Source organism: Xiphias gladius, chromosome 19 (assembly GCF_016859285.1).
Source record: "Xiphias gladius isolate SHS-SW01 ecotype Sanya breed wild chromosome 19, ASM1685928v1, whole genome shotgun sequence".
Taxonomy (NCBI): domain Eukaryota; kingdom Metazoa; phylum Chordata; class Actinopteri; order Istiophoriformes; family Xiphiidae; genus Xiphias; species Xiphias gladius.
This window is the reverse complement of record NC_053418.1, coordinates 19,477,154-19,761,437: the sequence shown is the minus strand read 5'-3', so window position 1 is coordinate 19,761,437 and position 284,284 is coordinate 19,477,154. Positions and strand designations below refer to the sequence as shown.

Genomic DNA, 284,284 nt, shown 5'->3' with positions numbered 1-284,284 from the left:
AACCAAGAATGGAAATTGCAAACTTTCGTCTTTGAGCAACTGGCAGTGTTTCAATGCAGAGAATAGCAGATAAAGGAACAAAATGTTCACAAAAGGATCACTGCACTGCTGTCATAATGGTTTACCTAATGTGGCTGACCTACTACTACACACAGGACACATGGACACATCTCTTTTGTGTTTCATGTGGAAGGGCATCACAACCTGGTCTCTGTTTCAGTTACTGATAACTGGACTTCTACCATGAAAAGTCGGCGACAATCCAATAAGCAATTGTATTTTTCTCCACATTTTTCTACATGTTTAACAGCATTCACTTTGCAATAGCTAAACCTGCAATAGGACTTACAGGAAACTGGAGACAGATCATTTCAATGTGATATATGAACAGTTCAATGTGGATGGGTTTCAGTGAGGCTGAAAAGCCGCCTTGACACTGCTTTCAGATCTTGATCAAAAGTCACGTGGTCAGGGTGAAGTGGTCAGGGCCAGATGGATGGACTCAGCTATATATTCCAGGTTACGGCTGTTGATTGCACTCACATTTAGACATCCGCCGGGAAGGAGGTACACGTGTCTGCTCTTTGACAGAGATTCCACCTGCTGATCTATAGCAGGCCAAAAAATACAAGAGGTCCAGAGAAAACACATAAGTATTTATGATAATAGTGTTGGCTTCATCGCTTTATTGTAGAATGCTGGTAGTGTTTAAAGAATATGTCCGTCTGGTAAAACATTTTGGTACTAAATAATGATATCATTCGCAATCATATCGACTGTCAAATAATCAACCTCTGTAAAAAAAAAAGTTCCCTGCAAATCACCAAAATCGTGAATATTAGCTTGATGAACCCTGACTAAGGTTAAGGCCTGTGCCTGTACATGCATAAAGTGAGTGAGTGAACATCTTTTGGAACTATGTATAAAGTGCAATAATTGCATATTCCGTTCAAAGGCAGCCAGAGTGTAAGGCCTTGACTCCGTTCAAAGTGATGAATAAACAGTATAAAAATGTACTGTAAATGCCAGTTATCAATTTCAAAGCATTACACAGGGGAGAAGAGAAAAACAAGATATGAGAAAACTAATCATGAATATCAGAAAGTGTTCTATCATGTTGTTATTAGAGGCTTTTGTAGTGAATTATTTGATGTAGATTATTAGAAAAATAGCTCTACACAAGTCCAACATGGCAGAAACTGTGCCGTTCGCTCCTCACCATTCAAGCCTGTGCAACAGTAGAGTCCCCCTTGTCTTGTCAGGTGGTCCCAGCAGCCTGGAGTACCCAAAAGCCTCAGCTTTTCTCTCAAAATGTCTCTGATCAGCATACATCTCTCAACGATGCGTTTAACCTCTCCCTGCCTGGGAAACACAGTGGACAACATTTGGGAAATAATATCTGAAGTATAAATTCCAATACCTGCAAAATGTCCAGTGAGCAAAAGGTGCATTTGGAAAGTGGAGGATTTTGTCACTGGTACCATTAAATGCTTAGCACACTGTCAGCTCAACTTCTGAAGCCTTGCATGCACAAAGAAATTGCCCGACCAGTCCAGCTATCACCGGGGACATCTACTGATACAGTAGCAATGCTGGCCTCCAAGCCACATTTTTTAAATACCAGTTTACTCATTCAAGTGGAGCGTGACTCACCATTCAGCAAGATGGGCTGGGTTACTGAGCACCGTGGCAACAACAAGTGCTCCTCCTACAGACGACTGGGCCCACAGTGATCTGACTATTTTGTCAGCTTGAGACTGCACAGATAAGAGGAGGGAGCTCTGCTTTAAGACGCACAGGAGATGTCCTACAGCCTCACCTGGTGATGGGAAGAAGAAGATTCGCATGGTGTTAAGAAAGACATATGTTCCCGCAACAGTAATGTACAGTTATACTCTCTATCTCTTATAAAACTGCTACTGAAAATAAATTGAAGAGGGACACTTTGGAATGAAATTAATCACTCAGTTCTGGGCTAATGAATACTCACCAGGTCATGGAGAAACAAGCCAAAAGCTGTGATCTGCGTCACAATGAGTTACATGATGCTAATACAGACGTCTCAAGAGACTGTGGCTCCTCTGATGCTATGAACATGTACTATCTGGCGAACAATCAGTAAGATAAACATGAATACGCTGTTGCCCTTGTCGACTGAATGCAGGGCTAACACTACCTGCCTCCACAAAAGAAAAGAAAATTGAGTTCAGAGTGATTTGCCGTGTTATTTTTTAATAGCAGAACAGCTCTGGGTTGTACTCTGCGTTGATTACAGTGGTAAAACTCATTAAGTACATTAACTCAAATACTGTAATTAAGTGCAAATTTGAGGTACTTGAGCATTTCTATTTTATACTACTTTTATATTTCCACCCCACTAAATTTCAATATTGTACTTTCCAAACTTACATCTTACAAAAACAGTGTGTAGTCAGGGTCACATTTCAGATATCAGTTGTTAACAGCTCCACCAAATTGGCATTTTCCCCTCTAAACTTCTCACATGGTTTAATTTCAATAAATGTTCAAATGATTTCATATCTCACCAAACTACCACGAACTCCAGCAGCTGCCACAGTAACATGCTACTTAGACGCTGATGCTTCAGTATTAATCATCTAATGATGTCAGATATAATAATTTATCGGTCAGATGGACCAAACCAGTACTTTTACTTTAATACTTTAACTACATTTTGCTGCTAATGCTTATGCACTTGTACTTAAGTGGGATTTTTCATGCAGGACTTTTACCTGTAATGGAGCATTTTTATATTGCTGTATTGGTACTTTGACTTAAGTAAAGGATCTGAATTTTTCTGCCACCACCGGTGGATTCAACATCTGAGATTACAGTCTTAATTTATAGTGTGGGCTCATTTTGACAAGCAGAGTCCCTTTGGCTATAGGAGAGACACAGGTAAATCCTTGAAATAAATGATTTTTTCAACATCACTCTCTCACCGTATAGGCCAAAGCAGTGGGAGAACGACTGAGCACAAAGGAGCTCCATCCCCTGTGATACACAGTGCTGAACAGGCCAGGCATCCCGCTTGAAATCTCCATAGCGGAGCGCCTGAGCAGGGAGTAAGAGGAAAGGGAAAAGCCTGCGCCTCTGTTGAAACAGTGCCGAGACAGCAAATGATGACTTAAGCGGGAGTGAAGAGCTACATGTCTGATAAAAATCATTTTAGCCTCATTAATGTGCATGTCAGTTACCGTGATGAGTTGTGTAAGCACGGCCCATTGATCCTGAGAGAGATCAGCTCCGGTTGGGTATTGGGCAGACGCTGACAGAACGACTACACTTTGCTCAGGAGCCCTCTCCAGATCCTCCAGAAGCTTCTCCAAACAAACGTCCCGCTGCTCGTCATCCCAGTAATAATACTCACGGATATCTTGGATCCCTGCTGCCTGGAAGATACCAGCCAATGAGTCTGCGGTATGGATCAAGACAAAACATTATATTAGATGCCTAAAGCAGAACAAACTCCTCAAGATACCCTAGCATGTAATTACAGTATGCTGCCACCACTGTGAGTGAATATGATTTTTTCCCTTCTTTTTTTAAATTTTATGTTGAATACTTTTTTGAAAATAATTGTATTACTACATTCTAACCTTAATTTTAATGTGTCTCGCACATCTTTTTTTTTTTTTTTCTGTTCACAGGTTTCCTCTATCTCAAAAGCTCCATGAGATCATCGACATCTGCAAAAATAAAGGGAATGTAATGTTTATCGAAGGTGTAAAATTCTGTCAGTGAATGTCTGCTAAAGGTCTGTTTGTATTAATAGCTGATTATCCTCTATCTATGCCTTTTCTGAAGTGCAATCCTTCAAATTTTGTCTTCTTTGTACACTCTATTCTACTCTATGCAATTTTCATTTCCAACATTTTTCTGTCAGAAATCTCAGAAATCGCATTGTGTTCATGTCACAGTAGCTCATGTTGCTATGGATGCAATTACTGTCCATTGTTTGCTGATCATTTATTCATATGTTATTTGTGGTATACATAGGCGTCATTCTCTAGTCTTGTTGATAATATGTTGCAGAGGTAAACATGTAGTGCATATACACTGTAGTTGCAATCACCACGCTGAGGTTATCACCTACAGTGGTTTATTTATGTTTCAAGAGTATAATTCAATGTTTACCTACATTTTATAGGCAATAGACTAATGGTTGTGTCTTTAAATGCTGTTTAAAGGAGGTGAGGTTTCACTTACCATCACAAGGAGAAGAGAGGTAGACTGGCCCGCACCAAGCAGCACTGAAATCGTACCAGTGTCTCAAGAGTTCAGCCCCAAGACGCACAGCAGCAGTAAAACCCGGTGTTTGGACACCTAACACCTGGAACAAAAGTCAGGAACCACCAAGAGTTGAGTTATTAATATGACTATGATGTTAAAACACTGGAGTGCTGGTCTTGTACTACTTTAATCTGAGGTTGAAGTAGGAAGTAAATCCATGACTGAATAATTACAGATTCCTCTACACAGTGTGTCCAGGTGATGACAGGGCAGATCAACTTGATGATTGGCTACAAGCTTCTGCTTCATCCCTCTGTCTTTGTTGCTGGGCAAACTCAGGTGCAATTATATACCTAGGCTATGATTAGTTACAGTATACGTGTACAGCTGAGATTACCCGGTTCTCCACTATAGCCCGAGAGCTCTTCCCCAAAGCAACCTCCGTGGCTCGCCTGGTGAATTCCGTCAGCCCAAGAGAAGATGGATACTCTGGGCGAAGCGTGGGATCGGCGCATAACTGTTGCTTTATTTTCCTAACAAGACGCAGTTCAAAGGTCCTCCCTTCCTCGCTGTAATACTCTGTGAAAGACAATTACTGCAAAAAGCTTTTTCATCCCACAAAACACTGTATCGAAAAATGTGAAAAATCATAATGATATCAAAGTGAACTGGAAAAGGAAAAGAAAGGTCACAGTGAGGGAAAACTGTAGCCTGAGACTGAGAAATTAGAATTTGTCCTTAAATACAGAATGTACATTTCAGTTTTAATGTGTGATTTGTAGTTATCATGCCATCTAGAAACAAAGAAGTGGCAACAACCAGTTAAAAAGTTTAAGCCCATTTGGTAGGGTGCAGTAGAGTGATCCTCTACTGGCAATATGCTTAAGAAGTTTTTGTCTTAGTAGCTAGTTTGTATGGTATGTCTAGGTAAAGATTTACAAAATTATTGTACCGTTAAGGAGATAATAAGGTGTAAAAAGGGGCGATTTTGGGACTGAGTTTGGTCACAGTTATTTCAAGAAAGAGCATTTTTCTGGTGCGAACAGGGGATTTTTTAAACAAACCATGGACACAAATCCTGGAGCCGCTGCTCCATAAATGGAGAACTATTATGCTATGACAGCATCTGTATTTATTGATTTAACTAAAATTCTCTCTCTAGTTCACTTTGAACTCTCCATTAAAATATTCATGAGTATTATGCCAAATAAAATGTCCATGAACCCGTAGATTGAGTCAGTAATTCAATGGAAATGGACTACAACTCTCTTGCTCTGATTTATAGCTGATGAAGCCAAATGCTCTGTCATAGCTTTTGATTATGTACCATGACAGCAACATAACTGACACCAGCATGCATTTCTCACGCTATTTTACAGACTTTCCTATTTTTGAGAGAGGCAAATTTATTTCTGACATGTCATAATTTTTGCGAGGAATCCCAACTCTCTTACTACAGATGACATTATTAAAATCATCGTCAGAATTAACTGAAGTTCAAATTTTGCAAATTGGAAGGGGTACTATTAAACCCCCCTCCCTCTCCTCTTGGACCTTTAACGAAACAAAAAAAGAAAACCGTCATAAATAAAGGCAGATGAGCAGACTCACCTCTCCCTGCTAGGCAGACTTTCCTGGCCTTAGTGTCTGTCTTGAAGGCGGACATTAGTTTTGTTTCAGGACCAATACTCACTGCGCAGCAGTGTGTATTGGTAAACACTGAGAGATGAGCTCCTGGGTCTCCATTTTGGTTGACCCTTTTTTCATCATGGCCACTGCTGGGTCGACTCATCTTGAACCCAGCCAGCCAAATCAGCACATGAGCTGCAAGTTTGTCTAGGCACCGTTGCCAGGCTACAGCATGTATTTGGATACTGTCCCCCCGGCAACGGTGATGGATGAGTTTGTCACTCCCTAATTTGTGGGTCTGGTGAGTTTACCTTTACCTCACAGTGAGCTATATCATCAAGTAGGCTAGCTGGAAATGAAAGGATCAGTTATCAGTTTTGGTCAAGGCGAGGCCTGTCCCAAATGTATATGCTTCAGCCTCTAGCACTGACAAATCAAAACAAACAAACCTCTGCTCCTCATGTAAGGTTTATTTTGGTGGCATTAGCCTACATCAGGCATGTAGCCTCCTTAAATTAATCAAGACACAATGACTCAGGCTGCGAGTCAAGAGCCAGTGTTTAATTTTACAAGTGTTTCGGGCTCTTTGGATTCAACATGAGCTGCCGCTGGACATACTTTGTAAGATTTCCTGCTTCTATGGCTTTCACTGATCCACTGATCCATCTCTGTACACAGTAGATGATTTTTTTTTGGACCCCATAGCATTTTTAGAGATCAAACCTGCCTCTCGTTTGTGGAATTACATCCCTTTTGCAGTCTAAATCCATTAGTAATGATATAAAATGGGCTAATGATATAAAATGTGCTGATTTGTAGGTGCATGTACACCAAATCACACTTCCTTTACTCAGATCCCGAGGAAGTAGAGACACCCAGATTCCCCTCTTGCTCTTCAAGTTATAACAATACACCACTACAGTGCTTGTACATCCAGCCTCTGAGAAACAGAGCAATTCTCCTGGGCAGAGAATGAAACAACAGCCATTTCGTGGAGATGAAGAAGAGGCAGTGAATCTGACAGTAATTGAAAACTCAGAATCAAAGTAAACGTCTTGCGGCTGTTATATGAAAGAGAAAACCAGTGAGTCAGGCTTTGTAGTTCACATTATGAAGCTGATAATCACAAATCACTGCACTAGATGGCAGTAGATGGCCAAACCAGGCAGTTAGTCTCCTCAATTAGGTGACCCGGAGTCATTTTATAGAAGAGTAATTTAAGAGACACACTGTTCCCCAGCCTGCTTCATCCACTGTACTGTGTGCTATTTCTCCTATTACTTATCATCAGAGAATGAGCTATTTAAGCAATAGCATTATTATGTGCAACGGTGGAGTTTTTCCAGGCAAAGAGCGAGAGTTACATCCTTTCCTTAAAATGTACTATAGGCCTTGGTCGTGGACTCTTGAGGTAGGTGTCTGTACAGAAATCTGTAACTTTGCCCTTTGTGTGATGGATGTATCCTCGTGTGATTGCTGAATGTCAGTAGGGAATGGTAAGCGTAGAAAAATTTGCTTTCATTTCATTCCGAGGGATTGACAACAAAACATTTACCTGTGACTTTGTTGATTGCTTGACATGTTTTCCTCACAACAAGCTGCATCGTGGCTGCAACTTAAATATTTGTGGATGATGTCAGGTTATCTGTGTTTGCCCAGTTGTCCATTGGAATAAGATAAATTACAGCCAACCAACAAAATGGGCCCAGAAACAAAGATAGAAACTATACTATCAAAATTCCTGTAATGAAGCCACTGTTGATTCTGTGACCCCAGGCTTGTGGTCATCTAAGTAAAAGACTTTTAGTTATTCATATATCTCCTACCACACTGTCATATCAGGAGGCTATTAGTAGTGTGAGTGGTGAGAAAGACAAGGCCATAGCGGAGGTTGTAAGCTGGACCCAGTGGTTTGTGCCTTAGTCACACCTTGAAGTTACCAGGATCGATCCACAATAAATAGTCTAATTAAGGTGCTGTTGACTCAATTAGAATAAATGGCTTGTAACTTTTTTGTCTGAAGTGCCCTGTGTTCTGAGAACATCCGTCTGTTCTAAAGAAAACTGTGCTGTTACGTCGAGGTCAGGACAAGCTGTTGGCACAGGGAAGGCTCAATGGAAAAAAAAAATTTCAAACAGAATAACGCATAATTAAAGTCTAGTGATTTGCATGTGCAATCTAGAAAAAGAGAGTAAACATATGGCACACTTCAAAGTAGGTCCATGAGTAAAAACTGTTAATCAAACACCAGTTTTTGATTAGAGTGCCTTTGCCAATATTAATAACAAGAACTGGAAACATATCCTCTAAAAATTATTTCAGCAAAGCAACATGGAATAAATATTACTACATCATTTGAGATTGAAAGTCTTCCTGTCTAGAGGAGCTGCTCCTTCAGCAAAAAACTACTGGATTTAAAAACTATTCGACCCCATGGTTTGACTTGAAATGTTTATGTGAAATACACATGGATAAGTTTTCATGCGGGGCACTTTTGTTTCCTGTATTCATATTTTATCAAACTGACCCAGTTGTATCTTAAATGGAGGTTTCTCTTTTCTTTTCCTTATAAAATGTTAAGCATTGATTTCAGTCAAATCCTGCTGATGGAAAACATTGTAACAGGAATCAGCTGATAAGAATGTAGCTTAACTTCAGACAGGATAATTGTGTCCCCTCCTAGTCATTGTGGTTTTCTTGCTGGATGATATTTCAGTAGTCACACAGCCCACCTGGCAGAGCTAATGCTGTTCACAGTTTGTTTTCATGTGTCTTGCATTCTGCTCTTGGTTTATCTCTTAAGTCCCAAATCGAATTTGTCTCATAACATACTATGATGTTTGGTCAAACAGTAGCAGAGCCAGTGTTAACCGTGGTTTCGGTGGCTGGAGGATTACTTAGAATAAGAAAAATGAAGTTTTCCAGAATTGTCCCTTTAGGCTCATATCAACAATAGTTTAACATTGCCCAGTGTTATAGAGCTGTGATTCAAAGTGTGGGGGTTGAGACCCCCCCAGGGGCTCCCAAGACTGTGTGAATCTGTGGGTTCACGATTTGATTAAAGGAAAGGGAAAACAAAAAATTACAGTTACACAAAATTCAGTTTATTTCGTCCTGACCTTTTTCTAATTTTCTCTGTTTTCTTGTGAGTAAAGTACTGTATACTCTCACCGCCTCAAAAATGTCCACACTGAAGTCTGTGAATGAACTGTGATGATGGGTCACAAGTATAAAAACCTTTTAATTTTATGGGGTCACAAGCCAAAACATTTGGGAACAACTGTAGTGCAGAGTGATGATGCACTGATGAATGACCGTGGTGTATGGAGGCCAATAAAGGCCATAATCATTTCAATTTTAGTCTGTAAATTTAAAGGCCACTGAATGTGTAGGTATTGACATAATTTATTCTATCACTCATCTAATGCAGTTTGAACTCATCTCTTTCATTTCAACTTTTTTCAAAAACTTCACAAGATTTAAATTAAGATAAAATATTCAAGTGCTCATGGTTACCAGTTGGTCATCCATATTTGACTCTGATCGTGTTACTGATAGAACATAACATTAGAGGACAGAGGTTTCATTGATACCATTCAGGCTTGATCAGAGGTATTTAAGTTGCACAATTGTATATTCAGTTGTTTGCACACAAAGCACACATGACCAGTGTTACACAGTTTTATAATGTTTTATTTCTCAATGCAACAGATGATGTTATGTAAGTAATAACACACAAAAAAGTGTCCCAATACAAAAAAATAATGGATGACATCAAGTCCATTATTTTTCTATATTTGGATATATCAGAGTGTGTTACCATTTATACCATGGCCACTTACCAGACGGAAAAAAGAATAGGGAATTTATTGGCAACATAGCAGACATATTTTGCTATGCTCACATACTGTACCTTGCACAATGACTTATTCTGATGATTAAACTGTAATGAATTTTGTTTGAGATGTCCTGATATAAGATCTTATAACAGCCATTTTTCATAGTCATGGTATAACCTAATATAGACTAGGGGATTTAAGCAAGATAACTATTGTGCGGATGCAGAGTCCAGGTTCAAAACAGAAAAATTAAGACTGAAAACAGACACCAGAATAGAGTATTTGAATGCACAGCCCTTTGGTTTAGCTGATATTACACTGAACAGTTTGGGTGATGAAAATGAATGATTGTTAACTTGACAGACAGCCTTGCCAGAATGATGACCTTGTATCAAGTTAGACAACTTTTGTATTTTGCTACAGATTCAGTGTATCATAAATAGATAACTTAGCAGATAATATACTTTACAAAACTGAGTTTAAGCTGTCTTTTTTGATTTTTGATTCAAAACTTGCAGCTAAGTATTTTCTTATTCAGGAACAGAGAGTCTTTTGCAAACAGTATTTAGATCACACTGGGAAGGTCAGCTTTTGTGTCAGCTAATGTCTGTGAAGCGCTGAGTTGCAGCAGACCATCTCCTGTCCACAGAGGCAGTCACAGTGTTCCTGACTGGTTCTACACAGTCAATCCAGTCATCTCTTTTGGGCGCAGCTACATTTATCAGAGCCGGTGGCTGTAGTCTTCTTTAGCTTGTCCTTACTGCTGTTTGGTCTCAGCCTTTGCAGGAATCACAGTATCTGCTGGAGAGCATAGTTTGCTTCAGTGGCTCGACATTCTACAGTTCATCCATCCTTTTCCTGCAATGTGAAGCCAAAAAGAGGTGGACATATTAGCATGTAGTGTTTCTTTTGAAATAAATGTCCCTACAACAAAAGACATGTGATTATCGTGCACGTAGAGTATTTTAAAAGTGGTAGGAACAGATGAGGTGACATCACACTGGGAGGAATTGTCATTACAATCAGTCTGACTCCCTGTTTTGTAACTGTGCTATTTAATCTCTGTTCTAAAAGTAAAGATACAAGGCAAAAATTTCACACAATGACAGGATCCAACATTCATCTCTCTCATTTGCCTCCATTCTCCTTTTTCTCCTTTAAATTCTGAACAAATGGTCTATTTTTTTTTAAGTGTTATTTGACTTCAGTATCACTGGGAAGTACCTGATACCGAGGCCAGCTTCTTATATCAATATGAACCTCATTATATCGTTGACTTGCTGTGCAGCCCTGTGAGATGTAACCCTACGAACAATGAGCTTTTTACTTTGCATTACTGTATGACTTGTTGGCCTGTGCTGGTCACACCCTGTACAGATTTTCCATTTTCTATCAGATAAGAAAGCTCAGAGACAACAACAACGGTTTGTTGTCTTACAGGTTATTTATAAGTGTGTTTGTGTTTTCATATAGAAAACAGCATTGATATAATCGCTGCGCCTATCCCTTTTATTTATTTTTTCTTTGTAAATACATAAAGTTATTGCAAAGTTGCCCTCATCCTTTTATCCACTGCAAAACTCTACCTTTTCCCCCAACAAGACAGGAATTCTGATGCTATCACCTTCACTGTACATGTCTCCACAGGAAGACATAAACTACCGAGAACTGTAAGCTTCACAGAAATGTGAAAGCATACAGGAAGAAATATGCAGGAAACAATTTCAATGGGGCCTCATCAGAATTCCCATAGTTTTGTGGAGTCTTACTGTTTTTACGGTGCAGTCACTGCAGTCTTTGGTCTATCGCACTCATGTGGTGAAGAAAAGAGTGATTTTAAGCTGATGCATTAAAAAAAAAAAAAAACCCTCCCTTTCTGTTATATATTCTGTTGAATCTCACCTTCACTGTTGAGTCGTTGGATTATTTTAAGTTACAAACCACAGACATAGCGTGCACATATTTTCTAGTCTCCATTTAAGTTAAAGAAGCTAAACTCATCAAAATGAAGGAAAATCCATCCATCATCTGTGGCATGTATAGCTCGTCAGAGCAGGATGGCATTCACTGACATAATGACTGAAATCATTATGTCTCAAATTGCAATTAATTAATCACCATATTTGCATTAATTTGTTGTTTTGTTGTTTGGTAATTTTTACAATTTTCTGAGGTGAATATCAAAAATGTAGATGACTTTTCCTATGAAAAGTAGGGGTTGACAATAAACCAAATTTATTTTTTTTAATTGTAATGAACAACACTGTGAATCTCTTCCCAACCTAATTTAGATTGTCCATAAATAAAAAGTCTGAATGCCATATAATTCAACTCAGAACAGCCAGCTACAACCACCAATGACATGTAACCAGACATTCAACCAACCAGTCAGCTTAAAGTCCATTAAAGAAGTCCATCATGGTCAAAATTAGTCATACTGTTATCTTACATCTTACAGTACAGTAAATCAGTGTACTAGGAGTTCAAATTTGGCTATGACCAACCCAAGGGCTACACATATCATTTTTCAAATTGCTTGAATCCATTAAATGCTACCAACAGCTTTGAAATACAAATGTAAATATTTTATTTAAATGATTAAAATCATCCATTATTTATTCATCAAATATCAAGCATTAGAACACTGATATCTTGAATTCTGCTGTTGTTAATGTAATACACAGTCTTGATACTGAAAGCCTCAGTCATACAGTATTGATTTTAGATGCTGTTGTGGGGATAAAGCAAAAGAACATCCAGTTAGGGTTTTTTTTTTTTCTGTCCAAACCTTAACAATTTAGAGTTATACCCTTCTCAAGTGATTGCTCAACTCCAAGTTGCCTCCATTCAAAGACCATGATGCATTGATTGGCCAAGCTTGAAAGGGAGTGTTGGAGGCCTCCCAAGGGTCACTACCATCATGTTTTGGTTTATCCTGCACCTTGTTCCCTGCTCTCTTGGGACGGATCTTGCTCTAAGCTAACTAAACGCACATTATGGAAGTCAGTGTGCGAAGTTGGGTCGGAAGCACGCTTAGCATACTGCAGAGAAAAGCTCAGAATCACAGGGTTCACAGCACAGGGAAAAAAAGAAAGCATAGCACACACCGGCCCCTCCTAAAATGCCATCAAAACATCACGGTGCCTTAATGTGAGCCTAATGATATGCTCACTGCAGTGCCTTTACTTATTACACCAGCGTTCAGGTTGCTTTGAAATCTAATGGAGCTGTAACCTGCCACACATTAGCAGCTCAGTGTGGTAAAAAGCTTGTCAAACACAGGCTCTGCAGCAAAAATCTGTCGCCAGTACAGATTCCTGTTTAACAGATGACTTATCCTGCACAGTACATGGCACATTAGTAATAATTGTTTAAACTTTTCTTAAATTTCCTTCCATATTTACTGCATGCGATATTTTTTCACATTAACAAAGTGTCCTTTAATACAGCATCAAGTGCTTTGGGAGGATACAGCATGCATGTGTGGGAAATACAATTTTTATCTTCATCTTTAGCCAGCATAATGATACAATTTGTTCCAGTAACACACAGTTACTTACAGTATAAACCTGAGATGCCAGGCTTATAAACACAATGTTCTTTTAGATTTGTCCTTATGAGTTGTCAACTAATACGTCTGAAATATTTACACAATCATTTGGAGTAATGAGCCACTTGTAGTGACTTTAGTGGGTCAGTATTTATACTGGAAATGTCATTCTCCACCATCTCTCTCTGCTTTGTGTGATGTCTGGTTATTTTTGCCTATTTAGCTCACCACAGTTAAAAAGTTCACAAGCTTAGAATAAGAACGTATATCCAAATATATGCCATATTTATTTATTTTTATGTTACGAGCAGATTTTTTTGTGGGCCACCAAAGAGAACTTCTATAGAGAGAAATCTATTCTCTTGTGTTCTCAACCAACCATGTGTGACCCATCAGAAGTTGCTTTAGAGCAAAATCTGGACTCAGTGATATCCTGTCCATGTCGCATTAGTGTGCGCTTTTCACATGATATCTTATTAATGCTTGTCCTCCTATAATTTTTCTAGGATGAAAAATATTATCAGTGTGCATTCGATGGCCATGCAAGATTTCTTTCTTCAAGGTTTTCGAGCTGTTTTCTCAGTTACTCAGCAATATGTTGACAAGTCGTTTCCTCCCGTGTATCTCTTGATACTTATATTGTGATGGCCTAGCACAGGTGTAGCGCACAACACGTTCTCTGTCGAGTATGAGCTCTATAATATTGATACACTTCCATGCTCTCACATGCCTCTATGGCTCCTGTACTGTAACTCTGCAGGCAGAGGGAGAGTTGTAGTCATGTTCATTAACAGAAAATCTTCATTTCTGCTCCACATTCACACAGCAATTTAGGCCGTAACCTAGTTGGCTGCTGCCCTATGAAATTAAATATTCTGCTCCTTGTTAGCTTGACTTTACTGTTCTCAATCATAGATAAACTGTGCTAACAATCTCCCTCTGCTCATAACACACAGGGATGCCTTTTAAATAAATGAAGATTTTGTCTTCAACAACTCCAATACACATATAAAGACTAATGTAGAAGCAGGCATTGTTTAGAGCAACAAGAGTGGCAATAACAAGGGGAGACACAACAAAACCCTCATTAGATCTGTAAAAAAAAAAAAAAGAAAAAGAAAAAAAAAGTCATGTGAACTGCATAACTTAGCACATTTGCCACCACTTCCAATTTGATGACCAAAACATCTGAATTTGTGATCATGTAAGTGTAATTGGAAATGCTGTAAGGCAGGGAATCTGTGAAAAATTGCACATGTCATATAACATGGTGCATACGTGACAGAAGCTGAAGGCTGCTGTGGATGTTGATAAGGGCAGCAGTGATATGCCTGCGTGTATTTCTGTGAAAACAAAGTAACTATTCATAATGGTCATTCTGTGTGGTGTCGTGCAGCCACCTGTCCCTAGTAACCATTCATGTCAGTGGTTGTACCTTGCTTTTTATCAGCCCTCAGCTACATTGGCTCCCGACTGTACCAGCCCTGCTGATACATGTTGTCCTGGGGTTTAGAGGAAATACACTGCTCAGTTGCTCTTTTATGCTGCAAGTTAAATAGATACAGAAAGTTGACCGGGAAGACTGTGGAGCATATGGTCTCTAAATGCCTAGCCTGACATTATTGGCATGCTGAAGCAAGTCCAGACTCTTCGTCATAATCCTTCATGAAATCTGTCTTCGAGCCATTGCCCCGTTAGGGTCATTCTCAAACGGCTGGTCTCACTTACGTTTGTAATCCTGCTCAAAGTGCAGGGTGAGTCTGCGGAGCCTTCCCCTTGGGGTGATTTACTACAGAACACAGCAGGCTCCTTTTAAGGAAGACTTTTATATGCTCCTAAAATTTGTCTCCGGTTTTACAGCCCCATTGATTATATCTGTAAAATTCCACTGAAGGGGTGTCATGTTAAGAGAAGAGAAACATGATATATAGTTTGCAGACTAAATATTTAAAGAGAAACATCCCTCTGTCATAAAGCTGGGTTACTCATAGGAATTAAAATGCCAAAGCAAGGCATGCTGTGGTGTCAGAGTTGTGCCGCTTGTCAAATTAAATTGAATCAGGAGTTGTGAATTTAAATTTTATGTTCTTTCGTTGAAACTACTTATTTTATATCCGTACCTTTAATTTTATTCTGAAATTAAATATGTTAATTTTGTAGTTTCAAACACTTAATGTGCGTATGTTTATAGAAATTCATTTACACAAGCTAAAATTTCTAATGCAACTCACACAAAAGCTCTGCAACAAAGGTGTTTTAATGTCTGGAGTTGATGTCGCAACAAGCAGAAAGCCTTCCGGGTGTTGAATCTGAAATCTTGTGGTATATTTGAAGTTCTGATGACAGTAATTTCTAAACTTTTTTTTATTGAAATTTAAATTTAATTTTGAAAAGAAAAATTTCAACTAAAGTCAAATTCAGACCACACAATTCAAATTTACAGCAAATATTGTTAAGACTTTCTAAAATCTACCAATTAGACTATAATGCATAATTATGACTCCTATAGTCTGTGACAGGCCTGCTGTCAGCTTCGGGTTGTGTATTAGAATAATGAAGACTCAAATAATCTGCCGTCCAACCCCAGTTTACCTGTGTTAGCAAGGGTGTTCTCATTGGCTGTCAGTCTTGTAAACAGCCTCTCGAGTTATGGGGGAAGTCTTGTGTGTAAGTGATAAAGATTTATCTGCTGCAGGGGGTGTTGGGCAGGGCGCACTGAGGCCCACTGACAGGCAGGGAGCCACACTAATATTTAGAAATGTCCTCAAATGTGCCATGCTGTTCTCGAATCAGCCTTTCACGCATTGCCCAGTGGTTTTACAGAGCCACTTTACAGTCATCTTTCTCATTATGGGACACCATTTTTTCAAACACCTGATGATGAAATTGACATAAAAAATCTACCTTAAGAGTATTGAATTTCTATAAAATACAAAATTAGTTACGCGATGAAGAACGGCAGCCAGCACACAATGAAGGTCCCCATGATGATACCCAAAGTCTTGAGGGCCTTGTGCTCTTTTACCAGTATTAGCTGGATTGCCATTAGCTCGGCACTCTTTCTCCTAACTGCACTGTTGCGGGCGCTGGAGCCCACACACGCTGATGGCAGGATATTGTGGATAGGTGTTAGGTGTGCTAAAAACATAATACCCATCCCAAACACAGTTCCAGTAACTGTACTGTGGACATCCTTTAGTTATTTTTACCTCGTTGAGATCAGCTGGATGCAGAGATTGGTTGCAGTAATCGATACAGGTGCAGTCCTCAAATGTTAACTGAATCATGCATGAAACTCAATATTATGTTTCACTTTTAGTTTTAATATTGTAACAGCCCAATAGCAGCCGATGCTTCAGAAATGATTTATTTTCTGCACTGTTCTACAGAATCTATTTTACTCCTGGACAGCAGCACACTAATGTATTAGAACATATCCAAATATGGATTTCTGCTTTTATTAAATGCACATTTTCTATCATCTATCTATTTTATCTGTTGCCCCGAGGATATTTTTAAATATCTTTAAAGGCTTCTTGGATGTCTAGTATGTGTCTTTACACTGTGCATACTGTATATCATGAAGTTATATATAGTAAGCACCATACCAGGTGGGTGTGTAGATATGTGGAGTTAAACCTTTTAAGCCAGATAAGGCAAAAAAAAAAAATGTATGTCTATTTTTTTTGTTATCAGAGGAAAACCAAAAAAAGTTTTTCTGTTAAAGGTTTAATGTTTAGTGTCTGAATTTCATGAAACTCACCCTTAAAGACACTTTTACAGCATTTGATTCATGATTCAAACTTGTATAAAATATATTTAATACTTCCCTAAAAACAAGTGGCTTTTTGAAATACTAGAAATTCCCAGAAAATTATAACTCTTAACATTTTCTATTAGTGTTTTGTTTTTGATTATTTTTTTGGCAACCATTATTTGTCAAATGAAAAATACCCAGAAGTACATATGCGTAGGCATGTTTTTATCATCATCATTGTGCAGTACCCTGTTACTCCACAGCAGGTGGGTCCAAAAGCACTAAGTAATGTAAAATGTTTGATTCTCCATGGCATTGATTCTACACTGTAAGCCTTCACACTTCTGCTTCACCGCATGAAAGAGCTGCTCACATGTCACATGATAGACCACTGACTTAACACTAAGCTCTATGAAATGAATGGGCTAAAAAAGGACAAAAGCGTATAGGATGTCAATGATTTCAAACCAACGGCCACTGTCACAGACTCACAGACTAATGTACATCCCTGTCCTGTCAGTATCATAAAGAGTTGATGAGAAGTCTATGAGCTACCTTTCAATAAGATGAACTCAGATTTCATAATGTAATTATGTGTACTATTGTAGAATGTACGTGATATAATACACGAGCTGTCAAAACTATACACATTATTGTCTGTAAATACTGAATTCACTTCCTGTATTTGATGTGTTAATTGTATTTATGTGTTTGTAGAAAATGGAAATTTAAAAACATTCATCGCAGTTAAAAAAAAAAAGACTGTATGGTGAAAATAAGATAAGACCAAGGAACTTACAATTTGGTTTCTGGTTCTGATAAGTCACTGAACTGTGTGCTGCCGTTGGACTGCAGAGGACCAGGGGAAGCCTCCTCACTTTTGCGGCTGCCCTGTGAACTGGCCAGGCTCTCGTTGCCCTCAGTCCTACCGGTCGGAGACTTTTGGAAAGAGCCAGCCGTGCCTGACTCAGCTTGCAATAGAAAGCAGGAGCAGCGAGTCCGCAGCTCTTTATAGAAAGTATTGAGCCGCAGGGTGGACAGCCACGGGCAGCCCAGCAGGTTTTTGAACGCCGTACGAAACTCTGGACTCCTGCAGTAGATGATAGGATTGAGGCCAGAGTTGATGTAACCCAGCCAGTTCAACAGTCGGAAGATCTTCTCAGGGGGAACGTCTCTGTTAAAAGCGTTGATGATGTTGGCGACAAAGAACGGCAGCCAGCACACAGTGAAGGTCCCCATGATGATACCCAAAGTCTTGAGGGCCTTATGCTCTTTTACCAATATTAGCCGTGATGGCCTTCGCTTGGCACTCTTTCTCCTGACTGCAGTGTTGCAGCCGCTGGAGCCCACACACGCTGATGGCAGGATATTGTTGATGTGGGGGCCAACTTGCATCTGTGCTGTCGCACACTCATTCTGAAAACGCATGCGATTCTTATCTATGAGCTGGACCTGCCGTGTCGCTATTAGAAAGACTTTTGCATACACAAATATCATTATGAGCAGTGGAACGTAAAAAGACACTATAGAAGATATAATAGCAAAGGCCCAGTTGGTCACAAAGTCACAGCATGCAGGGTCACTGTAGCACCTCTGCGCTTCAGGGTCTTCTACTGCACGCCAATACCCTTTCATAATTGGCACAAAGGAAATTAGGGCAGACACAACCCACACTAAACAAACTATTACTCTAGCACGCCACTTATTGAGTAGGACCTTGTGTCGGAGTGGCCTTGTAATGGCTATATACCGATCCACCGCTATGACACACAGTGTCTCGATGCTTGCCGTCACACACAAGACATCCACAGAAGTCCAGAACTCACAAAACGTGTCACTGAGCTGCCAGTCACCCGTCACCACAATTGTGGCCCCCAGAGGCACCACAAGGACCCCCATGATGAGGTCCGCACACGCAAGGGACATAATGAAGATGTTTGTCGTTGTCTGTAGCTGCGAAGTGCGCGCTACAGCGATGATGACCAGCAGGTTTCCTACTACTATGATCAGTATGATGATGACCAGTATGATAAGGCTCCAGGGTCCGGCTGCATCATGGTAGGATTTTGTTGCGTTAATCTCCAAGGATGCTGAGGCGCTCAGGTTTCCATCCATTATTCACCAGCTCAGTTCAGTTAGAAGAAGTTGAAGATGTGTTTTTCACTTCACAGTTAACAGAACTGAAAAATCTGCACTTTTTACAAGCATCATAAATCTGTTCAAAACAAAGTTGTTGAATTTTTCCTCACTAAATAATAGTTAATCTTTACTTTGCAGTTACTGCTTACATTTCACACCTTGGGAGTCCTGTTTGGCAATGTTCAAAGCGCATTAGAGGCTCTTCATGTTTCCAAAGATGTGATTTTTTGAGGAAGTTCGTCTGGTCTAGGAAGCAACAACATGATGTCCAAAAATATGTATCCAAACTGTCCACAAAGCTGAAAGAAGATTAGTTCATGGAGTTGCAGCACTTTCATGAATCCAAGAAAAATGTCCAAAAAAGTTTTAGAGAAGAAAACCCAGCCTTCCCCATTTAAATGCATCCACTGGGATTACTGTGCAGTGTTCTGTTGAATCTTGCATGAGCCACAATGCCACAGTTGGGACTGTTTGGGGATCAAGCAAACACTGACGCGGCTGCAAGAACCACCAGAGTGCACCAGAGTGGCTGCCCACTCTTTCTTTTGCTCTCGCTCTCTCTCTCCCTCCCTCTGTGCAGGTTGCCCAAGATTGTATTGGCTCTAATCACACCCTGGCTGAAGGCAGAGGGGAGGAGTTCAAAAGTGTGCCTGTGCGTCGAAGCCATACAGGGATCAGTATTCTCACAGAACCACACACACAGACACACATACACAGTATAACTATAAGCAAACAACTATTCTTGCACCAGAACTTGTAAAATGTGTAATGTAGTGTGTGTCAAAATATCACATTAAAGCTGTAAAAATTATATTTGTTACGCACACATTGTTTACTTGTAAGTTTAACAGTACAGTATGTGATGACCAGCAACTCTTTATTCCTTGATGTCACTGATGTGTTGAATGTAGGAACTACACTAAGCTTGTTACCACATTAACTGTATCTGTCACCTGACTGTGTCAACAATGTGACAGGCTTTTCCACTGCTGGCCTCTGTCCTGATTGTCAAATGATGCTGCATTATGTCAAACGCACACATCCAAGGCTAAAAAAACATCTTTCATCATTTCAACACCGGCTTTTTTAGTAAACATAATAATATTGGACTATTTTGTCAAGTTTAGCTGCTTAATTGTGATTATAGCTTTTTATCTCCACTTTATTACTACAACTGTAAAGGTTTATTTGTAATACAGTTTGTGGTCAACTTTCCAGACCACAAGGCACGAGGCACTCCCAACTATAGAGAGCAGGAAATAAGTGCCCTCCCTTTGACTCAAAGCAGTAAAAGAAAATAATAGATCACTATCTTGCTGTTACTCAAGTCGCTGCACTGAAGAAGAACAATCAGGCAAATGCCTTTCATGCGATTCGCCTCAGATATCCAGCGCCCTGCTGCGGTGCTTAGTACTCTTGTCATCAAGCAGTTCCTTCTTTGGTCTGATCAGCTCTACATCTGCAGCTGTGATTGCTCCGCGCTTATTTCCTACTTGCATTTTACTTCTACCCAATGAGCATAAACACGCAAACGCTCACAGAAGAATTTACATCTTTGTTGGTCGTTATACACATTGTATGATGATTTTTTCCCTGAATATTTCAATGTTTTTATGCCAAATTCATATTTAACCATTTCTTCTTTAAAGTAGCTTTAATCAATATTTTTATATTAGCAAATGTATCATCAGACACAATTAAAACAAGTTGACAATTTGGAAAAGGTCGCTCATAGTGAAAAGCCCTCTGAGAATTGTTACTTTATCACACCAGTGGCTTTAACACCTCATGATATTTGGGCAAACAGACTCATTCACTTTCTTTTCAAGGGTTAGACAAGGCAATTAATACCATTCCCCTATCTGTCTGTTCAATATTAAGCTACAGACAAGAGATGGTTAGCTTAGCTTAGAATGAAAAATAAAAAGCCTGGTTCTGTCTGAGGCTAACAAAATCTGACTACCAGCACCTTTAAAGCTCAGTAAATTTTTAGTTTTTACACTCTGTGTTTTGTACAAATTAAACAAACAAGTTATAACATGTTCAGTTGTGAATTTTGGACGTGCTGGTAGTTGGATTTTGTTACCTAATGACAGGGCCAGGTGGGCTGTTCCTGCCAGTCTTTATGCCAAGCTAAGCTAAACAGCTGCCGGCTCCTTCTTCCTGATCAAAATAGTGACCTAAGAGTGGTGTAAATCTTCTCATCTAACTCTCGACATGAAAGCAAACAAACACATTTCCCAAAATGTCAAACTATTCTTTTTAGGGTTTTTCAGAGTAGCTTGTACCTAAAGCACAGCATCATATTTCGGTTAGTAAACGTATCCTGACGGACAGACTGAGAATTTCACAGAATACACAGAGGTTCTTTCTTCATTTATTTGAACATAAGTTTTTCTGTCTACAGTAGGTACAAAGCTGTCTGCATCTGTACTTATTTGTTAATAAAAGTCACTTCTAAAGCAAATGTTCTTGAGAGAGAATTTAATAGATGTTGTAATCAGATGTAATCAAATTGTGTTGTATTGTAGCATGCTTTTCTTTGCCATCATATATGCAGTGTCTCCCTTCTCTTTTGTCCCATTTAGGTTTAAATACATTTTTTTTTCTTTTAGTCTGGGTTCCTTTGTCAGTCATCTAACAGGAAGTTGTGGGGTTGTGAGTGCATTCACAAAAGGGAAAAGCAGGCAAAAAGCAAAACACTGGCGCCTTTTTAAACTTGATGACCGAGAGGCCCCATCTGACGACATTTCAGTAGATGAAGGTCACCGCTGTGGAGCTGACAGCTTGACAGCTGCTCATTTGTCTTTGCGTGAGAAGATGCCATTGGTGGATCTGGACCTAGTCCTAGTCTAGTCAAGCACAGCAGCTGGCACAGGCCGAGTTGTTGATAGTGGAATCAGCCCCGACAGCTTTCTCACCATTACTGAAAGAGCCTTGTACTGGTAACATTAGTGTACTGTGCATGCAGTGATTTATATTGCATAATAAGTCATTTGCAAAAATATTTTTTTACATTCACTTTGTGCAACTGACAAGAGTAATATATGTTGATGACGAAAAAATAGTTTGTGAATTTAATTCCCTGTTGATGTAATTCACCCATCATGTTTTTAATGGTGCAGATCCTTTAACATTGTACTCCAGTGCACTTGACCTCAGCAGTATGTCACTAAAATGTTTTTGACAACCATACCTGTTCCCTGCTGTGTGTGAAATTAGTGATAACTCTGGAGATATATTTGACACCATACCTCCTCGATAAAAAAACGGATTTACAGTGTGCAGAACAGTCCGGGATTCGCTCAGTTCCTGATGACCGCTAGTAAATCATCAGATCAGTCATAAAGCTTTAGAAAGCCTGTTTATTACATGCTCACCCTGCCACATATGCTGTACCATGGGAATGTTTCCCTCCTCTCCATGGAAACCTCATGGACGATAAATTCTAATCGGCTTCTATTCAAAAATACTTCTGGTATTTCTCTCTTAAGATTAATAGCATATAGCGAAGGCCTGATCCATGGCAGCCATCTGGACTTTACTAGCTTGCATTTCAATTCACAACGCCATTCATCTGGTCTTTGCAAACACTCCCATGCTTGGAAAAGTCCACACAGTCACTCTCCCACTCACTGCCAATGGCAAAAGCCTGAGGCTGTAATCTTGCCAACAGAGTTACAGAGTTTACTCATATTCAGCAGCACTGATCGCAGGCCATTTGTTAAACATTTTTTAATTGAGTGGCTCCTCGAGATGTTGTTTGGATCTGCTGAAGTGCCCACCACTACTTCAATTGAGGAGGACAAGAGAGAAGTTTAATGTCTTTGACTTGTCAAACAAAGGTAGTACAGGAGCCAGCGGTACGAGTGTAAACACACAATACAAAAGGGGTCAAGGTGTTCCATTTAACAGAGGCTACACTTTTAATCTGACAACACAATATGGTACATGTTCATGATCATAAGGGTTTAAGGAGAGCAATCTGAATCCAGGTTAAATAATTCCTTTCACATCACACCTTCACTGCAGTGTGGGTTGGTGTGACTTTTTTTTTTTTGTACATCAGATGTTTAGAAATGCCTCCTGGGAATTTGTATGGTGCTTTTTTTCCATTTTGTGCAGCAAACTCTGCATTAGCTGGAGAAGCGAATCAAGATGTGAAGGAGTTGGAAGGAGTTGCTGCAAGTGCAAAACAAAACTTCAAACTCCAGAGTACTCAGGATGGCTCTACTTTATCTTGTAAAAAAAAACAAACAAAAAAAACAATTCTATATAAAAATCAATCAAATCAATCACAGAAATAAAATTTAACCAGAGAACATCTCTGCATCTTCCACATGCATTCATCCTGTGGGGGTTAAAGCCCAAAAGCAGTTCCTTTGCCAGTAGATACATAGTATGAGACCATTTGTTGAGGTGAGAGAAGGGCGGATTAGAAACCAAGCTGTTCAGCCTTCCGCAACTATCATGTCGTGGGTAAATCGCACTCATTATGCTCTGAGTGCAACCACATGCTGAGGTTTTCTGGAGCTGTACACAGGGAATACTGGGGGTCACTGATGGCCTCTGTCCCTCCACATGCTCTCAGGAGAGACATCTGTGGACAATGTCAGGCTATTTTTGGGACCATCTTAAATATTTCATTGTGAAAACTACCCTGAATGCATACAGATGCTTCCGATCTCGAGCTAATGCTCTTCATAATAATAAACGAACAAATATTTCATAATACCACAACAGAAGTGACAGTTCACAATCCGCATCTCTGCCTCCTTCTTCTCTTTTGTGATTAGTGATTAGGAAAATTCATAAAGAGAAAACTGATTTTATTACGATCCACCAAGCTTTTATTAAAAAAATCATTATATTTTATACCCTTAGCGATACACCGCCTTATATATTTATCTAGTAATACTCTTTGTTTTCACAATTTATAGATCCTAGATGATTATTACAGAGCAAGCAGTGTGCCACTGGTATAACTAAACTTTTTCTGTGTTTAATTAGGTGCTCTGATTGGCGAGACTCCTGACAACACATAGCAGCTGGCCAATCGGAGCTCCAGCTGTAGCTCTGTAGGTTGGACTTCAATCAATTTCTGGTGGCACATTGGTTACACAACTTGAGATTAAAGAAAAATGTCTTTGCATTGAAGTGATCATAAAATGGAAACTGTAAATGTTTAAAGGATGCAATGAATGAACTGTGAGATGGAATATAATGGGCAGACACATTAGTAAATGCAATAGCAAAATTCATAATTAACAAATCAATAATTTACATTTATAATGCTAATTTAATTTCATTTTGAATGATTTATATATTTTTTTTTAACTGGCCATTGTATATAGTCATAATTACCTATGCCAAGGAGGTTATGTTGTCACCAGTGTTTGTTTATTTGTCAGCAGGATAATGCAACAATTATAGAACCGATTTGCACCAAACTTGGCGGAGGGGTGGGGCATAGGACAGGGAAGAACCCATTAAATTTTGGGGTAGATCCAGATAATTTAGTATGAATTTACATTTTTTTCTCTGAAATCAAGTCTGGTGTGTATTGTTTGACATTGCTTTGGCAGAGGTATGTGCTCTACTGAGTGCCATTCTCGTTAAACACTGTAAAAGTCTGTACTTATTCCAGTGACACAGTCCAGGGTTCATGAAGTGCAACCATCTGTTTGTTTTCTAAAACATTCATCCTGTTCAGGGTCGTGGGGAATCCCAGAGAAGTGATCATGTTGATGTGTGGTTTATTTTTTCAACTTAGTTAGTGCTTGCTTGGTAAGTAATTTTTTCGTTTGCTTGTGTGGAACACCAGTGAAATCTGTTCATGCACATATGTATTACAACATGGTGGTGATACAGAGATGTTTGTGATACATCTGTACATACTGAATGTGGAGGAGATTGATTATTTCATGCCTATGGAGTTGTCACTCAGGTTAGAGTCTTCTGAGGGCAATCCTCCTCCATAACATTTTTGTTCTTGGCAACATATTAATCAAATGTCCATTCTTGTTGGGGAGCTTTGCTTGTGTTTTTGGGAGTACTCATACAGGACACACTTTCTAATGTGAGACTTACCTTAAGTAAAAAAACAAGACACATGCTACAGGCGGCAGACCAGTTAATTGGAGTATCTTGTTCAACTACTTCTGAAAGCAAAACACTGTCACGGCACATTATGAATAATAACCATGCTGGCGTTTCTGTTTGGTAAACACTGAAACAAAAATAAATGTGACCTGCCATGTCCTGTTGCCCATGACATTCACATCAGACTCCTAAGTGGTCAGTAGAAGCAAGTTGTTACAAGGTTGTAAATTGGTGAGACTGCTGACGATACCCATTACAACATGCTATTAAAATACCATACAACCACAAGGATCTGCCATTATTGCTTCAAGGCAAACAGTAAATTAGAGGCAGAGGTTGACACTGGCTCTATATCTTAATAAAAGAAGTGGTTTTCGTCTGATCATCCTCTGAATCAGTGTCAGAGTGAGGAAGGCAGAAGCACTGGGTGCTGGCGCCAGAGACAGAGACACACAGACAGAGAGAGAGAAGGGCTCTGGTTCAGCTCTCATCTGGCCCTATGGGGATCAATGACTACAGCTAGTGTCAGCAGCTTGCTGGCCCTATGCAGTCAGTGCGAGTTCAGTTGACGTTAATCACTGCAATAACTCGTTGCCACCTGTGATCTCACTGAATTATTGATGGCAGTCCAGGTGAAATCCAGCAGTAGGTGAAATCCTCTGTGGGATAAACATGCCAGATCAAGATTGGCCTAATTAGTCTCTCTCTCTCTCTCTCACACACATTCTCTATACCTCTATGTATATACACAGTATATGTATGTGAGAAGGTGAGCTGGTCGATGGTCCCTCCCATAAAGTCTCCGTAAAGCTCCTTGTTCTATCTCTTGACAGAGGTCTCACACAACTTCTCCATCTTGTTTGTTAGCACTGTGACAATGTAATTGTCTTTCCAACGGACCAGCAACTTTTCTCCTTGGGTCAGAACCTCAGAGGTTCCCTGGGGTAACTTCATGAAGTCCTTCAGTGGCTTGAATGGGACACCAAACAGACGGTCCAGAGCTTCCATACCCCCTTTTTGTCACTTCAGCGAGGAGTGCAAGCGAAGTGAAGAGGTTGTCATGAAAGAACTTATAACCTTTGGGGCTACCTGAGCCTTCTCTGCAAGACCTAGAATGACACTGGGTCCAACCCAATCTCAGGGAGGAGAAAGTGGGATCCACCTTAAGGTGACACAAGTAACCACTGGATGAGGCAATTCTCCATTGCTTTTAACCAAAACAAATGTTTGTTTTTTTTTATTATTGAATGTAGTTGGATGTATTTTTATGAAATTACTGCATGTTTTACGGATTGCATTTATCTTTTTGCATTACAATAATAGAGATATAAGCTGAAACTGACCAGTCATTGTTGAAAATACAGCAACTACAACACAGTCCATTTTATGTTAAAGGTCATTTGTTTTTATTGTTAACATTAAATTACATATTTGCATGCTTTAAATGTTCTTAGACCTGCATCATTTTCATCCTTATGATTCTTATCATTGTGACTGTATTGCAGAATTGCTATCTTTTACCACACTTTGCAGCAGGCAGTGCACCCTTGTCTGTACTAAATGTAAAATACAGACATTACAGGCACTGATCATAAACTCCACGGGGCTGTGCTCCTGTGTTGTATTTCCAACAAACAGCCCACAGTCTATATCCCCGGATCCATTATCTGTATAACCAAGTCATGGTGTAGGGAGGCTGGAGACTATCCTCGCACGTTAGACACGAGGTGGGTCTATCACAGGGCTTACACTTAAACACAGACAACCATTCACATTCATAGGCAGTTTGAAGTTTCCTGTCCACCTGAGATTCATGTCTGATCTGTGAGAGGAAACCAAGGAACTGAATTTCTTCAGAAAGGCCAGAGCCAGCTGGTGGATTTGAAGCATCTTGCTGTGAGGCGACAGTGCTGACCAATGAGCCACAGTGCCTTCCATAATCCCCTAATTTCTCCCATATTGACAATTCTGATATTATTTGACAGACAAAATGTCCCTGAGAACCCTGAGACTTCCAGACACAGCCTCTCTTATTGTAGCTTGGTACCATATTAGTTGTTGAATGATGAGACCAGTGCAGAGCAATAGTTTGTGAGACTGAGATACATTTGAAAGTAACTGACATCATGTAAATCATGTTCAAGATGGCAGGATACGGGTTGTTTTAAGAATCACCTTGTTGGTCAGTCATCCTTATCTGCCAATTGATCGTAGAACCTGCAAATTTTAGACCCGTTCAGCTGCTCTTTTTCTTTCTATTTATATGGCATATGTATATTCAACAGGGTTTACAGTGTTACAGGCAAAAGCTTTTGTATCTATCCACAGCAGCCATTGCCCAACAAATTTTCATCGTCCTGCTCTAATTTTCTAAACATTACTGAGAAATGAGACAGTCTTCAGACATTACCTGCAATGGCGTGTTGCTCCAATACACAGTTTGTACAGTCAAACTGAAAGAGGGAGAAATATACACTCATTTTCCAGACTAATGTGCAAGCCCAGCCCAGTGTGAGTGAGCAGTTTGGGCCCTGTTTAATAAACAAGGTGTACCACCCATTTTCTCTAGCTGCATGAAGTATGAAGTCCACTGTATAATAATTAAGACATGAGAGGCCCGTCAATCAGCCTAAACATGTTTTTTTTGTTGTTTTTGGTACTAGAGACACAAACAGTCCTTATTAGGGCTCACAGAACCCCTATTGACTGGCCTGCATCCTCAGTGGTAATGCTGTAGTAACCAAATGTTTCCACCGACTTGTCATGTACGTTTGGGTGAACAGTGCTCTAGCCACAGTGTTTCAAGGCAAATCATTGTATTTTGCTGTGCACCACCCACATTAAGTGGCCTCATTACAGACCAAGTCATTTATTGTATTTTAAGGGTCAGTGGGAAAGCTTTCCGAATAGTTCTTGTAAAATGCTGTTTTTCCCTGAAGCTGCAGTGTATCTGCTGAGGCCACATATCATTTGACCTGTAACCAAGACATTCTCCTTTACAATTAACATGTGGAGAATCTGATAAAACAGATGAAATAAACACACCCACAATCCCACTAGTACACACACATCCTTGTTCTGTTAAATATTACATTACAGTAACTTCTATTCATGCCTTAATCTCTAACTTTAGCCTGAACCTTCATCACTTGACCTTAATACTTATGCCAACCCAATCCCCTATGTATAGCATTCCTCCGAATGTATTTATCCTACAAACACACACATCAGGACTTGCATACATTTCCACAAAAGCTATATAAATTGATTATGTAAACATTACACTCAGGAGAGGGGGGGAACCCATACATGCTGGGTGACTGGGAAGTAGGAAGAAACCTCCACAGAAAGATAGTAGCAGATAATCTCAGGTGTGTGGGTGGAGAGTGGTAACTGAGGACAAACTTATTTTATTATCATTATACTATACTTTAGTATATAAAGTATGTGGGTTATGGGTTCACGCAGTAACTCACTAAACAGTTTGTCAGTAATATACCATAAATTTTATCCAGATGAACACCACAGACTACATTTTTGAAACTTTCCATTAAGCTGATTCAACATGTCTTTAAATTGAACCTTACTAGCTTCACAAAGTTAGAACGGACACACAGTAACTGGATAAACATTTTTGTTTCTTTGTTTGCTTGTTTGTTTTGAGCAATAATACTATGCTTCATTGCAATTTTGCTCATTCACAACATTTCATGGTATTTGAATGAATTCAAATTCAGTTAAAGAAAGGTGAGACCAGAAATTAAATTAAATTAAATCAATTAAAAAAAACCATTAAATCAAATTATATTTAAATTAAATTATATTTAAATTAAAAAAATTAAATCAAATTGCATTTTGAATTAATTGAGATTAAATAAAAGATGAAAAATTAAAAATTTAATTTAAAAATAAAGAGATTAATTAATGAATTTATTAATTAAAAACAAGCTTTTAAAAGTTCATTCTGGTTTTATTTTTCCAAAGCACTAACATTATGTCTAGCACCATGTCAGTGACTTGGTATTCCTCTGGACTATCTCTAACTTCTCTCACACTTAGAACCTACTTTTAGCGCTAAAATGCTTTTCTGATTTACTATTACACCAAAAACTATGGAGTCCTTTGGAGTTAGGACTGACGCGCCCCTCATTTTTAGGAGTTTCTCCTAATTCATCCAGTTAGAATCTGCGTTTAGCTTCAGGATGTTTTGTGAATATGGCCCCAGATTTGCTCAATGGATAACTCAGTGTAAGTAGACCTGTGGCCGGCAACTCATCACATCACATTTTTCACAGATTGAAAGGTGACAGTGTACTGGGGAACAAAGCTGTGCGAACACTTTGACAAGTTCAGCTTTAATGGAGAGTTGGGGCATACTGCTGCCAGCTCTCCATTATACCAGTGTGAACGTGTCAAATTCAATCCCATGTGGACTACACTACCAGCCTTGTCTTTCTACACACACACACACAATATGATTAGTTATGCTGACATAAGAAGAAATTGTATCGTTTTTTTTTTTAATCAAATTGCAGTTTTTTTCTAAATCTAGGGGAGGGTGTAAAGAAATAACCTGATTTAAAAATGAAATATAAGATTCAAACCCCCCCACCCCCCAGATCATTTTTGTACAGTCTGTAGCCGTTTTGGTTTGTGCTGGTAATGACCTTGGGTTTGATTCCCAGAAGCTGGTGGAGATGGATACGTCTGTTAATTGTTTTGGTATAACTGTAAGAGCAGGGCAGGGATTTGGGAGAGTCAGAGTCAGAAAATGACATCTGCATTCAGAAAATGCTCAGCTGCCATTTGTTTGGCTGTCTCTGTCAACCTTCTTTAATGTCATATCCTTGTAGAACTAATGTGCTGGAACCTGTAGTTTGCTGATGCTTAGAAGCATACCGAAAAATGTCAAAAGCTGGTACTCAAATGACGTTTAAGTCTCAAGTAATGCATGGGATGTGTGCCAAAGTTTCTAATCACTAATCTCCATTATCTTGTAGATATGTAAATAGTTTGTTTGTATGGCTTTCATCCTTTCATCTTTCTTTTTTTTTTCTTTTAAATTCATATACAGTAAGTATAGTCTGTAATGTATCACTCTCCTGGCATCTCTTCAAAAAATCTCTTAAACACATATGTAAATCGTTGCATAATGATGTCACATATGAAAATTTGCCTACTGTATAAACATGTTTTTAAGACCGTAAAATCTTTTACCAAATCCATTTTTTATTTATTCAGCATGTTTCAAACAGTAAATGACTACACAAGCCACAGAATAACTACAGAAAAGGTAGAAAGCTGTGCTGCCAGGAGACTTTGCATTATTAAGCCTATAACATCTGCAGACTCTAAAGCATAAAGTATACTGTAGGTTCAGGAATTTGTCCAGGAATTCCTTCATAATGATCACTGCCATTTTGTTTTGCTTTTTACCTAGAGTCGCAGTTTTGTTTGTGTTTTCAACTCTAATTGCTCTTACCCTCTGCTTATCACTGCCCCATCAAACGACATAGGCTTACAGCAAAAGCCTGTTATTATCAGCAGGGCTGAGAACCTATAGACATGGTTCCATAAACAGGTCCAAGGGGAGTTTGTGCAGTAGTTGGATGTATTTTAGAGCTGACATGATGCTGAGTTTGTTCCTCTTTATTGTAAAACCTTTTTTTTTCTTCAAAAGAGAAAGTTCATATTTCTGGTAAATCCTTTCTTTGAGTGTCCTAGTGCATTAGTTTACAACAAAAAACACAATTTACGGTTTGCCTGTTATACAATTTGTATACAATGTTTACAATGTCTCTTAGATAAGACTTACCCTTTGTATGTGTGTCCTTTGTTTCAGCTTGCATGGTCTATTGGGTCTGAGAATCTTCACTGAAAGGTCTTGTTGGTCACAAAACTTCACCTTTAAAATTTCGTTCAACCAGGACACTGACTAGCACTGAATAGGCAGCATTGTTGTTGTGTGACTTTCAGCTAACAAGTGACCACTCATTTAAGCCACTGTCCTTTTTTCTAGTATTATCTGTGGGGAAAAGAGCATTTTTTTAATTTTTTATTTCTTCTCTCTACTTTACACATTACTCTAAACATTAGAGCTGTACCTGGTCTTTTTCTGTTCTCTGCTGCTGCAGGAGAGATTGTTGAGGTGGAGAAACACCTGGAAATCTTGAACTCTTGAGACGAGGAAGAAGTGTTAAAGCAGCTATAATCTGTATGTTTTTATGTTAACAACGGTCCACATGACTACTTGTATGTGAAAGGGCTTGCTCGTAGTGATGGACCCACAGAGAATTATCACCCGACTCTGCAGTTCCTCTCAGCTCTACCGACCATTTTAGCGTCTTTTATCACTTTTCTTTGTTTTTCAGGCCCACAACTGTTCAATTTTTGGTTGAGGCTCTCTGCTCTCATCATCCAAATGCAGCAGGCAGCAGTTGAGCGAGAAAGCTATAAAAACCCACCGTACACTACCTGGCCATTACCAACCTGCAGATTGACACAATTAGCAACTATCTGGTGAACATACTGGAACATTTTGCTGCTAAAGAGCCAGATATTTCCCTCAGTAGTTTGTGGAGACCAAAACAAAGGTAAAAGAAGAGTCAATACTGGACTGACAATTGTCAGGTTGCCAGAAACACAGCTCCAAATGAATGATGATGTTGCTCTATGCTGGAATTACTGGATGTATAAATAAGCAACAGTTTAATAACACATGCTCAATACCAATTAAAAGCTGAATATATGTCAGTGTTGTGTTTAAAGCTTTTCACCACCTCCCCCAAATGACTAAAAATTCATTACAAGTGTAATGAATTTGCAATGTTAAATTGCGAATAATTGCAATTTTACATTTAACATACATTTAAAAAGCTTCTTATTATTACCAAAAACTTTCCAAAACATCTGCAGTGCTCACCTTATTTCTCCTGCTGTTTGGCCCTTCTGATGTGCAGCACCTAGAGTGTTTGCTGATGGAGCAGGAAGAAATCTGCTTATGATGTTTGGCTTAGTTTCGTGTTCCTTCAGTCTGACATCTGGCTGGCTGTGCGAATTCAAAAGTCGCCACATGAATGCTGCCTGAGTATAGTGGAACAAAAGTTTTGCAACTGAAAATAACTGTTTTACTCATCCATTTGCCCTTTTTTTATTAAGGGGGTGAAGCAAATATTCATTGTTGCTTTGTGTGACTGCACCTTTAAGAGTTTGTTAGCGGGTTCAGCCCCTGGCGCCATGTAAAGCATATTGTAATAAGGCTTAACATGCTGATTGAAGATAAAGCTGAGAAAAGGAAATGTAGAGGAAGGGGAACTGGGTTGTGTAATCTACTACTGAGTGATCCCTCATTAAGAACAACATGCTGTAGTATTATGACTTCTTTTTTTTTTTTTTTTTGGACTATGCCTCATAAAATAAAATCATCATCCATATTATTATTTTGGGAAACCTTCATCACAGTATCTGTAATTGCTCTGTTGGTTATCCCAAGGGGCTTTAAAGATAAAGGGACAAGAGGCCTGTTGGGGAAAGGCGGCATCTGCCTTCCTTTGTTCTGAAATTCCTGTGCTGCACGCAAGTCCCTTGACATACTCACCTCCTCGATGCCAGTCAAACTGAGATTAGAAAGACACACCTTCAGGTCAATTTGTAAAGTGACATGGCCTGTTTGCCTGTATATTTGGAAGAATCTTGACTGGTCAGTTTATGCTTGAATTACACTGGGGAGACAGAGTGACAGAACGAGCAAGAGGATAGATGTGAATGTGAGAATGCGTGGGTGGATGCGGGATAGGTAGGAGAGGTTTTAGGCTTCAGATTGAGACACTTGAGGGACACGAATGGCATGAAAACATGAGAGTGTGCCCTGTGATAGCATCTCTTCAGCCGGCTTCCTTTTGCTTTGGAACATTGCTCGCATTGCTAATGGTATATGTAGGCTGTCAACGAGCTTAGACCTGTTCCTCCGACTTTTAAAATAGAACAGCCGGTCCCTGTGTTTGGCTCTTCTTTGCGGCGAAACCAGTCAAGTACCAGCCCAAAAATGCAAACAGGACATCTCATTGCTCAGGGGAAACCAATCCTCATTAAGTGGGAAAAAAAACAACACGGATGGAGAAACATGCCTTGTTATCCCAAAGTCATTAAAGATACTTGCCACTGAGCCAGAATAATTGGCAGTAAATGCTGCCTTTTTTAGAGAAACTGCCATTAAATTCTCAGCCTTTGCTTTCTGTACTACATGGACCAGCACTTGCACTATTAGACATCTCAATAAAACCGGACAGTGTCAAGCATCAGGCAGATGTTATATTTTATCCTTGTGAATATCCACCTTCCTTCTCTTTCAAAAATATCCTGCCTAGATTTACAAGTGTTTGTGCAGCTCATTCGGTCACCTCAATCCCAGTTGGTCAAGCTGGTTTGATGCAAGCAGTGTCAACACGGCCAGCCAAAGGATAGAGAAGTGGGAAAAAGAACCGAGATTACACAGTTTCGATTACAGTTTACAACAGTCGAACAGACTTCTAATGAAATTACATGTCATTGAGACTTTGATTGCTCCTATGATTATGAGCTTATCAGCAACAGGCTGATGACAATGTGATCAGGTGCCCCAGTATGTGTTTCTATGTGGCTATTCAGAAGATATTAATATAATGTAATGAGTGAAGCAGAGATAGAAATGTGATCACTCAAAAACCTGCACTAAGCAGCAGTCTTTGGTATTTGGAAATGACGGTCCAGAGGAGCTTGATAAATGAGCCCAGAGCCGTTGACCTGAATGAGACTTCAGTCACACAAATGAGGACTCGAGTCTTTATTTGGACTTGACTGCTCTAAGACTTGTCGATTTGACCTGTAAATAATACAGCACCAGACGACTCTTAGTCACATACTGTACTGACAATATTTTGCATCGCAAAGACTCAGCTACGTAAAAGAAAAAAAAAAGCTCTTGATGAAAGTAATGAAAATAAAATGTCCTGCTATTTTAAAGTTCAGCTTTAATGTTTTAAAACAGTTTTTACGACCAGTTTGGGTGCAGCAGAAACAAGATGTAAACACAACAGTGTAATATTATCTCCTTTTAAGATATTATTGTGAATTGTTTCAACATTTACCTATTTACACATGCAGCAGATACTTAGCAACATTAGGATTCATTTATGGTGCTTAAGGTCACCTCATGAATTCACACTCCTTTTAGCTTTGGCTTTTTTCTTTTTATCTCCACAACACCTGAGGGAAATATCTTGCTCTTTAGCTGCTAAATACTTTACTGCATACAGTGGGTGGCTTTTTAAAACTTTTTAACAGAAACAGCTGCATTTAGAAATTACGCTCATGAGACCACTGAGACTGAGCCAAAACAGATAAGTTTTTGGGCTGCAAAACCGAAACAACAAGCGTAAAGGTGCTTAAACACTCCATAGAGCCAAGGGTGTTTCCGTGTTTGTTCACAATACGCAAGACCTTTCACAGACACATAGTCATTCGATCCATTATTAATATAAGAAAAAATATAATAGCAGTTTTAACAGCTTGGCATCGTAACTTGAAATATTCTTATGAAGAAGTATAACCTGTTTGCTTTCTTGAAATCTTAAGACTTCATTTGGGCCAAATGTCTTAAAAGTAGATCTGCATGAAACACAACTTGTTTAAATAGTACTGTATGTTGCTGCTTGTTGATGCTGCTGATGTAGAGGGCTGTTGGAGTTTCCAATTAACAACTTTCACCCTCTACTTTAATCCTTTATGAATTTGTTCCCCTGTCCTTCACCCTGTCAGCAGCACACTTCCCATTGCTGCTGCAGCCTGGTGCTGGCAGATTAACTGTATCTTATGCCCAATCAGCTCAGTCAGCAGTATCATTTTAAATGATCTGTTGCTTTTGTGGTGCACATATTGCTCTTGTTTCTTACTGAAGTAAGAAACAAATTCTGTCTATTCAATGTTTAAGCTCCAGCAGTTTCCCATTCCTGTGATTTGAGCCTTCTCCTGTTTTCCTTGATTTGCTCTTGTTGTTTTTGTTACATGCCATGAGGGACCTGGGTTCAATAAACCTAATTAGTGTTTCTCAAGAAATGTGAAGTGTCTGAACAGCTACCTGGAATCAGCCAGCTCTAGACAACATGGGGCCATGGGCAAGATTTTCATTTGGGGCCCTCCTTACTTCGCCTGGAGCCGAGAAATATGAAATAATACTATAAACTATAAAAAAAGTAACTATATTAGGTATACAGAAAAGAGGTTTCCAGTGTCCTTTAAGTGGAACTGCCAGAATGATTGGAGGGATTTAATTATGCTTAATGGGTTCTCAACTACCCATGACAATATGCTGTAAATACCCAAATACCATATATGAGAAACATGTGGCAAAATGTGACAAACAAACATTCCAGTTTTATACTTCATTAGCTACGGTGCTGTTGGCTCTGCAAATGGCTGAACTGGAGCTACACAAAAAGTTGTAACACTGCAGCTATACAATGTTAATTGTTAGATATTTATAGTGACAAAATTAAATCCAAAACATAATATGTGACTAATGTGGCCAAAGATAAAACTGGGCAACAGATAAAATGAAGAAAATAAAACATTTCAAACCATGTTTAAAAAATAAAATGGTGGACACATTCATCTTTAAAAACTTGTTTCACTATAGCTGTAAATCTTTTTTTCTATTTGACTGTTTGTGTGTTTTTGTGTTCATGAGAGAGACAGAGAGAGACAGAGAGAAAAAAGTAGGTGACAGTACACATAAACTATCCAAGTCTCTGGGGAGAGTGTGTCTATGAAGGACTTTCTTAAAGAGTCTTTTGTTTCACAGGCCTGGTGGTTGTGTTGTTGCATTGTATTGTTTTCTTTCTTCTCTTCCAGAGCAGAGGATTGGTCGAGTCTTCAGTGGTTTTGATTTTGATTTACTCGTTTTACTCGATGGTATAAAATATTTCGGTATATATTTGGTCTAATGTTATTTAGGGGATTGGAATGTCTAGCTAGTAAACAAATGCACTAGACTAATTAAGCTAGCTACCCTGGCTGACCTCATTCATGCTCGTAGCCATGTAAGTTAAGTTACCTTAAGGTTCGCCATCTGTCAGCAGCAGCTAAATTGCTTCTGAATTGCGCTCTGCTCTGTCTTTGTTTTCTTAATTTGTCTTTTGGCAGCGCCAGAGACATATTTGTGCTTTGGAGGAGCCATCATTTCGTACATCACATCGTAGTTTAGCAGCTAAATGACTGGTTTGACAGTTGCTGTCAGCGTGTTCAGCGTATAGAGTGGGCCAGCAGTGCATGGAACTGAAGCAAACTGCTACCTTGAATTTGAGTAAATTTAATGATTTTCCATGGCTACATTCACTTTAGTTTGGAATAATAAATAAATGATATGATTATAATAACAGCTGCAACTTTACTGTAGCTTTTTTGTTTACATTGTTCCTGCATTTGAGTCCTGAGCATGCAGGTTCATCTATCACTCTACAGCACCCTCTGGTCAAAGATTAAGCTGAGCGGCAGACCAAGAGTGCATGCGCATCCGTGCGCACAAGTTTTTTCCATTATTTTATGTGCCCCGCACATGTGTGTGTTTGTACACATTCTTGCATATTTTTGTGTATGTGTCTGATGGTCTAAAAGCCAACTGCACAAACCATTTTGAAATGATGGTTTCCCCACTGTGTGCCAAGTGAGACATGTCTGTGGGGCCTGCAAAATGAGGGATCCAAGCAGCCAAAGTAAAAACAAATATTTGTTCATAGACTATTTTTCCATGCTGTGTTGAAATGATAGCCAGTTTTCTAAGTGAGGAACCAGAGATGTGGACTTGCAGAGGAGGGTTAAGCTCAGTATATAATCGAAAATCGTGTGATTTTGGTCAGAGGTCCTTCCCACCCAGAGTCAGAGGTAGTACATGCTGCCAGGAGTCTGTAGTTTTAACCAAATTAAGTTATCTGATTATTCTGTCTTTTGTTATGACCCACTTAGCCTTAATAGAGAGGATGATAAAGCTTGTGTTCACTAATGTTTTTGTGAGAGTGCACGGAAAGAGATGAGTTCAGCTGGAGCTAACACCACAAATAAAAAGTTCATTAAATATGCCTCATTGACTTCTTATGCATTTCTAAAACACCCACTCTTCTCGCATGGAAAGAGTTAATTCAGGCATCTACAGGGAGCCATGGGAAAGCAAGAGAGTTTTTCTTTCATGAGGCAGAGTCTCTGAATTGGATTGGGTTGGATTATCATGTTGCCTCTGTCTATTTTGATCTCTCTCTGTGTTGAGTCTGCAAGTTAACTGTTAATTTATAGCCATAAAGTCGGAATTGTTGTTGGTGTAAGAACAGCCTTCTACTGTATTTTTAGGGCAGATTTTACATAGCAGTGAAACATGTGCATAATTAAATTTTTTGCCTCTCTTGTGTCACCCTGCTGTTTGCTCTCTCACTTTTCCCGTTGTCTCACAGAGTGTCTTCTAATTGAATTCCTCGTTTATCTGAGGGTGAAATCATGCTTCCTTCTTGAGTTAGAGTTTCCTGGGTTGCTGACTGTTTGGTTGTCTCCAGCATTCCCCTATCCTCCCCCCACCATGATGGATCCCCGATGCCAGGAAGGCAGGTCCAGGCTTAGGCCAAAGACAATTTGATGCTTGGGAGGCAGGCTGAGAGTTACACAGTTCAACAGGGACTAACAGTATCCTGTTTTCTTTCTCTCTTTTCTTTTCTTTTTTCTGTTTTTTGTATTACAGCTAATAATTAGTTAGTTTGGCCCATGTTGTAGAGTCTGGCTGTATCAGATTTCTGTCTACATCAGCGCTGCAGAAACATACATATGAATCTGAAATGTCAGGTCAAAACAGGTCATCACTCAGGCTGCTATCAGGCTAGGGAGGCAGCTCACTACCTGATGACACCTGCATTTTTCACATTCTTCAACAGGTGTGGGACACATTTGATCTCACTTTAGATTGTACACTGTCTCCATCTCATGTCACTTATCACCATGGTAGGAGCTGTTCTACATGTCTGAAAAACGAGAAGTAATAGAAAAATTACATTAAATAAGCAATATACTCTATGATACAGTATCTTTACACAATTAAATATGATGTGTTATTTTAGGTGCTTAGTAAATATCACAGAAAATTAAAAATGCTGCCGCTACTACATAACTGTTAACACTAAACTACTGTATGAACATAAAGGGTATCAAACTATGTGTTAATTCATAGGGTGCACACTCTCAGTCTTGTCATTGACAATTTCCAGAACCACAGTGAATCAAGTTTCCCCTCTGAGCTTTTTTTAACCCTCAATGTGATCACAGTACAAAGGAAATTTCCAGTGCTGCATGTTGGCGTGTTGAATGAATGGCGTTGCTGTTTGTGCTGTGTAAACTCGACCTCCATCTGCGGTTCCTAAAGCAGGTAAAGCCCAGATGGCAGGATTGCAACTGACCACGCTTTGACCCTAAAGCCTTCCAACCAACAGCATCACAACTCCAGGAAAAAGCAAAGTATGTCACTGTGCATGGAAGCCACATTAAAGGGCAGAGATTGACTTGTTCTGGACTGCTTATGTATCACTTTTCTTGGCCATCCTGTTAAGAGAGCCGGTGAGTGATTAGGTAGGAAAGCTGTTCAGTAAATGCTCTCCAACAATGAACACTTTGACAGGACATTATAACATGTACATTACAAGGATCGATTTTACAAAAGTGACTCAAAGCCTTGTTTTTATTGCACAAACTTCTTAGATAAAGTCAATATATCTTATAACATATTGATGTAAACTTTAGCTGCAGTAAAGGAGACATTCTGTCCTCCATGTCTGTGTGAGCAGAAATAGCAAGTCTTTGATCAGGCGACAGACTATCCTCTGTGAAAAACAGCTGTAGTTGTTGGTGTGTGGTCTGAGAACAAGCCCGTCTCCCCACTGTATTGTGTTTGCCCTGGATGTATTGTCTCTCCTGGGCTTTAGGGAGTGACCTAGGTCTGTGGGATGGTATGCCACTTCAGTTAGGCGTCCTTTGTAAATCCAGACACATTACATAAGATGATCAGATTTTTTCAGGTTTTCATTCCAGATCAGATAAACCTGTATTTCACCTTTCACCTTATGGCATAAACCTCACATCCACCTGCAGCCTGTTTGTTTTCCAGTCTGAGGGATAGAAATGAGTCAGCAGTTGTGAAACTCTGAGCCTATTGGACATCATGGCATACCACAGTGCTGTATGCTTATCAGTACATAAATTATGCAACTTTAAAAATATGATAAAACTCTGATGTTTGTGATTAAGAAGCTCCACTTCCACTGCAGTGAGCAGCCTCACCACAGCTGCCCCAGATGGCTTTCAAGGGGAACAGATCTGTTTTGAGACTTGGGTTATAAGTTTTACTGTGATAGTGGCAGCAAAGTAAAGAGGGTTTTCTGGTGAGTTTAGTCCACAATGGCTGAACAAACACTGTTGCATTTGCGCTACTAGCATTATCAGTAATCCAGGAGATAACACCGGCTGTCGTTACTGGAGGAGACAATGGGAAATGAGGACTTCGGGTGGGGATGGTGGGAGTGAATGGTAGGGGTACATGAGACCATTGTGAACTCTGAAGAGTTTGGGTTTCCTTGTGCCAATTTAATTAATCTCACACACCCACAGAGAGCCATGGCCACTGGGAATTTTCATTGTGGGAATTTTTCTTAGTCCAAAGGGAATCCTCTGTTCTTCAAAGACTCATTCCCTTAAGACCAAAGGTATATGTTCTAAACAGGAAAAGAAGAGATAGTTTCATAAACCTATATATTTATTTATAATGCCTTTGTGGTTTATTTTAGTCCCAGTAGTGCAGTTTAAAGTTTCTTGTGAATTGGTACATTTACATTCCAGTCCTGTTCTCAGGCCCCCATGCTGGTCTCCAAATAGAAATCCCCAGACTCAGTCCCTACCACAGTTCAGGCACAGTTTTATGGCTTACTACACCAGCATTGAGGACTGACAGAAAGTTGCTAAATAGCTCCCAAACGCAAAGACATTATATAAAATGGCAATCCAGTTTTTTGTACGGATTAAAGAAACACGATATAACATGTTAGTTGGCGAGCGTTAGAGGAGCTGGTAGGTGGATTCTGTTACCTTTGGACAGAGCCAGATTATCTGTTTCCAGTCTTTATGCTAAACTAAAATAAACAGCTGCTGGCTGTAGCTACATATTTTTACCTTAAATATGTGAGAGTGGTATTGATCTTCTGATCTGTCTCTTGGTAAGAAAGTAAATAAGTGTTTCCCAAAAAGTCAGACTATTCCTTTCTATCTATCTACAAATTGTAGTAGTCATTATTTCACACTACATTTCATATCTTCTTTTCAGTTCCAAAGGGGGAAAAAATAAATTTTTTATAATAGAGACAGTAAAGAGCCATTTAAGGTGCGTATTACGTGTTTGGACCTATAACGGTGGGTCATTCAAGTATGATCAGATCTCTGTAGAGAAGCTGAGAGCTCCTTGGGATTACACCAAATTAATGGATGTTAGTTCACCATAAAGCTTTTATCGGCAGTGACGTACTGTATTGGCACACTGCCACACCACAGTCCCAGTCTCTTCCCTCGTGATAATTGGCATGATTAGAGGACACATTAGGCATTCCTGATTCGATTGGGAAATGGCATTCTGAGGACACACTGAACTGCCCTGTATATGTGCTCTTGTCAGTGAAGAGAGGCAGTCAGGTTTGGATTTTAGCCTGGTAAGTAACATTAATGATGTGTTGATGTGTTGTGTGGATCCGTCAGAGGCCAGCAGATACGGTTGGATGAAATGAGTTGTGTCTTTGAGGTGAAGTAAACTTCCTGGTACTTCCACTTCTGTGGTGACTCTACTTGTCGCAGGGCACTCAGCCCAATCTCATCTATCTATCCATCTATCTATCTATCTATCTATCTATTAATCCTTTCCCAGCCTGATGCTACCTACAAGCAATGATCAATTGGAAGAGGGGTTATTTCAAACTGTCACCACTTTACCCACCCATCTGGTACTGTGATTTATAACAAACCAAAGCCAAGGAAAAACACAAGGAAATTGCTTCTGCATGGTTTAGTTTGACGATATCTTTGGACTTCTAAAGGAAACAAACATCCCTCTATCGAACAGTAGTTAATAGTTGGAGACAATGATTTATTGAATTGGGCCGGCAAAAGGAGAAAAAAAATCCCTTCAGTTATTTCCAACCCCTTTTTAGAAAGCCAGTGAGTATTCTTCCATATTTCCTCTGGATCAATCTTATCTGTCCTGCTGATGAAAATGGCTTAAAAACATGGAGACAAACACTCACTTCCAGAGACTCAAGTTCACATTGCAGAGCCAAGCGCTGAGGTAATCGGTTTCCCACAATACCCACATACGCTAAACTGTTGTTAGTCGAACACAGTCAATTGCTTCTGTTTAGTAAGCACTTACTCAGTGGCTCTATAAACTCACCTCTCTGTGCCGCCTCTAATGAAAACATCAGCATTTAGTCTGATTCTACAGCCAGCTTCGACACTATGATAAGACTTTATCCTTATCGGTCCAAGAGCAGTTTAAAATAACTAAGGAAAAAAAACAGCTTCGTTGATGGGCACTGGTACAGTAATTTGTCCCTTACTGATGGAACTTAAAGGATAATATCAGCTTTTGGGTTCTATTTCAACATTTTCGCAATGACTTCTACGTATATTGATTATGGTAACACTGTAGTCACCAAAGTAATTGCTGAGATCTGGGAACACAGCAACATCGTTACCACAAAGTCAGATGGGATAACAAACCTGATTAAACAAAATCCAAAAATGTCAGTGCCTAAATGTCCCAACTGGACATTTGTTTAAAACCTAACTGATCATCTGACAGCTCATGTTCTTTACCCTGTCTGACCTCTTTTTAGCAATGTGATCCTGTTCCCAGAGCTCAGCAAACTTGGTAAGTACAATGTTATTATTACCGAGTAGATAGATGGCCCAAACTGTGCAAATTAGGCCTACAGTGAGTTGTATGAAACCAAAATCTTTCTTTAAATCACGTACATGAAGTGGCAGATCAGAGGTTGGAAAAACCCCATGGATAGGTCACCAGTTCTCTGTTAAATAACATTATATATCATTAGCTATCTCTACTGTAATATATAACTCTGAACATTTTTTCACTTTTTTTTTTTAAATTTTTGCAACTATAACAGCTGCATGAAAAATAATTAATTTAATAAGAATAATGCTTAGTCCTGTTTTCATAGTTTTGCCCGTCAGTCCTGTTGGTTATGAGGACACTTTCCCTTCAGACTTTCACTAATTGTTGATATCTGGGGATGCAGAGCTAGAATGGAGCCCAGTAGGGCAACACAAGCAGTTGGTGAGCAACAAGTAAATAAATACAAATATATATAAATAGGTAGTAAATAATAAGTAACATTTAAAAGTTGTCAGTTTCAAAGTAATAGCAGTGAAACAGTTTTTGTGAAATTGGAAAATTGAAAGCTATATCGTGCATGTCATTTCTCCACTTGTGGTGCAGTGGCGCATAAAGGGTTTCTGAAACCAGGCTCTAAGCAGGAGAAAGCATTATCCTCCTACTGCCACTCAGTTTGTTATTTCAGTCTGGAGGGTTTTGCCTGCCAGAAACCTGCGTGTTATTTTGGAGACCAGAGATGAGATGTCAGGCTCAGGAAACATTGCTGATGCGTATGACAACCCCTTTAATGCCTGCTTCAATTCACACCATCCATCTCATTTTACAGTGACTGGTCATTTGTCTTATGTTTGTCAACCTTTTCCCTCAGCCAAGCATGAAGTAGGCTTTGACTGAGCCTCCTCTTAGGGGAACTCCGATCTGCACGTAGGCAATGAAGGGTCAGTGACAAATCTATCTCAGGACTCTCAGAACTCTTTGCAATTTTTATTTTTAAGACCCCTACTTGTGTAGGTGAAATGTACATGCATCATTCAGATTAGCATGAAAGCATCACATTTTCTATGTATATGTATATATATGATCCTTTGAAGTTAAAATTAAGATAGCTGTTGATAGTAGGTAAATAACTACAAAACATAAGCTGGCTTCTTGTTAAATCTCAGTTTTGTGTTTTCTAGTGTACTTTACTTTTTCAGTGAGTAACATGTAATGAGTGATATATAACATTTTTAAAGAAACTTTTCCAACATTGAATATAGTGTACCAAATACAGATCTCTGATGTGTTTCTGAGTTATTTCAACTAATACTCAGTTGGTAATGAGTTGAGTTATTGATTTGACACAGGTAAGTGTAGTAAGTAGAAAGATACAAATAATCTCAGAGAAGGAAAATAATTTAAAAAGTATTCAGTCATTAATGTGGTGTTTTGTATTGCATTTCACAATGTGACAATGACTTATACTACTTTTCTGTTACAACTGATGGCTGTAAATAGTCAAGAATATTGTGTAGAAGAAAGACAGTTTATTCCTACGGTAGAATTACATAAATGCAAAGTAATTATACCAAGCTGAAAGTCCATGTTGCCACTGGTCCAAATTAAAAACAAAATGACTCACAGTAGCCTGTTGCTCAGAAACCACGGACTTGCCAGTCCCTTCTCATCACACGGTGCTTTTCATCTCAAAAGGTGAAGCCAATGTTCACTCCAGTGGCCTCCTCATTCCTTTGAGTCAGAGATGGATTTTTCTCCTTTTAGAGTACTTTTCCTTCTCTGTGGGTGCTTAAAAGCTTTTCATTGGATTTTTTGTTGATGAAAGTTGGGTTTGCTATGTTGTTTTTCAACACAATTAAACGTGTGCCCCTTTTATTCCGTACAAGCTGTTGATGCTGCAAGACATTTTATATCTATCACTCCATTTGTGGCAGGAGTGAAGTTTTCCTCTTTGTGCCAGTTGCTTGAAAGAAACCACAACAAAATAAGACATTTATTTACGCGAAAATGAAAATTGTACAAAACCTATCACCTAAATCTTAATGTGTTCAATTGAACACATCTGTCCATTTGCATCATACAGTAAAGGAGAGGTTCAGAACTATGATCAATTTCATGCCATAGAAACTCAATTGTTTTTTGCAAATAAAAAGATCCACAATGAATCTTAATGAATAACAAACTCAGGTTTTTAAGATGGAATATTAAAGGGCTTAGTCATCCCGTAAACAAAAATAATGCTCCTTTTAAATTAAAGCAGGAGACCCACTTACACAACTCTCATATTTCTCTGTGCACTATCACTAACATGATTCAAAATTGTACCATTTTACATTAATTGAATCAATTTTAAGTTGATGTGTACAGCTTTTGATCTTATGTATAAATAAAAGCAAACAGTTTAGACTACATTGAAAATACAGTGCAACCTCAATGCAACAAAACTCAGTTTACCTGTGACCAATCCAATGAAAGTGATTACACCTGTGATTTCCAGTTAAGGTTAACTGCATGAACAAGGTTGTAAAAGAATGCACGAACACCACAGCTTTCTCAGTTTTGGCCTGGGTTGTGTACAATGCAACCACATAGTAAGGAATTGCCTAACAAGTAAGAAACCAGACCTTGAGACTTCATAAAGATGAGACAGGGTACAAGAGAACCAGCACACTAAAAAACATAGACTAAAACACAGTTGCACCAGTGGTTAGGAGGTATGGGAAGAGCCATACTACCAATAAAAGAAGTCGGAATGGCTGTCCTTGAAAAATGACGCCACGCACTATTTGCTATTTATGCAGACGGGTAAGTGCTTCTGACTATGCACAAGGATTATCTGTGTACATTGGTGCTTCAGTGACTGGTCAGACAGTGCAATGGACACTGCATGAAGTTGACTCTATGCACAGTGTCCAAGAACAAAACCGTTGCACTCAAAATGGCACAAAAATGCAAGATTAAACTTTGCCAAAGAACATGAAAAGAAGCCTGATGATTATTGGCAGCACAGTCTTTGGTCAGATGAAACCAAAACAAATTAGTCTGGATCAGATGGGGTCCAGCATGTTTGGCATGGACGTGGCCAGGACTACCATAGTGACTGCATTGGGCCAACAGTGAAACACAGAGGTGGGAGTGTGCTGATATGGGGCTGCATGAGAGAAAAGTTGCAGTGGACATGACATTTATAGAAGGCATTATGAATGCAAGTTTGTAAATAATTTTTTGTGTAAAGCTATTTTGATTGGTTGAGAGTTTTAACGACATCATATCATTGTTATTCATCGATAAATCTCATGATAGAAGCATTTTGTTATTGGCAATTCAAAGAAAATGTTTTCCTGTAAGTGGACTGGTATTTATGTTGATAGAAATGTGTTATCCACTGCCTTAATCATCACTATTCAGAAAGATGACTTACGTGACAGCTGATTCTCCAAATGAGCCATGTCACACATGGAAATAATGAAACCATCCATGTGTTGTGACAGTGCCATCATATCCATTTGCTGTTGTTAAAGCTGCTCACTGTCCTCAAGGGAGGCCTGAGGTCAGGCCCAAGGACTCTGCTCACTACTCATTAGTGTTGTACTACAAGGCACCAGGGGTTTGTTATACATTTGATGAATGCATTCTGCTGTGCCAGGAGGTACGATTAAAGTGGAATAGATATCCATTCCGGTCATTCTTGGGAACAAGCAGCTTTATTTTCATCCACAGAAAGTGGCGTCAAAAGGCAGTGTGAACTTTCCACAGAAATTTAACCACATCTGAACTTTAATCTTTTCAAATTATCTGTTATAATCAACACTGCTGAATTTCCTGTTTTTTTTTTCTGTCATCATATAAAAATAATAACAGTATTGACATCATCTATAAGGAATAATTGGAGTTAATTTGAGCTGATGGTCTATACTTGCATAATTACATGATAAATTAAAGGAAATTCAATCAATCAATCAGGAAAATTAAAACTATGCAACTATGTCTTCTTTTATTTCCCGATGCAATGAAAACATAACTGTTGCTGAACCACTCATAACCAGTGGTATCATTTCAACATTTAATGTTACATGTTGCATCTCCAGTTTCCAACAGGACACACGCATCTGTGAATAATGACATTGGCATTAGGCCATACTCAGTCGAGTAGCTGTTACGAAATCTTTATAGAAGCAGATATTTAAACACTTGTCTTGATTTATGAGAACGTTGCTCCAGATTAAGACTGAAATGGCCTATACTTTGACAGTTTCCCCATCGGGATGGTGATCTCAGGGTCATCTGTCACTGTGTTTGGCTCAGTAATCCCCTCTGATCAGAAATCTATAATCAACCAAACATCAGACAATTCAACGCTGGGCGATATCCTTGATGAAGTTGTATTTGAGAATTTGAAACAGTTGAAAACGAGTCATGTCAGATGCACACTTGATGGACATCTCTTTCTTTGTAAGAGAGAGCAACTTTGAGAGCAAATGTGTAACTGTTTATCAGCAGTTGGTCATGTTGCATGCCAGTTATGTAAGTGGACAGTTAATATAAACAAGGAGGAAGGGACGTCACCCCTAAAAGGGAGAGAAAATCTTGTACCAAGAAGAAAATAAGAGAGAAGAGAGCAGAAGATCCTCCTTTGACTTCAAGGAAACACAACATTAATTGTACACACCTTCCTATGATCTCATGGATCCAGTCAAATTTGGATTTTTTTTTTTTTTTTTTTGTAGCTTTGCATTTAAAGGCTTCGTAAATTGAGCCATTACTGACACAGATCTATTGCAACACCTGGCAGCCAACTCTAACAAATAATATTTTGAATAAATGATGAAATGCACCATTTAAAAGAATCGTCTAACATTACAGCCAACTAGTGACTCTTCCTCAGTGTTACCATTGAGTAAAATGTACTCTAGGCTAATAATAATATAATCTACTCAAGGCTTTGACATTGTAAGGTCATTTCCTCACTCCTGAAAAAAAAGGTGTATCTTCTGAAATGACTGTCTCTGTTTACTAACAAAAGGAAGTATTCTTGCTTTGTGTAATGTGACCAGAAATAATTTTAAAAAAAGAATTTGGGTAAAATGCTCCCCTCTTCCGTTTGTAAGAAACACTCCACCCTTTGCTGGAGGAAAAGGCACAGGAAGTTTACCCATCACCTCTTCCCTTCATCCCTCACTCTTCCTGATTGGCCGATCTTCACTTACTACTGTTGACTGGGTGGGCCGATAAGAGATGCTAATGAAGAGAGGAGACCCTGGGACATTTAGTTGTGTGAAACTTTTTCACACAGAGATAAGTTATGACTGAAAAACATTACATTTTATATTACCCAATTAAAAATTATACGTAGAAATGACAATATCCACAGGATACACTGGGTTGGAAAGACAGATAGGTCACTAGCCTATCTCAAGATTAACACAAACACACACTCGTTCATGCCACACATCCAGAATCTGTCCACAAAGGGTCAAAGATTAGATTAGATTTTTTTCTCTTTTCCACAAAATATACTGTTATAGCAGCTGCCACAAGTTCCAACAGATAGCATGACCGTTCCAGGCAGGTCGGCTATTTGTCACCACTGCCGTCAACACCATCTGCTCCCAGGCAGCACACCTGCTGCCACTGCAATCAGAAGACTAATCCAAAATCTGCTGCTGCATTGTGCTTGGCTGACAGAATAGCTGCCTCTCACCACAGACCTATGGGAGAAGGCACACCCCAGTGCCACAAACACCGTACGTGCATTCAATACTTTGCTGTAGAGCAGGTGAATGTGCCTTTGATTCTGTTGCTGACACACACACATACACAAAATTTAACTAAGGATAGTGCAGCCCTCATCACGCTGGCTCAGTGGTAAGTGCTGTTTGCCTCACAACATGGTACCTGCATAGCTTTCCTCTAAATCCAGGGGTGTCAGGTGAATTGATGAATACGAGTGATTATCTGACCCAGCTATATCGGACAGTTGGATGATAACAGAGCTGGTCGTAGGAGGATTAAAAGACTGTGGACTAACAATATGGCCGATCAATAATAGTGATTAAATCCTGTATTGACACGGTTTCTCAGGAGTGAAGCTCTACTTGTTTAACTGCAGTCATCTCTAATATGAGTTTTTGCATACATGTAACGTATTTGGCATATATCCACTGCCTGGTATATTTAAGGAAAGAGCAGGATTTTCATAAATGCTAATGTTAAGAATATAATATCACAGGTTTCCAGTGAGCTGCTTTATTTCTTAGTTGTGAAAATGTCAATGTAAATGCTGTTATGTAAGGAAGCTGAGAATGGCCATACTTGCATTTTTTTTTTTTAATGCCGTTATCTTTCGATCACAAGTAAATTATTTTGTTATCTCGAGATAACAAAGATTATTTTCTTGTGATAATGGATTAAATTTGTAAATCAGGAGGCCCCAGGCACCTGGAAGCAGCTCTCTCTCTCTCTTTCTCTCTCTATCTCTTGTTGACTGTCCCTTCATTTCCCTGTCATTTCCCTTCTGTCTGTGGATTGCGACAATGGGAGGGAAATGGAATTAGGGCTGAATGTTCTATTTACAACCACGAAAAGCAGCAGGCTAAGAAACCAAACTAAGTGACATGTTCTCTCTGTGTGTCTATCAATCTCCTCCGCTCCATTTAAGTACCATAACAACTGTTCCGGCAGGATCCGGCACAAATTAAGCCCTGGGTTAATTATTTCATTATCTCGAGATAACAGAATAATTAACCTTCGATCTTGAGATAATGGCATTAAAAAATAATTGCATGTAAAGCTATTTTCGGCTTCCGTAGTTATGATATTGTGGAAATTTGTTTTCTGCCTCATCTATATATTGCAGCTTTCAGACAAAGGCTCTCATTCATAATTATGACTTGGATGTTGACATGAACGCACCCCTCTAGGAAATGTTTGAATAGAAACCACAAAACTTTTTTTTTTTTTTTTCAACAAAACAGTTCATTTGTGCTTTTAGTAAATTCTTAGAAAACATCATGTTTATGCGGTCATGTTCAGAAATAAATGAAACAACTCACTGGAAGCCAGTAAAATTAAGCTTTAGACATGACCTTGTATGTTGCAATCTCATTTCATAAATTTCATTTTACTAGTTAATATGATACAAATCGCTTTGAAACTGGCATTCGCTGCCTCCAGGACATAGTCATATGCTGCAGTCCAAAGTCCCAAATGGAAAAAGCTCTCGCTTTCTCCTGCCTCTTCAGTTGTTTTACTTTCGACTGCAGCCAAGCTCTTGAACAGACTCGTTGCCCTCGATACTTCCTGTACTTTCCGAAATGCAGCCCGTACGCTGAAAAATACAGAAGGGACCACTGGGGAGCTTCGGGGTACTCAAGGTTTGTTCATGTACCAAAGTCAGAGCATGGACTCAGTACCTGTTATCCTGTGGATATTACTCCTGATTCTTGCTGCCTATGGACTTTAGAGAGAGTGGCACAACGCTTCCACCAGATAAGACAGAAAATATATGTCAGATGTGTTCCATGCAAAACTATCCACCATCTTGTTAAAATCCAAGGCACTCACCAGATCACTAGGTGGAAATAGCCTATTGTGCACTTTGAGTAAAAAGGGAGGTTTCCATTTTGGTATATTGAACATTTTCACACATAACTTGCAATTCATGCAGTTTTTGGCATAAATAATGTGAATAATTTCTTCTTATGTTGATCTCCTCATAAGCACTTTGGTGCCAAGTCATTTGGTTTTGTTTTCTACCCCCCGCATGCCCACTCATCTGATAATGACGTCGCTTGGCAACCCATCATATTTAAACATATCGAGTCAAAAATACCAGAATAAACTTAAGCACATTCTGTATGTGCATTTCTAATTTGACCATGTAAACTACCCTTTGTGCTAAAACTCTCAAATTCACAACAATTTAAAATTAAAAATAAAGAGGACATGACCTTGGTTTCCTCAGTGCCAGCCACAGCCCTGATGCCAGGATGCAATGGGCAGGTTTCAAATTCAGCCACATAGATTCTGAATAGAAATGAGGATAAAACCAATGAATGCATAATAGCAATAAGTATTCACTGGAGTGCCTGCAACTGAAGATAGCCCTTTTGTTTTTTTCTGTATTTTGTAATTTACAACTGAAAAAATGTCTCTATCCTCCAGGGTTTTATAATAATTTCTATTGAATTAGCACCTCAAGGGGAATGAAAAAGAAATTAGCTGGTGTTGGCTGGCAATGAGGCATTACAGGAAACTTATACACAGTCAGACTTGAAATGGAAAAGGGAAATCTGCTCTCACTTTTCTGCACTGTTAATTTCCGTGTTTCCCTCTTCTAAAATGAATTCACTGCAACATGGGTGGAAAAGGTTGGAATATCAAATAAGGACAAAGTTTGGAGAATTCTGTTAAAAGAATTCCAATATACAAAGGTAAAGGGCCTCGATCATTATCCATGATGCTGGAATATTCGGAAATGGACCCAGCCATGAATAAATAGTTCACCACTACCAGCAGGGATTTGATGCAAATGTGTGGCTCTGATGATGGTGAGGAGTGTGAAGACTGAAGCAGAAAGTGTGGGGACTGATCGTGTTCAGGTTAAAAAATCAGTATTCTGTGATATGGACCATGACCTGCACAGGGCTATAAAGGAATATAAAGGAAGTGATCTCAATTTTTTTCCCTTTGATACTCAAGATGCACTTTACTCCACAGTGTCAGTATTCTTTAACGAGCCACATTTCTTTCAAAATGTGCCTGCTTGGCTTCAAGAGCCCAGAATCTCTATATAATGTCAGAGTTTGGAACATACCTATGGAAACCTTTATACTTCTGACAAATGGGTGCAATAATTAAGGCTTGAACTTCTCCATTGCTGAAGCCCAAGAAAGTCAAGAGCACTGCTCAGGTATGTGATGACTGGCTTTCCCTTACAGGGGATGAGATCCAGATGTGTAGTGTGTCTGCTACAGGAGTGAAAAAGGGCACTCCAGTTCTCACATGTGGGTATGTTATGTCTCACACACTCCAAAAGTCTAATAATCAGCTACTCTAAAACAGAAGGGGATGCCAAAGCAAGCCGGCAGATAGGAGGGAATCTGACAAGTCCCTCTTCTAACAATCGTGTGAGATTTATTTTTCGAAAACAAACTACCATCTATCAAGACCAGGGATCCAAGTGCTTTGATTGGGATTTAATATACACAGACATCTCTACATGACTACTTTGCTCTCTTTTCATCAAGTTTGATGGAATATCTAATCAAAACTTGAATGCTGGTTGGAGTGCCTTTGATTATCTGCAGTAGGTATGGATGTGCCATACTTTTTTGTGTAATGAAATTCTGCATTTATGAACAACATTAAAGTTTAATTACCATCAAAGGAGAGTAATATTTGTATGTATTGCCTGAGTTGCTAGAATTTACCACAGTCACCATCCTAGAGTTAATACATCTGAAAGGTTAACTGTGACACCAAGTTGTGACAGTTAGACAATAGGTAATGGACAACATGCTATGTGACATTACCCTAAGAACAATGGAAAGATAATGAAAGGTCATTTCAAGATGAGAAAGGCCGTCTTGATGAGAATGGCTACCTGGAATCGAGGAAGGATAAAGGTCAGGCCCTGTCCTTAAAGGTAAGTGGTTTCATTCTCTTTAGTGTGCTCAGAAGCTCAGAAAGTTTCAGTAAAAACTTGCCATATTTGGGGACTAAATCAATCCTTCAATTTTTTTAATTCATTGCATCTGAGAGGATTCAGGGAGGCAATGAGGTGAAATTGGGGTAAAAGCAAAAAATGGAGCTTTGTTTTCATTTCATCTATTTTAAAATTGCAATAGAAAAAATGGGACAAAGAAGTGAAAACATTAATACCACTTTGATGTCCCTTTGGTCTCAGAGAATTAAAAAAAAAAATTATTATTTTCTTGTATCATTTAGAGGATCATTTCACGCATGAAGAATCAAAACCTGCTCTTGAGATGGTTTAAGGCCTATTTTAAAGAGATACTCCACCCAAACCTCCGGTACTATCTTGTGATTCTGATGGAAAAAGTGTATTTTGTCATATTTTTACATAACTATGACTGTATGGAATGGGTACTGAGGATAGGGGCAAAAGAAAAGTGGATTATGACACAAGAGTGCTTTGAAAAGTTCTTATATATGGGTGTGTTTTTTTGGAATCTATTGTAACTGACAGAATTCAGGCAACTGTTCTCTGTTAATGAGAAATTTACAAACATTTTTATAGTTTTCTTTGAACCCTACAGAGTGAGATAGATTTTGGGTGAAGTTCCACCATCTTTGATATGCCGGGGGTCAGAGGTGACCACAAATCCACTTAGACACACAACAACTGTTCAATGTCAAAGTTAGTGAGACCTTTTTCAAAGTGACAGATCCAACTTTTCTAATGATGTAAAGGACCCAGCTCAGTTCACAGGCACTATTAGACTCTGTTCTAGTACTTGCTGTTATGCATATATAATTCTTGCTTTTTTGACCCTGCCCTTTCACCTTATCTAAATCCAGACACCAAATTGTAAGCATGTTTTCGTTCTCAGGGGACCACACAAAATGAGAGCAAAGTATGTTTACCTTTAGCTTTTGGGTCAGCAGGGATCTAGCATAAAGTAGATGAACACAGAGGAAAAAATGCATCAGAGCTTTGTCATTTATCACCGGAGCACTAACAACTTTGCAAGTCAAATAGCTTAATGGCTCAATTATTTTAGCAGAATGGTCACCACATGTTTTAAAAGCATGGCTACATGGATTCCAAGGCATTAGCTTTACTATAATGAATGTTCTGTACTCTGTAAACAAATAACCATGCATACATATGTTGACAAAGAGAGATATGAGAGAATAATATGAATCAACAGTCATGTGTCTTAAACTGTTCCATAATGCATTAATGTTGTAAACCACTTACAGGAGGAATGTAAAAACACATGTACTTGGTGCTTGATTAATCATCTGTGCTCCAAACACTTTAGGTGGCACTGGTGGTCAGGAATTTGGGAATTAACATGGAAAGTGGCTCCTGTAGAATTTAAATGAAGGTCAAGAAAATTCTTGTGTCAAAGTTTGCCAAAAGCCTAATATGACTCCCGAAAACACACACAGAATAATACAACTCTCCTGCTGAAATAAGGGGTGAATATTTGTAGTATTATCCTTGAGTCAAACTTTGTTGTAAGGGTGGAAATGTAAAAAAATAAAATAAAGTCTTGGTAGCTGATTTTATTTAGTGGTGAAATAGTGACCCCTGCAGGAGAAATTCTCACACTGTCATAAACATGCAGCCAACCAAGGTCTCAAAATTCATTTTAAAACTTACTTAGAAACCCTGTAATGTTTCATCTGATAAATTAAATCTTTTTTTGGCCAATTTGACTCCTGATGCAAAAACACATTCAAGAGAGAGGCGGACCTTTTATTCAAACCCAAAGTTTCTCAATCTTGAGGGTGGAGCCTCCTGATGACTTATTGCCTGTCCACATGGGCTTCCAGATCTGTAAAAGTAATATTCTGATTTTGTTTGCTCCTTTTTTTTTAAATACTAAGAGACTAACAGAGTCAGTGGTGATACAGGTCTGCAAAAGACTGGAGAAACTTGAAAATACAGTATGAGGAGACATGTTTGCAAAACACACTCGTGTATGCACAACAAACTAGATCCCTGAGTGTATATAAATGTTGAGGATTTTCATCTTAGAATAGGAGGTCTACTGAGTTGGTTGGAATATTCTGATTGGCACTAATTTCATATACCGAGTCATTTCTGATTACGCATGGCCCATGCATCGACATGACCTGTGCTGAGTTCTTGTGTTATGTGTCAGAGTGGTTTTCATATACTGTACTATGTATTGTGTGATAATGAAAACTGAAGCCAAATGGGATTCGTTTGACTAAAACCACAGTCCTAGCGCATTCCATTGAGGTTGCAAATAAAGCCGAACATTCCCAACAGTCTGACTCTTCTGCAAGAATGCAAATAATATCAGTAAGTTTGACTTGATATTGGCAAGAAAAAGGAGGGTTTATTTAACCATTTAGTATCCCCTTTACTTATCAAAATAAAGGAAAAGAAGGAAAAAGGAAAGCAAGATAAAGGGAACACAATGAAATAAATAAAAATATGAATTAAAAGGCATCTTCTTGGCATAGATTAGATGGCAGAAACTGATATTGTTAGCAAATCTCAGGACAGACAACAGGTACAATTAACACAAGGGAAAAAGTAGACAGTGGATTGTCTGTTCATTTTGTCTTGCAGCCGGCTACCGTGGATTGTTATCAACTCTTTAGTCATATTTGAATCTGATGCAATAATAACAAAAGGCTGGTAAACATGACAGTTCATAGTTGCATCTACTCACTGTAATCATCACTTTCCACCACAGACAATGGGGATCAGCAGGATTCCCATTGCAGTTTTTTTTAACTTTGATAACTACAATTCCTGACACATTTGGCATTCTCAAAACTTTATATGGCAATGCTGCATGCAAAATTTTTTATTTTCATGACTATTTGACCTAAAAAAAGACCCCAACTAAATCCTAAATCCCCAAAATATGAAAGTAGTGTTTCCAAACCTACTGCAGCGTAAACAAGATCAGTAATATTAAGACTGAAGATCACTGAAGATATTCTGAAGACATTTTACCTGTTGGAGCTATCAATATCCATTGTGCCATTGTAGTACACTATTCGGACGTTGCAGTGTTCAATGTTTCATTGCAATGATCCATCCATCCATCCATCCATCCATCCATCCATCCACTCTTCCTCTCAGATGGATCCCTGTAAATCAGGTTCAGTGTGACAGAGTTCTCCTTAAACACTCTCTTTGTCACTCACGGAGGGGCTCAGCTTCTGCCTTCATCTCGTACTGCAGAAGTACTGTAAACTATTGTAGTCTGAGTTTTTGACAGTGTGATGTGCGAATGAAATATGCTGCAATAGATTATTTTTTATCCACGCAGGAAAGGGAGCCTTCTCAAATGGATTAGTAGTTACACAAAGAAAAAAAAGGAAAGGAACCATTCAATGCAGAGAACTGACAAATTGTAAAGAGTACTCAAGCAGAGCAGCTGCAGATCCAACAGGTCCAAGTCTTCTTCTTCTTTGTCTTTTAATGCCTGCATTTATACCCAAACTGAGCAGGTTAATATTTCTCACTTTTCTCCATTGAATGAGTCTTTTGTATCCCTTAACACTCAGATATCTGATGCTAGCCTATATATATTAGGTAGTGAACTAAATTTAATCTCTTACATCATTTGAAATGGTTAAAATATAAATTTTAAGTTTACTAGGGTTACTAGATTACTAGTGGGGAAGACCTTCTTACCAGCTACATGATGGATAAACCTAAACAAAAAGTGCAAAATTATTGCACTGCTAAAATATACTTGTAACCACTGTAACTTTATAATATTAAAATTAATAAAAAAATATGATTATAGCTGATCAGACTGTTACTTTAGAGTGGGGGGCCGTTTGGTTTTTGGAGTGGGGACCAGAGCCTTGGGACTAGAGTAGATTGACAGGAAGTCGTTGTTCACTGGACCAATCACATCATGAGAAGTCCAGCAGGATGGAGCCCGCAGAGAGGAGCTGGAGAGGACTCTTCCCACTAGCACCTACTCTGTTTGTAGCTACGTTAGCTCTGTCATTAAGTTAGTTGGCCAGCCGTGTTGTTACATCCCGCTGTACGCACAAAAGCAGTGGAGGGCTGTCATTTTCCCTACGTCAAAGTCGAGTAGAGCAGTCGGTGAACTACGCAGCATTTCGTGTGGATGATAGCAGTGGAGATGTGTAATAAGCTGCACTGGACACTTAAGGACCTACCTGGCTGCCAGTCCATCAACTGACAGCTGTCACCGCAGCTAGCTCCTTAGCTAGCTGGCTAAGTGAGCCATCGGCTAACAAGTGTTTTTTTTCGGGCTCATAGCCTGGCAAATTTAGCCAGCCATCGCTGCTTTCGGTTCAGAGTGGAAAGAAGTGACCTCCTCATAAACGTTTTACTTTATTATTTTTACAAGAATATTTGACACCGCCTGCTGTTCAAGCCATGAGTTAGCCAAGGAGCGTCGGGCAGCAGTGTTTGAAATATTTTGAGGTCTAGCTAGTTAGCTAGCATTTCGCTCTAAGCTAGCTAACTACATTCATTCAATTATTGAAAAACTGCTAAAGCGTTAACACCACCACCCTAGCGACCAGGGACTGGGCACCTCCAATCGTAGTCTTTGTTAGGAGTATTATATGTTATATGTTATACATTTTTGACTTGACCGTGCCGTGAATAACATCTGGGAGAAATGAAGAAATTTTTTGATTCTCGTCGGGAGTTGGTGAGCTCTGGGCCTGGTTCTGGAGCCGGTGGAGGAGGCGCTGGGTCCGGTGGCGGTGGCAGCTTCATCGGACGGGTCTTTACCATTGGACGATATCAAGTGACCGTCGAGGAAATTGTCGCAGAAGGTGAACTATGTGGCTTTCTGTTGTGTGGATTAAACACTTGTCACACAACCGCTTTTAACCAGATCCACAGTCTAGAGTTTCACCACGGTGTTGTGATGATGGACAGTCAATTAACATGAGTTAAGTGAGTGGGCCTGTTTTTGTTGGAATATGGCCCAGATAGAGTACCGACGTAATGACACGCTATCACTTCCATTACGTGTTATTGATGGGAAAGGCAGTGGTCATGCTTATTGGCATAAGGCTGTAACAGTTAGACTACACCACCAGTTGTGACCAGCTCAGGCACCTCTTTTGATATTCACTTCCCAGGTAGCTCCAGTCAGACTTTTCTTTCGTGGCCTAAACTTGCTTGCTTCTTTGCAATGAACAAGAGAGTGGAGGAAAAAAAAAAAAAAATCAAGGCTGAAAATTCAAATTTGGGAGAGGTGTGCTACAGACTGTCATTGTTCAGATTGTCTTCTCTTTGCATTACTTAACTCTTCAGCTCAACGCTGGGAGGAACATGGTATAACTGGATTTTCTACTGTGTTGCAAATGACCAATGCTAAGCTGAGTCATCTCTCTTTATATTTACAGAGGGAGTGACAAACCACAAATGTAGATTCAAAAGGTTTGGATGAATAATTTTGTTGTTTGTTAAAAGGTGGGAATGGTTATTAGAATGTACAGCCACAGAAAACATGACCTAACCAGGTGGGACTTTCATACCAAATTTTGTAACGTGCTGGTGGCCCAGACCTTTCCATGTTAAGACAATCTTGCATGTTGTTTAGCTGCTGGGGAATCCAAATCATTGAGTTCAAGGGTGAGAAATGTTTCGTTGTAAACTGGTCTTCATTTTTAAGGTAGTCTTTACCAGGACACGCTTGATCATGTTTTGTTATACGGGTAACAGGTTCCCCATGGTCATGTGTCTTTGCAATGAGAGTCTGCCGTGCTCTGTTAACTAAGAGCGCCTGTTACTAAAAAATAGATGAAAGAAGAGTGATTAATTCATTAGTACTAGAGATGACCACAATCTGTGTTGCCAAATTGTGACTTTATGAATGGATTAGACATCTAACCTCAGTCCTACCCTGCCCTGAGATGTCAGTGGAAACTTTTAGAGGAATTTGTCTATTTCTGTGAGTGAGCAGGTATTGTAGTTTTTTTATCAGTTCTGGAAGAACTTTGGCCTTGATGCAGACATTCACTTCAGAGAGGCACTATTCAGATTGGTTATTGTTTGGCCTCATAAATAGGAATTGTATGGACAGTAATATTGATAATTTCCCCAAGATTCTAAATCTTTAACAAAATGGTAGTTGGAATATTTTTCTGCAGATTATATTTTGTTACTCTGGCAGTGGACCTACTGCTTGCAATGTGACTCCCCCAGTGTCACTAGACCTATTTATTCAGATGGTTTTGGTAGTAGTCTGGGCTTTTCTGTTGGCTTGCTGCTCCATTTGGAAATGTTTTTTCCCTCTGTCTACTCCCTTTTGTTGTCATTGTTGAACTTCATTGCCTTTAGCTGCAATAAACACATTTTTCACAATGTACAGACAAAAGGAGTCAGGGGGACATACTATACTGTTTTGTTTTGTTTTTAGCTTAGGGCCTAGATGTACATGCTTGGAATCATGTTATTATTCTAGTTTTAGGTTTTAGGCAGATGTCTGTCTTTTCTTCTCAGCCAGTTGTCTGTGAGTTTTCTGAGACACATCTTTCTGTCTTTACTGTCAAGAAGATGTGTTTTCTTCTGTCCATATAGAGTTACTGCTGGTAACATTATCTCTGTTCTGGAGACGCATATAACATGTTGCATTGTAACAGAGAATGTGTCCCCAGTTCCTGCTTTTAGACTACATAACATGGAGCTTCAGTGAATCATTCCCTCATTTGTAAACCAAAATCATTCAGGCTTCTAAGCAAAAACCTTCTTTAACTAAGACTGGATCGTCCGTGCTAATTTTGTCTCCAGCAAATCCGTGGTGCTAGTATTTCTTGCTGTCCTTGCAGTGTCGTGTAACCTTGCAGAGAACATGTTTGTAAACAACATAGTAATCATGTGGACAGGTGTTGTGAATAGTCCAAAGCCTGGATGGTAGTTATGTAAATTCCATTACACTGATGACAAATTGTGAGAAAACATTGTAACCACGCACTGCGCCTTTCACAGCAGTGCCTAAAGGTGTATTTTTGTGTGCATTTGTTTGAGTGTGTATGCATAAGCTAGAGTGGTATAATCCTGACAGTCAGTTACGTCAAGGGGCAGTGGCTATTTGTAGCTGTACTTATAGTTATTTGGTCGCACTGTCTACTGAGGTTGTAGACCACTGCTAAATGTTGCTTAAGAAGGCTGCTAATCCTTCTCATTTCTTACAGGCATCTCAGATTAGACTGTACGAGACAACAGGGATTCAGCTGCCTAAACTCTTGACGGACCATACACACACACACACACACACACACACACACACGCACACTCAAGGCCTGTGTCTCATGTGCTCATGAAGTGTGTTTCTCTCTGCTCTGTGTTCTGATTCAGAATCTCATTTAGGTGTGATATTGTCTTCACTGAACCCCACTTCTCAAACACATTGCTTCTCTGTATCTTAATAACACTAATTACTCAGCTAGCCAGTGCTCTGCCAGTGCCATGCCTGTTGGTGCAGCACTGTGTTGCAGATTTTTGCGCTTCATTTTGAAATTTCCAATCATAGAATTTATAGTTGATGACATCATTGAAATTGCGATATGTTATCCATCCGTGGTGATAAGACACCTTCACCCTGTCACTGACCAGACAGAGCACTGAAATGCATATGATTTCAAAGTAGTCTGAGCTTATTGTATTTAGTGGCCCATTGAGGTAAGCCTATTTTAAAATGTTGCCCACTCCCACAGTCTTTTTGTACTTTTACATTCATTTCTTTAATAATACAGCTCAAAGTGATGTAGCCGAAGGCAGTCCTCATCAAGTGTCAACTAGACCAATCACGTGGAACTGTCCGTGGCTTAGTGATGCCAGCTGGATGAGTCAGCCCAATGCACCGCATTAACACAAGCTGTGAGAGAGAAAACTGAACAGAAGAGCTGTAGTAACAACAAAATTCAGGCCTATACAGTGAAAGCTGCTAGATGCTCTCGATGAAAAATATAGAGAGAGGCAAATGAAAGCTGAGGCTAGTTCATATTTAGAGGTCAATGAAGATAAAGATTTGTTATAATCCAGCTATCCACCTTTCAATGCAGTGCAGCCAAAATTGTTTATTACAACTTACAGAAATAATCATTCATACCTGTTGAAATATATATTTACTTTATTCTTCTATGTGGCTGTTGATGGTTTAGGTTGCTATGGATGGACACAACCATTTTGTTGGTTTTCTTATTTGTCAGCATCACCGTGACCAAAGGTGGGATGATGAATTCTCTCACTTCCTGTATCCTGTGTCAGTTTTGTCTACTTCTTCAACCTGCCCCTCAGCACAACTGCTGACTCACACGGCACTGTTTCAAACTCATCACACCAGTTTGCCAGTCAGCCTCTCTTGCATATAAGCACTTCTTAACTTACCTCATGACTATGATAACATGAAATACATAAATATATAAATATATTAGTTTAGCAGAGGCCAATGCCATTGTTCCATCAGTCAGCCTCGACTGCTAGTATTAAGAGATGTCTGATCAGGGTCACAGCACAGCTGAGGGACATTTGGCTTGAAGATGCTTTCAGAAAAGATAAATCGTGGCATCTAATGTTGCTGTCAGAATCACTTTATTTGACCTACAATACTTGTTCAGGACTCTTTCTTGGTTATCCTTGTAGAGATCTACATAATTTCAGCCACTGTCACTGACTGTAGTGAAGAGGGAACTTAACCTTTTTTTACTATGACTGCACATCTTAAATGTTACAAAAACACTATAACAACAATATAACCATATACTGTATGGCATTGTGTTTCCTATAGCTAAAAGTTAAAAAATACAGCGGAATGGGATATTTTGAGATAGTAATTCTGGATTACTGGATAATTATTTAGTTGGTTTTGGACTTTTGAAATCTATGTGTTCATTCTCTTTTCTTCTTCTCTACCTGTCTACTCACTTGCAGGAGGATTTGCCATAGTTTTCTTGGTGCGGACTCATCAAGGCCTACGTTGTGCACTGAAAAGGATGTATGTCAACAATGAACATGATCTGCAAGTCTGCAAACTTGAGATACAGATTATGGTGAGTAAGTCCAGTAACTGACTGCTGTATGCAGCAAACTATGCTTTCTTTTTGACGCTACGGTGGTTTTTTAAGAGCGGATTGTGTTATTGTGCATTAGTGTTGAAATGGGTAGAATTAACACAATCAGGAAAATATCACTGTAACATAACTTACCACACACAGAGAAACACAGAATTGACATTCAAATATTTGTTTTGATTTCCTGAACTTTTTGGTCTGAACATCACTAGCTCTGAATCAGTGAAGTCCTAAGTACTTCAAGTACAAACTCTGAAAATTATTTGAAAATACCCTTTGACCCAGGAATAGTGATGGCAGCAGAAGGGAGCTCAAGGGTTGGATTGTAATTAATGCCCTTGTAACACATGGAATTCTGCTGAAAATGTTGCATTGGCACTTTGCCATCTAAACTCCTGTGCTCATCCGTTTTCTAACTGGAGACCTCACTGTAAGAGAAACTAACCACTTCCTGCTGCCACACCCTGGGTGGCATGACTATTGCTCGATGGTTATCATAATTATTTTCAGACCTTTGGCACAGAATCAGTATCTCTACAGATAAAAATAGACTGAATTGTTAAGACCATAGATGTATTTTATAATTTACCAAACCAAATTTTTTTGGACTGCAAAATCTATGAAAACTGTACGTCCATTGTTTGTCATTGGTGCTTTTTCTGTGTTTGTTTATACAGAGGGACCTAGTGGGCAACAAAAACATAGTTGGTTTCCTGGACTCAAGCATAGCTGCAGTTGGAGCTGGCGACGTGTGGGAAGTCCTAATTTTGATGGACTTCTGTCGAGGTAAATTTGCCCACTCACTGTTCCGTTCTATCTCTGTTGAACTCAAAGCTCCATCACTCTGCTTCTCACAGCATCCTGTTCTGTTCGCAGGCAAATATTCAACTAATAAATGTTGTGGTCAATACCACCTCTGTGTCAGTTGATACATAACTGAGTGGGGTTATTTATAGAAAATTAAAATATTAACTTATCGTGTAGTTGTCGAAGCCTGTATAGAGTAAAGTCAACAAAGAAACAAAAATCTGTGAAACAATTTGGCTGAACTCCTTCAGAAGTGTGATGTGGAAAAACAAAAAGGTAAAAAACAATTAGATAAATGTAAGCTTGTTTATTTATTGTAGATGTTTTAAAGAAATTTGACTAATCATTTAAGCCCTCCTTTATAAAAGGAAATTACTGTTTACCTTACAGATTCAAGTTCCTCAAAAATTTGGAAAAAAAAGGAGTTCACTTTACATCACAACTTCATAAAAATATATAGCAGTTAGTGATCGATAGGGACAATGTTTATGTGTTTTTCATTAACCTTTAATAGTCTCTTAGTTGATCTATTTATTTTATGTAGGTGGGCAGGTGGTTAACCTAATGAACCAGCGGTTACAGACGGGCTTCACTGAAACCGAGGTGTTACAGATCTTTTGTGACACATGTGAGGCGGTCGCTCGTCTCCACCAGTGCAAAGCTCCAATTATCCATCGAGATCTCAAGGCAAGTCAAGTTCATTTCCCAATAGGCTCATACTACCACTACTACTGCATAAAGCTAGGTGACATTATTTGGAAGTAATTTATCATGACGTTGTTTATATTATGTACTATCAGTTCTGACAGGTCTCATCTTGTCTTCCTCATGCAGGTGGAAAATATTCTTCTGCACGACCGGGGGCATTACGTGCTCTGTGACTTCGGAAGTGCCACCAACTGCTTCCAAAATCCTCAGACAGAGGGGGTGCCAGTTGTGGAGGAGGAAATCAAAAAGTGAGATTTTCTATATACTTTCTATCCTTTCTCTCACTAAAGTTCATAAGCTCACCGGTCTTCTCTTAACACCAGGTACACTACTCTGTCATACCGTGCTCCAGAGATGGTCAACCTCTATGGTGGAAAGGTCATCACAACAAAAGCAGACATTTGGGTGAGATTCACTGTCTTTCTTACCACTATACTCCATTATTATGACAGTATGATCATATTAATTCACTATAATAATGACATGAGCATTAGTAAGTACTGAAATGCTGGATACAGAGTCACATTTACAGAAAGTGTGTTGATTTTCTTTTCTGTATAGGCCATGGGTTGTCTACTCTATAAGCTGTGCTACTTCACACTTCCTTTTGGGGAGAGCCAAGTGGCTATCTGTGATGGCAGCTTCACTATCCCAGACAACTCCCGCTACTCCCAGGACATGCACTGTCTCATTAGTGAGTAATCTTGATTATCAGATTATATTCACTGTCCTACTTACTGCATGTGCAGCATTTCCCATACATAGGCTCTTCTTGTAGATAAAATTACTCAGTTTCAACTGAGGTAAATCTTACCTTAGAACGGCTAATTTCACTCTATTCAAACTAAATAACTTTTGGCCAAACACCTGTCTGAGTTGCATGTGCTGCAGTAACTGAGTGGGGACTAGAGGCTTCTCGGTGAGCAGCCTCCTAGCTGGTGTCTACCGATAGTCTGCATGTGTGGAGTTTAGGAGACATATGTAAATTGTAGCTACAGCAAATAACCTGGGTTACACTCTCCTCCTCTAAACTCCATGAGTCTCTGTATGCACAATGGTCACTCGCTCCGCCAACTACCACCACAAGTAAATTCTTAACCAGTGGGAAACGCTGATGTGTATCCTGTATATGTGCAGTTAACTCATGTTCATGTTTCTGACTCAAAATAAACATCGCTTGTTTGTTGACTTCTCAGGATACATGCTGGAACCTGACCCAGATAAGAGACCGGACATCTACCAAGTATCCTACTTTGCCTTTAAACTGGCTCGACGAGAGTGTCCAGTCCCAAATGTAAATGTAAGTTAGTATGGCCAGAGGAATGGCAGGAATCTGAGATGAGAATATACTATAGGGATAATGTTGAATATTAGCAGGTGTGTCAGGTCTTTTTCTCTCATAATTTAGGCCTTGTTATGTATCTCATGTACAGTAGTTTCAGTTGTCTCCTTGCTTTCCAAAAAACAGTAATCTAGGACTTAATGATATTGGAGAGAAGCTATGCTTTACAGCTTTTGCCAGTTGGCTGCCCTCCATTCTTCATGCCTTTTTCTAATGTATTTACAAGCTCGGCATTTGGATGCTAATTCAGCCAAATTTCAGACCCCACGCTTAAGTAATATTGAAGTGGGCAATTATTGTGCATTCATGGCGGCTGCAAATCCATACTAGAGTGTAGCGTGACTCTTTAAATATTTTCTTTATACCTCACTGATACAAGAATTTTAAACTATTTTGTTTGATTATCTTTGGAAATCCTCTTACTGTTGTAGAATTCACCCATTCCTGCAAAACTACCTGAGCCTATCAGAGCCAGTGAAGCAATGGCCAAAAAGAGTCAAACCAAAGCCAGGTGAGTGGCAAGGAAAGCATTTGAGTGTTATCATTATAAGACACTTTACCTTTACTCGACAGTTCTCTCTTTTTCTTCAATCAGGCTTACAGACCCCATTCCTACCACGGAAACCTCAATTGCACCCCGACAACGGCCTAAGGCTGGCCAGGCTCAGCCCCAGCCAATATCAGGCATTCTTCCCATCCAGCCAGCTCTCACGCCACGCAAGAGACCCAATGTGGCCGCTGGAGCGCCCCAGGCCATAGGTACATGTAGCTCTGTATTATCAGAATATATCAGTGTTAAGACCATTGATGATAGAAACCTGCAGTTATTGTGACAGATACCCTGGTAATAGTATACTCGATAATAAATTCAAAAGCACATGCTGTATTGGACTTAAAGGAATGCTCAAGAATGTCCAGTGGTTCAATTTCCCATTTTTAAAAGGCTTTAAATTGATTCTTATGAACCCTTTGGCAGTTTGACAGGACCATCCATTTGTGGCAAACTTACAGAGACAGAATAGATGGTGGCCTGATGTCACATTAATTACAGCTGCATACTCCCATACTGGGCAGTCCAAACAGACTCATTTGCTGGGTAATCAATCTAAAAACTTTTATATATTTAACTGAAAAATAAATGCGTTCATTGTTACCCTAAAATGCTGTTGCGTATTCCCTTGTTTTGTCTTCAGATGAAATTGGAGAGAAGACCCAAAATATCACTTCATCCAAATATAATCAGCTGTTGAAAAACTCTTGAATGGTCATGACATTCAAGGAAACATACAACTTCACAAATACTTTTGTGCACACACACACACACATACTTTTACAAAATGTAAAGAGTTTGTGTGCATGGCAGCTGGATGGAAAGAAGAATCTGTACAATTTTTATTTGCACAGATTCTTAAGCTCATCAGAAATGTAGTTGCAACTTTAAAAATATTATTTTGATGTGATAACTGATAGTTTTTGTCTCCCTTCCAGGTGTTGGTATCAGTGTCCCACCTACAGCTGTAGCTGCTGTCCAAACTTCTCAACAGGCCCCTGCTGTACAGGCTGCACCACAGCCAGCCCAGGCGGCCAACATGCAGCCACAGGCTACACCACAGCATCACCAGCTCTTCACGAAGCAGCAGCAGGCCTCAGCCTTCTTAAGCCCACAGAGTAACCAGCAGGTAGGCAATCCTTGCAAAACTAGAATTGAAGTACTTTTTAACGGCATTACGTGCATTTAACTCTCACTCAGGAATACTGACAGAAGGTGTATGACAATGCTATGTAGATGTGGTACAGACACAGTTTGGATTTTGAGTTTTTTCAGATGCTCTTGCTTCAATTCAAAATCGCTGTTCATGCAATAACCCACAAACTGATGTATTGAGCTGAAAACACTCAAACACACTTCGGTTTGACCATGCTATCTGTTTATCTTTTTTTGTTTGATCTTGTCAGTCTAAGTCTTTATGAACCATTCAATTTTCCATGAATGTTATTGGTACTATTTTTTTTTTTTTTTTAGCCTGAGCTGGCCTGTTCCTAGTTTAAAATATATTTTTGTAAAACTTGCTGTTTGGTTCAGTAAAGTTAAAATTCAACATGACTTCTATTCATCACTGTTGTATTTTGCAGGCCAAACCCGTGCATTTAGAGTGCTCTGGATCTTAAAAGCATATTTATTATAGGTTTTTTGTGCCCTCCTTACAAATGTCACATCATCTGGTCTCACCCTCCTACGTCTATTTTCTCTCTCTTTCCTGTGTTTTCTGTTTATTTCCATTGTGTGCTGATGAGAAACAAACACTGAAAATTATTCTATTTAAAGTCTGCTGTACTTGTCCAAGAGCAATAAATAATGACAAAAAATCTGTTTAAACTGGGCCAGAGTTTAAAACTGAGTCTTCCTCATGATTGGCTGTGTGGTATTCCTACGTAGCATCAACTGGTACAGAGCCTACATCACCAACAGCAGCAACAACAAACAGCATCTCAGGCGCCTACCCTGCTGCAGTCCAAAGCTAAACCTGTTCCTCCAGTTGTTACCCTGCAGTTGCAATACCAGCAGCAGCAGCAGCAGCAGCAGCAGCAGCAACAGCAACATCAGCATGTAGTCCGTGAAGCAGCAGCTCCCCATCTCACACCCATCCCTGAGTCTGCAGTCATTGGTCCTGCAGCTGACCCAGAGGTCATGGTAACATCCTACTCCTGCAGCCATCTGCTGCTCTTTGGGCCGGGGCTGATTGTTAGCCCGTCTCTAACGAATCACATCCAGATTTTTACTCTTCATAGCCGGAGCGGTCTCAGAATATAAATATGGGAGTGTTGATGCTGTGTAGCTAGAAATTCTTCCTTTAGTGATGTCTGTATTAGAAGAATGCCATTGCATTTTTACACAGTTTCTGTATAAATCATGTTATAACCAAATTATTTACTTTTGTACTCTGCACTACTTCTATCATACTCGCACTGCATGTATTTTCAGGTAACTCAAATCATGAGGTGAATATGTTTCTGTCCAATCTCTGTAATCGGAATACTTTCTTACCTTTTCAATAACTATTTTCTCTGAGTTGTGGTTTTGGAGGTATTTATAATACATCATCTTCTTTAGATTTTCTTTTCCAATTGATCTTGCTTGGTCCTGGGCTTGGGGGTCTGATTTGTTTTTTTTCTTTTTATGCACTAAACAGATATTCTCCCCTTTACCACTCATTTTCCCTAATCTCTAACTCTGCAACTTTATCTCCCCATTACAGGCAGCTGGCCGAGGGATTCACAAAGTCGGCTCCTTGACGCCCCCCTCGTCGCCAAAGATGGCCCCTAAGAGTGGCCACAGACGCATCCTGAGCGATGTCACCCACAGTGCCGTGTTTGGGGTTCCAGTCAGCAAGTCCACCCAACTACTTCAGGCGGCCGCAGCTGAGGCCGGCCTCAACAAGTCCAAGTGAGCAGAAATAGCTCCATTCAGTGATCTGAGGATGAACTGTCCTTTCATGGCACTGAGTGAGCTCAGAAGGCCAGTAGACTGTTTATTCATATGACAGGACCACGAAGTAGGATAAACGACCCTTTTACACCTCAGAGAATCCAATTTAAGAAGAATCACTTAATTCAGTCTTTATATAACTCTGTTCATCCACTCTTATTTGCACATCCATTCTCAAACTTCACTGTGCACTCTTGCCCTTGTTTATGTTTACACCTCTGTGCACTGCAGATCAGCCAGCACTACTCCTTCTGGCTCCCCCTGCTCGTCCCAGCAGAGTGTGTATCATCCAGGTGATGGTGACGCCCCATCATCCCTCACTGCACCCAATGCTCAGCCCAGCTGGAACCCCTTTGGGGATGATAACTTCTCCAAGCTAACAGCTGAGGAACTGCTCAACAAAGACTTTGCAAAGCTATCTGAGAGTAAGTACAGCTCGTTTACGGCATACTTACACCTGCCACATCGGTAAATAGTTGTGTAGTCTAAAAATATTTGCTACTTTGTTGTTTGTTTGTGCAAAGCTGCTCAACCAGGGGAGAAGATCACAGGCTCCAGTGAAAACCTTATTCCAGGGCTCAATGCTTTTCCAGGTAAGGCTTTGCTTCATTTTTCCCAATATGCTGTCTCATTGCTTTAAAGACTGTATGGTCCAGGAGGCTTCTCTTTGATTGATATATAAATCATCAAGTGGACATTTCTCTGAATATCTAGTTATGTCCTCTATGTCTGTTGCTTTCCTCTAGAGTAAATAAGAGTTAGCTTCTCTATACCCTAGTCCAACCCACTCTCTTCTTCTGTTTTTCATGCTCGCATATTCCTTCATTTGTTCTCTCCTACCTTTATTCACTGTGCAATGTTAAGGTGAAAGTTCTGCAGGCATCATGAGTGCGGGTTCAGCGTTGTTTACTGTCCTGAACCCTTTTAATACTCTTACTCTCTCTGACACCACAGGTAATTTCTTTTGTCACAACATTACACAGTACCAGCCATGCCTTTGATTTCTCTCAGGCCTTGGGCCCTTGAACAAATACATTCCTAGAGCTTACGAGTCACTTTTTTATTTACTGAGGTAGTTTCCTGGATATCTCACTGCCCAGAGGTTAGTTTGTGAGTGCTAGTTCTGTGGTTGGGATTTGTACACGACCCTATCTTGTTGACATAGCAAGCAGCCTCACAGTGGCTCCTTGTTGGCTTCCATGAATAGAGACTGTAGCTACAGCTAGATCGCATCTCATTTGCAGATCTGTGCTTTTGCTGTTGCCTGGTAACGCAAGGGACAAATTCTCCTTTGTTAATTGGATTGCCTTACTGCTGGAGGAGCCTGCTTACCAGTGCCACTAAGAATGAGAGAAAGTTAAGCACACTGTCTTGTTAAAATGATGACCCAGCCTTTTATGTTCTCCTCAGTTTAGCCTTTAGCTCTTTTTGGAAGTGCATGCTTCTTAGCTGTGTATCCTCATTTGTGTAGTTGCTGTTTAAGGCCTGAACTGACAGGATAAAAGTGTTAAAGCTGTTACACAATCAGGGTGTGGTTAATCTTCTCTACCCAGCCTAAGTTGTCGCTTTGACTCTTTGTGAATCGCTCATTTAAATAGGATGCGCGCAAGCAAACGTGGAAGCAGAGATCCCCATCTGAGCAGCATTTAGAAAGAGAGTAGTTTGAATTACTTAAAAAATGTAACATACTATATATAAATCATGTTAATGTCATGTGTTCCTGATTGACTTTACTGGGAGAATTAGCTTTGTGACATTTAGGATTTGTAAAAAGCTTGTCATCAATGTTGGCCTCTTTCCAATAGTGAAGGGGGCAAAAGGTCACATCTGCTATGCCATTCTCTGAGCCAACACATTCCTTGTCTAAGAGCCCCACCTCATTTTGCCCCATAGCAGTTTCCTGTAAGTATGAGCTGCAGTGAAAAGTCAGTAATTTGTTGTTTCATGCATGGAATGTATTTCAGCTTAATCAAATCCGTAATTAATGTACTAATTTGAAGTCTTAGACGAAGATTTTCGCAGGGAGAAGCCAACTTAACAAAGATGTCATCTGCTCATTTGTTTGCCCTGGTCCAAAAATGAGTTGAGAGGATTGGCATGTGGACAGGGTCTAGTGAAGCGGGTCAGTCCATGTCCACTGTGGAGAGGCTTACTGATTGCTGTTGCTTGTTTATATAATTAAATGTTTGATCTTGAAGTTTGTAATTTCAGAGTGTGAAAAAACTCTGTTTTCTTCAGTATTTTTTTTGTATGATAATGTTGGTAAAGGATATAGGTTTGTGCTTTGAATCATGGCATTTCACACTACTAACTCATTCCGAGTTAAGTAAAATAACATATCATACAGTAATTTTATCACAGTATTATGGGCTTGATCAACCTTGCAAACAACCAAGTCATGAGATTGTAAGATTACTTTGTATGTAATTATGTAAATATGTTGACATCATGATCTTCATGCACTCATCATCCGGTCATGTTTTTTTGCCTCCTGAACATATTTTGTCCCAAAAAAAGTAGGCCATGTGGACAACATGATGTCTGCTATATTTTAAATATTACTAAACTGTAACTATCCTCAATGATTTTAATCAATATGTAATATTTTCCCACATTGCTACAGTTTCATATTTCTGGTTTTTCTGCTCCTTTTTATTTGTATGTAAAATCCTCCCTCATTGCCTTTTCTCTCCCTTGCCATCAGTCCATTACCTCTCTCCATGTTCTCTCTCTGGCTCGCTCACAGAGAAGCTGATTGAGGGACTGAGGTCCCCTGAAACTTCTCTGCTGCTCCCTGACCTCTTAACCCTGGGTGACCCCTTCAATAGTTCTGCAGAGAGCTCCACCAATGGTACCAGCCCTGTTCTTGCCCCCTGCCTTGCTCTAAAATTTCCTGTCTGCTCTGCCTGCATCTTCTTGCCTTCCTTCTCCTCTTTCACTCACATGGTCATGAAGTCAGAAAGACCCACTGGGGAAAGGAGTAAAGAGGGCCTTCATCAATTTTATCCTTACTAAGGCAATCTATTTTCGTTTACTTTACTAAAAGTTTCTTTGTATTACTGTTTGTTTTCCACATGTTGTCTCCTTGAAGCAAAGGCAGAGATGTGTGTGGATTCACTGATCCCTGGTTTGGAAGCCCCCCAGGCCCAGCGACATTCAGCCCAGCCAGAGCTTATCCCTGCCAGCATGCCAGGTTAGCATCTTGGACCACAGAATAGGAAATCTTAACATAATTTTTCACAGCATTTTCACTAATTAATAATTGTCTCCAGTTGTAGTCCTGTTCTCCTTGTAACCTGTTGATGTCATCTTGACGCAAGGGTTTTATTGAGGGGTTGTTTACAACTGCAGTTGCTTTATAATTTTACTGTGGAAAGCACAAAAAAATGTATAATTGACAGTTACCATTGCCATGTCATACTGTCCTGGCAAAAACACTGCAACAACAAGTCATTTCGGCCTTGGGCTCTGTCAAATGGCAGATAACTTCAATGACTGGAGCAGTTGCTTTAGTCTAGCACAGTGATGTGAGGTTTTCCAGGTTGTGAAGCAGTCTATTCAATGAGAACACTGAACAGATTTTTCATTCATCAATGCTGATCCTGCCCCAAATCCACCCAGAGTCTAAAATTTTCTGTAATGATTGATAATAGCTGTAGAAAACATGTAGTTTTTGGACTTGTAGCTGCCGTCCCTGACTTTGCAGCATATTTTTTCTGTAGTATTTGCGCTGAGACGTTCTTTTGGTGCTGATGATTATATGCTTTCAGCGATAAAACAGCTAACTGTCTTACTAACAAAATGTATTTGTCCCTGCTCTTTCAGCTAACAATCTTATTTTTCCTGTGATCTCTCATCCCTCTGGCTTTGCTTCGTCCTGTCATGCTGTCTCAGACTCTCTTACTGGGGAGGATTCTCTGCTGGGTTGCGATCTCTTATCTCATACTCCTCTTCACGGAAACCAGTCTGTTTCTGCTCTTCCCTCCTCCTCCTCGTCCTGCTCCTCTGCTCCTCCCGGGTCCGGCTCTGGATCCTGTCTGGAGGAGCTACCACCTGGTCAGACAGCTTCTGGTAAGACTTCCCTTTAAAGCACCCCTCAGTTAGCCTTATGTCTGCGGGGGTTTTGGCCAGTGAAACCTTTGCAGACCATAGATCATTCCCAAAACAGGGGGGGCTGTTCATACAGAGAAAACAAAAACATACACATGTAATACAGAAATTGAATTAGACACATTAAATGCCAGCTTCAACAGACCCTTGACTCATTTGTAGAATAGCAAAAAGCCACCTAAAATGCATGGCTTTTAAAAATGTGACTGCCCTGGCTCCATCTATTTTTAATCTACTTGCACCCTTCTTTCTTTTTGCTCATTTCTTTGGCTGAGTTAACTTCTTTCCCCTTCCATCATTCCTTTACTTCCTCTTCCTTCACCGCAGACTCTGCTTTCCTCATGTCGTGTGGGGAGAAGGGCAATGACGACGAGTTTGACCCTATTCCTGTGCTCATCTCCAAAAACTCACATCAAGGTAAGGTTAATAGAATCCTGAGATGAGCACTCACGCCTCTTGAAGCCCAGAGTATGAGCCACAAACATGAATGACTTAGCCCCTCAATTCAGTTGCCGTAGCTCGTTCCTGTGACTGCTGATGTGAGAAGTCTTGTATGGGTGTGCATGTCACATTAATGCTTTTTATCCCATCAAGCTCTCACATTAGTCATCTTTCTTTCCTTTGTTTCTAATGTTATACTGCCAGTGCTTCTCTGCCTTGCAGGTCTTTGGCTCTTTGTAGTTCATCTTGAAAGTCTCCTCATGTTAGAATGGCAATCCCTTACTCTCCCCCTGTAATGATGCAGCTGTATAAAAATAATCCCAGCTCACTCTCTGCCTGTTTCTCTTTCTCTTTCTGCCCCTGTTCATGCATATCTCTGCTCTGCCATCATTTTCCCCTCATCCTCATCAACCCCTCACTCTTAATTTCTCCATACAACCTCTGTTAATATTACTTACTCTTTTGCTTGTCTTTCACAATCTCCCTCGACTCTTCCATGTCCATCTCTCTCTCTCTCTCTCTCTCTCTCTCTCGCTCTCTCTCTCTCTTTCTGTTTCTGGCACGTTTTCAGGTGGTCACTCGCGCAGCAACAGTGGCAGTTCAGAGTCCAGCATCCCCAACTTGGCCCGCTCCCTTCTGCTGGTGGATCAGCTCATCGACCTCTAGAGGGGGTGGGAGAGGTTGAAGGGGCATTGTGCAATCCTAACGGGGGGGGGGGGGGCAGAGGCACTTAATGTAGCACCTTATGAAGTGAAACAGGAGCCAGCATAAATTGGTTCAGTCAAACCTTTTTCTTTATGTGCCTCCTTGGCCTCAAGTCCATCTCTAGTTGCCTGATAAGCTGGCTTCATATATCTCTGCTGGCCATTGACATTCTCACGCTGGTAAAAATCTTTTCATTAATGCCTGAGCATATCGTCTGCTTCTGTCCCAGCTACACCATGTCTTCTTCATGCTTTCCTCATACTTGCATTGATATCCCTCATTTAGTGCACTGCCATGGTGATCAACTGTCATCATACACACCTGTTAAAATGCTTGATCACAGCTGCATTGTGCTCACTTTGTGTATGTGTTCAGTGTTGAAGCTTTATTTAAACAAGCCACCTTCAGGCATGCTCATTTGTGTCAGGGGTCTGACTAAAGAGTGAGGAGTGAAAATGCTGTAGTCCTCCTGGATGAATTGACGCACTTTCCTGAAAACTTTGAACTATTGACCAAACAAAGACGCACCTTGGGTGAACCACTGAGAAATGTTTGCATGGATTGAACCAGTTTGTGAACCGATGAAGGAAAAAAAAACTCAGCTTTGGACAGTCGTTACAGATTCCTCAAACTGCTGTGGTTTACTACTGTGCAAGGAGAATTAGGCTGCCTTTTTCAAACATTTTCTTCGGATATGATCGCAGTGCAAACCTACAGTCTGCACCATCTTAGGAAGTCAAATCTGTTCCATTCTGTGTTACTTTCCCCATATAATATACAGTAACCATGTTTTTAATAGCTATTTATCTAAGCTAACTTAAGCTTCATAAGCTTCAGCATAACTGTATATTGTCAACTCTTTTTGGATATTAAGCAGGGTATTATTTCTCCTAAAACTACACCTGTCAGTCAGTCTGTCAGTCCTGATGATGTCTTGAAAACCTGAAACTGGTGAAGTCAGTGTTAACATGGCTGATTAATTCAGCTCCATTGCCACAGCAGGATGCTTTCACCGTCAGCATATTATCTACAACATATAGTAAGACCATTAATGGTATGTGTGACATATATAATTACGTTTTTATGCGCAGGGTCACAAACTCACCATCATATCTTTGACCCCTTGTCAAGATATGCACAGCTGATACAAAGTGAATGAAATTACTATTCCATGCCAAAGCGAATGGAAGGATTTTATTGTTATGCTATATTTGTCATGTGTTGGTCTGCTCTTAGGATCAGTGAAGATGAGCAGACTTTTAGCAGCATACCACTGTTACAGAGAGGGAGGTACAATGTAGATTTTATTGAGTTATTTTGTGTAGGTACTGTGCTAGCAAATAAGCTTTACATGAAAGTCTCTCTCTCCCATTGACATCCTCTCTGTCTTATCTAGCCAGTCCATTCCTACCACGTAACTTGAGGTCACTTAGCCAATGAGACATTCATTTCACCTAGAGATATTCAGAAAAAAACATTATATATACATAAAATCACTTTTTTTTTTCTCTCTCTCATTTTTGCTCACGTCAAAACTGGTAGAAGTGGATTTTTTTAGTGTGTAATATTTAAAGGCATTTCATCTATCATGGTGTGAATAAATGTGACTATTATTCATAGTGCTTTAGAATGAATGTATGAACTAGTACCATTATAAAATATGTAAAATTTATAAGGATATATAGATTTAAAACATTGTGTATGACGCTGTATTTAAGAGTGCAAAGAGATGTTGACCCTCACTCCAAAGTCCTTCTGTCTTTTCCATTCACAGTCAAGCATTTAGCTGGTGCTTTTGATTTAGATCTTACCATTGATACATGAAACAAAGTGCTTATGACTTACCTTACTGGGTGTAGTATTTTTAGCTCTCAACATCTTCACATAGTATCGGTACTTGTAAGGTACTGTATATTACTGGGATAGATTTGATCTAACAGACAGTAAAGCAGAGCTAATGACGGAATTTACTTCCTGATATCTCTGTAGCACCTTTCACCTCTTTCATTTGGCTGATGATCATAAGAGAGGCTTGTTTGGCTTGAAAAACAGCTGTATAAGTTGTATTACAGTACATGTGATCACAACAACTACAACTGACTTTGCATTACATCCTTAATGTCAAAATCCCACCAAATATTACCTTTCATGTATCTCTATCCAAGGAGGGTTCATTGCATAGACATAGGTCTCTTTTTTTAAGGTCCATATCACCTTATATATGTACATACAAACAGAAAACAGTATATTTGCCCTGATATGCCATCACTGGTAAATATGCTTTGGGATGCGAATAGTTTTCTGCTCTTCCTCCCACCTGTATGACATATTTTGAAGGTTAGTCACAGACATCGACAACACTGTAAGAACTGGGATGGGTAAATAGAACTACGCTTTTTTTTTTTTTTTCCTCCATCTAAGCTTGTTCAGTTAAGTCATTTGCATTTGCGTGGCTAATCTATGCAACCCTACAATAATGCTTCATGTTCTTATCAGACACTACAGTGCTGTATCCTGTAAAGTTCTTGCCTTGGCTGTGGAGTTTTACTTGTGTTGCTGTGTGAAACTAATGTACTTACTGTGTTGGTTGGGTTGAAATGATGACAGGCATAATAATTACTTTGATTATATCAAATGTTAGAATTGAATTGGCAGCAGATGTTGAAGCAGGATCATCGTCGAGTGTGTACTTCTATTTTTATGAATTAAGGTTCAGAAAGAGAGACACTGAATAAAACTCATGAATGTGAATGTAAAATAAGTCTCTTTGGGTCACATCATTTGATTTTTTTTATCTAAAGAGCAAAGGAGCCAGCTGACTTACTTGATAGTCTGAAGGTTTTTTCCATTTATTGTTATCATCTTGTTATTGTTGTTGTCATTATCTTAATCAGCTGACAGATCATTTTTCCCTCTGGGAACCAAATTTAATTGCAGTTCCTCTAACTTTGTGGTATCCAGTAAAAAAATTTTCTGCTCAATATTAAACCATTATTTAGTGTGTGCCTTGCACCTTGAAAGTATGTTTACAGCTTTTAGCACAGCATCACTAGACACTTGTCTGCCTGACAACTTACGCAGCTGTCCTTTTGAGCTTTTCTTCCGAGATTTAAAGGAAAGTATCAGTGTTATCTAAGTTTTTATACCTTTTCCCTCTTCATTCCCTCATACCTCAGTTGTTCTATGCTTCATGAATGTTGGTACACATGTATTTTAAAATCACATTATTGTTCACAGCTGTCGCGATTCAAGGCCAGAAACTTAGTTAAAGGGCTTTGGGTCCTCGAATTGTTTTCCTGCTCGTTAAGCTGTACCATAGATAGATAGACAGACTGTCGAGTCTTTGAGTTGTAATGTGAGGGATTGATAGCTGTTATTCAACATGATTACATGAGCGGTCTCACTGTTTGTTGTGCTTGGTAGTCAGCTCTTACCAGTGATATGATCTGTAGGTCAGTTTGATTATATCAATTTATTATTCCAATCATGTGGAAAAGTGTGTAACATTTGAAATGGGCTGTGGATAGTTTAAAATAGATCAGTGATGAGGGAAATTACCTAAAACAGTAAAACAAACCTGGTGTTTTCCTTTAATGGCTGCAACTAACATCTTCCCAAGAGCTGCCAGTTAACAGTTGCTGTCAACACTGCTGAGGTAAGACTTATCTGTCTCTGCTTATCTGTGCAAACCTGTCTGTCCCTAACTCTCTTTACTTTTGCCATGAAGGCTCTTTGTCCTTGTTTCCACAGACCTACTGACTCCCTCCCTAGGTTTAGCTCCCTAAACCTCAAACACAAAACAATCCTAGCGAACATCAAACTGTTTCACCTAACACGAGGCACTGCTCTTGAAAGTTGAGGCTACTGAACAGCTGTGCTGAAACCGATTTGTGGAAACAAGGTTATTTGATGTTGTAATAGCAGAGCTGATAGTCGTGTCGGTCTCGTGACTTGTTCAGACTAGAATGTGTCTGTATTTTTGGAGTCTTGTGCTGGTTCCTCACTGTTGGGCCGTTCTCATTGATCAGTGGTTTACAGATTTTAGAGATGATCCATTGGTCATACAGTGTGTCGTGTGTGACTGAAATTTGATGGCCTGGTGGATAAACGGGCAGTTGGACCTCAGATGGGAAAATTTCTTTTTACTGAAAATATGTGTACTGTCAAACGTTTTTGATCACCTCTGATACGTTTTTCTCTATCTCTGCTGTCTTGCACAGATCTGCAGGGGGAGAGCAATGGCTACTCTGTGCTTGGGGAGGGACAAGAGACTGAACCTCTAGAAGGAGATCCTCAAATAAACGAGGGCTGTGTGCACTCCAGTGATGAAGAGGAGGAGAAAGAAGTCCAGAAAGAAGAGCAGCAGGATGTGGGGACCATTGACAGTCATGTAGCAGCCCATGACTGCAGCGGCTCCAGACCTCTGCTGCTGGACTCCGAGGATGAAGAGGAGCAAGGACCTCAGTTAGCCCTCCACTCATCACAGCAATCCAGCACAGTACCAACACAACCAACAACTACCTTCCATCAACCTACTCCAAGCCCCTTTGCTCAGAATCATTCCCAGCATGTACCCGAGCCAGCAAAGGGGACAGATCTTGCTGCAGATGTCTTCTCTAAAGCCCCCTTTCGGATTGCGCAAGAGGAGGCGGGTGACGTGTTTGCCAATGCACCGTTTCCACGCGCCCCCATTGCAGCTGAGCAGCAGCTTGATGTATTCTCTCAGGCTCCCTTCGGAAAAAGAAAGGAGGCTACCGGAGCTCAGCCCAAGACCTCCTACCCGCATGCAGCGGGGGTTCATGTTGTAACCCCCGATCAAGGCGTGTTGGGACAGGTTCCCCCTCAACCATTCCGCCCTCAATCCCTGGCCAAATATTCCCGACACTTTGAAGGACCCGTTCCCCAGCAGCTGGTAGCAGCTCACAGAGTAGTGTCTACTGTGAGCAGGCAAGCTGCTGTGGAATCAGTCCCTGTTGGACCTCTTCACTCATGGACGTCAGAAGTGAGTGCTGTAGACCCCTTTGTCTCTGCACCCTTCCACCTGAAGGCACCGCAAGAAAAGCCCTGAATGCACACTCTGAGGTCAGGGCAGCGGGTATCGGCGTCACTGAATTATGCAAACTATATCAGGCATACTGCATGCTGACACCAACGCTGCAGCTGGACTGCAGGCCTGCATGAATCTCCATCTCAACCGGCTCCAATTAGATCTGATGGTGCAAAGTCAGAGCAAGAAAACTGACATCCTTCTCAGACTCCTAGTCACTTTTTATTTTTCCTGTCACATCCTTTTACCTTTTTAATTGTCCTTAATCCTTTTGGTACGTACATCTACACAAAGACGATATGGAGGTCAAGCATTTGATTGTTTTCTTGCCTACCTCAGTTACTTTTTGTGTCAGCGCTAAAATACCACAATAGTGAGGGAGTTTGTCTGAGGCTTTGGCAGTTTTATTTCCTGTATATTTGAGCTTTACTGTGAAATTATGATCTGGTAACGCCTCCTTCCTCCATTATATTAGTTCTGAGAAAGAAAAGATACAGCTTGAATCAAGGGATCGTAACTTCACAGAAGCCAGAAAGAGGAAAAGAGTGAAACAGATCCGCAGTCTCTGAACACTACTGTGAGAGTTTTGTGACTAGATGTTTGAGAGGAATTTATCTGTACTTACATCAAACAAGAAATTTGTAAATGGTTTTACAACTGTGCCCAGAAGGTCAATAGTTTTGGAAGCTTTATGCTTGACAGTTTGTTATAAAGCAGATGCTGGATAATGATGCATAGACATTTCAAAGATAACATTCGTTGATATGAAATGGCTTTTTTTTTTTTTTTTCTTCTCAGTCCAAAATTTTTGTCATGTGTGTTATGTTTGTTGTCACTGTCCTGTCTAATGAAAATGGAATATCGGTCTTTGTTCCATGTATTGTACGAGCCTTATATAAATGTTAGGCATAGAAAATTCATAATAGTAGTTCCTATATTACAGAAGATTCACTTTTTCTTTGTTTCGCCTTACTTTACACAATCATATTTCTGAAGCCTTACACTCTTCCAGTACTTCCCTCCCACCACATCAACCCTCCTAAAAAACTGCTGCATTTACATAATTTTACCGCACTTGCATTCAGCACCAAATACTTGTGTACAATCATGTACAACTTCCTTTTGCTGGCTGCAGCATGCATATGCACCAAGATCTTCACTCAACTCATTAATGCATCTCTACCATAGGCATCTCTGTAAATTCAAAATCTGCTATAACCCTTACTCACACTTGCAAACAACCGAAGTGAAAACAATGCTTTCCTGCAGTTACACAAATATCTACAGTCATGGGTTTGTAGTATCTTGAATGGTGACTGATTGATGACATTCCTTTTGAATTTATTACCATCCCCGTTTGGAAATATTTTATTGTCTTTGTGCTATGTAAAATCATGGAACACTTTGGTTCTCACCAAGGCACTTTTAAGAAAGGGGATCCAACCTGTTTCTACCCAAAGTTTAAATAGTGTAATCCTCTGTGGCAATGTAAAATCCTGTTTCCTTTTCTTTCTGAAATGTACAATCTTTTTTTTATTTTTTTTTCAAATAAGTGCTCACTTCTCTCACTTGTATACATGAAGGTTGCACACAGTCACTGACACAGAGTCAGGGTTTTCTAAGAATGTGTTTTGATTGTAACACAGCTGTATTTATTTTCGATCAGTGTGGCATAGGAAATCTTTGGAGGATTCAACAGCTGATGATACTGTTTGACAAAAAAAAGCACTCGAAAAACTTGTTATGCTGCAAAGCCTGCCTTTGAAAACCATGTTGTAAATCATAAACAAAATATTAAATGAATGTAAATCAAATTTTGCAGTTTTTCCAGTTATTTATCACTGAAACATTCGAGGATGTAACTCTATATATTTACTCATGTACTGTACCTTGACAGAGTTTTGAGGCACTTGCACTTTTATTTTGTGCTAATTTCCAATACATTACATTTTATTGAACTTTTTACTCCACTACATTAATCTGACATCCAACTTATCAGATTTAAATTTTACATGCAATGACCTCAACCGGCTGCAACATTCAAGTGCTGCTTACATGTTAATGCAATTAACAGTAATAATCCAATATTATAATGGACTGTAACACGCACTGTCTGGGGACATTTTGCTACACAGTGAGAACTTTTACTTTCAATAATAAAAGTTCATTGTGCTGCAGCCCAGTGGTAGATAGTAGCAGACGCTCCCAGAGAAAAGTGCCGCGGAGCCGCTCTGTAACTGGGGAGGCGCGATTAACCAGACGTACGTTAGCAAAACCAACTACCTGGTCTCAATCTTTAATGTCTTTTCTTTTGTAGAAGTAAATATATTCTTTGCAAACATTTCTACTAAAGAACAAATCTCACCTTTGCGTGGCCTGTCCCAGTATGTTTTCGGAGGCCCGCCGGTAGCCTGCTTGACTGGTAGTGGGCGTGTTATACCTCAATGGCCACAGTGGGCGACAATGAGTTCATTCCACCCTCGGAAACAAATGGCGACATGCGGTACATTGATATTTATGCTTTACAGAAAGCGTTTTCAAATAACATTTCTAGGTCTTGCAAGAGAGAAGAGTTCAAGGTTGAGGACTGCCTGGTTGGTTCTGATAATGTACTTCTGGTTAATCGTCCCACACCCGTTAAAAGAGCAACGCACGGCCGCTCCCCAACACTTTTCCATGGGAGGTTCCTGGCAGCAATTTTGCTTATAATACTTGAACATACTACTTTAAAAAAGGTCTGGTAATTTAAGAAATACATATAAAACTACACACGAATATAGAATGGCGTCACCCAAAAAGTTGTTTCTTTATTGTAAGGGACCCGCTTATTCAGTCTGAAGTAAGTAACAGTAACGGTAGAGGGCGCTAATACATGGACGCAACGGGTGTTAGCCGCCATTAAAAATCAAGAAGAAGAAGAAGCGTAGTAAACGAAGTGGTCTTTATTTTATACGTTAACGACGTTGTTTACAAAGTATGTCGTAAGAAGTAAGTGATAACCATTAGACTCTTAATTTGTTAGAAAATGTATGTATACAGTAATACAGGTAGGAAAAACATGCTAGGTACGGGTTTGTCTCGTCCGTTGCTGTTGTGAAAGCACCCGCCTTTTAATGCTAGCTATGCCGTTTCGTGAATGATTTTTGCGTTTGGTATTTTCACTGTTTTTTTATTATTATTTTTATTTGTAATACTATCGCAAACCTCATCAACTGAACGGATTTCTGTGTGTTAACTTGATGTGGGCAGGTAGCGTGTGCTGTGTTGCCTTCGCCCGAGCACGATGGCTACTCAGAGAGTGCTCCCTCAAAGCAAAGAGACTCTGCTACAGAACTACAACAAGAGACTGAAAGATGATATCAGGTCCATCCTAGACAACTTCACAGAAATTATCAAAACAGCAAAGGTACACATATACACTGCCCTCTCTTCTCTTGTCACTATTAAGAGAATAACACTTTCTCTGCCATTTTCTATGTTTTATATTTGTTACTTCTGATACAAAAGAGGGAAATCAACAATGCCCCTCGTAACGTCGCCTTGCACATTCTGCCCTCCATCCGTGAGTTTTGTAATATTCCCAAACTGTTTCCTTTCTCCAGATAGAGGATGAGACACAGGTTTCTCGAGCAACTCAAGCAGAGCAGGACCATTATGAAATGCATGTCAGAGCAGCCAACATTGTAAGTATCTACAGAGCCCAATCATTTGGGCTATGATGAGTAAACTTTTTTTTTTTTTTTTTTTAATTATTAAGGGTTAAGCACTCTGTATTTATTTGTTTATTTGCTCAGAGGGATAGTTGTGAGGGAGGCAGTCCCATCTGTCTCTACTTGTCCGGGCACATTTCATATCATATTGATCTATATTAAAAACAGAGGCATTCACTGAGTCATCCAAGTAAATTTGGTTAAAAGAAAACACGTAATATCCATTACAGACAAAATTTCATCATTGTTTGGTTTGGTGTTGTTGTTTTTTTTTCTTTAATGAATGTGATCACCAGTAATTTACTTGGAGGATTTAGTGTGTGAGTTTGCTTTTAAATAAGGTCAACTCTTCTCGCTTTATTTTCCTCTAAGTAAATTTGAGGTTGGAAAAATAATGTTATTCCATACTGCCTGACAGTATTTACTGTGTCAGCCTGTTCCAACGCTTTATTGAAGCTATATGATGTTTACACTAAGTGGAATATCCACGTCTAAGAGTCCATGTTTGTCATGGCTACACTGTTTAAATGATTGATGCTACTGTGAAATATATCACAGCTTTGTGAATTAGACTGTTTCTAGACTCTGAAGTTTTCCGTTTGTAGCTGATAGTTTAGTATAGTCTGAAGTCCAGAAATAGCAACAGAAACCTCAATAATCATGTATTTCTAAACACCTTTTCTCCTTCTGTGTCGTTGTATCAGGTACGTGCCGGCGAGTCCCTGATGAAGCTGGTGTCTGATCTGAAGCAGTTCCTGATTCTGAACGACTTTCCCTCCGTGAATGACGCCATCAGCCTCCAGAACCAGCAGCTCCGCTCACTGCAGGAGGAGTGTGACAAGAAGCTCACATCGCTCCGTGACGAGATTGCCATCGACCTGTATGAGCTAGAGGAAGAATATTACTCCTCCAGGTACAAGTAGGCTCATACTTGTCCCCATCCCACCGCCCCTCTGCTGTCCCATGCCCAGCACCGTGTACTGTTCTCACGTTTTACCTTTCACTGCTGAGCCCAAAGAAGGATTAAGTTCTGCCAACATCTAAACCTGAAACCTTTTTTGTTGGAAATTATCTCATTGTCATATCCAAGCGGTACCATTCATCAACACAAATCATTGTTGAGGTCCACTGTGATGGAGCTTATCTCACTAAGTGACTTTAAATTGTTACTGATTAGCAAGTGCCTTGACTTTTTCCTGCTCTATGACATGTATCATAATTGATCAAACTAGAGAGGACTTCAGCATTAAAGGGGCATACTGCGGAAAATCAGCATTGTAAATTTATCGAGCTCTTAAAGTACAGAGGTTCAGTGTGAATTTTTGGCATCTATTGCAATTTACTCATGCGGTTTGAAAGCCAGGAGGCTTTTCTGAACAGCAAGCACTAGTGTGGATTTACTGCTGGGTATATTTCTAAATGGTCATCAGACTTATTGGCTTCCTGGTCTGCAGTGTCTAATAGGCTTGAGAAAGGTTTTAATAAATATTATCTGGTACAAGGGAGAGTGACATGCTTTTTTGGAATGTTAGTAATGAGGCCTCCTAGTTCATTTATAACTAAATATTTTAATTTGAAGTAACACAAAACTTTGTAGGGAAGGGGAACATACCTTTTTAAAAGAATTACATATTAAAAGAAGTAAAACTATGAGTATAGATTTTATAAAATTATAATTCATTTAAGATTATTTATATGTAGTATTTAAATCATAAATATAATGGTAATGCCTTGTATGCTACATTTTAAGGATGGATGTTTGTTATAGACTACAATAAGACACGACTGTTCGCTGTTATTTATTTGAGGTCAAATCTGAAGCTACTAAGACTTTCTCCAGTCAATGTTTTCTGTAAAAGCAATTAGGAGATAATATTTTATTGATTCCGTCCTAATACCACAAGCTATAACCATGCAACGGTTGTCGATCACACATGGTGTAGTTGTACGTGTGTACCAGTTTGTGCCAGCTGTTCCAATAGATCCAGAATGATTAAGAAATAAAGTAGAGACAAAACACTGTAGTAGTTTGTCTTGTTTTCTGTGAGAAAGTACAAAGAAGCGTTTCTCAGTTCTGTTTAGAGCATGCTGGGTGTGGGCCTTCCTTTCTCGCTGCACTCACTCCGCTTTCTCCTCCATCAGCAACTAATCCCACCTTTTTTGCTGACCTTAAAATCAACAGTTGATCAGCCATACCTTTAAATAGCACCAAATTAACAAGCATCTGTTTTACGCGTTGATCGTTTCCAGTGCTTCTGCATAACCTCATTCTCCTATCGTATGTGTGCCTTCATGTGCTCCTCTGTGTATGAATGTGCTTATTCTGACCTGCTGCTCTTGTCTGCTCCTCTTTCTGTGCTGCGCTGACTCTTTGCCTCCTACTGGTTTCTGCTCTGTAAAGCTACAGTCAGTGGGACAGCACTGATCTGCCACTGTGCGAGGCCTACCGGCAGCGAGACAGTTGGGCCTCCCCGGGCAGCAGCTGCAGTTCTACCCAGGGTGACAGAGAGGACGTGGACGGACCTCCCTCACAGGAGATAAACCCCCAACAACACCTCAATGGACATGGGACTGCCTCTGTAGAGAAACCGTGAGGAGGAAATTGGACACTGATTGAAACACACGACACTTGTGCTCAGTTTGGACCACAGCGATTTGGCTAATTTAGTTTCCATTACACATTGTGAACTAGTGTCTGATTAGGTTTGCCACTGTTTTGTGTCATGGGCTTGAAACTGGACTAAAGCATTGGCATGAAGTTGATTTCTTTTGCATTAACAAGTATTGCAGGAAAATAGTGAAAAAAGAAACTGTACTAGGGAGAACTACCTGAAAAACTCATTAGAATCAGAAAAATGGCCTCTAAAACCTACCAAAAGTACCACTCCCCTCAGTTTAAATGACATTTTCAAAATGAATTTGAAATTTGCATAATTATATATACACTACTGAAGAAAAAATTAAAAAATGCAGCCAAAAAAATGTGTGTACCTTTGCAGCTTTGAAATACAGATGTTTTTTTTTATATTCTTATGTTGGACTTAAGTATTGAATATGAGTGTATATTCTTACATTTATTTTGTAAAAGTTTGCTTTGTAATATTTTATTTCTGCTTTCTTCATTCCACCATGCACTGATCAAATGAAAGAACGAGTTAAATGTTGTTGGTTTGATCTTTTTTAATCAAATCTGTTTTTGAAAGGCTTAGAAACAATTCTACAACTGAAAGTCGAGACTTCAAAGTGGACTAAAAAGAAAACGCTGAACAACTCAGAGCAGGAATACCATTCGGTTGCACAATTCTCATGTTAACATATTCCGGTCTTATTTATTTATCAGACAATCCTGAACAATGTGAGCAACACGATTTACTCGGGTCAAATTATCCTTTAACGTAACATTACTAAGCAGATGTACTGCCTACAGATAATGACACTCAGCTATATACAATATTTACAAAGTACAACACTGTCTTGGGAGTTCTGTCGTTAACAGTTTTGGGAAACCAGTCTACAAATGATCCCTATCTCAATTTCTTTAAAAATGGACATCTTGTTGAGTTTTTAAAAAAAAGTAATAAAAAAAAAAAAAACACGCAGTCTCTCAATATCGTCGATTCATCTTCTTGAATTTCTCATAGTGGTAGTCATCTGTGGCCTTTTCATTGTTTGGACGTTTGCGGTAGTTGGGTGGGGAGGATGCTGTGGATTAAAAAGAAATAAATATGATTTCAAAAAGGTTTCAAAAGAGTCATGTGTAACTATTATATTATTTGTATAAATGTGTTTCAAAATTAGTACCTAATTCCAGACAGTTCATAAAAATATACACAATGTTCATCAACTGATTCTCCTCTGGCTAAAAGAGTGATTACAGCACTATTCTACCTTAGTGGTGATATAAAACTACTACACTATTTGGAACAGCGTGTGACTGGGTGTGGCTGTGTGCAGTCTTGCCTTCTGGGCCAGGTTTCTCAGTGTCTCCCACACGCAGCGGTCGTGCCTTGGGCTCTTCTCTGTGTCTGTGATGCCTCTGTGGTGCATTCACATCCTCATGATAGACTGAGAGAATAAATAAAAATGATTAGCCAACCTTTCACCTCTCACTATTTGAAACCCCATTTTTTTTAGAGATTGACCAAACTCACAGCGGTTGTGCTGGACGTAGTTGACAGCAATGTTGGTTGGTACGAATGATGTGCCGTGGTCTTTTTTCTTGTTCCTTTGTTCTGCCAGAAGCTTGGCTTTTGCCTCTTCTGTGTAGATAATGTTTTTTATCTTTGCACTACGAAAGAAATGGCAGAAACAGAGTTGCATCTTTTCCGTGTGCTAGTAACTAATGTAACAATGTAGAATGTCTTTTTTCTCGAAGATTACATCTACAAGATCATTGATAAAATCTTCTATACGCACTCAATGCCAAGATCGACTTCAGGGATCCCGCTCAGCATCTGATTGGATAACATCTCCTCGGTCTTCTTGGCAGAGTTGACCCTGATGTTCTCGGGCAGCTCATACAGGTGGTCCTCTGCATTCTTGACCTTAACTTTCTGTTCTTCAGCCTCCACCAAGCCCTTTTTCTTTTTTAGCTCAGTCTCAATATATTTCATCCTGTGAGATGAAAGATATTTCTATGAAGCACTTTGTAAACAGCTGTGTGAGTATACATAATTGCATCCTAAATGTTGGGAATACAATACTGTATCTTGTGTTATTCTAAATGTGCTTTGGCTATTGCAGAAAAAAAAAAAAAAAAAATCAGTAATCTCTTAAACATTTAAATCGTTTAAATTAACGATCTAAACCAAGCATGTTGGCCCTCCACTTTTAGATAAAGCAGTTATTGAATATTAATGATTAACATTTAGATATACTCATGCAAATGTATGGTTGAGGTCTGATCGCTGTGTGTCCACACATTTTGAATGCCACAGAGAGTGAGGAGGAGTCTGCATATGTATGTATGCATACGTACATGTCCGCATCCTCGTCCCTTCTGTTAGTTTCAGCAGAGAAAGAGGTGCCCAGGTTGAGGTCTGTCTCCTCTTCTGTCCTGCATGTGCAACAGTGGTCATCTTGGGTCAAACCAGGGTCATATGTGATAACATAGATTTTCCATTTTGTAACGACATAACAGTACATACACAATGTGTTAATTACACTGCATTAAGATAATTAAAGCAGTCACGGATTTACTTACATGTCCCTGTTCCTGTCTTTGACTTTCTTCATGTCTACAACCCCTCCAGTCTTCAGTTTAAATGGGTCATTCTGTGACAAATGTTTATTTTAATAACACTGAACAAACAGTCTGTTAAACACACACATATTCTGGTTAATTATAATAGATTAAAATTCAAATAGGTCACTTACATCAATTTCGGCCTCTGGGGGCAGTTTCTCTCCAACCAACAGGGCGGTCACACTAAAAAAAAGGAAATATTCATTGTTTATTAATTAATTTCTATCTCATATGTGTCAGAATACTTCAGAGACGTTACCTAGGACAAACATCGCAACAAGTAACATAACATTACATAGACGTTACCTCACTCCGTTCTGTCGTTTCCGCAGACTCTGAAGCTCTTTAGCTTCTTCTACTTTTGATCTAAAAAAACAAAAATACATATAAATTAAATCACATTGGCTATATACATTATTAAAAATAAGACTAAAGCCAACGTGTAATGATCGTTTTTAACTTTGATGCACGGAGCAGCTGGCTATGTTAGCATAACGTTATTCTAGATTGTATTTTTTTCTTCACGTCGTTAGAGTTTAGATAAAGTACCTGACTTCTTCAGTTGTCTCATCTTCCTCTACATCTGACGAGTCCCTTCTCCTCCTAAAGTTTTTGCCACACGGCATTTTCAATGCAGCTTAATGTTATTTCTCAGCAAACTTGTGATAGCTGGTGGTCGGGTAACCGAGGGAAGACTTAAATAAACGCACAACAATACAACGTCAATTCCGCACGAGGAAACTCCCCTTCCGGTCGGTTTAGGTAACCATAACAAACATGGCGACTTACAGACAGGTCGGCAGGTTGTTTGGTATTTCAGCAAGACTTAGGCGTCCGTAAGTTTACCTGTTTGTCAGCTGTGAGGCTGCGATGTCCTCCCATTTTGCTTTTTTAAAATGCTTGTATGAACCCACTGACCTCTATAGAACCGTAGTCCGGCTGACGTTGACTATTAGCGGCTAGCCAGCTAGCTAAGCCGGAGAGTGACGCAGACTGATTATTACTTCTAAGGTGATAGTGTTTGTTTTACTGGTTTTAACTCTTTAAATCAAAGTCAGTTATTGAAGCCCTTTTTAGCATTGTTCCACAAAAATGATCCTTTAATTTCATACTGTAAGCAGTTCTTTAAAAATTTAACAAAATTAAGTACATAAATAAAGACACCCCCTTCAAGTCAGAGTTTAGCTGTTGCCTCTGTAAAACTAAAGTAACTACAACCTTGAGTTCATGTGCATATCTGGACATTGAAATGTTTCATCAGTTATTTTTGCAAAACTGGAGACTGAGTGAAAAACAAGCCCTGCCACAAATTCTTGATTGGGCTGAGGTCTTGACTCTAACTTTGATTTTATATTTGGAGCTGTTGTATTATTGGAACATAAACTTTCTTGCAAGTCACAGGTCTTTCCAGTAATTTTTTACAGATCTCATTTACAGCTGTGTCATGTTGTTATGATTTTTTTGACTGATACTAATAGTATTCTGAGGAATATTCAGTGACTTGGAAATGTTCTTGTATCAGTGGCTAAATCTGTGCATTTGTTTAACTTTTTTTTGCAGATTTTCTTAGAATTCTAAATTTGTTGATGTAACTTGCACTGTAGTAACCTTTTGAATCTCTTTTGTATGTGCTTTGTCAGTCTTGCTGGCTGTGGATATCAGAGCGCCAGATTACACTGGCCTTCACACAACACTGGAGTCTCGAACATATGGCGACAAAACCCCCATCGGGTTGTTCTGGGTTTGTATTCCTGCAGCATCCTTGTGGCTCTCTTAACTTGGAGAAAACCCTGTATAATGACTGATGTTACATTCTTGTTCTTTGTGTTTGGCTGTTCAAAGGAAGGACCATGTTTGTGCAGACTCAGGACACACCAAACCCAAACAGCCTAAAGTTTCTGCCCGGTCGTACAGTTCTTGAATCAGGAACTATGAATTTTGCCGGCCCTCGTGATGCGTACTGCTCACCCTTAGCCAGGTAGGTATATGACCTCTTAAATACAAGGTTACTGAATGGAGGGTAGAAAAAAGGTTTTCACAGTGGGCATTTTAGTATGGCATAGCAGGAAAAGCACGGGTTTAAATAATGCTGCTGATTGTGGTTATGTTCCCCCATTTCACACCCCAGCACCACCTTTTTTTTTTTTTTGTCTGATCTGACTCATAATGTTTTCTAATCGAGCTGTAAGAAATTCAATTTTAATAGCTGTAAACAAATACTGTTAACTAATTCTATTTAATTATATCACCATATTACTAAAACCTTTGTTAAGTAAATTATACTGTATATGTATTAGGCATGACTGATGTATATGCTCACTTATCTGTCTATTTTAGGCATAATATCCATTAATGATTTCCCTTTTTTTGGAATAAATTCAGTGTAAAGTTAACTTTTCAAATGTTTCAAATTCAAATAAAACTTAAGTAATGTTCTGTACTGTCTTCAGACAGTTGTTCAGGATTGATGGAGTCAAGGGTGTCTTCCTGGGCAACGACTTTATTACAATAACAAAGGTAAAACCAGCTCCAGTTTATATGGACCTCATAGTGAAGCACTTTGTAATGCCATTGCTTGGAATAACTTGTTTTCTTTTATCTCTCCACTCAGTCGGATGCAAATATGGAATGGAAAGTAATCAAACCCGATGTATTTGCTGCCATAATGGACTTTTTCACCTCTGGACTTCCGGTTGTCAGTGAGGACAGCAAACCTAGCGCAGATACAGGTAAAGGGTTCAAACATCTGTGCAAGGCAAAACATTCAAACAGAACAGGTAGGACAGGCTGTTTGTGAATGCCAAGAAATCTCTGCTTCTCTTTTCAGCACCATCAGATGATGATGATGAAGTAGTTGCTATGATCAAAGAACTGCTTGATACTCGAATAAGGTATTTGCTTGTGAAGATACACTTTGATATCGTTGCCTGTTCCTTGTCACCGTGGCCCTCTGTTCTTTTCCCTCACGTGCTGATGGTCTTGTTCCCCAGGCCAACAGTGCAGGAAGATGGAGGCGATATTGTGTATCGGGGGTTCGAGGACGGCATCGTTAAACTGAAGCTGCAGGGCTCCTGCACCAGTTGTCCGAGTTCCATTGTTACTTTGAAGAGTGGAATCCAAAACATGCTGCAGTTTTACGTCCCTGAAGTTGAATCAGTGGAGCAGGTTTGACTTAAAAAAAAAAAAAAAGACTTTAAAAACATATTTTGTGTTATAATTGTGTGCTCCTTTTTGAGGATTGGACAGTTGTTTTCATTGGAATATGCCTTTTCATTATTTGTATTCTTCAGAACCAAATAAGACACAAAAATATTAAAAAGCAACCAAACTCTACAACATTCAATAAAAAAATAACCTCAGGAGCAAAAAACTGTGCAACTTGAAAATGTTAACTAAAACTATTTTGTGTTTATCCACAGGTGAAGGATGAGGAAGAGGAGAGAGATGCTCAAGTTTGAACTACTCTGAAACCAGAATCACATTTACACATTCCTCTCTCCCCCAGCCACTTGCTTTAATGCAGGCCATAGCTGTAATCAAATAAACTCATGTATAGCATGGCTGTTTGAAAGACCCCATCATCGTCGTCAACATCATCATCGTGAAATATAGCATGGAAGAGCCCAGCCACAGAAACTGATGACTGTAGACCCAAAATAAATTATATTTATTATTTCATACTTTCAGACACTAGTCTAAACAGCTTTTAGGTTTAAAATACATACTGTATACAGCACTGTATGTAAGTAAATAAAGTTTATTGAAATATTTTATACAGTAACTGTGTACCTGTCTCACATGATCTAATAGTAATTTTTTTCTTTCCTATTTTTTTGTATGTAGAGTGAATTATTTATCAATTTTGCAGAATCATGCGTCTTTACAAGCCTCTTCCAGTGCAACCATACAAGATTACAATTGCCAAATATCAACTATTGTTTTAATAAAATAGTTTTCTGTCAATCTCCATGTAGAAATATTGCTGTTATTTGTATTCTATCCTAACAAATACTTGGGGCTGTTTGTCAGACTCTAAGTTTAGAGATCTCACTCAAGTAGAGCTGTAACCACCACTGAGAACACCAGGGTAAAGTACTCTAATATTTCTGTGACTTTGGGGGGTTTAATGGTGTGACCATGAGTTTTCATTCTCCATTTATGCAGACCACGTTTTTTTTTCTTTCTTTTTTTGTGGCATTTTCTGATATTTATCCTCTTTTTTTTCTGAGTAAATATCTTAAAGTTTGTATCTAAGTATATTAAATGTGGGAGTGTATAAATTACATTGAAATGTAATTTATACAATGTAGGAGACAAATATTAAAATTAATAAAAGTAGTGTTCTTTGTTTGTTTGTGTTAAATACCCTGAATAATTTACATATTTTTTTGGCCACTAGTCCACATTCTCCAAAAAATGCAGGACTGAAATCCCAGCTACATCCCTGCATCGAGGGCAAAGGCAACTTTTAAGTGCATTTGTCTTTGCTGCCATTTTGACTAAATCATTGATCAGTTTATCTCAACAATAAGGATACATATTGGTTACAGTCCTGCACCAGGCTCTGACAGGGAGCACAGGCCCGCCATTGTGCGGTGATGTTGGTTTTAGCTGTGCTGGACGACGGTGGCGGCGGCGGCGGCGGCAGCAGCAGCATCGTCGTCTGCGGCGGGATCTGTCGTCAGTCCTGCACAAGGATCTCCATCCTGATGCCACGTCAGAAGTCCCCGCGTCGGTAGGCGCAACCTGACCAACAGGCTGCTCGGCCAATCAGAGTGCGCCATGGAAGGAGGCGGTTGGCTCCGATTCGGTGAGATCAGAGGGCGGGGTGAAGCCTACTGGACAGGCGTTCCCAGCTACCCGAGTAGCTGTAACTGGCAGATAAACGGAAGACATGTGTGGTGAGTAGGGAATGTATCCTACATTTATATTATTCAGTGGGCAACGTATGTTATTGCCCATTTACCAGAACAGGAAGTAAATCAGATTGGAAACACTGCAAGCATAGTTTGTTAATCCTGAAGGTGAAAATCAGTTGAAATTCGCTAGGGTTGGCTAACCTGAGTTAGCGAAAATGAGCTGGTGTTGCTGATGCTGTTAGCCAGTTAAAAATAAACCAGTGAATGTATAAATTTCCTGTAAATGCTCTCCGTGTGATTTGTGATTGAGAGTGTCAAACGGCAGGTCGACATCTGGAAGTAACGTAAAAATGATAACCTGCCTCTCTTCCTGCTAACTCCAGACAGACGTAGTTTGCGGTGAGATTACGCCCATCGCGTAACTTTCCACCAAACCTTTGTCACTCTAAATGCTTGGACTAGCTGTGAGTTAACATTTCCCCTATGTTTTAGCTCTTCTTAAAATTGAAAGCATGTTCGACTTGTAGCACTCGTGCATCGCTCTCATCCTGCAATAATGTTAAACTCTCATTGAAAGAGTTCCCGGAAAATGATGCCATAGGTCACGATCAGTTTGGGAGATGTAGTTGAGATGTTTCGCTAGTATCGGTCGCTGTCCCATTTCGTCTGTCTCCTCTCTTCTCTCACTTGTGACTGATAACTGATACCTCTCTGTCTCCCATCACTGTCACTGCAATCTCAGTACACCAATCAGACCACATAGACTAGTTGGTCGTATCTACCCTCACAATAATATGTCACATGCTCAGGTTAATATTTACTATTGTTAAACCAATTCCTTGGTGGGTCTTGTAATTTTTTGCCCCCTTGCTGCAGTGATTTTCCCTGGGAGTTGCCCCTCGCTGCCCCCCTCCATCCCCTGCTGTTCTCAATGAATGCTCTGTTGAACCAGGCTTCCCTCTGGCTCTACATTTGCATTTATTTGTCAGTTCTTAGCTGTGCAACAGGGCTGTAATTCATACCTCCCCTTTAGCCTATGAAGGTGACACTTCTTTCAGTGTGTGTAAGTTACTGGATTTGCTGTAGATGCCAAACGTTTGCAGGAAGAACTACTAATTATCGATATTGTGTCAGTTAAATGTGTAAGTCATGATTTATGTCGGCCTGTTATGGTTTTTGCTATAACACTGTAAACATCCTGAATTGTATGCAGGTTTTTGCAAAGATAGTTTTTATTTGCAGTCATGGTTATTTACAAGTATCTTGGACCAAGACGAAAACCAAACATATTGGTTGAAATTTCTCTTTGTGACTGAGTTAATCCCCCCACCCACCCCACCCCACTCTTCCCTTGGGCGGGCGATACCAGCTTGTGAAACACCAGGTTTATAGATACACTCCATTGTCTCTAAGCAGGCCCTCCTGATGTAACTGATAACAATATTTGTTTTTCCTTTGAAGTTACCCCTCCTTTAAGACTTGTTTCTCATGTATGACCCACCAGCTTTTTGACATAGAGTCCTTAATAGTAGAGACTTAAATCAATAAGTAATGGTTGTCCAACTTCATAAGGAAGGAATTAAGTTGTATTCTTCTGCAGCCACCTTGACGTATCCATTGTTGTCATTATTAGGTCTTGTCAGAAATGATCATCACACCTCTTGGTGGAATAATAATAACATGAACATATTGAGTTTTTGTTTTATAAAATCCTGTGGTCCAAATGAATGATTCCAAGCAAATTTTGAGGCGTTGAGTAAAGGGTTTTTGTTCTGTAGAGAGTTTAGTCTGGTGTAATGGAAAACAGCAGAACACAGATTATCTTCTGTGATTTTGCACAACTTTGTTAAAACATGATTTTATATATATGTGTATGTGTGTGTGTGTGTGTGTGTGTGTGTGTGTGTGTGTGTGTGTGTGTGTGTGTGTGTGTGTGTGTGTTTGAAAAAACATTCTTATTAATATTGTGCACTGGTACACACTCCTTTGTTTGATGCTGTGTGTGCAGGTCTGCATTAAGCCTTGAACGTCAGCTGTAAAACAGTCCTGAATTAACAGACTAGTAGATGACCAGTCTGACAGATATTACAATCAGTGTGAGCTTTCAGCTGCCCTTCTAAGCAGACTTTTAAAATAGAAAGAAAGATATGAATAAATAAATAAATATTGGTGGACCAAACTCTTTATACAGCTTGAATCTTGAATTTATGTTTTCCTCTCCCCAGGAATCTTTGCCTATCTCAATTACCATGTGCCAAGGACTCGCCGTGAGATCCTTGAGATCCTCCTCAAAGGCCTTCAACGTCTGGAGTACAGAGGCTATGACTCAGCTGGTGAGAGCAACAAAAAAAAATCTCATATCATCAACACACTCTTGCTTGTTTATCAGGCCTTTTTCCTTGTTCCTGCCTTGGCTGGGTCAGAGTTATTACACCATTCATTGAGGTTAATTTACTATATGTTAAGTTCATTTGCATTTTGTCAGGGTTTAAGGATTTTTGCATACATTTGTTGAGTGTAGCAGGATCTTATGTTGGAGTTCTGCCCTGACATTAGACCAAAAACAGGACATGACTTGCGAAGTGGTAAAAGCACCGTAATACTATTTTAACCTATGATACTTAAGGACTTGTGATCCCTGTAAATTCCCATGCCATTTCTTATTTTTTGATTTTCTTAGGCGTGGGAATTGATGGGGGTAACGGCAAGGAGTGGGAGTCAAATGCCAAGTCTATCCAACTGATCAAGCAGCGCGGAAAAGTGAAGGCTCTTGATGAGGAAATCCACAGTAAGCTGAGATGAAGTTCCTCACGTGACCAGAATCAGTCATATGATATGATACGTTGATATTTGATCCTGTATACTGTAGTACAGGTGTGGCACTAAATATTGTCTGTGTTGGGCTGTGTTTGTTTGACCTTTAGAACAGCAGGATATTGACCTGGATGTGGAGTTCGATGTTCACCTCGGCATTGCTCACACCCGCTGGGCTACCCACGGTGTACCAAGCCCAGTCAACAGCCATCCACATAGGTCTGACAAGAACAATGGTCAGTTGTGTTAAAGATAGAAAGCTATCTCACTCCACACACCTAAACGTTCTACCTTGCATTCCACAACAGCTCAGTACCTTTTTTTTTTTTTTTTTTTTCCTTTGACCTGGTTTCATATATCTTGATATCTTAAAGTTTATGATAATCTTTCTGGTCTACAGAGTTCATTGTCATTCACAATGGAATTATCACCAACTACAAAGACCTGAGGAAATTCCTGGTGAGCAAATATCATTAATAAACTATTTTAGACATCTTGTCATTACTCTGACTTTTATACAGGACTTACGCTCTCACTCCATCTCCACAGGAGAGCAAAGGCTACGAGTTTGAGTCAGAGACTGATACAGAGACCATTGCCAAGCTGGTCAAGTACATGTATGACAACCGGGAGAGTGATGACATCAGTTTTACCACACTGGTGGAACGGGTGATCCAGCAGCTGGTAAGGATCTGCTCATGCACTCCGCCGCTCTTTATGTGATCAGCAGATAAAAGAGCCTGTCTGATGTGTTTGTTCTTCCACCTGCCAGGAGGGAGCTTTTGCCCTGGTCTTCAAGAGTGTTAACTACCCCGGAGAGGCAGTTGGAACAAGGTAAACCAGCAATGATTGCTGTCAAACTGTTGTTAGTCATTGCAGATTAAAGTATTGTTGGCTCATTAAAATGTTGCTGTGCAGGAGGGGAAGTCCTCTGCTGATTGGAGTGAGGAGTGATCACAAGCTGTCCACAGATCATATTCCTGTGCTGTACCGCTCCTGTAAGTTTCAATTTCTGTATATGAATGTGTGAAATGTCTGTTTTTTAATTTTACATGTTGTTTGCGTTAGTATGACAGAGGCCCACGATCTTTTTTTTTTTTTTTTCTAAGCTGGTAAAGACAAGAAGAGCTGCAGTGCCCTACCCAGGACGGACCAGGACACCTGCCTGTTCCCTGTGGATGAGAAAGCTGTAGAGTACTACTTTGCCTCAGATGCAAGGTAAGCAGATGCTTGCTTCTTTGAATCCACCTTTTACAACTCCAAATTCTCCTTGAAACATGCGACCCAGTTTGTCTCAACTTTATCTGTGGAGTGTAAATCAAATATCTGATGTGGTTTTCGGTCTGTCTCTCTCGTCACGACAGCGCAGTGATCGAGCACACGAACCGGGTGATCTTCTTGGAGGACGACGATGTGGCCGCTGTGATGGACGGCCGGCTGTCCATCCACAGGATAAAGCGCAGGGCTGGAGACTACCCAGCCCGTGCCATCCAGACCTTGCAGATGGAACTGCAGCAGATCATGAAGGGTGAGTGGAGGGTCAACCTTTGTTGTGTTCAAATTTTCTCCCCACCACAAATTACTCCAGGCCATATTTGAAAATAAATCCTTTGTACTCTGCCTTGTAATTTTGTACCCTGTTATTATTGTGTAAGTCTTAATGGGAGACTGGCTGCTTATAACACTGAACTGGCTTTTAACATCCAGCCCTGAGGATATCGTTGTCACCGCGGTAGTTATAGTCCTGCTGGCTCCGTTGCACCCCCCAGGAAAGCCACTGGCATTAAAATGACCCACAAATTGAAGGCTTTTTTGGTTTGTGTGTTTGTTTAGGATCTGTATTCCAGCACACATTATTTGAAATTAAAAAATGGCTAATACGGTTCAAGTGTAAAATTCAGCTTTAATTTGAGAGTATTAACCTGCAGAGTTCCCCCAGTTAAAGAAGTTATATTCTGCGAAATATGCTGAATTGCTGTCTTTTCAGGAGTTATAGGAGAAGATCGATACTACTCTCATATCCACACGATGTGTATGCAACTACAGCTAGCAGCAAGTTACGTGACATAATGGCCTAATCTATTTAATGGTTTAACAGGGGGTTGTATTTCCCCATAAAATGGCAAATTAACAACAAGCGAGATGTAACTTGTTAATTAGTGAGGTGCTAGTAGGTGGATTTTGCTACCTTTGGACAGAGCCAGGCTAACTGTGTCCAGTCTTTGTGCTAAGCTAAGTTAAACAGCTAGTGGCTGTAGCTTCATATTTGTCTTGCAGACATAAGAGTGGGTTCAATCTTCTCATCTAACTCTCGTCAAGAAAGGGAATAAACGTATTTCCTCTAATGGCGAACTATTCCTTTTGAGGGGACTAGGGCTAAATTTTCATTATTCCACTGTTGTCTTTGTTAATCTGCCAAATAGTTCTGTGATCAATCATTAGGTCTATGAAACATCAATAAGTAGTGAAAAACAGCCATCACAACTTCGCAGAGCCCAAAATAATGTCCTGGAATAGCTTGTTTTGTCCAACCAACAGTCCAAAATATATTTTCATCTATTATTGTATATACAGAAACAAGCAGCAGATCCTTATATGTGAGAAGCTGGAATTGGCTGGACAAAAAATGACTGAAATGTTTTATTGATTATCAGAATAGTTGATTAATTGTCTTTCAGTCAACCAACTGATTAATCAACTCATCCTTGGAGCTCTAAAGGAGACCAAATGTATTGGTCAAATTAAAAATTATGTCCTTAAATTGGGGAACTGAGTATAAAAAGTTTGACATGCCTCGCACTGTTCATTCGATATGGATGTGAACACCCTTAGAGCATCCTTAAAGCTGAAAGTCAGCACTTTAACTTCACTGTTTTTTGTCTAATGTCAAATCCAGTGTGCCGGGCTGCAGAGCCAATACAGAGAAAAATGTTTTCACCGCTAAAATAACTGACTCTTCCTCAGTAATCCAGCAGAGGGCAGAGGTAAACTGATGCTGGCTGCACTCGACATTCCTTTGTGGTCCTGTCATTACTCAGCCTTTCTCCTCTGTCTCAGTTTCTGGAGCCTTTCTGCTGAATAACCTAATTCGCATTACCCAAATTGCTGTCAGAGGCAGGCCGAAACAACTCTTGCATATGTCATTGTTATAGTTTGTAATTGATGGAAAAACATCATCTCCCTGATGTCTCATGTTTGGTTTCCCTCATTTAAGGGGCTGTTTAATACTGCGGCTCTCAATTTTTAATAAAGCAAAAAAACAAAAAAAAAAACAGTAATTGTTTAATTTCCAGGACAGCCTGATTATCCGTAAAACAGTTCAAAGATTTTTCTTTCTCCTCCATGAGGCTGTGGTTTGCGTATTTAGGGGCTTAATGGGTGTCAAAAAGACCCTTCTCACATGGCACCACCCCCAGCCCCTTTTGTTTATTATTTCTTTTAACAAGTGCTGGCAATGTTCCCCTAATTTGTGATCCTCCCACCAAAGGCAACTACAGCTCCTTCATGCAGAAGGAGATCTTTGAGCAGCCAGAGTCTGTGGTCAATACCATGAGAGGGAGAGTCAACTTCGACAACAACACAGGTGAGAGAGGTTCCTTATTACACTTTTCTTAGTGAAGCAGTGACATAATAAAACATATAAATGCACTGTTTTCCACTCTGTCCCCATTTTTTTTCCTTCATATTTTACACCTTTTTAACTCCTCGTTTAATAGCCTTTATAAGTTCAAACAGTCACTCTTTTCCTTCATGCGTTTTGCTCAAACACAGTTCAAGATTTCTGAAAAAGAGCCCCTGAGAAAAGCACATGAGAACACACTGATTTATTTCAGTTACCTGCAAACCACATGTCATAATATTCTTAGCTTTAAAACAAGGAAGACTAAAGTTCACCACTTTTTACTGATGTGCATGAATAAATTCAACAGTTACATGGATGTAAAAACGCAAAACATGCAGAAATACCTTCTTATTAATTGTATGTTAAAACACTTTGTCTCAGCACTCCCATGGACTCCCATCAGGTGGAAAATAATAGAGCAAAATGATGGCTTAGCTGTTTGGTTTGCTTTTCAGTGACACTGGGTGGACTGAAGGACCACATCAAAGAGATCCAGAGGTGCCGACGACTTATTCTTATTGCCTGCGGCACCAGCTACCATGCTGGAGTAGCGGTGAGTAGCCACTTACCAGACGCTTTCTTCCGGTGTAAATTAACATCATGGAGATGTGTCTGTGTCGCCGTCCAGATAGAGTCCATCAGACAAGCAGGAAACACACTTGTGGACACAAGTGTTTAAGGTTTCTGTGCTAGCACATGTGTTGGACCGGTTCATTTGAACTGAATGAGGCTGAGCAGTCCTCTGTTTTTTTCCCAGACCCGCCAGGTCCTGGAGGAGCTAACCGAGCTGCCTGTCATGGTGGAGCTGGCCAGTGACTTCCTGGACAGGAACACACCTGTCTTCCGAGACGACGTCTGCTTCTTTATCAGCCAGTCAGGTGGGGACGCCAGTGCCATCTGGAATTGATCTAGTTCACATTCCCCATTTGTCTCCTAGTTTCCATCTAGGGGAGCCAGTCGGGATCTTCCTGATTAATCTCTTCTTGTGTGCTGCTTAAATTTGAGCAAACTGTTAAGTCAAAGTTCTGCTGTACGGTTGAGTTTTCTGTACCTAAACGCTCTGCTGTAGCCTTGGGAATTTGTGATTTTTTTGGTCATACTTTTTTAATGTGTGATATGTCTGTGGTGGGCCTTGCAGTTTCTCTGTGAAGCTGTTTCAAATCTGACTCCTGTATGCTGCAAAAAGAAATTTCCAAACAAACTAATAGGTCAGCATCATTTTATTGTCAGAACTGTTACTTTGCATAAACTGTTATGTTTTTCAATACTGCCAATCCTCCAGGGGAGACTGCTGACAGCCTCATGGCGCTGCGCTACTGTAAGGAGAGAGGGGCTCTGACTGTGGGTGTCACCAACACGGTGGGCAGCTCCATTTCCAGGGAGACCGACTGCGGAGTCCACATCAATGCTGGGCCTGAGATCGGAGTAGCCAGCACCAAGGTAAGCCATGACAACCAAAGCCCTGGTTAACTCTCTCAGGTCTCACGAGTTTAGCTTTAAAAATTTATGTCCACCTGCCAATTGTCCAACCCATCACTGAAAAATGTGTGCCAGATCCATTGGTCAAGAAAGACCGGTTTTACATTTCAAGTGGGGGTAAACAGCCAGCAGAGATTTTTGTTACATTAACAGATACTGCTAACTGACCAAGCCAGACTTAACTGATTGCTCAGTTGAAAAAACAATGCGTCCATTTTTCTGTCACGCCTGGTTCACCTGCGGGACGTGATTTAGAAGAAACACATCTTTCCTATATTTTGGTTTATTTGACCCTTTGATATGGAGCTTGAAGCAACTGTACACCAATTTGTTGCATCATCTCATAAATAAAGTCTGCGCCCACTGACACAGAATGAAACCCAGATGAAAACTTCATTGTGAGTCTGGTCCTGCCTCTTGGAAGCTGACATTTTTCTCCACACTGATCCCACGGGGAGATGAGGAAGCCTGATATTCTCATCTCAACTCATGTAAAGTCAGGGTCCTTGGTCCTTGGTTAACAGCCCCCTCCTCTCTTGAAAACCAAAAGGATTTGCCAGTTTGGATTCAGTGCAGAGCAGCGAAGTAGTGGAGCCCTGGCCCCAGCTAGTGAGCATATAGAGAGAGAGTGGAGCAGGTCCCTCCCTTGCCTAGCCCTTGGGCTTGGCCCAGTGACTCGACTCCAGAGCCCCAGAGCATGCCTCAGAGAAGCCATCATTTACTGCCTGGCTGGCTGGGCCACACACCCACACCCAGCTGAACAACTGCTGCACAACCTAGCTCATCCAATCACTGGAGAATATGTATTGCACCCAACTGCTGAATGACTCCAAATTCATCTGCTTGGAGTTTATTATTTCTCTGTTTCATGCTAGTTTAGGTTTTTTTGTTTTTGTTATTTAAGATTTATGTAGTAATTTGAGACTTGAGACAAAATAGTTTGATTTATCAAAAGTCAAGCCCCGCTGGCACATCAACGGACAGTAAAGGGAAGAAGCCTGCCTTTTTTAAGTACATAAGAGTATTCAGTAGGAATTTACAGGGTGACAAAGTTTGTTGTATAGTCCACAACTGTTTCAATTTGAGAGAAGTTTGTTTATGTTTCAGCTGTTTCAGCTGTATGTAAGGGTGATCATCGTTGTAGAGTAACAGTTGACATGTTCTGCATGAAAAACACTGAATTTGATGATATGAGCACAGAAAAGCACAGTTTACTATGTTGATTAAATACATTGCCACATCTTAGCCGACAGCACAGACTATCAGAGTTCTGAGGGACTGTGGTCAGCGTGCTGTCAGGGGAAAAAAAAACACTGTAAAGGTTTTACAGCAATTTTCTTGGCCCCACACTCTGGCATTTCTGAGTCCGGAGGGTCCCATGAAATAACATGGCTTTGCTCAAATGCTGATTAAATCTCCCAAATGGGCATGGCAGGCCTCCAAAGGTGTTCGGAGATGAAGGAACACAGAGACAGAGTGGGCAGTGCTGACAACAGGCATCAAGTCTCAGATGTGCTGAGGTTGTGAGCGGTGAAATTGCCAGAATGATCAGAGAGTGTGTCCTGTGATGGGATGTGTGTATGTGTGTTCACCAAGTTTTCCGGGATGAGCATCACTAGCTTGACTGAGCTCAACTGCATGCATTTTAGTGCTGCTTGGTGTGCACTACAATCTACCTCTCCTTCCGTTTCTCATGTGGTGCAGATTATTAACTGGAGACAAAGTTCACCATCAAAACAGGGAGACGAAGCACAGGGCTCCACAAACTCTGCTGAAAGAGAGGCTGAAGTTAGGATCGGGGTGCTGCTTCTTGGTTTCAGTATTGTGCTGCAAAACAGGAAAACAACTTTACCTTTAGTAATCAGGTCACCATAAGGAATATTGCAGACTATGTCCAATATGCCCGGAGGTAGCTTTGTGACCTTCTCTACATCTGTGCACACATCATTGTACAGCTGTTTGCTTTTAGAAATTGGTCAGTAAGAAAAACGATGAAATTTCAAAAGTTGACTCATAAACTCTACAGGTGTACCTCTCTATATGGAGTTGACATTAATAACACATACACTCTGCTTTTCTGACCCATTGCTCTGCAGGCCTACACCAGCCAGTTTGTGGCTCTGATCATGTTTGCACTTTTGATGTGCGATGACAGGATTTCCATGCAGCCCAGACGCCGTGAGATAATCCAGGGCCTGAGAGTGCTTCCAGGTAAATCGAGTATTCTGCTTCAGCCAGGGAAAACAAGATCACATTTGCGATTTAAATATATAGGAATGGAAAACCAGATCTCAGAGCAAAGATCAAGTACTTCCAAAGCCTGCTTCATTTTTGTTGTTTGTTCAAACAATCTTCATGGAAGAGGAAGCTAAGTGATGAGAGAGGGATCAGAAGAAGAAAGAGCAAAAGGAAGAGGGACGACTAGCTGTTGGCTATAAACCCTCGCATGCTACTCCGGATCTAAAGCATATGATGGCATGTCCCTAATGATAAACTAATGAGGAATATCTGGTCACTCTGCCACTCCCTGCCCAACATTATGAGCTGCTTGAGTCCAGGTTCTAGCATGTGACAGCAGCAGAATGTTTACACAGTGTTTTATTCAAGATTACGCAGTTTTGCTGCAGGTAGTATTCGAGAAGAAAAAAAAAACGTGCTTTTCTGTTCTGTCTTGTGTTAGATCTGATTAAGGAGGTCCTCAGTTTGGATGATGAGATCCAGAAGTTGGCGACAGAGTTGTACCAACAGAAGAGTGTACTGATCATGGGCAGAGGGTACCATTACGCTACCTGCCTGGAAGGAGCACTGGTGAGCACTTTCTTTTCTACCAGTTTTGTCTGATTTTTTTTTTTTTTTTTTTTTTTCTTCTTCTTCTTCTTCATCTGTGAGCAATATTAAAAACTGCTCTATTTTATACATCAAGTGTCCCTGGAGGGCTTTATAAAAGTATTACCAGACTGCAAGGTATTGTACTCTAAGAAACTCCTGCCAAAAAGGTTGGCTTTCTGTAGTGAGTTATTTTACAGATAATTTTATATAGATAATAGTTGTCTCACTCCTCCTCTTGAATAATAAAATTATGAGCAAAACAATTCCAACTCTTGAGGTGGACTGAGGTTTTATGATTTGAAACATAAACCATAATGACTACAACTATGTTTAGATTTTTTTTTTTTTTTTTTTAAACCTGTGGGTGTTTTTTAATCCTGTGTAGAAAATCAAGGAGATCACATATATGCATTCAGAGGGCATCCTGGCCGGAGAGCTGAAACACGGGCCGCTGGCCCTGGTGGATAAACTCATGCCAGTCATCATGATCATCATGAGAGACCACACTTATACCAAATGTCAGAATGCCCTGCAGCAAGTCGTCGCCCGCCAGGTGAGGCCTATACACACAGACCCCAAAAAAGTCGAATCGAACCAAATTTTGATATACAATATAAAGTTATGATCCAGTCTTATATATCCTGGTTCAGTGCCAAATTTAACTGACCAACCCTGCAGATTGTTTATTTACTCACTTAAATGCTCCAGAAACAAACTCTGTTAAAATGTACAAAATTACACTGTGGAAACTGACTAAAATTTTTGACTATACAAATAAGTTCTTCCCTTTTTTAGCGCTGTGAACCTGAAAATGTAAAGTCCAAACTTCTGAACACTGGGCGACCACCGCACATTATGCATGTTAAGTTAATTTTCACAGTCCTGTCTGTGCCACACCCCTGATCTTTCACCTCAGTAAAAACAAGGGAGAGGTTGGTTCAGCGTGACATCATTGCTGTCCGTAATCTGTAGCAGATGTGGGCTTAAGAGGTGTGACACTCAACTGAGATGGGGGGAAAAAAAAAAAACAGGTATTTTCATAGTCGGCTTTTTGCCACTCGTATCCCAGTTTAGGATCACATCAACAGATGACGTGCTTGACTTTTAAGGCCTCTCCTTTGATTTTTACAGGGCCGTCCTATTGTCATCTGTGACAAAGATGATTACGAGACCATCAAGAACTCCAGCCGCACCATCAAAGTGCCTCACTGTGTGGACTGCCTGCAGGGCATCCTGAGCGTCATCCCTCTGCAACTGCTGTCCTTCCACCTGGCTGTCCTCCGAGGTTACGACGTAAGTACTGTCCCCTCAGGCTCAGCAGTAACTGACAGTCCAAAGTGTTTTGCTAGTTGAGACTTATTTCCTTAAAGCTCATGGCACAAAACAGCAGTATAGTATCAGTTTCTCAAGTCCCACATCTCCACCATTTTTGACGACCTGTAGTTCTCATTGAAACTAAAGACCTGCAGTATCACCGATATACTAAGCATATATACAGTGTCCCTGATTATCTGGCAGCATACCTCTGGACTGCTTTGTAGGCAAGTGCACTGAGAACCGCAACCGGAAACAAACAACATGCAGTGTTTATATGAGCAGGTCGTAGTATTCCTAACTCGCTTAAACAAGTAACCTTATTTTGAGTCAGAGCATGTAAACGTCCTAAATCAGAGCACTGTGGTGGAGGTAATACTTAAGTGAGGTCAGCTGCCACATTGAAAGGATTAAAATTAAGTGTAAATACCTCCATCTGTGCACAAATTCACGCTGGTCATTGGTTCATTTTTAATGGTAACAAAAAAACTATGTTAGCAAAGAGCACCAGGTATTACTTTTGTTATTGTTATTGGTGTTCTTTTTCTTTCTCCAGTTTTAGAGGCAACTGGCTGTTGCACCTTTTGTATACTTCGTTGGCTAAATTGCATGATGTCAAGAGGTCAAAGTAAGCAGTTTTACTGAAGTATGGCATGTAAATATAGCCAGCGTTGAGGCAGCTTTTAAAGAACTTCACTTCAGAGGGATGTCCTGACAGTGCAGCCCAGTTTGCTCTTGTTTTTTATGTCAGTGAGTATTCGGTACCATGCCAAGTTGTGCTGCTGTTCCGACAGAGAAGCAAACATTTATGTGCACACAGCTCCTCCCCCCGCCCACCCTGTTTTTGTTTTTTAAGTAAGTCTGGCCAAGGATTTTGGGAATCAGAAGATCACTGGCTCGCACATTAAAGTTCATTTTTGTTATGAGTTTGACAAGTAGCATTTAGTGGGTAGCAGAAGCCCTGTATTGCTCATTGTCCATTTATATGACTGTTGTTTCTCATATAGTAAATGACCTCTATTTAAATACAGGTGGACTGTCCAAGAAACCTGGCCAAGTCTGTGACAGTAGAGTGATCCGCACTGTTCATCACCCAACAACAAAAGCCCGCCGGACACACATTCAAACACAGGCGTTGAGGGAGCGTCTCTGTACAGAAACCAAGAGAAGACAGTGTTCCGTTTATGTGTCTCGTGTCACGGTTCTTTTTAATGCAATCTTTTTCCTCAACAGTCGTGTATCTCACTGTTGCATATTATTTGTATCTCACTGTCTTATTTTCTCAGAAACCTTCAGCATCATTGTTATGTTATTGTTAAAGACTGTTATGTTATTGTTTGTCCGTGGTGGCAGGTTCTGGGCTGGCACTGGCTAATCTTCATCACTCTTTTCTGGGTTCGTTAACCTGTAGCAACTGACGGTGACCATTTGGGTTAATTCACATTCTGGCTCAACACTTGTAAGCAAGCCCTCCATGTTTGTTTGCTGTGATTTGCTGTTTATTTGCTCTGGGAGCTGATGTTAAAGCTGTTGACTGACAGAAGTTAGGTTTTACTGCCTTTTTTTTGTGCAATGATTTATAGTTTAGTTGGGATATTTTTCTGTGGCAGCCAATCATTTGAAGTGTCTTTACTCCACAGTTGAATTAAAGGAGAGTCTCAAATCATTCCAAGCCACAGGTCATCGGTTCTTCATAATTACAGCGCAGTTTGCCAGTTTTGACTAATTTTCTCTCTTGGACTTTCTTCTGAGGACGCACTATTTACTGCAGGAGCAGCATCATAAGTCTGATCTCAGAAAGGTTCATGAATACATTACTGTGTAAAAATCTTCTTGGGTGGGTTATTAAAGCTTGTTCTTTTGTAAAAACCTAATGTGTCAGATTTCAAACTCTGGTTTTGGTCTGCTCAGTTAGTGAGAAAAAACTTTGTTTACAGAGCCACCTACACTAGAGTGAGATTTTTTTTTTTTTTTTCTTTACCATGCACTGTTTCTGCTTTGATTATACTCTTACTGTAATGCTCTCTGTGCAGAATTTGCTGTTTGATTCTTATGTTGACATCTGTTGCTTAACTGCTCAAAAGAGAGACGTTATTGCAGATTTCTGGTCTGCATTTTGCTTTTAATTTAGAAACCAAAGTAATTCCAGTGAGATGAAGTTACTAACCTGAAGTAGAAGTTGCACCCAGATGACAGCCCACGCCCTGCCACCATGACTGCTGCAGTATGGGACCATTTGTAGCTATTGCTTGATTATTTTGTTACTTGTTTCATTTATGTTAAAAAAAAAAACACACAATGAATTTTATATTATTGAAGTCACTCTTTGATTTGTAATGTGAATGTTACTGTCCCAAAAATCTGTACAATGGCTTTGGCAGTTGTAAAACCAAAACATAGTGGGATCCAAAGTCTAAGACCACTTTGGTCTCAGACTTTTGGACCCCACTGCATATATTTCAAATGTTCATCTGATGTTGTTTTTATAGCTAAACATGTAATAATTCTGGTAGATTGTGTGGTGTGAAGAGACTTGGAGGCCTAAAGGAGGCATATACATAGTTACATGGCAGTACTGTAGATTTTTATGTAGTAAAAAGTCAGATGCCCTGTGTGTGCATGTGCGTGCGTGCGTGCGTGCTGTGATTCAGAAGCCAAGGAGAAAGTGATGCTATACACACACAGTTGTGTAGTGAAATAGGATTTTTTTTTTTTTTTTTTTGTTTCTGGGGTGGGGGGGTTTGTGTGTCACATATTTTAGGTTTAAAGATATTTATCTTGCTTTTGCAGTTAAGACTTTACTTGGATTTTGTTTGTTTGCATTTCTTTTCACCAACATTGAGCTTGTTCTGAGCCAGTTGAAATGGTTAGAAAACTGGACAATGTTGTTACAGGTACTTTTGTAACTCATACAGAAGCAGAATTTGATTTCTTGACCAGAGGCATTGATAACAAGGAAGCTGCACTGAATCCTTGCAACAGCCGTTGATAGCTGTTGGATTAGTGAGGGAGTGGGGTACTATTTATTAGTGGAACTGATGCAATAAAGTGTCAAGTATTTCTCGTTTTAATTGTGTGAGGTCATTTGATGAGAAGGTTTTCTCATACATCCTGAAATATTGACAATGATGCCAAATATTGTGCTTGATTAGACTTGTCAGCAAACATTTTCACAAAATTTTATTAAAATAAAAACAGGCAATAGAAGTCTAGTAATTGAATTACATTTGGAATAATAAGTTTCCAAATCATTTTCAGTTAGTTTTATGTACATTATATATGAAGAGTTCTGGTACAGGAGACATTCAGGGGCTGCTTAGAGTGATGAAAGATCCCAAACAATGCTAAGTGCCTGTGTGGAATAACCAGTCACAGTTTGTAAGGTGAACAGTATTGGTCTGATGCATCCACATAAAGTCATAATGGTGGAGACGGTGAGTCTGAAGTTCCTGCACAGAGCTGACAGGGCTGATAATGCTGCCTGGACGAGGGCCAAGATGGTCACGCAAACAGACCATGACCATTGGCAGATTGCAGGCACTGCGTGCACCAATGCCCGGATGGACTTATTCCACTTCACAGATCTCCCACCTCCACAGCACAGAGGAGAGCGGCTGTTTCTGAAGGCCCGTGATGACGGCCAGGTGGAGCAGCTGAAGTGTCCACGCTGGTTCAACTCGTCTTGTGAGAAGAGCACACCCGCCAGCATCAGCTTGAGGAGCGCGTTCAACCTCAGCATGGTTGACAGGTAAAAACTTAAGCTGCTGGTGAAAGCAAGCGCAAGTCTCAGAAAGATTTCATTGCACTGACTAACCACAACAATGGCTTCACATGCAGCTACAGAGTAATTACAGAAGACAGCCATGGCTCTCAACAAAAACAGTCTCCATTCTCCAACCATGGGGAGCATGGTGTGTAGTTTTTCATCTAAAAAGACCATCATGTGAAGCTTTTCAGGTAACATCCTCTGTGCAGCAGCAGCAGCAGCCAGGTCCTTCACCCAAACCAAAGCACCACAGCAGCTTTAATCAAGGTGTCTTGAGCGTGATTAAATAACCATTAACAGGTGCTGTGACCTAAACTGATGCTGCTGCATGATGTGAATATAGTTTTGGCAACTAAATCATGAATTGTTTTGAAGTGACTGGATTTAACTCTAGGTTGTGGTATTTCTTGTCATACAGGCTTACTTGTAATAGGAAAAGCAGAGGTGCAACCAATAATAATGTTAACAATGGCTCCACTGTATTTATGTCACTGCGCCACCAGAGACAAAACCAGGAGCCTGAACTGGAGCACCTTAAATGGAATCGAGCCAAGTACATTAAACAAACCGTAGCCTATGGTACATTTAATTTTGTTAAGATTAAATAAAATTGGTTAACAGGAGATCCGCCGATATTTAAGACAGTAGAGTCAGTGAGTGATATACAACAGAACCTTTTAAATACTTTAGGTGTAGGATATTTGGTGGATGTTAAATGTGTGTTTTGTGAGTCCCATATTGTTATGAACTTGACGTCTTTGGGTAGATTCTTCAGAATTTCTGACAGACAGTAAATGATAAATGAATCAATATTTTTACTACGATATATGGTGTTCCTGGAAGGCACGGACGGATAATACATAAGACACAACAGACCCAAGGGTACAGACATGTAAAAGCCCCCCCACCCCGCCTATGCAGGAGCAAGACGACCAAACAGGAAGAGACTCAGAACAACAACAGATGACATGTCTGCGTTTAGTCGTTTTGCATCTCTTTGTCAGATTTTTGAGTCCCTTTGTGGTCGTTTTGTGTCCCGTTGGGGTCCTTTTGAGTCTTTGTCTTCGGTTGACTGACTTTCCAACAAAAAATTTTGTCATGTCAAACAAAGGCTCTAGTCCAGGGGCCCCCTGAATCCTTTGGCCTCAGGGCGTGTAGCTGGTAGGTCCATTCAGTAATCCTGCAATGCTGGAGGGTTTTTCTAAACTAAATTAAACTAAATTTTAAAATCTTTTCTTTGATCTATTCCATAAAGTTTTTAATAAGGCAAATTTCCCCATGGCTGGAGACACAACACTTCAGATTTCGTATTTCCAGTTTGTGGAGCTGGTGAAATGATTATATTTTCCTGGATGGGTCTTCTTTTGGACTATGTATATCTCATTATCATAACATCATCTCATGTACTGAATTTAAACATCGAACTGATATTTGGAAACTTTCTGCTGAATATACTTGACATCGGGGCCCTTACACTGATAACTGAGGTAGCTTAACAACGGTGGAGACAGCTAATGAAACAGACATTCGTCTTTGAACAATGTACGAAAAAACAGAATTGACCAAAGTAAATATTGCGACATCCTACTACATTTGCTTGTAGGCCTGTAGGGAATTAAAGTTGTTCATATGATGTTAACAGCATTTGGTGTTTAATATATTTTAAAGTAAAGCTGAAAGCTTTAACTGCAACAATGCCTCTTTGTACCCTTTTTTATCTATTTCTCGTTAATAAATGTACTTTTGAAGAGTGAAACCCTGTGTTTTTTTAAGGTTTGTTCAATTAGTAAAAGGTCTCAACAGCAGCTGGTGAATAATTTTTAAGCGATTAATAAGAACAATGATTTCTATTTGAATGCTCAATGAGGACAGTGCACAATCTGCAAGTGAAACGAAACATATGAGCTGATTTTGAATAATGTAATCTATGTGGGCCAGACACCAGTGAATGATGGTTAATGATAAAGCTGCCTCACTTATAGCGCTGACAAAGTCTCAGTCACAAATTATCTCTGACAAAGTGGAAGCAAAAGCTGGCAACAGACTCAAGACATCTTGCACTGAGTTTGTCTGACAGGGAAGATTCACTGAAAACAGCCCAAATATAAAATGTCTCTGCATCTTGTCAACTTCAAATGACAGAAGAGAACTTGAAATCTTTGGGACACTCAGAAGCTATGGCTCGTAATTCCTCTCTGCCCTGTCCGCTGTCCCAAAATTATGTCGTGAACAATTTGCACCAGCAGGCCTTCCCTGCAGCTTGTCCATATTTCCTGGGATCAGATGGTGTCTAATATTTTCCAAGATAGCTCACTCCATTCGTGCATGTGACATAATGCAACATATGAACATCTGGAATTAGTTAGCCATGCTCCGCATATTCTTTTCTCTTTTTTTCCCCATCACAGGGAGTAAGTGAGGTGCTCTGTGCTTTTTGTAAAGGCCACTCTCCACTGTGTGAACCCAGTGATCCCAGTGGTAATATCGGTTGTCTAACTTACTCTTAAATCAAGGAGGATAGTATAGAAAAGTTGTACATTCAATTTGAGAGTTAAAGAATATCTTTATAGCATTTGGGAGACATTTTGTAGAGTTAGGAAAAGGAGGAGTTCTGTGCATAAAAGGTGACTGAAGGAAATATGAGAGTTAACCCATAAAATCAATACAGGTTTCTGATGAAAGCTGAGAGAACAAATTACTGCTCAGTGGCTGTTTTCAACTTGTCAGGAGGTAACTCTCAATGGTTTACAAGTCAGTAATTGTATTTGAAGAAAAAAAAACAGAGACTGGTTTTATATACTTAAATTGTTTACTTTCATTGTCAGTGAAACAGACATAGGTGTCTACATTCTGTATCGATGGAAAGTTACGTACTATCTGATTATCTGATCTATCTGATTTGTTAATGATGGCGTTGCTATCTGCTTTGCACTCTGCTGAGACTCCTCTGATCACCTTTAAAGAACAGCTTCATATTAACCTCTCGTTTAATCTACACTGAACTATATATTACCCATGAAACAGCACGCTTTTATTGTGACAACTGACTAACCTGAGTCAGGTAAGTCAGTTGCCACTATCGTGGGATTGGCTGTCACAAATACATATAGTACAGTACTCTCTCTCTCTCTTTCTTCCTGACACACACACACACACAGATATCTGAACACTCATGGTTATGTCAAAAGAATTATTTACATAAAGCCCAGCTTTTGAAAGAGGCCGTAGTCGGATGAGCAAGACGATGTGCAAAGCTATTCCCTGATTCTGACGTATTTTTGTCCACATCTTGATAGACAGAGCACATGCAACTATGGCAGTGATTGCAGTCATCTTCGTTATAGCAATAGGGCTAGTTTAGTGACTAAATCCCAATTTATTGTTTACTCTGATGTGCACAAAAAAGAGGCCAGGTATGAGTCTCATTAGGCTGGTTTAATACTGCATGGAAGTTCGGATATGTTGTATTGCTGTTTCAACATACTGCGTACTGTGCGTGTGTTTATCACCAACGATTGTTTTCGAACCTCAAAAATTAAAACTCACAAAATGTGGTCTATTCAACAAAAATAGTACAAATAAAAAGTGTTTATGTTGTATAAAACAAGGTAGAAATGTTTTCAAAAGAAACAAAAATACTGACTCAAACACTATTGCATGCAATTGCTCACCATTCAGGCATACAAAAACAGGGATTTTCAGATTCCTCTAAATCATCTTTTATCTCCTACCAGGAAAGATAAGGCACATAGGCATGGGTTACATAGGCACATATTTTAGTGTCATGATCATTTTAAACATGACTGTGCTCCTTGTTGAGGGCCTACGTACAGAGGCGTTAGTACAAGCTGGTTCGGGTTCATACGATCTTGTGTGCACATGGAGGGGACAGCAGGGCCTGAAGCATCTCAGAGGACCATGGAGGCAAATGTTTTTGAGCCGGCCTGCATGACCTCATTTATGGGGAAGGTCTGTGTAATTCAAGCATCAGAGCAATTGCACTGTTGGGCTAGATGTGTACAAAAGTCACTGTAGACAAATAGCTGAGAACAAGTCCTCACTGCTCCTCTTCACAAGGCAGAAAGGACACAGCCCGCTGAGCGTGGCACGAGACGCTCACATGTCCTCGCTTACACGTACAATCAAAGATGGTCATGTGCTGATCGCTGGTGGGACTCCGTGTTGCCTTTTTTCAAACTAGTGGGAATGTCTCCCGTCTCCTGCCAGAGCTTTACAGGCCAGGGCGAGGTGGTGGGCGTGCTGGTGGAGGGGCTCGGACGGGAGGAGGTCCTTGTGGAGGAGGAGGCAGGGAGCCAGTTGGGGAGGCAGAGAGTGGAGGGGTGGGTGGGAGCGCTGGCGGGGCGGGTATATGCAGTGTGGTCGGAGGAAGAGCCCGGTTGGGAGGTGGCGTGTACGGGGGTGGAGTGATGGGAGGAGAGGTAGTGACCGAGGTGGGAGGAGGTGTTGGAGGCAGCGGTGGAAGGCTGGAAGAGGAGAAAGACGGGGACAATGGAGGGCTGCTGGGGGTCGGTGGGAGGGTGCCCTGTGGCGGAGGTGGACTCTTGCTATGAGGGTTGTAGATGGGAGATGGGTGGTGGTGGTGGTGGTGGTAGTCGGGGTAGTGGGGAAGGGGAGACTTTATGCGGGTGAAGTTCATGCATCTGCCCTGAAATTTAAAAAAAGACCAGATTTTAGAGGGACATACAGTGATAATAAACAACAAACTGGATGAACAACAACTAAAATGTATTTTCTGTTTCACTTAAGATGATCTCTCCTAGGTTGGCTGTCCATCTAAAAGGTCTATTTTCATCAGGCAACTATCTCATTTTCCTCACCACGATTTCCAATTTTTGTGATGCATATATAATGAGATCGGCATGTCCAAAGAAGTGCCTGGTCCAGGGTTTGTATGTCCAAGTGTGTGTGTTTGTGAATGTAACATCAGTGGCCCAGTAGCTAAACACACTCAGCAACAGCTTTTTCAGCAAGCTCCCTACCTGTAACTGGAACTAACTTTCTTTATAAACTCAAGATACCCAGTTGCACATAACGTAAATTATGTTTCACGGCATACCACTGTAGCTCTTGTAAATGTAGCTAAGGCATTCTATCTGACACACTAACGCTAACAAAGTTAGCTAGCTGCAGTATTGGACACCAACAAATGAGCACGAAATGTGTGAATTTATAAATGCAAAATTTAAGAACAGAATAGTTTTAATTTATTTTGTCCGTTGATAGAAAATAGAAGGGATAAGAAGCTTTTTGTTTCTTTTTGCCAACAGGAAATTAAAGAAAGTATAAAGCTTCACATTTCTTTTTTACACTCCATTTAACCAACAGTATTGTTTATTTGTGCATTAGGTTATATTTTTGACTTGTATGATAAACTTTTACTACATTTGGTCAGTTTTGTGGCTCCATATATTAGCAGTGACAGAGAACCATGTTTATCTATCAAAATTCAGACAGCTGACTTTTTTTCAGATGAATTAGTCTAAGATATAAACCTGTCCCTTGCTGTTTTCTGTTACAAATAATGACTAGATGACTATGGCAGGCCATAATGTGACTCTCACTTATTGAAGCCTTGCCTATTGTCAGCACCCAGCTATATGACTGCTGTCAACCAACCTAAATCTACATATGCTGCAATTTCTCAATCACAGCTTTAGTTATAGGCAATTAGGTGTATATGCTCTACTCAGCAGAACAAATCAACCTGCCATCACTTTCCCCTATCCAAACCAAAGTGAGGCCATGCAAGAGAGACTATCAAATTCCATAGACAAGCTACACCCTGGAGCAGCTGCACCAAGGGGATCAGGGAGTTGCAGTGGGCTGATAAGGAATGACAGCTCTGCTCTCATTACCTCTGGGGCAAAATGACCTCTGAAACAAAGCCAGGCAAAATGATGCCTGTTAAACATTCAGCAAGGATGGAAAAAGAAATCCAACCTACATTTTTATTCCTTTAGTAACTGAGGAACACTGAATGCCATGGCTCTTAATGTTTCCTGCACAGCAACTTAGTTACAGTTACACTCAAAGTCAGTCAGTACCGAATAAAATATGTGGGATAGCAAAGTTTTTTTAAGATGTCTGATGTTGAGTTTTTAACCTGCTGTTGTGCCCGGTGGTTGATTCCTCTACTAATTACTAAAAACACACCAATCTTTAGAGGCTCAGAAATATATGAGACGTTTCAGGAACCTGACTTGAGTTTCTCTCAGGTGGGCGGTAGGATCAACTGGCCTCTTCCCTCCCACCACTGCATTCATTTAGGGAAAGTTATAAAACAAGGCTTTGACAAGAGGCTCCTAATTACAACCAGAACGAGCTTGTTTACTGCAAGTCATTCAGTGATAACAGTCCCAAGCTTTTTTTCCAGTGCACTGATGAAGAACTTTATAGTGAGGAGGGCTCACTTGTGTACTTCTAATTACAGAGTGGTGCATTAGCTATACTTATTGTACTGGGGAAAAAAAGCAACAAACATAACCCTCTGAATATGATTCGAGAGCTGGTGACATTGTTTGACTGTTAGTGTAGTAAGGTCAGCTATTCCACCTTAAGAACTGGGTCAACGCAGTAGGCCCCAGGTGTAGCTTCCCATGCTCTACCATATTGCTAGACTGAGGGTGCATTTCCTCAGTATCAAGCTGCACTCCATGTTACCTGCAGGCAAGAAACTGGCCAAAGAAAATATGCCAAAGCTTAAGTCATAGCTAGTCAGGTTCCTTTCGTTTTCAAGTTATATTTGTCCTGCTGGGGGCTTTCCTTCATCTCTCAAATGTACGAGTCTTGAAAAAGTCTTGTTTGCCTCTTCCCCTTGGCCTCCTCCTTCTCCATTTTGCACCTAATGACCATGTCACAGACATTCAAGTCCTTTTCTTTTACATCTTTGTCCTCCTGTGAACTCCCTAACTCCATTACCTCCCAGATCCATTGTGTGTTTTGGGAAACCTTGTGTCTGTCTCTGCTCGTCATCATCTTTAGTCACTTCTGCACATTGAAAATTAGGCTCCACAATTTCTTTTTGCGAGGCATCCTTGCCTTGGAGCATGATATTTATTCTGTCCTTGTCCTGCTTGCTCCCAGGTTTCAAACTTTGCTCACTCTAGAAAAGGTGAGCATTATTTTTACAGTCATTGAACTTTATCTTGAGGATCTCACAGTGGCTTCGGAGTGCTTTGTTTTCTCTGCAATGGTCCATTGGAGAGTCTGTGTGTTGATATAAGGTCTCATTATTTTGGCACAGGGCCTGGTTGTTTCTGTGGAAAAATTTGTTTTGTTGTTGTTGGCAAGCTTTGATGGGCTTTCTGGAAACATCTTCATAGGCCTCAGGTGTTTAAGACTGCGGATGGGGACTCATTTTGTCAGCCTCTAAATGTGATTACAAACAATAATTTTTATACTGTTTTGCAAAACTTTACATGCAGCCAAAAAGGGAGTAGGGTTATGTATTTTTTTCTTTATGCTAATGAGAAGGTGCCTCATATGATGTGTGATGCGCAATGTGATCTTATCTTTATGTTTGTGGAGATAGGCTACTAATATCAATATCAATATCAATATCAATATACACCTCCGTAGTAAAATCTATGGAGGTCCTGAAAGATTATATTTTCTTAAATTGTGCGCACAAGATAAAAAATATAATAATCTTTTGGGACCTCAGGGGCTCCGTAATAATCATAATTAGCACAATACAACTTAAATAAACCACATATTATATTACCTTTCTGAGCGAGAGAGAGCATAACGGTTGTGCACTTTGGCGCAGCGTTCTTCAATCTGCAGGCTGCAGATAAAGCTCACAATCTGCCCTGGTGCTGTTGATATTTTATCAACAGAAGGTGAAGGCTTTTACACCATCGAAAAGCATTTGTGGATGATAGATATTAATAAAGAGCAAAGAACACATAAGTGTGAGAGCTTTTCCAGCTCTGACACTATCCATCTTCAGCTCAGACTGTTTTACATTTTTAATGTTGATAAGTGTATCGGCTCGTCTGAGAATGTTTAATTGAAGTTACATTACTCTGGAATTGCTAGGAAATCACTTAACGCATTTGTTTACCGGACAAACTGATACAATCAGAACATCATCAGATGTGTGAAGGCTCTGTTGATATTGTGTTTGAAGTGTTTGTACATTTGAACTTTAAAACCCTAAAATGTTCCATGACCAGATTCATTCTATCAACTTTTTGCAGTATCACATATCACTTGCAGCAACATGATTCTAGCACTGAGTGAAATATTCACAGTTTAATGGCTGCACCATTACACCAGATGACAGTATCTTATTGCATTGACTGCATAACTTAATACACATTTCCACATCAGCAGTCTGACATAGGGTAGTTGGTATCTTCACAAGTTTCAGAGAAATTGCGTTTTACCTATGCAAACTGGGCCTCTGTTATCCTTCTCTACTCGTGTTACACTTGGATTGAAACAACAGCACATGAGATGGTGGTATCCCTAAATCATGATTACATGAGCATTGTTTCATCTTCCCAATTCAGCTATATATTCTTCTAAGACTTAAGTGTCAACACAGCTGTGGGCCACCCTATACAGCTTTGTGAAAATGATAGGAACAGCTCTTCTCCAGACTATATATAAAGGTCTTTTTTTTAACAGCCGACATATATGTCTGGGATTGTTTGTACATTCACAGCTTAAACTTAGCTGCCAACAGTGCCCCCCCCCCCAACTACAGCTGGTCTGTGAGGAATTACTTTTGCCTTTTTATAATGACTTGACCAGACGTCTTTAGATTGCATTGCACTGTAGCCACACACTGCAGTCTAAATCCCAACTCCCCGCAAGACTTCCCATGAGTCTCTCTTTGCACACTTCATTGCTCACGGCTGTTCCATTTTCTCAAAATTTTCAGATACAAAAGAATCTGGTTTTCAGCCAAGGCCTTACGTCAGTTGATAAAATATGGGCTGATTAATGATGCATGTTGTAATGCCCACCTGTGAAGCTTTTGTATTCTTCTTCTTACCTTGTCGCCTGGGTGAGGTCTCATTACAGACACACGGTCGTAGCCTTTCCTCAAAAGTACCCACAGTGCATCCAGTTTGCTCTATGGAAACAGAGAAGAAATCAAAACATTACTTTTGCAGTGACCTTAAATTACCTTCATTCTCAAGGAAATGACAATATGCTCTTTTCTATTGAGAAAAAAACTTGATCATGTTTCTGTTACCAACCCTTTGTTTCTCTACTAGGCACTTAAAAACACCATTCCACACTGTGCATCTTACTCCAGCTCCAGTATTATCCCATTTCTATGGAAACCTCAAAGTGTCAAAATGATATTGTTTCTGTTCATTGTGAACTGACTGTTAATAGTTTTAAACACAGCAAATACTTTGAGGATAAGGGCAGAAAATGCAGCTGTGTTTCCTCGCAAAACTGCTGGCTATGCAGCCCTGTTCCCTGGAGGTCAATCCAACAGGAGTCTGCTTTCTATTAGCAATCCCCCGCTGACTGGGAAGGCTTCGGAATGACTCCCTTAACCCCAAGCTGGCCCTAGAGGAAGGGACTGTGTACCAGTAGTCACTTAAGCATTATTACATTAACACATCTGATGCTACTTTCAGTACGACATTTTATTAATGCAATTACTTGCATATCCTCAAACAGATTAACATAGAGTAATGTGTGACAGCTGAAAAAACAAACATTTGTCCCAGTAGAGCTATTGAAGCTATCATGAATGCTTTTATAAATTAAGTGTAAGCTGAGCTATATTCACAGACTTCTTGAACAAATGTCTCACAACTCCTCTACCATTTCTTTTTTTTTTTAATGTTGAACATATGGAACTCATAATTCCTATATGTTTATCATTTTTAGTCGTTGTCAACAATGAGACATGAACCAGCATCTGCAGACCTGACACCAGACAGTTTCGCCCTGGCTGCTCGCTCTGGTACCTTGATGGGTGAGTACCACTTGCGTGGCCCTGGGGGTTTGTGCATTCCATTGTTGAGAACCCGCGTGGGGGGTGGCAAATATTCCTGCTCAGGCATCTTCACTTTGGCATTTTTGGCCTTTTCCAGCTTAGCTCCTTCTTCTGTGGAGCCTTTCTCACCCCAGCGTACCTGATAATACAGAGTACGGAGAGTCCGAGATTTATGACGGTGCCACACACCACCTTTAATATTTTACATCGTTGGCAAATGTGGAAAAAAGACAGACATAGATGCGATGCTTCAGCGTAAGTGCAGTTAAAGCGAGAGCTGGAGAGGTATTTGAACTTTCTGGAAGCATTGTGGTCCTTATTAATAAAGGCCTTTTGGAGCAACCCCAATGTTAAACCTGTTACATCTTAGCAGGTTACTTTCAAGGCTCCTCCTTATTAATTAACACAACAGATAGTTTAGATTACTTGAGATTTATTAGATCTCACCTCCATCCTTTTGATTCCCCCAACTCCTCTTCCTCCATAGTAGGAGGCATCTACAGTTGGCCATTTCTTCTTAGGGGCTTCAAAGTCCTCATCATCCTATGGGAGTGAAGTAGGTAAAGTAGGTTTTATTGTGATATATTTATTAATGAGCCATCTGACATTCTAGCCACAACTAAGGGGCAGTAAGTGGGTAAATTAACCTTTATTTGTGAAACTAAGGGGATTATTTTCACTTTTTTCACATAAATGTATACATACCAAATGAACACCTAACTATCCTGTATAAATGCCCTCCACTGTTCACCACGCAGTTCGTTTAAACTAAATACCTCTCTGTCTGCCCCCCGCCCTCATTTCTGTCCCCTCTGAGCTGGTTGTCAGGTCAGGGGAAATTACAAAGCCCACCGGCCAAACTTGTGATGTTTCAGCTCTTTAATACACACTGTCTGACTCATAAAATACCAGCATGTCATACAGAGGAACCTATAATGAAGTCTGAAAGTTGTCTTTGAGTCCATGGTTGCCAGGCCATGGTTGGAGTCTGTTTTTAAAAAATAAATAAATTTACTAGTTAAACCTAATTTTCAGTGTAATTGGCGAAAATATATGCAGCCTGACATGTCATGCGGTTGCTTGCTAGGTTGCTGTTATGCATTGTGTGTTTGGGCAGTCAAAATCAATAACAAGAATTTGTTGATCGATTTATGTGAAATAATGTAATTAGTCAGTTAAATTTTAAATTATATTCCATGAAGGTCCAAACAGCTCAAGAGGAAGTGATTTGAAAAACATGAATTCAAATCTTGTTCGTAAAACAGTCCTCTTTAAGACAGAGTAGAGGATTTCACTGTTATTCTAAGAGGGCGTTAACTCATATCAGTATTGATGAATCACTAAACCAGTGAAATCATAGTTTTATGCCAGGGAGTGAGGGAATGGACCTTCATGGTCAAAAAAATAAATAAAATCACTGATTTTTAAATTGTCAGAGTAAACTCAGCAATAACACAATCTAAACATTGGCAGCTGTCTGTATGCACTTTTTTTTCAGAGTCATCAGAAAAAGATCAAGTGGAGACGGTGTAGCTCCTACCGAACTCTCCTCCACAACTGGCGGTGGGGGTTCATGAATGATCTGTGGTGGGGAGGGGGACACAAAGACAGGCTTTAGAGGAGAAAGAAGGAAGATGTTGTTATCCATGAAAAAATGAGAGAAGTCATAAACACATTTATCAGTGTTGTGTTTTTTTTTTTTATATGATGCGCATGTCAGAGCAATGTGCTCTCAGTGTGCAACAAGATGGTTACACAACAACACATGGCTGAAGAATTGTTTTTTTTACTGCTTACCAGAGCAATGCACTGACCTAGATATCTGCTATCCAGATTTTTTTGGCCTGAGGTTGTTGATTAGGAGGAGGAAGCAGTAAGAAGATCATAAATACTGCTCCTATTTTCTTATGTAGCAATGTTATTCATAAAATTTTTTCTTCCTGTTTATTTGATTTGATTTCCTCTTCATACATTTAAGTCCATTTTCAGAATATGTCGCACACAGACAGAATGTATTTTCAAGCATGTACAGTTTAGTCTATGTCTTTTACCATCCCCTTGTACCCTTTTGCTCGTATATATGTGTCACCAGATGAGCTGTCAGTGTCAGTTTTTTTTCACCAGTGTAATAAAGAAAGTTTCCTCTACATTAAATGCACTTGGCAAATTAAGTAATCCTGATTCTTATTTGTGATTTTCCTCCATGCTTTTCCAAATCCTGGAACACAAAGCGATTCCCCATGGTAACCTAGAATTGCTTTCCTAAACACAGTTGCTGCACAGACTTGAATTTGCAACTAAATGGACAAGAGCAGGAAAAGTAAAGGGAAGGACAGCCATGTTGTAAAAGCTGACATTTCTCTCTGGCACATTTCAGCTCTCCTGTTTACAGCTCTGGAAACATTGGAGTGGATTTTAAATAGACACCCTGCTTTTCATATGAAAGGAGGAATACAGATTTTGACAGAGACCAGCTGCTAACAAGAGAGTTTGTTGAAATATTGTGATGCTGACAGTATGTCACAGTCTAAATCATGGCACAGACATTTCCTCTTTTTACTGTATCCAGTGCAGATGTCTGTCATAAAAACACCTTTCATAAAATGTTTTATTTCTGGTGAGTTATCTTGTTTCTAAAAATCTCATAGTAACAAAGATATCAACCAAAACCAATCAGCCTATGTGGGTTTTCTTTGCCACATTGCTAGCTGGAAATTTAAATTATTCCGAGCCATTATGGTGGGAGTGGGAAGAACGGGAGTATTGAGGGGTGAGACTCAGAGGTCACCTGCTGTGACCTTAGGAAACGCAGATTATTTCAACAGCAGCATAATTACTTAAACACACGTTCACCCAGCGGCCTTGACCTCCTCCGGTTGTGGACTAAATTCAGCTGCAGGGATTCAAAGGAGCCATACGCCCTTATTGACTCACAGATTCTAACCTTCTCAACACTGGAGTCTTGTTTAGGTTAATAAGATGCCTTAGGGTGCGTTAGCCAGACAAGACAGACCTGGAAGAGACATTTCTCGCTCTTGTGTTCTCCACAAGCAACAATGCTGCCCTCCAAAAGTGTTTGCAACCTTCTAAAAAAAGTTTGAAGAAGAGTACACCAGTAGCTATCTGTAAAGCAGCGTGTGTGCATGTTATTATTGCATTACTGTTTTAGAAAACTCACCACAGTGCAGCAGAGAGGCCAGAACCACCAGAGAAGAGCCAAGACCAGGAGCAGCATCAGGATGAGCAGAGCTATGGCCAGGATTGTCCCATCAGACTGTGACAGAGACAGACGAGTCAACATAGACAGTCTAAATATGTTGAGCACCAAATCCATGTTAACCACTTCTCTAGACTTAATGTTTTGTGCAGGAAAGAGGCTCAGCAGTCACTGTCTTAGAGGCATTGACTGCTAATGCTGAAATCTTTAATTAATTTGCAGCCATCATTTAGACATCTTATTAAGTTTGTATTGCACTGTTTGGATTGGTTTTAATAGTTGTCATCTATTGTTAGTGCTAGTCTTTTTTTTCTATTGCAATGTGCAATGACCTCAAAAGAATCTGGTTTCAAAGTGAAATGCTGGTACATTATATCGTACTCACACAACCCACAGTGGTAATAGTGACTGAACTGGAGATGAAACTGAGACCTTCGTTCATACTGACATAAAGGTTTGCTGCCCTGGAAAAGAAAAGAAAAATGCCTCCGCTGTCATTCATGTAGTGTCTTAGAAAAACAGAGAAGATGGTGTCATATGAAACCTAGCATTCATTTTAATAAATTATAGGACTTACATGCCCTCATCTTGAAGCACTGGTGCAGGGCAGAGAAGATATGTATCTTCCACAATCAAAGGCTTCACCACTGGAGCAGAGGAGGGAAAGGGATCATAAAAAACCGTGCAAGCATCAGCCAAACATTCCAATCTTGTATTGTGGTTACAGTCAGTAGTAGTGACTGACATACAAAGCTCCAGAGGCAGGAGTTTTACCCACAACTCTTGACCCGGATGACCTTTCAGATTATGTCATTGTTTAGACTGATTACAGCAAGATTACTTTATTGATAGGCTGATGACACATGACTTCATTTTAATTCATAAGTGTTGGGCAATAAGAGAAGGGAATCCGTGCGCATTTTCAAAGAAGTTGATGTCACATTCTTCAAAAACCTATCATAAAAAAAAGATGTCTGAGAAGAGTTTCTTTGAAAAAAAGGGCTTTGTTGTCTGCTGTCGAAGGACATCTGTATCCCCCTCAGAAACACCACTACAAACTATTTCACCACAGCTTTTGTTTTTCAGGCAAAATCTAGGTCCTCTCCCTGTCCAGCTGGCTTTTAGGAAAGCGGTTCCAACAAGCATCGCCCAAGCCTCGCTGTTTGTCCTGGCAATGGGAGAGCATACCCCAGAACTGAGGAAATCAACACAAGCAGTCACACAGGTCACAACTGCTCCTCCCTAAAAACACCATTCGGGGGGGGGGGGGTCAACGCTGCTAAAAACAGTTCAGTGCCAATACAAACTGGGCCAGATATGGTCTCACTCAGAGTTCATCTCTGCACCCATCTGACACTCAAAATGGCCTCACTCTATTAAAGCAAGACAAAAAAGACAAACTGCAGAAAAGTCTAGTAAAGAGCTGATGGGACCTGATTCTCTGCAGTCTGCAGATTTCCACTGCTTAAATCCCCTGAGGATACAGATAAAGATGCTGGCAAATTTCCTTAGTCCATGTCACAATGTTTCATTGGACTGTTTATTCCCCAAGTGTAGTTCATGGAGGGGAGATCAAGTTTTACTGTGAGGTGCAGACAAGTGCCCAGAGTTCGGCTTTAACCAGTAAACTATTTGGAATTATTGCTTAAGATGGTTTTCAATCATTGAAAGACTATTCACTGAGACCGATTGTCAGCAAGCTCAATATACTGTAGATTCTGGGAAAACAGTTGTATGTTTGACTTCTTAAGGCATTCACATTAACTATTTCACGTTATCAGACTTAGCTAATATCATATTTGAAACAATTGCTCAATGATTTGGGAAATACGCCCTTTTGCTTTCTTGTCAAGCGTTAGATGAGTAGATCGATAACTCATTTCTGTACGGTAAAATACTAATCTTGTTTCCTAAACCACACAAGAAGGCGGATTTTGGTTTTGCAGGTTGTTGTGAGTCGTCCGTTTTCTTGGCCAGAAGCAGTGACTTCCTTGTTACCTTGTTTTTTGTATGGATTAAACAAACGCGATACAACATGTTAATTAGTAAGCCTTAAAGGAGCTAATAGGAGGATTTTGTTACTTTCTGACAAAGCCAAGCTAACTGTCTCCCCCTTTTTCCAGTCCTTTGTGCTAGGTTTAGCCTACTGGCTGCTAGCTGGAACTTCAGATTTGTCATACAGACAGGAGAGTTGTATGGATCTCATCTAACTTTTGGAAAGAAAGCAAAAAAAAAAATATTTAGCAGAATGTCTATTCCTTTAAATTTTGTTGCTCATTATTCACATAGTTCAGTGTTATCCACTGTAGCATCCGTCACCAAAACAATGGACAGCTCAGGACAGGTCCTGCCAAATCCCAGCGTGCCTGACTGTATTTGCTGCTACTTTTTCCTGGCAACACAAACTCAAACATTGATTCATCTGCTCAACACATGTTAGTTACATATAGCTGCTTTCCTTTTTACCGTTTCACCATATTTGCAATGTATGCTGAGGGCCGGAGTGGGGGAGTCAACAAGGGCAAGTAAAGATGTATTATCAGAGAAATGTTTTTTTCTTATAGACTATTGCATATTTATCTATGAGTGAGCTAACCGTGGCTTAATTATTTTCATTTACAGTTTACATCTGATGTGAAGTTAACAAGCTTGTTTGTAAACAATCTAGAGAAGTGAATGAATCTGGAGGAGGAGTATACAAGTACAATGGGACTGATATGAGGAGATAATTTTGGCTCAAACTGTTTCCATGGCCACTGTTTGTCTGCAGAAAGTTGTGCGTTGTGTCAATGATTCAGAGGGATTGTTAATGTTTGATTGATATTTTTACTTTGTTACAAGTATTCAATTTAAAGAGCAAGATGCCTGTGTTGAATGTTGATGGCATCACCAAAGTACCCATCCTTAGTATGAGGAAAACAGTCTGGGTAACTAATAAGTGCTACATGAGTGGTATCATGCATATATACATACTGTATATTTACAGTATACTGTATGCATGAATAAGGTTTAAAAAAATGTAGAAAATGTGGTTACACATAATGCAACATCAAAACAGACCACTTGGAGAGAAAGAACTGCAAAGACAGTTGACAGTTTATAGATAAACGAAGGTAATGATGGTCAAGCAGTTCATTCCAAATTTGCTTCACTGAGACATTAGGATGCACTAACATGAGGTTAACAAAGAAATACATCTGTTCATCACTTCTACATCAGGAGAGCAGACAGTTTGTTAGTGCCTCGACACTGGTGAATATCTTTGTAATTAAACCAACACCTCCTGCAGCTACTTTGGCATATATGGTAGGAAGTTGTTTTAGTAGCTATTGCAGTGAGCCCCTAGTAGGTAACGTGGGGAAACTGTTTGTATCCTAGAGGCCTTTTCCTTCCCTCTGCCTTGTGTGTTGTACCATTTCTGGCCCTTTTCCAGGTTGTAAAACTGCACACTGTGTTGTTTAAAACAAAAAGCCAAGATAGCAGTAACACCAGCATGACTTCTTGTTTGATCAAAGAGGATTCAAGTGTAATTCCGATCAATTTTACAATGGCCAGCTCACTGAGCTGTTTATTCCAGCTGTTTTATTGTAAATGAACTGAGTTATCAGCTTTGAGTGTTCTCAGTAAAAACACTTATGCGATAAATCAGGGACTGTGTTGTTTGAACACTTCAATGATATTCAGTCATATTTCACTCACTTTTAGTGAGGGTGTCGTTGATTCGAAAGCTGCACAGGACTTTATCGACATTTCGGGCATGGAGGAATCCATTTCCTCTCACCACCACCTGGAAGGACTCTGGGTGAGGAGAAGAGAGGCAGAAATGTCACTTCAACAACTGAAGTCACTTTAAACTTACATTGTTTTTTTTCTTTTGGTCCAAAGGAATACCGAAACTCATCATTACCCTAATATGGACACCCTAATATTTACAATGAGGAAAATGGTGTCTTCTATAAAGAAATGTATGAAAACTGAGTAGCACTGGAAAGCAAGGATATGATTTGTGTCAAAGTGCTGTAGCTGATATTGACATATGGTCTGGGTGCAATGATTTTGGACCAGTTAAGATACTGTGTTTAGTAATGTACGTGTCACATAGGCCCTGACAAGACAGCCTGTCTGTGCTTCCTATGAAGAGCTACTGAAGATTTCATTTTTGAGCATCCGAAGGAGGATGAAAGGAAAGAAAATCTCCCTTTAATTACCTCCTGCACAGATACTGGAGGGCTCTGCTGCCAGGATCTCAATACATGACTTCTTCAGGATCTGAGGAGATTGGGAGAAGGTAATCACAGAGCTCATCAGTGCAACACTTTTCAGCAGCCGGTCTGTATATCTCAGATTTTGTAGAGTCCTTAAACACACAAGGAGACTTTTATATTATGTTATGTTATGTATTTTAGTATTACTGTTATTCAGTAAAGTGTCTGTCTCTTTTGGATAGTGGTAATCTATTCTCCTCTAAACTGAATGACTGGTTTTAGCCACAGCCAAGACTTTTATGTCACTATTCATAAACCTTTTGCCATTGGGGTCTCTTGGCTGTCTATTTATTCTCAGCTGTGTTCTGTCGATGCATCTGTACTCAATGCTCCCCAGGAACAAACCCTCAAGACAAAGGAGACTGATTAATGACCCACTGTCCCGAGCACACAAATAAGAAGCAACAGCTCTCAGCTTGTTGTTAATCTGCCAGTCAACTGCCTGACCTTAAACTCTTCTCAACAAACCTCGTATCTCAGTGAAAACAGCCCATACACGCCAGACTGTTTTTCATTTCTCAAGCTAACAGACACAAAAGTTAAGTCAACACCACTGAGGTGGGTCTTAAGAGATAAGAGACACAGCACACATTTTGATCATATTTGACCAGACGTCAGTCGAATTGATCAAAAGCAGGAAAGTCACAGTCACAGCAAGTTTTCCTGGTATTCTGTCCCTGGCCAGGCTCCGCGGATGGACCAACTAATCAAGCTTTAGACCTATTTTGTCTTGTTTCTTGTCTGCTATTTTATCAGTTAGTTGACAGAGTGAAGAGGAAGTGATGGGAGGGACTGCATAAAGACCATTAAAGCAAGATGATTTCCTAAGGAGCTTTCAGCTGTGTTTCAGTCCTGATTATAATTGGTGCTATTTGAACATGTTTGTGGGCAGAACTGAAATGCTTACCGAATCAATGACCCCTTGCAAAGCTTCAAATCCATCATTCACAGGGAAGACATGATCCTTACTATCAGCAATCTTTGCCAGCTACAGAGGAAACAAGTTATTACATTCACAATTCACAGTTAAGCCTTTTCACCCAAGATTTCTTTTCAGTCATTGTCTGCTTGCCCAAGCTTCTCTCAAATTGTCTGGAGGGACACTGATTTAGTTAAGCTTGCAGGATTCTTGATTAAACTAGAGCAGTTCATATAAACACATTTAACAAAATTATCCAATGTCCTTGTTTTAGAGGACAAACTAAAACAATTTTCACACCACACAAAGGAGGAAAATAGGCTTCTTGTCTCACTCTGCAATGATTAACCTCACAATTACTTGGATAATACTGGATAAATTGTTCATAGACATTTGAAATACATTTCATGTCCTTGTTGAAACATCTAACTCACTGGAGTACATTTACTTCAGCTGTCTAGGAACAGAGTTGGCAGCCTGAAGGCTAATTTGTGTGTCTGATCGTTGTATAAATAGTACAAATTGGGGTGTATTGCAGATTTATGTAATCTAAAGCACTTTATAACTACTAAAAACATTGGTTTCAGTGTTTTCAAAATACAGTTTTGATTTACAAAGCTTCAAATTTACAATCTTACTATCCATGCCACTCCCCTAAGCCCAGATTTCATAAGACATTATTGTGCAGGCAAAAACAAACCTGTGTCTCATTGAAGTCTTTCACTCCCACACAGTAAACCGAGGCACCCAGACTTCGGGAACGGTTGGCCTGTCAGGTATGCACACAGATTCACAGCAAAAACAGGAAGAAGTTCAACACCTGGCTTCAATTACACATCTACATTTCACAACATCATCCAAAACATGGTGAAAACAGGCTTTTGCTTGTCTGGCCTCTTCAAAGATTTTACAGAAAGTTGGGCAACAGCATGTTCCCGTTAAATAATATTATCCGGACATCATATGACTAGAGATGTCAAACAGATGCCTAAATACCAAGCAGAACACACAAACCAAATACTTCAAATTTTTAAGAAATAATTTGTGTGGATTTTGTTGTTGACACTGAATAACAAACTAAGACCTCCCACAGCTGCCAAGAGGCAGCATTTCAAGCTACGGCTACTATAAGCCCCACTTGATCCCTGCCATCAACATGTGTCTAAGAGCATTCAAAGCTGCTTAAAGTCCCGGGATTTTGCACGGCTTCACTTATAGTGCCTGAAAAGTCTGAGGAGCAAATAAATCATTTGGTCCCAGTGCAGATGTGAGGAGGAAGACCTGGCTTGGATGTAAAAATTTGACAGACGCTTTGACCCTGACGATTTTTCCCGACTAAAGGCAGAGGATCAAAGTGGTGATGTAGAGGGTGGCAGTGTTTGATCTGGTCCATCACATGTACAGTCACATGTTTCACCTGGTTTTAATTTGTGTGACCCATTTACCCTCTCTTTAGCTCCCTCACCTCTCTCTCAGCGTAGTAGAAAAGATCCTCATGCAGCTCTCCATCTGTCAGAGCTATGATAACACTGGCAGTGCGATAACCTGCAGGCAGAAAGAATTTGGTCGCCGCTGTTCGTTTAACTTATTCTCTTATCCTTTGCAAATAACCATGCAGCATTATTAAAGTTACCTGAATTACTTTTCTGAGAGCTCACATTCTAATTTGTTGTAATCTACATCGCACAATTATGAATCCCTGAAGAATGCACCAGATCTCCCAATCACCCTTTCTGAGCTGTCACAAAGGTTAGCAAAGTTGATACAAAGTCAACACATGCCCCCCCCCCCATTCAAGGTTACATACATTTGGTATAAACTTTATTAGGTGCACCTGTACAATTAGATACAATCTAATACGACTGCCGTGAAGTTGACTTTTATTATGCATATAGTGTTCAGTAATCACTGTCATAGAAGTGTTAATTAGTTATATGTTTTAGGACTAAGCTCATAGTTAGTGATGGCATTTTACTAGGAAGCATTACATTCAGTAATGTTATGTCTGATATTCTGGTCCCCTCGTGTATGTAAATAGGGAAGTCAAAAAAAATTAGAAACAATTTTCAGTGTAATGCAGTCCTTTACAACACCACCTTTAACTATGACCTCAATAATAACTTTTTAATTGGCTTTATACGTTTCTGAAAAGGTCACCTAAAACTGAACATTATGAGCCTTGTAAAGATAGAGGTTATGGCAGGGTGGCTGTATTGGATTAGAAGGTGCAGTTGTATCTAATAAAGTGGGCACTGAGTGTATTTGTGTGAGCTGTGAGCAACTGAAACAAAGAATGTGTTCTACTTTGTCAGGTTGTTTAATCTGAATAATTCTTGGCGGATGGAAGGGATAAAACTGTCCATCTTTAAGACAAATATAAATCATGCAGCATTAAAATGTTACCTTCAGTGTTTCCATAATATATCTGCTCACTGGCCTGTGAAGAAAAAAAACTGGATTGAAAGACTGGATTATCTCTCCGAGATTATGTAGTGAATGACAGACCCAACCCGCTCTAGCACAACAGTCATTTAGTGCTTTGGTCCGTGTGGTATTTGTTCTGGAATAAAGCAGATGCCAGCTTGGAGTTGGACATGCAGAGGCTGCTCACCCTCAGGATGCCCTCGTGCATGAAGGTGTCGCCCCCTGGAAGAACCCTCTGGAGCTCCTCCAGACCTTTGCGAATACGTTCCCTGAGCAGACATACAGAATACGAGGTATTCCACATTGTTGATAATCTAATCTAATTGAAAATATGTATTTTATCAGATTCCTTCGTGAGCATAATTTTGACTAGAACTAGACACTGCAAGGCGTGGCAGCAGAATAACAGTTTCCATGAGGGTAGCATTTGCAGAAAATACCAGCAATGTGTAACAGATGAATAAATTGAAACAGTATTGGTGCGTATTCGCTTGAGAAACTGTCACGCAGATAGACAGGAAATTAGCCCTTTGTAGAATAAGACACAAGGGAAGTAGTGAAATGGTGAAAAGATTCTGTGGCTGCTGAGACACTCTGCTGAGGAAAGATTAGACACATAAGCTGCCCACAATGTGTCGAAAACCACATGATGAAGTAGTTGTCCAGACCAGCAACACTATAGAAAGATCACAGCGAGTGAAAGTATCTGTCTGGAATCTGTTCTTGATCATAAAAATGCAGAGGGATCATGAATGTGTGTGACCTGTGTCCAAATCTGGTATAACACTCATTCCTTTCAGATGGATGATAGACAAGTAAAGGATTAAAAGCAATTTTGAGGGGATCTGCACCCACCTGTCTTCTGTCAGGCTCATTAATATCCTTCCCTCGGTGGAGAACACAATGAAGGACATTCGCAACTGTGGACTGGGGCAAGGTGAAGAAAACAAAAATGTGCTCTGTTAGATCACTAATCATTTCTTGTTACATGTTTTCCCACAGACGCTTGATGTCGCATCTAGGATTTTTTTACCTTATGAATTTATGTGCTAGATGTTCAACAAAGTGGTAGATTTCGGTCCAGTGATTCTGCACACTCCCAGATCTGAGAGAGAAGAGAAAAGCCAAATTAAAAAGCCAAATATACCTTTTCAACCACTGCTGTGCATCTAGACTACAAGACCTCTTCTCTGTACGGCTCTTTGACTGCTGTCAAATCAACAATAGAGCATGGACAGATTCTGAGATAATGGGCCCCTGGGCACAGACATTAAAAAGGCCCCCCACCCCTCTTACATAGTAGCAACATATACAATGACTACAAATGATGCACGTCTTTGTAATAATTTTGTGTCTCTGTGGTCATTTTGTGTCCCTTTCTAGCCCTTCTCTCTTTTTTAATTTATCTTATTTTATTTTTACTGTATGTTCGCATTTAAAATTATGTTTTGTTATTAGAGTGTGGCTTACTAACTAACTGTGTAGTCTTTGTAGTCACTTGGTGTCTCATTGTGGTTGTTTTGTGATCATTTTGAATCCCTCAGTAGATGTTTTATGTCTCTTTGTTCTTTGTGGTTGTTTTATGTTTATTTGTAACTGTTTTGCAAATCTTTGTTTTTTGCAGTCATCGCCCCTGACCCCTTGGGCCCCTGGGCCTGTGCCCATTAGCACATTCAGTAATCCATCCATGGAATAGACTGCTGCTAAAGGGAACAGTTGAACAGAAAGAGCCTACAGCATGGTTCTGCATGAGTAAAATACTTTAAGCAGCACAGCTGGTTTACTCTGAGGAGGAGCAATGCTGTCGTACTCCTCAAATTACTGTTAACATCTCTATAATGCACGTGCAGTTATATCAGTGTTATTGGAGGCAGATGAATGTACCCTCATTAAGCTTTCATGCAACCAGCTATGTGATCACAACTAGGTCAGTGAGGATGTTAATCATCTTGCACTCTATTCCCTCTTTGCTAACGAACTGAAAACTGAGTGTATTGCTATTCACATTTTTCCTTGATGTTTTTATTGGACTTTATAGCAATGGCCCCAAAGTTCTCTGTATCCTGCTCTGTTGTTGTTGGGAAGTAAGGATAAATGGATTAACGATTTAGGAGTAGAGGAGCTTCTGAGTAGTTATCTATTATCTAATCTAATTATCTCATTATCTATAGATATCAATATACAGTTGTATCTGGTAAATAACAGTTTGTGAGCTTGTATGTATCAGTGTTGATGCTTATCATAATGTTTTTCATTTAAACTGTGTTTTTATAACCCCACAACCCCCTGAAACATTTATCAAAAGACCTGTTTTTCCACTGTTACCATGACACAAGTCCCAGCACAAACAGCAGTGCAGTGCAGACATGGAGAAGAGAGAAGAGAGGAGAGAGGAGAAGAGAAATCAAGAAAATACTGCAAGAGGACAGTGGAGGAAATCACTGCTAAAAGGCAAGCTAAGTTGCAGCCTGGAGAATAGACAGTAAAAGGAACAGAATTGATGCCCGACAATAAATGCTCTCAGGTCATGCATGTAATATAAATCTGTGTTGTTAAAACCTGGCCCACGCTAACAATTACTCTCTAGTTCTCACAATTGCCTAATTTCCCTTCAGAGGAACAGCACTGTGCCTTAAGTTGGCGCTGACATGTACTGTAAGACAACTGGAAAATCCATCACCATCACTGGAGGGAGAGACTGTCTAAACAGTGGAGCTACAGAGAGAGGGAGATGGCAGACTGCAATCCGCCAACTCCATCTTCAAGATAAGGAAAATTAAGAGTTGGATGACACATTTGTTGTTGACCTATTTGTAAAACATTTTGGTGCATGGTAAAAAAAAAAAAAAAAAAAAAATTCTTTAAAAAGCAATAACAAGTTGTTTTAAACCAGGTTTGCAAAAAAAGATGTCATAAGGTAAGTGCTTTGTTACAGTCCAAAGCCAACAGTCTGGGTAAGTTAGTTGTCAGTGCCAGAGCAGCTGTGTGCATATTTACATTCAGTATAAAGTGCTTTCCTCACAAGTCCTAGTCAGGAAAACTCAGGTAAACACTGCTCATGCGTGACATTTGCCATTTTTGAGAACTATTTTCGCTTGACTGACTTTGCTGATGAGATTGCTCGCTTTTTTAGCATGGGACATGGAAAATAAATTTTTATTTACAAATCCATCACGCAAATGCTCCAAATAACTGCAAAAATGACAAGAAATTAAAGGCCATATCATGACTCATCAAAACTTGTTTTTAATTTGACTCAGTAAACCTTCGCAGTGGTAGCTTTGATCAGGTGCCCATGTTGCATGGTTGAAAGCAAACAGAAAGATCACCAAAACCAGGTTAGATAAACATGGAAACTTTCTCTAAATCAAGACCTATGCATCCAAATGACTTTGTGGGCAGGCCAAACATCCTGTGTCCTACTTGAGATTCACAGACTATCCCTAAAACTCCAAGAGGATGAGGAAACATAATGATGCAGAAAATGTAGGCACTCACTGGCCAGAAATTCTGGATAAAAACCGCCCACGTGGTACATGTTATTTAAAGAGGATGAACACCAAACAGCAGTCAACAACAGTGCTTGTGATCTGTGCAGCCTGCAGCAGATTGATGAATATGGGAACACCTAGCACACCGAATAATCATTAACCATCTGTGGACATATACCATGCTGACATGCAGATTGAGGCTTATCAGGGTATTGCGTCATCAGTCCATCCATCCATTTTCCTGTATGATATGACACCAGGGGGCGTAATGGTAACAGAAATGGTGATGACATCATGAAAACATTTTGGCAGACTATGCTTTTCACTGGGAGAAGCACAAGACCAACGTAAAATGATGCATCTTTACTTTATGCATTAATATGCTTTCATGGCAATGCATAAAGTATGATAACTTTTTACAGCCAACAGCAGAGACAAGTGTGCAGAATATTCAAGTCAGGCTCAGTCATTAGAGATAAATACAATCCATGAAAACAAACTTACAAATTCAAAAATAACAATTGCTTCTAATGGCTTTCACTTGTCAACAAAAACCATCCTATTCATCCATCCCCTCTGTCAGTGTCAGGTAATGTGTGTCAAATAACTCACTTGTCCAAAACAAAGTAGAGATCAAAGCCACCAAAGCATGAGGACGACCCAGCCTGCCTTCTGTCCTGGTTCGGTCCAGCATTACCAGCAGTAAGAACAACCAGCGCAGCACCAAACACCACTGGAAACCAGGCGTTTCTACTCCAGCATGAAGGCATTATTCCCGCTGAAGAAAATCTTATACAGATGAGATGATGAATAAAACCACCTTTACTTAAAAAAAAAAAAAAAAAGTTGGTAAGAGAAGTTAATCCTCCTTGCAGATTCTTCCTTCAATCCTCCACAGCATTGAATAAAAGCAATAATCCAATGGAAAGCAGTGAATGCAACTCAAAGTTGGAAGTGGAGGGGAGACAGAAAGCATGAGTGTAATTGTTGGGACACTCTCCTCACTGGGTCCAACACAGCATGGACGAAGATGAGAAGAGCTCCACAACGTCCCACTCTTGCTGCTTTTTGTTAATGATAAGGCCATGCAGCAGAGAGATACCTAGACCCTGGATGTCTAGCTCTGAGAGTCTCTGCCTAACTCTTTCAAGTCTCTGTCTCTCTTTCTGTCTCTCTCTCTCTCTCTCTCTCTCCCTAGATAGGAAGAGGTGATGAAGACAATAAAGTGGAAAAACCAGAAGCTGCTGGCTTGTCCTGCCACCTAGTGGCGATGAGAGGCTGGTGGCTGCTTTTAGAGACCATGAGAAATATGAACATTGTGACCCTGAATACTAGCAAACTGCATGATCTACTACTGCAGTTTTTTAGAGAAACTGTGTCAAAGATATATTGGCTCATCCCTAATTTTAATATTGAGACTGTTAGCTTGTTGTGGTGTTGTGCTGGATTGCATTGTATTGGGGGATGCTTGTATTGATCTTCCCTACGTACAGAAATGGGGAACCGAATATTGGAAACAGAAACCAGATAAACTATGTCGTTTTTAGTTGCTTTAATTTTTGGGCCCGTGTCATTTATATCATCTCTGTGATTCATCACTGGGAAGTTCCAGTTGGCTGAAGCAGTAACCCATCCCTGCCACTTACATGCGTGTGCAGCAAAAAGTTACAGTTAAAAGAGGACACAGACGACATGTAATGTTGAGATTAGGCACATTAGGCACACAACAAGCAAACTAAGATAACACTGAAGAAAAAGTTACTGCTTGTTTATCTGTTTATTATTGGCAATAAAATGATTTGTCCAGTTTATGTATTGCCAACAGCATGTTGTTTGCGTTCACATTCTGAGACAATCCATTAAAGAGGCATGTACATGAGTTAAATCAGCACAATAATGTGTGTAAAATATGTGTATTTATTTATCATTCTGCAGTCACACAGATAGTAGCGAAAATGTAGTGCTGTAGAACAGGTGTCAGTTTGTTTTTTTTGTTGTTTGTTTGTTTTTTTGTTTTTTTGTTTGTTTTAATCACGGATCTGTGTACTTACACATAGCAACACCTGCTGCAATGAGTCACGCCTACATGTGAAATGATTACATGTATATGAAATAAAATATGGTTAGAAAGAATCTAATACAGTATACAGCTGTATTAACATTGTGGATATCCAATGTCAACCTCACAATATAGTACCACTATCTGCTTAAAATGCAGCTGGTTCTCAGAGAAACAACAGAGGATTTGTCAAAAACAATTTTAATCTGGAACGCCACATTCACTCATGTTGAAAATACAACTTAGTAGTATTTCTGCAGGCTGCAGCTCATCGAAAGAGCCCCTACCCATATTTATATCATGCAACAAACACGCCAACATGGTGCAGAGTATTATAATTAAAACTTTCGATCTCCCATTTGGCACCGAAAATAAAGCATAAATGAATCTTTATCACATGGAGGACCAGAATAAATATTCAGAACAGACATGGAAATAATGCCAACAATAATGATTTTGAACCCTTCATGGGCCAAAAACTCATTTTGAAAAGCATGACTGAAAAAAAAAAACAGATTTTCACATAGGTATTTAATTATTTGCCATGTATCTGAATTGTAATTATGCTTTTACTCTGCAAAAAACATCAATTTACTAGAATGATAAATGGGAATCTTTATGAATAATACACTAAAATTATACATAATAAACCATCAGAATGAATCATCAGAATGAAATTTGAAAAATATTCAAAATATAGTGGTGATGGACCATACAAAATGCGGAACCCCCCTTTTAAGAAAGGAATGGAAAGCATTGAAATAAATGAAATGACCTCACCAGAACCTTTGGTTTGTTTGATTTTTTTGATGGATCTTCAGCAGATCTTTCCTCCACATACTGACTCTCTGACCAGCAAAACGTAAGTTAACACAGATGCGTGCAGATGGTGGTAGAATCTGCATTATTGTTTGAATAGACACTGAGCAGAAGATTTTATTATTTAAAACTGCCGGTTGAGCTAAAATAACCTGATCTTTAGCTATGATAGCTGCGTGGCTCTAGCGATTGACAATGTTGGTCTGTCTGTGGGTCAGTCCACCTCTTTGGTGCAGACTGAAATATCAGGAACGAACCGACCTTTATATATATAACAGGAAAGGTCCGTTTGTTCCTTTGTCTCTGTAATATGAAAACTTGTCTTGATAGTTGTGTTTTGCCAATGCACCTAGTCTTTGACACTGGCAGTAGAGATACATTAGTTATTTTCTACAAAAAAAAGTTAAGGTACTAATAAGTACAAACAAACAGCAAATAAGCAATGGTGACATGATAAAATGCACTGTAAAATAATATACAAATTACTGCAACTTGTGGTCTATATGAAGGCACTAATCAACATAGCTTATTTAGGATACTGGGAAAGACAAATTGACAAAGACCGGACCCATATAAAATTTGAATGCAGTCTATTGTACTATTCCGGAAAAATGTTATATTAAATCCTCTCCAGTTTCAAAAGGCAATGTAATAGATATAGATTAATTCCTCAACTATGACTTGTGAAAAGTAGTTATGCCATAAAAATAAAAAATAAAAAAATTGGAATTGGTGAACAAATTTACGAATCTTATTTAAAATTTTATTCGTAGCAGATTTACATTTCCAGGTGCTGTGCATACTGCTTGGTCATGTGTTCCAACAATACAGCAGTGTTTGCTGGTGGGAAGCCAGTGAGGGATCAAGGTTGCATGTCTGTCTCTCTCCCAGCATTTCAAAGAAAAAAAAGAAAATCCTTTGCACGTTTCAAAACAATGACTCCATCATTTCCCTTTTTTAACACGAACTGGACATATTACAGATGGGTCATCCTTCTTGTGCACAATGTATTCACATGCCTCAAGGTCCAACACTGCCACACAGTCATCCGGGAAGACGGTAGGGCTGAAGAAGCTGCAATCATAGAGTTATCAGTTGAATATGTACATAGTGATGAATTGCTTTCATTTCATGCTTTCATTTTCCTTTTTCTTTTTGTTTTCTTTTATCTGAGCTCATCGTTGCTGTATCACAATGAGCATTTGACAGTGATGGCAGAGCATATAGCAGCAAAGCTAGAGCCAAACATGTGGATCCTAAAACAATACTCACATCCACAGTTATACAGTTATTTATGGCTGTAATCATTCCTCCTATCCATTCTGGCCGTGAGATCCCCTCATGTTAGGAAGGGATCGAATGTGATGCCAGTGTAAGACATGGGGTAGTAAAGTTTACTATAATAATTTTCTGGACTGTTTCTTGGTTGAGTTCAGTCACTGCTCCCCACCAAGAAACAGGCAGATTTTATTACCTTTGGATAGAGACAGGCTACCTGTTCGCTCTCACGTTTAATTCCCATTTTATGAAAGTACAATCAAGGAAATTTCAACCGGGAATCAACATTTAAACCTTAACGCTTGTTGTGTGAGGTCAAAATGAAGGAAAAATCTATGTATTACAATGAGTACTCAAATAGGAAATTACTTTAAAATTTCTTCTTAATGATGAGTTATAATTTTATATGTGCACAGTCAGGAGCAGCCATGTTCCTGTAAGATGCCTTTGTCTCACAGAAACATCTATCAGTTAGTTGAATTAGAAAAACCAACATTGTTCATGAAAGACACTAAAATGAAATAAGTTAACATCTATCTTATTTTAGAACAAAACTCAATTGCACAATAATCTGTAATAACCCCTTGCCTTTAAATTCAGAAAAACAGCTACCAACAATTGTAGCCCCAAACTACTTAAGTTACAACAGTAAAAACTCACCATGGTGATATCAGACTTGTCAGATTTGTATGAATGTCATCTAGAATAGACTGTAATTTTAAGGAAAGTCTATCTGAGCGTACAGAAACCTTTGGCATTAAACAAGAGGAAGGGGTAGTCTGCCCTATTTGTAACTTCCAGTAAGTTAGGATGAAAATAGATGAGCCACTATAGGTCGTCTAAGGACTGACTATCAATTGACTGGATTGATTTGCCACATTATATCAAACACAATGATTTTATCTTCAAAATACAGAAAAAATGAAAGATCTTATTATCTTAGGTTTAAATAACATGATATGAAAAAACTCTACAGTCTTTGGTAAAATGTTAGACATATTATTTTTAGCCACGCTAGTTGAATGGCAATGTCAGCCTGTTGGTTGGTCAGTTGGTCAACCACTTTGGTCTGGATTGAAACAACTCAACAGCTTTGTGATGGAATGCCAAGAAATTTTGTACAGATATTCAAGCACCCCAATAGATTAATCCTAAGGACTTTTTGGTTCTTGACTTTGGTGATCTCCTGATTTTTCCTCAATTTGTGGTTTTGAGGGAAATATATTGACAACTAATGGATGGTCATCATGATCATCAGGTTAAATTTTCAGTTTGTCCTATACTTTGTTATGACTTAATACCTAATTCCCCCATTACCTTCCCATCAGGCCCAGATGTGCTTTGCGTTTAGTTCTAATTAGCAAATGTTAGCATGCAAACACGCAACACTAAAATTGTGGACATGGTAAACATTATGCATGCTAAACATCAGCATGTTAGCATTGTAAGGGTCAGCATTTTGCCATTTTGGTATTACCATTTGGCTGAGAACAACATTGTGCCCCAGCTGCTAGCATGGTTGCAAAATCTTATTTGATTTAAATATGCAGAGCTCCACAGCCTTGCATGCTGGCTTATTTCGTTCAACATGAGACAATGAAACTTACAAGGTTAGATGAAATTCTAGCTTGTGTTCAAGATTCACCACTGCAACAAATGTAATACATTTTGTCTGTGTTGGATCCACATATTCTGATTTTTTTTAAAACTCTTGGCCCGCAACACCAGTGAGATGTGTTTGTGACTTAGGCAACAACAACATGAGTATTAAGTTCAACTAGTTTTTCTATATTACCTGTGGGTAATTTCTGGTTTAAATAGTGTGCAAACACAAATACAAGTTAGTTTTCTAACTGAGTTAAAGGGGTACTCCAGCAATTTACACTTAGGTAATTTTGCCTCTGTACACCACCACAGTGGATTTGAAATTAGGCTACCAATGAGGCCACCAAAATGTGATTGAAGCTTAGACCTGCAGCTTGAATTCTAGGTTTTTCAGAAATATTGCATTAACCATTTAGGAAATATAGCCATTTTTATATGTAGTCCCTCATTTTCAGAGGCTCAATGTAATTGGACAAATTGCCTACAATCAGTTTCATGTCTAGGTGTGGTGAGTTCCCTTGTTATTTCATGACAAATTAAGCAGATAAAAGGTCTGAAGTTGATTTCAAGCGTTGGATTTGCAGTTTTGTAGCTGTTCATGGGAACTCTCAACATCCAAAGATGTGTCAACGCAAATGAAGGAGGCCATTATTAGGTTGAAAAAACAAAACAAACCTATCAGACAGATTGCAGAAACTTTAGGAATGGCCATATCAACAATTTGGTACATTCTTAAAAAGAGGGAATGCACTTGTGAGCTCAGCAACACAAAAAGGCCTGGAAGACCACGGAAGACAACTGAGGTGGATGATCGCAGAATTCTTTCCCTGGTGAAGAAAAACCCTTCACAACATCTAGAAACATCCAGAAAGGCCAGATTAGACTTTGCCAGAAAAAATCTAAAAAAAAGCCTGCCCAGGTCTGGAACAAGATTCTTTGGACGGATGAAACCAAGATTAACTTGTACCAGAATGATGGGAAGAGAACAGTATGGAGAAGGAAAGGAATCATGACCCAAAAGCATACCAGATCATCTGTGAAACATGGTGCAGGCAGTCTTATGCATGAGCATGTATGGTCGCCAGAGGAACTGGTTCACTGGTGTTTATGGTTGATGTGACTGCTGATAGAAGTAGCGGGATGAATTCTGAAGAGTATGGGGCTCTACTATCTGCTCAGATTCAGCCAAATGCTGCAAAACTGATACAGCGATACTTCACAATAAAGATGGACATGACCCAAAAATAATGTGAAAGCAACCCAAGAGCTTTTCTAGGCAAATAAATTGAATATTCTTCTATTGCCAAGTCAGTTAGCTGACGTCAACCCAACTGAGCATGCTTTTCACTTCCTGAACACAAAAATGAGGGCAGAAAGACCCGTAAACAAGCAGCAACTGAGGGCGGCTGCAGTAAAGGCCCGGCAAAGCATCTGAAAATGAGGGACTATGTATAATTCCTAAACAGTTAATGTTATATTTTTGCTTACCCCCGTTATGAATTGTCATAGGATATTTGGACTTAAGAGTCTCTGATATGGATGTGGCTCCAAAAACACTGGAGTCCGCATTTTCCACAATGCAACTCAATAGTGTATTTTGTTAGGCTGCCCCAGCCTCCTAACTGCCCACATCTTTCAAACCCCACACCTCTACTTTATAATGCAGGCATTCTCTTATAAAATTTACGTCTCAAGCCCAAACTGACATAACCCAGAAGACATTATACAACTGTAAACACAGCCAGAGTAGTACTCCTCTTGCCGAGTAAGCGGTCTTTATGTGTAAAACTGGTGGAGTGCCCCTTTAACGTGGTTTGTGTTTTTCTGTTTTTGAAATTCTCTTTTTTCTCGTACAAACAAATTCAAGCAAAAAGGAGAATAAGACATGAATTATTTATTTATTTATTTTAAATTTTAGACCATTTAGCCCATTGAAAACATTGACTGTATCACTTTCCTACACTGGAAAAAACTAGACAGCGGACTGCTGGGTTGTCCTTCTTGTGCACTATGTATTCACATGTCTGTGAGTCAAACACTGAAACACAGTCGTCAGGGATCTGCCTCGGGGTGGAAAATCTGCAATCCCACAGTAAACACACACTGTGTAAATGTGGGGACAAATTATTTTTATTTCTATATAAACACTGTAATGTTGTGATCTCTATACTTACGAATCACAACATCCACTGCAAGTACAGTCCAAACAATTACTGTTTCTCCATGTAGATCCTACTGCATGCCATGTCTTATCCACTTCGTCCAGACAATGTGTCAAGCCTATAGGTGGAAAGAAAAAGTGGTAAGTCTCTCAGTATAGTCATAATGTGGCATCGTGGGTGATTTTTTTATATTCTTCTAGTGAAGAAAACTTGTGTGTGTATATACCATAAATATAGCCCATTGTATGTCAGTGTATGTGTGTGTTTTTCCTTTCTTTTACCAGGTTCCACTCGCTTTACGTAGCAAGCAGCATTTGACAGTGACAGTAGACTGGATAGCAGCACAGCCAGAGCCAAATATTTCTTCACAGGAAAACATAAAGAAATATAATAGTTTTGACGTTTGATCCAACCATGCTAAAATCGATATGTGTATATAACAGCATGCATTTGGCGAAAGACAGGGAAAGCGCTGTGGATTGTTAAACAGTATCTCCATTATTGAAATAACTTTATCCAGTCAAGAACTTTGAAACTATTAAAACTTACCATTGTGGCAGTCAAACTTGTCAGATTTGAAAGGTGTTCAGGTAATAGGTAAAATATATTGTAGTTTTGAGGACTTTCTCTTTTAAATAGTGTGTCTGCAACCTTTGGAATTAAATAAGGAGAGGGAAGGAGTGGTCAGTTTACTGGAAGAGGTCACCACCTATTGTGCAAGTCTTAACAGAAAAAACAAGAAATCGAACACAGTGCACATCAAAGACAAAGTCAGTTTAATATAGTTCAGGTTGCATATGTGGAGCTGAGGTCGTGTGTTTAAACAAAGGCCCTAGGACAAAGGTCCTCAGAGGGGGCCTTGCAGTCAGAAAGGTGAGGTAATGCTTTGGACTTAAAGCCATATGTTAGTGACGTTTTTCAGGAAAACAACTGCCTCATTTAAGAGTTGGCGGTCAAGGCTGATTTTCAGAGTGGTTCATTGGCTTCACACCCTCTCACGAGCAGACCTGAAGGTGCTTGACTTGATGCTGTACTTCTTTGTAATAAACCTTTATATGCCATCAAGACGGTGTCAGCGGAGTCTCCTTCACCCTCTTCACATCATCCTCACAATCTAATAAACTACAGTGACATTTCATGTTTTGCCCAATTTCTTTTTTCATTATCTCTGAAATCAAGTTAATTTTTTTTCAAAGCAAACATTTCAATGTTTGCTTTACGAAACTGCTTTTGAAACATGTATGAAATTTTTATCAGCTCCTTGAACAAACTATGACTATCTCAAACCTGGCAAATTAACAAACGAACAAACAAACAACATTATTTTAAATAGATATATCTGAAAATACAAAAAATATATAATCTTCTTTCAATTTCTGATGTATGAAGCAAAAATACTTGGCTCTATGATTTTTTACTAGGCTTAACTACATAAATTACCAACTAAGTAACAAACAAAGTCAGTAAAGTAAAAAACGAAATTTTAAATTGTGCATTAAAACAGCAATGCACTTACGAATGAGGAAATTCAAATGCCTCAGGCTCATTAACGTAATTACCATGGGGTATTTTTGTTGAGGGAGTAAATGATCCAGATCCATCCTGCCGAGATCCAGTCCAGTTTTTGCGTCACTCACTGACGCGCCACAAATGAGGTTGCCAGGTCGGTTGGAATACAGCTCTGACTGTCCTATTTGTTTTTAGTGCCCAGAAGGAGGGGGATGTCAGCATAACATGGCAACAAATCACATAACAAAAGGAAGCGAGGCTTACACGCAGTAAATGTTTGCGTTCTATATAACCTGTAAACTCACTAAGAATTACGCCCTACTTTTGTCTCTCTTTTCTCAAAAGAAGAGTTTAAACCGTCCCAATGAAGACGGAGTAACAGGGCGAAAAGGTGAGCAGCAGAACACAGCGATAGCGCCAATAGGTTAGCTTTCAGCTTGCTATGCTAATGTTAGCATTGTAGGCCAGCCGTCAGTCGCTTTACATAGCCTTAAAATTAATTATAAGTGGTAAGCTTTTAGTTACGTAAATTATTCTGTCTATTTAACTGGTTTGTTAATGTTTGATTCAAAAGATATATTCGACCTCAAACAGGTCAATGATATTATATAAGCTAACAATATCCAGTACAAGGCAGTAATGGGCGGTGCTCACTGTGGACAAAGCACCTGCGGAACGTCAGTCTAGTGATTTTTTTTAAATCGAATAATATGCCACTTATTTGCTCGTTAAATCGATTAGTCCTTTAGTTTATAAAATTCAGAAATAAATTACTCAAATGATTAATCTATTTTCAAAATTGCTGCTGATTAACATTTCAGCTTCAGATTATTTACAACATAACAATTGCTGCTTAATAAATTCTCATAATTCTAAAGGAGTAAAGCTTCAGTTTAGTATCGCACTTACTTAAACTTGGTGGACTCGCAAAATATTCTCTTAGACTTTACAAAGCTCCTCCAGAGCCAATGAAGACATTATACATATGTTTTAAGGCTGCAATGAGTAGCTGATTAGACAGTCGAAAGAAAATTGTCAACTTTTCTTACAACTGATTGATTTAGCCATTTTTCAAGCAAAAACGTCAAAACTTTTCTGGTTTTCGCTTCTCAAATGTGAGAAGTTGCTGCTTTTCTTTGTCACTTATGATGGTTTATAATATATCTTTGAGTTTTAGGTTGATGGACTCTCAAATTACACAATTTCAAGATGTCACTTTGGGCTGTAGGAAGTTTGATTAGGCAGCTGACATTTCATAGTCTAAAGGAATAATTGGTTAATTGACAAAATAATCGTCAGGTTAATCAGTAAGGAAAATAATCATTTTGTTGCGGCACTAATGTTTTCACAGGCAGCATAGTAAATGTCATGATGAGTAAATTGTTCTTCGTGTGTAAAATCAACCATTAAGTTCCTTGGTGGAAAGCGAAGAAAGGAATTCATTGTTTTCTAAAATAAATCAATTTCACCCCCTCTTCCCCACCAGTTTGGCCTCAATTAACACGAGTTGTCGAGCCCTTCCCAGGGCCCTTTGGGGCCCAGGAAGACGATGCATCGTGGTGGGGATAAGGACTTCCAAATATCAGCACGAAAGATGGGCACATCCTTGCTTTTCCAGCTGTCAGCTCACGAAAGAGAGCTGGACTTGGTGTTTCTGGACCACAGCTATGCCAAGCCATGGAATGCTCACCCAGATGCCAGCAGCGCCCGGCCCACAAGGACACTGTTTGTTACCCCTCGTCGCCACCCTGAAGCCTTATCGTGAGTCAAAAAGCTCCTAATCATTAAATGTAACTTAACTACAGAAGATATCAGACTACAGTTTGGGATTGTCATCAGCCTCCTGCTGTTTCTAACTCTAGTAAAATGAATCCTCCCAATAATTAGTTTGATCATGAAACTATTTTTCTGCCTTGAAGTGACTATATATTTTTTCTTTGTTTGCAGAGACTCTGATTCTGTAATTGATGTGGAAATGGTCACACCAACACCTGTTCCTCTATACGATAACCATAAAGCTCTTAGTGTGATGAAGGAGTGTGAGCGACATGTCCTGTTTGCTCGCACTGTTGCTGAGAGCCCTCCACCCCCTGATGACTGGGAGGAACATTTAAACAAGTAATCAGACATCTGGAGCGATCCACTGTTCATTTAATATCTACTGTGATACTTAGACATTATTGACATTATTGTTTAAAGTATCTCGGATACATCACGTTGTTTTTAACATTGCTATTCTGTTTCAGGACTGGATGGTCAGTGGCCCAGAACAAACTGTTCAATAAAGTCCTTAAAGCTCTACAAGCTGAAAGACTTGCCCGTCTGGCCAATGAAAATGTAAGTTGTGCTCATTTTATATAGTGATTTTCTCAAGAGATAAAATTTAAGACATTATGCAAGTTTTTCAGGACCATTTGTGAGTGCTGGATTGCAACATTTCAACATTTATTGCTCTATTACATCACCAGTTTATTGCTCTATTACATCACCAGTTTATTGAACACAATGAACAATGAACATGAACAATGAACATGTAATTCTTAGCCTAGATCTGCTACAGTGTCAATGCTGTGTGCTCAAATTAGGGTCAATAAGATTTTGAGCTTGTAAAGGAATGTTCACAAATAATTACAAAGATTGTAGTTGTAAATCAACCTTTTGTAAATCTGTAAAATAAATCTGCATTGGAAATTCAAGTTTGTGCATGTTTAGAAAAGATTTGTATTTAAAAAAAGAATAAAAAAAAGACCAAATAAAATCAGTGGTGAGGTTGCAAATAGACACTGTGGGGGGGGGTGCTTTTGTGAACATCTGTGTACAGAGATAAAGCAGAAAACCAAGTGTAAAACTCAACGCTCAAAGATCCCACACTGTGTGTGACGGTGAAGCTACAAGTACAGATTTTGACTGTCTTTACATGTGACTCTTATTGGACAATGACAATCCAAAAAGCAAAGCAGAGTCCATTAAGAGAATGGATGGTTCCGTAGCCTGAAAGGTGTGGTAGATTTTCAAGATGGACGATGGCATGGGCGATTTTTGGGCCCATGTGGGTTTGCAAATATACAAAACACATTAAATGTCTACCATTATTTTCTACAGCATTATCAAATTTAATGAAACTCTCCTGGTTTATTTTTATATTATAGCTTCATCCTGTGAAATGTTTGCATTGTTGGCAAGGCAATACTCGTTTTCGAGTTTTGTATATTAAATTACAGTATGCATGTGAATAATTTTTAAGTATTCAATTGAAAATGATTGAAATACTATCGGGTCTCTTGTGTGATCTTGTTTCACTTAGGCTTCCAATGAGCCAATTTTGCGGAGGATAGCCGTGGACAAGTGTGCAAGGAAGGTGCGGCATGCATTAGCCAGTGTGAACTGGGACACCAAACTGACGCAGTGGTTACACACTACCATGATAGAATCCTTAAGCCTTGCTATGCTTGCTGCTTACCTGGATGTGCTGCAGACTCTCAAAAGCAAGGTATTATATCTGTAATTGAATTTGGAGTAAGAATTGGTGGATATTTTCTGTCAGATATGTGCTGCAGCATCTTTACAAGCTCTGGTATTCTTGATTCTTTATTACCCGTCTCTCTGTGTCTGGGAAGTTACCCTCGCTGATTGACAGAATGTTGCTGCCATCATCAAAGACTGGAGCTCCGAGTGCAGAGGCTCTGTCACTGCTGCTGAAACGGCCTTGGGACCCAGCTGTAGGAGTTCTGTCTCAAAACAAACCGGTAAAACTAAACCATTCACTCTCGGTTTCTAATAGAAAACATTATTATACAAGTATTTTACATTATGTTCTTCATGATCTGTAACAGTTAAAGACCAGATACCTGTCTGTTTTCTTACATGTTTCAGAGCAAGCTTCCTGGATCCCCACTTATCCTAATTGCACCATCAAGCCCAACCAATCCCGCCCTCTCTACCTCGCGGCGAATGAGATTCTGGCAGTCGCAGCTCTCCTGTCTAGGAAAGGTCTGAAGCATCACTCTTTAAATCTGTATCTGTTACCAAGAATGTAGTGTTTTGTTTTTGTTTTTTTTCCCCCAGGAAAGTGCTTATAACAGCTGTTTCTATGGCAGGTCATCCCAGTGCACACTCATGTTAACAGCGGTGCCAATATTGGCATTACCCAGTGTCTGGAGCACATGTTGGGTACTGTCCGGGCCAAGGTCATGGAGGTAGTTTGTTCTGTTTTTGATTTGGTAGACATGTGACTGTAGTTACAGTTTGATTGTGATTGTGTCTGTGAAATTCATGTAGATGAATGTGTTTTTTTTTTTTTTTTAAAATGTGCACATTATAGCTTCTATTGCATGGATGACAGCCACATACTGGCCAAATTAGTAAAACAGAATCTTGGATGTGAAAAATTAAATTATAATACATTGATGACTCCAAGCTGTGGCCTTACTAGATAACAGCATCTGCTTTCATCAGGTTGTGCTCAGGATAAAGTCACTGATGTGAAATAAATTCTTTCATTCTTTTTTTTTTTTTATTTTCTCAGTCCTTTCAGTGTACTTTCTTATTTTGTGTACATTATGAAAAGGCAGTGCTCAGTACATGCACATTAAACCACAATCTAATCTACTAGACGTTGTTTTTAAAATGTCTCTTATCAAAATTAATTGTACAAAAAATGATCTTGTCTCAGCAGTTTCTTTTAATACTTCACTGATCATGTCTGTGAAGGCAAAAAGGGAAAACATAGAGCCATGTAGAATACCGATTCTTTATTGTATTATGTTTGATTCTGTATGCGATATATCTACAGCTGTATTGATTATGTGTTATAAATTTAAATCCCAGGTTCACAGTCACTTCCCCCACAAACCCATTATTCTGGTTGGCTGGAACGCTGGTGCTCTTATCGCGTGTCACGTAAGACTACCTATACTACCTATATATATGTCTAATGTGACGCTAAATAGTTTTTTCACACATGAAAAAATTATTTGATACTGTTTAATTACAGGTATCCCTTATGGAGTATCTCACAGCTGCAGTGTGTCTTGGCTTCCCCCTGCTAACAGTCAATGGGCCAAGAGGGGTAAGACTTAAAGCATTACCTTCCATTGATATGCATTTATGTGGCTCCATGCCACTGACAACCGTTGCCGGAGGCATTATGTTTTTGGGTTGCCCCACCATCTGTCTGCCCGTCCCATTCTCCTGAACGTGATATCCCAGGAAAGGCTAGAGGGAATTTCTTCGAATTAGGCACAAATGTTCTCTTGGACTCAAGGATGAACTGATTAGAATTTGGTGGTCAAAGGTCAAGATCACTGTGACCTCACAAAACATGTTTTTGGGCATAAATCAAGAATTAATTATTTGCTGGAATCATACATGTCAATATAGTGATAACTTAAGTTCCACCAAAAAATATACTCAATACCTTAATTATTAAATTCCTAGAAAGTCTTCACTACATATGTTATGAGTCTGGACAGACATGGATGTAAACTGCAACCTTAATGGTTGGCGGAGGCATACAACTGAGAGCCGTTAATTCTAGTTCCTTTTTGTTAAACCTTGTGTTATTTCATTGTTTCATCTGAAAAAACAGAACTTTGGCCTGTACTCAGTAGTTGTGATGATTGTTGATGTCCTACTGGTTTGCAGGATGTAGATGACCCACTTCTGGACATGAAAACCCCAGTGTTATTTGTGGTTGGCCAGAATGCTCTGCAGTGTAGTATAGAAGGGATGGAGGAGTTCAGAGAGAAGCTGAGGGCAGACAACAGCATGGTGGTGGTGGGAGGAGCTGACGACAACCTCAGGTCAGTAATATTATACTCTTTCTACCAGAGTGTAAGGATTTTAATGTCATTCATTGGTAAAACTAAATGGTATCACTCCACAGAATCAATTCAGGAAAAATGAAATCAGAGGGGCTGACGCAGACCATGGTGGACCGTTGCATTCAGGTTGGTCCTTGTAACTGTAAAATACGAAATTAAACATTTTCTCTACCTTCTTTTTTTTTTTTTTAAACAAACAAAACATAGCCATGATGTTGACCTTTTTTCTTCTTCTTCCCTTACTGATCTGCAGGATGAGATAGCTGACTTCTTGTCAGGCGTCCTCACAAGGGCAGAGGGCCACAGTCATGGCCCAGGCGAGATGAGGGACCTGGACACAGAGAAGAAGAAAAGGCCTCGACGGGAGCTTCCCTTTGACATGGAGAGAGGACGACCTTCCTCCCCTGCGCTTAGAGTTCCCATCTCACCGTCGGGTTCAGAGGTTAGTTAACAGCAGCTACAATTGCCAAGATTTTTCAAAGGGTTTGAAGTGTCACTTACTTTTAGCCTTTAGCTGAACCACCAGGGCTGCATCTGATTATTATAATAGGAATACTAGGAAAATAAGTATTATTTCTAAGCTGAATACTAAATGACATAATAATGAATACAGCTGCATCACATCTAATCATTGCTTTGTGTGGTTTGTATCCCCAAAATTGGGAAGTATTAAACTAGCTTTCTGTTCTTGTATTTTCTTTTTTCTCAGGTACAAAAAAATACCACATCTGCCAGATAATGTAAAAATGTAATCTGCCAGACAGCTAAGTGTCAGTGTCGGCAAGTTTTGTTTTTGTTTTCTTTTGTTTTTTGTTTTGTTTTTTTTGTTTGTTTTTTTTATGACAGGTTTTCATTTCCTTCACTCGATAGAGTTAAGAAATTCTGGATTAAAGTCTTTTTGAGCGAGTGGCTTTAATACCTCTCTGCCATGCAAGCTCTATATCACTTAAAATGTCTCAGAAGCACTGGAAAATGATTTAAGAAAATGGGAAATATTTTTATTTATGTATTTATTTGTATATGTCATTGTTTTTGTGACATTGGTTCATTGCACAGTGATGTAAATACGTCATATTCTTTGGTTTTCATTTATAATTATCTAAAATTTTGTATAACGCATTTGGGAGGAATTCTAATACACAGATCTTGTTTGGGCCGTTCAAATTAAAGCATCATATCTCATGAATACTAACAGCAATACAGTGGCAAGAAAAAAAATAAGTGAACCGTTTAGAATGACCTGATTTCCTTCACTAATTGGTCATAAAATGTGATCTGATCTTCATCTAAACCACAAGTATAGACAAACACAATGTGCTTAAGCTACTAACATGCAGAATATTATATTGTTTCATATCTTTAATGTACACAATCATTAAACCTTCAAAGTGCTGGTGAAAAAAGTAAGTGAACCTTTGGATTTAATAACTGGTCGAACCTCCTTTGGCAGCAATAACCTCAAACAAGTGCTTACAGTAGCGCTGGATCAGATCTGCACAACGGTCAAGAGGTATATTGGACCATTCTTCCTATAGAACTCCTTCAGCTCAGCCATATTCTTAGGATGTCTGGTGTGCACGGCTCATTTCACTCCATCTCTACTGGGTTAAGGTCTGGGCTCTGACTGGGCCACTCCAGAAGGTGGATCTTCTCTGTTTGCAGTCATTCTGTAGTAGATTTACTTTGATGTTTAGGGTCATTTTCCTCCTGAGTGACCCAACTTCTACCGAGCTTCAGCTGGCAGACAGTTTACCCTGACATTATCCTGTAAGATATCTTGATAAATTAGATAATTCATTTTACCTTCCATGATGGTGAGCTTTCCAGGTCCAGAAGTAGCAAAGCAGCCCCAAATCATGATGCTCCCTCCACCGTACTTCACTGTTGGGACAACGTTTTCATGTTGGTATGCAGTGCAATTTTTACACCCTACGTACGCGTGTTCTTCCCAAATAATTCAACCTTAGTTTTATCCGTCCACAAAACATTTTTCCAGTAGTTTTGTGGAGTGACAAGCTGCTGGCAAACTTCAGATGTGTAATGATGTGTGTTGTATGTTTTTGGGGTTTTTTTTTTTCCTTTTTTTTGGGCAGCAGTAGCTTCATTGTCCTGTTCTGCCATGGACACCATGCTCCATGCAACCATGCACCATGATTTTCTTATGGTAGACTCATCAACACAGATGTTAACCAGCTCCAGCGATTCCTCTAACCCTGTAGCTGTTACTCTGAGTTTCTTTTTTACCTTACTGATCGTTCTGCGTTGTGCCTTTGGAGTCATCTTGGGCACCCATTTCTAGGGAGAGTAGCCACAGAACTCAATCATTTCCATCTATAGACAGTTTGTCTGACTGTGAACTGATGAATATCTGAACTCTTTGACATTAGTTTGTTACCCTTTTCAGCTTGACTCAAATCAACAATTCTTGATCCTAAGTCTTCTGAAAACTCTTTTTGTGAGGCATGGTTCACATCAGCAGATGCTTCTTGTGAACACCACACTCAAAAGGTCAGAGTAGCTCTAGCCCATACCTCCAATTTGGTTTCACTGACTGGACTCCAGGTTTTAATAACTCCTGGCTCCAGTTAGCTTTTGTGGATGTCATTAGCCAAGGGGTTCACATACTTTTTCCAACCTACACTGAGTGTTTGAATGATGTATACAATATGGACAAGAACATTAGTTTTTTTTGTGTTATTAGTTAAAATTGATCGTGTTTGCTCATAATTGTTAATTAGATGATCTGAACATGAAAATGTAATATATTTTAAGACAAACTTATACATAAATGAAGGTAACTCCAAAGGGCTAACTTACTTTTTCTTGCCACTGTGGGTTTACACTTACAAATGTTCAATGACTGACACTAATAAATCATTACTCATCAGGTATTCTTCGCTCTTATGTCCTCAGGATCTGTCTAGTGTCTGTAGCAGTCCCACTTCAAGTCCCAAGCCCAAGACGTCTGGTCTGTCTCCAGCACAGAAGTCCAGTCTTATCACAGCTACGCAGCTCCTCAAGACACACATGCAGCGCTCTGGCACAGTACTCACTCACAAGCAGGCTCAAGGTTAGTTCACCACCACACTTCAACTCAAGATGCATTCAAAACACACCGAGCATTCACTTTCACGGCCACTAGTGCAGTGATCTTGGCATCTGCACGTACAAAGCACTCACATTCGCCCCACTTGTTTATGTAAACTCGTTAAATGAGTAATTCACCGAAATTTCTGCTGAATTTTGCAAAAACTGCGAGCTGAGCAGGTGGGGGTGGTATGTCAATGTGAAAATGATTGTAAATACATTTTTTAAGAGATTATCATGTCACGACATCTGATGGGGCAAGATGGAACGTGACTGAAATAATCTCCTCTCATCCTCTTGTCTCTTTTTCTTCCTACAACTTTCCTTTCTGGCTTTTTTTCCAATTCATTCCAGCTCAGTTTGCTGCTTTTATGAAACAAAACATGCTTGTGAGGAAAAATCTTCCTCCTGGCACCCCTCCTTGTATTTTTGGTAAGTGTCTATCCCTCTTCCTTTCTCTTTCCTCTATCTCTTTTCACTCTTTTCCTTGTTTCCGTTGCACTAATTTTATACGAATGTCGCATACTAAAATTCTGCACTACACTAATATACTCATTGGCATGCTTGGAATTCTACATTTCTTAAACTCAGAAAAGCACATTTTATATTGCTGAACACGTTTTAAAGCAGGTTTTATTTAAGAATCAAAATCAATGGTAGGTTTACAAAATGATAAAAAACCCAAGGTTGAAGTTCACTTCAGTGGTCTAGTGAATATCTGTGTTTTATGTGGGTGTTTGTGTGGTGCAGTGCCAGTGACCAGTGATCAGATGGAGGGCCTTGACAGAGATGAACTGAGGTCCCATGGCAAGAGGAGGCAGACACCTAGTCCCACGCCAAGTAAAGCCTCCAAGAGAGCAAAGATCAAGGTGACCATTGTTTCCCAAAGCGAGTCAGCAGGGGGCGCCATCAGCCCTGCTGCACAAGAAGGTACAAAAACTGGTGTCCTTACTTCATTACTTACACATGAGACTTGAAAATCACTACTTTATTATATACTTTGGAGGATTAATTCTGTTTTCTTTAAATGTTGAGAAAACCTGTCTGGGCTTTTTTATTAGCTTGAGCCAACAAATACTGTCCTTTGTCTTGTGGATTGAAAAAATCAGTAGTGGGCATGGTATGGGAAAAATCTGAAGTTTCGAGCAGCTTACCTTCATACAGATCTCTAGATGGAATGATGATGAGAGAAACATATAAAGTGAAAGTAGGACTTTACAAAACCAAAAATTCTTGAAAAAGTATGGTACCTGTAATGCATGGCTATCCTTGTGCTTGGTAATTGTTGGTGGGCTTTGGCCTTTTTCCAAAGGCAATAATTTGAAGAATATTTTCCCCAGGTTAAATATTTGACTCTCTTGATATTCTCCTCTTTCCATGCAGTGGGTGTCTCTGGGAAGCCCTTAACAGTGACAGTGGGACAGACTGTGACTGGAGCCAAGGAGCTCTCTGGACTTCTTATAGGCCAGCGGTAAGCTAGCTAGCCTTGCTACACACAGCCACATTCAGTGTAGAGCACTTAAACCCCTAACCATGCCTCCACCCCCCGACCCTATTGGACAAAAGTTTGTCTGGTGCAGAGGGATTGATGAGTGGTGAACTCAGTTTGGGAGCTGAGTGTTGGCCAAACAGCACTTGCTGGGGTAGATCCTGAGTAGATTGGTGGTTATGTGTGTCACTGCAGGTCTGGTAGTCTCTCAGAGGTGTCTGGTGCCCTGTCCCCAGGCTCCAGCTCATTCAACAGCGTGCAGCCTTGCATGGTGTCAGGGTCCTCCACACCAGTCCAGGCGCAAGCTCCGGCTACTGCCCAAGGTATCTCTGTCCTGTCCTGCCCTGCACGCCTGTTTGCACTCTCAACTGTGCAGCTCATCTCAGCGCAGTAGCCTCAACACACAGTGCAGTTTTAACCGCTTTGTAGAGTGAGATTAAAGTTTTGAACACTGGATGACAACAGTGTGTGAGGACAACATAATTACGCAAACATTATCATTGATCACCTCTTGCACCATTGCTGTCTGTCGCTGTCCCAAACCTTACCCTTTGGACATGACTTTTGTGTGTGTGTGTGTCTATCTAGTTTAGGCCTGTGGGGGGATTGGGTGGGAGCAATTTTTAAAAGCAGGATTTTTTGTTAATATTTCCTTGGCCTTTATCACCCAAATTTCAGCTTCATTGATTGATTGTCTTTGTGTTTGTGTACAGCGCCTTCCGCCAGCAGTCTGCTACAAGGCCTAAGTTTCAGTCTTCAGGAGATCATCACCAAAGCTCCTAGCCTGCCCTCCACAGCAGCCAACACAGGCAGCACCCAGGTAGCTCTTGATTACATTGTTTCATTACATAAACGTTTGAAGGACCGTAATGAAAGTTTTGCTTGTCTAAAGTCCATTCACTCTGAATCAACTATACTGCCAACCATTTGTAGTTAGTTGGCCAAATTCTATTGTAATATATTAGGTAAAACTAATACAACAGTCCTGCAATAAAATCCTACCCGCATGAAGGTTATGATGCCAAGTTTTCTTTTAACTGTTTTTTCTTTCTTAATGGTGTAGCTTGTGGTGCTGTTGAATTGTGTTGTTATACCGAGTGTGTTTCAAATATTTTGTCCACTCAATTTATATCAGTAGGGGTTGCCTAAATTTTAAAAACACATTATAGTTTGATCTTAGTGTACCTAATGAAATGGCAACTGAATGTCAATTGTACATACAATAGGAAAATGTGCAGACTGTGTAACAAAACCTCACTGATGGGAATAAAAAGATCGAATCCCGTCTCAGTGTGTTTTGTTGGACTTGTATGAGGAAACCTAGAACTAAATGTCTTGTCTTCTCCCCCTCCACCCTCAGGCAGTTTGTGGGAAATCCCAGGGTCAGGTCCTGAGCTCCGTCGGTACCAGCAGCAGTACTCTGCTCCGGGCGGTGCCTGTGGTCACCACAGGAGGATTGGCTAAAACCACTGCCATCCACCAGCTGCTCACCAATGGCGGGCTGGCCAAACTTGCCAGTAGCTTACCCGGCTTGGCGCACATCACCAATCAGACCACTGGTATGTCTCGAACTGCCAAAACACGACGGCCACGTTGAATGCCCAGGGTTCGTTCATCCTTTGTTTTGGAAACACTAGATCAGGACGTCTGTAGGCCAGGGAGGATTGTCGCAGTAATGGATCGTAGAGGACAGCTCTGTCGACGTGTGTGTAGATAGTTTGCCTGGAAGAGCCTGACTGTTTTAAGGTTTGTGGAGTCAGATGTGCAGCTATACAGTATCTGAGGGCAGATCAGGGGCATAGAACATGTTTTGTGTTCATGTTTAGAAAGAACCTTATGGGAAATGTCAAATTTGAGTTCCCAGCTTTTTTGACAGATAATGTTTTTGTAGAAATGGATGCAAATGTAAAATATAAATGTATGAAACCATTTTATACAGAAGAATTGTGAGTTAAGTTAAAACCAGTGTTGGTAAGGTTGACCATACTGCTTTTGTATGTCAGATTTGTTTGTTAGAGTTATCATTTCATGTTTGGGTTTATTTTGTTTGCCTCTTCACGTGGTAACATTTTGGAAACCCTTCCATTAAATCACCTGCTTATGATATCCATAAAGATGAGTGCTGACCTCTTACAGAGAAGTGTTGAAAAGCAATAACAGTATTATTATATGGCATTACCCAAGCTCTGTTATTGTTGTTACAATAAAGACTGAAATCAAACTCATGTTTTCATTGCTCCTGATTTTTTTGTTGGTTTTCTTTTAGTGTGAATCCGTTGTATTTCTTACCCCTCTCACCCAACAAAACCTCCAAATTTGCTTTTACTTCTCATTCTGTTCATTGTCCAATGCTCTCCTATTGTTTTAATTTGCTGTACTAACCACAAAGCAAAAAATATCATTCTGATCACTTCCATGCCAACATTTTAGACAACTTTTGTGGCAAAGTAAAACGCTCAAGTCTATCTTAGTGTATTCTGGGGATTACAATGTCTTGTTGTTAGAGCTGAGTAGTTTTGTCTGTGTGTTGTCAGTAGGGCAGAAAGCCCCCACTTCTATAACGGTGACACTTCGAGGAGCGCAGCCAAGTAGACTGGGATCTCTCAGCCAAGTTGGTGAGGTTGTGACGCCAGCTCATACCAATGAGCCCAAGGTGTGTCTCATTTAAGTGTCTAACAGACACGTTTTATTTGCTTGCTTATTGTTATCTTATTTGGTAGCACATGTTGGTGTAATGAATAATTAAGTAGCTGCTCTATAGCGTTATCCTCCAATTACAAAAAGATGCTGCTCTTCTGACAATGTCCATCTGATTAGGCTAAAATTATATTTGTGCTATTACTGAAGATACCGTATGCACTCTGAAGTTGTCAGTCATAGAGCCAAATGAGTACTGTAAAGCATTTCTTTGTCCTTAAGACTTTAATATAAATAGGTTTATCATTACATTTTCTGGACTTTGAGTTGATTAATTTCTCTGTGCCCTTTTACAGCAGTGAAAATCTCAGCTCTCGGTTTCCACGTGGTGATACACCTCTGATGTAAGCTGGTGCTGTGCCAGAGGCATCTGGGAGCCACAGCCTGCTGAGGAGACTGTACCCTCCCTGTAATGATGTATACACCACCCCACAACCTGCAGAACACCTGCCTCACATCCTCCAGAGGGCTCCCCTGGCGAGATGGTTGGAAAAGGCTAGGCAGGCACTGTCAGTTGTGGCTAAGCCGCTACCATGCACAACCTCTTTGTACAGATGGGTAGTACTGGATCTGCTCACGCTGCAATGGTGCACTCAATGCTACAGTCTGTGTGCTCTTCTCTCACCTTTAACTTTATTGATCAAATTCTGACAGTCAGATATACAGCATGATGACATGTTATCCTCTAGGGGAGAAATTGTATCGTGAGGATAAACTGCAACTCCCTGGACTATAATACCACTGTAAAAGGACAGATGTGCAACTTTTGATGCTGACTATGAACCTAGAGTGCATCACAACTGAAAAAAAGAGATAGCAGTCTTTAGCTTTTTCTGAGTGTATATTAAGTTTAAATTCCTTTGACATCATCTCACTTCTAATACGTCTCATTTATCATTGGCCTAGATAAGTATGATTAACAGGAATGTCAGCTTGTGTGTGGAGCATTTTGATATCACAACTGGATATTTCTAAATATCCCCATTATTTGTGAGATAATTAAATTTGAATGTCAGACAATGCTTTGATATTATGTATCACAGTAATATCATTATTATAGTAATTTGTCACAATAGTTGCTTTTTATGTGGAGATTTTCTTTAACCATGACAAACATCTTCACTATATGATATGCCTAAAATGCCTAAACTACTGTGTATATTGACTTTTTTTTGTTTGAAACTGCCAAAGTAAAAAAACAAACAAAAAAAAACTGATTTGCCAGAAAACATTCAACTAATCTAAATATTTGGTTCTGTGTGTTCAACACTTGTCGTACTGAGCAAGCTGAGTAACTCCTCTTATTCAAAATACTATAATGAAGGAGATTACTCTCAAGCATGATAGTCATACTGCTGTGTTTACAGCAGCAGCATAAATACAGCCCACTCATCTCAGCAGACATCCTGTCTTAAATTCCACACATGGGCAGCATTCAGATAAGATAAAGAGAGGAGTGTATAGCTTTCCTCTCAGACGGGCCAGGTTTTGTATATAATAGGCGGGGACGGGATAACTGATCCCATTTAGACAAAGAACAACAACGCTGCTGGCAGAGCCTCACATCATCAGCACCAGTGGATATTCAAGCAGTCCATTTGAAGTCTTCCCATCCAATCTCCACTGCTGTTCAGTTTTTGTTATTTTCTTCAGACATGAGCTTGATGTGTCTGGAATCTGGTGAGATTGGGAGGAGTATTTCAGTTTAGTGAAGTGATCTTCACTGAGATATGGTGTCGGTTCGATAAACACCGAAGAACAGAAGATTCACGGCATCTGATATCACTACTAAGATTTCATTATCCTATTATAAAGACCAATACAAGTCTTTTAGGGGGAGCCTAAAAGTAGGACCATATGCTTTGACTGTAATATGTACTGAATACACTGTGCTGTGTTGATGCCAGTAATGGCCTGTACTTTACACTAGCAGTGCAAGTCAAATGAAAACTTTAAATGCAGCTTTGTCCTTCTACATCGGTGCAGAACGAACTGTACCTTGAATATATTTATACTCGCAGGTTAGATAATAAAAATAGTAACTCTTTGTGTATATCTGTGTACATGCAGATACTTATCTAAAATTACAAAAGAAAAAACATGAGTCGGTAATTATAGTTAATGTAAAAAAATTATTGTTGAATTGATGTTATAAATACATGTAGGCTACAAGTTAAGGTGAGCGGTCTGTAGTTATATCGGGAACTTGAGGCATCACTGCCAGAGAATTAATGAATTAATAAAACGAAGAACATTTTTGCCAAACTCAGACTATCGTGATACACACCTATCTCGTGCGTTTATTTACTCCCGATTTACAATCAGTGCGTGTAATGTTGCGCGACTTGCCAAGGGGGGGCGCTGCGGCCACTTCAACTTGCTCGTGACTCCTTGTGCGAGAGCGAAGCCTCTCCCGGAAAGGTCAAGCACCCTCCGTTTGTTCGTTTCGTGCACGCGCGTGCGCTCGCGGTAGCGCGAGAGTGGTGGCCGGGGCCCGGTGCGCACGTGAGAGTAACGGTTGGTTCGTAAGAAATGCGCGTTTCTGCCGGGCTGTCTCGTGCGCTCTCGTTTGTTACAGGAGGAAAAACGAAAGCTGAGGTCGGTGTTTGGGTGTATACAACCTAAATTAAAGTGTAAAAAGATACGGAAAATAATAAGACCCAAAATTGTCATGTAAATACAGTTTGGCTTAAACTTTTGAATTCGACGCACTTATGTGAATAACAGGCTCTGGGAGTCAAAACTGAACGCCACGGGCCAATTTGTTTTTTTTATCAAGCTCCTGCCCCAGGGAGCTAAATATGATGGCATCTTTACTTCGGTCGATTTAATATTGAATTAAGGCCTGATAGTAAGACTGTGGTGACAGCAAAGGAGAAAATACCACTTCAATTTTCATTCTTCGCGAAGACATAAGATGTAGTGAACCGAACTATAGTCCCTCCTAAGCTCCTCAAGGACCCCTGATGGACCGGCTAGGGAGCAACAAAAATGCACACGGGCATCGCCGAGTAAAAGGGCATTTTCAGCGACCCTGTGGCGCTGCCGTATCTTCAAAGTTTCTCGGGCAGTACTTGCACTAGCCCGGAGCTCCGGCTGGCGGAGAGAAATCACTTCCCCCTGAGCCAAGGAGACACCGGAGAAAGGCTGGATTTAAAACCCGCCCTCCGGAGGGATCTCGTTTCCCCCAAAAACCTCCCATTTTTTTCTCTCTCTCTCTCTCTCTTTCTCTTTCTCACTCACTCTTCTCTCTCTCTCTTTCCCCCTGTCCCTCTCTCGTCCCTCTCTCTTCCTTTACCTTTATCCCTCGCTTTTCGCCGTTTCCCCCACCACAATCATGGATCTCACGGCGAGATGTTTGTTTCTTCTGCCCTGTCTCGGTGTGATATTGGCGATCGATTTGGAAGCGATTGATCCAGGCTACTATGTGGAGCCCACTGCCACATCAGAGGCGATCGACTACAAGGATCCCTGTAAAGCTGGTGAGATTTTCTCCCTTTTTTTTTTTTTTTTTTTTTTTTTTTTTGGTAGTGCGCTGTGTGATTTACCTTATTTATGTGGAGGTAGAAACATGCCACGAATCTGTTTGTGGAGCTTGCAGAGATCAGCCCCGGAATCGCTTTTAGAGAGATGACAGTAGTGGATGTAGTTTTTAAAAGGCTTGAGAGAACAAATTGTGCGTTTGTTTTGTGCCGATTGACATAGTTTCTGCAGTTTGAAACATTTGAAGAGCACACTCAGTCGCCTAGAATAACCCAGCTCGCAGAGTGGCTGCAAAGATTGCACGACTGAAAATAAAAAGGATGAGTCTCTGTACACATTTCCGAGACATGAAAAGTTTTGTCTTAAGTGCTTGTTGAAAAGTTACAATCTGCTGTTTGAGACAAATGCACTTTTATTCTTCAAAACGCGATCATGTAGTTCCTGCGAGCTGTCTGCCGTGTATTATTAAAAAGTCTGAGTTGCTGGGAAAACAATGGATTTCTGCACTTTGGTTTTAAGACTTCTGCTCCCTTTCTGGTTGTTTTTTGTCACTGCACTAACATTCTTTTTTTCTTTTCTTTTTTTTTCTACGGGCTGTTCACACAGCCATTAAAACAAAGTGGAGGAGGGGAGATAGAGTACAGTGGAGCTTAGAAATTATGCACACATAATTCTGTTGGCGGTTGTTTTATGGCTCCAAGTATAAATATGTCTGCTTCTTTCCTGCTGTGGAGAGACCTGCATATTTTCCCATTATTTTGCCAAAGCATATCAGACTTGTCATTGTAATCTTTTTTTCTCTACTGTGAACTCACTGTCTTGCCAAATCCCTTTGGGGGAGTTTGAACAGATTGTGTTTTCCATCTGGTGAAAGTATTCAGGTTACAGATACAGAGAGTCGGCTTCAGTCGAAATGACCTCTGAAGTCTTGGAAGTTCTAACTGTTTTGGCAATTGACAATTTCTGATGTGGCAGCCGATTATAAAACACAATTCAATCCTCCGGCTTTCAGCTGCCCGCCTATCCGTTTTTTTCTTTTCCTCAGAGAAGATTAATACGTTTCAAGGGAGACGTAAAGAAAAAAAAAAAAAGAGAAAAAAAGATGTAAAAGTTTTTTAAGAGCGTTGTGGTTTTACATAAACATGACAAAGGTCAGGCTGCGGATGAACCATGTCCCATGTACAAATCAGTGAATATGTTGCTTCCTGGATATGTTTTTATGTTTACAGCGAGTCATCCAAGTGGTCATCCAGATTGTTTTGCACCATTTGTACGGATTTACTGGACATGACGTGATCAGACGTGTCCTTAAGACTGAACAGTAAACTGACAACGGGTTGACGATGCTGTGTTCAAATTATTCTTATGCTTTTTTCAAGAAATCATTGAATTCATTGAACAGAAATATCTCAGCAGGGGTCGTCCCACTTGACAATCACTAATCATGATTGGGTGTTTGTCTTGTCTGTGAGGATGTTATCATTATTGTGTCATTTGAATAGAGCCTAGTTTTGTTTATGGTTTCCTCTGGGCGCGTCTGCAGACAGGTGGTTGGGAGACGGTCACAAGTACTTTACAAACTCCCACTCTCTTAACCCTCCCGGTCTCCAGCTCTTCCAACACCCACCTGCTATTCTCCTTCCTACTAAGCAGCAAAATGTCCAAGATCTCTCAGCTCTCCCTTTTACTCCTCACTCCTCCTCACTCAGTTGATACACCAGAGACAAAATTTTCCACTATAGTCCACTCCATACTAGCGTTTGAAAACCCTAGTATAGAGTTGATGTTGCGCGAATTATTGATTTTCTCTTTTTTTCTCGTTTTTCAATCACATCTCTGCACTGAGTCCATATTTCATCACTTTCTGTGGCCCTGAGGTCTGCACTTTCGTGTCATGCAGCTTCCGCTCAGGAAAATGTTTACAGTTGTGTGAAGTTTCTGATGCAGTAGAGGAGCTCTGTGACCTCTGTAAGGCTATCAGTAAAGTTTTTTATTATTTTTTTTTTTTACATTTTTACAAATTGATTAGGGGATACTTTTGTGAAATTGTTTTTTCTGATGTTCTCTTGAAGGCGAACATAATGACTCCCATTCAGGTGTTTGTGAAACACAAGAGGACTTGAGAATGTTGTTGTCATACTGAGCTAATTTGTCCTTGCTAATCAGTTGGCTAATTTACCAAGTGGTGACCATTTCATTCAATTTCCTCAGAGTATTTAAAATTCATTTAGGGAGTTCTTCATTTTTTGCCACTAGCATTTTGTGCCACGCCTCCCCAGTTTAAAAAAAAAACCCTCAAAAATGTTCACATTTACAAAGCATAAAATAACTCATCGCTACACCAGACATGACAGAAATGTGCATTGATTGGAGAGAGCAGTTCAATAACATTGAAGTAATGCCATCTATTTAGGAAGTTAACCAGTGGAAAATTCCATAGTTTGCAGAACTCCAAACTTGGCAGCATCCCAGGAAGTCATTTAAGACTCTAACAACCCACTAAGATTAGATCCACTCATTTTCCAAATGAAAAATGGATGAGAACCAGTCACGCTCATTGTCTTCTCGGCTTAAATTATAATCATGACAGAATCCACTGGTTCAACGTGTTCATATGCATTAATTCATGAAACAGACATCTTAATCTACTCTGGGCTCCTGTGACAGCATTGTCTGTCTGTGCAGTCCGCTGAGCATATTGGAGCTTTGGATACATCCTCTTGCGTTTGAGCTCCTGTGCTCCTGTGGCCTAAGCTGCAGACAGGGCAACCTGAACACACTCTTCTTCTCTTGTCCTCTCTTATGCAAGTGGTTTTCTCGTCTCCCTGGGCCCCCAGCTCTCTCCTCTGACTGGCTCAGGCACTTCACACAGACTGTAGGTCATTCACCTCGTGCCAAGGGAAAGCACGGCTGCAAGGTGGAGGGCAGGTCAGTCACTCTGTGCCACACCAGCCGAGGTGAGGTGAGTGCAGGCCATTCACGAGGGGGCTCGGTAGGTTATCCCCAGGCCGCTTCCTGCCTCTGAAGATCTTGTTGCTTTCAACAGAAACGTATGTAATTCCTCTTGTAGCTCAATGTCGGTCCTTGACCTTGATTTGGTCCATTTAAAATACATTAGCTGGATTCTTTTGGATGAACAATGTTTTAGAGCTTTTATTTTCTCATAAGTCCAGTTTTTAAGAAAAGCCGCTGTGAATATAATATGATGTAAAGATCCAAAACAATCATCTGTTAAAAAGCATCAACATGAATTTTTAACATTAAGTTGACCCAGACTAGTGGAATTATGTGACCAGGTTTTTCTGTGAATTGACGCCTTTCACAAAACTGTAAAGTTTGGTTTTATTTATATCTTTGTGTTTCGTTCATTAGAGTCTCTGAAAATGCCAACTTGTTAAGCAGCTCCATCCCTCAGTCCTGCTCTGGCAGTGTGATGGGCCTGTTGAACTTCATGATTGGGCCTTCAAGCAACACTTAAGCAGATGCTTTTTCTTTTATCATGGAATGCAGGCTGCATAGCCAAGCCCACACTGGGTGTTTTTTTTTTTGTTTTGTTTTTTTTGTTTTTTTTATTACAGGACCCCTGCAACTTCTCTCTCTGCAGGGCTCTGGTGATTAGGGAGCCGATCTATTAGCACGATCTCAGTGCATTAGTTGGAACAATATGTTTGTCATCAAAGCTTAGTAATAACTAATCTTGCATTACATTAATACTAAGTCTGAATAAGGGGGCCTAAGTAACAGCAAATGCATTGGAAGAGAGCTCATTTGAATGGCTCAAAGGATGCCCAATTAGCCTACAGTAATGAGCAGCTTAACAGTCACTTTTTCATTATTTACAGTGTATTTTTTCTAAATAATTAATCAATGCTACATTGATGTTCATCTGGAAGAACTGTTTTTCTGTTCCCTGCACTTGTAGTAATTACATAAGGTGTTTTTGTCAGCTGCAGATAGCTATTATTTATGGAAATTGTTAAGGGTTTGAGATATCTTCCAGATTTAGTTCCACAAACCCATTTAAACTTTGCTTTGGACATCTGTTCTAAAAAAACCTGCTCTTACCTCACGCCAGACTGTGTGAGTATGTTTTAGTCTGTTGTCTAAACCAAAAATATGAAGTGTGGATGGTCAAAATAAGTTTTGTCAAAGGTCAAAATCCCTGCAGTGTGGCAATGAATTATTCATATATGTAAGGAGCTCCAATACTTTGTATCGTTGACATAAAAAAAGACAAATGGCTAGCGAGCTGACGAGACATTAGAGGGGGTTCGACTGGCAGTAGGATATATCAGTAATCAGCGGCAGGAATGAGCTGGGAAATCCAATCTGCTAATGGGCTTGATGGAGTGTGAAATGTTAAAGGGGAGGCAGTCTCTTGCTGTGTGCCCTTTGCAGCTGAAGCCACTCACATCTTGTCAATAAGATTGAAGCTGTAGTGTGGTGACAGTAACTCGTTCTTGATCTGCTGTGGCTGATGAGACTTCAGGCTTTTATTGGAAAATAATTACTGAAATCTCAGGCTGCAGCTTGAGACTTCGCCAGAACGTTGCTTCTAATTATACCTTAGTTACCTTTTTTTCCAAATGAGCAGTCTGCAGATAAGCTGACTTTTTTTCTCTTCCGCCTAGGGCTCAAAATGCAGTGTTAGGAAATGTCAAGGTACGCGTTTGCTGAAGAAACAGCTGGTGTTGTTTTTAAAGAGGAGAAAGGTGCCATATTTACATGACAACAGGCCTGCATAATAGAATTCATCATTCCTTCGTTATGATTATGCGTTTTTTTCTTCTTAGAAACAGTTTGTCTCAATATTAATGTTGCACCGACTTTGCTACTTAGCGACTTTTTTTCGCTGCAGTTTTACACACACAGTGTCTGAAGGGAGAATGGCTACATTGGCCAGCATTTGGCAGAAAGGGCTGGTACAGAATGAGACCTGAAAAGTGATACTTACACTGTCATCAGATAGTAATCACCTTAACGCAATACACTATTGGCCTCTATTGCTATTCAAATGCTGCGTTTGTTACCAAACACGGGCTGTGAAAGGCGGTGCCGAGGTATTGTGATGCATTCCAGGCTTACATGTTGGCCAGGCTTTCTCATCCCTCATCATTAGGTCTTCTATGGGGAAGGACTCTCTAAATGTCTCTATAAGCACAATGAGGTGTAAACCGTGACCTCAGAGTAGAGCTGGCCTGCTCCATATAGGCCGGTGTTAGTGTCTATATAGGCTTAGTATTGATGTTTGTGCATGTTTCAGTGGCAGATGTCCTGGTCTGGTATTCACGGAAGGAGATTTGTGGGAATCGTCCTGGAGTATTTGACACTGCAGAGGTCAAGGCTAGGGCATTACACGAATCAATGGGATTAATTTGATTGAGATTTCATGTGTAATCTGACTGGATATACTGATTGATGGGGGGCAGTCTGAGATGAGAAGGATTATGATGGTTTAGATTAACTAAAAAAAAATTAAATGGGGGGGAGAGGTTGGAATTTATCACACGTCAAAATTATTCATTCCAACGTTTCATCCAACGTCTCTCTCTTATATTCAGTTTAGTCACACATACACACATACATTTTCACTCAAAGTGAAATGCCTACTTTTCTGACTATTTCTTTTTCTGACTAAAAAGCGATGTGTGAGCTAGGACAGCAAGTAAAACTTCCACTACTGTTACTTAACTGTTCTGCATAGATATTAGTGTTATCACTGCAGCTTTTGTCATTTGGGTAATGAATAATATTTGGAGAGATGCAGCACTGTACTCTATGGTGATCACTTGCCATCTGCCACGTTCACTGGGCTTTAATCTACAGTACAACACACCCATCTCTCTGTGTTGGTACATTATATCATTACAGCACTCTGTATCTAGATGAGTTTATCACCTTTCTTCATAGCCTGTCCTCAATACCAGTCCAGAGTTGTGTACAAAAGATTCCTAAATACGTGTGTCTGTGGATAATTAAAGCCAGGAGACAAGGGGATTAATTCACAATCCCTGCGAGTCTTTCCATAAACCTGCAACAGCATCTCCAGGACAACTGCTGCGCCCGGGGGAAATGAGTCCTAATGCCGCCGGGCTGTGCATTTGCTCACTTCAATCTCCACTGCTGTCTGAGAACAATGACACTGCGGATTAACCGGCCTGTCTCCAGCACAGTGGTGGATGATTGGGACTCAGCCATGGGCAGAGAGCGCAGCACTCTGTGAACCTCATGGGGGTGGGAGAGAGCCTGCACTTCGTTATTTAGTCAGGGCCTGCACATAACACTGCTTATATGGTGCAAATTGACACTACAATTGTGTTTTAATTTTCTGTCAATATGGAGTGAAAAAGAGTTTCAGAGACTTGCTTTGAATATGGTTTTATATGACAGCAACTTGGAATTAATTGTTTGAGTAATGTCTGTTCTTTTTAGTGCTCAGCCAGTTCTGGGGATAAAAAATGTGACGATAAAAGAAACAAAAAAGTCCTTCTGTAGCCAGCTTATCCGTCCTATACTGCATGACATCTGTCTCACGGTTTTGGTTGGAGTGAATTAGTGTTTTTTCAGGCACAAATTAGAGGATCCCTTTGACCTCTGGAATTTAGACCTGTCCTCTGTGCAGGCCCGGTCTTGCCAGCAGAGATCTACACCTTTCCTTATTACCGTCATTAGCCTCTAAGCCCTAACACAGTCATTCAGCTGTGTGCCCTCTACGACCTGCAGGGTGGAGGCTGGCCTGCATCCACCAAATCCAACTCCACATTGTTTCAATAATAACTCCTCTGGTGAATAGGGACGTGAGCCAAGTGTTTTTTTTATCTTTGTTTCTATTGTGCTTTTCATCCCTTTCTCTCTTCTCTTAGACATCTATCAAACTTTTAATCAAGTGTAGGAGATAAAAGACTTATCCTTTCTATGTTTTTTTGTGTGTGTTTGCTAAAACAAAAATCCATGAGCTGCCTCAAAATTAAAATCAATTTTCTTGGTTTTGTCACAGTAAGAGTAGCTTGTATTGGGGGTGGCACATTGAAGATTTACAGAGCTGAACTTTCAACAAACAAAACCACTGTAAATCCCTCCCATTAACTCTATAGTTTAGTGGTTCTCCTGGCTTCTTATCCTTCAGGGTTGGTCCCCCCTCCACCACACTAACCTCCAAACACACATCCAGAAGGCTGTCATTTTCTTTCTGCTCCACATGTGCCTTCCCTATTCAGAGTTGTGGTGTGGGCAGAGGGGATATGCCTTCTTCCTCTCCTCCCTTCCTGTCTTGTTGTTATCTATTGTTCGGACATGGGTCGCAGTGCCACCACTTTCCTACCTCTCCCTCTCTGCCTCTTCCAATCTCCTCATCAACCCCAACCCCCCCCCTCCCCCCCCAACTCCTGCACACAACACAGGCAATAAATTCTGGAAACGTGCTGGTGTTAAAAGCCTGTAAAACTGAGCGCCCTGTCTCTGCGGAGAGGACTCCCAGCTTATCCTCCGAAGAAATAGGGCATTTAGTAAGGAATCCCATAAAGCACATTCCTCATAAAGTGGGTGTGTTTGGTTATTTTTCCCTCTCCTTGGCCTCATTAAAGAGCTATTACTCGTTCAAGGTGCCCCATATTACTCCATCGAGGCAGTGTCAGTGTCTCACTATATCATATCTGATAGCTCTCATTAGCTATCCATTGGCACTAAAGCACACAGTGTGAGTTTTGTTGTTTGGTAACATCTGGACTGAACTTGCCTCAATTAATCATGTCAACAGTAAGGTTTCTGAGTTCATACTCTCTTCAGTGCATGAGCTTTCATGAGCCAATATGTTGCTTACATTTGTATCCTGTAATTTGGAGTCGAGACAAAGCGGCCCTCCCGTAATCCATACAGAATACTGCTGTTTCGCAATTCCATTTCTATTTCACTGCAATCAAAGGATAAACAGAACAGAATAAAGAGAAGAATGAAGTATATATTTTTATATGGGTGTGTTACACACTCTAAGCTTTTCCTCAAGTGATTTGACTGGGCCTCCATGCAGCCAACTCAGTCTGAGCAGCAGGAAAAGCTTGAGGCTACAGGGTGCTGCAAGCTGATGCTCCATACAGTGGAATTGCCTTACATGTCATCTGACATGCACCGTCTCTGTTTGTCTATTTCAGCTGCCTTTCTGGGAGACATCGCTCTGGATGAGGAGGACCTGCGGTCGTTTAAAGTGGACAGAATAATAGATTTGGCTCAGAGAACCGTCCAGATTGTTAATCACACAGATACAGGTAATAACAATAGAAACCACTTCTTCAAACATTACCTACTAAGGTTTAAATCATTATTAGAGCACTGAGGCAAAGTGATTTGGATTATCACTCCAGATAAAATTGTAATAAAACACCTGAAATTAATATAGTTCCCACATTTTGTTTCTCATTTGGGAGTACTTATATACAAGGACATTTTACAGTCTAACACTACAACTGTCAAACCACTCAGATCCTCTCCAAGTGAGTATCAGCAGCAGCACCTGTTTGATATCAACTTTGTGTTATTCATGAGCTCTCTTTAAATGTTTATGCCCACAAATATCCTGTTATCACTACACATTGCTACACCTGCATCTCCGTGTTCAACAGTAATTGCTGGGCTTTGTCAGGGTAAATGTTGTTCTTAAAATGAAAGGCAGTATTCAAGCAACAGCTGTGAGTCAGCAGGGACTGATCCCATAAAGCATTGGTGAGCATGAACCAACAGGTACGTGTGTGTTGCTGTCTGTGCTTGAACGTTATCAGTTTGCCGTTTTCCACTTGAATTACTGACCATGATTAGGAAAAGAAACACTTTGCAGGATTAAAAATACATTTCAACTGGTCTTAAAATATCCACCCAGCAAGATTGGTTTTCAAACTAAATAGTGACCTCTGAGGCAGGGAATGAAGAGGAGACTCATGGCTCAGGGCTGCAACAGAGACAGAATGTGTGTACACACTCATCTCTGAATATCCATTTGTCCACTTAAGCAGGTTAGTCACAGCACATCTAATTGTTGTGTAGTGGAAAGGCTATTATAGTGTTCAAAATGAAAAAGACTATCTAAACAGTGGTATTACGTAAGACTGTTCTTTAAAAATACAACAAGTATGGGTGCAGCATTAATTCCCAGTCATATTTTATTCCCATGTAGCTTCCTAAGGCTGCACAGGCAATCTTCCACTTCAGTATATATACCAGATCACCTTACACAGTTTGGGTTCCTAATTAGTAGTCAAGATAACCTTTACACATGGTTACAAATCCTTATTAGGTCACCATATGAAGTACATACAAATCTATTAAATGTCCAAGAGTCGAACATTTCAGTCATAATGTATGTAGTTATGAATCAACACACAATGTGTCTTAAAGGACAGTCAAGTTTCATGACAAAAAAGTACAAAATTGGATAGTAAAATAATGGTTTTTTTTAGTCTTCACATTCCACTCTTTCCTGATTAGTTCTCAGTATACTCTATGCACATCATTCAAAAGTGTTAATTATTAAAAAAGTCATCCGTATTTCAGGAAACAAATCAAATCCCAATTTTTTAGTAATTCCATATGGTTTCAAAGAACCCAGTTTGTGGGTCCAAAACCTTCAACGTTCTCAACACAAGTTTAGCCTGTCACCTTCTCTCCCTGGACTATGAACTTGCATTCCCCTGAATACACCAAAGAGCGGGGACATTTGGTTAAACAAACAACATGATCCAAATAACAAATGATTAAACCTTTTAACATAAAAACCCTTGCTTGGATAACTACGAAAGAAGATGGTAGATTTAATCACATTATTGCAATTAACACATCCTCCACAAGTTTTGTCTCCCCAGCACTCCTTATCAGTTAACTGAGCAGATTTGACTGTTATCAGACTTTTCCTCAACACATGTACACGTGTAAGTGCTAATTGATCTTGGCAGGCTGTTAAGATTTACTCCTGCAGACTGATATTCAACAGAACACATGGTTCCAGCAAATTAAAAAACTTGCTGCAAACTGTAGCTTTGGTGTTAATAAAACTTAGTTAGAAAAGATGAGAGCTCGTAGTCGCACAGCTTCAAGTATCATTATGGAACAACAACCAGTGTGCAGGATGTTTTGAAACCAGATGCACTTGTTTTTGTTTCTACAGTGATAGCATAAATAACAGTTTTATTGTGAGACCCTTCATCAGGGTCATCCAGGTGATGTCTCACAGTAAAGTTGTTCTTTATACCATAAGTGTTGCTGGAGTTTTGACCACTTCAGACTATTTCTCTTCTTCATACAACATTAAAGTAGGTGATGTGACAGAAATCCCTACCCCACTGTTTCTACAGCAACCACTTAGGTGTTATATGTACCATGGGAATTCTGCAGAATTTCATTAACAAAACCATCGAATGCATACACTGCGTAAACAGTGTATGCATGTGTTTTCTCTCCTGCAGAGATTTACTGATCCTCCTTATAAGGAAAGGATTCACTTCTGCTTTATTAACAATGGATATATATTTGTATAATGTTGTAACATAGCATACGTAATCAAATTCTCCGATAATCAAATGTGATTAAAATGACAGATGAACAATATGTTGATGGTGCCTTGCTAGTTCAAAATATTTCCTCTTGAAAAGGGATTTTTCTGCAGGAAACACACTGAAGCCTCACTTTATTTCCAGATGTAATGCAATCCATAATTAGATTGTCTAGAATAAAAATTTATAAATATTTGTTTGTCAGTTTAGCTAGATTTTAGATAATAACAACACATCATTGTAACGGTTTTGTCTGTTTGTGTCAGTAAAATCATTGTCCTAATGACCTAATGCAGACATAAGATGCCCATTAAAAGTGAGTGAGTAAAGTAAAAAGAAAAAGCAGCTTTTGCTTCAGTTTAAGTAGTGCTTGTTCTGCAGCATTATGAAGTGCAGTAGAATGATTGTGCTATATGTGGTCAACATATGGATGTTTCTTATTATAATCACCAGGTTTAGGTGGGAGCTTAGTCTCCATGGTTACTCTGCATTTATGTGTGTTTGAGTGACATCAATGGGGAAATTCATTAGAAAGAAGAAAGAATTCAGATTCAATAGACTCCATTTGTGCAAAAAAGGAAGAACAATGCTGTTTGAACAAATGTCTTTTTGAAGAAGTTAATGTAATTTCTTAAAGGAGAAATGATAATTAGAATTTCTGAGTGGCGTCAAACCTTGAATAATGACCTCATTTGTCATCCAAGCAACTATCCTGAGGTACAGCATAAATACAATGATACAAATCTTGGAGAAACATTTGATCTGTCAGACCCAGAAATGTACTGAATAGGTTGTGTTGTTGTTTTTCTTGTCTTGATTTGAAAGGCTCAGGATCAACCAACCAGAGTAGCCAAAATAGGCAAGGTTCACATCGCAGGAAAAGGGCTGCCACCTCCAGACCTGAGCGCGTTTGGCCTGAAGGTGTTATCCCCTATGTCATCAGTGGCAATTTTAGTGGTAAGTAACTGGGACTTACTGATCCTCCTCTAAGGAAAAAATTCACATGTGTACTATTTGTGATGTTATGTAGTATACGTAATGAAAAGTTTAAATTTCCTTTAAAGGCCATAAATTCTCAAAACTATGAAACATTCTGGGATATTATCAAAAATACAAGTATAGAAGATGTTGATGGTGTCTTGCTACTGTGATTCACCATAGTGGAAATGGGATTTGGTAAGGAAATAAAATGCTGAGGCATCATCTTTGAGTGAGACTCATTCCTTATTCTTCAAAATAAATGAAGACATAAAGAAATGCTGTTATGTGTCATCTAGTCATGTCCCCTTAAAAAAGTTCATATAATTGCAGTTGTGCTGGGTATTGTTCGAAGCAAAATAAGTAGTTCAATGTTCGTATAATCAACATAAGATAAAGAAACCTTGTAAATATTATTATTCAAAATGGATACATGATGATGGTTAACAAGGCGAAAAACATATTCTTCATCTTGTGTTCATCTTTATTTCCAGTAACTCTCGATCCGGCTGAAACGTCTTTAAGTTGTTGTCAGCTGTCCACTTTTCTATTCATCTCTTTTTTTTCTACAAAATGCTGTGTGTGTGAGCGTGTTTTTATTCAACTCCACTGATCCCAACCTCTCTGCCATCCTATTCAGGCAGCCAGCGGGCTATATTCCGCCAGGCCATGCGGCACTGGGAGAAGCACACCTGTGTGACCTTTATTGAGAGGACGCAGGAGGAGAGCTACATTGTCTTCACCTATCGACCCTGTGGGTGAGTCAGTGGGGTTTTTAGCTCCCACATGAAGGAACTGAACAATGGTCACCTTCTGTTGAGCCTTCGTTATCTACAGCTAATTATTTAGCGCCTTAGTAGTTTTCCTTGCCTCCTTCTCAGCAACCTTTCTCTATTGTTCGTCCTCTCTGTTCTCACAGTGTCTGTGTGAGTTGTTATTCCAGCCCCCTACCAGTCCTGTAAGAGATGGCCATTCACTGGCCAGGAATGTTTCCTGTGTCTCATCATCACACTGCATTACTCACTAAGCACTTGTGTCATACATGGTGTACAGAACTGCACCCAAGGGAACGATTTCCTCAGCCTCTCCATCGCCCTTCTTACCTACCACACTCCAGTTATAATCAGTGTCCACTCAGCATTTCTCCTTAAAACACAGGGGAAGTGCTGGTTGTTTCTAAGTGACAACCTGTTTGGACGGGCAGGGCTCTTTTATTTAATGATGAAATACTTTTAAAATTAAAACACTTACTTCTTTTGGGAAAACAAACCAGTGCAACCTATTAATTTGGGATTTTGCGAAAAAAAGAGGCCAGAGATGTCTGGAGAGGTACTAGAGAGGTTCCCAAAGGACACACAAACCTAAACTGTTCCCAGTTCCCATGTTTTATTCTCACACAGATTTAGACCACAAGCTGGAAGCATTATGTCATTACACACAATGTACCTCTCCCACTGATATGTATCATTTAATACAAACAGCTTAACAGAAAGCGGATGCAGCTCATGAAACAACGTTTTCCAGCCAACTGTTGATAGCCATTTTTAGCCTAGTAACTGGCCTCTGGGGCAATAGGGATGACATTATCCATGCAGGCGGCAGTGGTTAGCAGTGGGAACGCTTGACTCTGCTGCATATTCAGCAGCCCTCCATCTGTCCTGTGCAAAGTTCAAGGCGTGTCTCAGGAGAGCCTTGCTGGGCCAGCAGTAATTAGAGAGCGGCTGTCTGGCCCCAGGGCCGTGATGTGTGTGCCTGTCCTGCAGACTCCCACACTGAACCTTTCATGTCACGCTGAGATGGAGCGCTGCAGTCGGCCAGCTTCCACTGTCACTCTCAGCATTTGCGCTGGCAGATGGATGAATGAATTTCACTGCTGTATGTGTGAATGATGGCTTGCCTTGTACAAATCTCCTATAAAACAGACCAGAGGTTGTTGAGATAATATCGTTCTCGTCACAAGCCTCGTTATATACATACTGAGCATGTTGATATATAGAAGCTAATAGAGATCACAGAGCCAGAGACTGATTCCTTCTTCTTCTCCCCTCGGAACCATAACTTTTTTGGCCTCCTTCTGTAGTTTCCACTCACTTGTTGGTGATTTTTTTTATTTTTATTTTTTTCATTTATGAAAACATAAAGCGTAGTCACTATACTTTAGCTATACCAACACTGCCCCTCTGTGTTTACATGTGTTTGGCTGCTGATTCATAGGTGCTGTTCCTACGTGGGTCGTCGCGGAGGGGGCCCCCAGGCCATATCCATTGGGAAAAACTGTGACAAGTTTGGCATTGTGGTGCACGAATTGGGCCATGTGATTGGCTTCTGGCACGAACACACGCGGCCTGATCGAGATGAACATGTCAGCATTATCAGGGACAACATTCAACCAGGTAGGACACAGGACACACAGCATACCCACAGCAATAATGTTAGAGAGACACAGTGAGAGACAAAATAATAAAAGTCACTTATTTGCACTCGCAGAACCTGGGCTGAGATTGTAAAAACAGAAAAAAAAAACACTAGTGGGGTATACATTAATCCTCATCTATCTGCAGATATCTATGAAAAAGTCTTTTTAGATCTGTCGGACCACATATAAACAGCTAATCGTGACAATCAGTCTCCCAGAACGTAAAACTTAAATTTTGTTGGTTTTAACAGACTAACCATCTGTAGCATAGTAAGAGTTGAACACTTTGTCATGCCAAAATGTCTAAAACATCACTGGTAAATCAGCTGTGCCTTGCATTTACGCAGATAGTTCATTTGTATCTGTAGCGTCATTGTTTGATACATTTTTTGGACGGAAGAGAACTGTGTTCACCTTTGACATACATACATCAGGGTTCACAGTATGACTTAGCTTCATATTTCAGCTGTGCTTTTCCCTTTTTCCTTCCACAGGACAGGAGTATAACTTCTTGAAGATGGAGCCAGGGGAGGTGGACTCTTTGGGAGAAGTCTATGACTTTGACAGCATCATGCACTATGCCAGGAATACATTCTCCAGGTATGAGCCAAACCAAGTTCCACACCATAAGCCCCAGACATGAAATCTAGCCTTAGACCAAGTTAGACCAAGCTGTTTCCAACTTTTCTGCAACCTTTTAACTCATCCTCTCATTTTCCATTTCTTTTCTTGGTTTTTTATGACAGTATAGATGTGTAATGCACCAGGTCTGTGTCTGTGGGCTGCTGCTGAGTTTTGTGGCTTGATTCCCAAAGCTTTCCCCACTGATAAATCCCAATAAAACTTACACGTAGCTTGAGGACATCAAGTTTTGAAAAGCCTCACTGTTACTTGAATGTCTTGGATCTGAATTGTTTTCTCACTATTTGACTCTATGTGCAAACAGATAAAAACTGTTTTGTTTTTTTTTTGTTTTTAGAGAAAGCTTAAATTTTAAACAAAGACTCTCTTCCTCTTGTCTAAGTTTCTTGTAGCTGGACGTTTTTTTTTTTTTTTGGTTCTGTTTTTTGACAATCAATGGGGTGTGGGGCTTCAGGAAGACCTCAGGAGCACTAATTCGATTTATTAATATTTAAGATGAAATTGCTTATTGTTGTATTGGGACCACTGAGGGTCAAAAAATAATACACTTGGTGCCTGAAGTAAGTCGTAGGATGAAATCAGTTGGTTTTAGTTCCGTTTAACCTCTTCCCAGAGTGGATCAGAGTAAATCTGTCTATTTCATTTCTAGCTGAGTTGTTGCTTAATACTGTAGGTTTGACCTGTTCTGACATCCAAAACAGTATCCTTTACACCTTACACTTTTCATTCTCATTGTGGCTTTTTCAGCATCAGCAGTATGGCAATAGGAACACAAACTCCAAGCAGTGTTTTAAAATTATTATGAGCGTAAAATGATTTTTATTTTATAATTTTTTTCTTTAAAGTGAAAGCCAAGTAGCCATAGTGAAAGTATTTGTCTGGGATATGCCAGCTCCTTCCCACAGCCTTTTCAAATTAAGGCTCCTCTCCTCGATTCCTGCTGCTTTTGCAGCGGCAGCAGCCCCACTAAAGCAGCATCAGTCCTGGAGCTGAGCTAGACCAGCAACAGTAGCCCTGCTTCATCACAACAAATTTTCTGTGCGCCACTTTCAAGGCTACGTGAAGCTTCTTGTAAAAGTTGTGCTTTTATACCATGAACCACCTCATTATGCTCTGAAAGGTTCTTTGAAGACGCTTTAATGATTAGTAGCGGGATATTCACCCCAGGCTACTGCAGGTACTTGTAGATTTATTTCCGAGGTGTTTGCTGCAAAGCTTTATAGCACCTTCATAGCACTCAGGTGTTGTTATACAAGCCTTGCTACTTAATGTCATCTGTACTCCAAGCACAATTTAGGTCAACCATTAATAATCACCTACATATGGTTAGAAATGGAGTAGTGGAAATTTTTTGTCTCCTTTAATGTTTCACTTACATATGAAGTTTTGCCAAATTGCTTATTCTCTGCAGCCTCAGCAAACAGATTCACATTACTCTTATATGTGTATCATAGATTTTGGACAGTACGTAAATAATAAATAGGCATAAATGGCTAAACGTTGGACACCCATCTTAAACCAAATTTGGTAATGAATTTGTTGGATCCCGGAAACATGTCGCATAGAAAAACTTATGTTTGTAAAAGCAGAACTGCGTATATGTAATACTCAAAATTATGCTTAAACTTGTCACCAACTGACCTCATTCTTTTCCCCCTATCGGATGCTACAGGAAGCCCTGCCAGATGTTGTGCTGTCATTCAGCACTACACGGGGGGTATTGTGCAAACAGAGGAACAGCCTTACTAAAAAAAAGCCCCATGACAAACACTGATCAGTTCAGGCTTTTAACTCTAGTTATGTCAGGCTGTGGTTGATTTGAAGTGTTATTTACCAGCTGGGTAACTGCAAAGCCAAAATAGATCTCTTGGGAGAAGTTGACTCAGATTCAGCTTCTGAATCATCATTGTAATTACAAAAGCACTACGCTCATTGCAAAGTGGCTTCTTGACAACCTGTCCACGTACATTATATTATTCCGTAAACTGTGACAGCCCAACTTTACATTAAGTTGTGTAAATGTTGTGGGAACCTCCTACTGCCACATGCAGAATATGACTTCAGTTTTGTGTATGAAAACTGCATTTTGACCCCTTGCTTCTATTGCATAGATAAACAACCTTTCGGACAGCTACAGGAACAGTTTCCCCAACTATGCAGCGTTCTACCTGTAGCACGAATAGATTTGACAGCCCTCAGTAAGTCAAGAGTGGATGAAATGTGATCTCTGGGCAAACGAAAGTCAAAGCAATAAAAAAAAAAAAAAAACAAGTGAGCCCAGACTATGATCGGTACTACCTCAGTCTGATATGAGAACCAGCTGTTGTCTGTCCTTTTGTTCTTTCTTGGCCCTCTATGTCAGCTGTATATAGATTGTTTGGTTTTTTTTTTGGTTTTTTTTTTCCCCCCGTACCACCAGCTCTCCCATGCGCCGTGTTACTCTTTCAGTGTATGGGCCTCTTCGCAGATCAACTGCCATGCGGCAAACAGATTCTGGGAAGCAGAGAGGGAATCTTTGTCTAAATGGAGGCTATAGCTGGCTGTAGGCCAATGTACAGAAACGCCTGTCTGGCTGCATCCAAACCTTAGGTCAAGAATGCACTGCGCACAGAATGGAGGTGAAATGGTGCACATTTATTTGGGGAATTTGATTTTGTTTGGCTTTAGTGTTAAATACTGTACAGGACAACAGGAAAATGAGGGAACAGAGAAGTATAGTGTAACATATGGTATGGAATAGAACATTAAACATTATACTCCAAAACTTCTCTTACCTGATACAAACAACAACCTTTCCTTTCTAGTTTACAGGATCCTTTTGGTGACCTGAATAAAGTCCATTGCAACCGATAATTTTTTTCTTTTTTTTTTTTTTAAAGGTGTTTTAGAGGATGGTTTTATCACATCTGATTTTAATCAGCTCAGTACTCAAAGACAGGACGCTCTCTCAGCGGTTATCATTCTTAGGTCAATATTTGGACTTGAGCTCAAGATCCTGTACATTTGTGGTATGTATTGTGCTTGCAGCACAATGGAGCGGCCCAGGCCTAAAGTATGTTTATGTCGGGTAATCTGCCCTGTTCTGTTTTCACTCCAACTCCGAGTCTGCTATCCTAATTCATTGAACTGTATTGATCAGTAAGAATGGTGAGACATGAGAGAGGAACGGCTGCCACTGCCGGGAATGTTTCACAAGGGGCTCCTGTTAGCTTTTCACAAGTCAATCCAAGCACTTTTTCTTGAGCGCTGATTGGCTGATTTACCTGTGCCAGTGTCTTTTCTTTGTTACCCCATTATTGGCCATTGTGTTTGCTCGGTGTTTTACAGTAAATCACCGTGGGAAGCCAAGGCCTCTGCTGAGGTTGTTGTTCAGAAGATTTCATGGCTTGTCTTGATGTTTTGCTGTTTCTCTCTTGGGGACAAGCAGGCTGAGCCCCATGCTTTTTGTCTGGGGTGTGTTATCCGACCCACAACTCAGCCTGCCCCCTCCTTTGCACCAGAGATATTTTTCGGGTCTGGTGCATGGAACAGTGCCAACTCAAATAGAGATCTGCCAGTGTGCCCTTTGTCTGGTCTGACACTAACTGGAGTGGCGTTTTTCACGGACAGCCAGCATACGGGCTCCTGGAAGCTCACAGACAGACAGACAGACAGGCAGAATCTAAACTGTTAGCTCAGGCTGCTCTGTTTGCACATGCCTGGCGTTGATAGGCATGTCACCATGGGAACGGCCAGGGAGCCGGGCCGTTGCTCGCCAGTACTTTAAAAAAAAAAAAAAAATGGAGATGATAAACTAGCAAAGTGTCAAGTGAGGCAGCAGTGTGAAAAGAGTCTTTCTGGACTAACTGTTCTGTTCTGCCATTTTTTTTAAAGCTATGTAGATGCTTTACATGATCGTTTTTTACAGTCTTCACTTTGGACTTAGAAATCCAACAAGAAATGTGGCTGATGTGCATGTTCCTACCTTCACAGCTCATGCAATTTATTGCAATTGCTCTGTAACTCTGTAGAGCGTCTTAGGCTCCTAGTTTGGGTCCATCTGTAGGGCAGACGTGTGTGAAGAATAATATCGGCGAAACCGTGTGACCCCAACCTCAAAGGAAGACCGCGATAAGCGACTACCGCTGTCCATCTTTTGCATTTTGGCCAGAGAAGAGTAGGTCTAAAGGAATCAAAGAGTAAAAACGGATTACTTTTTAAACATAAACGAAAATATTTGATAACTTATAACACCTTAAACCTTCACATACACACGCTTGGAAATGGCAAATGAGGTACCAGTGATAGAAAAAGAACACACTTGTGCGAGAGACAAGATTGTCAATTTTTGAAATAACATCACAGACTTACTGTACCCTATTAGAAAGTGATGGATGGGCTGAATGTAAAAGTACATCAGCCACATCCTCATTGGCTACATATTAAAAGAGTGTTCATTCAGAGATTAGAGGTTTGTGAGAGGAGTGTTCTTAATGATCCCTTCATGCTGTCTGATTTAACTGGTGCAAGGTCGTTACAAGCAGTCTCTTTATCTCTTAGCATTGCCTTATTTAGTTGGAAGAAAACATAGACAGAATTTATTATATTTGGGTTTTACAGAAGTCTCATGTGTATGTTATACAGATGTACATTAGTGAAATATGTCAGTATTTTGAATTGCTTTGTTTAGATCTTTGTTTAAATGCTATTCTAAACTGAATATGAGCTCTCCATGCCCCTCTTTTCCGGCAGTTGGATTTGCTGTATTTTTCTACAAACCACCACATTTTGTTTGGCTTAGTCAAGACTGGCAGTACTCATTTTAATTATGTTATTTACAAGTCTCAATCCTTTAGAAACAGTTAATAATCATGTTGACAGTGATTGTATTGCACTGATCGATGGTAAGTCACTTAATCCTTGAGCAAACATGTTTTGTGGGGTGCATGCATGTTGGACTAGTTTGCAGGACTGTGCGCATGCATTTTTTCATGCAACACTAACTTCAGTCTCTCTTTATGAATTACAGAGGCATCTTCCTGGACACCATCCTGCCACGTTACGATGTCAACGGAGTGCGACCACCCATTGGCCAGAGAACCAGACTGAGCAAGGGGGATATCGCACAGGCGCGCAAACTCTACAAATGCTCTAGTAAGACCAAATGACAAATTCTGTCCACGATGGGTTTTTCCTGTCTATTTTTGCATGTAATAGCATAATAGAGCCCTGAGAGAGAGGTCTGTAGCTCCTCCTGCCTTCCCCAGATGCAGCTCACAGAAATAGCCAGGCCTCTACTATTGATGTGGTGTGGTTCCTTGGCTACAGCGTCTGAGACTCCGAAGCTGGGAGGAGTGTAAACACAACCCACAGACAGGAAGTTTGTCATCACTCTTTCCCAAATAGACGCAAAAGAACAGCTGGTTTCGAGAAGACAATGACTAAAATGATTGTTGGGAATTAACACTTATGTCCACACATCACAGCGTGTACAATGTAAAGTGTGCACACTAAGGAGAGTTATGTAAGCCTGGCACTATTCCGAACCACTCACGTTGTTTATGCTTCCAGAGCGGAAAGAGCTGATTTCTTGCTGTTGAAGTAAACAGAACTTATAGCATTAACAGATGTACATTGAGAACAGCCTTCTGCTGAGTAGATTTTATGTCTGACAGTTAATTGTAGGTCAGGCCATGATAGCTGCTGTCAGCCTCACATTAAAGCTCAATGAATAAACATAACGATGGGTCACCAGAGATGGACCAGCCGGTGCGGTTTCAGAGTAGAACTGGAAGTTTTAACCTAAAATGGATCTATATGTGTCTGTGGAAGCGTTCTGTCTCATTCTTCAAGACGATCTCTGTCTCGCCTGGAAGAGTGGATGATGTGGCGCACATTGTAGGGGATGAGGTAGTGAGTCTCTCCACGTGTTCCTGGAAAAAAAAAATCCTTAAAGAGCCATGGATCTCCCATTCATGCAGCGTTCCTGGGAGTTTTTTTCACCGCTGGTGTGTGCCTGAGTGCTTATTAATGGTTTAGTATTGGCAGACCTTTGCCAAGCCTTATTACACACAAGTCGTTGCTCAGGGGGTCCTTGTTTTATTGCTTACACACAATCCTCGAGGGAAGCAATAAATGCAAACAGTTGGGGGGGATGTTTTCCTTACTCCCACTAAATGCAGCCCAAGGTAAAGATAACACAGAGGTAATAATGAATGCATATATAGTTCCCAGGATGGATCTCTATCATTTCCTCTCAGTCTTAATTAAACACATCTTTCCCCTACTTGGCAGGAGCTTCCCTCAGTTGTTCCATGAGGCAGTGTATTGTGTTTGGAATCAGTCATCGCACACTTGCACACTTAGTTTTGCCAGTCAAACTAAGGGTGGTTTTCCACTGGCAACACGTACATAATGCATCACATCCTCCAGAGGGCTGGTTTATTTATAGTGGGCCAGGTTTATTTTCAGATGATGCTCAGAGAAAGTGTCTCACACTCTTTATTCCTTTGTGTGATCATCATCTGGAGTAAGTGGGGGAGGGGAGGGGTGAGGTACAGGGTTGTGAGTGAATATTATCAGCAGATGTTCCTTAGAACATAAAAGGGGTGCCCTTTACTTCACATTCAGTGTTATGATTCCAGCGTCAAGCATCTGTGTCTGCAGCGAGATTTCAGAGGATTTACTTCAGAGCTGATATCTACATAGCTTGAATTTGTGGCTTAGTTGTTTTCAGTCAGAGACTAATTGGCTGTGTGTCATGCTCACGGCTCAGGCCTTACATCCAGGTCTAAATGTATTTGTTTCTGTTTGCAGGATGTGGGGACAGTCTGCAGGACAGCAGCGGGAACTTCTCTTCTCCTGGCTTCCCCAATGGATACTCAGCCTACATGCACTGCATCTGGAGAATATCAGTCACGCCAGGGGAAAAGGTATGAGCGTATGGAAAATGCCAGATCAATTTCGAAAACTCCTTAAAACAACCGCTACTGACTGCAGTAGCTCTCTTGACTCTGTTACTTCTTATTTGTCTAAGCATTAGCAGCATGTGACCTGTGGCCCCTACTGTGTCAATAATCACTGTTTCTTGTTTTTTTAAGATAATTCTGAACTTCACCTCCATGGATCTGTACAGGAGTCACTTGTGTTGGTATGACCATGTGGAGATTCGAGATGGATACTGGAGGAAGGCACCACTCAAAGGTCAGTTTTAATTGGAGAGTATTATCCTAGTGCCAAACCTACCGATTAATTTCAATATTGATTAATCTGATTATTATTTTCTCAATTGATTCACCACAAATGTCTTGTTTTGTCCAACAAATAGTCCAGAATTCAGAGATATTTCATTTATTATCGTAAAAGAAAAAGAAAACCTGAAAAATTAGTCTGATTTATTGTTAAATTTGTTTCTGGGCTATTGATACAAGGATTGACAATAGTGACAGCTAAACACATTTTAAAATATGTACATTATTTAAAGAAACCATAGGCTAAAGGCAGAGTTTTAATGAGTCAAAGAGGTACAAAGTGACACTTCCATTAGTTTCAGCTAGTCAAACCCAGTACATACAGTAAATGAATTTACCAAACATTAAATGCCCAAATAATTTATGTTTTTTTTAATACTGTCTCTCGTTTCCTCCCTTATCCTCACAGTGTATTCAGTTTCTCTGAAGCAAAAAGCTGTGTAGAGGAATTTCATTGGTATCTCATAATGATCAAATCTTGATTTATATGTGTGTGTTTTCACCTGTGACCCAGGTCGTTTCTGTGGTGATAAGCTGCCTGAGCCAATCATCTCCACAGACAGCCGTCTATGGATTGAGTTCCGCAGCAGCAGTAACTGGGTGGGAAAAGGTTTCTCCGCTGTTTATGAGGGTAAGCCTCCATTCCACAACCCCCCTGCACTCCATTCCATCACATCGCTCAGCTGACTGAACGCATGGCCAGCAGTCACATATCCAACAATCTGCCTAGAAGCTCCATTAATATCCACAGTTTTTGGCTCCCCTATTGCTGATGTGTCAGGCACTTTACACTGTAATAATCAGCTTTTGGCCGGCCTTCACATTCAGCTCCATTGTTTCCAGACCATGCAAAGGGATGATGTGTGTTTGTGTGTGTGGGAGCTGGTGGTGGAGGCATTTTGGCTAATCCACATTGCGTAAATCAGAACAGTGAGCACACGTTTTGTTTTTGTTTTTTTCCAGAGGCATTTGCCGATGATATTGCTATCGAGGAGGCTCAGTATTGTTTTTATTGTTTTTACTGTCACATGTAGCCATCTGTGGTGGGGAGGTGAAGAGGGACAATGGCCAGATCCAGTCTCCCAACTACCCTGATGACTACAGGCCCAACAAAGTGTGCGTGTGGAAGATTTCTGTAGCTCAGGGATACCACGTAGGCCTTACCTTCCAGTCTTTTGAGGTATGACACCAGTCCTGTGTTATTTATTAAGTCAAATCATGTTTATTTTTTGTAAATTCTATGCCTAGTTTGTTCCCCTCTAACCTCAAACCCTCTAACTTTCGTTAGATTGAGAGACATGACAGTTGTGCCTATGACTACCTGGAGGTTCGTGATGGGAACTCTGAAAACAGCCCACTGCTGGGCCGCTTCTGTGGCTACGATAAGCCAGATGACATCAAAACCAGCTCCAACCACCTGTGGATGAAATTTGTTTCAGATGGCTCTGTCAACAAGGCTGGCTTTGCTGCCAACTTCTTCAAAGGTGAGGGGTTAAAGGTTGTAAACTCTCAGGAGAGTTCTGGCAATCACCCTGTCTGTCATTATTTTTTGAGTATTCCAGCAGTTTAAGTTTATTTCAGATATTTTTGTTCCACTTGCACCTTTGGGTTCTTTGCAACCCTCTTTGCCTGCCTCTGCTGTTGTCTTGGAGGGTTCCTCCTTTAAGCCATCGAGCCAGGGGGCCAGCTAACAGGGTCCCAACATATCTTTGTGTTTTCAGAGATGGATGAGTGCTCCAAGCCGGACAACGGTCGCTGTGAGCAACGCTGTGTCAACACACTAGGCAGCTACAAGTGTGCCTGTGACCCAGGCTATGAGCTGGCTGCAGACAAGCGCAGCTGTGAGGGTAAGTACAGGGAGAAAAGTTACCAGCCCTGCTCGCCATGTAATTTACATGCTAAAGCCCTTAGCAACACAGTTAGCCACCCAAATATAATAAGTACAGTTTTTCTTAAAAGCTAGAAAAGATACAAACAGTGATGCTGGACACTATCTTTAAAAATTTGAGTCACAACAATGCAAGTATTATTTTTATCTCAAATTACATGTTGTTTTTTAAGATCTAGCAATGTGTATACAAGCTGTACAATACCTGGTTGATCATTTAACCGCTGTCTGCCCCTAGAGGAAGTCAGCTATCACTACATCTTTGCCATGTGTACCAATATTCAGCCTATGCAGTAGATTTTTTAGCTTTTGTAGAAAATATAGAGATGTAAAAACTGAAGACAAGCAGTTTAAATTGAAATAACAGAAGCTCAGCTCAGATTTGAAGAGACAGGTCGAATACAATGCAATCGCAACAAGTTTAATGCTATATACACTCACATAAACAATCCTATAGATACATAAAAAGTATGACAGAGAGCATTTGCATCTTTGCAAGATTCTCACGCCAACACTGCAATCAGCTCTACTCTCATACAAGAGTATACTGTCAAGTAAGTAAAAATATTGCACATTAAAACAATAAAAGATGGACATTAATTTTAGCAAAAAATAGCCAGGTGAGGGAATGCAACCACGGGTTGTTGTAAAATGTTGTGTATTTCGTAACTGATTAGAGCTTGTCTGAGTCCTCTCAGGCAGGTCAGGCACTAATCAGGTTTGTTCAGGACACAGAAAGGAATATTTCAGAGAGCCCTCATTTTTGCTGTATATTGCAACATAACATTTGGAACATGTCCTGTTGAAAAATGTGGTGATATGATTTATTTACTTTCAGAACATCTGCATCGTCTTCAAGCTAACTATTTGCCAATGTCGGTTCCCACATTGTGTTTTCTGTACAGCTGCCTGTGGAGGATTCATCACCAAGCTGAATGGGTCAATCACCAGTCCGGGTTGGCCGAGAGAGTACCCTCCAAACAAGAACTGCATCTGGCAGCTGGTTGCCCCCACGCAATACCGCATCACTCTGCTCTTTGACGTCTTTGAGACTGAGGGCAATGACGTGAGCACGTCTCCACTTTCATAGCAAATAAAGCTTTCCTCTCCTTCATATTTCGTGATTAAAGCAAATAGATTGTCCCAGCCTCTTCACATGCTCTGTTTCTCTGCTCAGGTTTGTAAGTATGACTTTGTGGAGGTGCGCAGCGGGCTTTCAGCAGATTCAAGGCTACATGGGAAGTTCTGTGGGGCAGAGAAACCTGAGGCTATTACCTCTCAGTACAACAACATGCGAATTGAGTTCAAATCAGACAATACAGTGTCCAAAAAGGGCTTTAAAGCACAGTTCTTCTCAGGTGAGTCCTCTGGCAGTTTTGAATCAGAATATCACAAGTCTTGCCATTCAGTCATTTGGAGCTGCTGTCTGTCAGCCTTCGAATGGAAGAGTCACCAAGGTTGTGCTCTTTTTGCTTCCTCAGACAAAGATGAGTGCTCTAAGGAGAACGGCGGCTGTCAACATGAGTGTGTCAACACCTTTGGGAGCTACAGCTGTCAGTGCAGGAGTGGCTTTGTGCTGCATGAGAACAAACACGACTGTAAAGAAGGTATTTCACCTCTGATATGGTGGCAAATTTATCCCTGTTCTTGACTTATTCTTTTGTGATCAGAGCAGCCATTAGGGTCGATTTGCGTATGCTGTCTTGTGTCAAAAACATTTTGAGTGCAGCCCAAGCGATGGTCTGTTCGGTTTTAGGATGGTACAGAGGTCCGTGTTGACTCAGTGAGGTCTTTTTGCAGCTGGCTGTGATCACACTGTGAACAGTGTGAGTGGTATCATCACCAGCCCAAACTGGCCGGACAAATACCCCAGCAAGAAGGCATGCACCTGGGCACTCACCACCACTCCAGGCCACCGCATTAAAATCGTATGTGCCACTTCTTCCTGCTTTCTGTATAATTTCACGTGTCAGTCGTGCATTTATTTGTGTGTAACTTATTTGTGTAATCGAACTGCTAAATCCATTAAAGACATCTGTGTTTACTGTGCTGATGTCAGAAATTGTTATGGCACACCTAACGATGATGTGTGGCTCCCCCTTCTGTTATTATCTGCATTTTTGTCTACTTTGCCACTGACATGCATAGATTATTTAAAATAATAAATAAATCTTTAACCAACTTGTAATATCAAAAGATGTCATGCACGCCTCTGCTTCTAATTAACAATGTAAAAACCTGGAATATATAATTATTCAGATATTTCAGTGTTAAATTCTGGTGTCTATGTGCTGAGAGAATTAAAGTTGTCTTCTTTATCCATGCAGACAAGTGATAATATTAAGACATTACCATCAAGATAATGTCATTTGATTTTAAAAAGAAGCCTATAACACCTCAAGTTTGAGTTCATGCATTTCTATTAATCTGTTTAATAAATAAAAAAAAAATTCATTACTCAGTCACCATTTGTTTTGTCACAGGCCTTCAATGAAATCGACGTGGAGGCCCACTTGGAGTGTACCTATGACCACATTGAGATTTTTGATGGGCGTGATGGAAAAGCGCCAAGTCTGGGTCGCTTCTGTGGCACAAAGAAGCCCCAACCCATCACATCTAGTGGCAACAAGCTGTTCATTCGCTTTTTCTCTGACAATTCTGTGCAGAAGAAAGGTTTCGAGGCTTCCCACACTGCAGGTAAGAATAGATGTTGTTTTTTTAACGGTACTCAGTTCCTCTTCCTGCTGAAGAAAAGACACAGTAGTAGATAAAAGGGATTTGAGTAAAATCTCTAAACCTTCATGTTTTGGGTGGATCGAGTTAATTTCAGGTCAATTAATCCCATGTTAAACTTCATGAAGTTTTTTTGGGTGTAATACTTACAAGATTTAGCTTTGGTCACAATTCACCACCCTGTCTGAGAATGATTATGACTCATATTTAACTACAGACTGTGGCAGACCATGTTTAGGAATCCTTTGCATCTGGACGACTGTAAGACCACGACTGAGCCAGAGACCAACAAGAACAGTAGCTGGTCTCGTTTCTTATCAACTCTGCCCTCTGTCTAAAATAACCAACTCAGCTCAACTTTTCTGTCTACAGAATGTGGAGGTCATCTAAAGGCTGAAGTCAAAACCAAGGACCTGTTCTCCCATGCCCAGTTTGGGGACAATAACTACCCCGGAGCCTCCGACTGTGAGTGGGTGATCTCGGCAGAGAAGGGCTACGGCGTGGAACTGATTTTCCAGACATTTGAGATTGAGGAGGAGGCAGACTGCGGCTATGACTACATGGAGCTCTTTGATGGAGATGACACCAAGTCTCCACGGCTGGGGCGTTACTGTGGCTCAGGGGTAAGAACATTTTTTAGAGCAGCCACTACTCTCTGAATGCCTTTTCCTTGACAACTAGAACTGGCTCACCACAGCACTTTTTTCTGTTTTACAGTATCACAGCAGGAGTGGTGTGACAATTGTTTTGGAATTAGCGATGCCACTGAGTAACCTTTGCCAGCAGTTTGTAATGGGGTGACTTTATGAACTATCCTGGGGCTTTTGATTCCAGTCCATACAACAATTTTAATTGCTTTGTTAAAGTTGACATGTTTGGGAGTGTTGCCGTGGAGGCGGCTGTAGGCCGACACAAGCCATCACTCCCTGGGTGCTGATAGGTTATCAGAATATCTGGCATTGTGTTGTAACCGCAAATTAATCAGCCAATGCTGAGGCTGGTGCCTGAGGCTGGAACAATGAGGGCAGCAGGGAATAGAAATACAAGTTTCCTCAGGTCAGAGAACAGCTTGATTTCATTTACACACTGCAGTAATAAGCTGTGGCCTTTTACTCACGCCTGTTCCTATGAATCATTCGCTGGAGGGGACATAACACCCTCCGAACTCTGGGGAGCGGCTCCTCAATCAAGTTTCCTTTTATAAAACAGGTCGAAATAAACTGACACAATTCAGTCGAAAGTAGGGTGAAAACTCATTATAGCACGGGGGGGCTTAGCCCAAGGGATTTTCTCAGTTAAATAGTCGGCTACGTTGCTGGGTCTACAATAAAATTTGCAGGCCACTTTCTTCTTGTGTTTTAAATACCTTTCCCAATAAACCAAGACTTATGGGCTATTGTAGATATTTAATCATGTTATGAATGGCAGCTTTAATCCACAGTCTGGCGTTTTTACAGTCGGTTGCACAAGCTTTTGTTGTTTTAACGTTACGTCTCTTGTCTTTGTCAAAGCCACAGGGCAGCTGCCAGAGCACCTCAACCAACTAATTATTTTTAAGTATGATGTTCTGAATTAATATTCATGTGACAACACTGTTCTGACAAACAGCCAGGTCAAGTGTTGCATATTTTCTCTTCTCACATAATGCAGTTAACCCCTCATTTGTTTCATTGGAAACAGTTTGGCTGAGTTTATACTGAAGACAGTAGAAAAATATATGAAGTGCTGTGCAGTATATGGTTTTGTTCAGGGAAGAAATGAGATCTCTGCAGTGGTGCACCTGGCACTAATCATCAGAGTATATTTTATCCTCACTTCAATAGCAGCCGAAGCCTGAATCAGAATAAAGCTGGAAAAGGCCAGTCGTGGTCCTGGACCCTTACATGGCCCCTGACTGTTACAGAACTAGCTGTCCTCTGTAGTTAGAAGCCATTCATGGTCACTGATTTGACTCCAGTTTCAGCATGTGAGAAGTCTTTAGTTTTAATTGAAGTGCAGTGAAAGAACCAGAAAGTGACAGCCACAAATGAATCCGTTGTTTTGTCCCTCCTGACAGCCTCCAGAGGAGATCTACTCAGCCGGGGACTCCATTGTGATCAAGTTCCGCTCTGACGATACTATCAACAAAAAAGGATTTCACGTCCGCTACACCAGCACCAAGTTCCAGGACACACTGCACTCTCGTAAGTGACCAGCGGGGGCCGGAAGGGGCCGTGCGGCGCAAAGGGGCAAACGGAGGGGCCCCCAGGGGAGGCGCCAGCCTGACGCTCGGAAACCTTCGGCCACCAAGATGAATCAGACACGACAGAACAGCCGCAAGACCACCAACCGCACCTCAGCTCCCAGGGGCTCTAGCTCCCCCCACAGACTGTGAGGAGTAAAGCCATTCTGCAGTACACCTTGTTTTTACCTTTTTATGGTTAGGATTGGGGTGGGAGGGTGAATGTCTGCTTTAGGCAGACAGTAGGGGAAAATTTAATGACCCAGTCCCCTCCAGATATTTGTTTTTCATTTGTTTCTTTTTTTTTTTCTTTTTTTTTTTTTAAAAACATGCCTCCTAATGAGAGGCACAAACAAAAACAGTGGATTCTCAGGACCTGCAGGAAGGCAGGCATCAGCTGGACAGATCCCTGCTTTTGTCGGGCCAGCCCACCACATCCAGAGGGGAGGAGAGGAAGAGGAGGAGGAGTATGGGAAGGTTTCCTGCACTCCTCAATAATTGCTCTTCTCTCCTCACACTCATCCCTTTGGTTCAAGGATTCCCATCCATATGAGGATTAGAAGGACTTGACTTGAGATTTTGATACTGTATGTCAGTCAATTGCATGTAATTACAAGGAAAGAAGGAAAATTGTACAGTGACAACACCAGCATTTGTAATTGGCATTGTCCTGGCAACCAGTGGCAAGATTCTCGTTGTTACCATTAACAAGGAAATTAAGGAAGCAGTTATCTTATTAAAGGACTAATACATGAAATGTGGTCCATGTCTTCTGGTTGGTAATTGCTTGCCTGATGACTGGCTATTACTGTACCTCCATGTATAAAGTAATGTGTATGATCTTTCAAAGGGAACATGTGCTTTTCTCAGCTCGAACCAGTTAGCACTTTACAGTGAATTGTTCCAAAATCATGAGCTTATGAATTTTTGTGAAATGCAATGCCAGTTCACTTATTTTTAAATGCATTTTATCTCTTATTCTTCATTGTTTTTTTTTGTTTTTTTTTTTTTAAAAAGTTGCTCCATTTAGTTCCTCAGGCATACTTGAACATTGTGTGTGCCCTGTAACATGGGGTAATAAAGATATGACTTATGTTTCAGTGTTGATTTACAGTTCTGATGTAAAATAATTTCTCTCCAGAGAAAATGCCTTTTTCTTGGTACAATGAAGTATTTCTCAAGAACCAAATGAGCCTGGGTATTTATTGTTATAGTAATTACATATATGATGTAAAGGTGGAAAGGTACTGTTGAAATTAGCGCTATAATTGCCTCTAAATGTATAGCCATTGGTCTATGTTGAATATACTATGTTGCTCACTCATTCCTTTTCTCCATTTATTTCTGATTCAACACAATGGGAATAATGTTGTGTGACATTGCAGCAGTCTGACACATCTTTTTGATGTCTGACCTTTGTTCACAGTATTAACTGATTACCGTAAACCTGTTTTATGCGTTAAGCTAAACCATGTGCTGCATTGCATCAACTGAGTTGCTGGTTGATTGCAGTCCTGGACATTAGAGTCGGAGTAACTGAACCAAGGACTTAAATGGCACACTGGTCTCTGTTTGAAAAGGGTTTCAGAGGAATTTCTGACACCAAACAAACACATAGAACAAGTATATAAGCCCAATATGAATATCAATTATTCATCTTACATTAGGAAAGTGTTTCCTTTTCCACCTTGCTAAATATTCATTCCCTTACATGTAACCTTGCTCTCCCTCAATGATTAATCCATTACTAGTCTGTTGTGCTCCTCGAGTTCTTCATAAAAACACGAGGAGCAGAGAAGTATTGTTGCGCCAATAACCGCCAGTGTGGCAAGACCGAAATTGGGGCCCTAATTCTACTTAACCCAGTGAAAAGTAGTGCTAAATATGTGCAGATATAACAGGTCAGGGTGAGAAACCGTTAAAGTGTAAATACACTTTAAAAGGATCAAAACATATTTCACATCCATAAATAAATGATAAAGATTCCTAAAAGATGTAGTTAGCTTTTTATTTAATGATAGAATTTGACATATCAGTCCAAATCTTTATTCAGTTATCTCAGTAGAGGGGTATCATTTAGATTATTCGCATTACCTGTATTTTGGATTTGTGTAATCTGATGTACCTTTCCCACATTTATCTATGTCAGACTGAAATGTCTCCTTTCTCATTTTAGTCAAGAGTGAAAACAGTGAAGCCATACTCAAATTCCCAAATAAAAACATTAATGCAGAAACTATCATTCAGAGCTTGAAAGGAATTTAGTGTCTTTGCTCCAGCAAGGGCAGACTGTATTCCGCCATTTCTAGATCAGGAAACACAACATCTTACCCTATAAAATTAATATTATTTCTTTACACACCAGCTGCACGTACTTGTTATTTGAAAGAAAATGCGATCTCGCTCTGTAAAAAATCTCCACTGACCGTGAAAATGTACTGACAATTGGCAACACAATTTGTTTTATTTTTCTACTGCAACATAATGAATTTGGTGCTGCTGCTTCAGTAAAATAATGAACAGAGAATCCTCCAGAATAGTCTACTAAGGTTTTTCTGCTTTCACTCAAAATATTTGTTTACATCTTCGCACTTCTGTTTCCATCACAATGAACAGGGAGGCTAATGTATGTAGAACAACTTTCTCTTGTTTAATAACCAACATAAAACACTGATGCACTTCAATTCAATGTTAAATCTGAGCTTTTCCGTATGAATAATTGATGACAGCCACCCGGACATGTGGTGTTGTCTGTAGCTCTCCCAGTAATTATGTGACTGGAAGCAAACAATGTCAGGTCATTGCTCCACTGCTCTGTTATGTAACAATGCAGAAGAAAAGAGTGCTGTGCTTTCACAAAGGAAAAGATCCGAGGCTTTCTGCACCTGCTTTATTTGACATTCGCAAATAACACACACACACAAAACAGAAATTTACTGCTCTTACTGCAATTGAGTCAGCCCCCTCTCCCTAACCGTTATTGTGTTAGATGGTTTGAAAATTGGCAATCACCTTCACTGCGGGGCAGATCGGAGCCAGCATTGTTGCGTATTTGAATGGTGCACTAAAGTGTAGGATAGGAGAATGGATTACAGTGAGTGCCTACAAGTGTGGTGGAGGGTGTGTAGAGGTTACACCTGAGGAGCTGACAAGAAGTCAGTTCAGTTGGTGGTGACGACAAAAAGACCTTGAAGCAATTTGAGATCTAAGACATAAAAATGTGAAAGGGTCAGAAAAGATGATGATAGCTTGTGGTAAGTATTGGCATACACACCTCTTCAGAACAAATATGTGCTGGCAGCATCGAAAGTTCAGTTTTGAATGTGTGAGAGCAGCGCATCTTGACATTTACATCACACATTACGCTTAACAAAACTGTGCACAGTATAAATTTGGCTTAGACAACTTTTAATCCAGCCACCACAGGACATCAACTTGTGTTACAAATGTGGCTGAGAAAATCACATCCAATGCACAATTAAGAAAACACCTAAGAAAGAAAAAGAAAAAAGAAAAAAAAAATTAACAAATGTGATGTTTCACAAGATGGCCATGAATCATGTGAACACTAATCTTCACGGACGTCAGAGCACAGTGCCCTACTGATGTTCACAAAAACGGGTCACAGAAAAGTCAGTGGCTTCTCACAACTCAATGCGTTTCACTGGTGAAAACTGTGACTCACCCAGTGTTTCCTCAGTTACGCAGTCATCTCCACCTCTAGGCTGAGGGCGATGCCAGATCAAAAAAAAAATCTCAAACTGAATCATCATGTCAACCCACTACTATGAGTCACATAGTCAGTTACACTATATTTTAGTAGAGATACCCAGCTGGTGAGTTTTTTTTCCCCCCGATACTTACAATCCACTGATCAATACAAGTGAAAAAAAAGTCTTTTGTGATGACAAGCTACTTCTAATTATGGAGTTGATTGTGACATCTTTGTGCTGTAAAGTACAAGATAATTTACTGATCTGATATTCCTCCTAAACATGGAGGAAAATACAGTTCTTAGAGTTTGTATAATTTTGCATGCAGAGGAACTTCTCTGCCTGACATCAGTGTGAGTTGACGGACCAATGTGTTTATGTGCTGATTGATTGCCAGGCTGAAACTCCCAGCTGTCCTCCAACCCAGCACAGAACTGCTCCCAAGGCTGCAGCCGCCATCACGGCCAGGCTGGCCTTCAGCACAGCGCTGGAGGGTCTGCTGAAGTGTGGGGGGGCCATGCACGCCAACGTGGCCACAGTCACAGTCAGGCTGAACAAAATGGAGACGGCGGTGTTAATGGCCACTATCTGGCCGAACTTGGCAAAAGGCACAATGACACAGAAAAAGAGAGGGACTGTGGAGATCACTGTGGTGACGGCGCTGGACACTATGGCAACGCCCACATGGTTCACTGCCTCCAGGGTCCGCCTCTGCCTCTCGGCTGAAGGTTGCTGCAAACAAGACAAGGATTAATGGGACGAGCCGCTCCTCTCTATTCATCAGCCTTCTGGGCAGTTCTCACCTTAATAAACCCAAATTTTAGTCATTAGCTTGTTTTAGCATGTGTGTAAACAGAAAACGTGTTGTGGTAGGTTTTCTAATCGCTCATAATTGCTGCTCTGAGCAAAATCTACACTCCCATACCGAGTTATGACCAGGCATAGAGGGCAACGTCTCCCCAGCCAGCAGGTATCCCTCCACCAGGTGCAGACAGTAATCCACTGAAGATCCCACGAGTATAGACAGAGAAATCGCCTCCACTGCTCCCATCTCCCAGCCCAGCCAATACATGATTGCCACCACCAGACAGATCACTCCTGTTGAAGGCCAAAGACTCATAGTTACACAGCTGATCCCAACACAGGCCTGAATATTCAATTTTAAAATCAAGTTTTGAGTGTCTAAACAAATCACTTCCAGACCAGAATATACAATTTAGCGTCTTACCTAGAATGGTTATGAGTACTGGCAGTAAAAGCAGAGGATGTGCAGTGAACACTGACACAGCTGCCACACATATGGCCAGAGACAGCAGCAGACTCCATAGGGCACTCTCCACGCCTACAAAGAGACCGCAGCGCACTGCTTTATCAGATTTTTACAAACGTGACAAACAAAAAAAACCCATCTCTTTTACAGGAAATGCCACCGTCCACTTGCCTATGATTTCCATGAAGATCTGCTTCCAGTGCTCACAGGTCTGGAAACCTCGTTGCAGAGCGGAAGACTGCGGGAGGCTGGTGAGTTGCTCCTGGATGAAGTTCTCCCACTGAAGGAAGTCGGAATAGGTCTGAAAGGAGGATTTCCCCTTGTATGTGGTCTTGGGAGAGGAAAGGTAGAGCATTAAGCTCTGAAACGTGCAGCTATTTGAGGCGTGAAGATAAAAAGCTGGAAGATGAAGGGACTTACAGACTCAAAGGCCATGGAAAGCCAGCGGACCTTGCCTCCGTGCATTCCCACCGCTCCATGGGAGAGCTGCCCCGGGAGCAGGTTGGGTTCAGGGAGAGAGTGACACTCAGGATGGAGCAGAGGCAGAATAGAAGACAGCTTGTTGCCTGAAGGGAACAGGAGTAAGATCGAGACTTTTAAGCACTTTTATCCTCTATGTATGAATTTTTTTTATTGGACTTTTATGCATTTATTTACTTTCTTTTTGTTCAGAATGGAATTTGCTGAGTGTTGTTGTCTCTTTTACCCATTTATTAGGCACTTTATATTATTACATAAATAAAGTTTTAGGGCTGCAACTACTGATTATTGTCATTATCAATTGATCTGCCATGATTTTATTTATATTGATTTATAACATATCACAAAATAGTGAAAAAATGGCCAACACAGTTTCCCAAATCCCAAAGTGATGTCTTCAGGTGTCATGTTTTGTCCAACCAAGAATCGAAAACTAAAAAATATTCAATTTACTATTCAAAACAATAATAAGATCGGCAGATATTCAAGTTTGAGAGGTTAGAACTTTTGCTTAATAAATGACTCAAGCAGTTATTCAATTACCAAAATAGTTGTTGATTCATTTTTTGTCCATCAATCAGCTACATGTTTCCAACTTTATATGGTTCATATTATTATTTTATACGATAGGAAAAATTGTGTGTGAGTGTTACCTGAAGGCAAGCACTGTGCTCCTCCTGGCTTCACAAGTTGTCTGTTTGCACTAACAGCTTTACAGATCTTGCAGAGATGCCCCATCTCCTGGAAAATATCAAAGTCTGGATCCAATATAATGCTGCCCTTTGGAGAAAATTAAGCAACATGTCAACACCTTTTATAAAATCTGTGTCTGCATTATTTCTGTTGATTGTTAAGATACATAAATGACACGTCCGTCCCTCACCATATCTCCAATAACATGGTTGTCCTTGTGTTCTGTTCGGTTGACTCCCAGGATCCCAAACACAACAAAAACCATGGCCCCGGTGTCGACCAGAGGACGCACCGCTGGATGGCCACACACACCGCCACTGCATGGGTTGAAGCCAAACGTTTTGGATGGTTTTGTTTTGGCAGCAGTTGGGGGATCTTTCAAGATGGAACCAGAGAGAAACTTCTCAAGGGCGTTTTTTTATGCAGTGTAAAAATATCGGTACAACTGACGTACTGTGGAAAAATCCACCACTGGGTTGAGAGACTGCAACTTTAAAAAGATATATTTGGAAAGAAAGTGTGATATCGCCGCATTTTCTCCACTATTAAGACTCAACATGAGAATAAATTACATAAAAAAGACATTTCAGCAGTGTGACAGATGCAGTTCGAAAATAGTTTTCCTGAAGAACTAACAGGCTGTCTCTATTGTAATGATGCTTTCTGACACTGTGACACTTCCTCGCTCACCACTGGGAAGAGGAGTATAAAAGGCTCCCTGTGTGGGTCCATCAGGCCCAGAACCGATGCCACAGCCAGGCGGGTTGACACACACTCGGCTGGGATGAGGTCTCAGGCGGCGCTGTGCAAAGTACAGCCTTCTAAGAGGAGAGAGCAGAGCTGGAATGACAAACCCTCCACTGAAACAAGGTGACAGTCCATCTAAATTGCACTCTGATTTTTCTTCTTTTGTGCTTTCACCTGCTTTGCTGCTGCTGTGGAGATGCTGCCACATAAAAGGAAAACTCTGGGGACCAGCCATGACGGAGCTCACATGAGCCGGATGTGATCATCCAGCTGGGGTACGGGTGGTACACATGGGAAACACACACTGTCATTTTGGTGGTGTAATTGTTGTTGGGCTGATTATAAGCCTATTCAGATAAAACAAGATGAGTTATAAACAACTTTAGTGGCACAAGTCAGTGACAAAACTCTACAACAAATTATGGAAAAAAGTCATCAAGTTGCCTTTTTCTGCTCTCAAACCTGAAATGATGGCACTTCTTCATGCTCTGTGCTGCATAGTTTCCATGGGGAGGGAGTGCTGGTGTTAAGGGAGAAACGGTAAAGGGTTGTGGAGGCTCCAAGGTCCAGCTTTGATATGTACACTGTCAGCAAAGAGCCTGAGAACAATACAAAGTACAATATTTCAAAGTTGTGGAATAGGCTTTAAAAAAGGAGGAAGAGGATTTTTAAGTGCTGGATGTTTTACCTGTGTAGTTGGTGCATGAATTTGGTTTTACCGGGCTCTGAGGAGCAAAGGAGGTTGTCGAGCTCAGGGTCTGCTGATGTGTAGAGAACTTAAACGCTGATAAGGAAGTGTGAGCGTACAAAGAGTGGGGCTTCTCCATGAACACACCTTCAGGGCAAAACATGCATTTCAGATATTTGTTTTGGATCTCTAAGGTTAACAACTGCTGAGTAGTTTTTCATCAGTGCCACAGTCTCACCTGAGCACATGGGGCAGGAGATGCCTTGACCACTGAGGTTGCTCCTCAGAGCCATCAGAGTCTGGAGGTTTGTGTCCGGGCGGAAGAGTAGAGGGGCGTGAGTGGCCGGCCTCAGGAGACAGCAGCACCCAGCAGATAACAGCAGAATCAGGAGGAAGACACCTGGACCGGCAGGAAGACAGTGATAAACAATGGCAGAAAGGAGGGTCTGATGGAGTAGATAGAGCAGTTGAGGGACAGACCAGGAGCAAGGATCAATTACAGTCACTCCTGAGGGGGGGTTGAATACTTCATGAGAGGTGCCTACTCTTCCTCTGACACACTGAATCCCCTCCAGACGGACAGAGATTACAGCATTTCTTCAAAGGTTCTTGGGAAGCTTGAGTTTACTCTCATGTCTAAATCATACTTCAAGAGCTCAACAGACAATATCTGAGAAAACCAAATTACAGGATGTCACCTTGATCTTATTAAGGTTTCTTGGGTATAAATTGAGTTTAGCCGTGTCAGAATCCCAGTGAGTTCTTAGAGTTTAAATCAAATCTCACAAAGAACGGCCTTTCGTCGCTCCACAGCTGGCTCTGCCACTAAATGCTTCAGGGCCCACTGGAGATTTGTGCTCACCACACCCACATGCTGCTGTCCTGGAGGGGACAAAGGTGTCTCCACTGACAGGGACAGAATGGCTGCATCGCCGTCTGTGTCACAGGAGCCTGGTCGAGACAAAGAGAGGGGCTTTAGTGGTGCCTGGACAGCAGCGTTTTACAGCTTGGACTCGTTCTCTTTCCCATTCTCCCCCTGTCATTCAGTCAGTGCTAGTGAGATAATAATCTCACCTGGCTCCATCTCCACTGACAGAAGTGCTACATCATCATCCTCATCTGACAAAGGGCTGTGGCTCGCTGACAGGCACGAAAACAACTTCGAGCTTCAGAGGGAGGAAGGAGCGCGGGGAGAGAGACAGCTGAAGGGGTTACAACTCGCCCGTGGTGCCGTACAGCATGCATAAATAACACACAAAAGTTAAGAAAATAATGCCTCACCAATTCAACCAGACATGTTCATGGGGGTCTACACACTGAGTCCAGATACACAGGGCGGCTGGCATGAGGACTGATACCCAAAACCAGCAGCAGCTGACAATGAGGGCCATGAATAGGCCGAAGTCATGCACGGCTGGGATCTGAGTGTCAGTTAAATGAAGCATAGCATCAAAGACCTTGAAACATTCAATTTGTGCTTATCACCTGAAAAAGGCTGTCTGCTGAGAGAGGCACTTCTATTCATCCATAGCAGGGAAGTCATTTATATTTCCTGTACAGATCCTGTTCTTCTATGATTACCTGAGAGAAAGTGTTGGCGGCATAGGCAGCTGCAGTAGTGAAGGAGGTGAGGAAAGTAGCTCGGCCAGCTGTTTTAATTGTGTAGATCATTCGCTGCTGCGGCTGACGCAGATGAGAAGCCTGTCTGAAGGTGCTGATGAACACAAATACATCATCCACCCCTGAGAGACGACAAGGAAACAAAAGAGCTGTCTTATTACATGGTGTGGTTAATGTACTGTAAAAAGGTGTGGGGGGGGGTTTCTTGCAGAGAGTTAGATGAGAATCTTGATACCACTCATGTCTGTAGGGTAAATATGCAGCTACAGCCAGCAGCTGGTAGCTTTGTGTATATTAGCTTAGCTTCATGTGCTGGTCCTGTAACTTCTTGGAGTTTCCGCTTGTTGCCTAATATTGATGACAGGACTTCAGGAAGCTAGTGTTCCCACCACAAAGTAGTCCAAAACAAGTCTTATCATGAGAACCACAACATGTTGTTTTTACACATGTTTTCGTACAGATTCATCAAACTCGATATAACATGTTAATCAGTCAGCTTTTGATGTGCTGGTAGGCAGATTGTGTTACTGTTGCAAAGAGCCATGCTATCTGTTTCCCCCTTGTTTCCAGCCTTTATGCTAAGCTAAGCTGACCAGCTGCTGGCTCTAGCTTCAAATTTAACATACAGACATAAGAGTGGTATCAATCTTCCTAATTAAGTCTCTGCAAGAAAAACGAATAAGTGAATTTCACAAAATGTTCAACTATGCCTTTCATGAAAAAAAAAAAAACTGGTGTATGTCTTTGCCCTTACCGATACCAATAATAACAAAGGCTGCCACTCCATTGAGGATGCCCAGATATCTCACACCAAAGACAACATGGTACAAGAAAAGAGCCATCAAGCAGCTCAGTCCAATGCTGGCCAGCCCGAAGAAAGTCAGAAAGACTACAGAGACAAGGAAACAAAAAATGACTTTGACGTTTCAAAAACTGTGTGCATACTAATGCAAATGGAATAAGAAACCGGTCCTACTGTACCAGAGAAGGAGGTAAGGACATAGACGAGCACAGTAATGCAGGCTCCACTGATGACAGCCAGCATCATGTCATTGTGGAACGTATGCCTCACCTCATCGTCAAACAGCTCTGTTCCCCCATACAGCACCTTCACCTGGCTGGGACAAACAAAGCACACACATAATAACGTCAAATTCTGACTGTTTGTAACAGTGTCTAGTACATGTAAAGGATATGACTATAAAAGGAAGGAATGCTGATGTACTATAATAAATTGTCAATATTGCAGTAATATTTTCCTGACCTGGTGGATTGCTGGGCCAGGATGTCTGCATACTGAACCACAAAGTTTTTGAAGCGTGCTCTCTGCTCATCTGCTCGGTCCTGCAGGGAGTAGTACGATGGCAGAGGAGCTCCGAAGTGGATCTCACTGCGTAAGAGAGAGGAGGAGAGATGCTCAGGGGACAGACTCTCATCCACGTACCAGTAGAACTGTGGATGGGTGATGGCCAGACTCAGAGAACCTATAAAGCAATACATACAAGGCAAATCAGCATAGTTATGTGGACTCTTAAGGGTAGTTTGTAGTCCATGAAAACTATCACTTTTCCCAACTTCCTCAGTGTGGACTCACCCTGAATATCAGCCAGGTCTGGGCCCATGCCATCATAGTATATCTTCCCTCCTCTCTCACTGGGATAGAGGTATGATAGGAGTGAGCTGGGTGGGGAGCAGTAGGACGGTCCCAGTGGCAGATCCCTCAGCAACTCCAGAGGCTTCCAGCAGAACTGATGAAACTGTGGATGCTGCATGAGCAGACGCTCCACGTGGTGGATTGTCTGCAGACGTTCTGGTGTGAAGATGTTGCGATCGCCCTCCCCTTGAGCTACAAACACCAGCTCTATCCTCCACAGAGCCTGGCTCTGCAAGTAATAATTGGGAGAGAACCTGCGCTTCCTAATGAGCAGCAAAGTGGAATTTCCGCCCCATGATCTCTCCTCTTCCTCCTCCTCTCTGTAATTCGAGCTCTTGTGCTTCCCCATTTCCTCCTGACCCAAATCAGGTACTGTACTTTTATCTCTGCTCACTGCAACTTGTCTTTTCTGACCATCTCCTGCTTGTAAAGGGTCGTTTTCAGGAGTGGGGGACCTCATGCCCTCATTATCTCTCCTGTTGAACACTCCCTGTCTGCCCAGCTTCTCCAGCAGAAGCTCCTGCAGGGCCTCGGACTCACTGTTCTCTAAGTCTCGCCTACGTCTGTCCCAGGACCCCAGCTGAGTCTTTACAGCAATGGTGAGGGCATCAAAGCGCTCGGCTGAGAAGTGACTGTGAACCTCGAAGGCACTGTAGGAGAGGTCTATGTCCAGAGGAGGGCAGTAGAGGTGCATGTAGGCAAACAGGGCACATGGTAGCAGGACAGCTACCCCTAAAACCACTCCACTGGCCCAGGGCTGTGTGTAAACCCACCCCACCACCCTCCACACTCCAGACACCCCAGCATCCCAGGACAAACAGCTCTGTCCTGCTGCGTGTGCTACACCATCCTCTTCCTCCTGCTCCTCATCCTCCTCCTCACCCTCCTCTTCCCCTCCCCAGCTGTTCTGAAACAGCAGTGGCTCATCCTCCAGGTCCATGCTGGCACCTGTCTGGGAAACAAAACACCCACTTGATCATCACTCACTTAAAGCGTGGCACCTCTCACTCCTCGGGCAGGTGAACATAAGAACAAAATAGATGTTTGTATTACCAGCAGCTGACATGAGCATCGGGTAAAATGAAGGACGAGGTAACTTCCAAAGTTTCACTCAGCGGGCAAGGATGTGAGCATTAAGGTTGTCCTCAAGCAGCTGTCGACGACCGGCTTCCGCTGGCAGCTCGTATGGAGAAAATTGAGGAGGGGAGACCTTTTGTTCTCAAGGATTTCTAGGAGAAAATGGCTTGCTGGGCCCTACTTTAAGATGCTGATCACAAGAGCTTGGGGGTGAGACAGGCTAAAAGCTGTGATTTCATTCTTCCCTCTGTCAGGATGTGCAAGCCATTATCACCCGGTGTGAGTCTGCTGGTGGCTTTCTACTTATCAGCAGTCAACATAGCTGTGTCGGCTCTGCAGCAAATTAAATCATCTCACTTGTCTAATTACTGACAAGAAAAGCGAGTGGGATATTAGACGGAGTTGTGGAATAAGAGTGGGTTTATCTCCTGTGATGGGCAACCACTGTCTAATAGTGTCAATAGATGCCACTTTTTTCCATTCCTCTACACACACAATACTGCTGACAGTTTGTATTCAAGTGGCAGTGAGCCCACTAACTGCAGCAGTTTATCTGTTCTCTTTAGAACCATGCTTTAAGGTCAGCCAGGTAAGACGGTGAATCTTGATTATGTGTAAAAGATAGCTGCTCAGCTCTGTAGCTGAAGTGAATATCAATCCTAAAAAAGAAGACTCTACATAGTATAGCATTTCATCAATATTTGTAAAAAGTATTAAGACTCCTGGTGTTAGAAAGCAGAAGACTCTTGAAAGAACAACCCTGAAGCTAAAAATGAACTGGAGGTTTGTTGATTTATGGGATTGTTGTTTTTGCTCTTAAACATGAATAAACTCCATTTCATGGTATGTTATAAAACAGAAAATGTACTTAAGTCTACTACAGAAAATCATCTCATGTGCGGTCACTGAGTCATTCTCCAGTTTGCTAATAATTGGGCAGCTCATGGATGTTTCATGGCCACATCGTTAACAGCCTTAGCTCAACAGTTTGTCACTTTCTGTGAGACCATTTTTTTTAGTTAATGTTCTCAAATGTCCACAGGACTTATTTTCCTTTTATGAAAGAGATAAAGCCTGCTGAGTTGAAAACCAGGAGCTCCACACTGTGTCTAATATTTTTAATGATAGGGAAGCGAGTTTTGGGGCCATTTTTAACCTGCAAAACACTTGGTTTTTATTAATTACCCTGTCATCTAAATCCACAGACAAGGACACCAGTGCACACTTTAATGGAAGAGCAGCTGACCAGCATCTGCCCACGCAGTGTGAATGTGAACTTTCTGCTCTTTTAGAGGACAAATTCATTAATGGTGTTGCGAAGTTTGGTTTTAAAGTGTGAAAACAGAGAAAGAAATATGCAGTCTCAACAAAATCATCTAATTATTTTCAGTCAGCTTCTGAATTACAGTGTTGTCTATTTCTAAAAATGACTAGGGAAATAATTTGTTCCAATTTGCAGGCTGTCATTTGAAGGCAGTATTGCGGGCTATCTTTATCCATTACGGGCTCATTTAAAATGAGCACTATTATGTTTTTTTAGGTGTGCTATAAAGCAAGTTGCCTTTCCTCTTAAAATGTATTTCTGTTCAAGCAATACGACCAATCTTTAAGAATCATATGAGATATAATTGTGCATTTACAGCAAATGAAACGGAAAACAGCTGCTAATTTTGGTAATTAGATTATTGTAATCCTGCTACATTTTATCTCAGCCTCTCCAGCTTGTTTTGATGATGGTACTCTCATCAAAAGAAGACGAGAGGAGGCACGCAGACAAGCACAGAAATATGACAAGAGAAAGAATTGGACAGGAGGAAAGAACAGCCTGGGGACTGACTGAAGACACGCACGCCACAGCCTTCACCCTTCAAACAAACGACCAGCACCTCAAACATCTGAAAAGAAGTGGTGCTGTTTAATATTCACAGCTTCATTTCTGTGTCTGTTTCAACATCAAAACAGGTGATAAGTGGTGCAGAAGTCTGACAGTTCAAGGAACTCATTAGAGACTGGTAGACATAGTGCTTATTAGACATTGAGGAAGAGTCTGTCAGGAGGTCTAGTTTGATAAGCACTGTGCTTTATGCTATCCCTCTATTCACCTGCTGTGTACTCTGCAACAGAAAGCACACAGGTACAGTGCAGGACAGATAACTACAGTGATGCATGGCCTAAGGGACACATCCTTTTCTCTTGTCCTGATGAGTCTGACGTTTCTTCTCCTCCAAGAACACTGAACCTCATGTACAATAATTATGAGCGTTGTACAGCTGCAGAGCACTGCGAGCGGTGCAGAGCCTGGTATAACTAATGTGTTTACAAGCTGCCAGAATTGTTCAACACTGCTATTTTTCTGCAAAGATTATGAGAACACGGTCGGTTTAAACCCTGTGCAGGTGTGGATTAAAAACAGAGTGCAATTTGGCATCCTGCTTTCTGAATTGAAATAAAAGCCCACTCCCATATGGCTCAATCTATATTAAAGCTATGTCATTCTTAATAGTGAGGCTGTGTTTTAATTGTCTGTAATGTAGTTTTAGACTCACAGCTGAAACAGAAAAATGCACTGAGAGGCCTGAAATGAATCATTAAAGCAACATTTATTTGATGTATGAAAATGAACCTGCTCTTGTATTATGGATGTTATTTGTAGCTTCTTTATTTTATTTTATTTTTTAAACAAGTGCAGTCCAAGAGGTGCTTATTGTGAATGCTGCAGCAATATTTGATTGAATGTGTTGTGCAGCAAAGTGCTGTGTTTGTGCTTCCTCGTGTGTCGTGTTCAGTGAGTGGTGAGCAAAAATGAGGGTGAACCGTAAACTCTGCTAGACCGGGTTTTCCTATATGTTTTGTTTTTTTTTCTGTAATAAAAAAGCGGATTAGCTGAGAGTCAGCGTTTTTACTCTCCACAATAACTATGGATGTGTCGGTAAGCTGAGGTGGGAGCTCTGAGCAATCCCAGCATGCTGTGAGCCTGAACCCTTCACCTGTCATCATCTCTCTCAAGCCCCCTTTCACTCTCCATCCCTCATTCCCTTGCCCTTTTCCGCCCTTCACTCTTGCTGCCTTTTCTCTTTTTCTCTGTCTTGTCCAGAAAGGTGAGAGATTTGTAACCTTCATTACTGACAGCAGCTAAAAATAACCCCTGCCCCCCTCCCCCTCCTCAGTTCATCTAGTCTCCATCTCATCCAATATGGATATCGCATGCTGCCTCCTGCCCCACACATATTCAGCCTAGTGTAAACTCAGCCAGCATTCCACCTCATTTAAAGGGGCATCGATTTCACCACTAGTGCTCTATGAATATATTCCTTATGCATGAGCGCTCAGCAGAATGTTTATAGTGGACGTGCCTCCTATTCTTTACGCTCTGTCAAGCTGGAGTCCAAGGTTCAAGTCCAGTTCTCGAGAGCCATTTGCCCCTTACAACAGTGTTAATTTTCCTATTGCCGATGAATTCCTGCTCACACTGAAGGACGAGCAAAGCTCTCTGTGTACGCTGTGTGAAGCATTCTGAGGATGTTCCATGCAATTTCTCTCACTCAGCTGAATAGAAATGGAATAAATGAGCCTCATACTATGCTGAAGGTAGTTTCTCTCTGACAGCATAATACATCATGTAAAAACAACAAATTCAAACAGAGAATGAAGCTTATTTTCGAAAACTTATCTGTTTCAGAGTTACTCTGATGAACAATGCTTGTGTTCCAAGCTGACTGCAAACAAATAGGATGAGATTTTATTGATTCAAAAACAATTTCTTGACTTTCTCTCTCATTTTCTTGGTAAGTGCACAGTGTACTGCCTTCAATAGTTAATATTTGTATCAATATATATAATCAGGCAAAAACAAAATAATCCTTATCAAAGCAAATGCCTGCAACACTGAGGAGAGACTTACCTGAGGCTGATAAGACAAGAATTACAGGTGGAGCGTTCAGGCCTACTTGGTCCACTTGTAATGTGCTGAACTTGTGCTCTGCAATTTCATCTCCACCGTGCTCTGGTGTGGGGGAAAAAATAATTCACTGCTTTATTGTCATACTTAATAACTCATCAGGAGAGAGACACCAAGGGACTCCTCACAAGAGAATGACACACAAAAATCCCCCCCCCCCAAGCCCCCAAACTCTACAGGAATCCTCTAATCTCAGCAGTTAATAATGTGTTGTTTTCCTCTCCTTTTATGCACCCTGGTCCTTTCTCTCTCTCTTGTGCTCCCTCCCCTCCTCTCTTACCCGGTTGTCCAGGCGACAGAGTCAGTGAGAGACATATCTTCGCAGAAGCTCCTCTCCCTCTCTCTCTCTCTCTCTCTCTCTCTCTCTCTCTCTCCCATGGCTTTGTTCAGCCTGCTCTGCTGACTGGCTCACCAGTGGAAGAGAGACGAGGAGGGGAGTACAGTCCGAAACCTCTTCCACTCCTTTGATGGAAGGCAAAAAAGCATAAAGCGATTTTGTAAATGAATTTAACCGTGTCTTAGACCTGTTCCACTTCAATTAAGCTGCTTTTATGAGACCACAATGATGCAGTTTGTCATGATACCGCAGTCGAGCCCCCTCCCATCCTGTCAGAGTTGGTATGGTCTAGTCTAGTCTCAGTTGGGGGGAGGTGGGGTGTGTTATAAGAGGTTGAACAGAATAACTAGCTATAGTGTGAGACAAAGTGCAGGCAATTTAAAATAATCACTGAAGTTATTAGCTTGTGGTTCATTTTCATTTTGGAGCACGATGCTCTTACACCAACTGCTCTCTGTTGTAGACGCAGTGTGACTGCTGTGTGTACAGCACCACTAAAAGTGGGCTTGATTTGACTTGTCATGTTTGCCTTGTTGTGCCACTAGTCCTTTCACCTGGACTATAGTGCTCACGCTCACTCTCATCTAACATGAATGACAAGCTCTCTATTCGTACTTATCACTACTCACGTCTCAGCCTCTGTTCGAGTTTAACTTAGATTGCCTAAAGCGGGAAGTAAAGGTAATAATCCATCATCTCAATGGGATAACTGTGAAGTGAAATTTCACTCTATGTATCCAGTGCAGTGTGGAGTCGAATATCTAGTAAACAAGATGTTTGGAGACTGGTGCTCATTTCACTGTAAGTACAGTAAGGTTTTTGTTGGCACCCTTCAGGACAATGTTTTTATCCCAGAATTATTCCAGTCACTTGAGAGCAATAAAGTGAAGCAGAGTGAGTCTAATCACATCTATTGCTGCAGCACTGTGGGAGATAAACAGATCTAATCAAAACTGGTATATTTTTATAACTGCATTTTGTCAATAACGCCCAAACAGACTCAGCACAGTGTCCTTTGTTAGGCTTTAATGAGTCCCCCCCAATCTGAACAGATTTCATTCGGTAAACATGTATCACAAATATTGGCAGGCAACATCTCATAGGCAGTTGACACATGATAACAATATACATTTATATAATACAAACTATACATGAACCATTCATTTCTACATCCACACATGCATACTGAGCATACAGATGCAAACTTACACAGGGTTTTCAGAAAGACAGACTGACTGGATATAGTGTTCGCTCCCTGATCACACAGAAAAAGTCATAGTTACCGTTTGATGGTACCGTTAAGGCAGATCTTCCCAAAAAAAAATGCCTAATTTTTAGGATAACTATTTGTTTTGTCTAAAGGAAAGGATTTACATGAATTGCTGCAGTACTTGGGGGAGGAATCTACCTGAACATCGACCTAATTTAGGAATAGCAGATGGAAAAACATGAAAACATATATAATTTTACACATCAAGCAACTTTTAACAATGAAATGATTACATACAGAGAAGCAAATGGCTCTGGCTAACTTCAGATGTATGTTCAGTGTTTGCAAATAAATGCATCATACATCATTCGTGGGTGCAGTTGGTCTGTATGTTTGGAGAGGTCAGTAATGTGGACAAAGCTTATCTCTCTATACCATTAAAAGTGGAAACCAGTGGATAATTACTTTGGGGAAGTGAAGAGAAGTTACAGAACATTTACGTCATGACATATACCCTTACAATGTTACCTCCTAAGAGACAGTTTTTTTAAAAACATTTCAATCATAAGAATATCACAGTATATACCCACCTCTATGTGGGAGTCAGCTAAAAACCTCACATAAACAGAGGGAAATGCATGTTGGGAATGTTTGGTCTCCTTATTTACGACTACACACAAAATCGGCAGGTTAGTGCAACAGCTAACAGTGTAAATGGGCTGATATGTAAATGTAACTCTGAAAAATAAACCGAATTTTGATTTGTACCACAAAGCTGGAAAAAAAAAAATCTGCATTCATCTTGTAATTTCTGCAAATGACAATGATGTGTCTTGCATTGCATTGACTGAGTTGGATTTCCACTTCATTTCTATCTCTGGTGAGTTCTCCAACAAAGGGGATTAAAGTTGGAATGCATCTAATCTAATATAGTTTTTAGCACCTGCTGAAAGGGTTCAGAGGAAGCACAGCTTTTGGAAAGTGTGAAATCTTACAGTGCAAGTTACATTTTGATCCAAAAACACCCCGGAGAACAACTTAAATAGTCCACATATAATTTACATTTTACATTTACAGCAAAAACCATACTACCAAACAAACATTTTGTCACAAAATGATGCAAAAAGATTTTGTTCGCGGCTGTGTCTTTCATATTTGCAATAACACTTTTGGCCTGAGTGTTTAATTAATTTCCGTCACTACACAAAATTCCCAGTGAAAAGTAACAGCCCCTGTGCACTCTTCTAGATCTAAATGTGCTATGGTCATTGGTCCATGAGACAACAGTGGTACTGCGACATATTTAGAAACACACACACACACACACACACACACACACACACACACACACACACACACACACACACACACACACACACACACACACACACACACACACACACACACACACACACACACACACACACACACACACTTTCTCTGCTGCAAACTCACATACACTCTCATGCTCTCAAAGCTGTCCTAAGACAGGGGAATTTGTTTGTGTCTTCTGGCTACCAGAGATGGGTCTCCCGGATCTCAGAGATGATGTTATTGGCCTTTTTAAGTGCCTGAGTAGGAAAAAAAGGAGATGATGTTATATTGTTGTCCTTAAATTAATAAATAAAAGAAAAATAGAATGTTTTTTATACTCAAAACTTATTCAGAGAAGAAAAGCATCAGCAAAGTTTACCTCAAGCATTTGAGCAACCTCAGTCCGCTGCTGTGCCGTGTCCTGTGACTCAATGAGCAGCTCCTGCAGCAGGGGCTGTTTGTAAAGCTGACCCACCAGCTCGCTCTGTAGATGCTCTTTCACAAAGTTCACAAGGAAGTGCATCACTGTCTTGGGCACGCTGAGGACACACAGCCCCAAGACAAAGTTAGGAAATCAGCATCAATAACAACAACTGAGCTCAAGAGTAGAAATAGAAGGGGAAATGGGGAGAGAAGGTGCCCCCAGGAACTCTGGATTTGTTCCAGACGAACCTGTCTTGGATGCTTTTACGGACAATGAGGAAGTAGCACTTGATGAGGCGCTGGATGACCTCACAGTCTCTCTGCTCTCTCGCACTGAGCTTGCGGGATACAGGCATCGCCTGGCAGGGAGAGCCAAAGTAAAATCTTGACAGTCTGCAGAGAATTCACTACTAAGAGTGTTGTCCTACCGCTAATCCCACCACTCACTGTGTCGAGGAGGTTAATGGCGTGGCCTTTGCAGGGGCTTCCAAAACCCACAGGCGGGGCTTTCTCTTCCGCAACCTTCTCATTCTTCCAGCGCTTCCCTCCATCAAGGGCCTCTGCCTGACAACAAGAAACCCGAGGAAGAGGGTCAAAGCAATTTTGGCTATGAAAGGGACTGTAATGTTTGGATGTGAAACATTTCAGTTAAGGCTTACAGAACACGCCTTCTACTGTTTACCCTAGCAGAAGGAATGATAAATGTGAGTGCCTGCTGTAAAGGACAAACGACTACCTGCTGACTGTTGACAGATGCTGAGACCTGTGCTGCATCTGTGAAGTCTGGATGCTTTGTGTTGATGTAGGCGAGCTCTATTGCTACTAAATTGTGTACCTAAAGGAAAAAAACGCAGGAAAAAATGCCTGGCAGAGTTAAAAGGACTTGGCTGTTGGTTATTATAATTGGTATGAAAGATTATCTTAGCCAAGATGTGGATTACCATTTCATTAGTAATTGGCAAGCGTTTCCTCAGTAATCCAGTCACTACTTCCACAATGGAGTCATGCAGTTTGGGAAATCGCAGAAGCTCCTTGCAAACACAAAGACATACTTTCTTAATTAATGTAGCACTGTATTCTGAAGTCAATGATGTGTAAATTGAATAACTATCTCTCGGCTAACCTGCGTGCTAAAGGAGGAGCAGTGCTGGATAATTCTCTGCAGCTCTTCATGAACAAGCTCTACACAGCGCAGACTGGGCTCCTCCAGCCGCTTAATCTGCCGTTTCACCAGCAACTCAAAGGACACCTCAGGCACAAAAAGTGCTGGCCGCGGACCCTGCAGGGTAAATCATACACAGACAGACAGACAGACAGATAGACAGACACACACGCGCACGCACGCACACACACACACGCACGCACACACACACACACACACGCACACACACACACACACACACACCAGCTCTACTATTTACCTGCTATTCCTCCAAATGAAAGAACTTGACCAGAATTTGGATTAAATCAATTACACAAATAGAAATCAAGAGAAACTTACTGTAGCATTGCGGATGGCAGTGAGGATATCAAGCTCAGTCAGTCCCCCAAGAGGGTCGATTGATTGCAAAGTGCGGCCAAAGGTCTCATGGAATATGTAACAGATCCGAGCACCCCCGCAGCTGCAGAAGAGATGGGTTCAGCTGTGACACCAACGCTGTCTCTCAGTGCTGTGTGTCAGCAATGTTAATTAAGCCAAAATTAAATGCAGTCAACCCAAAAAAGGTCAATATTTTCTCCCTACATATTTACATGAATTATTCGCCTTGTGCTAAGAGAGCTGGGGAGATGAAGGTGCCAACAGAGGCATGCGGATACCAGTTTAGTTTACAATTACATTACCCCAAGGACATCAATCTCATGACATACATTGTGAACCAATGTAAGTAAAATGCTGGGTTGTGCAGCAAAAGTACTAAATTAGACGACAACCTGAGAAAATTAGACGCAATTCAATACAAAATAAAACAAGCATTTGCTATTAACTAAAGATCCTGCTACTATAGAGAAGTCAAATTTACAGCTCTGAGGTTTGGATGTGCCTGGCTGTTCCCTCGATGGTGTTGCAGTAATCGGTGGCAAACTTGGTGACAATCTGCAGCAGGGTGGCGCTGTGGTCTTCTACTGGCTGCCCATAGCTGTTGAGCCGTGCCTGGTACTGGGCACTCAGCACAGTCACTCGGGTTTTGAGGTCTGGCAGGCAGTCACGGATGTGGTGCATGAGAAGCCTGCTGAGAGTTTTGGCCAGATAGCGTGAGCCAGCACGGGAGGCAAGTGAGGGGTAGTGGCGCTGCAGGAAGGCCTGCTCATCCCTCTTTGAGTCCTCCAGGCTCTTCTGGGTATTGATGTCATGCTGGCTCCTAGGAGGAAGACCAGTTAGGGAGAGAGTGAGAATAGTCAGATGATCAGGAAAATGACGGCATTAAAAAGATAGTCCCTTACTTTACGATAAAAAACCTTTGATCACCAAACATAAGAGGTAGATTTACTATGGTTCCGAACCTGTTAACCACCCCAATAATCCCGAGCCTGACTGGGATGACTCGACCCAGAAGGACCTCGAGAGCATCAGTCCCTGCATCCATCAGGTCCAGCTTACTGACCACCAGCAGTGTTCGACGGCCTGATACACAAACAAACACAGCATGAGATCATTCCTTTTTTTAAGGATAGTAGACAGCCCCCCGTAGTTTAGCCATCCTTTATTTTGACAAAGCCAGTACGAAATCTTACAGTGGAACACAAGCGAGGAGAAACAGGAAAACAAGTCTCTGATGTGACAGGATTTGAAGCCAGTTGGGGAACATTTGGGCCCAGATACAGATATCCTAGCACACAATCACTGTGCACAATATGCATGAACAGGCCATACTGCCAACCTTCCAAACAATTACTACAGGCAGATTCTCATTGTTGATCAATCTATTCTTCAGAGTGCACCATGACAGCATCATTAATTTTCTTAGCAACCGTTAACTGTCAGGATGCTCTTAACACTAAAGACTGACGAGTCCAACAGCCTGAAATTACTTGAGTAGAAGGTGCTCTTCCTGCACATTTAATAATTTAAAATGCATTTCTACTTGAAACATGTTATGTAATGCACACCATTGAAGAGGAGAAAACATTAAAATTAAATCTGAGGAGAAGGAGAGCCTGTGTACAAAATGTCCTACCATCTGGATCAACCTCACGTGCCAATTTCAGTGCATCAGAGGTGGCCAAGTCAGAGTTGGCAGGGGAGACTGCGAGGATGAGGGAGTTTGGATTGGAGATGAAGGACAAGATCATCTCTTGCACTTGAGCCTCAATGTCCTCTGGCTGATCCCCAACAGGAACCTGAGGCAACAACAATAAGCAATCAACACGGCACAGATGCAGTGCTTCTGTGAATCTGTGATGATTAAAGATAAGTAATGCGATGAGCATTAATCATGATCTTGTGTCGCTATGTTTGCACACATGAAACAAAATCAACATCGTTGTTAAGTGGCTGAGTTTACCTTAGTGATTCCAGGTAAATCAACCAGAGTGAGATTAAGGATTTTGGGGGAGAAAATCTTCAAATATATAGGCTCAGGGCTGATTCCCTGGAGGGTGTGAAAAGTGGAATTAAATTCATGAATGCAGTGTAAAAAGCTAAATGAAAGGCATCACTAATTTTACACCAACGCCTCCTTCTCACCTTGTTGTCACCTGAACTGCGTTCAGTCTCTGCTTCAATTTCCCGACGGATTTCCTGAAAATCTGCGAAGATCTGTCAGAAAAGGTGAGAGGACAATGCATCAACTAAACAAAGCAAATAATACAGTACAAAGGCCGCAAGCACATCAACTGATTTCTTAGGTAAGTGTACCTGGTTCTTGCAGTGCAGGAATGTACCCCATTCTTCAGCTTTGACACCTGAACAAAGAAGACTGAGTGTAAGTAATTTCACAGTGATGCATCCAAAATAGAAAAAATAAAATGCCAATAAAATTAAGCTTTCAGGGGAAAAAATGTAAATTACAAAACTTACAAATGAATTTAAATCATGCTAGATGGATGAAAATCAGAGCAAACTAAATGTTTGAGAAACGACAAGGCTATACAAAGATAAGTCCATGTAGACCAAATATACAGAGACCTGGGTAGCTGTTTTGGGCATTTTGTTTTACCCGATTTCCTGAAAAAGTAGTGAAGAAGAGGAGGAAGAAAGAGTGCAGGTTAGCAAAGACAGACCAAGGTTCTACAAGGAGTAGCTAGCAGTTCAAAATGTGAGTGAAAGTGCCATGCCTATGTAATAATCACACATCATGCTCCATGCCTCGACAGAAATAATAAGCTTTTAATCTGCTGGTATTCTGGATATCTTAACTGCCATTTCTCAACTATGATTTGTTTAAAAGGATATTTAAAGCAACTTCACTCTGACAGAAAATAACAATACACAGATTCATATTGGATTACCATTCTCTATCTTCAGTCTCTCCTGCAGCGGGGCCACATTAACCAGCTGTAACACCAGGGGTCGTCTTGTGACTATTCCTGATCCCCGAGGCAAGAAATCCCGTCCAACCAGGCTCTCCAATACAGAGCTCTTTCCACTGCTCTGTTGTGGCACATGATGAGACCTATTCAGCAATGTTTCCAGCAGCACTGACACACTCAGTTTCTGTCAGTGTGTTGTGCATTAGACATTATAACAATACATTTTCAATATCCAGTCAAATCAAAAACTCTAACTCAAATCAGAGACCTTACAGTTTTACTAATGGCAGTGAAGGTCAGGAGCAGGTTACAGTTAAATGTTATGTTTATAGTGAAGCTTTTCATTGTTTTTTTTTTCCTCTTGGCTGACCTGAGATCCAACCACGACTATCTGAGGCAGCTGTATGATCTCTGCGCCCACTGTGAGAAAGACCTCCTGCAGCCGGTTGATGGTGGGGATCAGAGTTTCCATCCTTCCAATAAACTTGGCACACTTACTAAATTAGTACGACAGGACAAAAATGAATGGACAGAGGGAAAGGATAGCAAAATCAAACAGATGATGCTGAATGACACTAAAAGTAGAAAAACTTTTTTTTTTAAAGTAACGCTAGCTAACAAAATGGAATTCCCAAAAGCCCAATGAGAATGAAGTTGGCTGCAACCTACTCCAACGAAAACAGAACACTGTGTTGAATAACTGCGACTCCAGTTGACAAAAAAACAAAAAAAAACCTGAAGTTATTCCACTAGGAAGACAGTATTGTTTCTCCGAAGGGAAGAGTGGTCCTGATGAAAGGGGTGTAACGCCCAAGCATCAGTTAGACCACCACTGTGACTAATCCTCCCAGGTTGTACGCTAAAGTAGGATTTCAATTGGCTATCAGTTATCAGTCTCGACACTGACCTACCGTCAAAGTTACCTGGCAACAAATGATGTAGCAGCTCAGGCCGAAAGGCTCAGTAATATCAGATAATGATAGCTAGCTGAAGCTGAGCTAGCTGCTAAAGGCAGGAAGTGAGAGAGAAGTGCTGGCTTTGGGCTAACGCTATTTTAGCGGCTGGAACCACCGATGCTTCACTCTGACCTTACCAGTGGTCGACACAAAATATCCCTCCTTATCAAACGTGTCTGTCCTTCATACTTTGTAGGGGAAAAAAAGGCCAGCGTTAAAAACATTGCATTTTACGCAAACTGCGATCTTAAATTAGCAGCAAACGAGATAATCGTCAGTTTCCAACATAGGCGGTACCCGCATTACTCTAGATCATTTCGATTGGTCATAAAATATGAATCACGAGTGTTCCCTTCTCCTGATTGGTCGACATGTAAACGAGGCATCGTTTGGTCCTGCCTTGCGAAGTCTCTTGAAACCAACATCCCTTCTCATTTTTCTATCTAACCACTTCTACTTTTTATGATCTAAAATAAACGTAACCCCTTCCCAGTCAACCTTCATCACTTCATTTAAAATATCAGCACACAACACAAGAGGAAACATAAAACATCAGTCTTTTTTTCTGTGTTTTAATGTCTGTATATATATAAACATGATATTTACAAATCATACAATGACCATCAGTTAGTTATTGGATAAAACATGTTTTACCTTTGCACGGATGATTAACAGAAAACCTCATCCAACACAGACATTACTAATAAATACCCTCCAGTAGAAGTTAGTGTCCCCTGGAAGTTGTAGCAGCCAGAGATCATGTGAAACAAACAGCATAAATGGATTCCTTTGTATACAAATATTATGTGATCAGGTCTTGTGTCATGACTGCAACGTCACTGACTAGGACCAATTCAAAGTGGCAAAGTTTTCTTATCCAAGATTTGGTCGTGGATAAGAAAGCCCTATTGCTGAAACAGTCAGTGTTATCCGTGTTCACTCAGCCACTGATTAGGCACACACCAGGGGCTCTCTGCAAGAAAACTGACACTTTATTTTCCATGCCTCACACTCTAAACACTGTCTGCATCTAGGGCACTGAGCGCCTCTCGAAAGACAATCACAACAAGCAACTTCCAACTAGGCATTCTTAGTCCATGTATGAGGTGTCCATGCCCTCGCCGTCTGGGTGAAGGAGTCTTCCTGCTAAGCGCTCAATGTCATCAAGACTAAGTTGTCGAAGTGAACGTTCATAGTCCTTGAAGGAAAACAAAATAAAAATATTGAGAAACAGCAGGTAGAAAAAAATATTATCCATCTTCTGAATTTATTTTAACCATGTTATGTGTGTGGGGATATTGCTCTATTCTTAATGAAGCATGGAGGATAGGAAGGATGACCATCCGGAATGTCTAACTTTTTAGATTGTTTATTCTAGTTTGTTTAGTAATGCAGATCTGAAGCCAAACCAAGTAAAGTGACATATTGGCAGCTAAAAATTCCAACAAAAGTGAAGTATTTTAACAATTTGAGGTCAGGTAAACTGCAGACAGGACGGTCACATTAACCAACCCGTTGAGTCTGTGATGCGTCCTAATTTAGGAACTGGATCCCTCAGCCTGCGCCTCCTTCCAAAATGAGAAGGTTTAGTCTCATAGAGACCCAACTAATAGTGTATTAATGGGAGGCTCTAACTAACTTGGTAAGTCAAAGATTTCCCAGTTGATCACCAGAAGTTGCAATGAAACTGCCAAATTACAAATACAAGTGGTAAACAGTATGAGTTGTGAGGTTTTGTTTCAGTACGTGATAGGACAACTTTTAATGGGAGATATCCATATAACTTTAAATGGCCCATAAAAAGCACTTGCACATTGTACAATTTTATGTTGGCTGGCAGCTTTCTTTATTTACACCTTGCAGTGGGTTCTTCAAATTGTGTTCTTCTTCTGGCCCTGTCCAGTGATAGATCGACCCCTCAAATGAAATATCTGGTGAATGACATTATACTTGGATCAGACACTGAAATTAAATGGTTCTTGTTGGCCTGCTGTGATGTATTACAACTAAAAATGAGGGCTTGAGAGGATCCAGTCTCTAAATGTACGTGTAGTATTTATAGTAACAGAACAAGACGCAACAGATCATTTGTCAGCTGAAAAATATTGGCAAATGTAATTATTCTCAAATTTCCAATAAATATCAAATTATCTTGCCCTCACATCCACACGTTCATTAACCATTCATAAATAGGCCAAAGCCCTTTCAAGCTGCATTTGATGCATTGCTCATTAACATTTTCAGTTTCCAGCCTCCACTAATTGTTGAATATTCTACTGTTCAGCAACTGCACGTATCCACATCTCAAAACGGACGACCACAAAGTTAGCTTTGATCAGATTACAATGCCTAGGAGCAAAAATCAGATTACAATGCCTAGGAGCAAAGATGCTGCAATGAAATACCTTAATAAGCTGTTCATGGACTTTTGCTGCATCTGCTGGACTGAAGTGTCTAGCAAGTATAGTGGACACATTCTGCCACACTCCTCCATGTGTGCTGCTGCTGCTGCTGCTGCTGCTGCTGCTGCTGGCAGCAGCCATCCCTGAAGCTCCAGTCCTCTCCGCCACTGGACGGATAACCAGATTCAATTTAGCCTCTGGCCCAATGGAGTAATCACTCAGTCTGTGTTCATCTGAGGAAAGCAGTATAGTATGCGATCAGCAAAAAATTAAACATTTGATTCACGTAGAAAATAGATTGATGGATCAAGCAATTACAGTAATGTACAAAGGTTATGAATCACTAGACTGTAGGCAGATCTACCTGCAAGCGCTTTCCCTTTATAGAGCAACCGCTGCTGGTTTGCTGGAATGTTGAGACGTTCTGACACAAGTTCCTTCACTGTGGAGACTTTTTCATCTTCTGTCACCTGGAAGATCAACAACATGATGATGTAATCACACTACATGATCAAAATACAGCTGGCAAGCAGCTTCTCATTCAGTTTAGCTGAAGAGTAACCAACGATTAACGGGGCATTCACCCACCCACACACAAACAGTTGACAAATGCACCTCTACTTTGGTAAACTCTTCATATTCTTCGAATAAAAACAACCAGTGGCCTTCAGTGGTAGTATTTATCCCATAAGCACTGCAGACATACCTGATAACAGGCATGCTAACAGTTTGGGCAGGTACTTGTTTTTTTTTTTATCTTTCAGAGCAGAGCTAGGAGAACTATGGTATGATCTTAATCACTGACTCAGATTAAAAGAAGATTTTAAAATAATTTATCTTCCACTGAAGACAAAATTTAGTCTAGTCTTCCCCCTTTGATAAACATTATCACATGCTTTAGATTGCTTGTCACTGTCTGTGCTAGACATCAATAGTATTATTTTTTAAATAACTGCACACAAAAGACTAAAGCAGTAAGTACACTGATCATATTAAAAAGTAGTTCCTACACTCACATACTACGCTGATTATGTTCATACATCTCCTTTACTCAGGGAGCTGTGCGAGTTTCTATACATATGTGGCCAGTTATAGCACTCGTTGGTGCCTCATAAAGTAACGTTATCACTTAAAAATAGGAGAGGCACACACTGGGGCTTGGACTAGTCTACAGTGTGAAACTGAGGTCGCAGACTGTTGAGAGCAGAACAGATAATGCTAGTGACTTGTAAGGTAGTTAGTTATACTGCTGTGCCGGCCTAACCAAAACCTCATCCCCAGGATGCTGCTTCGTGGACTCGTTGGCCTGGTGTCTTCTCTCTTTCTCTTACAAGTACCACCATATAAGGACTGACAGAGCTCCCACTCAGCCTCTGTGTGTGAAAGTGGTAACGCATGTTAGAGGAGAGAGAGGACGAGAGAAAGTCTGATAACGTAGCAGTATCCTGCCTGGGCTGAGACTAGCAGGCTACCTACAGTAACGTCAATTCATACCTGGGCGACGATGTGTCTGTGCAAAAGCTCAATTCAAGCTACACTGGGCGGAAAGGTTTACATTCAATAATCATAATTTCGACTCACGCGGAATATGTGTGGTTGCTTCACTCAATCGAAGCTCGGCATGTGACATGACCACCGCTAACCAGCTAGGCTCCCTGTAAAGGCTAATGCTGCGATTTAAGCTAGCGTCAGGGAGTTAACCAATAGCAGTTAGCTGGCTCTGGGATTCTTAACTTACCTGTACACTGCATTCTTTTCCTTGAAGCGGTTTCACGGTAAGAATCATTTTCGATGACACCCTGAACAAAACACAATCAAACAACAAATATGTTTAAGGATTAAACGACAAACTCTACCCAAGTAACGTTACTTTGCTAGCTCAAGATAGCCGACTCCTGTCCTCTTGTCAACGGCCCATCTTCTTCTCCGGCAGCTGAGGCCAACCTGCTGCGGCTCTCAGGTGACACTACTGCCACCCACTGGCAGCATTGTGGTATGGCCACTGAGGGCTGATCTCTGTGGAGGATAATCTCACCCAAAAAAGAAAGACATGGCAAATTATTCTTCCCGTTGTACTACGAATAATCCTGCCATATAATTAAATATTAAAACTAGAAATTAAGATGAATCTATAAGTGATAAGGGGCAACGTTTAAAAACACAAGTGAAATCATTGCGACGTTATTAGCAATATTATCATTATTATCACAAATTTACAAAGTTGCATTTTGATTTTTCTTTGGTCTTAAACAGCCTATGGGCCTATAAACTTGACATAGGCCGTCTGTCTAGCCTACAATATGTATTTGTTGTATGTGTGTGTGTGTGTGTGTGTGTGTGTGTGTGTGTGTGTGTGTGTGTGTGTGTGTGTGTGTTGCTGAACAGAGATATGGGCCTATGGCTTAATTTTCCGTCTAAATATTTACAGTCATTATTAAGCAATCAGTCAGTTTGACAATAGCTTATAATCACAGCTAGTTACAAAACATTTCCATGTGAAAACACTGTCATTGTTGCCCCAACACAATTGAGTCATTATTTTTGCATTTCTATGCGTTTATATTAAACTTCCTGAGAAAGTCACACTTTAGGCTGCGGCCGTTAACCAGGATAGGCCCCTTTGCAGTCTGATCAATGCACACAGCCAGACTAAAATGATGATTAATGGAATGACGGAATAAAATGATTAATGTTCAGAGCTCAGAGTGCCGCACACCCAACCTAAATCCCCAGCTCTCGGAAATGCTCTGAGGACCCTCTGACCCAGTTGGGATCCAGTCCATGCATTTCTCATCACACCCTCCCGGACGGTCTCCACTGTCTCGGTCATGTGATTGCCTGCCGTGTGTGCCCAGCCCTGGCCAGCCCCGAGCGATAGCGGAGCATCTCTCACTAGGGTGGTGACAGAGGAGATCTGCACCTGTCGAATGGACTGTCTGCAGCCAAACCGGAGCGACCCTCCTCAGGACATGCGAGAGAGACTTCCACAACGCCCGACAATCTACATGTAGGTGATCTTTGTGTGTGCTGTGAAGTACAGTAAGGCATTCTCTTTTGCAGGACTAACAGACTGTTTGTAAACACAGATCTGTGTTTACAAACAGTCTGTTGGAAATATAAATCGCGTTTGTCAGATTTTAACAATTCATTCTGGTTTTGTAAAGGCTGTTATCGCTGCGTGTGGCTGCGGGCGCGCCTGCGACCCAAAATGAAAAAAAAAATCTAGATTTTATTTCTGTTGGGACTTAAAGTGCATGTGATTCAAAAATGAGTTGATAGGGCCTTTTTTTCAGAGGTGTTTTATCTCTTGCATTACCACAGCACTTCTACTTTTTTGTCCTTTATTTCCTCGTATATGCGTCAAGTGTCCTTGAATTGTTTTTTCATTAAAATGTGGGAGAGAAAGACCAATGGGAAAATGGACTGCATAAACATACTGTGACTATAATGCATTTGCACATGTATGCTACCCTTGGAAATCAAATCATGCATTGCAAGAAGGACTGCAAGCTCATGGTGCAAAGTAAGGTTATAGTCTGTTTTATTGCATGGGAAACTGTGTCATTGGATTAGACTTGAGCAGCTCCCCATTCAGCCTCCTGAAAAATAATGTCATCAAGCAAGTGGCAATAAGCCTCTCTATCTATCTATCTATCTATCTATCTATCTATCTATCTATCTATCTATCTATCTATCTATCTATCTCTCTATCTATCTATCTATCTATCTATGCATCTATCTATCTATCCATCTATCTATCTATCTATATTAAGTAATAACTGGGATATTAATACAGAAGCATACAACATACTCTCCCATGTATGCTATTGAATGAATCCAAGCCAAAGCCATTAGCCCTTAGTGATTCTCCTTTATATTATTAATATTAATTTAAATAATCACAGGAAAATATGCACATTAATTAGAGAAGAACTGTCAAGCTTTGAGATTAGCTGTAGTTGCACCCACTCTCTTTGTGTATGTACACTATGTGTATGTTTGTGCGTAGAAGGAGATATGTTTTGCTGTATTTTGACACCTGGTGTTTGCAGGTAATGGGTACACTTCGGGACCTCCAGTTTGCCCTGCAACTAAAGATTGAGGAGCTTCGCCAGAGGGACACACTTATAGATGAGTTAGAGCTGGAGTTGGACACAAAAGATGAACTTATTCGGAGACTACAGGAAGAACTGGATCGCTACAGAGCCACCGTCTGCCTCCCAGGACCCTCTGCAGTCAGTGCAGGTGCAGAACATGCTACTTTTTTGTCATATTTTAAAGCATCAACAGGTAGCACAAGCCCTAAACCTGAGCTAAAATTCTGACTTATTGTGGGGTTTTTTTATTCTGTAGCTTGCTCAGCTCAACTTGAGGACAGGCAGAGAGCCAAAAGGAAGACAGTCATTTCTGACCCCTTCAGTCTGGACCCGGTGACTCTCGCCATGGTTTCACAAAGAAGCTTTGACAAAAGCCAGGAGTAAGAGCACTCAGTGTTCCCTCAGCTCCCACCTGCTCTAACTGAAAAGTTGGTTTCTCAAATGTTCAAAGCTCACCCATCTGCTTTCCTCATGACTCAGAATCAATGTGTTTCTCTACTCATTTTATAACACTGTAGCCTGTGACACTGCACTCAAGGCATATAATAACGTGCCCTTAAATGTTTCATCAGTATCCCGCCTTCATGCCCTCAGGTCTCAGAGGCTGATTCAGGCAGCATTTTTGAAAAATGACTTGTTGAAGAACCTTGACGAACGAGAAATCCGAGCCCTCATAGCCTGCATGTATCCCACCACCATCAATCAAGGCTGCTATGTCATTCAGGAGGGGACCAGCGGGGGTCATGCTTATGTTTTAGAAGGTAATTCATTTTTTTCTCACAACTGCTGACATTAATCATACCTGAGGATATTTATTCACACTTCCTTGAGATGACAGGGGCTTAAGAGCAGTCCGATGAAATGATATATTTTATCATATCTTTGTATATCAGTTTTCTTACTGCTGGCTCACAATTGCCTGCTTTCTTGCTTGAGCAAGGAAAGAGGAGGCACTTGGTGGAATAACAAGTGACCTCCATTGATGTTTTGTATTGAAATGTCAACTTCAGCCTGAATGGACTAGAGCGAAGAGTTTCTGTTTTTCTTTGGTTGCAGAGTTCATCCGTGCTTGATTGTCCTCAGGAATCTTGGTTGCATTTGTAATGTGACAGCTAATGGAGTGTGGCTGCGCCCTATTTTTCTCACCTCATCCTAACCAGTGAGGTGGTGGCCTGGCCTGGCTCAGAAGTGATGGCGTATCTGTTGTTCAGGCAGTACATCTCAGGCAGTGAACGGTTCTTGACAGTCCCCGTTCATTTTCTGATGCAAAAACACATGCATGTACGACTCTATGTATTGTGTGCGTACATGCTATATTTCTTAACTGACTGTGTGTTTGTTAACAGAAGGGAGGATGGAGGTGACAAGAGACGGACTGAAGCTGCTCACAATTGAGCCAGAAGACGTGTTTGGAGAGCTGGCTCTCCTCTACAACTGCACCCACACCTACTCTGTCTCAGGTATCAAAGCCTGGTGTTGGCTTCTGGGTTTTATATCTGCATACAGATATCACTGTCACACCAAAACATTGATGGAGTTTTACTGAGATTAATTTTTTTTTTTTTGGGGGGGGGGTTAATGAATAATTGTTCTTTAAGAGATTTGTCACAAGCGGGCAGATTTCCTAGCAGTGGTCTTACACAGAAGATGTCTGTGGAACATAAAAATCAAAGACCTTTTGAGATCTAAGACAACACTACAGCTTCAAAATATTTTCTCAGAGATGTGGGTATTTTAAAGGGTTTTCTGCTTTATCGCATAACCCAGCTGTCTGTCTGCCATATCTCCCCCCTGCAACCCAGCATGCATTAACCGAATTTTTACAAACATTTACAAATAACGTTTTCAGAGATAGTTGGCATTCAGTTCACTCTTCTCTGTGCTGGACCATAACCTGTCATATATACCTTTCTGGTTTAAGAATTTGAGATATTCCTTAGAAATTAGAAAGCATGCAATTATTTCCCTCCCGCATCTGATCACAGAGTCGTGTGAGATAACTTTCTCAGCCATTGCTTCATGCATCTGACCAGGTTTCACAGATAAATAGTGTGTGGAAAAAAGCCAGAATCAGTTTAAGTTGAAAAATCTGTTTATTTGCCTTGTTTGGTCCCTAAGCATCTCATTCCCTTTATACTGCTTTCTTTATCTGGTGACCAGTTGACACTATATGATTGCTCTCCGATAGCAATGCTCAGCTCATGTCTCAGTCTGTTGTCCTTTGTTCCGTGTCCATTTCTGTCAGCCCTTCGCTGTGGCTTTCTTCAGGGCCCCTTGTGTTTATCTCCTTCCTGACCTGAAATTACTTTTTTTTTTAATCCATTGTTGCCATCTGAGACCGTCAGTAAGGTTTTTGCTTTGTGGTCTCTTTCATTGTGACACTGATAGGAATGCAGGTGATGGCAGGGTGTCATCATCAGGTCATTGAAGTTGATGGTGGCAAAGCATATAGTGAAGAAAATGTCAGAAAATCTTCCTTTTAGACTAGAATTTCACTTTTTAAAAATACTCTGAACAGGATTCAGAAGCACGTAAAAAGCAATGGCCTTGAAGTGTCATATGGTGCTAAAGTGAAAACTGATGGGGTATATCCAAATGGGGAAGATATCACGGCTGTACCAAATTATCAGATGCTGGATCTAATGAGATGATCTAGAGGACATCTACTTCCATTTGCACGAAGATTCATTGAACCAATCAATATGAGTCATTACAACAACTCTTTCAAGCTCTATTATAAGGAAAGAGGGTAATTATGGCTAAGGAAACCAGATTTGATTCATATTCAAAGTCCTTTGTAAGGAAAATGAGGAGTAATGCTTCTATTTATTCTACTTGCTAAGCATTTATAATGCAGTCCGGACCTGCTTTCTGTCTACTGTCCAGGCTGTAGCTGATGATCCTTCATTGTACATCCACATTCATTACAAAGCTGTTTCAATACCTGCTTCTTGATTATGCTCTACCTGAGCTCCAATGTCAGTGACACAACCTTTCACAAACCTATCACTTTCTCTGTCTTTTGATCTGCAGCACAAACGGACAGCAAGCTGTGGGTTATTGACTGCAAGAGCTACCAGGCCACACTTATACAGAGTGGTCTCACCAGCCTTTCTCATTCAATGGGACTGCTTAGCAGGTGAACAGCAGAAAGATACACTTGATTTGATACGGAACAGGCCAGAAAGTTGCTTTGTACTCTAATGCCTTCCACACAATATCACCAGGGTCATGTTGCTTGCAAGCACAAACACAGTGCTGCATTTAGGCCTTTAACACTTATCAAAATATCAACATTCCTATGACACGTTTCTGATATGCTTAAGAACCTAGAAAAGGTGGAAAAATGACATCAAACCCTTTTGCAAACCTGTGTGTGTCTACAGCGTTCCCTTCCTGCAGTCATTGCCAGAGGATGTCATCATGAAAATATCTGATCTCATGGAGGAGGTACAGATGAAGTTCTCAAAATCTGAAGCGCGGTATTTTGTAGCCGTCACTTGTTTTGCGAACAGAAACCAGCCAATAGATTATGCATACAGACAGAGGGAATGTGTGTAAACATGCTTGTTTACGGATGGTCCCCCTGCATTTCCTACTTTCAGCTTCCTTCGTGTTGCATCAGTTAATAAGCAGGTGAATGCTTCCCACAAAATGACTTTCCACTGTTTGCTCGTCTGTCATTTGTCTTCCATAGACACACTACACTGAGGGAGACTACATTATTCGACAAGGGGCCACGGGAGACACCTTTTATATCATTAGCAAAGGCCAGGTAAAGTTTTATGCTCTTTGCTTGCTGCACAGATGAAATGAGGCTTTCAGAGTAAAAGATTTGGAGTGTGGAGAACAAAATGTCAGCGCAGCTTTAAAAATTGTTTTATGATGGCGATAACTGACTTTGCAGCTTTTTTCTACTTTACTCTCCAGCACCACCTCTTTTTCATTACCTCTCTACCTTGGATTTGCCAGGTGAAAGTGACGGAAAAGAAGCCAGGGCAAGAAGAGCAGATAGTCCTTTCTAAGCTCTCTGAGAAACATTGGTTTGGAGAAAAAGCTCTGCTGGGGTAAGAGGAAGGAAATGATGCACTTTCAGAAGATGCTGTAAAAGAAATTATGCATAGTTTTCAGCAGCTTTTATGAAAACAGCACATGATGGTAAAAAGGGACATTTGTGCCTGCAAGGTATCAATGATTTTCTTTTTAAATTGTGTGCTTTGCATTGAATGACATTATGATTTTCTTGTTGTACTTTCTTGACTCTGTCTTTAGAGAGGACATTCGGACGGTGAATGTGGTCGCTGCTGGGGCAGTTACATGCTTGGTAATAGACAGACAGTAAGTGGATGCTTTGTGATTAGAAAATGACCTGCATGCAAAACGTACCTGTTTCGGTCGCTGCACTACACTCTAATTTGGTCATGAATTGTTGTGCTTATCGAGAGATTTGGAGAATATTCACATGCTTCTGTGTTTCAGGACCTTCAAAGACATCATCGATGGGCTGGTATTTGACGGCAGTCATGAGGTGCAGCAAAGTCATGAATACAAAGTCGAGTGAGCAGCATTAAAATAATAATTTCTATAAGCATTTACATGTTATTTGCACCCACAGAAAACACAAGATATCATCTCACCCTGGTTTTCCTTGTGAGCAGGCCAGACGAGGATTGTACACTCCTCTCATCTTCCACCTTAAGTGATTTCCACATTATTTGCACTCTAGCAGCTGGGGAGTTTGGTCACGTAGACCTGGTAAGGGTTGCTCTTACCATGTGATCACTGTGCTGCTGCCTACTGGAGATTCCATGTTTCTCTAATGTAATGTATTGATTTTCAACCCTGTCAGGTACAAGTAAAGACCAACATCAAGTGTCTTTTTGCCATGAGGGTCCTTAAGAAGAAGCTGATCCTCAGCAACGGTCAACGAGAGCACATCCTGAGAGAATTGCACATCCTAATGGAGGCACATTGTCCATTCCTAGTCAGGTGTCTTTTTGTTGCTTGTTTCTTTTTTTGTTTTGTTTTTTTAACAGTTATCTAATTAGGATTTGTTTGATTACATAATGTGTTAATGACTAAAAAAAAGATCTTTAACATGTTCTTGTATTTGTATCAATCACAGGCTACATAAAACCTTTAGAGCCCCTGAGTGCCTGTACATTTTGACAGAGGCTTGTCTTGGTGGGGATTTATGTAGTCTACTTAAAGATAAGTAAGTATTTTTGGACTAAAGGAAATTAAGATTCAAGGCACTTTTTGCCATCACTGATAAAATATTTAAAATGCTACCACTGTGTTTTTAGCCAACCTTTCATCACAGTTCAGTTTTAAGACTGACCAGGGTCTGATGTTTTACATCTGTCTGCATCACACATTTGTAGTGTTGGCTGTGATGTTTCAATCAGCACTTCTGCACACTGTTTCAGAGGACATTTGGACGAATGCAGCAGCAGGTTCTACACGGCTTGTGTTGTTGAGGCCTTGACCTTTCTTCACCGTGGAGGCGTCATCTATAGAGACGTCAAGCCTGAAAATGTTGTTCTGGATGAGCATGGTTATGCAAAACTGGTGCTACAATTGGTTACAAACCTAAGTCCACATTTTGAGTATTCTGTTGAATTCTACCAAAGGTAACCGTAAATGTACTGATATCTTCGTTTTGTAGATTGGCTCCAGATGTCTAAAGAAGGTTGAGGTTGGTAAGAAAACCTGGACATTCTGCGGTACACTGGGCTATATGGCACCTGAGATCATCTTGAACAAAGGCCACAGTGTATCTACAGACTTCTGGTCACTGGGGGTTTTTGTGTTTGAACTGCTGAGTGGTGGGTAAGTTTTACAGTTCTGTGCAGCCCAGCAGGGCTTCTTAGGCTCAATTCTTGAGTTGTAGATTAAGGTGATAGAGATGGGTTCTTGTCTTCCTCTCCAGGCTCCCATTCAGCGGCTCTGACCCGATGAAGATTCTCACTGCAACCATTCGTGGCATCGATCAGATCGACTTCCCGAAAAACATCAGCAAAAGTGCCTCCAGTTTCATAAAGAAACTGTGCAGGTGTTGTAGTTATGACCTGCTAGACATCATGAATTATTATTATAAAGTTGATTACAATTTTCTAGTTAATTTGTTGCCCCTTTTCTGACATAAAAACCATCCTCCATCCATCCACCTTTGTGTAATATATTTCCCCTCTTCCAGCCTCAACACAATGAAACAGATAGGAGCAAATTAAGAAATGATGCAGGTTTATTGGACACAACCTGTGCTGTGACACCACCTTTTGGTGGTAATCTGATTATTAATTCACAGTTTATTTATTAGTGTGTTCTCTTTCGCTCTCCATCACCAAGGAGCAATCCCTCAGAGAGAGTGGGCAGTCTGAGAAATGAGGCCAAGGACATTCAGAAGCACAAGTAAGGCGACAGATTTATTGCACTGGAGAAAAACACTGAGGCCAGTGCTTGCAAAACATGGTTTTATAGGTTGTGATGCTCTGTTTTTATTCAGATGGTTTGAAGGATTCAACTGGGATGGACTTTGTAAAAGAACATTAAACCCACCAGTTGTTCCCAAAGTAAGACACTTTGAGTTTGGAATATTTTTTTTTGTTTTATGGTAACTCGAGTAGTGCTAGATACTAGATTAGTACTAGATTTTTTTTTTTCCTCTTACACTGTATTTCAGGTCAAGCATCCCTTGGACAGCAGTGCATGTGGCCATTACACTGAGGACTTGGTGGAGCTGTGCACAAACTGGGATGATTTCTGAAGCTGTCCGCTGCGACCTGAGGAGAAAAAAGCCTGCCAGACAACACTTCATGGCTTTCAGGTTTAGTCCTCATAAATAATTGACTGCTCTCAGTCTTACTGCCATCAAGAATTAATTGTATTTTCAGACAAGATTTTTTTTCCCACAGTATCAGTGGTTGCAGATATTGCCTGATAAATGAACCAGGCTGCCTACTGTGTTGAGCTGAGACTGTCTTTGATGTAGAACCTCTATAGATTTATAAACAGTTCAGTGATGTTACTGCAGTTGAATGTAACTCAATAAACAAATAAGCTGCATCAGGTGGTCTCTGCCTTTCTCTTGAAACTGAAACCTCAACGCGAGTTTTACTTTTTTGGGGGGATTGTTCAGTTATTCTGTCAGTATTTGATCTCTCCCTCAAATACATGCATACAATTAAGGGGTGACGTCAGAGTCGGCGCACTCTTGTAGAAAAGCGTCAAGCCGCAGAAAGGGAGAAAACAATTACAGGAAGCTATGTGATTTTATCTTCAAAATAAAGTAACTGAATTACATTGTTTTAAATTATTGTTACCTTGCCAGCATATCGAGAACAGACTATATTTGTTACACGGAATGTGACAAAGTGTGATATTGCATGGTGTGGCTTGACAAAAGGATGCTTCATAATTGTTTTGCCTTGTAGTTAAAAAGTAAATGACAAATGGAAAGGAGGAAATACCAAATGGGCAAACAAAAAAAAAACAACCCATCTAATTTGCAATATATAGCCTGTTTTGTTTTATTATATTTTTTCCCTCTAAATGTCAGTTCTTTTCCCTCCTTAAGTTCCTTTTTTTTGCTATAACGTTTGAAATGACCTGTGAAGTAATTATGGAATGAAATAACCTAATTATTCTCTTTTTTCAGTCTTCTAGGTGAACTTCTCCGCTTGAAATCTCAAACTTAACTTGGATGCGCACGCTGCTGCCATAACTCGTGGTTTTATTTTGAAGGTTTCTGACAGGATATGGATATGTATTGTCTCTGGCTTGGCGATTGGGCAGAATTCGATGGCTCTGCTACTGAAGTAGTCACCGAAGAGCGCAGTCTGAGGAAAAATTGGAGATCTGCGTTTTACTAAGGTGAGCCCCGCTTGGTCTTTCTTTGTTCACTGGGATTTTTCCCCCCCGTCTGTTCAGCTCAAATCCGGTCTAAAAATGAGAAAAGTTTGACTGCAGCCCGCTGAGTTTCCAGGCTACCGGGCTGAGGGGTTGTTGAAGTCTGAGGAGCACAGTGAAGATGAATCATCATCCCGTGAACACACTGTTGCATGGAGTTAAAAAAAAAAAAAAAAAAAAAAAAATCACTTTTGTCTCTCAGGGATGCAGTGATGAGATCGAGGGAAGTGATTCGCACCTACAACGGCTCCTCTATGTGGGGTTTCTTCTGTGAAGTTTGCCTTTGCTCAACTGAGGCTTTAACTTATTTTGACCTCATGGTGCTTCTCTCCTACTGCAGGGTAGTAGGGGTAGTCTCTGTACCATTACTATATGGTGCAGACACCTCAAGTTCTATAGATATTTTTGCAGTGTGCTTTCAAATTCTTTCAAAGAAGTGGGTGCACTTACTGCATGTGTAACTGTCAACTTAAGCACAGTGTTGTGGAATTTTGTCCCTGGTCTAAGCTGGGGATAATTGTGGTTGGAGAGTGTTTCAGCCCTGAAATGTAGGTTTTCTGACATTCTTCTTGTCTGATGTCCTCATCTTGTGCCGGCTCTGCTTTGTGTTTGTCTTGCCCAGGTCTTGTTTTAACCTGCATTGTCTAGGTATTTTGGGGCGTGCAACATGTATGAAGTTGTCCACATGGCCAAATGCCAGCTCTCCGGAAATTTTCTGTGAGTGTTTGACAGTTACAGAGAACAGTATGGCAGCTGAGGCTTGGGTGCCCAGCCCTTGCAGGGCTGGATGATCTGCCCTGGAGCACAGAAACTGATTCAAACAGTGACCTGTGAGAAGGGGTGCCCGAAAAGCTAAATAGTGGAAGATTACCATTGCATAATGATGTTTGAACCTGGAGCTACCTAGTCTTATGAATCTGAAAATGAGGGAAAAAAATGCACAAATATTGCTTTGCCTGTGAGAATCCTGATTGGTTTCAAGTGAGTTTGGGACCATGGGAGACTCATGACCGACCTGTGGAAAGTGAAGGTGCTTTCTACGTGCAGGATGCGTGGTCTTTCTCATTTATTCTCCGCCTCCTTCCTCCTTGACAAGAAAGAACGTCACTGTGACCAAGTGTGTGTCTGTGTTCTTCACGCTTCATTTGGGAATCACAGCCGGAAAACACCCCCGAGTTTCACTCTTTCTCTCTTGCTGGTTTCCCCCCGCTGCCCGGCCAGCCTCACGTGTCCCCCCTCCCCCCAACTCTCTCCTCATCTCCCCTTGATCAGACCATTCAGTTATCTGGGCACATGGAAAGTGTGCAAAGTTCATTGCTGCTGGTCTGGGTACAAAACGCTATCCCCTCTCTCTGCCATAAACTGCCCCCCCCCATCGCCTCCTGTAGTTTTCTGGGTCAGGGGGAAGCATTCCCCAGCATTGCTCCCATCAACACAGAGGCCCTGTAGGCTACTGTATAGAGCTTTTTCTCATTCAGGGACTTATTCTGTGTGAGATCTTGGCTTTGTGGGGAAGAATATTACTCAACTCTGGCGCTACTAGTAGACTAGATCTGAATTCTAAGTTTAATTTAACAGGAAGATGGCGAAAACTTCACCCTCTCACTTGAAGAACATCACTAATGTCAGTCCTTCTCTGTCTGCCTGTGAAAAGAAGAAAAATTCTGCGTACATTTGTTGAAACAGCCTTGACGGCTCTGTCGTTTGACCAAAAAGCCTTAAAAAATCATTTAAAACTTGAACAGATTCTGGCTGCCAGAGTTTTAAATAGAGCAAGAAGCTGAGTTCACTTTTCGTCCACTTTTATATTCCCTGCACTGGCTCCTTTTTATTTGTTAATACAAGTAGACTCTACCTGACTGTGTTAATGATGTTGCCAAAATATATTCCTGACAACTGACATTGTACTTCTTACTGTACCCAAGACATACCAAAAGCTTATGGTGAAGTTACCTTAACTACCTTCATTAATGCAAAACATTAACTCTACATCAACTCTCAAATTATACATTTAAGCCCCGATTTTACCCCAGACGAGGTCGCTCTTTTACCATTAATACTTTTAAAAATAAAATGCAGAACATTCATTCATTCTTTAATCTCCCATTTTTAATGTCACTAATTTTTCACCTGTAGTTGTTCCCTTTATGCGAGGCTCTTTGCCTTTTAATGCATCCAAAGTGCAGCGCACATATAATGTCTGGCAGTTCAGTTTCATTAAATCTAGAGTTAAAACTGATTATATTGCCAGATCTTTCCCAAAACCAGTTCTTTGGTTTCTGTTCGTGCTCGTTCCACATCCCGTGTTGCTCCCTTGTTTTCATCACAGATTATACTGTAGTTCTGAATATTTTCTGTGCCCTCAGCTCTGTCTCTACATGTCAGCAGCAGTAAATGTAAACAGAGGTGCAGACTGCCTCAGGCATGTAACATGTTACATGTCTGCTGTCCACCTGTGAACCTGCGTTCTGCTTTTTTATGGCATTTTCTCTGCATGCCCTTAGCAGGACATCAGTTTATTTCCATATTTACATCATTTGCACCAAACATAAATTTAATCTTCTCCACACTCCACTTGATGTTGCGTGATCCCTCACAAACACATCTCTGTCATGTGTGTCCTGTTATGCAGTCAGACCTATTAATATAAATTCAGGCGCGAACTGCTGGAACACCCAGCCCCCCCCCAGCAGGGATGGGCACAGGCTGTGAAAGTGCATTGGTGCTTGTGTCCCCCCAGTATATTTTCACATGTGTGTGCCATTTTCCTTTCTCTCACGGCTTCCAGGGAGTAAAAGCTGGGAGCACAATGGTCCCTGTCTGGGCCTTGACAATAGCCATTATGAATGGGAGTGAGAGAGGAGGGAGCGGTGTCGAGAGACAGAAGGGGGCTACTGGAGGTTCTCTTTGCAGCGGACTGTCGTTTATTTTTTGGATGTGTGACATGTCATAAAGCGTTTTGCTTTCCATTTATTTACCCAGTGAAAGGACCCAAGGGGATCACAAGCTGCTTTGTTATTCTGGCAGGTGTAAAGTGGTAAGTGAGCAGCTTTAATTCACATAAATTGATGCTTAGAGTAGCTTAGAAATCCATTGAAGACGTGTGGCATCGCTTTGCCCACGTATGGAAGGGAAGCAGCGCAGGATGGGCCCGGTTAAAGGGGAGGGAGGGGTATGATATCACTCCTTATCCCCTCTCCTATTGGGTACTGGGGGAGAAAGTGGGTGAGAGGTTGAGGGGTGTTTGGGGAGGGGAGTGAATGTGGGAAAGGAGAGATTTATTCAGTGAGGTGAATTCCTTGGTTTGTCAGTGGGGGTTAAATGAGCAGTTTCAGGGAGACGTGCAGTTTTACAGTTTGCACGTGAGTGAACACTGTCGGACTTTGTTTTGAGGCTGTACATCGTTCTCAAATTGCCTTTCGCCTCCCTGTTTGTCCCTTTTTCATTCAGTTTTGATATGAACAATAAAGTCTCTGGCAGGGACGCATGGGGGTGGATTTACCCGGTCCTCCCCCTCACCCTATCTCACCACCAGCCCCTCGCTACTGTACGTACCCCGAGTTTCTCGCTCCCTGTTGGATGAAAGAGTGGCACAACATGCCTGAGAGTAACCCCGGTGCCTGTTTCTGTTAAGCCAATGGTTGTTACTTCCTGGTGTCTCTCCACTCCTCCCACCCACCACCCTCCCCTGTACACGGCTCAGGCCTTTTCTTCTCTTCTTCTCTCTCTGTGTGCGGTGCCAAGCCTGTGAGCCAGTGTGATTCAGTCTTTTAACCAGACTCATCAGACTGGTATTTTACAGTTTCAGGAGTGGAATAAAGTTTTTAATGACCTTTGTCTGTTTGTTTTTGTTTCATTCTGTGTTAAAGGTAGAGTGTGTGTGCATGATAAGAGTTTACTGTGAGTCAGGGGGATGTTTACAGGTAAATCACTGGAAACCTCGTTAGTGATTTTACTCATTTAGTGGGAAAATGATCAATTTGTTTTGATACAGTTTTAGTGAGTTTATTTTATTGAATAGAAAATTCTGAAATAATGTATTTACAATTGAATAACTTGTAGTGAAATCAAATCTATCCTCCTATTTTAAAATGCATTAAACCAGAGCTGCTCATTGGTATTAGCGAAATCTAAATATATTATATAAACATACACTACTGGTCAAAGGTTTTAGAACAACTCGATTTTTCCAGTTGTTACTGAAATTGACATTGCGAAATGTCTCTGTGTTTCTGAAATTAAAGTGTAGCACAAATAAATAACAAAGTTTGTTTTTTTTTTAAAGAAAAGGAAGCATGGAATCTTAAATCCTAAATTTGAATCTAAATTTTTGACTCATTCAGCAGCCAAATGCACTCCTGCTGTTCTTTCTACAATGGAAATTAAACATTGTTTAGAAAATTCATCCTGACACTGTTGCCCAAGTTCCCATGAATGTGTTGCACTTGCACGTTGCTTTGCTTTCACCTTCTTGGGGTTTAAGTCTGGAGACTCTGCTGCTCTTCCATCATATGAAGCCACTGTCTAGTTCTTTTCCTCTAATGTTCTGGGCCATCATCTTGCTATAGGATGAACCTCTGACCAACCAGTCTGTCTTCCTTTGTTACTTGCCTTTTTCTCACCACTCTGATAGCAATATAATGCACTACTTCCTGCAGTATAGTATTGGCCTAATAATGCATCAGAGGGTGTAGAAACCCAGTTTGTTCCAACACTGCCTTTGAACAGACAGCGGCTTTATAAGTAGCTAACAAAAGTTGGGGGTCCTGTGGGAATTGTTTGCATTAACTTTCAAGGCTTCATTTACTTCCATTGCTGCAGGAAAGCTGTAAGTTAAACACTTTCTTAATCCCTGAAAAAGGCCTGTTTTCTATGAAATTGACCACTTACCTTTGTACCATTTAAGGTTATTGGAGGTTACTGGACATTTTTTACTGATAAAAGTAGTTCTGTAATGATAAGTAAATTAATGAATTAGCTGATCAACAGAAAATTAATTGGCATCAGTTTTGATCAACTAATCCTTTACACTAAGTCATTTATCGAAAAAATTGTCAAATATTTGCTGGTTCCAGCTTCTAAAATGTGAAAATTAGCTGCTTTTTCCCCCTTTTTTATATTATTGTTAATTGAAAATCTTTACAATTTGGACTGTTGGGTAGAGAATACTTTTCTTGGACCTTTTTACAGACTAAACAATCAATGGATTGAAAAAACAATAACCAGATTAGTCATTAATGAAAAAATCATTATGCAGTCATAGATATGAGTATCTATCACAATCAGTGCTACTGCTGTTCAAGAAAGTTACAAAGTGCATCATAGGAAAGGAAAGAGAGGATGATAAAAGCAATTCAAAGACAACAAAGTAATGAATTTATCAGATAAAAGTCCAGAAGATAACACAAAAACGATACACATTAGAACACTGGGACACTGAATCTGTCTCTCGCTACATGTTCATCGTTGTGGTTTATCGTCATTTTTTTTTTTTTTTTTTTAACTGCAGCACAAAGAAACTTTTGTGAGGCTAATGCACCACGTATTTTCCTTCTGTTTCACTGGATTCTTTTTGCTGTCCTCTTCTCTCAGCTATGCATTTCCAGGAGTGGTTACGGTCACTTCGCTCCAACGCGGGACTCAAAGGTTCTGAATCAGAGGACTTCTGGAGTCTTCTGCCGTCTCTGCCCCTGTCCTCCTTCTCCCTGTCCTCCCTGTCTCTGTCGCCCTCCTCTCTGCTAGGTTTAGGAGCCCTGGCCTCCCTCACTGCATACTGGCTGGCGACCCGTCCGCGACCCATGCGTCCCCCCTGTGATCTGCAAGCCCAGTCTGTAGCTGTAAACGTGAGTGGATCACAGTCACTTTAGTCTTGTGTAAAGGGCATATGTCATTACCGAAGGAGTGTTTTAAGGTGTGTGATAGTGGTGTCTGCCGTAGGGAGATCCCAGCTGCAGGCGATCGGCTCTTCTCAAAGATGACTCGCTGCTTGATTTTTACTACGATGATACCAGGACGGCCTACGACATGTTCCAGAGAGGCCTGAAGATATCAGGTGATGACAGTGGAAACTTTCACAACACATTTCATTTAACTTTATCCTAAATTTGATTGTGTAATCAAAGCTGACATTTGGTAGGATTTCAAGCAACAGCACTGGTTTCCAGGTACAGTTAGTGTGTGGGCAAATGGACCAAATGAACATCTCTACAACCAAAATTAATTTACTGGTAAAATTTCAAAGTAAAACTTATATGTTATACACTCACATTTATATAAATGACACTGAAGTGCACATAAAGACTGATGAAGTATGTTTTATAATTAGTTTACCTAATTAATTAACATGAGAACTGTAATAGTTCTGATTATTCAGTCCCTAGTTAAAAAAAGAAAGATATCGCAGACACCTTGCTGTAAATCCTGCATATGTTTAAACCGCTGTCTTGTGTCCTTCAGGAAATGGCCCGTGCCTCGGCTCCAGGAAGCCGGGCCAGCCCTACCAGTGGATCTCCTACACTGAGGTCTGGCATATTTTAGCACTTATCCTCCAGTCATCAAAGCTCTTCTGCGTCGCTGTCAATTGACTCTGGGTCTTTGCTCCTTCAGGTGGCCGAGCAGGCGCGGGTGCTGGGCTCCGGGCTGTTGGCTAAAGGCTGCCAGCCGACCCCGCAGCAGTTTGTTGGGATATTTGCACAAAACAGACCAGAGGTATGAACTCATCGCTGTTTTCTAGTGTGAAATTTGTTCCCACATTGGCTGGTTACCTGTGAGCTTTAGCATCGATTGGGTAACTCCTAAGTCATACATCGTTGTTGCCTCTAAACAGCCCTATAGTTCAAAATGATATTTCTCCTGGCTAGACCCTAATAAATTTTCTGCTCCATCAGACCAGTCTACACAGCGGGTGGTTTTTTTTTTTTTAATTTTTAATGTGGTTTTGTAGATATGAAATGCATGTAATGTAGACCCTAATGCACAAGTCTCTAATGATTAGATATCTGACTCAACAAGTACGCAGCAATGAGTCAAGACTGGAAAATGAGTCTAACAGTGCTGCTCTGTCTCCCTCTACTGGTCACAGTGGATAATCTCAGAGCTGGCCTGCTACACTTACTCCATGGCGGTGGTGCCTCTGTACGACACACTGGGGCTGGAGGCCATGGTCCACATACTCAACCTGGGTGAGAAAACCTTCCTGTAGAAATAAAAAAAAAAAACATAGCTGATGAGATTTTATGATTATTTAAAGCGATAGTTCACCACAAAATGCAACCCTCGTTGTTATTATTGGCCTGCCAGCCTCCTATATCATATTATTATATGATTGAAGAATGCAAGACCATTGTCGTGGTCAATACACAGTGACCCTTCTCCGAGAATATTGTTTTGGAGACTGAGGGAGACATGCAAAATGTGTACGTATTTGTAACTCACATCTAAGAGAGAATTATATATGCTTGGTGTTGGAAACAGCCGCTGAATAAGTACTCAGACTCTTTACTTCAGCTCAAGAATTTGTAATTTGTATTTGTAGTACATATAAACATACTTCATTAGGAGTAAAATTTCTGCTCTCACAATCCTACTTAAGTAAAAGTACAGAAATATTATGAGCTATATGTACTAAAAAATAAACGTGCTGGTTCTGCAGAAAAATGGGGGTGATATATATGTATTCTTGTTTGTTTTTAAAAAAACAAACTCTTTTCTAATCTGTGTTCTTTGTTAAAATTGGATTATTTCACCTACTTTGATCTCCCAATTTGAGAGGGAAAATCACTCTTTGCTAATATCTGATAGACCCTTTTTTTGTAAGGGGATAAAACCCATACAGGTTATAAAAAACTGGTTCAATTTTTATCAATGTGTTGCAATTTATAAACTCATATGTTTTTAATGGAAAATCTGGCTCTGCAAAGTAACAAGTTACTGTAGCTTTCAGATGCACAGTTTCTGAGTGAAGTAGAAATCAAGTCGCAGAAAATAGCAATATAAGTATAATTCTTGAGTAAATGTACTAACTCACTTTTCATAATTACTGTATATTGTACTTAAAACTGCATTTGTATATAGTAGATAGATAGCAGTAGATAGTACTTTATACTGTATATATTATTCTAATTATTTAATTTGACCTATGCATCAGTTCTTTTACTTCTGCTGCTTTGACACTTGAAATTTTCCTGCGTGGGATCAGTTAAGTTTATCCCATCTGTGTGTCACGGCGAATTCCTAGCGGAGATCTCTCTGGTGATCTGTGACCGCGAGGAGAAGGCAGCGTCTCTGTTAGAGAACAAGGAGAAAGGCGTAACTCCGAAGCTGTCCTGCCTGGTTCTCTTTAACAATTTCAGTGAAGCCTTGGTGGAGAGGGCGAAGACCTGCGAGGTGGAGGTTTTGAAACTGGAGCAGCTCATGGTGAGCAGGGTGGAAGCACTAAATCCCTATAATGCAGAGTCATTTAAATTTCCCCCCTTTAATCAATGCTGATGTGCAAATTGATATGAAAAACTCCTCTTTGTCCACATCTTAGGACCTGGGAAGGCAGAACCTCAAAGATCCTGTGGTGAGTATATGGTCTCTCAGCTGCTGTATCACCGCATCAAACTGGTTCCAGTAAATAGCTGATCCCCCTCTAAATGCTAGGTTTACAGTTTTATCGTTGCCCCTGTCCCATAAGATATCATTAACACTCACTTGTAAACAGGGCTTAAATTAAGAGTGGAGGAAGCCCGTTGTCATATTCTCATATTTTATTGCTGCCTGCTGTAGCCGCCCCAGCCCCAGGATCTGGCCGTGGTTTGCTTCACCAGTGGAACCACAGGTATCGTCTGATCTCTCAAGTCTCTCCCTAATTATCCTTGACTCACATCATTAGAGAAGTGTCCTTCAGTGCCCACTACCAACCTCTCTCTATGGCACCGCTGTAGTTTCCTTTGCTGTGCAGAACACTGCAATAATGTCTTGTTTATTTATCCAGGGAAACCCAAGGGAGCCATGATCACCCACGGCAACATCGCCTCCAACACTTCCTCTGTCATTAAGATCCTGGAGGTCTGTCTACACTTCCACCTCCTTGTCTAATTGAGAACAGCCTCACAGCATCCATCAGTTCCCATCTGCTTGTGTTTCTGTATGTCAAAGCTATCCCTCTCCCTGCTGTGTCTAATGGTATGATTAATTGGGTGTTTGATGGCCCCTGTCACAACGAGGTACTTTAACTAATTGCCCCGGTATGAAGATTCAGCTATCTAACTGCTGTTGAAAAAGCTGTAAAGCGCATATGATTGCCTGCGAGGCTTCACCGTGTGCCGCTGCCTGAACTTTATCTCTCCCTGGTGCTTTGCTCATATTATTTCTCGTCTTCTCTCAGGGTTCGTTTGTGATCCAGCAAGAGGATGTGTCGATCTCATACCTGCCTCTTGCCCACATGTTTGAGAGGATGATTCAGGTAGTTGATCCTCTTCTCCGACGTTTATTTTTTTCTTCTTCTTCTTCTTGTGTGTAAGCCCTAAAATGAAGTCTATGTCTGTCACAGGTCTCTATGTTCTGCCATGGGGCCAGAGTAGGATTCTACCAAGGGGACATTTCCCTTCTAATGGACGACATTAAAACTCTCAAACCTACCTTCTTTCCCGTTGTGCCTCGATTACTCAATCGCATCTATGACAAGGTCAGCAAATATATTCAGATCAGTGATGTTTTAAACCTTGTTTTATGTTCATGTCCGATTTTTCTGATTTCCGTAAAGATTCTGGGTTCTGTGACCTCTCCATTGCGACGGGCTTTGCTTCACTACGCTGTGAGGAGAAAGCAGGCGGAGCTCAGCAGCGGGGTTGTACGTAATAACAGTCTGTGGGACAAACTGGTGTTCAACAGGATTCAGGTCAGTTGCTGAAAGCTCCACTTTAATGCTGCCTGGATCATGTCTTCCCATGCTGTTGCTGTTCCTTTGCTTTAGAACTACATCTCTCATTGCTTTGTGGTGCTGTACATTCATGTATGGTTTGCTCACCCTTATGTTTGGCCTCTTCAGGGATCAGAAATCAACCCCAAAAAACAAAAAAAATCTTTTTGTTTTCTTTAACTACACATTCAGTCTTCAATGACATATTTTCTGTTAATCTAGGACTTTACAGTTGTCACTACTTATGTTTGGTAATACTTAACACAGCGGTAACAGCAGCCGTGCAAATAGTGTGTGTATGTATATATGTGTGTGTGTATGTGTATGTATTTATGTGTATAGATAGATATAGATATATAGAGAGATGTAACAATAACAAATTTGTATCCAAAATGTACGAGAGAAGCACAGCTATTCCAACAATGAGCGCCAAAATCACCCAGAGCATATTGGCCCTGTGGGAGGATATTGGAGAAGCGCGCACACGGGCAAACAAGAACTGAAAGATTCTAGCTTGTTATGGTCAGTGCAGATGGGAAATATGACCAAGGTTGGAAGTGGTTAAAATGAAAGCACAGTACGATTGCGTTTGAGCCACTTTACATGAACGCTGCGTGTACTACGTCTGTTTCAGGCCAGTTTGGGAGGTAATTTACGGTTTGCCCTGACTGCTTCAGCACCCATCTCCCCCACGGTGCTGTCCTTCCTCAGAGCCACTCTGGGCTGTCTGATATTCGAGGGTTATGGTCAGACAGAGTGCACTGCAGGCTGCACTTTCTCTATGCCGGGAGACTGGAGCGCAGGTAAGAAACCATCTGATTCTTCACTTTTGCTCTTTCAGTTGCTTGTGCTTTTGTGCCCATGCTTGCTACTCGTGTCCTCAGCAGGTATGTTTTTGTGTCTGTCAGGTCATGTTGGTGCTCCTTTACCCTGTGCCATGGTGAAGCTGGTTGACATCCCTGACATGAACTACTATGCTAAGAATGGAGAGGGAGAGGTGAGTCTGAAGATGCAATCATACTGTACATATTACCAGACAGTTTGCCGCCTGCTGACACTTCTCGTGGCATTGTCCTGCATTAGATCTGCATCCGTGGCCCCAGTGTGTTTAGAGGCTACCTGAGGGACCCAGAGAGGACGGCTGAGGCCTTGGACAGTGACGGCTGGCTGCACAGTGGGGATGTAGGCCAGTGGCTTCCTGTAAGATCAGACAGAACAATCAGCCAATGATTGACACACATATAATCACCTAATTTCCTGCGAGTGAGGAAAAAGTGTGTGCTACATTTCTCTTCTGCCAGAACGGGACACTACGCATCATTGATAGAAAGAAGCACATCTTCAAGTTGTCCCAGGGGGAGTACATTGCTCCGGAGAAGATAGAAAATGTCTACACGCGTTGTGTTCCTGTGCTCCAGGTGTTCGTGCATGGAGATAGTTTACAGGTACAATGCTGATACGATATGATTCCTATTCATTTGATCTATATAGAAATCTTTTGCCTAGATATGACTTAAATGTTTAATTTTCTCTTGTATTTCATGTTACCAGTCTTATCTCATAGGCATAGTTGTGCCTGACCTCGAGGTGTTTGTTGACTGGGCTAAAGAGCGGGGATTTGTGGGGTCCTATGAAGAGCTGTGCCAGAATCCTGTATGTCAAATCTCCAAATTTCGAAACATCTCTTTAATATCACTACTTTACACTACTGTATGCATTCTAAAAAAAATGTACATCCTGTCTACCAACAGGATGTAAAGAATGCAGTGTTAGAGGACATGAAAGCCGTGGGGAAGGAAGCAGGGCTGAAATCCTTTGAACAAGTGAGCAGTCTCTGCTGACAGTTAAAGTTTACAAGCTACAAAGCTCCCAGTACCGACTGGTTATTTTGTGTCGCGTCTTTTCCTCCTTTCAGGTGAAGGACCTTCACTTGCATCCGGAGATGTTTAGCGTCGCCAATGGCCTTCTCACACCCACCCTGAAAAGCAGACGCGCTGACATCCGCAGAGTCTTTCAGGAACAGATATCAAGCATGTACAGCACAACAGCCATTTAAAAGACTCTACTCAGTAATTCACACACAGCACCCAAGGGTTAGTGGTGTCCAATAAGGGGGGGAAAAAAAAGGAGAGGGACCCTTGAGGGAGGGGGGGGGGGGATGAAAATCTTAAACGTCCAGCAGTGCCTCATCTAAAATATGTAATTGGATATATTTTGGAATATTGGTATTTTGCTTCAAAGAAGTTTGAATTCACGTCCACCTCTTGCACATACAGTGTGTGTAATGTATTAACTCTTCACATGAAAAATAACACAGAATGGGACCAAACCATTTTTTCGGTTTTTTTGTTCCAGTATAAGTTTTCATTATCATTAATTCAGTTGTGTGATTCAATGGGAGATTTTACTGTTATGTAAATTATTATGTAGTTGTAGAGAGAAGAATCACCGAAGTTTTTAGGAAGCAACCTGCAGACACAATAAGTTAGATATTTTAAGTATGCTACCCTGTTCTTTTCCTGAGCAAGGATTTTTTTAAAGGGACACTGTACTTGTGAGGCTGTTACAACTTGAATTAATTGTAGGTTTGTATTTTAAGGTTTATGGGTCACCATGATGTAAGCTTTTCATGAACAGCCTTTCTTAGCTCAATGGTCTTGCATTTTTCTAATTGGTTCTGAAGGATTTCATTAAACCCAGCGGGAGCATGTAATCTTTCCCCCGAAGTTAAACCATTACAACTAATGATGTTTTCAACCAGGAATGATTTGTAAATAAAAATAAAGGAGAAAAAAAAAAAGGCTGTACTGTACATACTGCTTATATTGAGATTTGTTGACAGGACACTACTGACTAATTCCAGTAAAGCAAAACTGAACAGAAATAAAGATTAGCAACTGATGACTCTTTTGTGTGATTACAGTACATCATGTTTGACTGCCTGCAAGGCAATCAAAAACTCAGACTGAGTGCAGGGGTTGTGAGATTTTGCTCTGAGAAATATGCAGTTGAAATCCGAACTTTATTATATCGTTGCCTTGATAAATTTAAGGTTAACAATGCAGATTGTAGACATGGTTGCTATTCTCACTGTTCATTCATTTCATGATTGATTATACATTGAGATGAGAGCTCAAAACATTGTCTTAACAGATTGTGCTATTAATACAATTAAAAACCTAAAAAACAAACAAACCCAACACTAAATTTAAAGTATTCACTTAGTTATTGATAAAAAAAAAAAAAAATCTACCTCTACTACAACTTAAACACATTTAGAAAAAAAACACCTTTATTAATACACTTTTTTACAGGCAACTCTAACGATTTCATGTTGCAGGACACAAAGACAGGAAATCGACTCTGCATTTGCTTCAATTTCAATATCAAAACAGGACTGTCAAAGAATAAATAGTTAACTTCTTTGTATGACACCTCAAAAAAAATCCAGTAACGTGATATGGGAGCAATTAGTGTTTGTACATTAACATATAGCCCCATTAACCAGAGCGTGGTGGTCATACTGAGGCTGTACCTGATAAAAGGTGGAAACAAAGGAGTGCAATGACAGTATGATGATTTGGTCCAAAATCAAGAAAAACCAAAAACGGCTGGCTTCCAACCCTTGTGTACAGGGTACAGAAAAAGGACTTTCTCTAGAGTGCCAACAATGTGTGAGGTTCTTTGCTAACAGATGAACTGAACTACCAACAATAGAACAAAGGATGGATGGTGTGAATAAAAGGAAATTGTGTGTCATGGTCAGTATTTTCCACTAGAGGGAGCACCAGCCTTTGTTTTGGACAGTGATTCAACTTCAAGGGCAACTTGTTCTCTCCGCAGCCCGAGTGGTTGATCTTTCTACACCGCTGCACAGGCACAATCTAACTTCACACAAGTTAGTTTACATGTTACATCCACAGTCAGGACAATGTAGGCACATTATGCACAGGGGATGTTACAAGTATCATCTCTGTAAATCCCCGTCAAAAGCCCTCACACACCATGGCACAGAGCTAAACTCACAGATAACCAGCAAAGGCCAAACTAGAGAAATACATTTACTTGCTGATAACCTACAGTACCATACATAACATTCAGTCTGTAGTGTTTGTAATTTCAAAGTTGGTAGTTTCAAAGTTGGTAGATTGTTGGTAACATAGATGTAACGAATAAAAACATTTCCTTGCTCATTTCCTACTTTAGAAACAAATGCTTATAGACATTTCTGAAACCAAGAAGTGTAACCCCGTTAATTAGTTCTGACGAGAGCTGTTTGATTCCTTTACTAAAAAAAAATTAAAAAATGTATATATATATATATATATATATATTGGCTTATAATGTTGCACTTGGCTGATGGCTTAGTTAATGTGGCATTTCAGCTGCTCTGAGTTGCAGAGTCTTTGTAGAGAGAATGAAACATGGGAGTGTAGTGCAATAGGAATGGGGGGGGGCAAAAGGAAACAAACTGATAATCAGGTTAAGGCCATTGCTGTCCGTTTTAACTGCGCAGAGGAGCCTGAAAAGAGTGCAATCCATTCAGAGAGGCATGAAAGGAGCCCTTCCCGGTTTTCGGTTTTCCTCCCTCAGTCGTCTGCGACAATGGACAGAGCACGCAACTCGCTGAGCTTGGCCTCAGTCTCCCTCTCCCTCTGCTCATCAGTCAACCCTGCCTGGTCGATCTGGTCTGTTAACTCGCTGAAGATCTTGTACATTTCAGTGAAATAGACCACCTGAGGGACAGGAGGGAAAAGGGGAAAAAAAGCTGTAATTGCAGAAAAAAATAGTCCTGTCCTGTCTGTCCTCTGATAAAGACTACACAGTCAATCCACAGACCTTTCCTAGATGCCTCTCAGGAAACTCTCCAATATTCATGTCCAAACTCTGCTCCACTCGCACAATCTAACCTTGGTTTTACTTACAAAAGCCCGAAGCTGCTGGTCTCATACATCTTTCCCCCGCTAATGAGAACTGATTCGAGAGGAGAAGAGGGAGCCCACAGATATCAAACAACTCCGACAAAGCCCCAAAAACCCAGCACTTCAGTGGGTAGTGACCCTGCTTTTCTCTCTCGATCTGAACAAGAGATAGTGAGTGTTCACTGAAAGCTTTTTTGACACTTCCCACCCCTGCTTCTTCCCCTTAGTTCATGAGTCAGGCTCCCTAGAGAGTTGCTTTGATGATTAATAGACTTTAATCACATTACAAGACTCCAGAAGAGTAGGCAGAGAATGAAAGTACTAGGAAATACAACCCCTTGAAACCCACACACACATCTCAATATTTATTCACACAGCAATGCATACAATACCATGCTCTTAAGGGGGCATTGTTGGCTTCTTTGAAATTGCATGTGTCCTATTGTAGGCTGAAACAGCAAGACCAACCAAGATACCAGTGGGAGAAATGCTTACTGATTCGCTAAGGGTCACAGCAGAATAAGGCCTAGGTCAAGTTGGAAAAATCTTGTATCTTATATAGAAATAAAATTTGTCTCACTCTGTCCTGAGCAGATTTGACACTGTCATCCAAAAGGAAAAAAAAAAAAAAGTCAAGTTTTTAAACCACCTTTTAAGTGCTCAGTCTGAAAGACATTTGTATGTTTATACCAATATTTGCCACCTAAACCACATGAGTGGGTTGTAAGTATTGGGTTACTGCTGTTTGTGGGGGTAAAACGGATATATATTTTTTTTTAAACCAAATGTGGCCTGTTGAAAAGGCCATCGGAAATGTCCATATGACCAATGATGATAATATACACCAGATCAGTGTCTGGGTGCCTTCTGTAGCAAAGACAAACTACTATTCCAATTAGTCGAGTCACCACGAGGAGTAAACGCAGCCTCACAAAACTCTGACCACCTACAATACGAAAAGGAGCCTTTGGGTAAAGCAGAGCTTCAATTTACATGACTTCTGTCTAGGCATTTTAACATAACATAGTCCCAGCTGCTTAATATTTATACAGAGAGGTTACACTTTGACCTCTTAGCCTACAAAAATAATGAATAATTTAAGTTGCATTCTATCCAGTAAGTCTGTAAAACACTGCGTGGCCACTGTTTCAGGAGACAAAGAGAATCAACTGAAAAAAAGAGACAAAGAAAGTAATCTTTTAAGTGTTTTTTACAAAATGAATACATGCAGCAGAGAATTCAAAACCGAGGAGAAAAAAATAGCGGGACAATGTCTCAATTCATCAACATCTGTACAGGTGGACAGGTCAGCCTGTGTGTCCCACTGACAGTCGCTGGACAGGACTTGTGGTAGTGAAGCTGAAGGCTCACAACAAAGGCAGCCTTTGTGCCTTTTCTGCTGCCACTGGGAGCTGAGCAGCAACAAGCGGCTGGGAGAGAAGGGAGTGGAGGATGAAACCGATCACATACAACAAGGCTGGGGATGAGGTCCATTGGTCCACTGACCACCCACGTGTGGCTGTGTGTGTGTGTGTGTGTGTGTGTGTGTGTGTGTGTGTGTGTGTAAATGTGTAAATGCTCATTCATGTGCATGAGTTACATCAATATATATAATTTAGATAGAATAAAATAGCTTGCGCCAGTAATAGGAGCTCTTGCACCATACAAAAAGGTAAAAATGTGATGTATCCTCAGAAGAGAAAAGATCTGAGCTTAGATTTGTGGAATAATTTTATGATGGTTATAGTTGATTGCTCAGTTTGCTAATTTTAAGTTCAAAATACATCATAGAACTTCTTAATTGTCATTAGGTCTGGGATAATCTAGTTTACTAATTAGGAGTGTGCCAGTGGCTGTCCCAAGGAGGAAATGACAAGGCCAGGCAGGTCTGGGGTGGGGGAGGGGGGGCAGGGTGGCGCTAACTTGAGTCACTCAGCTGCTTTAAGAGAAGCTTCAGGTTAGAGAAAGGCTTGCAGAGCTGCAGTGGAGCCAGACAGATGAGGCCTTCCTGGGCTAAACACAGTAGTGTGGGCCGTCATTGGGGGTTAATCACATTAGGACAGCGTGGAGGGAGACAGACTGCTAGGATTATACACTCCCTTCCATCAGACACTTCATCCACTGTTTAACCAATGCTCACAGGGCGTAACAGCACACTTTGGGGTGGGTGTGTGCGTGCATGCGTGAGCACCTCATTGTGTGTTGTCTCCAGGGAGGGGGGGGTCACTAACCTGCGCCCGAATGAGAGCCTCAAAGCTGGGCTGGAAGTAGTCAATGCGGCTGTGGTAGAATTTGGGCATCTCGTCCAGCAGCTGCTTGTTTTTGGCCTCAAAGTCTTCCCTGACTGGCCGGAGCTCTTCTCTGGCCTGGGGTGTGGAGGTGAGAGAGGAAACAAAAGAACAGACCACCAATGGTCAGTATCAGTTCTGACTTTACAGAACGTCCCCTCGTTTCACTCACGTCAGGTCATGTTATAATATACACTACAAATAAAGATACTTCCACAATTTACAGGGAGTTACAGAATGAGAGAATCACAAATATCTGCAAAGAGGAACAAGTGAGTTGTAAGTAAATTCAGCACTTGAGGCGTCATTAGTGTCCTTTTTCTTATTGTTCAGAAAGATATTTGCCTAATTCCCACAGAGAAGCAGTGCAAAAAAAAAAGGAAAAAGAAAAAGAAAAAAAAAAAAAGGCTGTAATCACGACCACAGTGAGGAGGAGTGGGTAATGTGGGCAGACTTGGCTGTGAGTGGACTCCAGCACCACTGATCTGTGTGTGAATGTATTAGTGGGTAGTCTACTGTAGGCATGGAGTTATGGAATGTACAATGAATATGTGTGAGAGGGTGAGAATTTTTATTAAGGGGAAGGGGGGTTGCTATATTCAAACTACAGCATATTGTTTATCTGCTGCATAATGGTATGGTCTCTTCACCTTATTTAGTTTTCTTGCCAGTTTAAGTAGCATACGAGTGTTTTGTCAGGATCATTTCTTTAAGTGCACAGGGATTCAAAGGGCAGGGATGTAGGGGCCTTTTCAAGGCTTTGTTCCCCTGACAGTGCTTTTCTCAGTGTGTGTGGGTGGCTTGCCATGTGAGGACGTGTTAGAGGCAATAGCATAGGCAGCACTGCATCGCTATCTGTGAATGTGTGTGCCTCTGTAGTGGCCTCATGGTGTGTGTGCGTATGTGTGTGTCTACAATTCTCAATTACGTGCCTGTAGATGCGCAGCAATGCCTTTTTGAAAAGGCACTACTTGAGAGCCTGGTAGCTTGCGTGGGTGAAGGAGTGCACATGTACAGTATGCATGTGCTCAACTATTTTTGTTCATATCCAGTCAGCATTTGTATTTTTCCACTTATTGCGTTCAATTCACAATATGAACAACATGTAAGAGTAAGTGAACTTTGCTCTTCTGCAGATAGAGGGAGCATTTGAGTGGACAAACATGTGCAGTAATGTAAGCTTTAAACCACAGTACCTGATGTAGTTTGACCATAACGGGCCCAGTTTTTTCTTTTTCTTCATACTTCTCCACTTTGGACTGCAGCCGTTTGTAGTCCTGCAGTGCCTGTTCCCGACGTTTCACTGCCATGTTGAGGCTGGGAAAGACGCCACTGTACCTGCAAGACAGGTACAGTCAACCTTACACATATCTGACACACACAGTACGACACTAAACAGAACACATGCACAAGTGTGCATGCATGGAAACACAAAATACCAAGACATACACACCAGAGTACTCAAATGGTTAGGAAAAAAATTATCATAGAAAATAAAATGACAGAAATCATTAAAACAGCTTCCCTTGCTCTATGAAATTTGTTGACATGCATTACGCATTGCATCCCATCTTAATAGAAGTCATTATGAATTAATAAAATCCCTCTCCTCAACATCTTATTGTAGAGGTACTCTCAAACCCCTGAGGACAGCTCTGCATTAAGCTTCCTCTAATCTATTATCTAATTACTGTAGTTCAAAATGGCATGAAACAATTCATTTTGTGACAATTATCATATTCCGAACGAAAATATATTCTTGCAATGAGAATCCTAGTCCTCAGCACTAAAAATAGGAAAATATTCATCTGTAACTTAGCAACAGGAGTCTGAGCTTCATCCTGGGACTTGTTGCACTGGTTTTGTGGCTGCTTTTAATTGGAAGCAGAATACTGTAATATGGTAAATATTCAACATAGTAATATTCAATAAAAAATATAGAAATTAAAGTTAACATATTAGGATGGTCGATAAGATCTGAACTACAAGATAAAGTATCCTCAAATTTCTGCAGCATTAATATCCAGTATGCAGTAAATGCCCAACATTATTTCTTTAAACTGAGGTAGTTATGTTCGGTTTTTCATTAGTTCTAGAAAAGACAAAGGATTTACAACGGATAATACCAGTGAGAATGAATGAAAAATAAGACACCAGAAAGCGGTTATTAAAATCCCAGCAGTCTTTGACAAAATAACAGTAAAGCAAACTAAGCAAGACGACAATTAAGAAAACCGTTTTTTTTGGCCTTTCTAACATGTAAACACAAACCAGTGACAGTGTTTTCAAAAAGCAGGCCACAAGATTATTCACACAGGTTTCTGCTACATGTGAGTCAGTAATAAAAACAATTGTAATGAAGAGTGAGATTGAGCTTTTTTGAATGACTCATTTAAAGCAGTTCATCAAGTGTGTTGGCACACTACTACTATAGTTTATTAGGTGCGTCTCTGCCTATGGTGTTACTAGCCACAAAATGTGTGGGCTTCATGATTTACGTTCCTCACCATGCCAACCCTTGCCCTGCTCCGTGCAGCAGATGAGGGACAACCTGACAACCTGTGGATTGATTGCGAAAATCCTAGATTACGGCTGTGTCTGCCCATGCACCTTACCAGAGGGCAGGAGGGGGGATTAGAAAGTGATGCGAAATGAGGCTCAGTCTCAGACAAGCAGGGATTGTTTTTGACAGGAAGTTAAGCAAGGAGCGGTCTTGTAGCATTTGAGTGACATCACAGAGCTCAGTTCAGCCCAGCCCCACGGCCCACGCTCTACCACTATTTATAAAATACCACTTTGGCCCAGTTTATGGCAGGGGTGGATGCTGATCCTCACGTCTACTATCTGCTCCAGTGTACACATACTTGAAGTGCCAAGGGATTATGTAACTGCCCTCTAGGCATGACTGCTCTCCAGCACGATCCTATTGGCTGATGACAACACAGAGGCAAACCAGCTTCAAGACGACACAATGGCCGATCACATTCTCACCTGCATACTTCACCTGACAGAACGATGAAATTTCCTCATGACACACCACAATGGTGTACTGCTCTAAAGTGGGACGACACTGCCAGCAGCTGCCATGTTTCAACACACCGAGAGACTTATGGGCCACTGCTCTCCTGGTGCGTAAGAAGGAGGAAGAGCTAGACACAAAGCCTATTGTTTGTTAACTCATTCCTGTCTCTTCCATGCTGGCTGCTGATATGTCACTGTTAGATTCAGGTCTCTCCGTGTCCAGAAGTAACAGTGACACAGATGTGTCAAAGGCTCCCACATGAGAATATGCAACAGAATATGGCCACGGTTGAAGGTGACTATACATCGTTTTTAATGATACTTTGGTCTAAAACTGTCCAGACATCGGACATTTCCCTTGATGTCCTGGCGTTGGCTGAACAACTACCGGTCAGCCAGCTGGGTCTGCATTTGCGGTCAGCCTCGCCTGAATGAGGTCTTACGCTGGTTGAGAGCTGCACGGGGGCCAAGGGCACACCACTGTCCATGTGACAGGTCAGGGTGTGGTGAACTGGCTGGACGGAAATAGCATCTGGACCAGAGAGTGTGTTTATGAGCTGCTGCCAATCCACAGACAGGCCAGTCTGACCCGTCAGCCAAGCCCAAGTCTGGTCTAGACACCCTCAGTCTAGGAGGCTGGCTGTCCCTCTTGACTATCACCGTCACATAACCCACTACTGCAAAACACACACAGCAAACCACTAAAATATGGGAAAGGGAATTGTTTATGTGCTAAAACCACCTCCAATGTGTCACACTCTTAGAGGAAGACTTAAAAGTGTCAGACAAGTTTACAGCACGTGGCAGGTTTTGCTCAAATATATGCTTGCTGTGAATTTAAAATAACCACCTATCGTATAACTGGCTTAAGAGCAGTGGGCCATGGGAATGCGTGTGTGTGTGTGTGACATACATGCTAGCTCAACCCCCTTTGTCTCAGCAGAAGCCGTAAGGAGTTTGATCTGCTGCAACTTGCCTTGCACTTTGTTGATCAAAACACAGACAACTCACTCAGCCTGGATACATGAAACACCAGATAAGACGGGAAAAAAGATAGATAACTTCATAAAAACATTGTGGGTACAAAAAAAAAAAAAAAAAAAAACTAAACATTTTGATTCAAAATTGAACAACAAAATGAATTCAAATTCAGTCGCCGCCCCCACCCTAAAACTGCACCAGACCAACAGCTAAGGCCAAATACAATAGTCAGTTCTAGGCCTCACAACCTGGTCCAGGGTTAAGGTCTTCCTCTGATTGAGAGGGGTTAAGGTGGCCTTTTCCAGTCATAGCTCAACCCAGGGCAGAGGTCTCAAAACAGGCTTGACTTCTGTCTCACCCAAAACAGCAACAGAGCAGAAAGGGCTAGGTTAGGAGGCCTAGATAATACAAATTCCTCAATGCCCACGCACTCCCCTCCCCTAACATAAACACAGTGATGTCACTCAGTGACCCCACTGAGTGGAAGAAATTCACATCTGGGCCTAAGAGAGAGAAAGAGACACGGGAGGTAGGGGGTGGGGGGTACCTGTTTTTCGTGTGTTTACTGTAAATTTTACCGTATTAAATATTAAGGATGGATGCCAAAATCTTAAATAGCATTCACACATGGGACACTTCAATCACGTACCGAACACACATACCTACACACATAAGCACACAATCCATTCAAGGTCTTCCATTAACATTAACATTCTTTCTCTAATTTTCTTTACAATGACACAAGGTCACTGATAGAGTATTTTTTAGACTAAGTAAATGAAAAATATTCATTAGTGAAGGACTAATGGAATCTTAATGGAAGCTTTAAAGTATAGTAGCTTTTGTGTCTCAGTTTTCTATAGAAGACACTTTGATAAACTAATAATTAATAGTGCTGTGTTTTTAAGGAGGGAAAAAGTTAATGATGAGGTCAGTTTAGCTTGGCTTTAAAACTCGTTTATGAACTTTCTTCCTCTGCTCTATTTCAGAATCATGTAAATGCCTGACTTTATGGTCTAAAATACCATCTTTGTGAGACCGTGCCCCCTCCTAAATCTGGGTTGGTGTTTGTGTATCTGTATGTATGTTTGTGTGAGAGTGTGCACTGTCCTGAGACAGCTCTCCTCCTCAACCAATCCACAGCTCTGGGCCCAGGAAGCTGGGCCCTTTGCCATATTCTGAGCCTGCCCACACGTCCGCCTGCCGCCCACCAGGAAGAGGAAATTAGAACCATTCCATCCTGTCATTGCTCCGCCACCAGTGCACACGACGAAGAGAGGGATTAACACACTCACACACAGACACTGACCCAACTTATTCATGTTTTATACAGGAATCTCTTCACATTAGTTACTTAAAAAAATGATAAGTTTATGGGGGAGAGAGTTCAACATAAACTTGCAACAGAAACATATGCACATGCAGTCTTACAGAGCATATGTTTAATCTCCTGGGAGGAGCCAAGTGGAGGAAGCAAAACCTTAACAAGCACTCCGGAAGACGGGTGGGATAGTCCAACCACTCCCTTCAGTACCTCTGCTTTGCATGTGCACACTGTGTGTGTGTGTGTGTGTCTGTATGTGTGTGTCTGTGTGTGTCTGTGTGTGTGTGTCTGTGTCTGTGTGTGTGTGTGTGTCTGTGTCTGTGTGTGTCTGTGTGTGTGTGTGTGTGTGTGTGTCTGTGTGTGTGTGTGTGTGTGTGAGTGAGTGTGCGCGCATGTTAGAAAAATTGAGGTTTAAGGAATGGAATAGCACTCACTGCCTTCTCAAATGGGGGCGAGTATTAGGAATGAAAACCAAATAAACATTCTTCCAGACACACTACCACCACAGCAGCACCACTCACTCCCTAGTTCATTTTTACAATCTGTATTACTACACTGCAGGCCTTCCTGTGGTCATGCGCTGCAGCTGTACTTCCCCCAACACACTTTTTACAACATCAGGAACATCCAGCCAAAAAACTGAACTAAACTGAACTGAACTTTACAATACTTTCCTGTGAATTTGCAATGCATCTAAATTCTTCTGTCTACTGTATCGACCTATGTGAAAAATTCCACCTTTCTGCTAGACCACACAAATGTTAAACTTATTGACAAAAACTATGACCTTGGTCTGGTATCGCGACCATTTAAAGCCAACCTAAAATACAGTAGTAACAAAAAAGTATGAGAAATCAAGACGGGCACTTACTTTTTCAGAGGATCGATAACAGTCTTCTGGATCTGGTTGACCTGTTATAAAAAGAAAAATTGTTAATTGTTCTTAATTGTTAAATGTCAATTGTTAAGTAATAAGCACCTCTAAATTAGGGAAGCCACATTATGAATTGATACTCAGTGTCAAATTGAGTTACATCAAAATTATACTTGAAATAAAATAGCTTCTACATCTCTTGCTCATTAGCTGCAAAGTAATGCCACTGCACAAACATCAACAAAAAAAAAAAAAAAGGGGGGGGGGGGGCTTGCAAAGAAACTTTCATGACGTTGACTCTTTTATTGTACACAAGCCCCGAGGAGAAACCCCTGAATATTCATTGAGCTTGCGATACAAAAGGATGGAACTGTCAGGGGACGGACATGAAAGCAAAGCCCAACTGATTTCAAATCCTGTGGAGGGTGGGCTGCCTTACAAGATGAAAGTTCTTTGCAAACAAACATTTTAACAATAACAGTTTATATTTTCCTGCATTCTCTTTCTGGTTGCCAGAACCGACAGGGGAGGGAAGGAGGGGAAGGGGGGTGTTAAATGGAAGTAAATGAACATCTCATCTTGAGGCCTCCAGCCCCGGCACCAAGTCTCATTGACAGAAGTTGCCGCACAATTAATAAAGTTTCCAGCGTCATTTACATTGCAGATTCAAAATGACTTTTACTACTAGATCTCCTATCATAACAGAATGCTAAGTTAACCAGACAATCGAATCAAGTGAAGAGCAAATGCTAAAAGCAGTGAAGGAGAATTTAAAGCAGTGAGATGTAAAGTGACAGCTGCATGAGAACAGTGAGCAGCTCCACTAATCATATGTTCACTCACTATTGAAAGGACAGTCAATCACACAACAACAAGGAAGCAAGATCGCAGCTGTGCTTTGTAAAAATGCCCTGACCATCTATGAGTACATACAGCAACACTCACTGCTTCACACGGGCAGATTTCCAAGTACAAAATGGTTGATTGTGGTTTGAGGGGAAAACAGAGAACCAATAACAAATAAGTACATGGGAATTCACGTTTTCTTTGTTTTACATATTCACACCATCCCCCCTTTCTCGACTTGAGCTGCGCTGCTGCTTCTAAGGTGAGAGCATGCAGTAAGAAGGGAGAACAACAGCGGCAGATTTGCTTAAGCATGCTGGTGCCCTCTACCCTCTGCCCCTTCCCACAGAGAGGGGGGGCAGAGCTATTCCTTGGAGGCCCTGCAGAGCCTGAGGCCGGCGCTCAAGCAGCAGTCTCCATCAGTGAGTCACGGGGCAGAGGCCATCCCGGCACACAGGCCTCCCAAAAATACACACAGATCGCAGAGGAAATCAATATCCCTCCAAACGGAGCATCCTCTACTGCGCTGCCGCCATCTACACTGGGGCTCAGCTTCGGCAGCAGTGTGCCGCCGGGGCTGTGCGCCCTCCTCAGCCCCAGAAATAAACACACAGACCTGGGCCACTGCTGCCTTCATTATCGCTGCACGTTTTATCTGCTGGCTTTCTCACTTGCGAGCCCTGCGGCAGAACATCTCGTCTCAACACGAAGAAGAGCAAAGGGTGGATGCTTTTGTGTCTGTTTTGCTGGAGCAATAGGGTTTGCTGTTGGTGCCGTCAGAATCAACAGTCAGCTTGAAGGGAGAAGCTCGAGTAGTGTTTGGGTGAGCTGTGCTGGATTTGAAACACCTAGCAAACCTGAGGTGATATTCCACATTGCAGACTGACCAAAAAGTGCTCACACTCACTATTTTGCCTTTAGCTCATTTTAAGACATTCTACAAAAGTAGCCACACAGCCCAGCCCAAACCTGGAACTGAACATTGTGTTAAGGCAAGGATTTTTATTTAGTAAGACTGAAAGAGTGCACAGAAAATCAGGTGAGACCTAGCTGTCAAAATCCACTCTTGATCAAAGTGTGTTAAAAAAAAAAAGTACAACCACGTCAATACAGTTGGTGGCTGTTGTCCTCCACAAGTGAGGAACTATGCTGAAATCAGAGTGCCTGGCTGAATCACTGTCAAACACATCCCAGTCACAGAGCCAAACAGGAAAAATACACAACATGGAGCCAGTAAATGGATCCACTACTATACACTATATGGACAAGTTGCTTCTTTTGCTACTAGAGACTACTTCAAATGTGAAACTAAAAAATCATTAAAATTAGAGATGACTGAGTTTATGGTATTGAGGAGAGCCTGACCTGAGTTAAAAGGTTACAATTTTAACCAGGAGGAAAAAGGAAAAGACTTCGATGCTGGAGGAGTCAACCTTTAAACTATGGTCTTCAAATGACATGGAAAGAAAAGGTGGATTTAGAGTACCCAACATATTGATTGACTGTCAAGTGTGCGTGGCAGCACTAGTTAAACATTTTCTTCAGTTCCAAATTCAAAGACAGTGTAAATGGGAAAAAAACCCCAAATTTGATATTGTATAAAATCTAAAGAATGTAAAACTTGCTCTATCCTGAAAACAGTCAAATTGGCAGGAGTGCTCTCCTGGGCACTCAACCAAGCCAAGTCCTGGAACATACGCACCCAGGGTCACAAACCCACACGCTCAGTCCAACCCACATTCTACTTTGTCTGGTCACTCAAAATGGCTCATGTAAAATTTGATGAGCTGTGAGCAATGCCAGTCTGAAAGACTGGTATGTTAAAGCTGAAGAAGAAAGGAAAGAGACAAAAGTGACTTCTATAATATAGTTGCTTAAACACCTTCTTACACGTTAAGTATATTTTATATGCAATACAATAATCTTCTTATTTTGTGTGACATTTGAGTTGTTTTCTATGAAATTAGATAAAAAGTTCCTGACAGGGCATTACGTCTAAAATACGTAAAATACGTGCCCTTGAAACTTACTTTGTGATGCACAGAGAATATTCACCATAAGTATTCACCAACTTGCGCTACTTAGATTGGCAATTTGCTCATTTTAAAAAAGGACCTCCAAAAGACTTCTATGAGAGCTTGGGTTGTAGTATGGACACAGAGTCCATTTCATGAGGTTCCACAGAAAATATAAATCAACTCTTCTCAACCTAATATTTTCATTTTCTAGATGGTGTGCCATTTCTGAGATACTACAATACAATTTTACCATTGAATGATAAAATGATCCACTTTTTACAAAAGGTATTTATTTTCTCAACCTTGTTAGATTGTTGTTGTGGAAAGGGTTATGAAATCATTCTGGTTCACAACAGAATGTGAAAAGAAAGGGGAATATTTTAAGGCAACAAATGTGAAAAGCCCAGAACACCTAACAGCAGGGCAATGAGTCAAGAAAACCCAGATGGAAAAAAGTCAATCGGTATATGCCTTAGTGTGATCTCCTGTGTTCTCTCCTGTATTTTTTCCCTCTTTAAAAGTCTACCCTTCACCGTACTGCCTTGAGGATGCACACATGCGGTGCCACTATGATTCACATTATAACTACCTGTGGCAATGATTCTAATCAAAAACTGAAGTGCACCCCGCAAATAATCTGAAGAGGCCTGACAGCCAAAGAAGAGATCTTCACAAAGTACAGCTATGAGAGAGCAGGCAAGAGTATGCTGTATGGCTTACAGTTCTGCAAAAAAAATGCTGCATATCTACGGTTGCCCCTGAGGACAAAACATACAGGAGTGAAAAGCACAAACATTACAAGAAACACACTACATACCAACAAATACTATAAATATAAAAATACACAAAAAAAACAAAAAACAAAAAACACAACAAGGTAGGAAAAATAGGCGAAGGACGTGATGGTCCATATTTTATGGATGGCAATGTCAGTTTGGGTCTGCCTGGCAGACCGCAGGTGAGTCTGTTGGCATGGTCTGAAACTTTGGTGATTCCCTGCTTGTTGTCTCACCAAGTGTTACCAAGAGAAATGTACTGCTGCTGGAGGGATTTGAAAAGTCTTGTAAGTATTATAAATTCAAGCTGGTTGCAGCTGCTCTTCTGCATGAAGGAGGAAACGTTTAACTTTTTGCTGCAACCTTTCAAGACTATATAGTATGAACCATCAATGTAAAACAAAAGTGTTGAAATTTAGCCAAATGTTGATTTCAATAAGTAATGCAAGCAATACAATTTATTTCTCCAGTACACAGGCTATGAATAGAGTAACTTCAGTGAATTTTGTGGTAGGGCATATTTTGTTATTTTAGACACCAGTGAGTCACAAATGCATCAATTTCCACAGCTGATAACCAGTAGCTTGAGCTTATAGAGGATGATGCCACAGATGCTTTTCAAAAACAGCAGAAGGAAAGACATACGGATAGTTTTCAGTCCACAGACTGTACAATATTGACAAATATGAAAACATGCATTTTCAACAAAAACTCTATTTGCCTACTTTGTATGTCTGAGGAAAGACATTTCCCCTGATACTAATCTAAAACCAATGGTAAGTGCCAAGACAACAAAGTAAAAAAAAATGACAGAAAAAGAGTTAGATAGCACACTAAATATTGTAAGTGTGGAAGACTGTGGGAACAAGTCTTACCTTCTCCTGGTTGAAGGAGTCCATCCTTCTCATTGCTGTATCTAAGGCAGTCATGGACTCCAGGAAGGCCTGGTCCTGCTCACACAGCGGGTTACTCAGCAGGTCTGCAGAGATCTTCACCGCTGCTTTGGACATGGCTGGCAGGCACATACACAAAGCAGAGGATACTTTTAAAACTTACTGTAGATGTCCTCATCTACACATTCTAATCAAATTCAAAGCAAGATTTTTAAAATTTTTCTTAAACCATAGGGACAAGTTCTGTGGATTACACTAAAGCTTTAAGTGTTTCATCAGTATATGTGTTTGCATGTGGTAGGGTCTTCAAAAGTGAGTTTTTGGCAAAGAAATAAAGAGCAAAAGTAGAATGGCACAGTGCTGCCCCCATTGTAAAATCTGAGGGGGTGGTGGGGCTGCCTGCCGTGCTGAATGTTCACCAGAGCACCCAGAATATTTGCAATGTTTCTACAGTGACAGCACCAATTACTGTTAATTTGCACTCATGCCACTTTGTTTAGACACAGAGCACATATCAGATTATGGCTTCACTGTCAAAATAAATGAGCTGTACTGGGAAGACACAAGATGACAGGAGAGGCTGTGGTGAAAATGGGCTTCATGAAGATCTGGAACAGTCATTGGTCTCTTTTCACACTCACGTGCGAGTCTCTCAAGACGAATTTTCAACCAATCAATTATTGTGGTGTGGCATTTCTGCATCTCTGTTTTTGACAAGTAACAAATTGCTCGATTTGACCTTGCTTGACATGACTGAGAGACATGTCGATTATAAGGTCATGGAAATCAAAAGGTCACCTGAGGGTAGTAATTTTATTATTTGTATTAGTAGTGTGCAAATAACTTGAACTCATGTCCCTTGTAATCACCTGGGCCTGACAAAAGATGAACAATTTCAAATTATGAAAATCACAGTTACCCAGACCACTTTCTTACTTAGCCTAATTGGAATTTTGACCAGCAACAGCCCTTTAAAAGATATTATCATCCTTTATCAGCTAATTGTCTGCAAGTTCAATAGAGTTTTGCATATCGCCACCATTGACTTGATAAATGATGGCCGATATAGAAAGCAGTGTCTTAAATGTAATGCTGACATGCAGAGTAGGTCCAGTTCTTTGTTTAGTAGCAGTAGGTGGAGACGGGACCTGTGCGACAGATGGCAACCATTAATGATAATGAGGGCCTGACAGCTATGACACTTTGATGATGCAGACATCCATATTCCAGAGCACAAACGAGAGGAAATGAAGAAGCCTCTCTCTCCACCATCCATCCCCGCTCCTCCACCCCCACAACTGACTACATACCACAGGCCATGTCTACTGCTACTTCCCAAATACACAACTCCAAAGCCAACAAATAAGCAAATAAAAAGTAGAGTAAATATGGCTTCTGTGGCCGACAAATGCATTACTAAATGAAGGCAGATGATGGTAGACAAATCGAGCCCTAACTGAACATTGCACAAAAAGATACACTCATAAATCCAAAACACGAACACTATGATAACCTAGAAAAACCTATAAAAGAATATTAAGGTGGAGGCTTGTGCTCTCGTCTCATTTGTCAAGTTGTTCAGAGAGTTGAAGCACGATAAAAAACCGGACGTCTTTGTAGCCCTGAAAAAACCTGACAAACAACATCAAGTATGTTCGTGAACAAGTGGAGATCAATGGCACACCAGGCGGTAACACACAGGTTGGTGGCAGAACACACCTAAATCAGCCTCAGTGCTTTTCTTCATGTCCTTGTGAAGCTTTTTCGTCTGATCCTCCAGCCTGTAGGACAAGAAGAAGAATGATTATCAGCCGTCTTTTGGTCCTGTAATACAGTAAAGCATCAGTAATACTGACAACAATGGGAAATATGAACTGAAATGTATAACAAACAATGGCATTAGTCAGAAACAGAATAGGGAAAAATGTTGAAAAAGTTACCCATGTCCACACCATATCACAATTTAATAATAATCTATATATAATTCATAATCTGTTCCATTCAGTCAAGACATGTTGACATGGACAAAGAAAGCACAAAACCAAAATCCCAGAAAAGCAAATTAGTGTATAAAAACGTGGTTCAAGAAGGAATTACACATTTCACTGATTCCACATAAAATGTTATTATAACATCTGTTAGCTAATTAACAATACAGGGAATCCTTCTTGTTGCTGTCAACTACATTTGCACTCAAAAGCACTAATGTCTTCAATCATTCCACCGCACATATTCCATTGATGGGTGTTAAAAATGGCAATTATCAGACTATGGAGGCTGAAAACACACACCATTCATTATATCAATTAAGGCAAATGAGGGGTTTAGAATATCCCTTGAGACTGTTTTCATATCACTTCTCCTGGTTTGATGAAAAAGGGAATGTGGTAGGGTTTCATTTCCATCATTGCTTTGAGGGGTTATATTAACTAGGAAGACAATAGCTGTGTAATCCCATTGGATTTCTGGTGGGGGCACTATGGCCACTGGTCACATTATGTAAAGACACTGGTAACACACATATGGCTATTTCAACACTGAAAACCAAAAATGGAAGTAAGTTACCTCCAAATACAGACTTTTGGTAGTTTTTTTTAAAATTGTCCAGCAGCTGGGAAACAAACAAACAGCAGGTTACTCCGGGATTCCCAAATATAAATTGGCTGGTTCTCTGCTGCCCTGACACTGGCTGTTAACAATGTTAAAGCCCAGGAGTAGGGCTTCAAAAGAATAATGCACCTCAAAATTATTATTATTTATTGTTATAATTATTTATTTATCAGTGAAAGGCAGCATGATTTGTTATAATAAAATCAATCAAAATATCCTGTGTAGCATCTTCACAGGAATTTGTATGCAAAATAACCAAATGCCAACCATTTCTAAACTTCTGAATCAAATACAGAACAATTATGACAGAGGCATTTCATACATGTCACAAAATGGCAAATGGGGTCCTGGGCAACTCATAAAAAATGGTGAAAACTTAACATTTTGTGGTACTAACCCATGTCTGATTGCACTTGTACTATAACAGCTTTGATTTTAGATTGTGATCTGTTATAGCAATTTCACTTACTACTTCTGCCAAGGAAGCTATGTAACCACCTGTGTCTGTTTTTTTGTTGGTTTGTTTGATTGTTTATGTGAGCAGGATTACGCAAAAAATACCGAACCGATTTCCACCGAACTTGGTGGAGGGATGGGGTATGGGCTAGGGAAGAACCCATTAAATTTTTGGGGCAGATCCTGGTCATTTACTATCAATTTCCATTTTCTCCTCTGAAGTCTGGTGTATGCTGTTTGACATTGGCCTTGGCAGAGGTCTGCGCTCTATTGAGCACATACTCTAGTTTGCGTTAGTTTTCATAATAAAGGACTAGTAAACTCTGAGGATGCAGGGTCTAAGGATAAATAAAAATCATTAATTATTTTCTATCATAACTTGTCCCCTACATGCTTTTGTTTGCCTTGACGTTTGTTTAGGATTTTTTACTGAATCGCCACAGACCAAATGTAGGTTGTTCCAAAAATGTCCTTTGCAGTAAATGATGCAACTTAATCCCTTATTGTTCACACCACAGGAATAAAAACATTCTGTCAGAACAATCTCCACAGTAACTTCTTGTATCCCTCATACCAATTAGATGTAACTGTTTCCCATATTTGGATATTTTGAAATAGGCATTTCTAATTGCAGCAGATGCTACTCACATTATAACCAATATTATCATCAATACTTCAGGCAGGATTTACTCAGTATCTAAGAGTTAAAAGCTTCTTCCTGTTTTCATAATATAGGTTGCTCAATAAAAACAGTTTTAGTGTGCATATAGACCAGGACAATGAATCTGCTTTGAAAACATTTTAATTTCTGTTTTGTTTAGAAAGAGCATTTAAAAGCTGACCTAAGAGACAATATTTCATGCATCTATCATATTGCAGTTCTGTTCTGAATCCTACCTGCAACTAGAAAATTGTTTCTGATCTTTTTATAAACATCTGGAAATACTGATGTGTGTTCAGTTTTAACAGTTCTATCTTTCTGAGGGCAGCAAGCAGAAGCAGTTGAGAAATCATACTACATAACTTTAACTAGACTTTGTTTTGAATGCAATTCTGACTGCCAGTGGAATTAATAGAGGGCATCCTGTAAAACAAACTGAAACTAAAATAGTGTCTTGTAAATTGGCTGACACAATTAACACTTGAGTGTAATGAAAGGAGGCAATATGAGATGTGAAAAATAACAGTATAACAGTAAAGCCCTGCCAGTCATGGAGATTGGTTTTTGCAGGATAGTGGGTGAAAGCGTCTCACTATATAAACAAACTAGCATGCTCTGAGACCAATGCTTGTACACTCAAGATGTGTTCTTGTAGAGCTTGTTTGTGCATGTGAAATCCATGTTCCAGATAGTACCTCCTACTTCAAAATGTGTTGCACAATTCTGTTGCATTTCCCTACTCTTTCAGCACTGACAGTGAGAGAGCCATTCTGGATAAGTGCCAGGTGAGCCTGGAGTCTCTTTCCAAAAGGTGCTAATAGAGTGGCCTAGTGGAACAGCTGCTGCACTTGCTCCAGTACCCCAGTGTTGGGCCTGTGTAGCCACGATAATCTATCTGCATCGCCTATTGATAACTGGAAAGAAACTACAGCATTTTAAATGACTTTCACAAACAAACCCTTTGTATGACAATAGATAATGAACAGGTATTCAACCATGTTTGATCACTCACACAACACTTTCCTTTTGGGTTAATAATTATTGCCATTCACACAAGAACCAAGTCAGGCACTATAGTTCCATGTAAATCACTACTAAGACCAAAAAATTGTAACAAACCTTGCGTAAACCCATTTACTACCTTAAATTCTCTTGTTTCAATATATTTAACCTGGCCACTGCAACATTAACACTAGAACTTCAACCTGGCTTGTGTGCATCAATCAGAATAATTCATGCCAAATGTAATTTTCTCACATCCTCCTTACAACATGTTGATCTTGAATAGTTGGTTGGATACCCCCAAAATGTAAATAAACTGATGGTCAGTGAGCCAGTTTGCATTCAACCTGCAAAATGAAAAGTGAGCCTATCACATATTAATTGCATGTTTTTCTTTGTGTGTGTGGGAGAGTAATTGTTCTTATATCCCAGTGGTGACTTTAACCTGCATATTGCTTTTTGAGGGTGAACACTTGGTTTTAGGGTTAAGGTTAGAATTAGGGTTAGGAATTTATTTGTGATGGTTATAGGTGCCATATGTACGTTTTTGATATTGCTTCATAGCCTATGTTAGCATTAACAGCTGTTTACTTACCAGTCTAGGAGAAACTTTGCGAGTTCAGCATCAAACTTCGCTCCTTTACTGGACAAGAGCTGTCTCTAGCCGTGGAAATGCTAATTTTAACTCCTGTTTTGCTTCCATTTCTACCACTTCTTTTCTCCTACTGAAGTAAGCATGCTAAAAAGCTAGCCCCGTCCCGTCTCCTAATACTATTTCGCAACAGTCAATCAATGTAGCATCCAGCCTGCCCTCAATTCAGCATGAGAGAACGAAAAAAGTAGCGCTGCCGGGAGGGCGTATTCTAATCTCATGTCTTGTAAATGCAACAATGGCTGAAGCTTTTGGAAAGTGACCATTATCCCCCTCATCACCACCACCTGCTCCTGGCAAATAATGACGTTCAGCAGCAGAGAAAACTTACAAATAAAACCTTTAGGTTTGGGTAACAGCCTAGGGAATGCATTATATCCATGAGTATCCTCACAACTATAGAAAGACCAACCTGTTTGTGTGTGTGTGTGTGTGTGTGTGTGTGTGTGTGTGTGTGTGTGTGTGTGTGTGTGTGTGTGTGTGTGTGTGTGTGTGTGTGTATGTATTCCCAGCTTCAAACTGTATGTCATTTAAGATAATTTTTCAAGTTTTTAAGTGACACCAAACTTTGTCACCAGGAGAGTTTATTTTTCAACCGCACAATGGCCAGCTCGCTACATATTTTGGTCAGAATTATTTATAACAACGAATTTAAGGGTTCCTTATCAAACATGTTGTGTAGATGTTAAAAAAAAGTTATGAATAGCATGCTACTGTGCACAAGACAATTATAGTTGTTTTAGATTCAATATTCTCAATACTGCAACATCACAAGTCAAATTACACAAAATGTATTTAGTTAGGTGGAAAGATTGCAAAAGCAAGTATAATGGTTTAGGCCTACCAAGTATATTTATGCCACGGATAGACCATGATGTGTTGATATGGATCTCTAGGGTGGAGAACCTAAATGTCTGTGCATGCCTGGTGCTCTGACTCATCTATAAGGTCTATTGGCACCACACCTTCCTCATAAAGGGCCCTCCTACTCAACAAAACCTGAGAGGAAAATGGTGCTCCCACTCATTCTGCTGGGCCCTCAGGGAGTTTCTATAACCTCTGCCTCACAGTAAGAGAAGGCCCAGATGTACTGAGTTTTATGCCTTGGTTTCTTAAGTGCTCTGAACCTCTCTCGCTTTTGGTTCATGGAAACACTGATATCATGTTACTCAATTTGAAGTTAGCTAGTTAAGTAATAGCCATCAATGGCTGATACATTTACTTTTTAGTTTAGGCTTTTTGCTGAACTGCAACAGCGAGGCCAACCTTTGAAATGCAAATGTCAGTGACAAGTTGACAAGTGATAAGTTACACAATTGGTCAGCTGAATGCTGACACCATTGCTGAAGTTACACCATTGGTTGATTGGCTGAGTGTTGGAGGGGAGAAAAAAAAAAAAAAAAAAAGCACTACCACAGCTGTCTACCTTGTGAGTTTGCGTGTTGGCCTGGGCTGCTGCTCTGAATGCACTACATGACAGACAGGAGTAACACAATGTCACTTTCACTCATTGAAAATGAAATGTAGGTCAAGCTGAAACAAATTTATAATTTAACAACAACCATGTGGTAATGATGGCAGAGAATTCACAACCCAACTCGGACGCATAGAGTGATTTGCACTCCTAGCAATCTAAAAAGTCCCATTTAGAAACATTTCAGATTTTGATCAGAAGATGGCAAAATTGTTGTTTTTTTGGTGGAATATTTGCATGCGGGGAGGCGAACATTTTCTTTGTGGGGAATTAAAATGGCTAATTCCCCTACAAAAAAAAAAAAATACCACAAAAAACAGTAAAAGACGTATGTTTACTGTGAGTTTTGCAGGATTCAAATCTTAGTCAAAACTTGCCAATTTCAAGTTCCTAGCTTGGAGGTTGTCGTTGTTTCCTGTAGCGAAGGGGGTTTTGAAAATGGTAACAGGCTGGCAGCAGAAGGGGAGGAGAAAGAGACAAGCGGCCAATGGCAGGCTTATACCCACATCCTACATCTAGTAAGTGAGACTACATGGCAGATGACATAGAAGTGGATGAGCCTGAAAAAGGGGAAAGGAATAGCCAAAGGAAAGTAAGCTCTTTTTCCCGATTTCTAATTTCAGACACCACCGTAGCTCAAATGTGGGTCCTTTCACAGTTCATTGTTGAGAATAAAAGTGACCAAACACAGCAGGGATTCGCAAATTGTGTAGATGTAACGTGTAAGTTTCTCAGAATGCTTTGTAAACATGTAAAGCCAAACTACCTACATATTAAATCACAGTATAAATGAAACAGTTATTGTATAATATACAACAAGAACCTAAACATAGATCCACATACATACATTTGTGAAAAGATCTCCCAATGTTTACAGAATTCCAGCATCTTTATTGCAGTGAGAAGATTACATATTCCTTACTTCTTAGATGCTTCTTTGACTAGGGTATGCATATTAACTGATAAATGTTTTATCATAATTAATACAAAAACTTATATCAGTAGTATAGCTTTAGTTCTTATTGTCATTATCACAAAGTAATACAAGTGGGGACTGCCTCATATACCCCACATTGGCAGTTTTGTGAAACATCACAACAGCAGGCTGGTAAATCATAGTAGAAGTTATAGAAAGTTATCATGCTGTACTTTCAGTTTTCTTTAAAAACACTTTTCATTAGACCACTACTGTTGTTTCATTTTACCTACCATTAAATGTTGACAATCTATTCATATTGACACAAGGAAACCTCTGAGAAGAATTTGAAAATGCATTATTCAGGCACAGACAGGATGTAGAAATCATCTTTCACCAAACTGAAGGCAGCACAAAAAAGTTTCACACACATGCATACATAGCCCTCCAGTACACATGGCAACACACACAAAGCAAGTTTTCAGTTAGGTATAAAACCTGTAATAAAAATAGTAGGAGTAGTATATTAGTAATAGTATTTAATAATCATCTAGCTTATAAACCTTAGTTCAAAATGTAAACTTACTTTTGGAGTTTGTCATATTCACGCTCGAAGTCTCTTTCAACCTAAGAAAAGAACGCATTTCATTCAAAATTCTGTGATTTCATTATTTTATGTGTGTTCATTTTATTTGTTTAATCACAAAAAATTATTAATTACAAGGCATGAACACACAATAATCATATAGCCCTTTTTGACCACAGTGCCTGAGGAATATGCAAGTTCAAGGAGCTAAGTCAGTTACTAATTTGGGGACTAAATTTCAGTTTATATTTCCACATTATCTGAAGAATGATAAGAAAAATGAAAATGGATAAAAAAAGTAATCACATAGTTTGAAATGTAATTCATATACACAACAACCATTGCGGGTTTATAGTCTGAATGAATGCTGCATATAAGTTGTTGTAGTCTCAAAACTTGCATATTACTACTCAACTATCTTCAATACCACTATCTTTACTTGAAAAGTTAATGGGTTGTATCCTTTTTAAAGGGACTTTTTGGGGGGCATAAACAATAACTCAGGAATTATAGTTGGAGAAATACATAAAGTTCCCAAGGTCAACAAGGGCTAAGACAGTTTGTCCAACCACATCTCTATAACATGTCAAGCAGGTAACAGAGGCCTCAGGGGTTCCTGTCTTGTGGTTCTGTGGGCTCTTGGATTTAAACACAGAGGCTAAAACACTGAGGGAGGCAGTTGACACTTTGTCACTAGTGGATCATCTAACTGGGCTGCCTCTAACCCACTCCCTGGTTTTTGCTTAGGATGGCAAAGGAAGCTGGAAACCCAGTCTGACAGTGAGTGCGGGGCCACAGACCCATTACAGTGGAAGTGGTTTTCTAAAGCAAGGAGAACGCCCACTGACTGTCACTTCAAGGTAACCGCCTCTGCCCGCTTGAATGGCTCAGACAAATCCATCCAATACATCCAATGAGTCTTTTGTTTGTGGCACTCTGACGACATTATTTAGATTACTATTCATGTTATATATGCCATTTGTGAAGCTTAACTACTATACCTAAGCTTTCACCAAAACACTTTTTTTTTAATTTTTTTAACAAATGCTCATTTAAGCAAGTTTTTTTTAAATCTACATACACTTGTTGGAATTTTCTGCACGAAATCTTTTTGAGCGATGAGGGAATTGAGTGTACATTTGGTCTAGTGACTTACAGTTTTAGAGACAATCTGCTTCTTTGGTTGTCCAATCTTGAAGGGAATCCTGAAATGGCACAAAGACAAATGGCAGGTGACATAAACAACTGGCAAATGACTACCTGAAAGGTGAAATTATTGAATGCTTAGATGGTCATCGGTTACATAATGGTTGACTAGAGGTCAGCACATGTCTTAAGGTAACCAAGTGCCTCTCACGTCACTCACACAGACAATCTCAAGCTGTTCATCCTTGCTGCTCTCAAGTATGCAGTCAAAGCCATGTACCATTGACTTAACATCATCACTGAAAACATCTGGCTCCCATTACAAGTGGATATCACTAAACAGAAGTGGCTGTCCCTTCTTTATGTTGCTTTACTACATGACCCTGGCTGGCGATCAAACACAGATGCACTTGCTATACTGCATATCGGGAAAATAGTAAACCAGAGTGTCAGACAGACACCATAATATATTGGGACTCAAAAAGGTAAAACCAGGACACTGACTGTCCCGTAAGAGATCAACACCAAAACATGTCATGAGGTTTAGTGTAACAGCAGTAGTTGCACCTAATTTTCAGAATGAAATACAAACTTTTCCTCACTCTTGAAAGAAACACACATAGAGATCACATCTATAGTTCTGGTAAAAGAAAAAAAGACACCTGTTCCTTCTTAGTTAAAATACAATCTTTTATCCCCATTTCAAACCCTTGTCTATGACTTAATAAGTTGCTACAGAGCATCAGAATGCCTTGAGAATCCATTAGACAGAAAACACTGCCTTGGCAATGTGCTTGGCTGTAGGTTGTCATTGAAGTGGCACTAATGGCCTGAAATCTAAGCTATATGATGGACAGTTGCTGCTGACAGGCAGAGTGAGGCAGCAGCTGCGTGAAACGAAAGGTGTGTAGAATAATGAGATGGAAAAGAGAAGGTGTGATGTAGGGCCTCGTTTTGCAACCAGGGATTGCTACTGATGTATGGGGAAGATCCTTTTGTTGACAGCTCAATCACAAAACTCAACATGGTCAAATAACAGCTAGTTAAAAAAAAAAAAAAAAAAAACACAAAAAAACAACAGGTTTCACTAGTGGCTCAGGTATCAAGATTTCCTTTGATTTGCTGGCTCTCTGTAGATTCTGTGCTTTTATTGTCTTGACGGTCTTGACTTTGCCTTCATTGATCATTTGAACACAAACTTCAGTCATCCGAATTTGAACCGATTACAAATGCCTAAAAACATTTTGTTGCTTTTGGCTCAGGAAAGTAGTTTCACCCACTGTGTCATCATTTGGGTGAGCCAACATGGAAAATAACCAAAGAACTTACTCAGCTCCATCTAATGTGACTCACCTTTCTGTGATTATGTGATTAGAACACTATAACGTCACATTAAATACAATACGTATGTATATATCGGTCTTTGAAATTGTAGGGGATTCCTTTTCTAAAACACAAAAGCAACATAATTTAATAGAGAGTGCTTGAATTTAAACTTAGGCTGTGCTCTCCCAAAGCTAAAATTAGGAGATCCAGCCTTGCACAGTCAGACTACTACTACTACTATTGCAAGAGCAGTTATCACCATGTCTGAAAACAACCACTTCAGAATCAATGCAGCCCGGTCAGACATGTACCCACCAGTCACCAAAAGTGTATGACTTGCCTGCCTTAACACTAGTTTCTCATATTGAGTACATGTCCCATTAACCCTTTGAGTCAGTGTGGGCGAGCACCTACACCTTATGACCACTGTTCCACTTGCTAATGCAGTATTCCTAAGTTTACCCACATCACTTTCCAGTTATTGTGAATGATGAAACCGCAATTCAGGTAGAAACTACTACTGCTACACACGTGACTCATATATACTACTATGCACTGTACTACTAGAATGAACTGCAAAATAAACTGAAGACACTCATTCCTCTGAGGGACATTAAAGATTTTCTTTACAATATTATTTGTGATTGTTTTAATTAATGTGTCTGTGTGTGTGATGATGGCTTTGTGTGAGTGACTTGTCTTATTATGAAGTACAGTGTATGTCATATGTCTCAGGTCTATCTTGTAAAAGAGATCTTGATCTTAATGAAAACTGCTGAATAAATAAAGCTTAAAATATAAATATGTGCAACAGCAGTGCGTGTGTCCATTGTAACAATAAACAAATTTATAACTAAAATTTAAGGGAACATGACAGAAGTCGCATTTTCACAGTTCTAAAACACGGCCAGTGTGGTTTTATTTGAAGATAACTGACATGTATAATGTTACTTTATTTATTTGGTGTTTGGAGAGCATTAGCGATGCATTTGAAGTGATTATCCATTTTTTTTTTTTCCTCTGGTTGGACAACTGGTCTTCAACCGATGTTGCACAGCAACAGCTTTTTAATGTTGCTCTTATTTGGTGGGTGTGTCAGGGAGAAAATCATTACATCCAATGGAAGAGTTAAGTATAAACATTGCAGTGTTAGAAACAGCCATCAATTAATTATGAAACATATATATAAATGTAAATTAAAATAAATTAAAATTTTAGTGTTCTTTTTTGCTACATCTTGACAGAGCTGACCACAGCAGAATTCGTTTCTAGAGCCCTACCAAGTGTAACTATATTAGGGTGGATTTTCGCTTTAATGTACCAAAGGATATATTTGCTTGGAAAAAAACACAGAAGACAGTCCTTAATGTTATAGATTCAGATTATATACACTTCTACAAAGAGCCAAAGGAAAGCAGTCAGTCTCTTCATCTGCTCATGAGAACTGGCAAACACACCAAGTGAAGTGTTCTTCATAGAGGGAGAGGGAAAATGTAGCAGGCAACCAGAGGGAGAGAACAAGAAAGAGGGAGGATGGTAGTCACTGTGAGAATCATTTCTGATGTTTCTTCACACAGAAATATTTCTGTAGGGGCTGTCACATTTAGAAACATTGGTAAGTCGGGTCCTGTGAACCCAGAACTAGTGGCTGACATAGCAGAGGCCCAGCCACAAGACAGCTGAAGACAGAAAACTTGTGTGTTACACAAACTGAAGTCCAAATTTTTCTGAAAACAAATTTAAGCCTAGTGATGGCAGGTGTGGGTAGTTCAGCTGAACATTGGCTTGGTATTTCATGCTAAATATGTTGAACAATTTGATAAACATAATTTACACTCATAAATAGTATATGTACATGTCACAGTTCTTGAATCCAAAGATTCACTTAACCAATAACCATTTATTTACACAAGTAAATACGGACCAATAACTTGAGAGATACGTAAATATGTTACTTTTACGGAATAGGATTTTTAGAGAATCACAGTAACTTGAGAGGTTACTGGTAATATTCAGTCATTGCCCATTTTCAGGCCCGGATGCATTAACAAACTGCTCTGTTACACATTTGCTGTCATTATCAGCAAGTTGGTCAACTTGCTTTACAGAGCTATCGGATCTTTGCTGTAATAGGCTACACGTCACTGCCATCAAGTAAGCACGTAGGCAAGAACAAAGACATAACAGTGTTCTCTATCCTGGACACATTATGCACTGACTGGAAGAACCAATGGCTTTTCACCAAAACTGCAAATGTGTATGCCATTACAGGGATACTGCATCATTCGACCCTGGATATTCCATGGAGGACAGAGGGCTGGTTGAAGATGTTGGGAAGTGGAATTGTTCTGATGATGACCCCAAAGTCAAACCTCTCACGTCATACAAGCAAGTGTGAAGGCCCTACTGGAATGCATCAGTCAGCAGAGCCCATAAAAGACTCTTTTCACTGGTCAAGCACCCCACTCTTGACCTTGTGTTTGGTGGTGCGTGCTGGTAGAAGCTTAGCTTGCCAGCTATTGACTGTCTGACTGAAATGAATGACGCCATCTTGCTTACTGTCTACCCTAAAAATGACACTAAGACTGTGTAACGTATTTCAAAGTGAGTTAATGTATGTACACGTCACAGGCCGTACTGAAGAAGTTTGTCCTTTCCTCTTGAATTGCATTCATGAATTGTGAGAAAGAAGCACAGAACTTATGCAAACCTCTTTTTAAACTTCTCAACAGCCACACACAATTGATGACTTGAATACCAAAATTTTCAATACTTTTAAAAATCAATTATAGTCATAGCTGAATCCTTAGTAATAAAGTGAAATTCAAAACATGCTGTCCAAAGAACAAGACAGAATACAACTATCGCGGATGTTATGGGTTGCAAACTTTCTAGATAATGTAGTAGAGACAAAGCCCAGCTTCACTGCCTACATGGTCCAAAAGCCTAAAATGAGAGGACAATATACCAGATGAGCGATTACTGTAACAACGGCTATTTCTTTGCGTTTGTTTCTGTCAAATAACCAAAAAGTTCCCACTTACTAACTCAACACACACTATGAAAGACAATGAAACATGCCACCCCCATGTGACATGTACAGTAGATTTCACACCTAACCAAACCTGGTGAGCAACTGTTTCCCAGTAACAGAGAACAAATCTTGTTGAAAAATTATTTGAGTAAACGTAACTTGTCTGAGAGAAGAGTCGAGAATCAGGAAAGAACAACATATTCTGTTGTGGACAAATACTTATTATTTGCTGTTGTTCACTTTTCAGGGCTGTAACCAGATAGATGGAAGATCTCTGCCTACAAGACTCACAGATTCAGCTGATAAATGTGCAGATTATCCATGTAGACTATCTCATAAGACCAACTGTTTACTCCACTTTATTCTTTATTCGTTGAACTTAATTCTATAATCTTCTGTGGTTCCAAAGAAAATTACAAGACTTAAAAACGTCCAAATCTTTATTTAGTTTAAAAGTATATATTTATATATTACGCAATAATAATGACCTGGTAATCATTTTCATATTCCTTGCTGATTACAGTTGAACAATTATTTTCATTATTGAATAATCTGCCAATTATTTTCTCAATTAATCTTCATGAAATAATCACTGAAAACTGCCCATTACAAAAAAGGTGAAATCTTGAAATTGATTGCTCTGTCCAACCAGTCAGGCCAAAACCCAAAGATATTCATTTCACTATCACATAAGACAAAGAAAAGCACCAAGTTCTCAAATTTGAGGAGCCTGAATCAAGAGAATGTTTGGCATTTTTGTTTGAAAAATTAATAACTGGTCATCAATATAGTTGCCGACTGATTTTTTTTTTTGTCAACTAATTTTTTAATCAACTAATTTTCTCCGCTGTAGTACTTATTAAGGTGACTTTAGTTGTGGTGCTTCACTGACAAATGATACATGCACTTCCAAGTAAAGACAAGCCAGAGACAGGGTCTGCAGACATAACTGTGTCAACTGTGCCCCTAAACCTGATATTAAACTGTGCTTAGCTGTTGGAGGCTTCTCTTGCTTCCAGTAGGTTTCTTCCAACTTGACAATTGTTAACCCAAAGTTAATGCAAATGTTAAGGCAAAACACCCACTGAACATAAAATGAAATACTATCAATTCGTCACTACATACACAGATGATACACGACACAACGCAATCACATTAGTATGTAGTATGTCCACTCAGGAGTACAAAAGTAACAAAAATCCTCCTCCATGGTTCAGAAGGCGTGTTAAAATGCTAACGTTAGCAAGACACAGTTGACCACTGTCAACTTCAGTTCCCTTTAAATGGCTTCACTGTTGACCCTGCTGACCTGACAATTAGTTACAATGAGTTTCCATGTTATGCTTATGGCACAACATAGCTAGGTTTATCCAAACTGTATAGACAAGCAGCTATAACTAAAAATAGTGGTTTATTCTACGTTAGTGGGCGACATGTCCACGGATGTTTCATAAACCAACCTAAATATCGTTAACTAGCTGAACTACTGTACTTCTTTACCATACACCCCTAGATCTAAGTTTGCCACAGTCGCTTTGCTAGCAACTGTTTATCAAAACATACACTGCTTTTGTGCAAACTACAGACATGTGGACTGTTATTAAACAAGTCTGAAAAGTCTCTACGAGTTTTCTTTTTTCGTTAGCCGTGAGTTTAACAAGCTAGCGCTAACTCCTTCTTCTACTCATGTTTGTGAAGCGCTTCCGGGAAATAGCCGGAGCCCGGTCGACGAGCCGTCTGTCCTTTGCCATTATGTATGTGTCCTTTCAAATTATACTTTTATATCTAGCTAGTTCCGTAAAGGCAAACATACATACCAGCTCATTTTGAGTGAACTTTTATTCCGGTTTCATTGGGGTGTTTTTTTTATCTTCCGAGGACCTCATCCCTTTCTACTAGGCAACATCCGGGCATTGAAAGGAAGTCCGGAGCCGCTAGCCGCTCATGTTTCCTCTCAGGAGTTTTTTTTTTTTTTTTTTTTTTGACAGAAACGAGCAAAGCGAATAGTTACTATTACGTGCTAATGTAATAATACCAAGCGTTGATTGCTCGAATGTGTTTGTAAAACGTTTGTATATATGTATATATGTTCATTGGTTTCAATTCGCTTGTGTGTTTGTGTTGGGTACGCGTGCTGGCGTGCGCGTGCATGTGGGGACCGAACTGAACTGAAGGCAAGTGATATTTTTCTTTATTCAAGTACTTACATAGAAATAACAAAACAGTTGCATTACAACAAACCGAAGTGCCAAGTAAACAGGGGAGTACATCTCCCCATCACAAGGATATAGTAAAATTCATTTCAATATTCAGCTCATCATAAAAGGACCTTATTATAAGGTAATAAAAACATGAAATAGGCTAAAGACATCCACAACATTTTAAACAAGACCCCTTGTTTTCTTAAAAAAAAAAAAAAAAAAGCCAACAGAACAGTTATCCCAGTGTGTGTTTCCAATTGTCTGTCTTGAATTGCTGTTAGATTTATCCCATTTCACCCAATGTGACTTTTATTTTCATGCATAATAAAGAAATGAGAACCACCCACAGTATCTGGGGGTAGTACTTTGGAACATTTCCGTGCACATGCAAACATTAGGATATACTGTAATGAAAAGGAAACACAACACAACAGAAAACAGTGAGTATCGACTCCATCTTAACACCATGGTGTCACCATAAAATCCCTGAAGCCACACTGTAGTCCATAAGATGACATGAGTAGCCCATAATATCTACACATTATTGAAATCTCTTCAAAATTGTGTTGTTGTTTTTCTGTTTGTTTGTTTTTTAAATCCTGTAATTATTAATTGTCATGAATGAGCCCAAGCCTATTGCCTTGCCCAAGGCCAACTTCACGGAGACTAAATTAAACAGTTATACACAAACATTAGTACAAGGCTGCCTTCAACTGCAAGCAGACTGAGGTCACATTTATGATTTGTTGCTCCTGTGGAGTTCTCATCATGTATTGTTTTTGATCAGCCAACCCTGCAACCCAGTTTGGCACAAAGATGGCTGCTGATGTTGGCTCAGATCCAACATGGAGCAGAGAACGAGGATGAGGCAAATTCCATTTTCAGAGTGTTCGGCCACCCACTTTTGGACAATAGAACATAAAAAAACATTTAAAAAAAATATATTCTTTGAGAAGCATTATTAGGAGGAGGTTGTTTCTGAGTTTGTTTAACAAGTCACTGATATATATCTATAGCATTCACACATTACAAGGAAGGGTTATTGTTCAGAAGAAAACGGTACAGCCTGTATTGTTGTTCAACGACCAAACTAATAAACAAACAAAATGGAGGGGGATCATATAAATTTAACAAATTTTCATCCGTCTATAACAAAAATGTCACAGAACAAAAGTGACAGAGAGTCAGATGAAATATTGAGTTTGCAAAGTTGTAATTACATGGCTTCATTTAGATTTGGAAATAATTTGGTGTAGTCTCTGCCTTACTCTGCACCAGGCCTTACCACAAAGCAAGAGGAGGCCACATTCTACATACCATAATTAAGAAAAATCCATTCTCACCAGGAAAAGGTCAAATCTAGAGTACACAGGAGCATATTTTTTGGTCAAATAAAGTCAAAATGATCCAGAGCCTGTAATGATCAGTGTCTAACGTCACATTATTCTAGGTAAACATTAAAGATAAACCTTTTATTTTTCTTATTACCTCATCTACTACATATACAAGATTTAACCTGACAAATTCTCAATCTAATGTTTTAATATTAGTTATTTTGAAGGTAATTACCTGGGATCTGAAATAAGGAACGCTGTGTAATGTAATGTGTATAAAGTTCACTTTTGAAGAGTTGGTTAAGTTGTGATTTTTATTTCAGTTTTATTTTATTGGGATAAGCTCTGAAAAGTTTCATTAGTAGATGACCATCTATGCAGTAAAATAATGTATTTTTTTATGAAATAAAAAACTGTTGATTTACAGTTAGATGTTGCAGGGTGTGTAAACTTTTAAACTATCTGTAAAAGTGCTAGGAGGTCTGTTCATTTATCCATGTAGATGAGTTGAGAAAAGACTCTCTGAGGCCAAATTAATTGGAAAATAAGTGGAAACTTGCCAGGAAGCTCAGCAGTGAAAACTGGTTGTTACAGGAAAGGGAAAGCATGGCCTTGGAAGCTCATTTCTGTATGCACTATGTTCTCTGTGTCACTGCTTTTCTGTACCTTTCTTTTGGCCTTTGCATTTGTCAGCGGATATTCTCTTTAGGTCTGGTTGCCGTGGCCACTGACCGGTACAATATTTTTTCCCACCAGATAACAATGTTTATTTAAATTCTTTGCCTCGCATACACCATACACTTCCTAATAGTCAGAGAGCTCAGCCAATAACCAGAAATACTCTCTGTCAAAGGAGATGACGAAAAGAATGTTTCTTTTGAAAGAAGGATACGTTTATCTGGCATTTGAGCAATAAACTTAAACTACTGCTCCTTAAATATTTCAATAACAATAATGGAATAAATAGGAATGTTTGGTGTGGTCAGTTCCAATATTTTTGGCATCTGTATTTTGTGCTAGCCTTGACATAAGTACATTTATAGTCTCATTCATTCCTTCCTCCTCTCTAGAGGTAAGGCAAACCAACAGTTTGGAGAAAAAGCAAAGTTTTATCAAATGTGGTTATTGTTGTCAATATCATTATAATACACTTAAGATCCAAGAGAAGCCAATGCCAGAGATGAGCCCATACAAAATGCTTCATTGAATGATAAAAGAGGTATTTCCTTCTATCTGCGCAAAGATCAGTAAGGAGCCACATGTGAAAAATATTGGCATTGGCCTGTAATGAATTTTTTTAAAGAAAGAATTCAACCATTTACTCTCCAAGAACATCTATTTGAGAACAACCAGTGTTTTCTATACAAGTGGGAAGATTTTTTAATTGAAATAATCGATTGCAGCTATAATGGAGATGCACAAAATGTAAAAAATCTTGTCATTTATTCAGAGAACACATTAGTGCTTCCTTAAACCAGTTACCACTTAAAGCGTACAGATGGTGCAAATGCTATTATTCTTTTTTTTTTTTTAAATGGAAGCTAACACACCATATTTGGCACTGTTGTAGTGCTCCAAAAATTTTTGCAATGACCTATGACAACAAAATATTCTGTATTATTACTACATTACTAAAAGCTTTAAGACACATTCCGCACAAGCATTCAGTCAATTGAAAGTTCTTGTTTATGCAGACATTTGTATTTACATAGTGTGCATGAAGGCATGCACATATATGCACAATTTAATACTGAGTTATGGTGCAGTTGACATTTGAGTACAAAAGTGAAACTTCTACTATAGCTACCTGCATACATATTTGTATACTGTACAAAAGCAAGTCCTTAGTTTACAACTCAGTCTCAGTTTCTCTGTATTAGAATAGATGTAAACATGGATTTGGAAATTTAAATTTTTCTCTAACCATATGTTGCTCATCTTTTGGTGACTTAAACCAAGTGGTTAAGTCTTTTTACACTGTGAAGCACAGACAAAGGGCCTCATTCATCTTTTTCCTTATACATCTTTGCGTTCATATACTGCTGGTTTGCAACCCAGTGTCATTTATTTAAGTAGTTCAGTCTGTCTAACTGTGCTGTTAGTTAATTTGATTTACGGGTTGGCGGCACATGTCATGAATATATTGCATATAATTGCAGAACTCAATAAAACTAGAAAAATGAACAATTGGGGAGCTTTTCAAAAAAAAAGCAACAGAAATTATATCTGGTAACACCACATAAAACCACCGTATAAAAAGGCAACAAAAAAACACAGTGTCTCTCAGTGACTACAAATAAATAAGTATTGGCAAAGGCATTGATTGCTGCAGGCATGTTTGTTTTATAAGTACAGGTAACAGGACAAGACATTGGTTTGCTTTGTGTGACCCACTCAGTCATTATCTAGATTTAACCAAATTGTTCAGGTAAATCTAAATCTGAGATACGGTGTTTGAATCTGATCTCCCCTTGCACTCAACATGTGTGCTAAGCTGATATCACTGTTATGTTTGGCAAATGTCAGGCACAATAATAAGAACCAGGTTGGCTGTATCACCACAATACATTTGGCACATTCTTTTGAGAAACAACATTCAAATAGAAAATAAAAAACACTACACCTCAACAAAAACAACAGAAAGACAGTCAAGTGCCACTAATAAGGTATCCATGACAGTACACAATTATAACCAATTGCACTTTTAAACAGCCTAATAAAATTAATGCATACATCCCAGACAACTCATCGTTTACCTAAGCTCCATTATAATTTTTGTCTGTTTCAACCCTTATGATGGATTCTGGCTTCCTTCCATTGTAGAAATTCTCAGTAAAATTTACAAAAGTGTATCCACCCCAAAACCTATAGATACACAGTGGCCTTATGGACAGAATGTGCCAAGGTGCCCTTCTTTGTATTGGCACTGTGTTACAGTAGCTGAGGCTCTGAGTTGCTTGAAAGAGAAGGGCGTAGCAGCCTTTCCCCTCTTAATTAAACTAAAGGCATCCATCTCAAAATAGAAGGAATAAAACTGAAAGGAGCAGGGAAATGTAAAATAGAGGGGGAAAAAGTCACCTATTTATCTCATAGTGGATGTGATCCCTTCTTCCTAAGTCTCTTTGTGGGGCCTGGTGAGGGTTCAGTCCAAGTGCACATAGTGACGGTCATGATGTTCCCACTGTTGGCCCCCCACAGGAGCTGGGTGGCGAGCTGTGGCTCCCAGCTGCCCCACTGCTCTTGTCAGCTGGCTTCTTGTCCTTCTGTTTCAGGTGAACCTTTGCGTGTCTCTTTCGCTCGTCACTTCTGGCAAACTTGCGTCCACAGAACTCACAGGAGAAGGGTTTCTCGCCTGTGTGCGTGCGGATGTGTGTGGTCAGGTGGTCACTCCGGCTGAAGGAGCGCATGCATATTCGGCACTGGAAGGGTTTGTGACCTGTGTGGATGCGAAGGTGACGTGTGAGCTCGTCTGAGCGTGAGAAGCGTCTGTCACAGTTCTCTGCTGGACAGGCATGCGGCCGTTCGTGGACAGGGGTTTTGCTGGGGCGGTTGGGGTACTTCCGTGGTCGGATGGGTTTGAGGGTGAGAGTCTGTGGCGGTGGGTGGTGCTGAGGAGGGTGCTGCTGCCCGCCGATGAAACCTGGGTGAATTTGCTGCTTGTCTTTGAACGCTCTGATGGTCTCCAGGGGTGTGATGGGTGGAGGGTTGACTCGGATGGGGTCCATGGTCTGGAAGGGCTTGTGCTCCATCACGCCAACCTCCCCCTGATGATGGAAAAGGTTGTAGTCAGGGATCATGGAGAAAAGGCTGCCATCCATGGAGGCTTTGGATGTGGAGTGATAGTCATTGCCAGGGTAGGCTAGAGCCGTGCTGGTGGCAGGGCTGTGGTGGAAGGAGACCTGATCCTGGTACAGGTCACTGCAGGTGGAATAGGCAGGCAGTGGTGGACCATATACCTGCTCCATATCTGACGTCTGTCCGCCCATGCTGGCTGCGGAGGATGATGTCTGTGTCGTTACTGTGCCAGGTGAAGGAGAAACACCCAGGATCCCCGCGCTGACAAGACTTATGATATTGTTATCAGAGCACCAGCCAGAGCCACCAATGCCACCCGACGGAGGAGTGTCAAAGGCAAACTTCCCCAGATAGGTGACAGTCTGGCCGCTGCGGTTGGACTGGAAGCTGGATCCATACTGAATCTCTGCGGTTGCTTTCTCGCTTCCCATGCCCAGATCCATGATATTATCTACATAAAGCAAATAAAAAAACAGATATCATGAACAAATCATCCACATGGTTCCTCAGACATGAATATGAAATGCAATCAGTTGAGAAGAAAAGCATGTAAAAGTGATCATGTGGCACAAGTTGTGAAAAAAGTCGAGAAAATTCACTTTGTCAAGGTATATGAACTTGCAATGAAAGTCCTCGGTTTGTCCAAAATTCAACTTTTTTGCATATTTCTGTAATATTGTGCCAATATGAGATCAAAAATAAAAGAAGTCCAACACAGTTCATAAAGAAATGTGAGCGCTATCAGACCTGTAAGTTAAGTGAGTGACTGCTGCATCTGAGACAGTGGTGTCTCTCTCTCGCTCAGATCCCACAAGCTCTCATAAATCAAGACCTAAACACCCCCTTTGATCCAGTCATTGTGTCCCTCAGGAGGACAGCCAAACTGAATGGTAAGATCTGATTTCTTTACAGCAGGGAGGATTATAAGGCAGACGCCACATCTATCACGCTTAAGGATTCAAAACACATTTGCAGCAAAGAACATCTGCACATAACAAGGGGGGAAAACATTTAAGTGTCAATCCAATCTCTGCCGTGTTAGTTAGCTCAACAAATTTTGTTGATATTTTATTTGTACAGAACCCTACACTTCACACCAAACAGAAACAGAGGCGCGCGCACACACACACACACACACACACACACACACACACATTTATAACTTATTCCAAAGATGCAATAAAAACCATCAAACGCAGATGTGCTTAATGGGGATACATTTTTGTGCTGATGATATACTCTGAAGGCTAAATGCGAGACATTTGAAAACAAGTTAAAATAGATGTCTCTTTTCATTCTCAGGAAATCATACACAGGGGTGCTTATATATTCACTCCCAGTAATTACAGCCTGCTGGAATTTGGCTAAAGGCAAATTATAATGAAACAAACAAAACCAAAATTATGTATATTGCACAATACTGTTGAACACATGAACAATAATTCACAATGACATTATTTTGTTTGTGCATGACCTGAAGAAAAGAAGTTAGAGTTGATATTATTGTTTTTTACTCTAAATCTTTAGTCCCTTGGAGGTCAATTGAGTAGTGGAAATTTTTTTTAAACTGAATGAGGGGCATGAAATAAAGTCACCACTCTTTTCCTCTCATTACTGAAGAGACCAGAACACACCTGCTCCACCTGTAAAATCAGAGCATGGTACCTTTAACAAAAAAATATCGTTGACAATTTCCCCCCAAAAAAGCATATGTGCAAAAATTATGTATATATATTTTTTCTGTTAATAATGTGAGTTTCTGCAAGATCGGACATAATTAAAACAATAACACACACCTGTACTCTAGAGTACCCCCCCCCCCCCCCATAGTTTCATTCCGTTTGATTAAATAGCTCCTGTCAGAGGTCACATAATATACGTTTAATTGCCGTGTTTATAGAAAAATGAAAAATGTCACATGTATATCACGAACGTGACAGGCGCTTATAATTAATTCACCTATATATATATATATATATATATATATAGGTGAATATATATATATATATATATAAAACAAGCATACTATTTATAAGACCTGGCGCTGAGATAATTTAAACGCATACTTCTTAGGCAAATGAGGGGGAAATATTTCGGGTATAATTCAAATTTAAGGGTTGTTTTAATTTCATCATCATCAACAACAACAACAACAAAAACTTGAACAAAAATCGATTCGTGAATAAAGTTCGACAAGGTAAAGGTAAATCGTTGTTGACTGCATCACATGATGGTCTTCTCAGCCACATCAGGACACTGAAGATTTAGTGTTTTTCGAGCAGCATTGACCCATCACCTCAGAAGGTGTGTCTGTACAATTAGTGACTGATTCAATGCCAATCTACGAGACTGAGCCGAACCCACAAGTCAGCTTTCTGACGGCGTCTGAATTCATTAGAAATATGCGTTCATCCGGACGGAGCACTGAATCAATCAATATCTCCGGCCTCGCATTTTAGCAAATATAAGATGATTCACGGGCCTGGCGTCTAAACATGTTTCATTTAGCCGGGGAAAAACAGCCACACACGCCTACTAAAATCCAGTCTGTGACATGTTAATAGAGTTCTGAATGAAAGTCATTGTCTAAAGTAGTTGAGCCATCTTTGAGAGTGGATATTAGATTAATAAATCTGTGGCATTTGTAGTTTAACCACATTGGACACTGTTCCTCATATTTCAGTTTAGATCACTAGCCGATTGCGTTTTAGTGATCTGTGCGTGAAAGAGCCTTTTTCCACAACCAGACATATCAAGACATTTCCTCAAACACGCCTCAGCTTTGGAGAATTGCAATCACTATTAATACAGTAGATTTGCTTAAATATAATATCTTTGCTTGTGTTTTTTTTTTTTAGTTTTGAAATGAGTACAGTTGCCCTTTTCACGTTGTGTTTGAAATCCCGTCATTTCGGCCACGGACAAAATTTGAAAAAAAACAAAAAAAAAACACAACAAAACAAACAAACAAACAAAAACAAAAATCACACGGCCGACCTGAGAGTGACTCCTTTTCAAGGTGTGTGTAATTCATAGTAGGGTGTGTTACACCTGACCCCGAAAAAGTATTCAGTACGGGAATCTGCCTTTGTGCGCAACAGCCAGAGCGCAAACAGGTGCTCCAAGCCCCAAGACAACTGTTGCCTTCCGCGCACATCGCAGTTGAAACCACTTTGATCAAAACAGACACACAAACACAAACACAAAAAGTAGATTCAAATCTTACCTGAGTTCATCTGTGAATAGTGGTTAATAGATTCCGTACTGGTGAAAATATTCATAGACGTCGGGATGTCCTCTTCTGGGTAGAGACTGTCAGGGATCGTGTTTATTAAACTGCTCATGGTAAGAGGGAGCTTGTCCGCTAGTTTCCCTGTCATAGCAGTTATATTCAGTCCGACATTTATTAAGGGCAACGCGCAGGTATCCAGGCAGTTACACGAAAAACAGTTGGTGTTCTCAAAGTGGAAAACACACAGGTGTGGATCACGCGTGAAAAAAAAAGGAGAGAGGAGCAGGGATGGATCCTGTTGCTGTAGCTATCCAAGTATCCCGCGGAGGACGAGCAGCGCCGGTTATCTCCTCCTGTGTGATCACAGGCTATTGTTGTTATTAATCTGATCACTGTGGAAGCTGATGGGCTGCTTGTGGGGGAATTTGAAGTCTGTGAATCAGTGGAGGAGGTGGTGGTGTTGGTTGCACAAGAGCAGCTCTACTTGCTCTATTGGAGCTGGATAGGGGACTCCAGTCTGCCCGTATTAAATAGGGGGATGGAACATTTGCGTGACGTAGATGACCATATATGGACAGAGCGCCCAGCACCAGGCTCTCCGCGCGTCAGTCGGTGGAAACTACTGTGGAGGCAAAAGGCTCCGACAGATAGACAGCTGCAAAGTTTAAGAAAATCTACATGTCATCCCCAACTGCGTCCTCCTTCTGGATGAGCCGGCGGGTCTCCTCTCTCCCCGTGCTTGTGGAAAACATTACAGTGATTGAGCAGCGTGTCACCTTTGTTATGGTCAGGCGTTGTGATATGTTTAATAGACGGGGTGGCACATGGCGAGCTCTTTATGCAGATGTGTGTGTGTGTGTGAGAGAGAGACAGATAGAGGGGTGTGAGAGAGAGCGAGAGAGAGAGAGGTGTGTGTGTGTGTGTGTGTGTGTGTGGCGAGGGGCTGTCACCAATAAAACAGACTATGTCTTAAGTTAGGCCTACACACTGTTGTCAATAGTCTACCAGTACTGACTAAATAGTGGAGTATATTTCTGTGTTGGCTTTACATCCAGGCTTCTTTTTGTCCAAAGAAGCTCAGATAGTAACATTTATTTGCAGTCTCAGTGCTTTTAGTTTGGTTCTTGACTCTTGGTGAACATGCAACCACTTTGTTGCCGTCCCGTATTGCAGAACGCTGGTTCAAAGCTCCTTTTCATGCAGCAACACTGTCATACAAAGACGGTAATTGACGGAGTTAATCGCTTGTAAATATTGCAGGCGCTTTGTAAATCCACGGGCTTGCGTTGACTTGGAGCCCCAAGTGATCGCTTAAGTGGAAGCTCCAAATAAGGCAGTGTCCGGCCCCGCCCCCTTCATGTCTCTATTTGGACATGTGAGTTCCGGGTGAAGTAGTAGTGGAAAAGTGATCGGAAGCCGCAGACGTTTAAAGAGATGACAGTGGACAAAGCGTCATGGCTCACTTTTCACCAATTTGCCAACTTGTGAAAAAATTACCTACTCTGGCTGCCTTAAAACCTTTCAAAAATAACTTCTTGTAAGTTGTTTTTTGTTATACAGAAAGCCAAGAATTACTGAAAGCCTTTGGGGTCACCGACTGATTTCACATGTAGCCTCTACCTTTCAATTCAGAGTTTTTAGCTTCTTGCCCTCCCATTGCACTCATTTGGGAAAGTTTGCTTAGTTGTGGTGCGAACATTATCTATTTTCTGCTGTAGCTGTAACAATAGAAAACACACGCTTTGGCGAAATCCACAGAAAATATTGAATGAAATGTCAGTGGCTGAATATTCAGACCTGAGAAATTAATAGTACCTCAATGAAGCAGAAGTGTAAACAGAGTGTGTGGGAGAATTAGTCTGAATCATGCTCTGTGTTTAGGGGGCTTACACAAACAGAGCAGCCAGCGATCTTGTGTGTCTCATTACCATAGGCAAGTCCTCCATGTGTATGTCTGTGTGATTTTCAAGAGTAGCAGTCATAGCAGCGGGCAGAGCAGAGTCCTCTCAGGGTGTCTTTCTCCCAGTCTTGTCTCTTGAATCAGAAAGATAGGCAACAATGTTCCTGATGGACTTGATTCAAAGTTCAACAACAACTCTTTTGTCTGACCAAAGATAGATTTTCTATGTTGACTTCATCCACTGCCTCATACTGACTCACTCCCTAAACTTCTTCTCTGTATCGGTTTTTTGCACACTGGTGCAGGCCAAAAGGCGTTACAAGTTAAAATTATCCTTAATCTTGTGTTTGAGCTGTTTAGAGTTGAAGCTAAAATTTGCACATTGTCTGTCCGCACATTTATTATAAGGCCTCATTTAAACACTGATTTGGTGATTTTATATGTATGTAATGTTTTGTCCCCGTTTTTAGCTTGTGATACAGTGACTCACAAACTTGTCTGAAGTTTTATATATGTATATGTTATATATGTTAATAGGCTTTTATGTTGTGTTATATATTTATTTGTAATATTAATTAATGGAAAAAGACTAGACATACTTTGGATGGGATACAGCTGTTTCGGACAGCATAAAAAAAGTTTGATTTCTATCATGCAAACTGCTTCAGAAAGAAATTATTAGTGTTAAATGGTGAAATACCCTCTAAAAGCACAACTACCACATTTCTAGAGAGTGAATGTGTTAATACATGAATGTATGCCATAACTGTATACCATTGCATAATTAAGCAAACCAAGGGATGTACAAGATATACTTGGTTTGAACCACATAACAGGTAAGCCTGACAGTATAATGTAGTGCAGAACAATGCCATGACCTATGGCCTCACAAATTAGTTTAAACATAGAGAATATTAGCAGCTTATAAAATGTAGTAATTATTGCAGGAGTGTTGCATCAGATTGAGTTAAACTGTCATTTGTTCCTGTTGTTTTGTCCCCCCCATGAAGTTGCACAAGTTGATCAATGCAATGGGAGATGCATGGAAAAGGCTGCCTCAACTTCCACGTTTATGGCAACAAACCAATGAGAGTATCCCCTCAGGTCAGGCTAAGGACTGACTGTACTGTAGTGTCTCTCCTCGGGGGAAGCGTTTGTGTGGCTCTGAGGTTGGAAAGTTGGCCAGCCCATCTGGAACACCTACCTGTTGTAGGCCTATTTCCTCGACTGTAAGCCGGGTCACATGGGGCACGCCTGCAGTGTTTGTCAATGGCTTGCGGCGGTAGAACTCTTTGACTGCAGTGTCCTGGCTCCTTTGCATATGGGGATTCCATGGAAGCACAGGCTCATTTTAAAGCACAGTGGAAAACGTACCCAGGTAGTGTGGATATATAGTCAAATTAGTTTTGTTTTTTTCCAAGCTTCACGGGGAAGGCTAAAATTGTTGTTCCCTGCTGTTCGTTAGAGAGCTGGAAAGATAAAATGTCCCCACTTATACCAACAGTAACTTTACATCAATTATTTTACATCATTTTTAAAGTGAATACCTCTATTGTTATTATGATCGTGTACCTTGCAGTACTGACAGTAAGACATGGGGAATATATTCTAACTGGCTGACCAACATAAAATTTCAACTTTATCCAGTGGACAATATCTGGTTAAAAATGAAGTAGAAGTAAGAGGAATATTGTTTTCCACATGACAACATGCTTGACTATTAAAAAAAAATCCTGTTACACATTGTGCATATTCTACACTAAAAATGTAGGGAAGCTTTTTGCTTAATAGTTTCCTATTAAATCCAGTAGTTTGCAATAGTTCCAGTTGAACATCATCGAGCTTGTACTCAAACTGTCTGTGTGTGTGTGTGTGTGTGTGTGTGTGTGTGTATATATATATATATATATATATATATACACACACATATATACACACACACACATACATATATATATATATATATACACATACACACACACACACACACACATACATATATATATATATATATACACATACACACACACACACACACACACACACACACACACACATATATATATATATATATATGTGTGTGTGTGGCAAACTCACACACACAGACAGTTTTAATTTTTACAGTTAATCAGATGGATAAAACATACATTTAAGACACAAGGCCAGTGCAGATGCTTCAGCAAAAATCTTTAAAGGTCAAAAGGTACATTTTAAAATTCTGCACTCCTGGTTGTTGTATGTAGAAAAGTGTTCAATAGAGCCTAAAAATGTGGATATTCATGTGTTTTCTTCAGAGGCAAGACTCAAATCTCCAGTTGGAGTGAACTGACCTGAATCTATGCAGTCAGATTTGCAGAACAATACCAGTCTGTTGAGGTCAAGCGCACAGTAAATAAATGCGCAAAGTGGTCAGCAGACCATACTGTTGACATGCATTGAACAGATGTCACACTCAAATCCATTTTGCCACAGCTTACAGCAAGTGATAAACTGCAAAAATTCTCTAGTGATATAAATCTCCAGCACCTCTTCAGCTGAAAAGAGAAAAGAAGAATGGAGACTCAAGTCATCATGCATATTAGATCACTTAGTGCCGGTTAGGCAATTGAATTGATTAAACAAATTCCTTTTAATTAATGCAAGTTTGAATAAATTAAGAAAATATTAAATGCCTTTCCCATATCATCAAGGGATGTGAGAAGTTATTTTTTTCAGAGAAGGCAATATACTGTGCACCGTTGAACTACAGCTGTCAGTTTTTCTTAATCACAATATTTCAACTCTCCTGACATTTGGAGTAAAAATAAACACATTCAAGGAAGCTGAGTGGCAAAACCCAGCTGTTTTGGCAGGATATCTCCAAGATATAAAGGAGAGAAAAAAAACGTGCAGTGTATTTGGAAGTACAAATCTTGGCTTTCAATGGTGTACTGATGGATTCAAGTAGGTGGTTTTTGGAAGAATGCGCTCCCACTTGGCATGCTTCACAATGAGTGTGGAATTATACTCTACTTGCCAATTGTTAAAATGTGATTTTATAAGTCAAATAAGATGGGTAAATCAAGGTCAAGAGCGATATTCCAACCGACGGATGTTTAACATTTGTTCAAAAGCAATGGACTCTCTGACTAACTGTGTGCATATTTGCATTGTTTTGGTTGTTTTGTTTGTGGACCCGCCTGCTTTGACTGCTAAGTCAGGGAGGCAAACAAAGCAGATGCAGGACAATTTGATCAATGATCTCCCAGAGTTCATGGAGAGGGCACATAGGGGTTTACCAAGGCTGGCTTAACCACCAAAGGAACAAAAACCTCCATTACCTACTCCTGCCTAGCCCACTGATGAGACACCAAATTAGGGTCAATGAAACCACCAACTAAAGATTGATCATCAGAACATCAAAGTCCCTCATGTAAATCCAGCCTTTTTCAGACATCTGGGGTATTGATACAAACCCCTCCCAGAGGAGAGTTGCTGGTTAGAAACCAATATTCCTCATGGGGGGTACTCTGACCCACCCTTCACAAAGATCCGTGAAGTCTGAAAAGTATCTCCTTGTGAGAGGGTTGAAAAGTTGAAGTTTTCACACCATCCTCTGCAGACCTACCAGGTGAGCCTCTTATGCAACTGTCAAAAGTTCAAAACTGGTTCATTGTCCCAAAGTTATAGTCAAGGACATTTCAGCATTTAGATAGAGCAGTTTTTACTTCAGAAAGAAAAAAAAAAAAAAATCAATCAAGGACCTGAAAGTAGCTCATTGTTTCCAACTGAGGTGAGAGTGGTCAATGGAAATATGATAAACAATTACACAAACAGTAAGTTCCCTTCACCCAATACACAACAGGCCCTGCAGCCCCTCCCCCTGTCCTGTCACTCTGTAGAGTATTTTGGTTCAAGTTCCACTGCAGCATCCGGCTGTGTTGCGGTCTCGGTTTCACCTCCCACTTCCTTTTTTTGGCCCTGACGTGTTTCCGCCCCTGAATTAGAATCAACTCTTTCCACACTGAATTGTGATATCAGGCCGTCTTCCTTCTCTTGTCAACAGTGTTTGGAAACTAATAAGAAATCCCCGGTGAGGTCAAAATCTATCTCCCAAATCCTTTGCTCCAGACCACGTGACAGAGATACAGGGCAACATCAAAAACCTAGCAGCTGGTGTAACACAAAGAGGAAATCTCTTTCTAGCTCACTGATAAGATAGAGGCAAAGAGGCCTGACCTGTTGCAAGCTTTGAAGAACTGATGCTGATTAATTCAGGGAAAGTGGGGAAACTTTATTTTATATTATTGAACTGACAGATTCTTCCACCACAGCATCTTTCCAGTGTCTGAGCATTCTTCAGTCTTTGTAGTTTTGCGTGAGAAACTGCAGAGTGGCCACAGGCTCTCCCAGATCAAACCTTGTGACGAAGGCCTGAAGATCCCATTTACCTGTGGGAGCAGGGTGACACAGACACAGATATTTCTTAGTATTTACAGATTTTTGAAGGAGAAATGTACTTAAAATGCAGGTTTGTTTTCAGTCTGATACAAGATTGTATTGCAGATAATCCAAAATAAGTTGAAGCATTTAAACCTCACAAGTTTATTAGACAACATGTTTTTATCCTCACAATATCCCACATAAATTTAGTCCAGTCTAAGCGCAGTCTCTGGTGCATTTCAAGAGCATTTCTCATGACCGCTCCGTCCATGTTTAAGGGATCTGAGGCCTAACTGAGCAGCACATGGCTCTGGGATGTGAGTCACTGAGAACAGCACTGCTGAAAATAAAACATGTTGCTGTAATGATGGAGGTGGGAACACAAGGACGTATTGGCAAGAAGATATGATTCAATCGCCTGGACTGTTTTTTTTTTCTTCCCTCCCCTT

At 40.4% G+C, this 284,284-nt stretch overlaps 18 protein-coding genes across 38 annotated transcripts; 8 read left to right on the top strand and 10 right to left on the bottom strand.

Moving 5' to 3' along the window:
- Positions 1-468: 468 nt before the first annotated feature.
- Positions 469-6,046, bottom strand: got1l1 (glutamic-oxaloacetic transaminase 1 like 1). The gene is made up of 8 exons (XM_040154715.1): positions 5,866-6,046; positions 4,652-4,833; positions 4,231-4,354; positions 3,219-3,436; positions 2,964-3,114; positions 1,654-1,819; positions 1,220-1,362; positions 469-608 (listed from the first exon to the last, which is right to left on the bottom strand). The coding sequence occupies exons 1-8, from the start codon at positions 6,044-6,046 to the stop codon at positions 469-471; spliced, it is 1,305 nt and encodes a 434-aa protein (XP_040010649.1).
- A 3,528-nt stretch (positions 6,047-9,574) lies between these two features.
- On the bottom strand, positions 9,575-19,719 carry adrb3a (adrenoceptor beta 3a). Its single transcript, XM_040154272.1, has 2 exons — positions 17,829-19,719; positions 9,575-10,580 (listed from the first exon to the last, which is right to left on the bottom strand). The coding sequence occupies exons 1-2, from the start codon at positions 19,142-19,144 to the stop codon at positions 10,559-10,561; spliced, it is 1,338 nt and encodes a 445-aa protein (XP_040010206.1). The 5' UTR covers positions 19,145-19,719; the 3' UTR covers positions 9,575-10,558.
- A 36,109-nt stretch (positions 19,720-55,828) lies between these two features.
- Positions 55,829-78,667, top strand: LOC120805257 (AP2-associated protein kinase 1-like). Of its 5 annotated transcripts, none has more exons than XM_040155325.1 (19): positions 55,829-56,729; positions 60,838-60,956; positions 61,655-61,763; positions 62,329-62,471; positions 62,619-62,740; positions 62,816-62,897; positions 63,054-63,186; positions 63,689-63,792; positions 64,266-64,345; positions 64,430-64,593; positions 65,323-65,513; positions 67,092-67,279; positions 67,553-67,746; positions 67,846-67,914; positions 70,068-70,172; positions 70,413-70,514; positions 71,216-71,392; positions 71,759-71,848; positions 76,798-78,667. In XM_040155325.1, the coding sequence occupies exons 1-19, from the start codon at positions 56,570-56,572 to the stop codon at positions 77,643-77,645; spliced, it is 3,180 nt and encodes a 1,059-aa protein (XP_040011259.1). In that variant the 5' UTR covers positions 55,829-56,569; the 3' UTR covers positions 77,646-78,667. The 5 variants fall into 5 exon arrangements, with proteins under 5 accessions (XP_040011259.1, XP_040011263.1, XP_040011261.1 ...); XM_040155329.1 differs by lacking the exon at positions 76,798-78,667 and adding an exon at positions 72,444-72,547; XM_040155327.1 differs by lacking the exon at positions 70,068-70,172.
- A 1,828-nt stretch (positions 78,668-80,495) lies between these two features.
- On the top strand, positions 80,496-84,927 carry med22 (mediator complex subunit 22). 2 transcript variants are annotated; one of them, XM_040155322.1, is made up of 5 exons: positions 80,496-80,612; positions 80,874-81,030; positions 81,227-81,307; positions 82,039-82,247; positions 83,736-84,927. In XM_040155322.1, the coding sequence occupies exons 2-5, from the start codon at positions 80,908-80,910 to the stop codon at positions 83,926-83,928; spliced, it is 606 nt and encodes a 201-aa protein (XP_040011256.1). In that variant the 5' UTR covers positions 80,496-80,612; positions 80,874-80,907; the 3' UTR covers positions 83,929-84,927. The 2 variants fall into 2 exon arrangements, with proteins under 2 accessions (XP_040011256.1, XP_040011257.1); XM_040155323.1 differs by lacking the exon at positions 83,736-84,927 and having other exon boundaries at positions 82,039-83,699.
- Positions 84,500-87,309, bottom strand: c19h9orf78 (chromosome 19 C9orf78 homolog). The gene is made up of 9 exons (XM_040155319.1): positions 87,129-87,309; positions 86,886-86,945; positions 86,711-86,762; positions 86,538-86,608; positions 86,313-86,390; positions 85,751-85,948; positions 85,486-85,622; positions 85,295-85,399; positions 84,500-85,036 (listed from the first exon to the last, which is right to left on the bottom strand). The coding sequence occupies exons 1-9, from the start codon at positions 87,203-87,205 to the stop codon at positions 84,939-84,941; spliced, it is 876 nt and encodes a 291-aa protein (XP_040011253.1). The 5' UTR covers positions 87,206-87,309; the 3' UTR covers positions 84,500-84,938.
- On the top strand, positions 87,294-90,867 carry nfu1 (NFU1 iron-sulfur cluster scaffold homolog (S. cerevisiae)). Its single transcript, XM_040155321.1, has 8 exons — positions 87,294-87,415; positions 88,220-88,320; positions 88,422-88,557; positions 89,030-89,096; positions 89,191-89,308; positions 89,407-89,470; positions 89,570-89,744; positions 89,999-90,867. The coding sequence occupies exons 1-8, from the start codon at positions 87,357-87,359 to the stop codon at positions 90,035-90,037; spliced, it is 759 nt and encodes a 252-aa protein (XP_040011255.1). The 5' UTR covers positions 87,294-87,356; the 3' UTR covers positions 90,038-90,867.
- Positions 90,868-91,390: 523 nt separating this feature from the next.
- gfpt1 (glutamine--fructose-6-phosphate transaminase 1) lies at positions 91,391-106,556 on the top strand. Its single transcript, XM_040155463.1, has 19 exons — positions 91,391-91,480; positions 93,664-93,771; positions 94,119-94,226; positions 94,363-94,488; positions 94,653-94,711; positions 94,802-94,936; positions 95,025-95,086; positions 95,171-95,250; positions 95,362-95,470; positions 95,617-95,780; positions 97,740-97,835; positions 98,330-98,427; positions 98,632-98,752; positions 99,157-99,314; positions 101,450-101,564; positions 102,034-102,161; positions 102,568-102,735; positions 103,314-103,475; positions 104,528-106,556. The coding sequence occupies exons 1-19, from the start codon at positions 91,474-91,476 to the stop codon at positions 104,570-104,572; spliced, it is 2,049 nt and encodes a 682-aa protein (XP_040011397.1). The 5' UTR covers positions 91,391-91,473; the 3' UTR covers positions 104,573-106,556.
- Positions 106,557-110,075: 3,519 nt separating this feature from the next.
- On the bottom strand, positions 110,076-132,709 carry LOC120805406 (anthrax toxin receptor 1-like). The gene is made up of 18 exons (XM_040155622.1): positions 132,182-132,709; positions 129,112-129,183; positions 128,934-129,005; positions 128,266-128,347; positions 128,058-128,091; positions 127,120-127,199; positions 126,355-126,423; positions 125,643-125,723; positions 124,679-124,739; positions 124,170-124,268; positions 121,048-121,117; positions 120,856-120,934; positions 120,432-120,527; positions 118,794-118,835; positions 117,701-117,796; positions 117,225-117,392; positions 116,288-116,368; positions 110,076-111,928 (listed from the first exon to the last, which is right to left on the bottom strand). Exons 1-18 carry the CDS (start codon positions 132,337-132,339, stop codon positions 111,494-111,496), a joined length of 1,875 nt encoding a protein of 624 aa, XP_040011556.1. The 5' UTR covers positions 132,340-132,709; the 3' UTR covers positions 110,076-111,493.
- A 1,123-nt stretch (positions 132,710-133,832) lies between these two features.
- On the bottom strand, positions 133,833-142,245 carry LOC120805177 (beta-microseminoprotein). Of its 2 annotated transcripts, XM_040155130.1 has the most exons (6): positions 141,911-142,245; positions 141,052-141,182; positions 140,042-140,143; positions 139,774-139,855; positions 139,505-139,610; positions 133,833-135,521 (listed from the first exon to the last, which is right to left on the bottom strand). In XM_040155130.1, exons 2-6 carry the CDS (start codon positions 141,091-141,093, stop codon positions 135,392-135,394), a joined length of 462 nt encoding a protein of 153 aa, XP_040011064.1. In that variant the 5' UTR covers positions 141,094-141,182; positions 141,911-142,245; the 3' UTR covers positions 133,833-135,391. The 2 variants fall into 2 exon arrangements, with proteins under 2 accessions (XP_040011064.1, XP_040011062.1); XM_040155128.1 differs by lacking the exons at positions 133,833-135,521; positions 141,911-142,245 and adding an exon at positions 139,231-139,409 and having other exon boundaries at positions 141,052-141,237.
- kansl3 (KAT8 regulatory NSL complex subunit 3) lies at positions 141,133-155,298 on the top strand. Of its 7 annotated transcripts, none has more exons than XM_040155122.1 (22): positions 141,133-141,392; positions 142,488-142,762; positions 142,949-143,119; positions 143,248-143,338; positions 144,306-144,491; positions 144,619-144,747; positions 144,875-144,991; positions 145,099-145,197; positions 145,829-145,900; positions 145,995-146,069; positions 146,645-146,802; positions 146,886-146,949; positions 147,077-147,265; positions 149,737-149,893; positions 150,265-150,342; positions 150,661-150,840; positions 151,294-151,381; positions 151,595-151,722; positions 152,113-152,219; positions 152,760-152,958; positions 153,937-154,052; positions 154,393-155,298. In XM_040155122.1, exons 2-22 carry the CDS (start codon positions 142,551-142,553, stop codon positions 154,396-154,398), a joined length of 2,622 nt encoding a protein of 873 aa, XP_040011056.1. In that variant the 5' UTR covers positions 141,133-141,392; positions 142,488-142,550; the 3' UTR covers positions 154,399-155,298. The 7 variants fall into 7 exon arrangements, with proteins under 7 accessions (XP_040011056.1, XP_040011055.1, XP_040011059.1 ...); XM_040155121.1 differs by having other exon boundaries at positions 153,934-154,052; XM_040155127.1 differs by lacking the exon at positions 150,265-150,342 and having other exon boundaries at positions 141,136-141,392; positions 154,393-155,296.
- Positions 155,299-157,343: 2,045 nt separating this feature from the next.
- bmp1a (bone morphogenetic protein 1a) lies at positions 157,344-188,640 on the top strand. 2 transcript variants are annotated; one of them, XM_040155882.1, is made up of 20 exons: positions 157,346-157,578; positions 165,727-165,840; positions 168,940-169,071; positions 169,733-169,850; positions 171,307-171,485; positions 172,003-172,108; positions 177,159-177,283; positions 178,946-179,061; positions 179,230-179,332; positions 179,894-180,010; positions 180,414-180,559; positions 180,668-180,863; positions 181,101-181,226; positions 182,173-182,333; positions 182,445-182,625; positions 182,749-182,874; positions 183,068-183,195; positions 183,751-183,964; positions 184,373-184,623; positions 186,057-188,638. In XM_040155882.1, the coding sequence occupies exons 1-20, from the start codon at positions 157,434-157,436 to the stop codon at positions 186,189-186,191; spliced, it is 2,919 nt and encodes a 972-aa protein (XP_040011816.1). In that variant the 5' UTR covers positions 157,346-157,433; the 3' UTR covers positions 186,192-188,638. The 2 variants fall into 2 exon arrangements, with proteins under 2 accessions (XP_040011814.1, XP_040011816.1); XM_040155880.1 differs by having other exon boundaries at positions 157,344-157,578; positions 182,445-182,874; positions 186,057-188,640.
- A 1,669-nt stretch (positions 188,641-190,309) lies between these two features.
- disp3 (dispatched RND transporter family member 3) lies at positions 190,310-202,449 on the bottom strand. The gene is made up of 22 exons (XM_040155922.1): positions 202,402-202,449; positions 202,065-202,166; positions 197,027-198,038; positions 196,697-196,916; positions 196,414-196,550; positions 196,187-196,321; positions 195,394-195,554; positions 195,094-195,233; positions 194,887-194,978; positions 194,599-194,763; positions 194,051-194,212; positions 193,813-193,959; positions 193,587-193,723; positions 193,299-193,471; positions 193,068-193,195; positions 192,568-192,752; positions 192,338-192,464; positions 191,625-191,770; positions 191,376-191,535; positions 191,163-191,276; positions 190,860-191,032; positions 190,310-190,666 (listed from the first exon to the last, which is right to left on the bottom strand). Exons 3-22 carry the CDS (start codon positions 198,024-198,026, stop codon positions 190,310-190,312), a joined length of 4,059 nt encoding a protein of 1,352 aa, XP_040011856.1. The 5' UTR covers positions 198,027-198,038; positions 202,065-202,166; positions 202,402-202,449.
- A 1,025-nt stretch (positions 202,450-203,474) lies between these two features.
- Positions 203,475-211,151, bottom strand: si:dkey-32e23.4 (dynamin-1-like protein). Of its 5 annotated transcripts, none has more exons than XM_040155266.1 (18): positions 210,969-211,151; positions 210,246-210,372; positions 209,855-209,996; positions 209,532-209,570; positions 209,262-209,308; positions 209,091-209,162; positions 208,909-208,995; positions 208,582-208,744; positions 207,908-208,028; positions 207,427-207,765; positions 206,907-207,027; positions 206,529-206,684; positions 206,347-206,436; positions 206,142-206,240; positions 205,853-205,969; positions 205,655-205,764; positions 205,362-205,521; positions 203,475-205,239 (listed from the first exon to the last, which is right to left on the bottom strand). In XM_040155266.1, the coding sequence occupies exons 2-18, from the start codon at positions 210,345-210,347 to the stop codon at positions 205,183-205,185; spliced, it is 2,022 nt and encodes a 673-aa protein (XP_040011200.1). In that variant the 5' UTR covers positions 210,348-210,372; positions 210,969-211,151; the 3' UTR covers positions 203,475-205,182. The 5 variants fall into 5 exon arrangements, with proteins under 5 accessions (XP_040011200.1, XP_040011201.1, XP_040011202.1 ...); XM_040155267.1 differs by lacking the exon at positions 210,969-211,151 and adding an exon at positions 210,787-210,957; XM_040155268.1 differs by lacking the exon at positions 210,969-211,151 and adding an exon at positions 210,799-210,957.
- A 236-nt stretch (positions 211,152-211,387) lies between these two features.
- On the bottom strand, positions 211,388-215,221 carry ubl4a (ubiquitin like 4A). Its single transcript, XM_040155271.1, has 5 exons — positions 215,104-215,221; positions 214,972-215,032; positions 213,598-213,703; positions 213,237-213,466; positions 211,388-212,029 (listed from the first exon to the last, which is right to left on the bottom strand). The coding sequence occupies exons 2-5, from the start codon at positions 215,017-215,019 to the stop codon at positions 211,922-211,924; spliced, it is 492 nt and encodes a 163-aa protein (XP_040011205.1). The 5' UTR covers positions 215,020-215,032; positions 215,104-215,221; the 3' UTR covers positions 211,388-211,921.
- A 2,067-nt stretch (positions 215,222-217,288) lies between these two features.
- On the top strand, positions 217,289-224,290 carry prkg1l (protein kinase cGMP-dependent 1, like). 2 transcript variants are annotated; one of them, XM_040155691.1, is made up of 19 exons: positions 217,289-217,478; positions 217,587-217,710; positions 217,925-218,091; positions 218,677-218,790; positions 220,364-220,469; positions 220,717-220,780; positions 221,028-221,105; positions 221,303-221,397; positions 221,603-221,668; positions 221,810-221,887; positions 221,989-222,085; positions 222,180-222,319; positions 222,456-222,545; positions 222,760-222,901; positions 222,999-223,162; positions 223,263-223,385; positions 223,682-223,744; positions 223,839-223,905; positions 224,016-224,290. In XM_040155691.1, exons 1-19 carry the CDS (start codon positions 217,289-217,291, stop codon positions 224,097-224,099), a joined length of 2,052 nt encoding a protein of 683 aa, XP_040011625.1. In that variant the 3' UTR covers positions 224,100-224,290. The 2 variants fall into 2 exon arrangements, with proteins under 2 accessions (XP_040011625.1, XP_040011624.1); XM_040155690.1 differs by having other exon boundaries at positions 217,289-217,523; positions 217,596-217,710.
- Positions 224,291-225,091: 801 nt separating this feature from the next.
- Positions 225,092-237,262, top strand: acsl2 (acyl-CoA synthetase long chain family member 2). Of its 2 annotated transcripts, XM_040154348.1 has the most exons (21): positions 225,108-225,205; positions 228,224-228,278; positions 230,834-231,084; positions 231,179-231,293; positions 231,698-231,762; positions 231,848-231,949; positions 232,323-232,422; positions 233,478-233,656; positions 233,772-233,804; positions 234,011-234,062; positions 234,219-234,292; positions 234,612-234,689; positions 234,777-234,911; positions 234,990-235,124; positions 235,780-235,948; positions 236,054-236,142; positions 236,229-236,345; positions 236,447-236,590; positions 236,697-236,798; positions 236,897-236,968; positions 237,061-237,262. In XM_040154348.1, exons 3-21 carry the CDS (start codon positions 230,836-230,838, stop codon positions 237,199-237,201), a joined length of 2,151 nt encoding a protein of 716 aa, XP_040010282.1. In that variant the 5' UTR covers positions 225,108-225,205; positions 228,224-228,278; positions 230,834-230,835; the 3' UTR covers positions 237,202-237,262. The 2 variants fall into 2 exon arrangements, with proteins under 2 accessions (XP_040010281.1, XP_040010282.1); XM_040154347.1 differs by lacking the exon at positions 228,224-228,278 and having other exon boundaries at positions 225,092-225,205.
- Positions 237,263-238,095: 833 nt separating this feature from the next.
- bin3 (bridging integrator 3) lies at positions 238,096-268,877 on the bottom strand. Of its 2 annotated transcripts, none has more exons than XM_040154349.1 (9): positions 268,769-268,877; positions 262,602-262,650; positions 261,446-261,486; positions 254,808-254,869; positions 253,071-253,207; positions 248,553-248,593; positions 243,552-243,693; positions 242,299-242,433; positions 238,096-239,881 (listed from the first exon to the last, which is right to left on the bottom strand). In XM_040154349.1, exons 1-9 carry the CDS (start codon positions 268,774-268,776, stop codon positions 239,735-239,737), a joined length of 762 nt encoding a protein of 253 aa, XP_040010283.1. In that variant the 5' UTR covers positions 268,777-268,877; the 3' UTR covers positions 238,096-239,734. The 2 variants fall into 2 exon arrangements, with proteins under 2 accessions (XP_040010283.1, XP_040010284.1); XM_040154350.1 differs by lacking the exon at positions 238,096-239,881 and adding an exon at positions 239,944-241,497.
- Positions 268,878-272,095: 3,218 nt separating this feature from the next.
- Positions 272,096-277,982, bottom strand: egr3 (early growth response 3). The gene is made up of 2 exons (XM_040155717.1): positions 277,508-277,982; positions 272,096-274,732 (listed from the first exon to the last, which is right to left on the bottom strand). Exons 1-2 carry the CDS (start codon positions 277,659-277,661, stop codon positions 273,654-273,656), a joined length of 1,233 nt encoding a protein of 410 aa, XP_040011651.1. The 5' UTR covers positions 277,662-277,982; the 3' UTR covers positions 272,096-273,653.
- Between the last annotated feature and the right edge of the window lie 6,302 nt (positions 277,983-284,284).

Excerpts from the sequence above, each read along its gene's own strand:
- got1l1 (XM_040154715.1), bottom strand. The coding sequence starts at position 6,046 with ATGAGTCGACCCAGCAGTGGCCATGATGAAAAAAGGGTCAACCAAAAT. Across the intron at positions 1,363-1,653 it reads CCAGCCCATCTTGCTGAATG|GCAGGGAGAGGTTAAACGCA; the intron begins GTGAGTCACGCT and ends TGTGTTTCCCAG. Across the intron at positions 609-1,219 it reads CTGTTGCACAGGCTTGAATG|ATCAGCAGGTGGAATCTCTG; the intron begins GTGAGGAGCGAA and ends GGCCTGCTATAG.
- adrb3a (XM_040154272.1), bottom strand. The coding sequence starts at position 19,144 with ATGGATGGAAACCTGAGCGCCTCAGCATCCTTGGAGATTAACGCAACA. Across the intron at positions 10,581-17,828 it reads TCAGAACCAGAAACCAAATT|GAAAAGGATGGATGAACTGT; the intron begins GTAAGTTCCTTG and ends TTCACATTGCAG.
- LOC120805257 (XM_040155325.1), top strand. The coding sequence starts at position 56,570 with ATGAAGAAATTTTTTGATTCTCGTCGGGAGTTGGTGAGCTCTGGGCCT. Across the intron at positions 60,957-61,654 it reads AACTTGAGATACAGATTATG|AGGGACCTAGTGGGCAACAA; the intron begins GTGAGTAAGTCC and ends TTGTTTATACAG. Across the intron at positions 61,764-62,328 it reads TTTGATGGACTTCTGTCGAG|GTGGGCAGGTGGTTAACCTA; the intron begins GTAAATTTGCCC and ends TATTTTATGTAG.
- med22 (XM_040155322.1), top strand. The coding sequence starts at position 80,908 with ATGGCTACTCAGAGAGTGCTCCCTCAAAGCAAAGAGACTCTGCTACAG. Across the intron at positions 81,031-81,226 it reads AAATTATCAAAACAGCAAAG|ATAGAGGATGAGACACAGGT; the intron begins GTACACATATAC and ends TCCTTTCTCCAG. Across the intron at positions 82,248-83,735 it reads GAAGAATATTACTCCTCCAG|CTACAGTCAGTGGGACAGCA; the intron begins GTACAAGTAGGC and ends TGCTCTGTAAAG.
- c19h9orf78 (XM_040155319.1), bottom strand. The coding sequence starts at position 87,205 with ATGCCGTGTGGCAAAAACTTTAGGAGGAGAAGGGACTCGTCAGATGTA. Across the intron at positions 85,949-86,312 it reads AGGGACGAGGATGCGGACAT|GATGAAATATATTGAGACTG; the intron begins GTACGTATGCAT and ends TTCATCTCACAG. Across the intron at positions 85,623-85,750 it reads GAAGTCGATCTTGGCATTGA|TGCAAAGATAAAAAACATTA; the intron begins GTGCGTATAGAA and ends TTTCTTTCGTAG.
- nfu1 (XM_040155321.1), top strand. The coding sequence starts at position 87,357 with ATGGCGACTTACAGACAGGTCGGCAGGTTGTTTGGTATTTCAGCAAGA. Across the intron at positions 87,416-88,219 it reads TCAGCAAGACTTAGGCGTCC|TCTTGCTGGCTGTGGATATC; the intron begins GTAAGTTTACCT and ends GTGCTTTGTCAG. Across the intron at positions 89,097-89,190 it reads ACTTTATTACAATAACAAAG|TCGGATGCAAATATGGAATG; the intron begins GTAAAACCAGCT and ends CTCTCCACTCAG.
- gfpt1 (XM_040155463.1), top strand. Across the intron at positions 94,937-95,024 it reads AACGGGTGATCCAGCAGCTG|GAGGGAGCTTTTGCCCTGGT; the intron begins GTAAGGATCTGC and ends TCCACCTGCCAG. Across the intron at positions 95,781-97,739 it reads ACTGCAGCAGATCATGAAGG|GCAACTACAGCTCCTTCATG; the intron begins GTGAGTGGAGGG and ends CTCCCACCAAAG.
- LOC120805406 (XM_040155622.1), bottom strand. The coding sequence starts at position 132,339 with ATGCCTTCATGCTGGAGTAGAAACGCCTGGTTTCCAGTGGTGTTTGGT. Across the intron at positions 128,348-128,933 it reads ATGAGCCTGACAGAAGACAG|GGAACGTATTCGCAAAGGTC; the intron begins GTGGGTGCAGAT and ends ATGTCTGCTCAG. Across the intron at positions 117,393-117,700 it reads GGGGAATCAAAAGGATGGAG|GTACGCTGGGGTGAGAAAGG; the intron begins GTGAGATCTAAT and ends CTGTATTATCAG.
- LOC120805177 (XM_040155130.1), bottom strand. The coding sequence starts at position 141,093 with ATGGATCTGGATCATTTACTCCCTCAACAAAAATACCCCATG. Across the intron at positions 140,144-141,051 it reads CTCAACAAAAATACCCCATG|GTTGCAGACACACTATTTAA; the intron begins GTAATTACGTTA and ends TTAATTCCAAAG. Across the intron at positions 139,611-139,773 it reads CGTAAAGCGAGTGGAACCTG|GCTTGACACATTGTCTGGAC; the intron begins GTAAAAGAAAGG and ends TTCCACCTATAG.
- kansl3 (XM_040155121.1), top strand. The coding sequence starts at position 142,551 with ATGCATCGTGGTGGGGATAAGGACTTCCAAATATCAGCACGAAAGATG. Across the intron at positions 144,748-144,874 it reads TTCTGTCTCAAAACAAACCG|AGCAAGCTTCCTGGATCCCC; the intron begins GTAAAACTAAAC and ends TACATGTTTCAG. Across the intron at positions 150,841-151,293 it reads CAGCCCTGCTGCACAAGAAG|TGGGTGTCTCTGGGAAGCCC; the intron begins GTACAAAAACTG and ends CTTTCCATGCAG.
- bmp1a (XM_040155880.1), top strand. The coding sequence starts at position 157,434 with ATGGATCTCACGGCGAGATGTTTGTTTCTTCTGCCCTGTCTCGGTGTG. Across the intron at positions 177,284-178,945 it reads CAAACTCTACAAATGCTCTA|GATGTGGGGACAGTCTGCAG; the intron begins GTAAGACCAAAT and ends TTCTGTTTGCAG. Across the intron at positions 179,062-179,229 it reads CAGTCACGCCAGGGGAAAAG|ATAATTCTGAACTTCACCTC; the intron begins GTATGAGCGTAT and ends TGTTTTTTTAAG.
- disp3 (XM_040155922.1), bottom strand. The coding sequence starts at position 198,026 with ATGGACCTGGAGGATGAGCCACTGCTGTTTCAGAACAGCTGGGGAGGG. Across the intron at positions 195,234-195,393 it reads CCGCCAACACTTTCTCTCAG|ATCCCAGCCGTGCATGACTT; the intron begins GTAATCATAGAA and ends ACTGACACTCAG. Across the intron at positions 191,536-191,624 it reads TTTCCATGGCCTTTGAGTCT|ACCACATACAAGGGGAAATC; the intron begins GTAAGTCCCTTC and ends TCCTCTCCCAAG.
- si:dkey-32e23.4 (XM_040155266.1), bottom strand. The coding sequence starts at position 210,347 with ATGGAAACTCTGATCCCCACCATCAACCGGCTGCAGGAGGTCTTTCTC. Across the intron at positions 208,745-208,908 it reads ATTTACCTGGAATCACTAAG|GTTCCTGTTGGGGATCAGCC; the intron begins GTAAACTCAGCC and ends TTGTTGCCTCAG. Across the intron at positions 207,766-207,907 it reads ATTATTGGGGTGGTTAACAG|GAGCCAGCATGACATCAATA; the intron begins GTTCGGAACCAT and ends TCTTCCTCCTAG.
- ubl4a (XM_040155271.1), bottom strand. The coding sequence starts at position 215,019 with ATGATTCTTACCGTGAAACCGCTTCAAGGAAAAGAATGCAGTGTACAG. Across the intron at positions 213,704-214,971 it reads GAAAAGAATGCAGTGTACAG|GTGACAGAAGATGAAAAAGT; the intron begins GTAAGTTAAGAA and ends TTGATCTTCCAG. Across the intron at positions 213,467-213,597 it reads TAAAGGGAAAGCGCTTGCAG|ATGAACACAGACTGAGTGAT; the intron begins GTAGATCTGCCT and ends TGCTTTCCTCAG.
- prkg1l (XM_040155690.1), top strand. The coding sequence starts at position 217,289 with ATGGGTACACTTCGGGACCTCCAGTTTGCCCTGCAACTAAAGATTGAG. Across the intron at positions 220,781-221,027 it reads TATCTGATCTCATGGAGGAG|ACACACTACACTGAGGGAGA; the intron begins GTACAGATGAAG and ends TGTCTTCCATAG. Across the intron at positions 221,888-221,988 it reads AGTCATGAATACAAAGTCGA|GCCAGACGAGGATTGTACAC; the intron begins GTGAGCAGCATT and ends CCTTGTGAGCAG.
- acsl2 (XM_040154347.1), top strand. The coding sequence starts at position 230,836 with ATGCATTTCCAGGAGTGGTTACGGTCACTTCGCTCCAACGCGGGACTC. Across the intron at positions 234,063-234,218 it reads CTTCACCAGTGGAACCACAG|GGAAACCCAAGGGAGCCATG; the intron begins GTATCGTCTGAT and ends TTATTTATCCAG. Across the intron at positions 236,346-236,446 it reads ATGTAGGCCAGTGGCTTCCT|AACGGGACACTACGCATCAT; the intron begins GTAAGATCAGAC and ends CTCTTCTGCCAG.
- bin3 (XM_040154349.1), bottom strand. Across the intron at positions 254,870-261,445 it reads GAATATGACAAACTCCAAAA|GCTGGAGGATCAGACGAAAA; the intron begins GTAAGTTTACAT and ends CTTGTCCTACAG. Across the intron at positions 253,208-254,807 it reads AAGCACTGAGGCTGATTTAG|CCATGTCCAAAGCAGCGGTG; the intron begins GTGTGTTCTGCC and ends TGTGCCTGCCAG.
- egr3 (XM_040155717.1), bottom strand. The coding sequence starts at position 277,661 with ATGACAGGGAAACTAGCGGACAAGCTCCCTCTTACCATGAGCAGTTTA. Across the intron at positions 274,733-277,507 it reads CTATTCACAGATGAACTCAG|ATAATATCATGGATCTGGGC; the intron begins GTAAGATTTGAA and ends TGCTTTATGTAG.